The sequence below is a fragment of the Grampus griseus genome, assembly GCF_964374135.1.
Source record: "Grampus griseus genome assembly, chromosome: 3".
NCBI lineage: Eukaryota > Metazoa > Chordata > Mammalia > Artiodactyla > Delphinidae > Grampus > Grampus griseus.
Genome location: NC_139019.1, coordinates 34,257,552 through 34,545,909, shown reverse-complemented (window position 1 = coordinate 34,545,909; position 288,358 = coordinate 34,257,552). Strand labels below are relative to the sequence as shown.

The following is a 288,358-nucleotide window of genomic DNA, read 5'->3' as shown; positions in this document are numbered from 1 at the left end:
AAACAGAAGTTGTATGGCCATAATAGTAAATGAAATTCCAGTGAATATTCAGTTTTAAATAGTACATTTATTAAAAATAGATAGAAACTTATTTTTTGATAACCAGTTAAGGACCTTTGAAAATAACCTATTGAAAGCTTAGTAAATTTGCTATTCCCCACTATAGCAATCTTTGAAACGAAAAGAAGAGAAACCACAAAGAATGAGAGAGGCATAAACTTGTTTTTCCAGAATTTAATATTGAAAAATATATATATATATGTATATATAAGTTATTTTAAAATATTAAAAGGTTCATTTTGGGGCCAAATGCTAGCACTGAAACTTTTTTCTTGTAATTAAGGTAAAAAGTAAAAATTATATTAAAAAATAGAGTAGCTACAGCTGTCCAATATAAACCCTACCTGCAAAAAGGCAGGGCAGAATGAGCTGACTTGAGCAAATATCCACATCACGACCTTAGTAACAAGTTCCAAATGCTTTCTTTCAGTTCCCAAGGTCTAAAAGGAGGATCATCTTGCATGCTTAGATTCTACTTCTTCAAGAATCCACTGAATGCCATTCAAAAAACCAGTTAAAGTTTCAGCCTCTGTATCCTGGACCTATGAGCAAATAAAAGAGATTACTGTCAATAAGAAACTGAGTGAAAAATCTTATAATTAAGTGGGACATTTTCCTGGACACTCAAAAAAGAACAGGACTAAAAAGATCCCAATAGACTTTGGGTGAGTCACTCAAGTTTGGTCTTCTAGAGAGCTTAGATTAAAAAATATCATCTTCTCTTCTGTCTTATAATGACTACCAATATGAGGTTTATTACTTATCTCAGAGGTCAGCTTTGATACCAAATATCTCCCACAAATTAAGCTACTAAAACTGACTTTTAGAATGTTATTTTATTAAAGAGAATGAGTAGAAAAGAATTTTAAAAATAAAAATCAATTAGAAAGTAGAGTGAAAAATAAAATGAGATTTTTCTCACCAGAGAAAATTGTACCTTACCATCCATGGGTGGCTTAGATGATTCAGACGCAGCTCATGGGCCAAATAAAAACAGGGCATTCTTTTTACATTAGCTTGAGAAATACAAGATAAAACCAGCATTGGTCTTCTTGCAGATCCAAAAGCTGGATCTGTCATTGCCATAATACGAGAAAATTCATCTTGCCATTCATGTCCTAAGGAATGTAGTCAAAACCCTTAATTTGCATTACTTGTAATGACTTAAAAAATAATAAAACAAAATTAAAAACTAACAAAACAAGGGAAGCAAAAAATTACCAGGATCCAAACATAACAAACTGCCTCTATTGCTGTGTTCATTTACTGATCTTTCGTAAAACTACATTAATCAGCCTTGCAAGGACAGGAATTTAGGTGAAATCAGAGAGAACAAAAACAGTACCACTCAGATGTCTCTATGGTTTAAAAGCAAAAATACTTTGATATAGATATTTTTCTCTCACAAATTCTGTAGCTGTCACTACCCTTTCTTTCAAAGGCCATAGTTTCCAAAATTTAAACATATAATTGAGTCTAGCTTTTTTATCCAAACTGAAAATCTCTGCCTTTCATTGGAGTGTAAATCACTGACATTTTGTGGTAGGCAGAATTCTAAAATGACCCCAATGACTCATACCCCAGTATAATCCCTTCTCCTCTGAGTGTGGGAGGAATCTCTTAATACAGTGGGATTATCACTGACATGATTAGGCTATACTATAAGACACAGCTGACTTCAAGAAAGGGAGATTAAACTCAGTGAGCCTAACCTAATCAGGTGATCCCTTAAAACAGATGAGATTCTACCTAGTAAGAGAGACTCTCCATTGCTGGATTTGAAGACAGAGGGAGTCACATGACAAGGAATGACAATGGCCAGTGAAGCTGAGAGCTGCCCCAAGCTGACAGCCAGCAAGGAAACAGGGATCTCAGCCATACAACAGTAAGGAGCTGAATTCAGCCAATAACTGAGTGAGCTAGAAAGCAGATTTTTCCCTAGAGCCTCCAGAAAGGGATGTAACCCATCTGACACCCTAATTTCAGCCTCTGAGACCTAGGCTGAGAACCCAGCCATGCCGTGCTCAAGACTTCAGACATAGAGAACTCTGAGCTAATAAACAGATGTTGTTTTAAGCCACTAGGTTGGCAGTAATTTGTTACATATTAATAGAAAACAAATAAACATTTAATGTAATTATCAACACAGTACATTTAAATCTATCATATACCTATTGAATTTTGACTTGTTCCATCTATTCTTTGTTCCTTTTCCTGCCTTCTTTTGAACTGACTTTTTTAATGATTCCATTTTATCTTCACTACTGGCTTATTTAACTATACCTCTGTTACACTTCTTTTTAGTGGTTGCTCAAGGATTTACAATGTATATTTTAAACTTACAACAGTCTACTTCTTTGTTTAGTTTTTATTTTATTTATTTATTTGACTGCATTTGGGTCTTCGTTGCTGCGTGCAGGCTTTCCCTAGTTGTGGCGAGCGGGGGCTACTCTTCGTTGCGGTGTGCAGGCTTCTCATTGTGGTGGCTTCTCTTGTTGCAGAGCATGGGCTCTAGGCACGTGGACTTCAGTAGTTGTGGCACATGGGCTCAGTAGTTGTGGCTCGTGAGCTCTAGAGCGCAGCCTCAGTAGTTGTGGCACACGGGCTCAGTTGCTCCATGGCATGTGGGATCTTCCCAGCCCATGGCTCGAACCCATGTCCCCTGCATTGACAGGTGGATTCTTAACCACTGTGCCACCAGGAAAGTCCCTAACAGTCTACTTTTAAAAAGTATTATATAACTTCACATATAGAACCTCATAATACTATATTTCCATTTCTGCCTTTCCATGCTGTGTAATATTGTTACAATATATTTTATTTAAAAAATATCATAAGCCCATAATACATTGTTACTGTTTATCCTTTACATAATGATAAATAAATTAAAATTAGAAAAAAATATTTTATGTATAGCTATATTGTTTATATCCCAAGGTTCTTCATTTCTTTTTGTAGATGCAGTTTTCTACCTGGTATCATATTCTTCTGCCTGAAGAGTTTCCTTTAATATTTCTTATTATACAAATCTGCTGACTGAACGTTCTCAGATTTTGTTTGTCTGAAAAAAGTGTTGATTTTGCCTTCATTTCTGAAAGATGTGTTTGCTGGGTATTAGATTTCCTCCCCCTTGAATACTATAAAGATTTCCCTTCATTACCTTCTGGCTTACAGCAAAATTCTGTCAGAAAGTCTCTGTCCTTATCTTTGGCCCTCTATATGTATGTTTTGTTTTGCTCTGGTTGCCTTCAAGATATTCTCTTTACCTTTGGTTTTCATCAGTTTGGCTATGATGTATCTGTATTTTTTATCAGGTTTGGAGTTCTTTGTGAATCTTCGATCTGTGGTTTATTCTCTTTCAGTAATTTTGAAATAGTTTTGGTCATTATCTGTTCAGAAATTTCTTTTTCCCTGTTCTTACTCCTTTCATGTTTTGGGACTCCAATCACATATAAATTGAATCAGGGGTCAGCATACCACACTCTGAAGATCTGTTTTTATAAATAAATTTCTTTGTGAAACAGCCATGTCCATTCATTTGCAAACTGTCTATGGCTACTTTTGCACTATAATAGCAGAGGTGAGTAACTGTGACAGACTGTATGGCTCACATGTCTAAAATATTTACTATATGGACCTTTAAGAAAATGCCAACCCCTGAGTTAGATCACTTAATAGGTTCCCCCAGCTCTTGAATGTTTTGTCCTCCACCCCTACTCTTTTTTCTCTTTGTGTTTTAATTTGGGTAATTTCAATTGATCTATCTTCACATTCACAAAAGGTTTCCTTTGTTAATATGTCCACTGAAGGAACTGTTCACCTGTTATCATATTTTTCATATTTAGCATTCCCATTTTACTTTTTCATAGCTTCCTTCTCTCTGCTGAAAATCCCTATTTGTTCACATATATTGTCCATCTTTTCCACTAGATTCTTTAACATATTAATCATAGTTCTTTTAATGTCTCTTTCTGAGAGGGCTAACATCCAGGCCATCTCTGTGTCTAATTCCATCGAATGCTTTATCACTTGACAATGGGTCATTTCATTTTGATATTTTTTTGTATCTTATAATTTTTAATTTAACACCAGATGTTTTATGTGGAAGAACAGAAGAGACTGAGGTAAAGGATTTACTTCTAGAAATGGACACGATTCTTCTGTTAGGCCATTAATGCAGTGGGATGAGTCCAGCTAGTCAGTAATTGAGCTGCATTTGCCTTTTGTTGCTATAGTTAATTTCAGTGCACCATAAACTGTAAATTCTTTCAGCAGTGGGATGCTGCTATCTTGTTCCGAGTGAGCATAATATATTGTATATTTATACCCTATCTTATTCACAGAGGATTTGGGAAAGAAATTACAATACTGGCTTGTGGCCCAATAATATTCTATTTTCATGCTATTTATCACACTGTGAATGGCAATTATTCAGAATATATGGATAGTGTTCTTAACTAATCTACTTAAAGTAAACACTCCACCCCACACATCTCTCTACTATCTGGATAATTAAAATAAAGGTAAAATTTTTCATTTACCTGCATAAATTATTTGAATAGGGCCAAAAGCAGACAAAACACCAATAACAAAAAGTGTAGAAGCATACAACAACAAAAAAACACTATGTAGTTATAGTATCAAACTTCGGTGTGCATCAGAATTCTGTAAAGCTTGTTGAAAAAACAGATGCCCAAAACACAACCCAAATCTATGAGTCATAATCCACCAGGGTAGGAATCAGGCAGCTGCGTTTTTAACAAGATCCCTCAGTGATCCTAATGCACATCAAGTTTTGGGAATCCAATATTAACAGTAATAACAGAATCACATTGATAAAATCAGCCATGATATTCTTAACAAGCCACAGTAAAGCCTAAAAACATACTTTCTTATTTGCTTTGCAAAGAAGGCACTTTTAAAAAGAAAATAAGATAATACTTACTTTTATGAGCTTCAGCATTTGCAACATAGATGAACCCATCAACAACTTCACACACCTTCTGAATTTGTGGAATTACACTGTACCGGCTTCCCTGTTGATCATCCCCTTCATTCTGTATACTGAACATCTTGTTAACTGCACTTGTATGTTCTTCTCTTGCTCTATCTCTTTCTTTTCTATAAGAAAAATGTAAATACAGAACATAAACAGACACTAAACAGACTTCACCCCCCTAAAATATTCCATTACTGATGTCTCAGATAGGTTGCCAAGTAGGTAGCCTTACCTTGTAGTTGAATATAATATTAGGATGTTGAATTTATGTTGGTTGCTCAACTGAAAACTGACTCCTGATCCAATACCTAAAGGAGAAAATTACAGTTATCAAAACAAGTCATTAATAAAGACAGCAAAAGATGAGAATGAAAAAAATTACCTGGTATAAGTAAAAAGAGTAAATGAAAAACTATGACAAGTGATACATATAGCTTTGGAATAAAATGAAATGTTTGTGTTGAAGAAAAGATGCCGTAAGCAATTTTCATTCACATAGTAATAAACTATGGATATAGAAGAAAAAACTGCTAGACTTAACATTCCTTTTTTTTTTTTTTTGCGGTACGCAGGTCTCCCACTGCTGCGGCCTCTCCCGTTGCGGAGCACAGGCTCCGGATGCGCAGGCTCCAGATGCGCAGGCTCAGCGGCCATGGCTCACGGGCCCAGCCGCTCCGCGGCATGTGGGATCCTCCCGGACCGGAGCACGAACCCGTGTCCCCTGCGTCGGCAGGCGGACTCTCAACCGCTGCGCCACCAGGGAAGCCCTAACATTCCTTTTCATACCATCATCACTATCATCATTAACTTTATCATCATCCTCTCAGTAGCAGCTGCATCGCAACAGCTACTACTATTTATCCTCAATACTAAGGCTTAGTTTCACTTCTTTTATGTTTCTCATTAGTCTTATACTCCACGTACACATTCAACCAAATGGCTTTTTTTCCCCACTCTGAAAAGCTGTTTTTAAATTCATGGCACCTTAGAAAACTGAGGAAATATGGCAGACACTGAAATTTTGAATTGGACTTGGGCTAGAATCCTGAATTTGCCACATATGCCCATGTTTCTGTGAGCCTGCTTTGACATCAAAATATAGAAATAATACACACTTTTTAGGGTTATTGTAAGCATTAAATGAGATCACATATGTAAAACACCTACGGAGTGACTGGTAAGTAACAGGTGCTAAACACTAGCTTCTTACTTTTTTTTTTTTTTTTTTTTTTTTTTGCGTTACGCGTCCCTCTGACCGCCGTGGCCTCTCCCGTTGCGGAGCACAGGCTCCGGACACACAGGCTTAGCAGCCATGGCTCACGGGCCCAGCCACTACGCGGCATGCGGGATCCTCCCGGACCGGGGCACGAATCCGCGTCCCCTGCATCGGCAGGCGGACCCCCAACCACTGCGCCACCAGGGAAGCCCGCTTCTTACTATTTTATACCTAAATTATTCAACATTGTCATTTGTCCTTCTTTCTTAACTCCTTCCCTCCTTTGGCTGTGTTAACACTACGGGGCTGATTCTCCTCTTGCCTCCTGGAAAGATCCTTTTCCTCTTCCTTGGCTTTACCTCTTTTTACTATATAAATGTCCTCTTAGATCTGTCTACTTCTCTCCATCCTCACCCCCACCTTTTAGTTTAAATTATTATCTCTCACCTGTACTTCTGTAATCATTTCTAACTAGTCTCCTAAATCCACTTCTGCCCCCTACTATCCATTCTTATGACAGCAGCTGGAGAGATTGCTTTAAAATGCTTTTAATTACATCTCTTCCCTTCAAAGCCCCTGCTCTTCAGATAAACAAAATTTTAATATAATCTGGCCTCTACTTACCTCATTAGGACAACTCCATCTTTCATATCCTTAATCCCTGCATAACCACTCTAGGTATTTAAAGCAGCTATGCCGTGCCATCTTATGTCACCATTCTGGGCAACACATATATAGAGATCTTGGTGGCTGGGACTGCAAGCATCCCAGGCAAAGTGGCCCTAGTCCTCCCGCCACCAGGGGCCTCCCCAGAGAGATCACAAAAACAAATTCTACCATGTCTCTAATCTTTGTTTACATCAGTTTAACTTCCAGAAATTACCCTCTCAACACATCTAACCTCAGCCCAGTATGATTCTCATGTTGTTTTGCCCCACCTTGCCAATGACTCATCCCTCCACTCTTCCCTGACCTTGCAGGGTCTGAGGCACAATTAGATGGGCAATTTCAAACAATCACTCCAGCTGCTGTCTGGAGAATGAAATTGCCATTTCACTATCAGCAAATTTCCCCATATCCCCAACCTCTTCTTGAAGGGTTCCTTCCACCTCATGGCCCTACCTGAAACTAGCCTGTCCCTAGGTGCCACTTCTCTTAACAGTGGGGTCTCAAGTAACAAAGTTACCTATTCTCTCACATCTCAGGGTAAAGAGATGAGGTGAATGGTCTCTTTACTCCTCAATGCCATGTCTTAACCATTACTCACCAACCCTCTTGAAAAAACTCCATCTCTCTGAGACACACACACCATTTAGCTGTAATACCATCTCCTGTCCTTAACCTTGTCATTTATGAATCTCCTTTTGATAACCCCTTCCTCCAAACGTTCACTGATGATTTCAGCACCTAGCTTACAATATTCCTCTCTATCGTCAGAAACTTCCAAGTCCATGTGGACTTCATATGATTCCCAAATCTTCATTTCTAGCCCAGATCTTTCTCTTGAGATATGGATGCATAAAGTAATCCATAAAGTCATTCATTCATTCACTCATCAAATGTATATTGAATACCTACTATGTGCCTGGCACCACAGCTAAGAATAAAGCTGACGAGATTTCTGCCCTAATGGAGCTTCCATTCAAGTGGCTAGCTTATAGCAGGCATCTCTACTTGTATCAAAAGTTTCTCTTCCTCCTGTGTTTCCTTAACCTAGTGAATGGCACCATCATCCAATATGAAAATCAGACCAAAAACCAGGAATTATCCATATTACTGCTAACACACACTGAGTCAATTCTATATCCTTCATATTTTTATCACAATATTGTAGTGGTTTCTTAACTTCTAATCAGTTCTCCACTCAGGAGCCAGAGTGATCTATCCAAAATGCCATCTTGATCATCTTACTTCTCTGCTTAAAATCCTTCAACAAATGCTTGACATACAAGCGTCTTCTCATCTGGCCCCACTCTGGACACACAAAGCTACTTCAAGTGTGTCATGCACACTCAGAACTCTGGGATTTTAGAAATGTAGTTCTCACTGCTTAGAATATTTTACCCTTTTTTTTGATGGCCTACCCCTACTTATCCTATTGACTCATGTAAGGCATCAGGTTCAATGCAGAGCCTTCTCTGACCCTTACCTTTCTACACAGGAGCTAATTACACCACATTCTAATCACCTGTATACATGTCTCTGCCCTCCTTTAGACCAAGTACCTTTCAGGGCAAACAGGAGATTTCTGATGTTGTTTGTTTTAAATCTCTGCATCTTTAGTATCTAATAGGTACTCTCAATAAATGAATTAAGTAAAGCACAAGCTAGTTTACACTGTTATGCATGTTTATTATACATCCTGCTTACGAAACTAACTACATGGCTGTTGTTGCTATTGTTTATCATAGAAATAAAGGTAAGGTGATAATTTAGCTCTTTTTTGAAATTCCAATATATATCAAAGTACTCTGCATACAGTAGGTGCTGAATGGATTTTGCTGTTAACATTCTTTTAAAATATGGTAAATGTACAAATATAACTTTTTTATAACATCTTTATTGGAGTATAATTGCTTTACAGTGGTGTGTTAGTTTCTGCTTTATAGCAAACAAATATAACATTTTGACAACATACAATTTGCTTTCACATAATCTCATATTCTGGACTGAGAAAGTAAGAGAAAGCTTACCTCTTATAAAAAGTAAATTAATTCTTTCAGTCCATAGAGACCTGAGGGCTCCCATGCACCAAATTAGTATATTTCATTACAACAAAGAGTTAATTAATTTAAAAACTAATTTCTTTCTATTTAACATTAGAGTCAAGCTCAAAGTGTTTGAATTATTATGTACTGTAGATTAACATGAAAATTACCATCAATCTGCCTCTGAGGCAAACCAGCTGTTGGGCAAAGCTCCTCGGAAGACATCAAGCTCAACACCAAAGATGTATTTAGTTCTTCCAAACCTGGTCCAAACATGGCAAATCGTGGTTCATTCTGAATGATCAATGAGTGTAAAAATGAGGTGACAGCTCCATACATAGGACGGCTAGATTTTGAGGCTCTTCTTGTATATGGACAGCACATTTTATAGCTGTATAAAATTGTCACAATTAGAAAATTAACACAAACACTTAGCCAGTTATTCATTAAACAATATATAATGTATTGAGAACTTGCTAGACAAAAGGGATATAATGATTATACAGTCCCAATCCTCATGAAGGGCAGTGGAGGACAGGCACCATTATAATACGTATGCCGAGTTCCATGACAGAAAAAAGCACAAGATGCTATGGGAGTAGTAGTGGTCTAGTAGCTGAGGAGGTCTTCCTTGGGAATCAGTTACTTACTTTCTAATTTTTCATTTAGATTCTCTCATGAAACACTTGGTCTAACACGTGTTTCAATGCTTAAAATTCACTACATAAAGCAGTGATTCTCAACCTGGGGAGATTTTGCACCCCCAGGGAACATTTCCTAAGGTCTAGAGTCCAGGGATGCTGTTAAACATCGTACAATGCACACAAAAGACAGTTCCCATAACATCTGGTCCAAAATGTCAATAGTGCCAAGACTGAGAAACCCTGTACTAAACATAAACTACATAGTTAGTATAAATGTCCCTAGAGATAAAAAAGAAAAAAAAATTACTGAAGCTACCAATATAACCAAATTTCTTAGGGTACTTCTATTAACAGTAACAGTTCAATAAGTATTAATCACAGGACAGCTCAAATGTTCCTTATAGGTAACCTGGCAAACTAAGAATCATGTGAAAGAAACGACTCAACTTTTTCAATAGCTATAAATTTCTAAACTAGCAATTCAACATGTTATCAAAAATTAAAACAAAGTTACTCAAATCAAAATAAAACCTAAAGCCCTTTAAATCGAGCTGGTTAAGACAACAACTAACGTTACAAGACAATCATCTTTACTTGGGAACCTTGTAATTCAAGAAGGAAAAAAAAATGAACTTTGCAGCTATGTAGATCTGGCCAAGCCTCACCACTTTAATTAGTCATATAAGCCACTTATAGTCTAAACTTCAGTTTTTTCATCTGCATTATTTGAACAATAACAATCAATCCAGGGTCGTAAGGATCAGAAATAATTTATATGATCACAAATGGTCGTTATTACGATTATTACTATCCCTAGGAAAATGTGGTTCCACAGCACACAGAAACACTTGATGTTATGGTTGGCTGTGGGACAATGAAGAGGTAACACTAGCAAGTGAGAGTACAGTAGCACTTGTTAAAATTACATACATGTATATTTTAATCAAGTAGTCTCACAAGACTTGATGTAATGGCATCTGTATTGGAATAAGGAAAGATTCTGAATAACTTAAAATATGAAAAAAAGTCCCACATGTAGCTATTAAATCTACCACAGGAAAACAATTCTTACCTAACGCACAAATATTCTTTAAATTTTACTTACAATGCCTTAAATTTGGGGCTCTTAATAAAACAGGTTATATCCAGAACTAACGACATTACAGTCCCTTACAAATTATGCGACCTTAGACAAATCCATAACCATGCAGAATCTTCATTCCACATCCATAACACAAGGAAAATACCTTCTTATTGCGTGAGAATTAAATAAGTAAACATACATAAAACATCCATCATAGAATCCAATACACTATAGTTGCTCAACAAAATTAATTCTAATACATGATATTCGAAAATGTCAATGCATTTGGGTGATAACAAAATCTTATTTCCCATAAACTTAAGAATGGTTTTCTTCCATGCAAAAGAACTCCTGTCTGAACTCTGGCCTTTCCTTCTCTGGACATGGAAAAGTATTTATTTTAACAAAATGACAAGTGTTCTAAAGATAATGAAAATTTTAAGAAGTGTTTTACTTCTTGCCATATAAACTATCTATAATTATTCAAATACTCTACTTAGGTACTACAGGGAAATAACAAAATGTGAACGCTAAAAGGGTTCTATGAAGGAAGTTATTTTACCTAACCCCCAATTTTTACAAAAGGACACTCAGACTCAAAATTCATGCAACAAATTAGTAGGAGGGCCAAGACTAACTTAGACTACTGACTTGTAATATAGTCAAATTTAATATCTTCTTTTTAATTCATAAAACTAGATACTTACACTGCCATGTAGTCAAAAAATGCACCATCAGTGACCTCAGATATAGGCTTTTTTAAGATTTCTAGATCTGGAAGAGACTTCCAGTCAACAGAAGACCAAGAAGGAAGATCCCGCAACAGAAAATATCTCCACAGAATTGCATCTCGTACGGTTTCATTCCAATAATGACTTGTACTTCCCAAATGACATAGATCATGAGGTGAAAGAAATGACAAAATATATAGCTGTACATCAATCTGAAACAGAGGGAAGCAGCAAGTAGGTTAAAGGAATGAATAATTTATCTTGGTAAAAAGTTTTTTTAAATAATACATTACAGGGACTTTTAAAAATAATAAATTACAGGGACTTCCCTGTCGGCGCAGTGGTTAAGAATCCGCCTGCCAATGCTGGGAACACGGGTTCGAGCCCTGGTCCTGGAAGATGCCACATGCCGCGGAGCAACTAAGCCAGTGCGCTACAACTACTGAGCCTGCACTCTAGAGCCTGCAAGCCACAACTACTGAAGCCGTCACTCCTAAAGCCCGTGCTCCGCAACAGGAGAAGCCACCGCAATGAGAAGCGCGCGCACCTCAATGAAGAGTAGCCCCCGCTCACCGCAACTAGAGAAAGCCCACGCACAGCAATGAAGACCCAATGCAGCCAAAAATAAATAAATTTATATTAAAAAAATAAATAATTACAAATAAATAATTATATTATACTAGGAAACCAAAGGTCAACTGAACAGTGTATCATTTGAATAATTAAATCATGATAAATTACAAAATTAACAGTTTTTATACTAAATAACAAAAAATCAACTTAACAGTCTTTTTTTTTTTTTGCAACGGCATGTGGAACTTCCCTGACCACGGATGGAACCTGTGCCCCTTGCAGTGGAAGCACAGTCTTAACCCCTGGACCACCAGGGAATTCAACAGTCATTATTTTTAATGATGAAATCTATCATGCTGAAGTTATTTCCTGTCTCAGGACAGAATCATAATGAACATTTCATTTTTGACACATCGAAACATTCCTGAAATACCTCCCATTGTTCTGGTATTTTTCAAGTAAAATAAGCACTTCATTTAATTTTTCCTTATGGATATTCTGCCCCACCATTTATTTGAATGAACTGCTTAATGAAATAATTTATTCTTCAAAATAAAATCTTTATCAAGCGGACAAACTTCTGATTTTATCATTACATCAAATCAAAGAGTAAATCTGTCACCTGAGTTCTTCTGTAAAATGTTATTTCAGAGAACCTCTGCAAGGAGAACTATGGAGGCAACCTAAGCCTGCAGTTTTTTGATTTCTGATGGACCTCAGAGAGTCAACAGTCCAGCTGAGATACAGCATTTTAATAATTTCTAAGAAATTCTCCTCTCTCCGTTTTCCTATCTACCTGAAAAGTTTAACAATGAAAAATGTGTGTAATTCTCGTGGCCTGCTGTAACTTGAGGCCCTTGTAACTTAGTCATTTACTTTCCCGCATTTTTGATGTGTACCATATTTAAAGTCTTTATTGAATTTGTTACCATACTGCTTCTGTTTATGTTTTGGTTTTTTGGCCAGAGGCATGTGGGATCTTAGCTCCCCACCAGGGATCCACCTGCACCCCCTGCAGTGGAAAGTGAAGTCTTAACCACTGGACCGCCAGGGAAATCCCTAGTCATTTACTTTCAATTGTCAGTTTTGTCACTTGAAATACAGGTAAGATAACAGTCGCAAAATCCTAGGAGAGTGCGTGTTTTGCGGGACCGCCAGGTGTTTCGGTACATGGAAGCTGGGATGATAGATGCTGAGAACACAAGACACTGGACGCTTTCCATGATTTCCAGAACGTCTGGCATGGTCTCCGCGTTTCCTTAACCTGATGTTCAGGGTGCCCCAGTCCCTAGACCTGTTTTGGGGGTAGAAGACCGGAGGGTGACCTGGCTGCTTGCCAGGCAGGGCACAACCTGCAGGTGAGTTTCGGGGCGACCTTCGGCCCAGCTGCGGGGCACCACGGGTCAACGCCAAGGCGTTTCTGCTCAACTGCTGCCCCCAGGTGATGACACTGCCCGGAATGGCTGCAGGGACGGGGCCAGACACAGGCCGAGCCCAGGGAGGCTCCCCTCCCCCGCCGCCGCGGCCCCCAGAGGCCGCCCCGGCGAGCGCCCCTCCCGGCCCTGCCCGCGGTCCTCCGCGGGTGGCGGCCGACGCTCACCGGCAGCCGCGTTAGCGAGCTGGCCTCCTCGTCCGCCTCCTCCGGGGAGGACCTCGGAGCCGCCCTCTCCTTGCCCACCGACTGCCAGAAGTTCCTCCAGCCGCTGAGGAAGGCAGCCTCCAGGAGGCCCCAGTCGCTGTGGTGAGGCTGACGGGAGACGCCTCCGCTGCGCGGCTCGCTTCCCGCCATGGCTGCCGACGCCGCACGTGACGCGCCGCAGGGTGACGCCGGCGTGTCCGTCCCCAGCTCCCCGCCCCGCCCCGCCCCGCCCCGCCTCCGCTCCCTCCCTTCCCCCACCCCCTGTTGCCGCCTCCATCCCCCCCCCCAGACCCCGCACCCCCGGTGGAGAGGCCTCCAGAGACGGGGACAGAACTGAGAGATGGCCCGATTGAGCGTGGTTCCCAGTTGAGCTTGAGGTTCCAGCCGACAATCACTGCTCCCCTTACTCCACGCCTCAACCTTAGGCGCGCCGACCTCACCCGTTGGTATAAAACCTCTCGCCCTTTGACCCTTTATAACTTCGTTACTTCACCCAAGGTGGGTCTCTCTGTCTGGGACCCATTTCCACTTTGCCTGGGTCTGGGAGACTCTTACTTATGCAAAAGATGGTAGCCCTCTTCCACTATCTGGGGCTTAGTATCTCTACGTAATCTGGTTTAAACTGTCAACCAGCTCTTGAGTGCAATTTCCAGGCCATGCAGCTATCCCTTCTCTTCGTGAGAATATTCAAATATGGAAATTTCTAAATTTCGGAATCAGCCTCCGTCCACCGTTGTCTTATGTCAATTGTCAAAATCTTCTCTCACATATTACCCAAATCACCCATTTAAAAAAATTAATCTATTTTTTGTTGTTGCAACTTTTTTATTTAAGCATAGTTGATTTAGTGTTGTGTTAATTTCTACTAGACAGCAAAGTGATTCAGTTATACGTATATACATTCTTTTTTATATTCTTTTCTATTATGGTTTAGCACAGGCTATTGAATATAGTTCCTGTGCGGTTCAGTAGGACCTTGTTGTTTATCCATTCTATATATAATAGTTTGCATCTGCTAACCCAGAACTCCCACTCCATCCCTCCCCCACGCCTTGGCAACCACAAGTCTGTTCTCTATGCCTGAGTCTGTTTCTGTTTTGTAGATATGTTCATTTGTGTCATATTTTAGATTTCACATATAAGTGGTATCTTTATGGTATTTGTCTTTCCCTGTCTGACTTACTTCACTTAGTAGGGTAATCTATAGGTCCATCCATGTTGCTGCAAATGGCATTATTCTTTTTTATGGCTGAGTAATATTCCATTGTATATATATGTACCACATCTTATTTATCCATTCATCTGCCAATGGACATTTAGGTTGTTTCCATGTCTTGGCTATTGTGAATAGTGCTACTATGAACATAGGAGTGCAGTATTTTTTGAATTTTAGTTTTGTCCAGATATATGTCTAAGAGTGGGAAATTAATCCCATTTTTTAATAGTCTTCAAAATAGAAGACAGGATCAGCAACTTCATAAAACCATTCAGGTCTTTAAGGATCATGATAGGCTACAGGGAACATATACATACCTTGTGTGTATGTACAAATATTTAAAGACATACATATATTTAACATAATATATATTCACCTCTCTGCCTCTCTCCCCCTATCTGTATCTATATCCATATTTGATCTATATTCCACATAGCAGAGCGCCATAATGCTTAACGGACACAGGGCTTATCGGTTTGTATTTGCACTTCAAAAGTAAATATCTGGGGATCTAAATGTCAAATAACAGAAACTCAATAAAGCCCAATAACTGAGGTTCTGTGAGATCTGAATTTAGTTTCATTATTTATCTTGCATGCCACTGCCAGGGACCAATAACCAACCCACTTGAAGGCTTAGTTCTGTGAGGCTGTCCAGACCAGAAAAAGAGCCATGAATTAATTGGCATTTCTCCTACCTCTCTAGGAACAAGAAAGAACACAAGAAAAAAAAAAAAATCAGTTTAAGTATGGAGTACTGAAATGGTTCTAAGCTTTCTTAGAAAGAAAGTGACATTTGTAAAATAATGTGTTCAAATAATTTTTTATTATGGAAAAATTTGAATACATATATATAGGAATATGAGTGAATAATAAAATGAAATAAACTGTATTTACTAGCTAAGATTCTAGTTACCAATGATTGTTTTTTGTTTACAAGGTGCAAAATGTTGCTTTTCAAATTTTGTAATTCCTTTTATTAGATGAATTAAAGAAAAATTGTCCCTCATCAACCATTTGACTGCCCTGCCCAAGAACTGAATCGGCCTTATCTCTAAGGAGCCCTAGTTCGTTTTAATGGGAAATGGTATTTAGACATTATTTAATGGTCTTCATACTGTTATTTCCCATTCAAATTTAAAATTACAGAATTTTTACTTACCTTATTCAGTTTCATGTCTCTTTTCTCTTACACTGAGAATCCTCAATACATTTCTGATTTTCATAGTTATTAACAATATAAGTACCGAGGAGTTTGATTTCTTTCTAGCTCCTTTTGCCCTTGGGGATATCCCACTAGGGGTGTGAAAATTTTGTGCTTTAAAGATAACATACATTCCTGTGTGTTGAAGCCACCAACTTGCTACATAATTACAGCTCATTTGTTTCATTTTGCTTTGGATTTTTAGGGGTTTTCTTTCATTCTGATGTAAAAAATACAAAATTCAGCATATATTCAGAGAAGTCTAGTTTCCATCCTGATCCCCTCCAACTGGTTCCTCTGCCCCATCTCCCACTTCCACCATAGGTAACCGTTTTTTAAAGTTTTTTTTTTTAAATATAAGCAAACAAGATTATTACACACATTTATACTCTTTCTTAAATAGTACTATACACCTTCTCCACCTTGTTTTTCACTTAATATGGCCACTCCATAGCATTTTACAGAAATATTCCTCTTTGGTTTTTAAAGCTACATGCTACTCAATCATGTGGATTTACCAGTTTAATCTATTTTTAAATAGGGTATCCATAATATTTAGATGACTAATATTAATTAAATGCATCTGACTTGTGAGATAAGAGACCAAAAGGTAAGAGTGAGACCAGAAGCCAAGTCAGTCAAGCTGATTGGTAAATGTGGAAGTTAGTATACAGCAGGTATATATACTTTTGGAGTCTGAGGCTGAAAACTTATGAAAATTAATTGTAGGTTTTCTCCCAGCCACACTTATTACAAACATTTAAGATGCCTATACAGCCAGTGATTTCTTCTCTGAAAACTTCTTCCCATTTAGAATGGCCACCACCACTTGTACTGAGCAAAGGGCAGTGAGTGCTCACCGGTCAGAACAAGAGTTTGTCACTCAATTATTCTGGTTCCTGAGTATTATGGTACTTTTTAGCATGATGAGTGAGGTGTGCCAATACATAGAACTGGCCATTAAGGAAAATAACTTTTGAGCTCTTACCATGTGCTAGGCATTGAACTAAGCACTCTGAATATTAACTCATTTATTCTTCAATAACCCGTGAAGTAGATATTATTATTATTCCTGTGTTAATAAAATGCTAAGGCACAGAAAGGTTAAATAATTTATATGGAATCACACAGCTAGGAAACAACAGAGCTGGGATTTAATCAGGCCTCTACCCATATTCCTAACCACTAAACCACCCTGTCTGAAAGTTATCAGGACCAGAAGAAATAATATCGTATGTTACCAAACCAAACTTGGGTCCATTTGCCCTTATGCAGTAAAGCCAATCTATTGACACTAGGTTGTGGTGAAGGAAAGCGCAGCATCTACCTCAGGCGCCAAACAAGGAGCATGCACAGCTAATGCTCAAAAGACCCAAATTCTCTGATGGCTTGCAGAGAAAGGTTTTTAAAGACAGGGCGAGGGAGAGGGTTGCGGGGTGCATGGTCAGCTCGTGGACACTCCTGATTGGTTGGTGATGAGGTAATCGGGAGTCAGCAACATCAACCTTCTGGTTCCAACCAGTCTGGGGTCTATGTGCTTGTGGGTAGCATATAGTTAACTTCTTCCACCTGGTGGGATTTTCAGTATTTGCAAAACAGCTCTAAGGGTATGGCTCAGAATATTATCTATAACCCTTGAGGAGGAACGAAAGGTCCTTGACTTTGTTTAATGGTTAAACCATTATTATTTTGTCCTGTTTGACTGTTTTCCTTTGTTTCTGCATTTTCTCACTTCTCTGATTAAATTTATTTTTGGAACTTGGGGAAAGCCTAGGAGGCTAAAGTTTTTCTATAAACAAGAGGCAGGTGGAGGACATGGGGGGAGGGGAGGAATCTGTCCCAGAAAGGCCCCATAGGGTCCTGCTTGATTATAAATCGTAAACTAACATGATAAAAGTTTTCATTCTGACACAACACTCAGATATAAAAGAAAATAAAGATACAAATATGGGACTATGGTTTTATTTTTTTTTAAATTTTATATGCTCCAAAACATTTTACTTGGAAATTTTCACTAGAAGTAGGAAAATAAAAAACAGTAAGGAACAGCAGCACGAATACATAATGCATATTTTAACTGTGGATACATTAAATGTATGTTAATGTAATACTTCCATGATAGCTCATATTGTGTTAAAAAAATAATACAAGGAGGTGATACTAGAGAACTATGGAATCCTGTATTCTGTGGTAGAAGGGGTATCCTTATGGGAGTCAGAAAAGGAGCCCTGGAAGGTGGAGAGAGAAAAGTGACAAGCAATCTAAAACTAGCATATAAGCCAGCTGTGGGTTTTTAAAAAATGGCATTAAAATGAATCTCCCACTTTAATGAACATCAGAGAATTCCCAGTGGGACTGACTGTAAAGGCAGGAATGTAAATTTCATTGTGGGGTTTTAGCCAATGACTCTCACCTCACTCTACTGTATGCAAACAAGTAAGGGAAAGTCTTCACTCATGATCTGCACCTTAATCAGCATCAAACAATTTACAGTAGCCAGAAACCCTATAAATGCAGCAAAGCAGACAAGCCTTTAACTAAGTCTCAAAGCCTAGATAACATGAGAAAATTCATAATGGAAAAGAACCATACAAATTTAAGGATTATGAAAAATCCTTTAACAGAGTTTTAGTAACCATCAAAGAGTTCAAAATGGAGAGAAACTGCAAGTGTAATAAATGCTACAAGGTCTTTAGGTTATCACTTACCCATTAGTAAGGGCCACACTGGAGAGAAACCCTTTAAATGGGATCAAAATGAGAAGTTCTTAGGTAGTGATTCATTGTTTAATTCAGCATCAAAACTTCCATAAGAAAGAGAAACTTCATGAATATACTGAATGTGCAATGGCACACTGAACAGTATTCAACCAGAGGGGTAGAGCCAAATGCTGAAGGGGGCAGGTGCTTACAGGTGCCTTCCCAACCACCCTAAATAAAACAGCACCCCTCTTGAGTCACACTAGCCCCATGCCCTGCTTTATTCTTCATAGCACTCATCACTCACCAAGCTACACATTTATTTCTTAAAATGCGTTAACTTCCTCCACTAGAAAACAAACTCTGGTGTTTTACAAAGCTATATACTCAGTGCCTAGGATAAAACCTAGCATGTAATAGGCACATAATAGTTGTTGATGAGTGAATTACAGTAATTATAGTACTTTTCTTATGTGGAGTATTTGGTATTTTGAAGTTAATCCATTCTAAATGAAACAGAATTTACATAGCAGGCTTTAACACATACAAAAATGTCCTGTCCATTGTTTTGTAATACATCACAGTAAAAAGCATTATAACTGTTATGGTCTACAAATTATTCTCCAATTGTGTGGGGGATGAAAAAGTTGTACAAAAAGCACCCAACAGTAGCCCCATTAGTGTACCAACCAGTGAGAGACCCAAGTGGTTCACAGGGTCATGAAGACAAAATGGAGTTCCCAGCTTCTGAAGAGAAAGCTCTCTACTTTTCTCTGGTTCTAGATCTAAATGATACTTTACTCCTCTGAGGAGTAATTCCCTCTTGGCCTTGTCAACCACTGGTACAGAGGTCAGGGCAGTTTGGAATCCAAGAGCAGTAACCCTTTTGTGGCAGACTTCAGCACTTAAGAATCATACCTCTTATTAATTCAAAAACATTACTAAGGGCCTACTATTCATTAAGCACTATACATAAAGATACATTTTTAAAATATGGAGTTTGCCAACTCATAAGAAAAATGACTATAAAGCAATGTGATCAGTGTGATAACATGGGTTGGGGAAGTTTCAGGGAGCAGAAGCAGAATGACATGTAACTTTGACTGAAAAGGGCTGGAAAAAGCCTTATGGATCCAATATCACTGGAGCTGAGTCCTAAAGGATAAATAGGTATTCACTTGACTACAAAGAAGGGCAAAGTGTTCCAGCCAGAAGTAACGAGGATATTGAGGAAAAAATACACACAGCACATTGGGGAAGGAACTAGTATACTTGTGATTGATCATGATTCTCCAAAAAGGGTGGGGTGAGGGTGGGCAGTCTGTGATTTAAACATTTATACTTAGAAAGCACAAAGGTTATTTTCATAGCAAAACTTGTAAAAGCTAAGTTAAATAAAAATCTTCTTAGCTGTGTAAGGATAAACAAGGAGACAAAGGCAGAGATAGGGAGAGACTCTCCTCGTCCCAAGCAGCTCCATCAGAATGTTGATCAAAAATGAGCCTAAGGAACACTGGACTAGAAAATGATCACACAGGAAGAGCTGCAGAGATGTGGCTGGCACGGTAGGCAGAAGTAGGTTACAGCATTCTGTGTTGCCGTGCTTCGTGGAAGATCAAAAAAAGAGAAAACATGAACTGGAAAAGATTTTAGATGAAAAGTAAGGATTAGTTGTTTGAACATATCGAATTTAAAATTACTATGGGATGTCTAAGTGAAGATATTTAATAGGCAGTTAGAAAGAAGGTTTAGAAAGCAGAAGCTGGGTTTCAAGCTACAGGTTTGGGAGTCAGCCTAACATTACAGGTGATAGAAGCTGTGGCTATCAATAACATCACATAAATGCACAGTTGACCCTTGAACAATGATGGAGTTAGGGGTGCAATCCTCCTAGCAGTCAAAAATCTGCATATAGGGCTTCCCTGGTGGCGCAGTGGTTGAGAGTCCGCCTGCCGATGCAGAGGATGTGGGTTCGTGCCCCAGTCCGGGAGGATCCCACATGCCGCGAAGCTGCTGGGCCCGTGAGCCATGACTGCTGAGCCTGTGCATCCGGAGCCTGTGCTCCGCAACGGGAGAGGCCACAACAGTGAGAGGCCCGTGTACCGGAAAAAAAAAAAAAAAAAATCTGCATATAACTTTTAGTCAGCCCTCCATATCTGCAATTCCTCTGTATCCGGAGATGCAACCAACCACTGATTGTGTAGTACTGTAGTATTTACTACTGAAAAAAACCCCACGTATAAGTAGACCCACGTAGTTCAAACCTGTGTTGTTCAAGGGTCAACTGTATTTAGAGTAAGTAAAAAAGAAAAAAGGGAGAAAGGAAGGAAGGAAGGAAAAATGGGAGAAGAGGGAGGAAAAAGAAAAAACAGTATTCTGGAAAAGAGCAATACGTACAGGATATTGGCAGAAAAAAGAGAAGCGTCGGGGGAATGAGGGAGCCAGCAGAGAGGAAACGTGGAGACTAGTCTTCAACACGAAGCAGGATACCTCTTTTCCTCCTCAAAGCGGGGACATGAGCAGGGCAAAATGGGTGAACAAACACTGACCTCCTCATAGTCTCTATTTTCTGTAAGACAGGACCAACAGCCATGTGCTAGGGGAGGGGACAAAGGGCCAGAGGAGAGTGATGAGGCAAGTTAGAGGTTTGGATTAGCCACAGTGGGAAAGGGACAGGGGCCACACTAGTAACAGACAAAAGGCTTACACTGAGGGCTCTTCTAAAGCTGAAGGCAAGACACTTAGAGTGATTCCACTTTGAAGGAGCTGCAGGAACTTCACATGGAACTCAGCATCCCCAAAAAAGAAGGTAGAACGATAGGATTAATTCAATGTTGAGGGACTGCAGAATGATTAGGCTGAAAGACCAGGGGAAGATGGATTTGAAGGGACTGTGGAGAGCACGTCATATGGTGCCCCATAAGGCCAAGGCTGGACAGGGAAGGAAGAAAATCTGAAAGAGGCTATGGTGAGGAGAAAAGGGGGCAGCAAGAGGAGGAGGCTATGAGGAAGCTAAAGAGATACAAAAGAAATAAGAGGGAGAAGAATCAATCAAAATGAGGAAGTAAAAAACTGGAAAGATAAGAATGTCATTAGCTATTGAAATTTAAGATTTCAGAAAGAGAAACTCAGGATGGTGATATTCATGTTGAGGCCGTGGGAGTTAAGTTCCTGGAATGTGATGAAGTCAACGGCCCAGAGGTGAAGGATATTGGCAAGGTACCAGACAGATCATCCCAAGACGACAACAGGAACTGAGGTAGACAGAAAGACTGTCAGCAAGATACCAGGTGGGGCTCTCGGCCTTTAACACTCACCCCTACAATTAAAGACAAAAACTATTAAAATTTCAAAACATGAAAAGATGTGCTCTAAAGACATAAGACTAATGGCGGACTAACCTAACATGGTTTTATCTTCATTACTCATTTAATAAACCGTGCATATTCTTTGAAACAAAATAGGAAAATTTTGAAATTTTTATAAAATGCCTAATAGACTAAAAATTTTAAATGCCATTAGTAGTATGTGGTGAAACAAACAAAAATTCTTTTGTGGAGTCTTTCACTATTTATCTTAGTCTGGAAATGGTACATGGATGTTGGTCAAAATTTTTCATTTTGCCAATTTTTATATCTATAGCATATATACAAAGCAAAGAGGGGACTTGATTTTAATCTCTGAAGTGCAGCAAACTTCAAGACAGGGAGATTAAAAAATAATCTAAAAACAGTTAAAATGTTCAATTTTATGTTATGTATATTGTACCACAATAAAAAAAATCTGAAGTAATAGAAAAAAACTCTTTATAGAGATAAATTGGATTTCTCCTTAGTATTAGTTACAGGATATCTGTAGTTCAGAGTGAGTTAGAATAACATAAATGCCATTTTAGATATTAAAGAATCATTCCTTCACAGGTTTAAGAATATATAGTGAGGGATTTCCCTGGTGGTCCAGCGGTTAAGACTCTGCCTTCCAATGAAGGGGGTGCAGGTTCGATCCCTGGTCGGGGAGCCAAGATCCCACATGGCTCGCGGCCAAAAAACCAAAACATAAAACAGAAGCAATAATGTAATAAATTCAGTAAAGACTTTAAAAATGGTCCACATCAAAAAAAATCTTTTTTTTTTAAATAGAAAGAATATATAGTGAAAGATGGTGATGGCATTTAAAAAAGGGTAACCATGCTGGCTATCTTTATGTAGTGTAATGTTCCTAAATTCAGTATCAATATGTCTTCTTTTCTGGAACTTCCATTTCCTGAGCCTTTTTGTTTTCCTGTTTGAAAAGGAGTAGATGAACTTACTAGTTAGTGTGATGCTGAAAGAAGTTTAAAATTTGTTTTGCATTTGTTGTATTCCATTCTTGTTCTTTCAGGGGTCCTTCGCACACAGATACATACTTTTTCAAAATTTTTTCTCCTACTTCTCGGAAATCCAAAGGTTCTTTGTGTGTAGTGTAGCTTGCTCCAGAAACACCAGTATCCACTTCATGATTTTCTGGCTGTTGATCTGCACAATGCTTCAATCCCCAATAACACATTTCTCCACTGTACATCATAGCCAGCAAATGAATGTCACTAAATATTCCTGGGAAAGTCATTTAAGTTGAGAGATTAGAAGTTAAAAATTTAAAAAGAAACCCTGGTGATTAAGACTCTAATAAAATCTTTTTACATCATTAAGCATTTTCCCTTCTCATTTAACAGCTGTACTTAGAAAAGCCAAATATCACTAACACAATCCTCATTCCATAGGCACTTCTATCTCTATTTTATCTATAAAAGAGACCCAATCCCACCCTCCCCAAAAAAAGAATTATTTTTAAAGAATCATATAGGTCAGTGTGTTCATCTTTCTGGTGTTCGCTTTAGGATCTCTTTGAGAATCTAATCTAAATCGATGGAACCTCTCCCAGAACGTACATCCCATATTCCACATACAATTTCAGAGTACTCAGAGATTCCCTCAATCCCATCCATGAACACAGCTTTTATTTAGGGGTATACTCAGGATCAATAATACAGTTCCTATATTTCTACATCATTGTACAGAGATGATCCTGCATAATCATGTCCCTTAGAGGCCATATGATTCTAAGTTACCAAAGATGTTAAATTGTATCCAAGATGCTTTATGTTCCCAGGAAAAAGGAATACATTGCAGGATTCCCATCAAAAGTTGAAAGCGTACTTATTATGGAAGGTGATTATATAATTAAACATTTATGACACACAAAGTATATTAATTTGATATAAAAACAAAAAGACCTAGAATTGTAAAGATCTGGGGATAAATTATCGACTTTGTATAACTCACTAAAGCTCTTTAAACCTCAGTTTGCAAAAATCAGGATTCCACATGCCCTACTTATTTCATGGAATTTTCTTAAGAAACACATAAAATAAAAATGCATGAAGTGCTATTAAATTATATGACTATTTAACTTCTTCAAGTCATAAAATACAAATAAATGATCTATTCTACTAGACAGGTACTTGTGTGACTAGAAAAGTTTACCTCAAATAAATGAGCATCATAATCTCAGTTGCTCACCTAATATGGCTCATCAGAAATGACTATGATAGTACTAGAGGTATAAAAATACAAGAAAAATTCAGCTTCCAAAACTGTTACAGTTTGTATTATCTTGAATCTATTGCAAGTTTTTGGTAGTCTCAGAGTTTGTCCCTATAGGTAACCCTTCACCTCACCTCCAATTCAGCTTATAAATAGTAGCAAGAGAAGGAATAAGCTTAGCAGACGAACTGATTCATTACACTGCTATATCAACAAAAGAAATAAGAGCAGAATCTGAGGCTTGCATTCATGAACATACGATGGGCTACACTCTATAAATTATGCTTTCTATGTATAAAACAACTCAGTAAGTACAATGCATATTACCCATAATCACTTCTTTTCACTTCATTTCTTCATAGCTAAAAGGTCATAAACCTCATAGAAAAAGCTGGAATAGCATTAGATGTTATTTAGAATATAAAAAGAATCAGACCTAGAATCAAGAGGATCTGGGTGTAAATTATTGACTTTGTGCAACTCACCAAAGCTCTTTAAGCCCCAGTTCACAAAAATCAAGATTCCACATGCCCTCCTTAATTTCATGGAGTTTTCTTAAGGAATAGTTTGCTGTTTTTTCCAAATTAACGATTTTCACTGCAGAATTATATTTCATATTAGATAGGACATTTCACTGAATTTATATCCTTTTTCATTTTTGTGATCCTACACCCTAATTATTCCTCAAAAGACTGGTAGAGGGGAGTAAGGAGACAGAAGCAAAAATGAAAAGAAGGTAAACTTTTAAGCAGGAGGAAGAGCTGAAGTAAGTCCCACAAAGTGAAGCCACTTGGGAAAGATGAGAAGTGTTTGCTTAAGGGAGAGCTGGCATTCAATTTGTGCCCAACTCTAAGTTAGCCTCATCCTTTATATTAACAAGGAGTGATGGTTAAACAAGGTACACAGATATCCTTTGGAAAGGTGTTTCTGAGGAGAGAATGAATAGCTATATGCTAAAGAGTGGTTCTCAAACTTTAGCCTGCATTAGAATTACCTGGAGGACATGTTGAAATGTTGATTGCTGGGCTCCCACCTCCAAAACTTTCAGATTCAGGTATGGGATTGGGTCTATGAATCTGCATTTTTAACAAAGTCCTAGGACCTAGGGTGAGGCTGCTGGTCCACAGACTATGCTAAACTACTGTACTGCATTAAAATACCAAAGGAAGAAATGAACAACGTAAAAATTACATTCTCCCTCTCTACTCCGCCAAGGAATCCATTACTCTGTAGCTATAGTCTTTTTGCTGCTACAAATTTTCCTTGGTATTTTTTCTGCTAATGATCAGCATTGTTTTCAATAAAATACTTCACTTTGCACTGCTTATATCCTTGGCAAACACATCAAGAGAGTGCGGGGTGCAGGGAGGAAGAGAGTGAATAACCCATGAAGTAAAAGTGATGGCAGAAAGATGACCTTCATAGGAAAAAAAAGGTGGCCAGACTGGCATTCTCTAGAAGCACTGATGTCTAAATCTGACTGCATCATAATTACGGTAGATTATAAAAATAGATTCCTGAACTCCACATATTAAATCAGAACCTGAATGTGATACACAGAAATCTGTATTTTTGGGGACTTCCCTGGTGGCGAAGTGGTTAAGAATCTGCCTGCCAATGCAGGGGACAAGGGTTTGAGCCCTGGTCCAGGAAGATACCACATACCGCAGAGCAACTAAGCCTGTGCACCACAACTACTGAGCCTGCACTCTAGAGCCCACAAGCCACAACTACTGAGCCCACATGCCACTACTACTGAGCCTGCGCACCTAGAGCCTGTGCTCCACAACAAGAGAAGCCAGAGCAATGAGAAGCTTGAGCACTGCAACGAAGAGTAGCCCCTGCTCGCTGCAACTAGAGAAAGCCCACGTAAAGCAGCGAAGACCCAACGCAGCCAAAAATAAATAAATAAATTTAATTTTAAAAAAAAAGATAACATAAAAAAAAGAAGAAAAGAAAAGAAATCTGTATTTTTAAACAAGCTACCCAAGCAATTAGTGATGTCAATTCAGAGCTGCTCCTTTAAGCCATCTGAAATCCAGGTTCTGGGCTAAGCTATGAGCCAAAGGCTGCTGGGAAGGGGGCTCTTCAGTGGCATAAAAAGGGCATAACCCAAGGATGTGCACAGCTGAACAATCTTTTAACCTAGTTAACTCCAGAGTTATCCTGACAAGGCTATTTTTATAAGGGTCCACAGAAGAATGAACCATAGAAATGAGATAAAAAGATTTACTGAATACATTACCTGGTAATTTTTAAAAGCTGAAAATTTAATGGCATACAGGTAATGACCAAAGGACAAAATGATTATCTCACCTTGGAAAACGAAATAAAAATCATACTAAGTATACACTGTTTTGAGTTTTATGTAAAATCAGGCAAATTATCATTAAGATCTGGCCACAAAAATATTTTGATGATTCACATAGAACTTTTCTCTCTAATTAGTACTAAGAATTATTCCGAATTATGTTTTTTATATTGACTAACAAAAAATTAAAAAAAAAATTAGAACCACTCCACCAGGGCCTTAAGAGTAATTTAGCCTATGAAAAGTAGGCTTCCTGGCTTCTAATCTACATCTTGAGGAATGAAGTAGGGAGGAACAAACTGCTTTAGATGAGAGCAAGAAGTCAGCACCAAAAGAGGACTGATGCCTGTGGCAAAACTGCTAGGGAGTTGATGTTGTTTTGTTGTTTCCTGGAAAAAAGAGACCCTTTCTGTGCCTTTGATTCCCCTGTTGAAGAAGCAATGGAAGATAGAGGCGAGTGTAATCAATTATAATCCAAGAGAAGACACCAGTATCACAAGCATCGTGATAAAAAAATTCTAGGCCATGAGAATATATGACTTTATGACTAGAAATGGGAGAATAAGGGAAATTGGTGACTTGTGCTCTTTTCTTTGGTTCTAAATAAGCTTTAATGCCCATCTCTGCTTTTTCTTTTAAATCAATCCATGTGGGTGAGGAAATTTTAGAAAGATCATTTCTAATGCAGGTAATCGGTTCACTAGTTACCTGGAATAAATACTTCCCACAAATAAATCAAAACACCCCATGTTTGTCAAAACATCATGCCCACTGAAGGAGCACCTTATAGTCACAAGTTTTTTTAGGACAAGCTACTTGCCTGAATAAACTGAAGGTAACAACTTTTGGACAACAGTAGCCAGTCATATGTTAATGGCTCTTAAATCATGGTGTTTTTTTTCTGTGTGATGTTTTCTAATGGAAAGGAAAAGCCTATAGAAGCTAACAAAGAAAGAATTAAAATACACTTATAGAATTAAAACACAGAATTTTCCCTAAGAAGTTTTCTTCTTATTCCCCATGTTTGAATTTTCCCCATCAAAATTTCCCCAAAATTTCAGATGAAGCATAAAGAAAGTTTACACAAAGAACCTAACATCACTTGCCAGCTATGTGACCTTATCAGGCATATCAGGACCTCAGTTCTTCCATTTGTAAAAAGAGACGCTAAAAGTAAGTGGTTCTTCCCTCTCAAACCTCAGTCTAAAACCCAAATGATGCTCTATATCCAGTTCCTAACATTTTTAAGTGCATATAAGTTTATGACAGAAACTAGCAGTTACCACCCAATATTCATTCTTCCTTTCTTTCTTAGTAAAGAGACATTATTTGGGATGGCAATGTATCATGTAAAGGGCTATACATCCCAGATTCCCTTGTAGCTATATGAAGCCATGTGATTAAATTCTGGCCAGTGAAATGTAGGTAGAAGTGTTCTAAGTGTTGTAACAAACTTGAGAAGGATGAAAGAAAGACCTGGCTGAAAGAAACATCATTTTGCCATTCCTATGGACTGGAACACAGGTGAGACGGAAGGAGCTCCAGCAGCATCTTGAGACACTGAGAATGGAAGCAATGTCCTCAACAGGGATGCATGTTGCACAACTCTGGCAAGTACTGTTTACATGCATTCTATATAACTCGCCTCCTTCTGAAGCTGTAGCGCTCCACTTTGAAAGACGATGGAGGAAAAAGATAGGAACCTGATGATGCCATGAAGCCACCATAACCAGCTCTAGACCTTTTTGAAGTGAAAAAGCAGTAAATTTCTCCTTGTTTAAAAGTTACTTCCAGTCTCAGGACTTCCCTGGTGGTGCAGTGGTTTAGACTCCGCGCTCACAATACAGAGGGCCTGGGTTCAACCCTGGTCAGGTAACTAGATCCCACATGCATGCTGCAAATAAGAGTTCTCATGCCACAACTAAGGAGCCCGCCAGCCACAACTAAGGAGCCCGCCTGCCGCAACTAAGACCTGGTGCAACCAAATAAATAAATAAAATAAATTTTAAAAAATAAAAATAAAATAAAAGTTACCTCCAGTCTCTGTTACAATTAGCTGAACCTAGAGCAGGATCAGGGCTTTGTGGGGATGCAAAGTAAGTAAAAACAACATGATATATTACTGTCCCTAAATTACTAAGCAGAGATTAGCAGTATTTCTCTATATTACGTGAGAAGACTTTTTTAATTGTTTAAAAAGCCCTTTTATTATTTTTCTGTCTATAATGTAACCTGAAATTTATTTCAATCAAAGTTAAATCTAGTAAACTTCTTAAAATTTAAAAATGCTTTAAAACACTTAGAAAACTACAAAAAGGATCACATTACCTTCACTCAGTAATTTAGCTGTGTCTAGGTCTTGGAAAGAAACTCCTTCATTTAACTGGATGGGACACCGAAAATTCAGCATCTGTAGCAAATAACTGATTCCATCAACAAGGTACTAAATGAAAGTCAAAGACAAAGAATCCAAGTATTAGATGCAGAACTGCAGAAACTTCAAATGTTAATATTTTTACTCAAGAGAATATTGGCTAATATACAGATATATCATATGATTATTACATTACAATATAAGGACCTACTACCCCAAAAGTTTTATAAGTATAACCTTCCAATTAGTAAAAGAGTATGGGAAAAAAAGAGAAATCATTAACCAAGAACACATGATTCAGTAATATACTTGTCAAAAATGTCATCAGAGCAAGAAGAGGTTAAAGATAATAAAGATGTGTTCAAAAACTTGTTAAAAATATGGATGTACTTTATTACAATTTAGAAATATTATGATCAAACTTTTACATCTGAAAGTGTGACCTCTCATTTGCAGGCCCACATAAACCATGTGTACAATCAACCTAAGTTAGGAAGGATCCTTAGTGATACAAATATTAAGACAGGATCTTTGGATTTACTAATTGGGTCAGAAGAGTCAAGAAAAATCAGAGGGCCACAATTTCCTAGGAGCAGGGTCATGTGGGATCTTTAGGAGTGATTTGCTGATAGAGAGAGGCTCACAACCAAGTTTGTTTTCTTCAGGCCAAAAATATGCTTAGAAATTAATATAGATTATCTATCTTGTACAATAAAAAATAAAAATCCAGAACTTAAAAAAAAACATATAAAACTTCCCAGTTTACAAAGGGTTTTTACATGTTATCTTATTTAATCTTCACAGTAATTCCAATTTGTTTAAGATTACATAGCTGGTAAGTACAGGCCTGGAATGCCAACCCAGGCCCTTTGATTCCTCTACTCTTAATCCTGTACTAAACAGCTTTTGGAAACCTATAAATGTCAACAATAAAACATGTATGAGGAATGCTTTTTCACCTTTTTAAGCAAGCTAGATTTTCTTGTGAGCCATTCTCTCCTTTTGGTCAGAGAATGACAATACATGTAGAGTAGGGCTCCTCGTCTCCAAGAGAGACATTCCAGGAGTTCATCCCCAAGCAAATCGCAGTGCTGAAATACAACAAAGACACAGCTAAAAAGAGAAACTTCGTGTCTGTAAAAATCAAAATTAAATTTCAAAATATTGAGCAATTAAAAAATACTCATTTCACAAAATTTGCTCTTTACTTAGCAACCTACACAGGAATGCCTTACTCTGAATCAATTAGAAATATAGAAATCTATTGCTACGTGAAAATTAAAATAACTACTCCAATTTACAAATATTTCTAGAAAATTGATGTTCAAGTATTTTAGTAGCCAATTCTCTAATATATTTGAAATATAAGTATTCCATAATCTGACTGAAAAAATAAGTTTTCAGAAATATGTTACTTGAAACAATTTCTACTACTGCTAAAATAAAACAATGAAAAGATATACACAAAAACAATTTTAATAAATCAAACTTTTACTATGTGGTATCATTTAAAACTTGGGATTATTTGTTTCCACAGTTAGCATTCCCTGATAAACACAAAGAGCAACAAAGGTATCTACGTAGAGAAAGCCAGCGGACAGTTCAAGATGAGAAATTATTTGCTTGAAAGAGTAGCCAGGGCTAGAGACAAAAATCTTGGAATCATCTAAACAGAGACAGCAGTAAAAACAAGTTGTCAAGCAAAGACAAACTACAGACTATCAGAGGATTAAGGAGATATCTTTGGGGAGTGCCTATGTTTCCAGATTGGAAGAGAGGGGAGATGCTTGAAAAAGAGCAAGAGCAAGGCTTCTTAGAGACGAAGAGGAGCATGCAGGGCCTCCAAGGGATGGGGTGATCATTGGTAAGAAAGGCAACAAATGTCCAGGCAGAAGACTGAAAGGACGAGAGATGTGGTATTAGGTTACTAGGGATCTTCAAGAAAACACAGCATCTTGTAAAAGTAAAGGGAGCAGAAACAGCAAATGTGTATGTTTAGAAAATTACTAGGCACTGTAGTTACAATATAATTCCATCAAACAAACATTCTGAAACATATTTACAAAAATATGATACTTGAGTTGTGACATCAGTCTGAAATGTTCAACTCTTATGTCCCTCCTTCAATCTTAATTTAAAACAAAGATACATTTAAGAAAAAAAAAATACAGATTCTAAAGGATAATATAACAGTAATCAGCAGCATTCCACCATAATTCATAGTTGTGCAAAACTTACTTTTGGATGCATGTTATTTTCTTTAACCAAAATTTCTGGTTCTGAAAGAAAACTGATCAACTCTTTTACTTTTTGTGAAGAATCTTCAGGAAAATCTTCATCTACTAGCTTGTTCTCCTCAAAATATGTCATGTCCAAAATAGCCTGAAGTAAAAGAGAAAAAAAAGTATAAATGATTTCAACTTGAATAAATAATTCTTATAGTTTAATCTTACATATATATACTTTATTAGACATTTAAATCTTCTAGCACAGTATTTAAGTAGTCAAAATATCTAGCTATAAATATAATCTAAGATGAACTTTATAGTAAGCTTCACAGGATTTTACTAAAATACTGAATTAAGATAATCTAGTTTCCCTCAAAAAGTAAAATGGGTATTTATGTTTTAATTCAGATAAGCTAACTATATACAATATAATTATGAAAAGTATAATTATTATAGTCTTTGCTATTTATACATATATACTTCCTGAACATTTTCTAAATGCCTGCCATATCAAGACAAGGTCACTACCTCTAGTTTTGTATACCGAATCTTCAAAGGATTACCTGTTTCTCAAATGAAGCACCAGCACTTTAAAACTACCCAATCCTTTTTCTTTGTTTAATCTACTGGACTAAGACTAAGGAAACTGAGTTCTAACAAAGGACAAGTCATATTTTATCTTTGTTTTGGAGCCAGTTTCTTCATTGACAAAATGAAGAAACTGATCCAAATGCCTTTCAAAGTCCCTTGCTTTGAGGGTAAAATGAATTAACATATGCAAACACTTCGAACATTACCTAGCAAACAGCACTACTTAAGTGTTAAGTGCTCTCGTGTAGAAGGTCTAAGCCAGGAAGGGAGAGATTATCATACTAAGGAAAATGACCTGGTGATTGAGAACGATAAGTAAGATCCAAAGGGGTTTGGGGAATTTTAATCTATATTTCTAATTCTTTTGCCTTATTCTTAGAAATAAGTTAAAATGTTTAGAACTCTCCCATGTGAAAGAAACAAGACAAGCAAGGAACCTTCTGAAAGAAAAGAGAGGTAAATTTCTCCCAAATTGTAACAGCTCTCGGGGGGGGGGGGGGGGGGGGGGGGGGGGGTTGTGGGTAGTTGTTACAGGCTCATTCAACCGCATCGGAAGGCAGAAAGCATCTCCATGTACCTCCTAACAGAAAGCAGAGTGTCAGGCACCTAAGTGCTATGAACGTGCATTTTGGAAACTTCACTAAGTTTACTCTATTTCCTATAAACCACTTCATCTTTATTATCCCTTGGCAATCAAGGGTGGGCATACGAAGCACTCTGTCAACTATAAAGTGGTATACAAATGTTACTTACTATAATAAAATTATGTGTTTTGGTTTTTTTTTGCTGCACTGCACAGCCTGCGGGATCTTAGTTCCCTGACCAGGGATCGAACCCATGCCCCTTGCAGTGGAAGCACGGAGCCTTAACCACCAGACCGCCAGGGAAGTCCCTCAAAATTATGTTTCTTAGTGTCCACTTGCCTCAGCAGTGTTTGAGAAAACTGAGAAAACAGATCTTATCTGTAGAAAGGTCTGAATTTGAAAGGAAAGTAAAAAAAGGGGGGAACAGAAAAATCTTATGGACTTGCATAACAAAAGCACAGGTAGTCAAGTTGAGAATCCAAAGGAAGGGTGAATTTCAGGGGAAAAAAAATAATCAGAGCCCTTATAGAAACCTCCATTCCCTCTGACTAAGCTTTCACACCTTGGAAATTGCACATGAGTGTTTTTTTGTTTTGTTTTGTTTTAATTTATTTATTTATTTTTGGCTGTGTTGGGTCTTTGTTTCTGTGCGAGGGCTTTCTCTAGTTGTGGCAAGCGGTGGCCACTCTTCATCGTGGTGCGCGGGCCTCTCACTGTCACGGCCTCTCTTGTTACAGAGCACAGGCTCCAGACGCACAGGCTCAGTAGTTGTGGCTCACGGGCCTAGTTGCTCCGCGGCATGTGGGATCTTCCCAGACCAGGGCTTGAACCCGTGTCCCCAGCATTAGCAGCAGGCAGATTCTCAACCACTGTGCCACCAGGGAAGCCCCATTTGAGAGTTTTGCTTAATTATCTATAAAAGGAAGCAATACTGTTATCTGCAAGATTTTTTTTCCTTTTTTATCAACACATCCAATAAACTTTTCTTCTTTGTAAGGATACTTACTGCCTTACAGCTTCAAGTCTATATGCTTTATACATACAGTTTTTTTAACACAAACACTTTAAATAGAGAATAAACTGCTTTCATCACACCTAAATTTTGGAGTAACCCTCTTAAATAAGCAAACTGCCTCAACAACGTCAGAAACCACATCTGTTTCAGTACCTGTGTGTAAAGTTCAAGAAGATTTGATGGATTTGAACATTCTTTGTCTTCTCCACACAGAAGTTTCAATTTTTCTAGAGCTGCAGAGGCCCGAATTAAAAAGTGATCTATAAGAGATAAAATCATGATTACTGGAGCAGCGTGGGGTCATCATGGCACAGCTGCAGCAGCTCCGGGTGCAGGAGGCGGTGGACTCTATGGTGAAGAGTCTGGAGAGACAGAACATCCGGAAGATGCAGGGCCTCATTTTCCGGTGCAGCGCCAGCTGTTGTGAGGACAGCCAGGCGTCCATGCAGCAAGTACACCAGTGCATTGAGCGCTGCCATGCACCTCTGGCTCAAGCCCAGGCCCTGGTGACCAGCGAGCTAGAGAAGTTCCAGGACCGCCTGGCCCAGTGCACTATGCATTGCAACGACAAAGCCAAAGATTCAATAGATGCGGGGAGTAAAGAGCTTCAGGTGAAGCGGCAGCTGGAGAGTTGCGTGACCAAGTGTGTGGATGACCACATAAACCTCATCCCAACCGTGACCAAGATGAAGGAGCTCTCTCTCATCCATTGGGAAATAGATGTCTGCTATTGGCCATCAGGGCTGAAGGCAGGAATCTATTTAAAAAGAGGAATGCGGATTTGGGTTTTCTAAAGTTTATGAATGAGGAAATTAAGGATGGCAGCAAGTTTAAGGCCTATGTCACTTGCCTCTGGACACTGGTTCCTTTGTGTTTGAATCCTAGAAAGTGAAAAAACCTGGTGCTAAAATTTGGGTCAGAGATAGCACAGGAGAGTTTTTGTGAGCCTGAATTTCATGTGGCAAGTGCTTATCCTGGCAGCAGGGAGTCTCCCTTGTACCAAACCAGAGCCCTCCAAGGTACCAGCTTCTCTTAGTACACAGATATCAACAGGCTGGCAGGTTCATCTGACCTGCTTATGAGCTGGTAGAGTGTGAGGAGAGGTGTTTCTGTTCATTGCCAACCTCCTGTTTACCAGAAGGATCACTACATTTTCCACAAACTGGAAATAAAACAAAATCCATGAGGTCACTAATTTAGAAGGGGAAAGGGGGGCTTCTGGGGATTTGTTTTGCTTGGTTTTGTTTTATATACAAGGGCATGAAGTTACTTTAAGATGTAGAGTTGGGAGAGGTAGTTTGGATAAAAACTTTGAAAGGGTCCTTGCGGATATTCATTTCTGGCCATCAAGATGTGGATGCACATTTCTTAAAATTCTCACACATTACATCTTTCAGCCTGGAGACCCTGCAAAAATATAAGAAGCGCTATCACACCGGTAGGGGAAGCAAACCTTCCCTCTAACTGGCAGCCATAATGGGCCCTAAGGGTGTCTGCAGCAGAGTCAGCTGAGTGACAAGACAATCTTGCAGTGATACCCTTGAAGGGAAAGGGGATTTTGATTGTGCTATATGTTAGTATTCAGGAATGAACAGCAAAAGAGGAATTGTTAGCTGCATAATTAAGAGAGCTATGAAGTACTGGCCTTGGAAAAATCTTGTTTTCATAAAACATAACAGAATGAAAGCCTAAACCCAGTATTGCTTACTTTGCCCCCTGTAATAACAGAGCTCTGTTGAGACAATCCCCTGGCAACACGAAGGTCAAAGAAGAAAAAGTAAGCAACTCAGGGGCGAGCTGTGACTCCTTTAGGGCAAAAAAAGGGACAGCCCTCCGTTACCAGATACCACTTTTGCGACCTGCATTGTTCTTGCCCCAGTTCTGGCACCTTATCATTTTATTAAGGACCTTGCTGTGTTTTTACCAACTTATTACTTGAAATGATAATACAGCATGTCTGTTTGCTGTTTCAAGCCTGTGATATATTTTCCTAGTGGTTTGGTTTTAAAAATAAATAAGACTTAATTTTTCTTCAAAAAAAAAACCATGATTACTTCACATAGTTTCAGAGTGTCATTTAAATGAAAAAAGTTACATATCTAAAATGATGAAATGAAATTATTACAGCATGGTAATAATATCTTTCGTAAAACATGAAGTACATCATAATGCCTAATCCTACTTAAATGTATCATGGAAATTTATTCTTGAAAGCTGGACTGAAAACTTTCTAGGTTCAGCTGCCATTTCTTAAGTGCAATCTGTATTTTCATAATGCTTCTTTTATGATGTTGACATACTCAAAATATTTAAGCAATAAATTTAAAACCTGTATTGGAATAGTACAAATAATATATATAAATCTACAGAAAGGACTTCCACTAACTTATAACTTCATAAATATATTCTCCAAAAAATAACATGATTGATTAAATCAAATGCCCCATAAAATGTAAGCACTCTGAGCAATTATAACTTTATAATTGTGTTTATGTATTTATGTATGCAAATAGCTGTTACAATTAAAATTACACAAACTACCTGAATATTTTACTCCTTTAAAAACCTAGGAATGGGACAAATTACTTATGCCTTCAAAACCTAGACAAAATTAAACTAAATACTTCTGATATACCCTCTAAAAACAACTCCCCCTCACTTCCCCTCTACATGGTCTAATTTCTTCCTTTTCTCTTATGTCATATTCTCTTTGCTTCGATGTTTTCACTTTTTCTTATGGATTTTTCCTCCCTAACCTACAAAGTGTCCATACCAAGGTGCCATCCACACTTCTGCATCATCTCACGTAGTCAAATTTAAATATGCCCACCATCAAGACGCTTAAGTTCCTAAGTATGCCCTCTGTGGCTTCCTCCTGAAATATATATCCTTTTCCCCTCACTGGCAAATGGACAGAAAATGTAGCACTTGGTGAGGGTCCATCTGATCCAGCCTCAGCATCTACACAGGTACGTAAGCTGCTCAGCGTTGGAACAAAAGCACCACCAGCTTAAGCTGCATCTGTTGGCAATAATATGATGACTTTAAGTTTTCCCTGGTAAAGCCTAACCTGTATCTAAACCAGATTCTGAACGCTTTAAGGTCCACTATTCACCTAAATTGAAAACTACTTCTTTAGCACTGCCCTCCTATCTCTCCTCAGCCCAGAAGTATCATCCACACAGCTCAGAAAAAAAATTCTATTGTGAACTAAATTGTATGAAACATGGTACTCCTTAGGTACTTCTTAAAACACTGAGTTGATATTTTCTTCTTAATTTGCAGGATTATTTTAAATGTAAAGACTTGCACTTAGTTCACTGAACCACTGCTGAAGGAGTATCTCATATGAATTCATGACATAATTACAAAGGTGGAGGGATAATGGCTCACAATTTTAGAAAATTTTTATGAAATGTAGTATTTTTCCTAACCATTCAAGGTAGTGACTGACAAGGCAAAGACAAGTGATTCTTACATAGTCCCTGGAAAAGGTCCCTCTCATGGTATATTTCCATAAAGTAAACATACTATGCTTGTACAATGAGAAATAAATGAACAAAAATTGACCAGAGGTAAAAAGGAGAGTATTCTTAGATGGACTAGTGTCTGGTTGTATCTGATCTAATTTAAAGACAACAGGAACTATCAATCCCTATAACCTAATATAAATATCATTAAAGGACAAATTTTAGGTGCATATTATTTTTGTGCTATGGGAAAATACAAGTTCAATTCAAATACATGCAACCATGTTTTAATTAAACTTCATAAATATAAGAAAATCTTGCTAGTAATACTGATGAATAGCTCATTACGTGGACCACTATTATTTTAATTCCAGTACACTTCAGAACTTTAAAGCCTCCAAACAAGAATATATACCACTTTAATTTTCAGTCCTCATTCTAGACTGGATTAAAGAACTCGTCCATTGGAAAATGACAATGGCTTTTGGTTTCAATGGTAAGTGAATAGCATACATTCTTTGATCTCTTTAGACTGATTCTAATGGAGTTGGAATGGGGTGGAGATCACTGAATAGCTTACTTAGAAGTAACTTAGATACACTTCCAGGTACAGCTACTACTGTCCATGAACTAACTAGTCATGTGATTCACTTACCACAAACCAAAAAAGAAAACAGCTCAGGGTAGTCTGTGGGTTTTTAAGAACATACCCCTAAGAAAAGAAAATCCAGCAAATAATCTTCACTGGAACTAGAGCCATTTTATCATGGATGCTATTCAATACATTCACCAACTACTCAATCGCTTGGGAAAACGTTCCACTACTATTTTCCTATGAGTTCGATGACAATGAGACAGTCCACAAGAATTTTTAAAACTGTCTATCTGTAGTAAAGGTGCAAAACTCAAAAGGAAATAATGTAGAAACGTAGAGGCAGCTGGTAAGTATTGAAAGAGAACAAAAGTCCAAGTAATTCTCCGTCAGTTTTTCAAAGGAAACCAATTAGACATTTCCAAGAAAGTATTCTAGTACTGACAGGGCCCTTGTGAGACCTGAGGTGATGAATGTGAGAGAATCGTCGAAATTATACCAATGTAAATCTCTTCTGTATTGTTTACAGCTGAGTTTAGAATCCAAAACATAACACAGAAATTCACAACGAAGCAATGAAAAAGTCGAACTGTTACACACGCCTAGCTATCTCTACTACACGCAAAACCATTACTTATTTGCGTACCATCATCCAACTTTAACAACTCATTTAAACTTCCACGTGTACTTCCATCCAGATCTTGCCCTTTTCCCAGTTGCTACCGAGACAGTTAAAGACAAGCAGCACTAATATGACTGGGATTTCAGCGCTTTTCACGGGTTATGAAAAATGGGGTCTGGAAGCAAACGCCTTGCCTTTAGGCGTTGTGAGTTCTTGGAGGTGGACTAGCGACCCCGCAGCGCGGGCCAGAAGGGCAACACCTTCGGCAGTCCTGGCCTGGGATCCACACGGACAACAGGCCGCAGCCTCAGCCCCTACGGCCGTCGACCGCCAGCTCTGGACAACCATCCGCCCGCCCACCTCCCTCCCTCTCCTCGGCTCCCTCACCATCTTCGCCGGCGGCTTCGCTAAGTTGTTGTATGTGGGCCTGAGCCAGGTCCCCGAGCTCCTCCACTCGCCTCACCACACCGGAGCCTGAGGCCGCCATGGCCACAACGGGCGGGCGCGCCTAGTCACGTGACTACGCCGGCCTGAAGTCACCTGATACCCCGGCGCTGGCGGGGAGTGGGGGGGTGGAGCTCTCCTGATAGGTGGGAGGGGACCCCAGCTCCAAAAGAGGGCAGGCTCAGGCCCTCACAGGTTGTTCCGGGTTATTTTCTTCTCGGAATTCTCTCTCCACAACCCTGAGCAGCAGGCCGACTTTTTAGGGAAGGCGTGACGTCAGGATGCACCGCCCCTCCTCTAAACCAATCGGAAGCCGCCCATGTCCCCACGCTGATCCAATGAGAAGCCAGATCTCTGGGTGCGGGTGGGAGGGGGCTTGGCGGGGGCTCTGACTGGAGAGTGCCGAAGTGGCTGGCTGGTGTCTGACCTGTGTCCAGGGCTGCAGCCGCAGTCAATAGAGCAGACAGGAAAGTCTGAAAATAGGACTGTCTGGTTTTGGTTGCCTAAAATATGCAAAGCCTGGGAGACACTGCTTTGGGAAAGATCCCTGGTATTCTCCCTCCTTGCTGCAACTAATCATTCCTTCTCTGGTTAAAGAAAAAAAAAAAAAAAAGGACTGGCTCTCCTGGAGAACATCCAAGTCTCTAAGAGGTTACTGTGCGTCTAGGTGGGGACCTCCAAACACTGGTGGAAATTCCCAGTCCAAGCGGTTGAGGGTCGCTTTTTTAAAGTTTAATTTTAGCAGCTGGGTTTGTTTTATTTCTGGTCTGCTTTGTCCAGCTCACATTTAACATATTCATCATCATCTCACGTCCAATAGTACAAAAATTTTGCATTTACAAAATTTCTATTGCCATACATCTGAAGACCATGTCTTAAAGCCCTTCGTGTGAAAAGTTCATCCTCTCAACTGTGAGTTTCAAAGCACTCAGGAGTCTAACTTCCACTTTGCAGTCCCTATTTTCTTGCCTCTGGTCAAACAAATCTTTAACTCATTTTTTTCATTTTTCAATTTGACACAGTATATCTTGAATAATCTCCATCCTATCTTCTTTCTTATGAAAGATAGTTTTTTATTGAATAGAATATACTAAAAATAGGTGCCAACTAAAAGTTGTCGCTTGTCATCTGTTGCCATTCTACAGGAATGAAGTCACTAGCCACTGTAGTCGCTGACCTTCAACACACTCTGAAAGGAGTTCAGGGTAGAGATCAGAAACGAGGCACACTGTACTCTGGGAAAAACTGCAGAACAGACCTTCAGATAGTTAGATATTTTCAGGAGAAGGTTTTGTGAGCCCAATTTCTTGTGTCTTCTCATTTCTAGAAAACCAGTAAAATCATTAATGGAGACATCTGCTCCTCGTGACTAGCAGCAACCTTCTGCCAAAATGTGTACTTGACTGCACATATCCCCCTTCACTAAAATCATATATACACTGACAGTTCCTCAGAGCTATCTGTAGTCCAGGCTATAGTCCTCATGAGGCCCCAAATAAAACTTAACTCACAACTCTCACGTTGTGCCCTTTTTTTGCAGTTGACATAAGGAAATAGTGTAATTGACCACAATGGCTTTCTAGCTGACCTTTGTAACACCAGTTTCTTCTTCCTTCAATTCTCCCTAAACATAGGGAGCAGTAATCAGGTATTAATTTTGTATCCTCAGGGATTCCTACAGTGCCTGATACGTAATAAATACTCAGGAAAAGTTTATTAATTAAACAAAAATTTCATGTTATCTTGTCAATATATTACTCTCTAATCCGGAAGCTGAAGACCAGGAAGGCTACATTATGTGATCAATGTGGGCTAAAGAATCAAAATTCTTATAAGCATTTGACATCTCAAAATGCCAAACCTCACTAAGTATATGTATTAAATAAAATTTACAATTCCAGAGATTCATTGAACAACCATGGACTTTCAGCGGGAAACATACCTGACACTGGGAATTATTGCTCAACTTACAGTAAGTGTGTGCATGTCTTCAGAGAGAATTGGAAGGGATCTGAGAACATATAGTACAGCCCCTCATCTCCGGGTGAAGAAACTGGACAGAATTTAACTATTAACTGCTCCAAATCCTAGAATACGTGATACTGTGATTTGTCCAAAATCATACCAAAGTAAGCATGTGTAGAAGACCCTCACCATAGATATAAACAGCTAACAGCCGACCCTCACCAATGCACACTGAAGAAAGGGCTTAAAGCCAGAAACCCAGTCCTAGAAAAGAGGAAATGTGAGTAATTTCTCCAATTTTATAGTTAATTATTTCTACTTTAGGAAAGCTACAATGCATAGAACAAATACAAATATAATGCTAGATTTTAAAAACTCATTGAAATTAATTATGAACCTACCAAAAAGTACCTTCTAAAATAAATAATTGATCTCATTTGGACCATTTCCCTCCCAATTGATATATAACAGATAAAATCCAATTAGCTAAGAAGAAATTAATTTCTAGGGATTTTATAAAAAATACAAGTCTTTTTTTTTTTAATTAATTAATTTGTTTGTTTTTTGGCTGTGTTGGGTCTCCGTTGCCGTGCATGAGCTTCTCACTGTCGTGTCTTCTCCCGTTGGAGAGCACGGGCTCTAGGCACACGTGCTTCAGTAGTTGTGGCACGCAGGCTCAGCAGCTGTGGCTCGTGGACTCCAGAGCCTAGGCTCATCTGTTGTGGTGCACGGGCCCAGCCACTCTGCGGCATGTGGGATCCTCCCAGGCCAGAGATTGAGTCCGTGTCCCCTGCATTGGCAGGCGGATTCTCAACCACTGTGCCACCAGGGAAGCCCCCACAAAATACAAAGTCTTTCTAAGAATAAATTCTTGATTGCCTCTGAATTACTCGTACTTACAACTTGTACCATTCTTTTGAAACCTTCCCTTTACTGCTTTACATTTTTTGTGTGGGTCTTATTCTTTCATATAAATTTGTCAACCCCCTGTGAACAGGGATTGAGTTCTATTTTTTTTTTTTTTAGTTGCCACCAGTGACTTGAATGTAACAGGACCTCAATAAATGAGGTCTTTTTCATTTAATGACCCATTATTGGGTTAGGCACTGTAATAGGCACTGGATTTATGGCAGTAGACAAAATAAACATGATCACTACCCTCCTGGAGCCTGTTACCTAGTGGGAGAAGACAGAGACATAATAATTACACAAATGAATGCATAATTTTAAAACTGTGGAAGATGTTATGAAGGAAAAGAAAAGGGATAATTTGGTTTGAGATATCAGAGAAGTCTTCTCAGAGGAAATGATATTATCACCTAAAGGATAAATAAAATTAGACAGGTGAAGAGAAGGGGTGCATACCAGTCTGTGTCCAATCAAGAGAAAGAAGCTACATGGTCATTTGAACAGGGAATGTTTGATATAAAGAATTATTAACAGGGACTTCCCTGGTGGTCCAGTGGTTAAGAATCCGCACTTCCACTGCAGGAGGTGTGGGTTCGATCTTGGTTGAGGAACTAAGATCCTGCACGCCGCGAGGCACCGCCAAAACAAAAGAATTATTAACGGGATTGAAGTCACAATGGATTGGCTAGTAAGAAGTAAGAATTGAGGAATAGCAGAGATAATGGGCAGTCATTACTCCTGGGATAGAGACCTAGACCTTGTTGGAGAATTTCTGTCTGTGGGTAGCTGGCTAGTAGAGTAGTTCACACCAGTGGAACTTGCTGGAACTCTACCCTCTGGGACTTGCTAGAAATCTGCCCTCCAAGGTGCTGGGAAAGCTGCTTACGGTGAGGTATCTCACAGGAGGCACTGTGCTACAAAACTGCCCGAGATGGGCACCAGGAGAAGCTGCTGGCCTTGCTGCAGAAGCCTGCCAAGCACAGAACCAGGAAGGAAAACCTTTTGTCTCCTGCAATGTCTCTCTAGCTCCCTCTACTGACAAAGTTTAATATATCAGCTGACCAAAATTATTTAAAGGGCTCATATGTTTTTTCACAAAAAAAGGACAAATTTGGAGCTGAGAGGCAATAAATATATAACCAGCACAGTGGAGAAGAACACATCTGGCACAGGGAATAGCATATGCAAAGACTCTGAGTTTGGAAAGAGCTTGGCAGTTTCGAGGGATGAAAGAAGGCCAAAGGCTCCTGGTGCGAGGGGAAAGTAGAGCAAGGTGAGGCTGAAGAGCACATGTGGAGGTTATCTCCTGAGGTGGATGCCTCACCCTCAACCATGGAAACGGACTCCACACCCCAGTGTGAGCCCCCATCAGCTGTGTCTGTATCAATTGTCTCTATCTTCTGACCATGGCCAATTCCTTTATTCAATTAGGTGGACATAAACTAGTTCAATATTTAATGAGCCCCTACTCTATGCCAGGCACATGTAATATGGTAATAAACAAGAGAGACCTGCTTTTGTGGAGATAGATTCAGGGATAGATAGATCCAGGGGTGAAAGTCTGACAGAAGCCAAGCCAATCAGATTCTTTCTCCTGGTCATTTGGCACATTTAAGAGAGAAAACTAATCACATCAATGTCAGCACTCGAGTGAGGCAAATCCACCTGCTGCTGCAGAGGTTCCTGGGGGAGGACTTGGTTTCTTTACCTCCCTGAGTCTTGTTTGCTCAGCTTTTCCTTGATAGTCTCCTGTGTCTGTATCTAGAAACTAATTAGATTCAGTTTCTGTTGCATGCAATAAAAAAAAGAAAACAAAAACATAAGAGAGCTTATGTATAGAACAGTAGAGGCAGATCAGGCAGGGCTTCTGATGCCATGTTAAAGATTGTAGACTTTATCATAAACAGGAAAAAAGCTATTGAAGTATTTTAGGCAAGGGATTGATATGATCAGACTGTATTTTAATGACTCACTCTGGCTGCTGAGGAGAATGGAATAACAGAAGTGTGAGAGAGAATTGGGTAGTTGAGTTGGGAGACTAGTTCTTTGGAAGAAAATTAAGTAATTCCTGTCAGGATGAGCACAGCGAAAATAGCAAGGATTACGTTTGACACACTATGGAAGTAGAATTGACAGGACTTGGTGACGGGATTGGATGTGAGAGGGAAGGAGAAACAGGTGTCAAAGATGTCTTCCAGGTTTCTGCAGAGAGCTACTTGGCCAAAGGCAGTGACATTTGCTGGTTCAGATGAATCTGGAGTATGAGAAGATTGGTGAGGGAAAGCAAGAATCAATTCAGTCTTATTGATTTCTAGAGTTCTTTATGCAAATCCAAGCTGAATAAAACTTTCATCTAATATGTTTTTACATTCATCTAAAAAACCAATCAACAATTAATTTTTGAAGTTTACCTTGGGGAGGGAGAGAGAGAAAGAGAGCAACATCCCCTGTAGGCATACTGGTAATTAAGAGCTGCTGTGTAAAAGGACTTGAAATATAGATGTATTTTTTGGCTGCGTTGGGTCCTTGTTGCGGCGAGCGGGGTCTACTCTTCATTGCTGCGTGCAGGTTTCTCATGGCGGTGGCTTCTCTTGTTGCGGAGCATGGGCTCTAGACGCTCAAGCTTCAGTCTTTGAGGTGCATGGGCTCAGTAGTTGTGGCGCACGGGCTTAGTTGCTCCCAGGCATGTGGGATCTTCCCAGACCAGGGATCGAACCCGTGTCCCCTGCATTGGCAGGCGGATTCTTAACCACTGCGCCACCAGGGAAGTCCATGACTGGGAATGTTAAAGGCATGATAATTAAAGGGATCTTGAAAAATAAGAACTTAAACATATAATTTAAGCTCTAGATTAAATTCATTCTGGAACAGAGCAGAAAGACTGCTGTGCCATTTAGGTTTTCTAGGTCTCATTTTATGTTATAGGAAACCGTTTCTTCTCCTCCACTCTCCAAGGTAATTAATCGTTTTCCCTATTCTGGGGGCAGCCCTATTTTGCTGCTTCCTTTAGAATTTTTAATGATGTCCATATTACCTACAAGATATATCTGCCAGATAAACTAATTCTAATAAGTGTGCATTACTGCTACAGTATCAAATAATTTCCAAGTTCTGTGCTTTGTCGGTGACATGACATTTAAAGATTGGGTACATTATTATAAGTCCACTGGAATCTTAAGAATCTTTTTTTTTAATATTTATTTATTTATTAGGCTGCACTGGGTCTTCATTGTGGCATGCAGGATCTTTAGTTGCAGCATGCGGGCTCTTAGTTGCGGCATGTGGGATCTAATTCCCTGGCTAGGGATCGAACCCAGGCCCCCTGCATTGGGAGCGCTGAGTCTTAACCACTGGACCACCAGGGAAGTCCTTAAGAATCTTAATACTTCTAAAATGAATTAACAGAACACATTGAAACCTTACAAATAACTGTTATTTAACTTGCAAAGTTTCCATTAAAAGCTACACTTTGATTTATATTACCAGTTTTTTAATCCCTAATAAGCAAATATTGTAAAAACATCCACACAGGACATGAATCTCAACTGACAGACCAGACACACTAGCTTCTTAATATCCTAAAGAACTTACCTTAAGGAAAAGCGTTGTATTAAGTAGAAAAATTTTGGCTGCAGATCTCAGAAAACCGAACTACGACATAAACAGTGAGGAAACACATGCTTTGGAAAATGAATCCTTGAGGCAAGACAGGCTTCAGGGCTGATTTAAGCCAGCAGCCCCAGCTCCATGTCTCTGCGAGTGTCCTGGCTCTGCCTTCTTTGTCTGTTGGCTTCATGCTCAACCTGACAGTGAAAGGGCTGCTGCCATTCGAAGCCTCATACTGTCAGAGGAAGAAAGAAGCAGGTACTACTGGAAACTTTCACAGAATTATAACAAAGAACTTCTCCAGAATTCCAGATCAAACATTTCCTCACACTTCATTCGTTCAATCTGGGTCACATGACGGTAAATTACTGACACAAGGTTAAAATGATAGGGAAGATAGATAGACAGACATTACAAAGATAATCAGAAGAAGTGATTATATATTTAGAGAGAAATATAGATATAGGTATATACACATATATCACAAAGATAATCCCCTTAAGGTCAAGTTATTGTGCTAACCTCATCTACAAAATACTACACAGCAACACCTAGATTAGTACTTGGTTAGATAACTGAATATTATACTATAGCCTACCAAAGTTGGCACATAAAACTAACCATCACAGGTTCCATTTCCAAACCTGTGAGGAGTGTGTTGAAGAGGGTGAAAATGGAAATCTACAAAATCAGGATTCTGATCAAGAATTGGTCATTAACTTGGCACAAAGTTAAAGCCCAAGAGCATTAATTTGGGCCTGTTAATAAGAAAACTCCATTATTTAATTTCTATTTAATCTACTGAAGTAAAAGTTCTCCCTATCCCACTGTATAATATTGTTTATATTAACTTCAGAGATTAAAAAAAATGATTTTAATGCACTTTGGTCAGGCACAAAGTTTTTTAGTTTTTCTTTTCAATTTATCAACAAAAATTAACAGACAATAAAATATAATATAAAAGAGAACTTAATATTTTTAATTTAAAAAATTCAACTTCGTCCATCGCCAAAATTTAGTACACTTTCGTTTCTTGTACTTGATCCAGAAACCTCACTTTGACTTTACGGGCTATAATAATTAATTGCCTCTGGCAAATGCAGTTTACTTTTCCTGGCTCAAGACAACTTGTCCCAAGTTAACTCATTTGAGGTCAGTCACTTTCAACCATATTTCTAAGCTCTATGGCCCTCAGGAAAGGGAAGTTCCACAAGCTCCAACCTGCCTTTATGCCCTCATCTCCCTACTATCCTGAACATCTGCTCCCAACATTCTTCCGAACAATCACCTTCCTCCCATCTTTTTCACTGTGCACCCTGGAACTCTTGCTCCAATGTTAATAGAGGCCCCCATCTCCTCCAAATTTTCATGTATTTATTTCGGTGGACATAACTATTAATACTTCATCTGCTTGAGGTCAAGCTCCCTGATCATTCCCCTCTTCCCCTCTACTGACCTCTGGATCCCTCTCTCACACTCAGTAAAGACACCGAGTCTTCGTTTACATCATTTATCTTCACCTTAAACCCGGCCATAATCCTAAAATAGCCCAACATCCTGGTAGACCAATGAACCAGGCTATAGACCTCAGAAGCCTTAAACTCCAAAACTCAGTCTCTGACTACATCTCATATATCATTTACAATTCTCTCATGATCTCACAACAATGCAGATTTTTGATCTAGAAAAACCCTTTGGTGAAATTTTCTCTCAATCCTTTTAGCTCCTTTCTGGCCTTTTCCCCCTGGATAACAAGATTGGTCAACTGAACTTTTCACTCTATAAAACCCAACCAATCTTTAATGAATGTTCCTCTGCCCTGCCTCTCAGATGTTAAGCTCTGAAGCACAGCAGACTTATTGCCATGCAGATTGATTCCACTATAAAATGAGCTGGAGCCTTCATGCTGCCTGGCAGTCCTTAATCACTTGTCCTTAGTCAGCTTCCTCTGGTAACATTCGCTCAGACAGCAAGCTTCTTGACGGCAGATTGAATACCTCATGGGTGGTTGCATCCCTTGCATATACCCCTGACTTACAGAGAGTAGACAAATATTTATTAACTTATTAAACGTTAATTAATTTATTAGATATTTATTTTTTAAAAACGAATGAATGTACCTTAAAAATGCTTGAGCTTCCCCCATCTCTTGTCCCTGTGTTCCTCTCTGGCTCCTTTCCATTCTGAATTCAGCCCCAACGTCCGAACTTTGCTGAAGTGTAGTCTACAGTCACTGACTCCTGTCTCCTCTTTCTTATCCTTCATTGAGTCATCCACACACTTCAGTTTGGCTTCTTCCCTCATCATTTTCCAGTCATTATCTCACTGAACATCTCTGAAGCATGTGACACTGTTTATTACAATTTCCTCTGGGAACTCTCTATAGTTCCTTGGTTCATAGACTCTATACTCTCTTGATTCTCTTTGTTCTTCTGTTGTAAATCATTACTTTACTGTCCCTTCCACAGAATTAACTTTTTCTACCCTCCCACAGAATTAACTTTTTCTACCCTCCCACTGAATGTGAGTGTATTAGCGTTAGAATCCCCTGGAAATGGACACTAAAATGGAGATGTGCACAGGTGGATTTTTTTGGAGTGCTCTCAGGAAGATTATCTGTGGGAGAGGTGGGACTGGGCAGGGGAGAAGTTGAACTGGGATGCAATTGCAACAGAGGCCTCAGCTGATCCTACAGAGAGTTCTTGAATTAAGGTAGCCCTTAATCGATGTCACAAACTGAGGCAAAGAGGCCAAGGCTTTGTATTTCTACACTGATCATTCGTTGGATGAAGGATTTCCCCAGAGAATGGGCTCAAAGTAGGGCAAAGCATCTCCCTTGGGTGGAGGGCAATTCTAGAGAAATGATATGGATGTCATATAGCTGTGAGCCATCAGTAGGCAGTGCTCCCAGCAGCTGGGGAAGTGAGTGCCCTGGTTGTGAAGGGAACTGTGATGGTGCAGTATAGCTTCCTCTACAGTGGGAAGTTCCCTCCCATTCCATCTTCAGCTCATGCTCTTTCTGCTTCTTACTCTCCTTCTGCTCTGCTCAACATACCTCACTTGCATGGTTTCAGCTACCACCTATACTAATGACTCCCAAATCCATCTCCAACCCAAACCTCTTAACTGAGCATCACCCTTCCATATACTCACAGAAAACTGCCTACTGAGCATTTACAGCTGCAAATGCCATAGGCATTTCAAATTTAAAATGTCCAAACGCAGAATCATCATCCCCAATCTCTTGCTCGTCTGTGCATCCACAGTTCCTATTGTGGAGTCATCCTTGAATCTTATCACTCACTCAGCCCCATTCCAGTCCAATCCAACCAGACAGAGACCTGAATATTTTACTTTCTTTCCATTTCTGGATAGAGGTGTGGAACTATCCAAGCCAGAGTGCTGATTAACATATTCCATTTTATTAAGAGAATGATTAACCCATTGTGAGCAGAGCAATGGCCTCACAAAGATGTCCACGTCTTAATTTCTGGAGCTGTGAATATTTTACCTTACACGGCAAAGGACAATTAAGGTTGCAGATGGAATTGAGGTTGCTAATCAGCTGACCTTAATACAACGATATTATCCTGCATTATCTGGGTGAGCCCAATGTAATCACAAGTGTTCTTAAAAATGGAAGATGGGGGGAGAGGAGATCAGAGTGATGCCTTATGAGAAGGACTTGACTTGTCATGGCTAACTTTGAAGAGACAGAAAGGGGATTATGAGCTAAGGAATGTAGGTAGCCTCTAGAAGCTGGAAAGGCAAGAAACTGATTCTCCACTACAACCTCCATGTATCAGTTTTCTACTACTTTCTGTCACAGATTGTCACAAAATTAGTGGCTTAAAACAACACACATTTATTCTCTTATGGTTCTGGAGGTCAGTATTCCAAAATCAGTTTCACTGGACTAAAGTCAAGGTGTCAGCAGGCCCACATTTGCTCCAGAAGCTCTAGGGAAGAATCCATTTCCTGAATTTTCCAGCTTCTAGAGCTGCATTTCTTGCATTCCTTGGCTCACGGTCCCTTCCTCTGTCTTCAAAGCTAGAAGTGTAGCATCATCAAATCTCTTTATGCTTTTATCACATCACCTTCTCTCTAAAGTCAAATCTCTCTACATCCCAAATTCTTACCTAAGAATTTAACTTGTAGTAGTTTCTTCCAACTCTTACAAGACTTCTTAGAAACTACTCATACATAAAGGATAACAAGCCTTTCTATTACTATTCGACAGACCAGCACTGTCCAATAGAACCTTCTGTGATAATGGATACAGTTTATATTTGTTTTGCATTTCATATAAATAGAGTCATATACTATATGGTCATCATGTGCAAAACTGACATTCATTTCATAGGATATCTTTGTAAGCAATTTCCCACAGCTTGAATTACACTATTTTCATAGGACATGTTCATTTTTGACTACAAATGCTTCCATAGTTTTTGCCATACACAAAAAAAAGTTATCAGAACACATGGATAAAATAATTATTTTATATTTTGCTGTGTTTCGATTAGGTGTCACAGGGGTTTTTTAAGAACACTCCATGTACAAAGTCATTAGCTAATTTCTGAGGTAGTTGATTTTTATTGTCATTGAACCAATATTCATTCATACAAATGACCTGAGCTATTAGACTATCACCTTGTCATAACAGCTCCAAAAGCGCTTCTTGTCAAGTAAATTCTCCTGACTTACCATGGAAGATGGCTCACATCACTCTCAGGGAAGCCTAAGTACTATATTAGAAATTGGATAGGTTTAGAAAAACACAGTCCCTACCCTTTTTTGAGGTATTTAGGTAAACATTCTTAGAAAATAGACTTATTGCCCTTGTAAATTGAGTTGTGCTTAGAAAAAGATAATTCAGAAATGTACAAAGAGGAAAGCAAATTTCATTCAGTTTCCTGCCACCAAGAGATAGTCACTGTTAACATTTTGGTTTGTGTATATTTAATATACACACATATATATACATATACATGTACACATTTAAACATATATTCAAACATACCTTTATGAATATCTCTATGTATACATACACATATACATTTTAGTAATTCTACATAAATGGACTCATACCATACATGTTCTTCTATAACCCTTTCTTCACTCAATATTGAATAGTGGACTATTTTCTGTGTCAATAAATATAGATCACCACTTTAATCATGTTAATGAAGAAAATCCCCCAAATTGATAACAACTTTATAAATTCTTCACACCCCAACTGCACTGATATTTTACAAAGTTCAAAACTGATCATTTGGGACTTCCCTGGTGGTGCAGTGGTTAAGACTCCACGCTCCCTATGCAGGGAGCGGGAGTTCGATCCGTGGTCAGGGAACTAGATCCCACATGCATGCCGCAACTAGAGTTCGCATGCCACAACTAAGGAGCTCACATGTCTTGACTGAGGAGTGGGCGAGCCCCAACTAAAAGAGCCCGCCTGCCGCAACAAAGACCTGATGCAACCAAATAAATAAAATAAATAAATAAGTAAATAAATAAATATTAAAGAAAAAAACCTGATCATTTTACCCCTCTGATTCAAATCTTCAGTGGCTTCCTTTTGCCCTTACAAAATGGACCGTGATTCTTGGCACACTTTTCAAGGCCCTACATGACATGTCTCTTGTCCACCTTTATTCATGCTGGATTATTTCTTATATCCACTAGGGCTTTGCATCATCGCCCTTCAACTAGCTAACTTCTGCTGATCCTTAAGGTTCTGATTTAAAGACAATTCTTACAAAAAGTGTTCACTGACACCCCTCTTCCTCTTATGTCAGGCTGTTATACAGTCTGTTAGCACTCTGCACTTCTCACTGAGAAGACCCAGAACAAAAATGCATTGCTCGGTCTTAATCTTCCGTTAAGAGGTAAATTCCATGAGGCCTGGAACCATGTCCGTCTGCCTTATTCACAACTGAATCCCTAGCCCTTAGCACAGTGCCACATGGAAGGAAGAACTTAATGATTAGTCCGTAGATGAATTAGTCTGTAGACTAATGTACTTTTACAGACCTATCCCCTTATTGACACATTTAACTATAGTGTTTTTTTGCTGTTATAAAAATTGCTTTTTATAATTTACAAAGAAATAAACACATACACATACACATGTATGTTTATGCCCCTCGTTATCTGCAGGAAATTGGTTCCAGGACTCACCACAGATAAAAAAAATCCGTGGATGCTCAAATCCCTTACGTAAAATTGCGTAGTATTTGCATATAACCTACGCACATTTTCCCATGTACTTCAGATCATCTCTAGATTATTTACAATATCTAATCAATGTAAATGCAATATAAGTAGTTGCTGGTGTGTGGTGAATTCAAGTTTTGGTGTTTTGGAACCTTCTGGAATATTTTTTTCTGAATATTTTCCATCTGTTGAGGTTGGTTGAATCTATGGATGCAGAACCCGCAGATTCAGAGGGCCAGCTGTATGTATATATAGGGTACAACTTCAAAATTTATATATACAGATCACACAAAGTTTGTAGACCACTACTCTAGAATATGCAGAGAATAAAGATAGTGAAAATAATAACTATCAGAAGATACTGATATCAAACGAATTTTTCTTCCAAGGTTCTTATCCAAAATGGGACATGAAGCTTGCCTGTTAAAATCTATGCTGTCTTTCCTCCACATGTGGTCACTGAAAGCAAGCTATACATTCTGTGACCCTGATTTTCCCCCAGTACTTTTCCTACTACATTCCAGGGAATTGCACTTCCGTGCTTTTAGACTTATTTTATTCCAGGACTAGGCAGTAGATTAGTCAGTTCTATTCTTTTAAAATTCAGGGGTGTTTCATTAGAAATCAACAAATAGAGCTGCAGGACAAGCCTGAGGTAGGTAGAAAACTCACAAATGTAGACATGGAGATAGCAACGTTTCAAGTCACAACTCAAGACTACTAGCAACTGGCTGATGTCCAATAGTGATTTACATTATTATGAGGAGATATTTATCTTGTTCATTCTCTTGTTTCCCAACTAAATGGCTTTATTTCGTTGAAGGTTGCCACACTCGTTCATCTATAGAGAAGTACATACTGGAAGATTATTACTGTTACTCCATTCTGGGCAGTCAAAGGAAAAATTAGTTTGTGATGTGCATGGAACATAGTATCTAGTCCCCTGAAACACTCCCCTGGGTTTCCAGGTTGAGACTGGAGAAGGAAAAAGTTGGTAATCAAATTGGATATATATAATATATATAAACATAATTTTTATGTATATATATATATATTGTGGTAGGAACACAACATGAGCTCTACCTCCTAATACATTTTTAACTGTACAATACAGAATCATTAACTATAGGCACAGTGTTGTACAGCAGGTTTCTACAACTTATTCACTTGTTCATCGTGTATAACTGAAACTTTATGCCTGTTAAATAGCAACTCTTCCGTTTGCCCCTTCCACCGAGCCCCCGGCAGGCACTATTGTATTCTCTGCTTCTGAGTTTGACTCTTTTAGATACCACATATAAGTGAGAATCATACAGTATTTGTATCCTTTTGTATCATACAGTATTTGTATCCTTTTGGTTCATTTGTTTTGTCACATATGGCAGGATTTCCTTCTTTTGTAAGGTATGACTTTACCCCATTTCCCCTTTTAGCTAATGGCTGCACAATACCCCATTTTATGAATGTTCTGTAATTTCTCTAACTAGTACCACATTTTTGGGTATTTAAGTTGATTCTAATTATTTTGCCATTAAAAACAATACTATGATAAATATCTTAATGCATGTATCATTTCCCACATGTGTGAATATATCTCTGGGATAAATTTCTAGGGATGAAATTGTCAGTGTATTTTAAATTTTCATAAGTATTGCCAAATTTACTTTCATAGAGGAAGTATACATTAGTGACATATACTAGGGAGACTTTCCTACATCTTTGCCAAATCAGCATGTGACAATCTTTGCCTGTATTTTGGTGAAAAATATGCCATTATAGATTTAATTGCAATTTAAAATTTATCAGTGAGGTAGAGAGCCTTGTACACTTGTTTTCAACCTTTTGTATTTCTTTTTCTATTGGTCAGTTTTAGTGATTTGCAGAGGCTCTTTATATGTCATTTGTTTCATGACCTTGTTTATGGCTTTTTTTACTGGTGTGAATTTTTTAAAAATGTATTTATTACTTTTTGTTTTATGGCTTTTGGGTTTCTGATACATTTATAATGATCTTCCTCATTCTAATATTTAAAAAGCTACTGTATTTTCTTCTTATAGCTAAGTGAAATTTTAAGAATGTGGCATGTCAAATAAATGATGCAATTTAATCATGAAGTCTTTTAAATAAAAATTATTGTACATGTAAATAACCATGGTCATTGCCAAAAATTGAAAACCTATAGTTTTTAAGAATTCAAAATGCATCCTAAAAAATTGATTGGCATTTTATGCAAAAGTAATAAACTCTTTATATATTTTCTATATTTTAAAGTAACTAGGACAATTAAATAATTTCTTGTTGATTATATATATATGTGTATATATGCATATAATATAAATTTACATAATTCCTGAGACATTTCTGCATTAACTCTTACAGGGTATAACCATAAAAGAAATAATTTGCTGGTGTATTCTGTCGGCCTGATAGACACAAGATAGACACAAGTCACTTTTAGATTTCAATCACATAATATTTTCTTTCTATATAGCAGGTCTATGTTTCGTGATGGTGAGTTGGCATAAAGCTTATTGTTCTTTGAAATGATGTCATCACTTTAACTTGTTTTTAGGATCTTCTACAAAATATGTGGAATTAGGGGTCTTTTTTTCTTTCCCCCTCTACATGTAACGGGAAATGTTCTTTTTATTCCCCCCCCCAAATTTACACATTAGCTTGCTATTTGTTTTTCTGATTACTGACATTTCTATACCACATTTTCTTTATCTATTTATATGTGGATGGACATTAGGTTGCTTCCACATCTTGGCTATTGTGAGTAATGCTGCAATGAACACAGGTGTAAAAATATCTCTTTGAGATACTGAAATGTATTTTAAATTCAATATATTTTAAACTCTCACACTAAAACTATATATATATAGTACTTTTAAGAGTTAATTAAAAGTTTTAAAATATTTAAACAATGAGAGAAAATACCTAAAGTCCTGCCCTCATCACATTTTTTTTTCCTCATTTTTTGGGTGGTCCTTTTCAGTTTTGAGCCTTATGCAAAAATATTTAACACATGACTGTGATCATTATATAGTACACATTGAATTCTGCCTTTTACAATTATCCGAAACACATACTTAAAGTTTTTACCTTTTAGTGGTGGCAGTGTTCCAGAAGGGGATGTGAGAGAATAGTCATGTCCCAGGTCTCGGGCCCCCTTGGGCTCGAGTTTGGGATGGGCCGCCAAGTGAGCATCCTTGGCTTCATGCAGGAAAGAACTCAAGAGTGAGCCATAGTAAAGTGAAAGGGAGTTTATTTAGAGAGAGATACATTCGACAGACATCTCAGAAGGTGAGAGGGGCCCTGAGGTGAGGGGGTGGTTAGTTTTTATGGGCTGGGTAATTTCAAATGCCAAGGAGTGGGGGAGTTATTCCAACTATTTTGGGGACGGGGAGGGGATTTCCATGAATTGGGCCACTGCCCACTTTTTAACCTCTAGGTTGGCCTCTGAACTGTCATGGTGTCTGTGGGCGTGTCATTTAGCATGCTAATATATTACAATAAGCGTATAAATGAGGCTCAAAGTCTATGGGAAGTTGAATCTTCCACCATCTTGGGCCTAGTTGGTTCTAACCAGTTTATGTCATATCCTCAATGGCTGTGGCATTCTTTTAATGGTTGTGTCCTGCCCCCTTCCTTCCTGTCTCAGTATAATAGTCTTTTAAAATGTATTTAGTAATTCAGTCAACCTGTGTTGTATTTTATACATATGCTGAGATATAGCAATCTATATTTTTTCTAAATTTACAGCAAATTTTCCTAACCCAGTTCAGGGAGTACTTCATCTTTTTCCACTAATTAAAAAAACCATCTTTGCCATATATCATTCTGAGTTCTGCCTCCTAACTGCATGATCTTGTAATCTTTAATATGTTAAAATCAGAGTTATACCACAATTGAGTGTATATGCTACTATGTTAGAATTGACAGAAAAGTTAAAATATAATTTAAAATTTAATTTCAAGATTCAATGTTTGTGGAACCCCTGAAGTACTTCTGAAACAGGAGGGAAGGGGGCGGGGCACAACCTTTCAAAGAATGACATAGTCGTAGGACATGACAAAAACTGGTTAGAACCAACTAGGTTCTGATGGCGGAAGATTGGACTTCCAGTGGACCTTGAGCCTCATTGTAATACATTAGCATCTAAATGACACACCCACCAGTGCCAAGACAGTTCAGAGACCAACTGTAAGAGGTTAAAAAGTGAGTGGTGGCCCAATTCCTGGAAATCCTCATCCCTCCCCCAAAATAGTTGGAATGATCTTCCCACTCATTAGCCTATGAAATTACCCAGCCCATAAAAACTAACCCACCCCATACTTTGGGGCCTCTCACCTTCTGAGATGGCCTACACTCCATCCGTGGAGTGTGTTTCTCTCTAAATAAATCCACTTCTTACCTATCGCTTTGTCTCTCACTGAATTCTTTCTGTGACAAGACATCAAGAACCTGAGCTTCATTAAGTCCTAAGACCAGGTGTGTGATCACAATTAAAAGCCCGTGGGTTCAAGTCCCAATCTGAGTTATATGGTTTCACTTCTGCAAAGCTCTTAAGGTATGATGGTTTAGAAAGATCTTGGCTATAATTGGCTATTGAACTTTAACTTGTAGCCTACGAGGATTTCTCAAACCGTTTTAGGAAAGCATATGAGAAGATCACATCTGTGTTTGAAATGATAATTTAAAAAGTGGTTACCTTTAGGGGAGAATAATACTTCATTTGGGAAGCAGCTGCAATAATCCAGGTGAGAGAAACTGAAATTGAAGTCCTGCACTAGGGCAGAATGAGTAAAATTGGGGAGGTGGGGTCAGATTCAAAGATATCCCATAAAGAAGGAGGCATAAATAGTCTTTAACACCATAGAGTACAGGGTTTGAATCCTGTCTGATGTTTCCCAGTTTATGAAAATATAGAAAGTATCTGAGAAATATATACGTTTACAAGGTATAAACTTTTAACACCAGAGTAGTACAAACAGATACTGGTCCAGACATGACCTTTCATTTTGCAGTTCTGCAGCTCTCCTTAACTATTGACCAGAGGAGGCCACATGGCTAGGGAACAGCAGAGCTGAGATTTGAACACAGGCAGTGTAGCTACAGAGTCCACGTTCTTTACTACTCTGCTATCAATATTTGATTCTGAGTTGTGCGGACTCATCCTGTGAAAATCAAGAGGCAAATACAGTTTGGAATACTGTATAAAGGTGATATACAGGTGAGAGGAAAACCAAAAGAGATGATACGCTTCTATGCCAAGTTAAGAAGTGTGGACTTTGGATCTTAAAGGCAATGGGGAAAACCACTGAAATTTTTTAAGCAGAAGTGACATGATCAGACTTGAATGCATGCAAGATACCTCTGGTGTGTTTTGCTCTTTTGAGTTTCCTTTGCACTTTAACATAATTTTCACTTTCATTCCAGTAGTTGAGCCTTCTCCAACCGTCGCATGCATTTAGTTGTTTACCATTTTTTCCTAAGAAAAAACTACACTTTAAGCAAAATTCATTTTTTATCCATTGAACAAATATTAGTACACATTAGTTAATTAAAAAACACTATTTCAAAGAATCTACGAAAATAAGAAGCTTACAAAAAAGGTAAACTAGGGAATAATGATTTGCATAAAACAATACTTGTATTTATAAATTTGTAAAATTTCAAATCTATGTCTTTCAAATCTACTAGAGGAAAATTGTCTGAATGGATTTGTTTTCCATATATTAAAGGATCATTGTATAAAATGAAGCACACACCCATATATATATATATATATATATATATATAGTGTGTGTGTGTGGTACCTGGGCCTCTCACTGTTGTGGCCTCTCCCGTTGTGGAGCACAGGCTCCGGACGCGCAGGCTCAGCAGCCATGGCTCACGGGCCCAGCCACTCTGCGGCATGTGGGATCTTCCCGGACCGGGGCAGGAACCCGTGTCCCCTGCATCGGCAGGCGGACTCTCAACCACTGCCCTACCAGGGAAGCCCCATATATTTTTTTTAAGATTCAAATGACCTACTTAAAAACTACAATTACTAGCTAAACCAGTCAAACAACTGGTTTTGAAAACAAGTTTTAAAGCCCCTGATTATCAGTCTGAATACTCCAACTGTGATGGCAGAATGTCCTATCTTTCAGTAATTAGAAAGGATGTTACCGCATATTTTAGGAGAATTTAAATAAAAATCCCTCAAACAGAGAATTACAACTTACAGTCTAACCAACTCTGACACATTGTTTTCATTCATTTGATAGAAAGGGAGGGGAATATATATATATCACATAATATATCAATTACAGCATAAGCAAAAACTCTAAATTTCAGCATATCAGTTTTATTAAGCAGTTTAAGTTATGATGATTTAGCAGAACACAGGAAAGCAAGAAAATGTGTTCACGCTTACACCAAATTAAGGATGTTGACTTATGTTACTAATGTGTGCAACTTTAATTTTGTTTAACACTGTCTGCCAAAATAAACTTTAACCCCATAACTTAAAATATGTATGTACATAAGAGTTTATTGTGTACAGTTAATGCCACTGTTTTGGCTGCAATAAAATCGATCTTGAAATTTAAAAAATATGTTAAAATAATATATGCAATATAATATATATAATAACATAATACAAAATAAACTTTCCTATTGCCTGTCTAAAATCAGACTTTTTGTTTAAGGGCTTTGAATTCAATTCAATTCTCCCAAGTTTTTTTTTTTAAATCAATCAATCAATTAATTTTCTGCAACATCGGGTCTTAGTTGCAGTGTGCGGGTTCCAGAGCATGTGGGCTCTGTAGTTTGCAGCACGCAGTCTCTCTGGTTGTGAGGTGCTGGCTCAGCAGTTGCGGCAGGTGGGCTTAGTTGCCCTGCGGTATGTGGGATCTTAGTTCCCCGAATCAGGGATCAAACCCGAGTCCTCTGCACTGTAAGATGGATTCTTAACCACTGGACCACCAGGGAAATTCCTCTCCCAAGTTTTAAGAATGTGGAAGTTAAACTCTACAATATTACTTGAGGAAAAGTTTCCAGAATATATATATCTGTCACAAACTGCCCCTAAAACAAAGGGGAGCTATTCTTACTAGTTCAGAAAAATTTGGATATTTTTGGGTTTTTTTACTTTTATTTTTAAATAGTTTTTATTGGAGTATAGTTAATTCACAATGTTGTGTTAGTTTCAGGTGTACAGCAAAGTGAATCAGTTGTACATATATTATACATATATCCACTCTTTTATAGATTCTTTTCCCAAACAGGTCATTACAGAGTATCGAGTAGAGTTCCAGATGTTTTTAAAAAGTAGATTTTACAGAGATTAAAATTGAAATGGTTGTGGAACCAGAAGGAAAATCCGACAGAAAAACTTTTCTATAATTTGTTCAAGCTGAAGCTTCTCATATTTTATTTAAAAAGTACAAAATGGAGTCATAGAGTCACCAAAAAATAATAGTGTGTTTTGACCGTTGAGTAATGAGGCTGATTTTTTTCACGAGATTTAAGAGTCACATAGAGTACAAGACTAAAAATATGTGTCTTTTCCTCAGCCAGGAGCAACAGAGTGAGACCAGCCAAGAAGAGTGAGTCATATGACCACAGTTTGACACAGTTGCCAATGCTGTTTTCCATTTCATGTGTCCTCTGGAAGGGTGAAAGTGGAAAAGCAGACCCAGTTGTGAAGTTTAGCTTTTTCACATTCTGCCAGCTACCCTATGATGGCGTTATATGTTGTATTAGGACTGGAAATGGGACTTTAGTTCTAATACCTAAATTTCCCCTCTATCCAAGTTCTTAAAATGTGTTGAAAATAGAGAGCATTGTGAAGTTAATTTCTCCTTATGTCACTGGACAGTCTAACTTGGTATTTTGTTCTCTCAATGACTTTAATTAAAATTATACTAACACAACAATGTAAAGCAATTATACTCCAATAAAGATGTAAAAAAATATATATATATAGTATTCACAGGAAAAAAAGAAATTCGGAGTTAAAAAGAATACCATGAAAGGGCAGTGCTTTTATAGAAACAATTTAAACTGGACTGACTGTCCACCGTCTCAGTATACTTGCTAAGGAAGCTAAGGGCTCATTTAATTTTCGTGTTAGCTTTGCTTCAAAAACCAACAGCCACATTCCCAGGACATGGTCAGCCCTTAATCAAATAAAATGTTTATTGATTTTCCACTTGGTCCTTCCACTCAGCTGCTAAGTACATAGACGGTTCTGAAGAAATCAGACTTTCATTGAACGTATGTGTCATATCAATGCACCACTGCCAACTTGAAGAAACTTAGAGTAACGCCTAAGATTTATTGAGTGTTTATAAATGGGGCCAGAAGCTTTGCATGAATTACCTCATGTAATCTTCAGGACAGTTCTGAGTATTATAAGCAATTTTAATTTGCAGATAAGGACACAGGCTTAGGAAAGTTATGAAACTTGTCTCAGGTCAGTCAAAGGGATACACAGCTGTATGTTTGCATCTGCTGAGTAATATCTGGGGTTTCTGGGACTCCAGTGCCAGAAAGATCCTGAAAAATGCAGACTTGGATGATAGGGATGGAAAAGAAGGTGTGCTAAAATCAGGTCCCAGAGGCTCAGTCCTAATCTTGCCTTCCTGACCAGGGACAATCTTGACCAGGCCTGTCTGATCACACTTCAAGGAATATGGCTCGTGGCAGGTTCTCAGAGCAAACTTAACTCTACACAAGCCAGGGACAGGTGTGGGGAGAGGGGACTGAGAAATGGAAGACGTGGGAACGCTGTCCAGACGGGGGAAAGAGAGGCGGTGGGCCTCCAGGCAGGTACCCCTTTGCAGCCCACACAGGCGCCAGACACTGACATGAAAAAGCAGCGAGCTCCGGGAGAGGCCCTCCTGCGCCGCCCGAACGCTAGGCCAAGGTTTATCCCTGACCTTGGTATGTATAGACAGATACCCGCGATAGCTCAAAGCCGAGGAGCTGCGGCGGCAAAGGCGCGCAACACGACGGTCTGGAATACGCCCGACGCGAGGAAGCATCCGAGCGCGGCCGGAACGGCACTTTACCCGCGATCCGCCCCGGCCGCCGGCCCCTCCCAGCATCTCTTCTCCGTCAGCCGGAGCCCGGCCCCGGAGGTCCCAGGACGTCACAGAAGCGCGTTCGAGCCTGCAGCCCGCCCCCTGTGCGCCTTCTTTTTCCTCCCGTTCGGTGACGCGGAGGCCCGGGCCGCGCCTGCTGACACACTCACACGCTCGCTTCGGCCCGGCCTGCGACTACCCCCCAGCCCAACCATGGCGGCACTCACACGCCTCTCCTCCCGCCTGCGGTTCTGCCCCTCCGCCCGCCGCCCCGGGGGCGCCTGGTCCAAGGTAAAAGTGCGGGTGAAGAGCAAGGCCGCGTGTCGAACGAGTGCGGACGAAACCCCGAGTGGTGCCAGCGTTTTCTCCTCTGCTCGTACCCACCCGCTCCAGTCCGGGAGCCGGCATCCAGGGCCCCGAGACGCGACGACGCCTTCCTTGCCTGGCCGCTCTGCCGCATGGCCTCCTTGGCTTGGTTCTGCACCTGCTTTCCCGATGGGGCGAAACGAGGCAAAGAAGCGCGCAGAGAGGCTGAGGGGCAGGAGGACGCCTGGCAGCGCCGCCGCGCCCTTCGGGGCTCGCTCGCGTCCTTCCCGGCACGCGTCTCCGCTTCCTTGGCAGCCTTCTGGGAAGGGGCTCTGGCGGCCTAAACGGGACGAGGAGGGTTCGCTTGTTTAAAGGGGGCAAGGGGCGACGGCTGTAGCTGGTAGGTTTGCGCTCCGATTTGGGGATCTCGGGGCAGGGGCGCCTCTAGAGGCCCGGAACCCAGCGCTGGGCTAGCCAGGGGTCGGCTTGAGTTCACCGCCAAGGGGATGGGACGCTGCGCCCCACCTCCCGGATAGGGCTGCGCCGCACCTCTGCGGTGGGACAGGGAACCCGGACTGGAGCCCTTGCCTGGGCGTTTTTTACCTCCCCACGCGGAGGAGCCTGTAGAGGATAGGCGGTGGCTAGAGCGCGGGCTTTGGGCACCGGCGCCCCTTCTTCCAAGGCTCCTCCGGATTTCCGATTTCAAAGCCTTTTGCAAACCTTGTTCCGCCTTCACTGCAAACATGTTACGAGTGGTAGTATCTTGAGGCATTCGCGCCGCGATTGTTGGCTGATGTGTGGTCTTTTTTTGCCCCATGCTCTGTCCCCGCCTGTAAGCCCACGTCCCGGTGCGGTTCCTATTCCGAGTCCTCGGATAGGACCAGAGCTCTGAGTCTTGGAGGGTGGCTTACCTTGGCTACGTCCATCACCACGGGAGCCTTCTCCTTGGAAGAGACAAGGAAAAGTGATGTTTTTACTTAGCGTTTTGAACAATAGTTCCGAGCTTAAAAGCGTGCCTTGCACACTTGAGTACTCACAGGGAACTCCTGCCCCGTCCCATTGCTCTCCCTTCTTCCCCACGTCCACTCTCTGAGAGCGGTGAACGCAGAGGGGCCACCAAGCCCCGTAGGTAAGTGCTAGGATGATTTAGACCTGGACCGGTTTACTCATAAATGCTTCTTAGGAAGCATTTTGATAATTGCAGATAGCTTTGGATATGTAAAGCATTATTAAAAGGGAACTTGACCTTCAGTCAGATTGCTGTGGGCGCTGAAACTAATGCAAATCAGGACACAGCGATATCCTTGGGCCAAGGTCAGTATCATTCCTTCTTTTGACAGTTACTTATTTACCTAAGTGTAACTTACTCATTTTCTTCAGTATATTGTTAAACTATTCCCGAAACCCAGCAAACCTCTTCTTAGATGGCCGAGCTACAAATTACGGGGTTTTCTGTATCTCATCTCTCCTTTCAGGTTTATCATAGGTCCAACTCCAGCTTCCCTGTGTTCCTTCGGTGCTTGGGACTTAGGACTCTTACTGCTTATTTAGCCCTTAAATCCTTACCTCCTGCTTGCGTTAACTGTGACACTTGTGTACTTGTTTAACTTTTTGAATGTGTGTACATTGTCTTCATAACCAGATGAAATTTGCAGAGACCATATTGTATGCCGTATTCTCTGTCTCTCTCAACATTACACACTACCCTGCATAGAATAGACATTCAACACGTTTCATAGGTGGATGAGAGAACGCTGTGGGAAACTTATGTGGTAACCTTGAGAATTTTTCTGCTAAACATACCCAACAGGTAAAATGAGATAGGTTTTTTTCTTTTTTATTTATGATAAACATGTCTTTCAAACTTGAGTTTGCATCAGAATTACCTGGAGGCTTTATTAAATAGATTGCTGTGTTCATCCCCAGAATTTCTGATTTAGTAAGTCCTGGCTGGAGCCCCGTACTCTGCATTAATAAGTTCCCAGTTGATAATGCTTCAGGTCTGAGGACTGCACTTTCAGAGCCATTGCCATTGACTTCGACTAAAATAGACTGTTGACTTAAAAAATATATATATATGCACAATGTGAGAGTTGCGAGTTAAAGTTTTATTTCGGGCAAAATGAGGACTGCAGCCCAGGAGACAGCATTTCAGATAACTCTGAAACTGCTCGGAGGAGTCCAGGGGAGGGGCCAGGATATTTAGAAGTTTTGCTACAAAGAGCAGGTAATTGGGAACGTCAAAAGATTGTTGTTAAATAAAGAAAACCAGATATCTCAAGTTAAGGAATTTAGCCCTTTTTTTCTCTGTATGGGAAGATGCTAGAGTCTGGGCTCACTGAAATCACTCCTTTGATAAGCACCTATCTGGGGCCTGTATTTTTACATCCTGAGTTTCCTCAGGGCTCCCTGCAGGGAGTGGCGGCAATCTGATGGCTGCTAGATGGTAGGTATTCTTTTCAGCCCTGAGTTTTTTCAGGGCTCATCAGCTCACATTGGAGGGCTTGCAATCGCTGGTGACGGTGACATTCTTTGTTTACTAATATGGCAGGAAATATTCAATTTCTCAACCTACTTATTCAGACTATCAAACTTTTAATTTCTAAGATTAAAAATATGTTTTTGTGTGTATGTGTGTGTTAAGACAGAATCAAATAACTCCTTGCTACTTGAGGGTAGGGAAGAGGAGAAAGCTGTAACTCAAGCCCTTTCCTTTCTATCCCCGCCTCTACTTACTTCCCCCGTGTTTGGGCAGTATGCCAGTGTATACCAAGCTCCTCATCTGACCTTGACCAAGGTTGAAATTTAGAAGGACGAAGGTCATTTGGGCAACCTATACCTTTGCAGGTCTCATTTGACTTTCAGTATAGTTCTCTTAAATTTTCTTTTGTATTAATTGACACTTTTTATGAAAGGAGTTTTTGGAGGAAGAAAAGAATGACAGTGCTCGTTTTTGCTGCTAAAAGGACCCCCTCGGGTTCTCTGTCTGGGAGACTGATAGGCCGTGGATGTGAGTTTACAACCTCATGGATGTGAGTTTACAACCTCGTTGGGCTGGTTAAGGGACAGCATCTCAGGAGTCAGGTGTCATTCTCTCTACTCCCTCTCTTTTTAGGTTGACTATATAATGAGAATAAAGGAGAGAGGATGTTGAGTATGAGTGATTGATTACAACACAATCGACTTTATTATTTTTTCCTGTCCATATTGTAGACAAAGTGTAAAGAGGGAAACAGTTTAAAACTGATGGTGAATGCTCGCTAGATAGCCTGATTTGCAACAAATAGTACACTGGGGTAAGACTAACCATGCCTCTCTTGCAGATAACAGTTTGCTACTTTTCTCCAGCATCCATAAACTTCAGGCCCCTTAGGGGAATGAGTTTTTTGGTGTGCTGTTCTTTACTTGTCCTTTCAGGAGGCATTCTTTGACACCCAAGATTGGATCAGGGTCCAAATATGTAGTATTTGTAGTATTGAGAGCAACAGTTGCGTCTTAATCCTTACTATCGATAGATTGAAATAAATAGTGCAGAACTTGGCACATAAATTTTGTCACAGTAAATATTTGTTGGTTGTGTTGCTATCAGAAACTGATGCTTGATGACACCGATATTGTGAATTTGAGTCCCAGTGTACAGGTTATCTACTTTCTTTCACTCTTCCGAGGGGCCGCAAATGACAGAGTTTTCCTTATATAATAAAAGATATTGGTCATAAGGGGATTCTGGTGATAATCTGTGGATAGAGTATGTCCATCCTACTCCTAAGATGAACTACTTACAGCCCAACTCTTTCAAAGATGAGCTAGTGAAATTGTATAGATAAAAATTGAATACATCGCTATACATGGAAAGGGAACGCATGTTTCCAAATGTTTATTCACTTAAAAATGTTTTTTAATGTTTTAGGAATGTGTTTGCTACTTTTCAACCAGCACACGTCACCATACCAAATTTTATATGGATCCAGTGGAAGCGGTAAAAGACGTCCCTGATGGTGCAACAGTACTGGTTGGTGGTGAGTAATAGTATTGTTTTTCTTTTTATGGTAACAGCCTTATGTTTTTAGCAAAGCAGGGAAATTACAATGGCAAAGTATGTATATTAGAAATGCCAATTATTTTCTTGCTTAGTTAATAAATGCCAAATATTGGAAATGCCAATTATTTTATTACTTATTCATTATCTTATTTTTATTTATTAATTACATATTATCTATTTTTTATTAGTGTCCCCTTCCTGAAAGCTCAGCAAGGTTTACCTTTTCTTTCCTTTTGTGTTTCTTTTTCTATTATTTTGAAAAGCTGATGCCTTAAATGGTGGTATCTTATTAGTAGTTTTGAAAAATCCGTAGATGCTTGGGAATTCATTGATCTCATCAGCCCACAGCTAGTCACTCTTTTTGTTTCTCCTCATTTTATGAGTTTGAGAGCACATATGCCTCTATCTATTAGTGAGTCTCCCAAGGTCTTTGCTTCTCTTTGTTTAGAGTATCTTTTAGCACCACTGTCTCACACTCATAATTGCTTTACAATGGTGTGTTAGTTTCTGCTTTATAACAAAGTGAATCAGTTATACATGTACATATGTTCCCATATCTCTTGCCTCTTGTGTCTCCCTCCCTCCCACCCTCCCTATCCCACCCCTCTAGGTGGTCACAAACCACCTAGCTGATCTCCCTGTGCTATGCGGCTGCTTCCCACTAGCTGTTTTACATTTGGTAGTGTATATATGTCCATGCCACTCTCTCACTTTGTCACAGCTTACCCGTCCCCCTCCCCATATCCTCAAGTCCATTCTCTAGTAGGTCTGTGTCTTTATTCCTGTTTTACCCCTAGGTTCTTCATGACATTTTTTTTTCTTAAATTCCATATATATGTGTTAGCATATGGTATTTGTCTTTCTCTTTCTGACTTACTTTGCTCTGTATGACAGACTCTAGGTCCATCCACCTCATTACAAATAGCTCGATTTCGTTTCTTTTTATGGCTGAGTAATATTCCATTGTATATATGTGATACAGCTTCTTTATCCATTCATCCAATGATGGACACTTAGGTTGTTTCCATCTCCTGGCTATTGTAAATAGAGCTGCAATGAACATTTTGGTACATGACTCTTTTTGAATTATGGCTTTCTCAGGGTGTATGCCCAGTAGTGGGATTGCTGGGTCATATGGTAGTTCTATTTGTAATTTTTTAAGGAACCTCCATACTGTTCTCCATAGTGGCTGTACCAATTCACATTCCCACCAGCAGTGCAAGAGTGTTCCCTTTTCTCCACACCCTCTCCAGCATTTATTGTTTCTAGATTTTTTGATGATGGCCATTCTGACTGGTGTGAGATGATATCTCATTGTAGTTTTGATTTGCATTTCTCTAATGATTAATGATGTTGAGAATTCTTTCATGTGTTTGTTGCCAGTCTGTATATCTTCTTTGGAGAAATGTCTATTTAGGTCTTCTGCCCATTTTGTTTTTTTGTTATTGAGCTGCATGAGCTGCTTGTAAATTTTGGAAATTAATCCTTTGTCAGTTGCTTCATTTGCAAATATTTTCTCCCATTCTGAGGGTTGTCTTTTGGTCTTGTTTATGGTTCCCTTTGCTGTGCAAAAGCTTTGAGGTTTCATTAGGTCCCATTTGTTTATTATTGTTTTTATTTCCATTTCTCTAGGAGGTGGGTCAAAAAGGATCTTGCTGTGATTTATGTCCTAGAGTGCTCTGCCTATGTTTTCCTCTAAAAGTTTGATAGTTTCTGGCCTTACATTTAGGTCTTTAATCCATTTTGAGCTTATTTTTGTGTATGGTATTAGGGAGTGATCTAATCTCATACTTTTATATGTACCTGTCCAGTTTTCCCAGCAGCACTTATTGAAGAGGCTGTCCTTTCTCCACTGTACATTCCTGCCTCCTTTATCAAAGATAAGGTGACCATATGTGCGTGGGTGTATCTCTGGGCTTTCTAGCCTGTTCCATTGATCTGTCTTTCTGTTTTTGTGCCAGTACCATACTGTCTTGATTACTGTAGCTTAGTCTGAAGTCAGGGAGCATGATTCCTCCAGCTCCGTTTTTCTTTCTCAAGATTGCTTTGGCTATTCGGAGTCTTTTGTGTTTCCATACGAATTGCGAAATTTTTTGTTGTAGTTCTGTGAAAAATGCCAGTGGTAATTTGGTAGGGATTGCATTGAATCTGTAGATTGCTTTGGGTAGTAGAGACATTTTCACAATGTTGATTCTTCCAATCCAAGAACATGGTATATCTCTCCATCTATTTGTATCATCTTTAATTTCTTTCATCAGTGTCTTATAATTTTCTGCATACAGGTCTTTTGCCTCCGTACGTGGGTTTATTCCTAGATTTTTTTTTTTTTTTTTTTGCGGTACACGGGCCTCTCACTGTCACAGCCCCTCCCATTGCAGAAGCACAGGCTCCATACGCACAGGGCCAACGGCCACGGCTCATGGGCCCAGCTGTTCTGTTGGCACACAGGATCCTCCCGGACCGGGGCACGAACCCGTGTCCCCTGCATCGGCAAGCGGACTCCCAACCACTGCGCCACCAGGGAAGCCCCTATTCCTAGATATTTTATTCTCTTTGTTGCAAGGGTAAATGGGAGTGTTTTCTTGATTTCACTTTCAGATTTTTCATCATTAGTGTATAGGAATGCCAGAGATTTCTGTGCATTAATTTTGTATCCTGATACTTTACCAAATTCACTGATTAGCTCTAGTAGTTTTCTGGTAGCATCTTTAGGATTCTCTATGTATAGTATCATGTCATCTGCAAACAGTGACAGCTTTACTTCTTCTTTTCCGATTTGGATTCCTTTTATTTCCTTTTCTTCTCTGATTGCTGTGGCTAAAACTTCCAAAACTATGTGGAATAAGAGAGGTGAGAGTGGGCAACCTTGTCTCGTTCCTGATCTTAGTGGAAATGCTTTCAGTTTTTCACCATTGAGGACGATGTTGGCTGTACGTTTGTCATATAGGCCTTTATTATGTTGAGGAAAGTTCCCTCTATGCCTACTTTCTGCAGGGTTTTTATCATAAATGGGTGTTAAATTTTGTTGAAAGTTTTCTCTGCATCTATTGAGATGACCATAGGGTTTTTCTCCTTCAATTTGTTAATATGGTGTATCACGTTGATTGGTTTGCGTATATTGAAGAATCCTTGCATTCCTGGAATAAACCCCACTTGATCATGGTGTATGATCCTTTTAATGTGCTGTTGGATTCTGTTTGCTAGTATTTTGTTGAGGATTTTTGTGTCTATGTTCATCAGTGATATAGGCCTGTAGTTTTCTTTCTTTGTGACATCCTTGTCTGGTTTTGGTATCAGGGTGATGGTGGCCTCGTAGAATGAGTTTGGGAGTGTTCCTCCCTCTGCTATATTTTAGAAGAGTTTGAGAAGGATAGGTGTTACCTCTTCTCTAAATGTTTGGTAGAATTCGCCTGTGAAGCCATCTGATCCTGGGCTTTTGTCTGTTGGAAGATTTTTACTCACAGTTTCAATTTCAGTGCTTGTGATTGGTCTGTTCATATTTTCTACTTCTTCCTGATTCAGTCTCGGAAGGTTATGCATTTCTAAGTATTTCTCCATTTCTTCCAGGTTGTCCATTTTATTGGCATAGAGTTGCTTGTAGTAATCTCTTATGATCCTTTGTATTTCTGAAGTGTCAATTGTTACTTCTCCTTTTTCATTTCAAATTCTATTGATTTGAGTCTTCTCCGTTTTTTTCTAGATGAGTCTGGCTAATGGTTTATCAATTTTGTTTATCTTCTCAAAGAACCAGCTTTTAGTTTTATTGATCTTTGCTATTGCTTCCTTCATTTCTTTTTCATTTATTTCTGATCTGATTTTTATTATTTCTTTCCCTCTGCTAACTTTGGGGTTTATTTGTTCTTCTTTCTCTAATTGCTTTATGTGCAAGGTTAGGTTGTTTATTCAAGATGTTTGCTGTTTCTTAAGGTAGGATTGTATTGCTATAAACTTCCCTCTTAGAACTGCTTTTGATGCATCCCATAGGTTTTGGGTAGTCATGCGTTCATTGTCATTTGTTTCTTGGTATTTTTTTATTTCCTTTTTGATTTCTTCAGTGATCACTTCGTTATTAAGTAGTGTATTGTTTAGCCTCCATGTGTTTGTATTTTTTACAGATCTTTTCCTGTAATTGATATCTAGTCTCATAGCGTTGTGGTCAGAAAAGATACTTGATACAGTTTCAATTTTCTTAAATTTACCAAGGCTTGATTTGTGACCCAAGATATGATCTATCCTGGAGAATGTTCCATGAGCACTTGAGAAAAATGTGTATTCTGTTGTTTTTGGATGGAATGTCCTATAAATATCAATTAAGTCCATCTTGTTTAATGTATCATCTAAAGCTTGTGTTTCCTTATTTAGTTTCATTTTGGATGATCTGTCCATGGGTGAAAGTGGGGTGTTAAAGTCCCCTACTATGAGTGTGTTACTGTCAATTTCCCCTTTTATGGCTGTTAGTATTTGCCTTATGTATTGAAGTGCTCCTATGTTGGGTGCATAAATATTTTCAATTCTTATATCTTCTTCTTGGATCGATCCCTTGATCATTATGTAGTGTCCTTCTTTGTCTCTTCTAATAGTCTTTATTTTAAAGTCTCTTTTGTCTGATATGAGATTTGCTACTCCAGCTTTCTTTTGGTTTCCATTTGCATGGAATATCTTTTTCCATCCCCTCACTTTCAGTCTGTACGTGTCCCTAGGTCTGAAGTGGGTCTTCTGTAGACAACATCTATACAGGTCTTGGTTTTGTATCCATTCAGCCAGTCTGTGTCTTTTGGTGGGAGCGTTTAATCCATTTACGTTTAAGGTAATTATTGATATGTATGTTCCCATTCCCATTTTCTTAATTATTTTGGGTTTGTTATTGTAGGTCTTTTCCTTCTCTTGTGTTTCTTGTCTAGAGAAGGTCCTTTAGCATTTGTTGAAAAGCTGGTTTGGTGGTGCTGAACTCTCTCAGCTTTTGCTTTTCTGTAAAGGTTTAATTTCTCCATCAAAACTGAATGAGATCCTTGCTGGGTAGAGTAATCTTGGTTGTAGGTTTTTCTCCTTCATCACTTTAAATATGTCCTGCCAGTCCCTTCTGTCTTGCAGAGTTTCTGCTGAAAGATCAGCAGTTAACCTTATGGAGATTCCCTTGTGTGTTATTTTTTGTTTTTCCCTTGCTGATTTTAATATGTTTTCTGTGTATTTAATTTTTGACAGTTTGATTAATATGTGTCTTGGCATGTTTCTCCTTGGATTTAGCCTGTATGGGACTCTCTGTGCTTCCTGGACCTGATTAACTATTTCCTTTCCCATATTAGGGAAGTTTTCAACTATAATCTCTTCAAATATTTTCTCAGTCCCTTTCTTTTTCTCTTCTTCTTCTGGAACCCCTATAATTCGAATGTTGGTGCATTCATTGTTGTCCCAGCGGTCTCTGAGACTGTCCTCAGATCTTTTCATTCTTTTTTCTTTATTCTGTTCTGCAGTAGTTATTTCCACTATTTTATATTCCAGGTCACTTATCCATTCTTCTGCCTCAGTTATTCTGCTATTGATCCCTTCCAGAGTATTTTGAATTTCATTTACTGTGTTGTTCATCGTTGCTTGTTTCCTCTTTAGTTCTTCTAGGTTCTTGTTAAAAGTTTCTTGCATTTTGTCTACTCTCTTTCCAAGATTTTGGATCATCTTTACTATCATTATTCTGAATTCTTTTTCAGGTAGACTGCCTATTTCCTCTTCATTTGTTAGGTCTGATGGGTTTTTATGTCTCTCCTTCATCTGCTGTGTGTTTTTCTGTCTTCTCATTTTGCTTATCTTACCGTGTTTGGGGTCTCCTTTTTGCAGGCTGCAGGTTCGTAGTTCTCGTTGTTTTTGGTATCTGTCCCCAGTGTCTAAGGTTGGTTCAGTGTGTTGTGTAGGCTTCCTGTTGGAGGAGACTAGTGCCTGTGTTCTTGTGGATGAGGCTGGATCTTGTCTTTCTGGTGGGCAGGTCCATGTCTGGTGGTTTGTTTTGGGGTGTCTGTGGACTTATTATGATTTTGGGCCACCTCTCTGCTAATGGGTGGGGTTGTGTTCCTGTCTTGCTATTTGTTTGTTATAGGGTGTCCAGCACTGTAGCTTGCTGGTCGTTGAGTGAAGCTGGGTGTTGGTGTTGAGATGAAGATCTCTGGGAGATTTTCGCCATTTGATATTATGTGGAGCTGGGAGGTGTCTTGTGGACCAGTGTCCTGAAGTTGGCTCTCCCACCTCAGAGGCACAGCACTGACTCCTGGCTGCAGCACCAAGAGCCTTTCATCCACATGGCTCAGAATAAAAGGGAGAAAAATTAGAAAGAAAGAAAGAGGCTAAAAGAAAATAAAGTAAGGTAAAATAAAATAAAGTTATTGAAATAAAAAAGTATTAGGAAAAAGAAATTTTTTAAGTAAAAAAAAAAAAAAAACCAAAGAAAAACGGACGTATAGAACCCTAGGAGAAATGGTGAAAGCAAAGGTATACAGACAAAATCTCCCACAGGAGCAGACACTCACAAAAAGAGGAAAAGGGGAAAAAATAATAAATCTTGCTCTCAAAGTCCACCTCCTCAATTTGGGATGATTTCTTGTGTATTCAGGTATTCCTCAGATGCAGGGTACATCAAGTTGATTGTGGAGATTTAATGCACTGCTCCTGAGGCTGCTGGGAGAGATTTCCCTTTCTCTTCTTTGTTTGCAAAGCTCCCGCGGTTCAGCTTTGGATTTGGCCCCGCCTCTGCGTGTAGGTCGCCGGAGGGCTTCTGTTCTTCACTCAGACAGGATGGGGTTAAAGGAACCGCTGACTCGGGGGCTCTGGCTCACTCAGGCCCGGGGGAGAGAGGGCCACGGAGTGCGGGGCAAGCCTGCAGCGGCAGAGGCCGGTGTGACGTTGCACCAGCCTGAGGCGCGCCGTGCATTCTCGCGGGGAAGTTGTCCCTGGATCCCGGGACCCTGACAGTGGCGGGCTGCACAGCCTACCCGGAAGGGATGTGTGGATAGTGACCTGTGCTCGCACACAGGCTTCTTGGTGGTGGCAGCAGCAGCCTTAGCGTCTCATGCTCGTCTCTGGGGTCTGCTCTGTTAGCCGCAGTTCGCGCCCGTCTCTGGATCTCCTTTAAGCAGCTCTCTTAATCCCCTCTCCTCGAGCACCAGGAAACAGGGAAGAAAAAGTCTCTTGCCTCTTTGTCAGGCCCAGACTTTTTCCCAGACTCCCTCCCGTCTAGCCATGGTGCACTAACCCCTTCAAGCTGTGTTCACACTGATCCTACCGAAGCCCGAGCCTCAGCTCCCAGACCCGCCCGCCCCGGTGGTGCGCAGACAAGCCTCTCAGGCTGGTTAATGCTGGTTGGCACCTATCCTCTGTGCAGGAATCTCCCTGCTTTTCCCTCCGCAACCCTGTGGCTGTGCTCTCCTCCGCGGCCCTGAAGCTCCCCTCCTCCGCCACCCGCAGTCTCCGCCCGCGAAGGGGCTTCTAGTGTGTGGAAACCTTTCCTCCTTCACTGGTCCCTCCCACTGGTGCAGGGCCCGTCCCTATTCTTTGTCTCTGTTTTTTCTTTTTTGTTTTGCCCTACCCAGGTACATGGGGAGTTTCTTGCCTTTTGGGAGGTCTGAGGTCTTCTGCTAGCATTCAGTAGGTGTTCTGTAGCAGTTGTTCCACGTGTAGAAGTATTTCTGATGTATCTGTGGGGCGGAAGGTGATCCCCGCGTCTTACTCTTCTGTCATCTTCCCCCTCTCTCTATCCTGATTCTTATATTGTACATTTCTTTGGATTTCTTGGCCTTGGTCACAAAAATCAAGGCTTATTTTTAAGCCTGCTCTTCATTCATTCATTCATTCAACTCAGCAGTCATTGGACTTTAGACCCAATACCATTTGAGGAATTGTGGAAGATGTAAGGAAATGAGTCATTGGCTTAGGCTTCTAGATCTGCAAAATCAACTCAGGCATATAAAAGAAACATGCTTGAAAAAGTGACTGTACAAAAGTTCAATTTTAAAGTGGGAAAATAATAGATATGTAGTTAAGTGCAAGAAGAACAACGTGTAGCCGTATTAGCATGTTGCACTTGGCCTTATACTTATGAATCAAGACTTGACAGTGATGTCTGGTACTATATAACGATGTAAAACATTTGGATACAGCTGTATGACTATTTATTTTATCTTTTCTGAGGTTAATTTGTGCTTTTATTTGCCAGTAGACTTAACCAACGTGGCCTGCCAACTTTTTTGATCTAAAAGACACATTTTACATCACAATCCAACAAACACACACACATATAAAACATGTGTACATATATAAGTGAAACAGAAGTTTTGCCAAAAATGTCTATCCTGAGTGTTAATTCTTTTTTTTTTTGAGACTTTTTTTTAAGCAGTTTTAGGTTTACAACAAAATGGACAGGAAGGTACAGAAATTCCCCATGACCCGCCTCCCCACAGATGCATAGCTATTATCAAGAGTGGTAGCTTTTTTTTTTCTTAAGCCAGGGATGAACTGCCTTGGCACATCATAATCAACAAGTTCACAGTTCATCTTAAGTTTCACTTTAACGAAGTGAATAGTGTTGCATGTTCTATGGGTTTGGACAAAAGTATAATGACATATATCCATCATTATAATGTCATACAAAGTATGTCACTGCTCATAAAAACTTATGTACTCTGTGTATTCATCTCCCCCCTCCCCTCAAATTCCTGGCACCAGGAATTTGATCTTTTTATTGTGTATTTATTAAGTTGCTGAGATATGCCTGTGCATTTTGCTTAGTAGGTCTAATAATGTGTTGGTATATTTTCTTTTTTATTAAAAAGAATGACACATACATTCCCTAAAAGAACATTACCCTCTACACAAATTGTTTATCTTTTTGGCTCATTATAGGTTTTGGGTTATGTGGAATTCCAGAGAATCTTATAGGAGCTTTGCTAAAGACTGGAGTAAAAGGACTAACTGCAGTCAGCAACAATGCAGGGTAAGCGTGCATTTTTAAAACAATTGGCTTGAAAGAAATGACAGTCCTCCATGATACTGAAATGAAGTCTATCAGTGAAATGAAAAATTTCCCTATTGACAAGAGCAGTATGCTCGAGGATCAAAAGATAATGTTAATTGGGATTTCCGCCGCAGTCCAGTGGTTAAGACTCCGCGCTTCCACTGCAGGGGGCATGGGTTTGATCAGGGAAACCAAGATCCTGCAATGAAAAAAAAAAAAGTATGTTCACATTGAGTCCTTCATTTTAAAATTTAAAGAGGTTCCTTTATGTTGTATGTTATTGTAGATCTTTATTTATAAAGGAAGATGGACATCCGTTTGAAATCTGTTTCAAGTCTTCTTTTGGTTATGCCCTTACCCTAGATGATACATAAAGAATACCGGCAATCATTACAAATGTTGCTGGTCTTGGTAAAAGGAGGAGGGTATGCAGCTGGCACTTAAGCCAGTAAGCTCACATATCAAAATGGTCAAAGATGAGCCATAACATTTTAATGATGAATGGCCTGCATATTAAGATATATTTAGTTATCAAGGAAAAAGCTATTTTTGTGCAAAATGGTAAATTGTCAGCTCTCTTTTAATAATGAAAGACTTTAAAGATCTTAAAAATTAAAGAAATTAACCGAATTGGCAGTTAGTTTAGTCTGTTATCATAAATGCAATTTAGAAGAAATAGCACAGATTACTTAGGAAACAAAACTGATCTACATTTGTGCTCATTTTTTCCTTTGCTGAGTTTATGCTATTATTTTCATTTGGAAGGCTCTCCACTTCTCTGCCTATCCACATCTTTCCCATCTTACAGAAGAAGCCCTATCTAATTATAGAACTGCTCTAGCCTTCATTGATCTTTCCCCTTTCTGAATTCCTTTGGAGATGGTTAGCCTTTCTTTGTGTACTGAATTGTATTTATTATCTCTGATGTATATTACAGGCCAATCCTGTTACTCGGAGTAGTTTTCTTTTTTCTTTTTATTTATTTTTTGGCTGCTCCACACGGCATGCGGGATCTTAGTTCCCCCACCAGGGATCAAACCTGCGCCCCCTGCAGTGGAATCATAGAGTCTTAACCACTGGACCGCCAGGGAAGTCCCTAGAGTAGTTTTCTGTTTCCTGCTATGCTTAGCCTATAGTCTCAGAATCACCGAGAGTTGGAGCTGGACGGGATTGTAGAGATCATCCGTTCCAGTTCCCTCATTTAACAGGGGAAACTCATCTGTAATCCGGGAAGTAACTTGTTCATGATCACTTGATATTTCTTAAACACATCCTGTGCCCTTTGAGCTGACTTTATATTTATTAAAAATACTTTTGATTATCAGTACTTGGTTGGGTTTTCCTGTTAGCTCAGTGCTTACAAGGAGTGGTGTAGATCAATGTAAACTTTTGATGCAGAGTAGGTACCGATAACCTACTTCGCTGAACTCAAAGAAGGCACTTTGCACACCCTCATTGGAAGTTGATTCTCATAATTAGAGGAGTTTAAATCCTTGAGGTCTATAGGGATGAGGGCTTTGTTTTGATCCTTAGAGTCAGATAAATGAGGACAACTTAGCATCACTTTATTGGAGGACCAACGACATGGTTTGAGTTGTTGGGTAAAATGTAGAGAACATGGAATTAGAAGTAATGGTCATCACCAATACGTGGAATCGAAAAGAATGATACAAATGAACTTATTTACAAAACGGAAATAGACTCACAGACATAGAAAACAAACTTATAGTTACCAAAGGGGAAAGGGGGCAGGGGAGGGATAAATTAGGAGTTTGGGATTAACAGATATATACTACTATATGTAAAGTAGATAAACAAGGACCTACTGTATAGCACAGTAGAACTATATTCAATAGTTGCTATGCCCCGTGTAGACTGCCCCGTGTAGACTGTAGAATATAGTTCACAGAACTATATTCAATATCTTGTAACACAAGATATTGTGTTATATAGATGCTGTGATAAGATGCTGTGATACTGTGACAAGATACTGTGATATAGCACAGTAGAACTATATTCAATAGTTGCTATGCCCCATGTAGACTGCCCCGTGTAGACTGTAGAATATAGTTCACAGAACTATATTCAATATCTTGTAACAACCTATAATGGAAAAGAATCTGAAAAAGAATGTATATGAATATATAACCAAATCACTTTGCTGTACACCTGAAACTAATACATTGTAAATCAACTATACTTCAATTAAAAAAAAAAAGAAGTAATGGCTATTTTCTCCTAAGACTCCATCTATATAAGTTCTGCCTGAATTGGAAGTCTTTCCAAAGCTCAGGATTCCTGATTGTCTACTTTTGTTTTATTTGCTTTTAATGATCACTAAGACCTGTTGGCCTGAGGTACCACTTACTTTGCTATGGAGTATTAACTGTCAGTCTTGATACGACAAACCCTACCTTAGGATCATTCAGATGAATTAATACTTTGATATGGATTGATTAGGAAGGCAGGAAAATTGCAGATGTTCCTTTGATCTTTGGAAGACTTTGACATGTGAATTACAAGCCTGTATAAAACCAAAAGTTTCACGATATGCTATATATCAACCAATTAAATCACAGAGCCCAGGGAAGAATAGGTGTGCTATATTAGTTACTTTCATTTCCTTGTGACAAGGTAATTTTGGATTACAGTTCTTGAAGGTGGGGATTTAGACAACTCCAAGGGCAGCCCCACTTCCATGTAGAAGACTAATAAATACTAACAGGTAATATGTGCAGCACTCCTCCCATATCCATGATTTTGCTTTACGTGGTTTCAGTTATCTATGGTCAACCTTGGTCTGAAAATATTAAATGGAAAATTCCAGAAATAAACAATTCATAAGTTTTAAGTTACAGGCTATTCTGAGTACTGTGATGAAGTCTCGGGCCCTCCTGCTCTGTCTTGCCCTGGATGTGAATCATACCTTCGTCCAGTGTACCCCTCCAGTTGGTCACTTAGTAGCCACCCTGGTTATCAGATCCATGGTCATCAGATCCACTGTTGCTGTATCCCCGGTTATCAGATCCATGATCTGTATCGCAGTGCTTGTGTCCAAGGAACCCTTATTTTACTTAATAATGGCCCCCAAGTACAAGATTATTATTAACAGTGGAGAGCTGTTTCCTCCAGCCCTGGGCCTGATGGGATGAGGGGAGGGGGCTGTTTGGACCCAGAAGAAAGCCTTATGGAGAGGGCTATCCAATGTGCTGCAGCCTGCCAGGGAGAGAGCCAAGGGAATAGATGTCCTGCTGCCATTCTCCCCCCAACCCCCCCAACCCCCCTGGTGGTGCCTTACACTGGCTGAACCCAGTCAGCAATGGATGGGCCCCCCATGAATAAATCAGAAGCCAGAGGGCAGGGCACCCCATGATTCAGTCTACACGGGGCAGCTGCCCCAGGCTAGAGGTTGGAGAATGGATACAGAGGGACACATAGCAAATATCTAGCATGAAGACTTGATGATTTTCATTTTTATTACAAAGGAGCCAGTGAGGAGGGGGAAAGTGAAATCAAGCAATAAATTCATTTGACAAATGGTCAACAGATGTTTATGTAGAACCCTATCTGGAGGAAAAGTTTCCAAGAGAGATGGAAAGGCCAGTTCAAGGCCCCTAGACAAGATGTCTGGTATGTTTGAGGGACTGTAAGGAGGCCAGAAGAGGTAGAGAAGAGAGCAAAAAGGAAAATGGGAGGAGTGAGGTCAGAGGTGTGAAAGGGCATTCCATCCCATCCCAGGGGGTCTTGCAGTCCACTCTAGAGACATTTGCTTTTACTCTAAATAAATGGGTACCAAGGCAGGGTTTTGAGCAGAGCAGTGACATGATCTGACGTATTTTATTTTATACTTGTATTTTTGGCTGTCATTTTATGAGTAGATCGTAGCAGGCAGGATTAGAAACAAGAAAGGTTACTGCAGTATCCGGGAAAGAGATGGGCCGGTCCCAGAGAGGGAGTGAGAAATGCTCAGATTCTGGATAGATTCTGAAGGTAGAGTCAGGATTTTCCAATAAAGTTGCTGTGGAATGTGTGTGTCAGAGATCACAGCATGAATTTTGTTCTGAAGTAGTGAGGATGGGGCTGCCATCAGATGAGATGAAGAAGGCTGCAGATGGAGCTGAATTGAGGGGAACAGAATTGTTTATCTGAAGAACTGAACGCCTAGCTAGATAGTAATTAGCAGTAGGTAAAAAACAAACAAAAAACGTAAAGCGTTTTGTGTAATGTTTTGCAAGACCGACTTTTTAGTGATTTGTAGCCCTCTAGTGGACAAGTGTGTTATCAATCTTCAGGGAATTTTCACATCTCAAAAATGCACTCTTGAAAATACTTGTTATTTAGGCTTTAGTTTTCTTTTGAACCAAGTAAGAATAAATCATGCAGGTATTTCTTTTACACTCCTGGTGGGTGGGAAATGTTATTAGATTCAATATTGGAAGCTAGGACTATAAAACAAGTCTATCAGGAGGTTGACAGTTACCTGTTACCTGAACTACTTTTAAGGTATTCAGTGTGTCAGGACAGTTGGGGGGAGGTTAGAGGCTTGGAAATGCATTCTGAGAATTAGGAAAGAGTTAGTTGAGCGGGAATGGCCACTTGTGGGCATGAGAATGAGGAGGGAGAGTGAAGTCGAAGTTGGGAGAAAAGGAGGTTGTCAGGAGAAATGTGAGTGGTTTGTCATATAAAATTTCAAGTTTTTGAATGTAAGTGAGATTAATATTCTATCAGATGTCCCTTTGATTGTAAGCTGCTTGCATTTTCCTTCTAGGGTTGACAACTTTGGTTTGGGCCTTTTACTTCGATCCAAGCAGATAAAACGCATGGTCTCTTCGTATGTGGGTGAAAATGCAGAATTTGAACGACAGTATTTATCTGGTGAATTAGAAGTAGAGCTGACACCTCAGGTAAAAAAAATTTTTTTTTTTTTTACAATACTAATTTATTTTAAAATATACCTTTTTCCTCCTAGAAATTTCATTGTGTAAGAGAGGTAAGGTAGAATGATCTTTTGCCAAACCAAGGAATTGTGTTTATAGGTCATACCTCTTGCTTGCTAGAGAACTATTTTGTTGCTGTGCACTGAAAAAGAAGGTGAAAATATCTAGGCTTCAGGATAAAATTTTAAGTTTGGCACTATAATGTATATTTCATTGGAGCATGCAAAAGAAATTGCTGGGATGTTTGATGATTGTCCTAAAAGTCAATTCCTATGAATCACAGAATTAGAAATTTGTGGGGAGTCTGGTCTTGCTGAGACATAGGACAGTAAAGGCCATGGAGGGACTACATCACAGAGTAAGTGCTGGGATCAGAGCCCAGGTGTCTAGAGAGCTGATGCCATTACAAAGGAAGCAGTGATTGCAATTAATCTAGCAAGTTTCTGCTCACTTTATACACCATTTCCTCTCCTGATTGAAGAGTTAGTCACTGAGCAAAGTTTTTGAAGCCATATGAGTAAAACAAGGGTCTACAGGTTGTATACATTACTCTTCCATTTTGACATGGTCTGCCTTCATCTCTGAAACTGAGCCCACCACACTGCTTTATTTTGTCAACAGAATGTATTATTACCACTAACTTCATCAAATTGGTAATAATGTAATATAGCAGAATTTTTAAAAATTCAATCATTAAATCAATGTATATGCTTATCTGGAGAGAGCAGGCATGGGAGAACTGTTTTTTCTACTTGAAGCTTCACAGTGATTTTCCAAGTCACACCTGATCACTCTACAGTGTTGGCACCTGTGCCTCTCATAGCATTACACATGCTTGATTTATCCAATCTTCATTTAAAGTTTTTTGAGAATAACAAAAGGTGTACTATCTTCATCGCTTGTGCAACTTTTACAAAATACCACAGACTGGGTGGCTTAGAAAAGAGAAATTTATTTCTCACTGTTATGGTGGCTGAGAAGTACAAGATCAAGGTACAGGCTGATTTGGTTCTTGGTGGGGGGAGGGGAGAGAGGGAGAGGGACAGTGAGAGGCAGAGGGAGAGTACGTGCAAGTGAGTGCTCTAGGGTCTCTTATTACAAGGACACTAATCCTCTTTGATCAGGGCCCCACCTTTAAAATGACGTCATTTAACCTTGTTGCACGTTGGGGGTTAGGGCTTCAACATGTGAATTTTGGGAGCGGGGGGAACACAAATCCGTCCATAGCATATAGTTTTCATCTTCACATTATAGTTTGAGGTAACATATCCTTTGAGTTTGGAGCTATTGAAAATTAACTTTACAATTACCTTTTTTATCTTTTTTTTTGACTGTGCTGGGTCTTCGTTGCGGTACGTGGGCTTGTCTAGTTGTGGCACACGCGCTCTAGAGTGTGCAGGCTCAGTAGTTGCAGCACACGGGCTTCTCTCTAGTTGTGGCGCATGGGCTTAGTTGCCCCATGGCATGTGGGATCTTAGTTCCCTTACCGGGGATCGAACCTGCGTCCCCTGCATTGGAAGGTGGATTCTTAACCACTGGACCACCAGGGAAGTCCCTGCCTTTTTTTTATCTTTTGCATTATCCCTTATTTTGTCAGAGGGCATATACATGGGAAAGGAACTTCCTTAATATTTCTTTCACATTCTTCCTTTAAGCTGAAAGAAGTCAGAATTTCCTGCCCCAGTTTAGTGGTGCATGAGTAAACATTGGCTCTAGGAACTCGTTTTGCAGTCTGAGAGCCAGGGAGGAAGTGCTGATGAAGTGGTAGGGATTAGGACTCCCTTGGGGGTTGGATGTGGGGTCTTGGTGGTACCTGCAGGGGGCCTGTATGTGGCAATAGTCGATTTTCATGCCTTTGCCCAGTTGGACAAAGAGGAGTATAGTATTCAGGGAGGGTGGACATAAAAAATATTTTAAGGTAGGGAGAGTTATTATGGTCGTTTTGATGATTTAATTTTTGTGGATGTTATTAACTTAAAATACCCAAAGTGCAGGGAAGAGTCACCTCTGTCCATCAGTTAGAACAGAGAACCAGGTATCTGGAAGGTTTTCATTTATGTCACAGGTCCATCCTTCCTCAGAATATCCCACCTATTCCAAATGACTCAGTGTCTGAAATCCCAGCTGTTAGTCCCTTCTTTGAGTTTAGTATTTAAAGGCCCCAGTTCAAGTGGAAACTTGTTTTCAGGTTGGGACAATATTAACACACCATCATTAATATCTAAACCTAGGGAATTCCCTGGCAGTCCAGTGGTTAGGGCTCCATGCTTCCACTGCAGGGGGCACGGGTTCGGTCCCTGGTTGGGGAGCTAAGATCCCACAAGCCGCGTGACACAGCCAAAACAAAACAAAACAAAACAAAATCTGAACCTATTCTTACTACTGGTTAGCTAGTCAGTTATCTAGTCTGAATATGATGTAGCTAGACCATAACAAGATGTTTCACATTAGGGAGTGTGTCAGGAAACGTCCGGGTCCAGAGTTATTACCCTGTGGGAAAACCAGGTGGAAAGGCAGGTGGTGGTGGAAGAGCTGGGGAAATTAGGTTTGAAATCACTGGTCCCTAGAAAGGGGACAAAGATGATCAGAAGAAGATACAAAAAAACTTTACATATAGCTGTTCCTACTCTGAAACAAAATTTGAATCTCTCTTGGCTTTTTAAAAACCATTTTACCTGTATGTCGTACTCTTTGCCTAGCTTGAATTTTTCCTTAGTTAGATAACGTAGTAGATAAAATACTTATGAGAATGGTTTAAAATAAATTCTAGATAGGTTTGAACGTTTTACATTATTATTATATAATCATAACATTGTTATTAAAGATAAGGTTCAGGCCATGCCTACATAGAGCACATAGTAAAACACAAAATTTAACTGTATGATTTTTAATGTATACAGTTAAAGTCACATACTTCAGATTTGGAAATTTATTTAAAAATATTACAGATAGACTGATGTAGAATGTGATGTCAAGAAACCATTGGAGACCTGGAAGCTGAAAGCACTAATATACAAATAAGCAGTTCCATTAAGAATTAAGGATTAAGGATAGAGAGGTTGTTGTCTAGAAAGATAGTAACTGTTTTACATTGATATTCTAGCCTGCGGTAAACCAGTATGCACTGCTGGGTGTGGTTTAGATTGATAAACACCTAGAAAACAGGAATGGTGCCTGTAAGTGTTTCTGAGTCTGCAGACAGAAGTGTTTAATGGACTTCTGATGCAGTGTTGTTTTTTCACTTGTAGGGCACGCTTGCAGAGAGGATTCGTGCAGGTGGGGCTGGAGTTCCTGCATTTTACACCAGCACAGGGTATGGGACCCTAGTGCAAGAAGGAGGGTCACCGATCAAATACAACAAAGATGGCAGCATTGCCATTGCCAGTAAGCCAAGAGAGGTAAGAAAGCTGGATATCTCTATTAGCACAGGATTCCAGGTGGACTCGTTGGGTAACTAAGTATAAAAGCACACCTGTTGGGCTTCCCTGGTGGCACAGTGGTTGAGAGTCCGCCTGCCGATGCAGGGGACGCTGGTTCGTGCCCCAGTCTGGGAGGATCCCACATGCCGCGGAGCGGCTGGGCACGTGAGCCATGGCCGCTGAGCCTGCGCGTCCAGAGCCTGTGCTCCGCAACGGGAGAGGCCACAACAGTGAGAGGCCCACATACAGCAAAAAAAAAAAACAAAAAAAAACCCAAAACACATCTGTGTGAGAACACTGTCATTCATTCCGTAATGTAAACATGTTAGGTAAAATTTCTAGCTAAAACTGAGCATCTGCTAGTAACTTAAATCACATAGAGAGACCAGAATAAATAAATGAGAAGAAAAGAATCTGTAATCCATAGAAGAGGTACAAGTCAAGATTAGTTTTATGGTAAGTTTTAAGAAATTTAGGAGCGTTTATAATTGCTGATTATGTTTATGTGGAAAATAGAGTAGATGTATGCTATATATGGTATTAAACTCTTCATGCTCAGGCCCCTTCTGGATGTGATTGAAGGGGGAGAAAAAAGCCAAAGAAATCACAAGTTTGTCTACAATCTTAAAAAGTGGGGGCAGTTATAACTATATAATGGAACAGAGGGTTCATATTATCTCCTTTGTCCTTCATTTTGTATACTGGACCTATTTGAATAACTGAATAACTTAGTTTTATTTAAAGTGCTAGATAGGATGGGGTATCTTTATACTGGGTAACTTCACTCACATATTAGAAAAGAATAGGGACTTACCTGGCAATCCAGTGGTTAAGACTTCGCCTTCCAATGCAGGGGGTGTGGGTTCAATTCCTGGTGGGGGAACTAAGATCCCACATGCCTCACGGCCAAAAAACCAAAACATAAAACAGAAGCAATACTGTAACAAATTCAATGAAGACTTTAAAAATAGTCTACGTCAAAAAAATCTTTTTTTAAAAAAAAAAGAAAAGAAAAGAACTCTAGATATAGGTATTTGAGATCCTCAGGTTTGAGCCAGTTTTTAATATGACACATGCCAGCTGTATTTTTAGTGTCTTTCCCTTCTCCCTGCCCACATGGCTCATGAGCATTAACGAATGTTGCAGAAATGCTGAGCTTATCTCTAGGGAAGCAAAAATTTAGTAAATCAAGGGCTTTTATCACCTTTCTGCTTATAGGGATGTTAGCTCTGCACGTCCGTGTTTTGAGGGAAGATAAAGGTCATGCCCTTGTCCCCTGCTGTCCAGTGTTTATCCAGCAGCGTCCTCCATCTGGAGCTTTGCCTTTCTGATTAGAGTGACCTATATTGACCCAAAGCTTTTGTTAATACGCTATCTTGCTTCTTTCTTTACCGCCTAATTAGGTTTAAAAAGTTTTTGACAAAGTAAAGGACAGGAACCTAATTATTAAGATGGATCTTGGTTAATATAGATAAAGATGCCTGGCAAAATCGGGTGAATGCTTTGAGAGCTTGCTAGAAGTTACAGCATTAACTCTCCTGGTGAAAACATAGGATAGACTAGAATCTGTTCTGAATGCCTGGGTTCATCTCAGGAGGTGTAGGAATCTAGCAGTTTTGTCATTTTGTCTGCATCCCCTCGGAATACAACAGTAATTTCTTGAAATGATTCTTGTTAGCTCTTTGTTGTCCTTGATTACGGTGGGAAGAGGAAATGAGTGAATTCCTTAGGTCAGTGATAGTTATTGAGGACCTTCTGTTTGTCAAACACTGGTCTAAGCGTGGTGGAAAAAGGGGTGTTCTAGACCAAGTCCCCCTGACAAGGAACAAATAGACAAACAGACAATGTCAATACTGGAAGTGCTGTGAACACAAATCAAGTAGGGCAAAGGCAGAGAGGATGATGAGTGTGGTCAGGAAGGTGTGCTCCAGGCTGGGTCAGGGAAAACCTCTCTGAGTAGGTGACATTTGGTAGAGACCTGAATAAAATAGGGAATGAGCTGGGTGAAGATAATAGGTTTGTGCTCTAGTCAGAAGGAAGAGGAAGGACAGGGTCCCAGAGCAGGCTTGCCTCATGTGTGGAACAGCAGGGCAGTAAGACTGGAACAGAATGAATGAGGAGACAGTGGTAGGGTTGGAGGTTAAAGAGAGGCAGGAGCCAGACCACACGAGTTTGGCCTTTACTGAGTGTGGTGAGAGGACAACAGAGTGTTTTGAATATGGTGGGACAGTGATGGGATCTGAGTTACATTTTGGAAAGAGCACCGTGGCTGTTGGGTAGTGAGTTTTTTTGCTGGAGACCCAACAGCAGAAGCAGGGAGACGGATGAAGAGGCTGTTGTATTATTCCAGGTGGGAGTGGAAGGTGGTTTAGACTAAGGTGGTAACAGTGGAATTTGTGAGAAGTGGTTGCAATTGGGAAATACGTTGATAGTAGAGCACAGGATTTACTGAGTAAGAAAAGACAAGAATCAAGCATGCTGCTTATTGAAAAGGGCCGAGCATGGGGGTAATCAAAGAGCTCTGCCTGGACTTGGTGCTTTTGAGACATTCACTAGCTTCCAAGAGGAGGTGTTCTGTAGGCTCGAGCTCAGCTCCAGGAGAGTTGAGAGCTGGGGTAGGAACTTTGGAGGCATCAGCACGTGGTGTTTAAATCCATGGGACTGGGGTTGGAGTGTAGACAGAGAATAGCTCTTCTGCCTTTAAGGGTTTAGAAGAGGCCTGACATTGAAAAGTTGAAAAGAGGAAAGGGAGCAGCAAATAAGATGGGAAAGAGTGTCTAGTGAGTGGAGAGGAAACCCAGGGGAGTCCGGTGATTTGGAAGATGGGAACTTTTACAAAGGAGGGAGTGATCAACCATGTCAGAGTATGAAGAGGTTGGGTAAGAGGACTGGAAATTGACTGTTGGGTTTGGAAACGTGGAAGTCATTGGTGACCTTAAACAGTGATTTTTCTGGAGAAGAGGATTTTTCTGGAATGGTGAAAATTTGACTGGAGTGGATTCAATAAAGGACTGAAAGATGGGGAAGTGGAGACTCTGACGTGCATAACTCTTGCAAGTAAATATAACAGCTAGTTGGACAAAACCAATTCCTCCCCTGTTTTAAAATTTTAGAATAGTGAACACTTAGCAACTTCTGATGTGTAGACTCTTCAGGAAATTAGATAACTGGAATAGAAAGAAACGCCAATGTTTTTACTTTGCCCTGGCTTAGCATATATTTAGATGTATATGTAGTTCTCTAGATCTGTATGTAAAGGCCTCAGCTATCATCTCTGGTGATGGCTGAAATACATAAGACTTAAACTATATTGATGTGTAGGTTACAAATATCTTTCATATAATTTGTCTAAGTTCATATTCATATGATCCTCATTCATCAGTGATTCCCTAAATTCATTAAGCTTTTCTAACAGGAAAGTGGGATAATGTCTTTAAGGAAACTGTTCTTTAAGAAATGGTTCTGTTTTAGTGCAAATCAAAACTACAATGAGGTAGCACCTCACACTGGTCAGAATGGCCATCATCAAAAAGTCTACAAATAATAAATGGTGGAGAGGATGTAGAGAAAAGGGAACCCTCCTACACTGTTGGTGGGAATGTAAATTGGTGTAGCCACAATGGAAAACAGTATGGAGGTTCCTTAAAAAGCTAAAGGTAGAGTCACCATATGATCCAGCAATCCCACTCCTGGGCATATATCTGGAAAAGACAAAAACTCTAGTTCGAAAAGATACATGCACCCCAATGTTCATAGCAGCACTATTTACAATAGTCAAGACATGGAAGCAACCTAAATGTTCATCAACAGATGAATGGTTAAAGATGTGGTACATACATACAGTGGAATATTACTGAGCCATGAAAAGAAATGAAATAATCCCATTTTCAGCAACATGGATGGACCTAGAGATTATCATACTAAATGAAGGCAGACAGAGAAAGACAGATATCATATGATATCACTTATATGTGGAATCTAAAAAAATGATACAGATGAACTTATTTACAAAACAGAAATAGACTCATAGACATAGAAAACAAATTTATGGTTACCAAAAGGGAAAGCGAGGGAGAGGGATAAATTAGGAGTTTGGGATTAACATACACACACTACTATATATATATAAATAAACAAGAACCTACTGTATAACACAGGGAACTATATTTAGTATCTGTAATAACCTATAATAGAAAAGAATCTGAAAAAGAATATATATGTATATGTGTACATATATATGTCTGAACCACTTTGCTGCACACCTGAAACTAGCACAATACTGTAAATTAACTATAATTTTAAAAAAAAGAAAGAATTTCTTGTTTTAAACCACAGTTAAAGAAAAGTAAATGTACTGGAGCTTTCTCCAGCTTTCTATAAAATGCATGTAATTTGTCCACTAGGGGGCGCAGTAGGAATGAAAATGGAGTTTGGCCTTCAAATGGCTCCCATCTCCTGTGGTGATGGAGAGAGGTATTGATGTTGTTTCCCCTCTTCCTTTCAATTCCCAGAGCTAAGTCCCCATGAAGAAAAAAGGAACAAAATGCCGCGGCATAGTTTTGCTTTATGCGTCTTCTCCCCTCCCCTCCCATTTGCAGTAGAATTAAAAGTAAATAAACATACAAAAATCAATAGCCTTCCATTAGACCAGTAATGACAGAGAGAAGGTATAATAGAATAAAATATAACAGTCACAGTGGTATCAAAAACCAAGAAGCACCTATGAATAAAGCTGGAAAATATATACAAAGCCTTTTCTGAGGGAAAACTATGAAACTATTGAAGGAGGTAAAAGAAGACTTTAAAAAATGTAGGCCTATATTCTCACAGGTGGGAGGATATAGCATGTCAGTTCTCTACAAATTTTAGGAATCCCAATTAAAATCTCAACAGAGGATGATGGATTCATTAGAAGAGATGAATGGATTTTTATAACTATTTTAGGTAGGAAAACAGTGCATTGCCCATTTCATGCAACTTACATGGTTTTCTGGGGCTCTTTTTCGTGTTCAGTATGTAAATTATTCACACAAATAATAAAGTGAGTGCTAACACACACAGTCTATGCCTTAAGCATATGGAGCTTCCTCACAATTGCCAAGCTTCCTCTTGCTTCTGAGCCTTTGCACATGCTGCTCCCTCAGTGGACTCTTCACCATTTTTTTTTTTTTTTTTTGCGGTACGCAGGCCTCTCACTGCTGTGGCCTCTCCCGTTGCGGAGCACAGGCTCCGGACGCGCCGGCTCAGCGGCCATGGCTCACGGGCCCAGCCGCTCCGCGGCATGTGGGATCTTCCCGGACCGGGGCACGAACCCGCGTCTCCTGCATCGGCAGGCGGACTCTCAACCACTGTGCCACCAGGGAAGCCCCTCTTCACCATTTTGACGAAGCCCTGGTTGCCTGCACTACTCTTCCTTGAAGTTTCAGTTTAGATCTCTCCCTCTTTTCTAACTAGGCTTGTATCCTTATTATCTGCCTCTATCAGAGCAGGGAGCACAACCAAACAAGACCTCTGGAGATCCTGACAATGCCCTCTTTGTCTCTTGCAGGTGAGGGAGTTTAATGGTCAACATTTTATTTTGGAGGAAGCAATCACAGGGGATTTCGCTTTGGTGAAAGCGTGGAAGGCAGACCGAGCAGGAAATGTGATTTTCAGGTAATATAATGGTTTTAAAAAATGTTAAATGTAATGCATTTCAGCAACTTTATATTTCCGAAATTATGATTACAAAATGGATATCTTGATGTGTTTGGTATTTAAAAATTTATTTTAAAAATGGCTTAAAATCAAACACACCTGTGTGTGTGTATATAGGTGGGTGCAGAACCATTGCTCTGCAGTCTTGCTGGTTTGATGCACTTGAGGACATCTGTTCTGATTGGTTGGTACCCATGGTGCACTGTTTGTTAACTATTTGAATCTGTATATCCTTGTATATAGTCACATACAAATTATTTTTGCCCGTGTACTTTAGTTGCCAAAACTAGTTACAGTGTTGTGACATGCTTAAAAAATGTGACTAAAGCACACAATTATATTTAATTTTGACAGTGTTATTTATATGAATTGTCTTAAAATGCCTGTTACTTTGATATTATGGAAAAATATTGCTAATAATCACTTAGGTCAGTTCTTTTCCAGGCCTATTGGTGTCTTCTAGGAAATGCTTATAAAGATTATGTCTGGAAAGTTGGTTACCCTTAATAATGTTTAACTTTCATTCTCGTTATCTAGATAGCCACAGATATTAAGCCACTTAATAGATTTCAATATCTTTTGATTACCCTAAGCATACTAAATACCAAGTTTTATTTAGTATCTTGGATTTATGGATTATATAGTTGTTTTTGCAAATTGTGCCATGTTTGAATATACTCATAAAAGTTTTTCAAAATGTTTGGTCTTGAAGACGTCACCTGTTAGGTTACAGAAATACTTGTCTTTCTCATAATACTGGCCTTTTCCTGCTTTTAGTTAGTGATATTTTTTATCTTTACCAAATGCAGCTTTGGTATAATCACAATTAAATTACCAGTGGTCACTTTCATGTTTTTGTTCATTTCTGAAGATCTTCTATGACATTAATACTGTATTTGATTTCTTGAATTTAGCCAATTTTTTGGTTCATTTGTTTTTGTTTTGTTTTTGTTTTTTTGTCCGGGCCACAGCATATGAGATCTTAGTTCCCCAACTAGGAATCGAACCCGTGCCCCCTGCGGTGGAAGTGTGGGTCTTAACCACCGGACCACCAGGGAAGTCCCGGGATTTAGCCAATTTTTGATATTATAACTAATTTTGGCAATTACAGAGGACATTTTGAATGATGTCTACCTTATTTGACACCTTGATGTAATGCTTGCAAAGCTTAGTTGTTTTTTTTTTTAAAGATTAATGAAATTGTATAGTAGCAAATGGAAATGAATTATTTAAAGTATTTCCATGAGTTTATCCTGTGCTTTATTGCCTGTTATCTAAAGACTGCACAAGGGCTATTCTGAGTACAGACCTTATGCCTGTAGTTTCTGCTCAGTAGCCATTGAGCTTTGATGTGAAATGAGAGTGTTTGTCCCCAGTGGTCAGGTGACCTAGATTCTTAAGATACTGACTTCTAGACTGACCTTCACGTTTAGTGGGACAACTGGTACAGAGGTCTGTCTAGGCCGTTGTTAGAGTGGGCAGGCTCTGCATGCCTGCACCTCAGGCCACTCTGCCCTTGGAGCTTTTGATGCTGGACGTCTGGTGGAATCCAACACGGTAACTTGTCAAAGTACACAAGGATTCCTCTCTTGAGGACACACCTATCCTTGAATCCAAGTGAAAGAAACATTGGTGTCACAAAGAGCTGTTAAGGCATAGCTGTGAATTTCTCTTTACCAAAGAATTTTCCCTATCAATTTACACTCTCAGAAACAAAAATACATTAAAATTTTTATAATTAGAGGAAGTGCATTAATTTAGGAACTTGGGAATGCAGAACCATCAGAAAAATTGGCCGCTTCTTAAAATTTTTCACTTCAGGGTCTGATGGGGGGCTTGTAGCTTTAAAAATTTCATTAGAAGTTGGTTCTCCACACTGATCTTTACGACTCACAAATCACCCATGAATGTTTCAGTTAATTTCAGCAATAGGTTTCTTTAATAGGAGTATAATTACTATACCTTCTCATATAAAGCACTTGCTACTTTTCTTAATATTTTAACAAGAGCAAGCTTAGTGAAATATTTAAGTATAAAACAAAGTGGCATCTCAGGTAAAAGACTTAGAGATATTAGTTTTAGAGTAGATTTATTAATATCCATTTTATTTTTCTGTGTATAACTATGTTGAATATGAAAAGTATTCCCTCTTTCTCTTAACCCCATAAAAAGCTATATAGAATGAGGTGACCATCGTATTGTTTTTGTTTATAAAATTGCTATAGAACTTATCAAAAATATGATACACTCTTTTAAAAAGATTCACAAAGTCTTGGTTTACAGAAATTCTTTTAATCTATAATTAAAGCTGAGAGAGACACTTATTTTTGCCCTTCTTTCTCCACTTCCTTATTCCTCTAATGTAGGAAAAGTGCAAGGAATTTCAACTTGCCGATGTGCAAAGCTGCAGAAACCACAGTGGTGGAGGTAAGAGAAGAGGTTATTTCTGATTTCCTGTTGTTAATTTTCAAAGTTGATGTTATGTATTAGTTCAAGAAAAAGTACAATGGTTCATTTCTTTTCATGAAGGAGGGCAAACAATAACCACTTTTTCATTTTGGATGTTGAAGGATTCTATTTAAATATATCATAGTTGAAGGTTTGCTGGAACGTGAGCTTTCTGGTTAGCTATGGTCTCACTAGAACACTTTGTTTGGGAATCAAGCTATTAAGCTGACCAGCTCATAAAAGTCTTTTGGTACTTGAGTAAAGTGGACCTTCTTGGGTGAAGTCTCCAGATGAAATTTTTTTTTCACTTTTTTCTTTTTTTAATTTAATTTTATTTTTTTTATACAACAGGTACTTATTAGTTATCTATTTTATACATATTAGTGTATATATGTCAATCCCAATCTCCCAATTCATTCCCCCTGCTTTCCCCCCTTGGTGTCCTTAGGTTTGTTCTCTGCATCTGTGTCTCTATTTCTGCCTGGCAAACTGGTTCATTTGTACTGTTTTTCTAGGTTCCACATATATGCGTTAATATATGATATTTGTTTTCCTCTTTCTGACTTACTTCACTCTGTATGACAGTCTCTAGGTCCATCCGCTCTCTACAAATGACCCAATTTTGTTCCTTTCTATGGCTGAGTAATATTCTATTGTAAATATGTAACACATCTTCTTTATCCATTCTTCTGTCAGTGGGCATTTAGGTTGCTTCCATGACCTGGCTATTGTAAATAGTGCTGCAGTGAACATTGGGGTGCATCTGTCCTTTGAATTATGGTTTTGTCTGGGTATATGCCCAGTAGTGGAATTGCTGGGTCTTAAGGTAATTCTATTTTTAGTTTTTTAAGGAAATTCCATACTGTTCTCCATCGTGGCTGTATCAATTGACATTCCCATCAACAGTGTAAGAGGGTTCCCTTTTCTCCACATACTCTCCAGTATTAGTTTTTTGTAGATTTTCTGATGATGGCCATTCTGACCTGTGTGAGGTGACACCTCATTGCAGTTTTTTTGTTTTTGTTTTTGTTTTTTTTCTGCGGTATGCAGTCCTCTCACTGTTGTGGCCTCTCCCGTTGTGGAGCACAGGCTCCAGACGTGCAGGCTCAGCAGCCATGGCTCACGGGCCCAGCCACTCCGTGGCATGTGGAATCTTCCTGGACCAGGGCACGAACCTGTGTCCCCTGCATCGGCAGGCAGACTCTCAACCACTGCGCCACCAGGGAAGCCCCTCATTGCAGTTTTGATTTGCATTTCTCTTATAATTAGTGATGTTAACCAGCTTTTTGTGTGCCTCTTGGCCACCTGTATGTCTTCTTTGGAGAAATGTCTATTTAGGTTTTCTGCCCATTTTTTGATTGGGTTGTTTGTTTTTTTAATATTGAGCTGCATGAGCTGTTTATATATTTTGGAGATTAATCCTTTGTCCATTGTTTCTTTTGCAAATATTTTCTCCCATTCTGAGGGTTGTCTTTTTGTCTTGTTTATAGTTTCCTTTGCTGTGAAAAAGGTTTTAAGTTTCGTTAGGTTCCATTTGTTTATTTTTGTTTTTATTTCCATTTCTCTAGGAGGTGGGTCAAAAAACATATTGCTGTAATTTATGTCAGAGTGTTCTATGTTATCCTCTAAGAGCTTTAGTGTCTGGTCTTACATTTACGTGTTTAATCCATTTTGAGTTTATTTTTGTGTGTGGTGTTAGGGAGTGTTCTAATCTCATTCTTTTACATGTAGCTGTCTGGTTTTCCCAGTACCACTTACTGAAGAGACTGTCTTTTCTCCATGTATATCCTTGCCTCCTTTGTCATAGATTAGTTGACCATAGGTGCGTGGGTTTATCTCTGGGCTTTCTCTCCTGTTCTGTTGATCTATATTTCTGTTTTTGTGCCAGTACCATATTGTCTTGATTACTGTAGCTTTGTAGTATAGTCTGAAGTCAGGGAGTCTGATTCCTCCAGCTCCGTTTTTTCCCCTCAAGGTTGCTTTGTCTATTCTGGGTCTTTTGTGACTCCATACAAATTTTAAGATTTTTTGTTCTAGTTCCATAAAAAATGCCATTGGTAATTTGATAGGGATTGCATTGAATCTGTAGATTGCTTTGGGTAGTATAGTCATTTTCACAATATTGATTCTTCCAGTCCAAGAACATGGTATATCTCTCCATCTGTTTGTGTTGTCTTTGATTTCTTTCATCAGTGTCTTATAGTTTTCTGAGTACAGGTCTTTTACCTCCTTAGGTAGGTTTGTTCTTAGGTATTTTGTTCTTTTTGTTGTAATGGTGAATGGGATTGTTTCCTTAATTTCTCTTTTTGATCTTTCATTGTTAGTGTATAGGACTGCAAGAGATTTCTGTGCATTAATTTTGTATCCTGCAACTTTACCAGCTTCATTGATTAGCTCTAGTAGTTTTCTGGTGGCATCTTTAGGATTGTCTATGAATAATATCATGTCATTTGCAAACCATGACAGTTGTACTTCTTCTTTTCCAATTTGTATTCCTTTTATTTGTTTTTCTTCTCTGATTGCTGTGGCTAGGACTTCCAAAACTATGTTGAGTAATAGCGGTGAGAGTGGATATCCTTGTCTTGTTCCTGATCTTAGAGGAAATGCTTTCAGTTTTTCACCATTGAGAATGATGTTTGCTCTGGGTTTGTCATATATGGCCTTTATTATATTGAGGTTGTTTCCCTTTATGCCCACTTTGTGGAGAGCTTTTATCATAAATGGATGTTGAATTTGTCAAAAGCTTTTTCTGTATCTATCGAGATGATCATATGGTTCTTATTCTTCAATTTGTTAATATGGTGTATCACATTGATTGATTTGCATATATTGAAGAATCCTTGCATCTCTGGGATAATTCCCACTTGATCGTGGTGTATGATCCTTTTAATGTGTTGTTGGATTCTGTTTGCTAGTATTTTGTTGAGGGTTTTTGCATTTATATTCATCAGTGATATTGGTCTGTAATTTTCTTTTTTTGTAGTATCTTTGTCTGGTTTTGGTATCAGGGTGATGGTGGCCTTATAAAGTGAGTTTTGGAGTGTTCCTTCCTCTGCTGTATTTTGGAAGAGTTTGAGAAGGATGGGTGTTAGCTCTTCTCTAAATGTTTGATAGCATTCACCTGTGAAGCCATCTGGTCCTGGACTTTTGTTTGTTGGAAGATTTTTAATCCCAGTTTCAATTTCATTACTTGTGATTGGTCTGTTCATATTTTCTATTTCTTCCTGGTTCAGTCTTGGAAGGTTATACCTTTCTAAGAATCTGTCCATTTCTTCCAGGTCATCCATTTAATTGGCAAAGTGTTGCTTGTAGTAGTCTCTTATGATGCTCTGTATTACTGTGGTGTCCGTTGTAACTTCTCCTTTTTCATTTCTAATTTTATTGATTTGAGTCCGCCCCTCTTTTTCTTGTTGAGTTTGGCTAAAGGTTTATCAATTTTGTTTATCTTCCCAAAGAACCACCTTTTAGTTTTATTGATCTTTGCTATTCTTTTCTTTGTATCTATTTCTTTTATTTCTGCTCTGATCTTTATGATTTCTTTCCTTCTACTAACTTTGGGGTTTGTTTGTTCTTCTTTCTCTAGTTACTTGTAAGGTTAGATGGTTTATTTGAGATGTTTGTTGTTTCTTGAGGTAGGCTTGTATTACTATATACTTCCCTCTTAGAACTGCTTTTGCTGCATCCCATAGGGTTTGGATCGTCATGTTTTTGTTGTCAATTGTCTCTAGTTATTTTTTATTTCCTCTTTGATTTCTTCAATGATCTCTTGGTTATTTAGTAACATATTTTTTAGCCTCCATGTGTTAATGCTTTTTACGTTTTTCTCCCTGTAACTTATTTCCAGTCTCATAGTGTTGTGATTGGAAAAGATGCTTGATATGATTTCAGTTTTCTTAAATTTACTGAGGCTTTATTTGTGACCCAAGACGTGATCAATCTATCCTGGAGAATGTTCCGTGTGCACTTGAGAAGAAAGTGTAATCTGCTGTTTTTGGATGGAATGTCCTATAAATATCGATTAAATCTATCTGGTCTATTGTGTCATTTAAAGCTTGTGTTTCCTTATTCATTTTCTGTTTGGATGATCTGTCCATTGGTGTAAGTGAGGTGTTAAAGTCCCCCACTATTGTGTTACTGTTGATTTCCTCTTTTATAGCTGTTAGCAGTTGCCTTATGTATTGAGGTGCTCCTATCTTGGGTGCATATATATTTATAATTGTTATATCTTCTTCTTGGATTGATCCCTTGATCATTATGTAGTGTCCTTCCTTGTCTCTTGTAACATTCTTTATTTTAAAGTCTATTTTATCAGATATGAGTACTGCTATTCCAGCTTTCTTTTGATTTCTATTTGCATGGAATATCTTTTTCCGTCCCCTCACTTTGAGTCTGTATGTGTCCCTAGGTCTGAAGTGGGTCTCCTGTAGACAGCATATATATGGGTGTTGTTTTTGTTTCCATTCAGTGAGCCTGTGTCTTTTGTTGGAGCATTTAATCCATTCACGTTTAAGGTAATTTTCGATATGTATGTTCCTATTACCATTTTCTTGATTGTTATGGGTTTGTTTTTGTAGGTCCTTTTCTTCTCTTGTGTTTCCCACTTAGAGAAGTTCCTTTAGCATTTGTTGTAGAGCTAGTTTGGTTGTGCTGAATTCTGTTAGCTTTTGCTTGTCTGTAAAGCTTTTGATTTCTCCATTGAATTCAAATGAGATCCTTACTGGGTAGAGTAATCATGGTTGTAGGCTCTTCCCTTTCATCACTTTAAATATATCGTGCCACTCCCTTCTGGCTTGTAGAGTTTCTGCTGAGAAATCAGCTCTTAAACTTATGGGAGTTTCCTTGTATGTTATTTGTCGGTTTTCCCTCGTTTTTAATAATTTTTCTTTGTCTTTAATTTTTCTCAGTTTGATTACTATGTGTCTTGGCGTGTTTCTGCTTGGGTTTATCCTGCCTGGGACTCTCCGTGCTTCCTGGACTTGGGTGGCTATTTCCTTCCCATGTTAGGGAAGTTTTCGACTCTAATCTCCTTAAATATTTTCTCGGGTCCTCTCTCTCTCTTCTCCTTCTGGGATCCCTATAATGCAAATGTTGGTGCATTTAATGTTGTCCCAGAGGTCTCTTAGGCTGTATTCATTTCTTTTCATTCTTTTTTCTTTACTCTGTTCTGCAGTAGTGAATTCCACCATTCTGTCTTCCAGGTCACTTATCCGTTCTTCTGCCGCAGTTATTCTGTTATTGATTCCTTCTAGTGTATTTTTCATTTCAGTTATTGTATTGTTCATCTCTGTTTGTTTGTTCTTTAATTCTTCTAGGTGTTTGTTCTTTAATTCTTATAGGTCTCTGTGAAACATTTCTTGCATCTTCTCGATCTTTGCCTCCATTCTTTTTCTGAGGTCCTGGATTAATTTCACTATCACTCTTCTGAATTCTTTTTCTGGAAGGTTGCCTATCTCCTTTAGGTGTTTTTAGGTGTTTTTCTGGGGTTTTATCTTGTTCCTTCATCTGGTACATAGTCCTCTGCCTTTTCATTTTGTCTTTTTGTGAATGTCGTTTTTGTTCCACAGGCTGCAGGATTGTAGTTCTTCTTGTTTTTGCTGTCTGCCTTCTGGTAGATGAGGCTATCTAAAAGGCTTGTGCAAGCTTCCTGATAGGAGGGACTGGTGGTGGGTAGAGCTGGGTGGGTTCTCTGGTGGACAGAGCTCAGTAAAACCTTAATCCACTTGTCTGCTGATGGGTGGGGCTGACTTTCCTACCTGTTTGTTTTTTGGCCTGAGGCAACCCAGCACTAGGGCCTAGAAGCTGTTTGGTGGGGCTAATGGTGGACTCTGGGAGAGCTCATGCTCAGGACACGCAGGCTCAGCTGCCATGGCTCATGGGCCCAGCAACTCCGCAGCATGTCGGATCTTCCCGGACAAGGGCACGAACCCGCGTCCCCTGCATCGGCAGGCGGACTCTCAACCACTGCGCCGCCAGGGAAGCCCCTTCCCAGAACTTCTGCTGCCAGTGTCCTTGTCCCAGTGGTGAGCCCTCTGCCCCCACCCACCCACCCACCCCCTCCCGCTCCTGCAGGAGACCCTCCAACACTAGCACATAGGTCTGGTTCAATCTCCTATGGGATAACTGCTCCTTCCCCCTGGGTCCTGATGCACACACTACTTTGTGTGTGCCCTCTCGAAGTGGAGTCTGTGTGTCCCCCAGTCCTGTCGAAGTCCTGCAGTCAAATCCCGCTAGCCTTCAAAGTTTGATTCTCTGGGAATTCCTCCTCCTGTTGCTGGACCCCAGGTTGGGAAGCCTGATGTCGGGCTCAGAACCTTCACTCTAGTGGGTGGACTTCTGTGGTATAAATGTTCTCTAGTTTGTCTCCAGATGATTTCGTGTATACAGAATCCTAGGAAAATAGTAAGTTGTATTAGGAGAAGTTCCTTATCTCACTGTTAGTTACTGGTGTTACTTTAAGGAAGAAGGAGGCTAGTACAGCTCATTGCTTTGATGTGGTTCTCTTCAGAACAGTTGAATTAAGGCACTAACTGACTCTCCTTTGGACATCTCAGGGTTTGGGAGAGACTAGAATAATTTTAGAACCTTCCCAGAGTTCAAGCTCTGGGACAGAAATAGGTGCTTATACCAAAATCTTGCCATTTTGTTTATACATATTTGAACCTGAAAGGAGACTTCAAAATGCTTCATTTAGGCTTTGAGGATCACTTTGGAACCAAATTTTCTTGGGCGTTTGAGATAGCTTTCCCATGGGAGGGCTTTATAGGAACCCATCCTGCGATCTGAAAATGAGTATATATGTTCTTAATTTTTCTTGTGATGGTATTATTCTACCTGGCATTTTTTCATTCATCCATATGCTTGCCCAAGATGGTATTTCATGGAGGCAGTGCTGTCATATGTTTGAAATAATCAAATGTTAGAATTCTGTTTCTCTCTTGGAAAGTGAAGTATATTATTATTACTATTATTATTTTTTTTAGTAGATAGCCATAGTTTGGCTTCATTTTTTTGTTTGTTTTCTTCCTCTTTTATGGAAGTATAGTTAATTTACAGTGTTTGAAGTGTATTATTTTTAAAGTGCTGGGGAATGTGGTACTTTCAACACTGGCAGGGTGGTTTCTTTTGCAACGGCTTCAGTATATTTTCTGCTTTTAAAATGAATAATGTGGTTTACTCTCTCTGTGCGATCTTTTTTTTTTTAATCGAATCATCTTAATGACCTGTCCATTGCACACATCTGTAACAGTACTGAAAAAAAGCCTATAGCGTAGCTTAAAATAATTGATAGTTTAACCCTCTCTTGATTGTATGTACTTCTGTAAAACTGCCACAAACCAGTATTTTTTCTCTGAGTACCATGGGGCAGTATGCATTGTCCTGGGTGAATTTCTTTTTTTCTTTCTTTTATAATCTGGTTCTTTTCAGCCAATCTTATCTCTTCCAAAAGCAGGAAGTGACTCTCTACTGTCTGAGAATTAATGTAGATATTAGGAAAGAGAGGTTCTCTGTCGGCATAAGGGAAGAGGAGATAAAATCCTTTAATTGATCCTGCAAATATGATAAAAGCTGCCCTCCCTGTGTCCTAGAACAGACATCTCTGATTCACAGCATTCTGTCCTGTTAGACACAGACTCACATTAGGATCCCTTTCAATATAGTGCTGTTGATGGCCACTCCCAATTGATTATACCCACACTGTCCAACTGGTAGCCACTAGCCACATGCGACTTTTAAAATTTAAATTAATTAAAATTAGATAAAGTAGAAATTCAGTTTCTCTTCAGTAACTACATATGCTAGTGACTATTGTGTTGATCCACATAGATAAAGAATATTGTCATCACTGGAGAAAGTTTGGACAGAGCCTAATTGGAAGGATCAAGATGAAGTATAATTTGTCATTCTAGTTTAGGAATATAAGCAAAACAGCAATTTAGACAATAAAGTATTGTAAGCCTGCTCCCTCTGCGTGCTCATAGTAGAAGAGGTCCACATGCCTTTAGGTTGAATTGTAAGAACTTGTGCTCTTGGATGTAGAAGATAATTTGGAATTGGGGATGATGAATAGATTGGGTGTCTTCTGATAACAAAAAATCTATCTGGACTGTGAGTTTTGTATTATTCTTAGTCTAGTGACTACCCTGGACGTCCAGCTCCTCTTCTGTGCTATGTTTTGTGCACTCTGTTACCTGCATTGGCCTTTAGGACTCTGTAATTCTTTTCCTGTAGCCCTATCCTACTTTATTGTGCGGTGGTCCTAGTGAGACGGATGATTATGAGCTGGTTTAACAGGAGTCTTCAGAGATCTTAAATTACCTGCGTATTTTCCTGCCTGTTAAATATTAACAATAATAATAGTTACTATTAATCAAGTATTTATTATGTTTTAGTCACTGCTGTATTCTTCATGGTTATTGTTAATTTTTTTAATATTAACAATAGTCTTATGAGGTAGGAATCATTATTATCCTTATTTTACAGATAAGGACTTAAAAGCACAGAGAGGTTTGGTTACATACCTGATGTGATGTCACACAGCTAGATGGAGCTAGGATAGAACCACAGAATGACTGATTCCGGAGTGTCTGCACTTTTCCACTATTTTATGAAATATTCTCAAATCATCATCAATGGATGGTGTTTCAAAATCTTGAAAGGTATTGAATTTCTGGAAGTAGTCCATTTCAATGCTAACTATTAGAATCAAGCAGATCGGGAGTTTTGGGCCAATATATTCCTCTAACCCCAGCTCTCCTTGCTAGTTATTCCAATTATGGTCTTTTTGCCTCCTTCACCATCTGCCTCCAAGAGGGCTTTGAGAAAAGCATCATCCTGTGATCAAAAGCCCTGTGGATTCATTCAGTCTTCCTCTTGGATTCTGTTCATTCTGTTGTGTCGCCTCTCTGAACTGTGCAGCTTTTCACAGACTTCCCTGAACATGGTGATTGAAGGTCTATTCTTGTACTGCAGTATCTTAAGCAGTGGGAGCTTTAACAATGACTACACCCTACATTTCAAACAAAGCCTTTTTTTTTTTTTAGAACTCTTAGCTCATCTCCTTTCTCTTATAAATGAGGACATGAAGGACTTTTCAGTAGCAGGATCTGGGTTAGAGCCTGTCTCCTAAAGCACCACTCCACCCCCTGGTGCTGAATCTTTTCAGCCTTTCTCCCTGGTTACCCCCTATAACTTGAGTTTTATGGGAGGTAAAGAGAGGGGTAGAACTATAAATATCTAAAATATTAATGATAATTCCCTCAGATATCTTAAAGTCTTTTTGCACGTAGAAGCAGGGTGGCAGGGGACTTCCCTGGTGACGCAGTGGTTAAGAATCCTCCTGCCAATGCAGGGGACACGGGTTCAAGCCCTGGTCTGGGAAGATCTCACATGCCGTGGAGTAACTAAGCCTGTGCACCACAACTACTGAGCCTGTGCTCTAGAGCCCGCGAGCCACAACTACTGAGTCCATGTGACACAACTACTGAAGCCCACATGCTTAGAGCCCATGCTCTGCAACAGGAGAAGCCACCGCAATGAGAAGCCCGTGCACTGCAATGAAGAGTAGCCCCCACTCGCCGCAAGTAGAGAAAGCCCGTGCACAGCAACAAAAACAACAATGCAGCCAAAAAAATAAATAAATAAAATAAATAACTTAAAAAAAAAAAAAAAGCAGGGTGGCAAAGGAACATAAAGCTGCCTCTTGCTTTTTTGGTTCATAATTTCTCCTCCAATTGACAAGAGGTAAACCAGTATATTTATCTTGAATTGAAGAGAATACCAAATTGGCCCTTGACATGAATTATTTCTGGTTTCTCTAAAAGTGGGATATTGCTCCTTTTTGGAAAAATTTTGCCTTTCAAATGTGTTCTAAACAAACTTATGAGTTGTGGAAAACCAATTATGTCTGTTTTCCCCTTTAACAAAACCGATATGAATATTGCATTTGCATTCTTAAAACCTGCAGCCATTTGCATGTTTCGCCACAAAGTTGTGACATAGTGAAGGCTGGCTGTCTCTTTCCCCGTCTCTTAAGGAACTGGGGGTAGTTACTTGGGGAAAATAGTACAAGTGGGTGCACATATTGGCATACATGCCAGAAAGATATTTCTCTTTTTAGGACAGACAGTGTTATTTCTGGACCTCCTCTTTGAGTGGGTGGAATCTTCCCTGATAAACTTCACAAGTTTAAGTGCAAGACCAGCCAGGGAACAACTCCTGGCATTGCGTTCCATGTGTATGAGTAACAGCAGTACTGTGGAACTCATTTGGCTTTTGTAGGGGTCTGTTAACCCTTCAACTTCCCATGAGCCCCTCAGCCAGTCTCCTGGGTGCATATCCAATCAGGCTGTGTTTCTCTGGGAAGTTACCATTCTTTACTTTTTTTTTTTTTTTAAAGCAACTTATAATAGAAAACTCAGGGGGAGGGGCGCGAGTGCTTCACTCAGGAGAGTGTTGATGCTTTGTCTCCTGCAAGCAGCCTGGCGTGCCGGTGCTGTCAGGGAAGCTCATCTGACTTAGCCACCGAAGGCGGTTGAGGTTACCTGTGAACAAAATAACCCACCTAGTTTCTTCAGGTGTGTGCCCTGGCTGGTGTTGGAAGATGGCAAGGTTTATGCAAGGCCTCTTCAGCTATTTTGGCTAATTTCAGCTTTTAGTTAAGACAAACACATTCATTACCATGACTTCAATAAAGTTATTTTTATTATTTTTATATTATGGCATATTTATATATTTGCTTGTGAAAGAATTGTTCATATTACATGATATTTGATGCATACAAGTATTATATGCATGTAGCCTTTGTGGGTGATAAAGCACAATAATAAATTGAACACCTACGAACCCACCTAAGGTAAGGATTGGCGGATTGCTTATTCTCATTTTCATCTGCCTGCCTTTCCTGCAGAGAGAGCCACTGTCAGGAATATTGTGGTTATCAGTCCCTTAAAAATAATTCTAAGTCATAAGGTATGGACATATGGAAGATTATTTTCCAAAGATATCCTAAGACTTTTTGTTTAGAAGAGCCAAGCTTTGGGACCTGTGACTTCTGTGTCCCGTACTAGTGCCTGGTACATGCCGTGTCTCCAGAGGAGGTTAACTAGAGGAAAAGATTAGGGGTACATCTGCCATCCTGCCAAGAAGATATGTGTTGTTCCTGATTGGTGGATGAGGAAAGGTGAAACTAGCAGTGTAAATGGTATCACAAATTTTGTTTTTAATGTTTATTATGAAGGCTAGTGGACATACACAACAGTAAACAGAAGAGTGTAATGAACCCATCTGAGCTCGTCCTCCAGCTCCAATGACTGTCAACCCACGATCACTCCTGCCCCGTCTTCATCCCCATCTCCTGCCTCCTCTTGTAGTATTTTGAGATAATCACTGGATATTGTATCCCTCATGAGCTTACATTATAATGCTCAAGACTGACAATAGGTGCAATAAATAAGTAAAATATATATTATATTAGATATTGATAAATATTAAGGAGATGAAACAAAGCATGAAAAGCGACATGAAATGTCAGGAGAAGAAAGATAAATTTTGTTTTTGTCTTTGCTTTCCCCCCCCCCACCTTTTTTTTTTGCGGTACGCGGGCCTCTCACTGTTGTGGCCTCTCCCGTTGCGGAGCACAGGCTCCGGACGCGCAGACTCAGCGGCCGTGGCTCACGGGCCCAGCCGCTCCGCAGCATGTGGGATCTTCCCAGACCGGGGCACAAACCCATGTCCTCTGCATTGGCAGGCGGACTCTCAACCACTGCGCCACCAGGGAAGCGCCCCTGTCTTTGCTTTTTTTTTGTCCGTACTGCATGGCTTGTGGGATCTTAGTTCCCTGACCAGGGATTGAATCTGGGCCCTCGGCAGTGGGACTGTGGAGCCCTAACCCCTGGACCGCCAGGGAGTTCCCCAAAGTGGAAGTTTGAATGGGTTGGTCAGTAACAGAAGGCCCCACTGAGATGACAGTTGAGCAGAGGCCTCCGGCAGGTGAGGAAGCTGGGCGGTGGAAGGAGGAGCAGTGGAGCCTCCCTGGTGGACCTGGCGACTGGGGATGACACACTCCCCTTTCTTCCGTCTGAGGTGGTGGGCCGAGGACTCTTATATGAGGGTAGCTGTCTTGAGAATCATGGCAGTGTCTTCTTCCTAGGCTGTGTGAAGTGTGATTTCTGTTCTTAGTTCATTTGTAATAGTTCGCAAGATGACTAGGCCCAAATCTGACTTTAAAACTCTGAGATGAATGGAGAATGTGAATTTGAGATTGGAGCCTCCTGACTTTTGTGACTCTCTGGCCCTGTTTGGAGAACTTTGTGTTGACAACACCTTATGAATTACCTTTGCAGAAGAAGTCAAACTGGTGGTTAGTTCACTTTACACTAGGATGTGGGAATACAGTGGATTTTAACCATTCGACCTAATCACTTCAGTGGATCCTGTGAACATTTAATCTCCACCAAGCAGGCCCAATTAGTGTATCGATATTTTAGAGACTGGTTATCTTCCGTCCTGCTTCAGGAAAAATGAAACTGCGCACGGGATAAACATAATTCCTTTCCTCTTAAGTTTCTTTTATTCTTAATCTTAAGATTGCTAATGCCTTTTGATATTACAGAGAAACTCATAATTTTTCCAAGAGATGGTAAAAAGAAAAAAGAAATAGGTCTAAACAGGAAAAAACCTAAAGGTTCCATCCACCCAAGAGAAACACATGTAACCATGTTGAGAAACTTCATTAGACAGATGCAATTTCAAGCACACACATGCATACACAGGCGACCACTGCTCCATGCCTGTATGGAATTTATGCCCACGCACAAATTGCTGATTGACTTGGAGACATGATATTTATGAACTTGGCTGAAATGTCAAATTTGACATTCACTGTGTGAAGCATAATATAGTAAATGCCCTTCACTGCACTTTAGTATTTACCTGGTAATGCTCTCTACTTCTCTTCCTTAGCGAGAAGATAAGGACAGCAAGAACCTGTTTAATCCTAATCCTCTTTACTTCATTCACACAGGCCAGCTGAGTTGAACACTCAACACAAGTTCTTTAAAAACACAGGCAGGTAAAAGAGCTATTTGATACAATACAAAAAGAAGGAACACCCTCTTCCCACCAACTCCCCATGAACCCTGGGACCTCATGATCCTAACGCATAATACGGTCACCTTCCCAAGTGTTAACTTTGGGGATGATGTGGTGAGCTATGGATGTCATTTACAGTGATTGATTTTTAAGTCTGTTAAATTATATAATATCCTTAATTTACATTTTTTTTCTTTTTTAGTTTTTCAGTTATAGGATTTTATTAATGCTTTTAGATTTTATTCTTTAAAAAGTGATTGCTATACCACTCTGAAACAGATATCTATAAAGTTATGCTACAAATTCAGCCATCTGCTTTGACAGATGATAATATCCTTACACAACTAAACTAAATGAAGTGATTGACTCTACTTATTTTGAAGTATTAAAGTATTTAAAGACAATTCATTCATTTCCTTGAATTTTCATAAAATGCAACACTGATTTGAGAATATTTCAATGCTAATGAAGATGTATTTAGTGAAGATTTAGTTGAATATTTTGACAAAATAACCTTCTCAGTAATAGAATCACTATTCTGTTATTATTTGCTGTTTCTACCAAGGAAGCAGTAAATATAAAAAACATGAACTTGGTGAGTGCCAGGTATTAACTTCACGGCATATTTTTGTGTGTGTGTACTCATAGATTAATAATTCTTAGCCTAATGACCATTTATATCCAGAAGAATAGCAGAATAGAAGTATGGTTTGTTGATGGTAAAAATTAAATCAAGTGCTAATCCTGACATTTTATTTCTTGTTGCTTGGTAACAGTGCAGCAACTCTGTAAGAGTTCCTTTATCTCAGCTACAGTGGACTTCATTGCCTTGTGGGGTAGCAATACCAACCGCAGCAAGTCATTTGTATGCCATTACCCTTCCAGAATTTTGTTGCTATTTTTTATTGTTAGTGCAGAGATCCTAAAAGAAAGTCATTTTAATAATACATCCTCCTTCTTTGATGGATTGGTGAATTTTATTCTAGCTACTTTTGGCTTTTCGGCTTTGTGTCTGTAATTTCTGAGGTTTCACAAATTTGTGTTTTATCAGTCTGTACAGTATTAACCTAGGCTTTTGAATTTCATTGTAAATATGTACATTCTAGGTGATTCTTCATTAGTTCTTAGTGAACATCTTTTATCCTTGACCACCTAAGAAGGGAGAAAAAAATATCTGGGCAGAATTTTTCTTTCATAAAAATAGGACACATACCTCATCCTTCTCTAATATAGAGCATTCCTAGTTTTAGAACCTGCTTTAGGAAAAGGAAGCCTGTTGAACCAGTGTGATTGGTTTTAAGTGAAAGGCTGATTCATGTTGCGTATACTATATATGTTCTATATGCTGTTAGTTCACAATTATTATTTACAACAAAGGTTGATAAACTATAGCCTGTGGTCTGTTTTTGTATTGTCTAAGAGCTAAGAAATTTTTATATTTTTAAAGGTTGTTTAAAAAAAAAAAAAAGCAATATGTGACAGAGACAGTGTGGAGCCTATAAAGCCTGAAATATTATCTGGCCCTTTGCAGATAAAAACTTGCAGACCCTTGATTTATGGCATAGTTTCCATTTCTATAGTCTGAATATATTAAATGTCACTAAGTATTATTTTTTAAAGGACCAGTGAACTTAAGTAGAACTGAAATAAAATAATGATAACTAGTTTGAAGAGAATCAATGAAAAAATTAAATTGAATAATATGAATTTGTGAAGAAGTAGTGAAATGATTACGCAGTTTGGTGGGTCTGTTTTGGGGGCAACCATGAAGAAAGGAAGATTACATGTAGCAGCTTGTTTATCTTGCTTATCTTGCCACAGTTTTTACAATTTCTTTACTAACTCAATGCCTTTGTCAATAAATCTGACTTTAATAAAATTGTATAGTGATAGACTCACTTTATTAGAAGCATTTTGCTTTTTCCTGCCCATTAGACTTTATGTCATACTTGAGGCCAGTTTCTTACTTACAATGTCTGGATCCTGGGGTGATGGGGTGAGGACTTCTCCAACTTGACCTGGGTCTGGCACTCAGCTGCAGCTCCTGCTGTCTGGAAGAATTTCCAGGAGCTACGGAAGTGGTCCAGAGCTGGAGTCATCCTGTGTCCCTGGGTTTTGGAAGGGCCCTGCAGCCCTGGGTTTTCATCTCTGGAGCTGTGCCCCCCACATCCTGGAGAGAGGGCAGGAGAAGAATTGTGGACAGACTTTGGGCAAGGTGAGGCTCATTTTCTCAGCCTTCCAAACCAGGGCTTTTAGCTTCCTATTTTCTTTTTAGTCAAAAATGTGTTTCTAAGAGTTATCTGGCTATTTCTTATTTATTGGTAAGGTAAAGCCTGAAATCAGGAAGTTAACCAGGGCAGCCATGTGTTTTTTTATCTGGCATTAGTCTTCTTAAGCAATAGAAAGGGCTCCAACCAGCCAAACTGTATTCTAGTGATGAGAGATAAAAGTCAATTTTTTACTTATTTATTTTTGCTGTGCTGTGCGGCTTATGGGATTTTATTATAATTCCCCGACCAGGGATCGAACCTGAGGCCCTGGCAGTGAGAGTATCAAGTCCTAACCACTGGACCACCAGAGAATTCCCAAAAGTCAATTATTTTAGCTAGACTCACTTAACTCCTCTTTCTTGTAAGCAAAGGCCCAGAAAACCCCATGCTTGAGCACCATTTCTGTATTAGTAGGCATTTTATATTACTTTATATTTGTAATGCTTTATGTTTTCAAAATGCTTTTACATATATTATCTCATTTGATCCTCTTAATCACCAGGTGAGGTAGGAGGAGAAGCAGTTTTCTTATAATATTACAAATGAGAAAACTGAGAAACAGATCAGTTTCTGGGAATAGATCATTGGGAAGTTGAACGGCTTAATGAAAAGGACATTTGAAAGACTTGGTTTAAGTCCTGACTTTCCATGTTTCCTCTGCCACTGTCCTGCCATGACAATACTGAGGCTTTATTTCTGAGACACTGAACATTTCTGAAAATGTTGGCATAGCTAAGTGGACTTCTATAGGAGCTTTCACCTTATTTTAAGTGCAAATGGAAAGAGTCATGATTTTAGGTGTTGTATATAGAATGGATTTTTATGGAGCTGTGAAGGGAGACAGGGTAGCCGATGAGGAGACTATTGCAGTGGTCCAGGCAAGAGGTGATGGTGGCTTGGACTTGAGTGGTGGAGTGGAAGTGGGGAGAGGTGGTGGAATTGAGATATACAGTATCTTGGAAGAGGAATCTTATCAGACTTGCCGATGCCTTGGATGTGGAATGCTGGGGTAGAGGAAAGGCAGAGAGTAAAATGATTCCCACCTGACTTGAGCAATGGTGTGACACCTACCAAGCTGAGGAAGCCTGGGAACAGCTTTTGGAAGGAGGAGTAACAAGAGCCCTGGTAGGATTGATTGGCTTTTTTAGGCATTCAAGTGGTGATGTAGGTGAAGATGGACATGTATGTGTTGTGCTCAGAGGAGAGGTCTAGAAGGGAGTTATACAATTGGGAATAATCCACATATATTTGATAAGTAGAGTCATGGAATAGAAAAGAACACTTAGCGAAAAAGTCCTGGGACTAAGCTCTAGGAGTCTCAGTATATTTCTTTCTTTCTTTTTTTTTTTTCTTTATTTTTGTGAACAGTATCTGAGATTAAGAATCACATCTTTATTTACAATAGCCAGGACATGGAAGCAACCTAAGTGTCCATTGACAGATGAATGGATAAAGAAGATGTGGCACATATATACAATGGAATATTACTCAGCCATAAAAAGAAATGAAATTGAGTTATTTGTAGTGAGGTGGATGGACCTAGGGTCTGTCATACAGAGTGAAGTAAGTTAGGAAGAGAAAAACAAATACCATATGCTAACGCATATATATGGAATCTAAAAAAAAAAAAAGAAAAGTTCTGAAGAACCTAGGGGCAGGATAGGAATAAAGACACAGATGCAGAGAATGGACTTGAGGACACAGGGAGGGGGAAGGGTAAGCTGAGACTAAGTGAGAGAGTGGCATGGACATATATACACTACCAAATGTAAAATAGATAGCTAGTGGGAAGCAGCCGCATAGCACAGGGAGATCAGATTGGTGCTTTGTGACCACCTAGAGGGGTGGGATAGGGAGGGTGGGAGGGAGACATAAGAGGGAGGAGATATGGGGATATATGTATACATATAGCTGATTCCCTTTGTTATACAGCAGCAACTAATACAACATTGTAAAGCAATTATACTCCAATAAAGATGTTAAAAAATAAAACAAAATAAAAAAAGAAATAGAAAAAAAAACCAGTCACATCTTTGCCTCCCACTGGCATTGTGACCTTGGACAAATAAGTACTTTAGAATCCCAGCTTCTCTATAGCATCTCCTGTGTATTTGCCTATTTCACGGGTCATGTTGAGCGTCAGTGGGTTAGGTCATTTGGATGTGTTTTCTAAAGCTCTGAAGTGCTGTGTTCTTACCTTGATCCCTCCTGCTGCTTTGATTAATGAACCTCAGATGACTGTCCTCACTGGCCCAGTGACAGTGACTATAGGACCACCCCGTGGGTTGCAGCTGGCAAGGCACACCCTCCCTATCCTTTTCCTGTCATCCAGAGTTCTTGAGATGTAGGGGAATTAAAATTCCATAATACCACCGAATTCTAAAATCTCAGGACATTATCAAAAAACTAATCTAGATTGTTTTTTAAATATATTGTTAGCTTTAATTGGCAGTAAATTACCTAATATTTAAAGCTCATCAAAATCAACCTAAATATGTTGATCCCTTACATTGAGCAAATGCAGTGATGACTTTTAAGGTGAGCATTATGGACCCCTTATAGAAAGGAAGGTTCTTATAAATCTGTCATTTCATTAGCTTATGAAATGACAGATTTATAAGTTGCATGCAGTCAAAAATTGATGGCCACTCTCTGCTGTCATATTTTTTTTTTTTTCCCCCCCGGTACGCTGGCCTCTCACTGTTGCGGCCCCTCCCGCTGCGGAGCACAGGCTCCGGATGCGCAGGCTCAGCGGCCATGGCTCATGGGCCTAGCCGCTCCGCGGCATGTGGGATCTTCCCGGACCGGTGCAAGAACCCCTGTCCCCTGAATCGGCAGGCGGACTCTCAACCACTGCGCCACCAGGGAAGCCCTCTGCTGTCATATTTTAAATGGAGGATTAGCCAATGACCTATTTATCTCTTTTTGTACTTTGGCGCAAAAGATTCAGATATTCTGGTTTGGGATGAAAACTAACCTTTGTTCCCTGATGAAACATGCTTGTACTGAATATCCACCTTGAATTCTTTTCATTGAAAGTAACATTAATTGTTTTAGGGGGCGTAAAAGAAATGAAATGAATAAAGAGGGCCTCAGATATTCATTGATGCTTCATGTTCAACTAAGTGCACACCACTACCTGCAAACGTCAGAGAGACTAAGGGTCAAGAAATAGACCCTTATTTCTTTAGGATGCTGCACACTCTTACATATAAATAAATTAGTCTGCAGGTGTGTTTTCACTGCTTCCTTATGAAAGCTTTGCCTTATTGAATTTTCACAGACTCAGGAAAAGGTATGTTTTATTTAGTTTGTTTTTAGATGAAATGGTTTGAAACAAACGGTTAATTTGGGAGAAATAATGAAAGATTAGAAACCAAGGATGACTTAATTGTTAGAAAGTACAGTAGTCCCTCCTTATCTGGGGTTTCACTTTTCACAGCTTCAGTTACTTGTAGTGAACTGTGGTTCAAAAATATTAAATGGAAAATTCCAGAAATAAACAATTGATAGGTTTTAAATTACATGTTGTTCGGAGTAGTGGATGAAATCTCACCCGCTCCAATTCTGTCCCGCCTGGGATCCCCAGCCGTCAACATCTGCTCCTGACACCCAGCCATCAACATGGCTTGATCCAGGATGACATGGAGCAGATGATCTTCCTTCTGATACATCGTCAGAAAGTCAGTAGTAGCCTAACATTACGTCACAGTGCCTATATCATTCACCTCACTTCATCTCGTCACACAGGCATTTTATCATTTCACATGGTCACAAGAAGAAGAAGGGAGAGCACAGGATAGTAATGTAATTTGAGAGAGAGCAAGACCACATTCACATAACTTCTATTATAGTATATTGTTGTAATTGTCCTATTTTATTATTAGTTATTGTTGTTAATCTCTTTTTTAAAATAATTCTACAGCATTTCTATTTATTGATTGATTGATTGGCTGTGTTGGGTCTTCGTTTCTGTGTGAGGGCTTTCTCTAGTTGCGGCGAGCGGGGTCCACTCTTCATCGCGGTGCACGGCCCTCTCACTGTCGCAGCCTCTCTTTTTGCGGAGCACAAGCTCCAGACGTGCAGGCTCAGTAGTTGTGGCGCACGGGCCCAGTTGCTCCGTGGCATGTGGGATACTCCCAGACCAGGGCTCGAACCCGTGTCCCCTGCACCGGCAGGCAGACTCTCAACCACTGCGCTACCAGGGAAGCCCTGTTGTTAATCTCTTATCGTGCCTAATTTTTTTTTTTTTTGGCTACGTTGGGTCTTTGTTGCTGCGTGCGGGCTTTCTCTAGTTGAGGCGAGTGGGGGCTACTCTTGGTTGCAGTGAGCGGGCTTCTCATTGCGGTGGCTTCTCTTGTTGTGGAGCACGGGCTCTAGGCGCACGGGCTTCAGTAGTTGCAGTACTTGGGCTTCAGTAGTTGCAGCACACAGCCTCAGTAGTTGCAGCATGTGGGTCCTAGAGCACGTAGGTTTCAGTAGTTGTGGCACGTGGGCTCAGTAGTTGCGGTGCATGGGCTCTAGGGCACACGGGCTTCAGTAGTTGTGGCCCATGGGCTTAGTTGCTCCACGGCATGTGGGATCTTCCCGGACCAGGGACTGAACCTGTGTCCCCTTCATTGGCAGGCAGATTCTTAACCACTGCATCACCAGGGAAGTCCCATGCCTAATTTTTTTTTTTTAAATGAACAACTTTATTTACAGTTGAAAACTTAAACACAAAATCTTGGCTTCTGAATCTGTGAGGTCTCTTGATCAAATGGGGCAGCAGCAGGCAGGGAAGCAAACACAGGGGCCAGTCCAGATTATCTTACTCAGGAGCATCACCCCGAGCAAGGGAAGGCCTGATTCAGTCTTCCTCTGGACTACATCTCTGCACACTGTGAGATCACCACAGGCAGCTTGGGCTTATTGTTGGGACCTGTGGGAATATTCTCAATCTTTCTCATCACCAGAAGTCCATCAATGATTTTTCCAAACACCACGTGCTTCCCATCAGCCAATCACATTTAGAGCAGGTGATGAAAAACTGGCCGCCATTTGTTCTGGGACTACTGTTTGCCACGAAAAGCAGGCCTGGAGCTGAGTGTCTAAGCTTAAAGTTTTCATCTGCAAACAGCCCCGCCAGTAGATACTAGTGACTCCAGGACCATCTCCATTAACAAAATCTCCACCCTGAATCATGAAATCGTTTATGACCCTGTGGAAGCTGCTCCCTTTGTATCCTGTTGGAACCCCATCTTTTCTGAATTGTCCAGTGCAGAACTGCCTAAAATTCTCAGCCATCTTAGGCGCTGCGTCTGCAAAGAGCTCCATCTTCATGCAGCCAACTTCCCTTGTGTTCTACCCAGTCCTTCCACAAGCCAGTGCCTAATTTTTAAAAATATTTATTTATTTATTTATTTTGGCTGCTCTGGGTCTTAGTTGTGGTGTGTGATCTTTTAGTTGCGGCCTGTAGACTGTTAGTTGTGGCATGCATGCAGGATCTAGTTCCCGGACCAGGGATCGAACCCAGGCCCCCTGCATTGGGAGTGTGGAGTATTACCCACTGGACCACCAGGGGAATCCCTATCATGCCTAATTTAAAAGTTAAATTTTATCCTAGGTTTGTATGTATAGGAAAAAACAGTATATATAGGGTTTGGTGCTATCCACAGTTTCAGGTATCAACTGGGGGTCTTGGAACGTATCCCGTGTGGATAAGGAGGCACTCCTGTAATGGTTTTCTCTTCTGTTCTTCATTCCGTGAAGAAACCAAGACCACTCATGTCCAGGAGTATAGGTCGCCTTCTCTCCGATTTGGCATCTGAAATTTAATGTTAATTTCTGTCACTGAATAACTAAGCCCACATTCAATTTCTTTGAAGAGAATTTTAAATCCAAATCCCATGGGAGAGAAGTTAAACAGGAATCTGAAGAACTTAGTATCTCTTCTGTGCTTGCTGTGAAAAGGAGCTGGGTTATTAATTTAAAGAAGCTATTTTAGTTTCCTTAATAATTACGGGAAAGGATACAAGTTTTGCCTTGCATTCTGAAAAAGTTCTTTTCAGTTTAGAATTTCTTTTTAAATTTTGGAAAAGGTTTGCTGGCATAGACAAAACTCAGGGAAGAAAAATTCAATATTACGAAACTCAGACAAATACAGGTTACCTACAAAAAGCTACAGGATTAAGGCTGTTGAGTTTGAAAGTTTTGGCATAATTTAAATTTCTCTCAATTTGAGGAATTTACAAAGCTCATTCATTTTGAGAATTGGCATCTCAGAAGTGGAATTAGACCGTTAGAAAGAAAGGGAGTATTAAATGGTATTTTAAAGCCAGTTCCATAAACCAATTCCTGCTATAAAAAGTAGTTTAGCTGCTGGTTTATTTATAGATATATTTCCCCAATGCTTTTGGCATTATGTTTGCACCCAAAAAGTTTTCACTTACTTTTCCTTTTTGTGGGTCCATTTTTTTTTTTTTTTTTTTTTGCGGTACGTGGGCCTCTCACTGTTGTGGCCTCTCCCGTTGTGGAGCACAGGCTCCAGACGCGCAGGCTCAGTGGCCATGGCTCACGGGCCCAGCTGCTCTGCGGCATGTGGGATCTTCCCGGACCGGGGGACGAACCCATGTCCCCTGCATCGGCAGGTGGACTCTCAACCCCTGTGCCACCAGGGAAGCCCGTGGTTCATATTTTTAAATGTACAAAGTAGCATTTTATATGTGGATTAATGAGGACTAGATTTTATAAGGAGAGAACAAAATAGAATGGAAAATTTTTCTTCATAAAATTCATTCCCAGGAAATAGGAGGGGCAGTAAAATGGTCCAAATAGAATAGATACAGCTAGGGCATGCCTACACAAAGTGGAGTAGACTCCATAATTGAAATGTTTTCAACTGTGGCAATAGCAGATAAAGGAGATATAGCCTAATGATAAAAGCAACAAAAACAACAGCAGCAGCAGCAAGTACTATTTATACCGTGAACTTACGTGCAAAGCACATAAGATCATCTGTTATAATAACCCAGTGTGGTAGGTTTTATTATCCTTATTCTATAGAGGAAAGAAATGAGGATAAGGAGAGGCTTTATGATAAAGCTAATAAGGGAGAGTTAAGATCTAAAAACATTTCTTTCTGCCTCCAAAGCCATGTTCTTAAGTACAAGTGAAGAATGATAGGTGTATTTTGTTTTATACTTTGTAGTGTTAACATTTAAAATATAATTTATTACCTCTTTAAGGGCAGGGGCTTAGACCTTTAGCTAATTGAATTTTTCAGCCAAGTATAGCTCCAGCACAATGTTAATACTTCCATAAACACAAAAATCATTCAGAAATGTTAACCTCTTAAAACTTATAAAATCAGATAATCTCCTGAAAGCTGTGAAATGAGAGCCTTCACACTTGAGAAGGTAGAATGGTTCCCCCCAGTTAAAAATGATGTAGATGATACTATACAGTAGTTTGAAACCAAGATAGAAATTTTAGGATTCTGTATAATAAATACTGCTAATGATTATCTACTTAAAAAATAGGAACTTCCAGTTTCTGTTCTGGCATCTAAGTAGCTTAGTAGTCACCACTCCTGTTCTCACAATAAGAAAGTGAACAAACTGAAAATCAACAGACAACAATTTGTTCACAATAATAGTTTTAATGTATTTCATAATTATAGCTTATGGATGAATGAAATGAATGATAGCAATGCTTTAAAGGACAGGAGAGAGAGATAAGAGTACTGTGTCATAGGGTACTTGCACTACCCGTGAGGTGGTATAGTGTTATCTGAAAGAAGCCTTGGATTAGTTGTAAATGTATATTGCCAACTCAAGCATAACCACTAAAAAGGGTAAAAAGAGAGGTGTACAGTCAGCTGTATCCATGGGTTTCACATCCACACATTCAACCTGAATTTGCTGATGTGAAACTCATGGATACAGAGGGCTGGTTGTAATGAACATTCTAGGAGAGGAGAAAAAATGGAATCATATAAAAAGCTTAGTTAAAACCAGAGAAGGAGGGACTTCCCTGGTGGTCCAGCAGTTAAGACTCCACGCTCCCAATGCAGGGGGCCCTGGTTTGATCCCTGGTCAGGGAACTAGATCCCTCATGCCACAACTGAGAGCCTGTATGCCACAACTAAAGATCCCGCATGTTGCAATTAAAATAATAAAAAGATCCTGCATGCCGCAACTGAAGATCCTGCAGGCGTCAGTGAAGATCCTGCGTGCTACAACTAAGACCTGGTGCAGCCAAATAAATAAATAAATATTAAAAAAAAAAACAAAACAGAAGGCAGAAAAAGATAAGACAAAAGAGAAACAAGGACAACAAATAGAAAATGTAACAACTATGGTAAATGTTAATCCAACTATATCAATAGTCACTTTAAATATTAATGGTCTAAGATATACCAGTTAAAAGACAGAGACCCTCAGATGGGATTAAATGAGACCCAGCTATATGTTGTCTATAAGAAACCTGCTTTTATATATATTTTTTGCAGCTTTATTGATATATATAATTGACATATATAGCATTGTATAAGTTTAAGGTGTACAACATGTTGACTTGATACACTTACATATTATGAAATGATTACCACTATAGTGTTAGCTAACATCTCCAGCTCCTCACATAATTACCATTTCCTTTTTATGGTGAGAACATTTAAGATCTGCTATCATAGCAAAACTGACTTCAGAGCAAGGAAAATACCAGAGATAAAGAAAGACATTCCATGATGATAAAAGGACCAATTCTTAACAAAGACATAAGAATCCTTAAAGTGCATGCAGTGACAGTGGTTCTTTTTATTTTTTCACACTCATTATGACCTTCTGAGATACCAGCACCAGCTGCCCCATGCCATCTTCACAGCAGTTTGGGTCCCAGCTCTGTGCAGCCCCTTTCCTAAGCATCAGTTCAACCACTTTCTTTTGCTGCTCTTGCAGTTACTGTATCTGTGTCACCTCAGTGCTTCTTTTTTGCATTTTTAGTTCTCTAATTCCTTATTTAAATTTCCTTTATTAAAATAACTGACAAAAATTAACTCAAAATGGACCATAGACTTAAATGTGAAATGCAAAACTATAAAACTTCTAGGGGCTTCCCTAGTGGCGCAGTGGTTGAGAGTCCGCCTGCTGATGCAGGGGACGCGGGTTCGTGCCCTGGTCCGGGAAGATCCCACATGCCGCGGAGCGGCTAGGCCCACGAGCCATGGCCGCTGAGCCTGTGCGTCCTGAGCCTGTGCTCCGCAACAGGAGAGGCCACAACAGTGAGAGGCCCGCGTAGAGCAAAAAAAAAAAAAAAAAAAAAACAACTTCTAAAAGATAAGAGAAAATCCATGTGAACTTGGTTGGGTTTGGCAATGCCTTTTTAAATACAACACCAAAAGCACAATCCATGGTCAAGACATCTGTACAGACACCTCACCAAAGACAATATACATATGGCAAATAAGCAGATGAAAAAATGATCAACATCATATGTCTTTAGAGAATTTCAAATTAAAACAATTCGATAGCACTACACACCTATTAGAATGACTAAAATCCAAAGCACTGGCATCACCAAGTGCTGGTGAGAATGTGGACAACAAGAACTCTCCTTCCTTTTTGGTGGAAATGTACAGTGGTAGAGCTGCTTTCGGAGACAGTTTGGCACTTTCCAATAAAACTAAACGTACTATTGCCACATAATCCAGCAGTTGCATTCTTTGGTATTAACCAGCTCTCCTGGTTGGAACACTTGGAAGATTAACAAATTGCCTGTTTTTGTTTTCATATAGAATATATAGTGGACTTGTTCACACTCTGAATCTGAGCCATTGTTGAGTTTGATATTTGGTTTCTTGTGTTTGTCCAAATATCCAAGAACTATTAGTCCTGTGTTCTGACTTTCACAAGGAAATAAAAGTTTCATTCTTTCAAGAAGTTACTGCATGTGTGACCATGTATAGATAAAAACAATATTTCACTTAAATGTGGAAAATGGACAATTAGCTAGAAAGCCATTCTAACTGCACACTGGGTCAAGTTCATAGCTTATGAAATCTACAAATTACCCCCTTCAGAGTTGCTTGGGAAGATAGTTAAAACGTGACTGTTAAGTTTACAAATGATAAGGATTGCTATATGAGACACAGTGATTATCTTAGATGATCCCACAATATAGTTGCTGAGATAGGACTAACCTGAAATTAGAAGTTGTATATAGAGCAATGGGTGCTAAATTTAATGATAAAGATAGTAATTGCTATGGGATTCTGATGGTTGTTTGCATGGTTTATGGCTCTAACCTCAAAGACGCCCTTTCTAACAAGGCTAAGGCCTTGTTTCTGTAGATATTTATATATGGTGGATTGTAAATGAAGAATAAGACTTAAGGTATTTTACACTCTGTCTTGGCTCACAGGTCTAAGAACATTTGAGTGGGGATGGGCCAAAATGGGGTGTGGAGACACATCTTCCATAGAACCAACGGCCTTGAGGGAAGAAATGGAATGGATGTCTCTTGGTTTGATTTCCTTACTTCCTGTTTGTTACTTATATGTTTGCTTTTATAAAATTAGGATCATATTTTATATTCTTTTTTCATTATGTAAAACATTAAGAATGTTTTTGGAGGTCACTAAATGTTCCCCAAGAGGATATTTTAGTAGTTATACTCAAATTTATATTAATAACTCTATTGTTATACTTTTATGTTGTTTTTCCCTCGCTATTATTAATAATGCTATAGTGAATATCCTTGTTTCAGTGTATGTGTGATGATTTGATGAAATTCCTAGAAGTGGATTTTTGGGGTGTGTGCCTCAACATTTTATCAGCTTTTGATAAATATTGCTGAATTGTTCTCTAGGAAGGTAATTTCAATTATAACTCTATAATGATATTTAAAAGTATCATTTTCAGCCATTGTTGACAATATGGATATTATACTTAATTTTTTTTTTGGATAATCTGCTAGGTGAAAAAAGCTGTCCTGTTTTTGTCCTGTCCTGGTTTTGATTTGCATCTCTTTGATGACAAGGGAGTTGAATATTTATTGGTTGTTTGTATTTTTTGTGATTTTATGTGTTGTTGTAAGTATTACTATCATTATTTGAATGGGAATGTCTGGTATTTCATTTCCAGGTGTTCTTTGGTGATGAGTTATGTAAGAGGGAGAAAGAAAATGTGCAGGATTGTGGTTGACACGTGAGCTCTGGAGTTAGGCTTTTTGGATTTGAACCCAGCTTCCTGAGGGATCCCCCAGCTGCTGGTCCCCAGGCAAGAACTTGATTGGCTATAGCTAGTAGAATATATAAGGAGGAGCATCTTAACTCTGAGTTACGGGAGTAAAGATGGCTAAGGCTCTCAGAAAGAAAGTAACCATGGCTGGCAGCTTACCCCCAGAACCCCTTCCTAAAATAAGGTGTGAGTCAAGTGCTCTGTTGATTCACTGTTTTGAGACAACTCTCTAAAACTTACAGTCATGGTTTCCCACAAAATCACCTCACTGCAAATGAGGACGTAGATCCTGTTGAAAAAAAGAGAAGGGAAGAAAGGGTAAGAGGGTATTTCTAACATAATCTAATGGTTTTGGAATCTTTACCTGTGATATTCTCTCTCAAAAGGTTATTGAATAATAAAGCACAGGATGCCTGACATAAATTGAGGAGATGCACTCTTATGAATTGTCTTATTGGAAAAAAGGCCAAAAATTCCATTTATTAATTTTGCCTTCACCTTTATTTTAACTAACAATTTTTGACCTACTTATCAATTTATTCCATGTTGGTCATAAGAATTTAGCTTGTGATTTTAAAGTCATTCCTATTAAAATAGCAGTGGCTTTCCTCACTCCTTCCAGAGACCTTGTCAAAAAATGTTATTTTTTCCACCTCAAATATAGATTTAGCCTACAAATACTGAAGTGATAATTAGGGCTTATGCAAGATTGTTTCACTTGAAAAATTAGCTGCTTTTTTTTTTTTTTTTTAAAGTTTTACTTTCCAAATCTTTCTAGTTTGAGAGTATAGCTAAAAAAAGAAGGTATTTTAAAGTCATGGCTTACATAAATGATTTAAGTAAGAAATGTGTGACAGGAAAAATGAAAAACATTATTCATTGACCCCTTTTGTGTTACTGGTTGTGTCTCTTTTAAATGCATTTTTGCATGTGTCATTATTGTAGCTTGAGCATCTAGCATATGTCAGCCTCCCCAAATTAGAATATATTCAAATTTCTCAATGGCCTTTTATCAGGCTCCTAGAAAAGCCAGGTGCACAACCAAAAATTAGTAAAAGTGAGAGAATGTAATTGCCAAGGTGTTGAAAATTTCTTTCTGATGAGAAGCCACCGTAATCAAAAGAAACTGCCCTAGCAGCATCAGTTAAGGTGGACTCTCATGTGAGATTTTTGAAGTATGAAGGAAATCACATTTCTTTTTTGTTCAGGTTAGATGTTACCATTTCTGATAGCTCTTCCAAAGTTAGGTTCCTCGTTCCATAAAATAAGCATTTCACACTTCTTTCTGCCATTCCTGTTTCTAGGTACACGAAATTCTTTCACAGGTACCATCTTTCCACATTCCTCCATAGAACACATCCTCCCCTGACTCCAGGCCTTTGCCCTGGCCATTCTGGCTGCCTGGAATGCCCTCCCCGTCCTTCGTTCTGTGGCTCATTTTCTGCCTTCTCACCGAAGCTTTTCCTCTGTTGTAGCATTTATTACTTTGTTATATTGTGGTTAGCTGTTCGCCTGTCTCTTCCAGTAGGACTGAGCAAGAACCTCGTGGGACCTTGTCCTATTCATCTCTGTATCCCCAGTACAGGCACACGATGCCTGGCACATAATAGGTGCTCACTGAATGATGTTTGAGTCACTTAGCCAGAAGGTTAAAATATAAGCGTCACTTTGCAGGCTTAGAAACGTTCTGTTCATTCTAGTTGATTGCCATTATCCTGCCGTAGTCTATAAGAAAGTAAAAAATGCCTTATGTTCAGTGGTTCTTCCTGACGGCTTTATAGTTGAGGTCTTTGTTGGGCCTTGCTTTGAGAGGCTTCATAATCTGCCACCAGGTGTTCTGTAATTCCCTTCCTTATTTGGGTGACTAGGTTCCTCTGATTTCTCTGGGATCACTAACTCATGGTGTGCCTTTTAATGCTGGCTGGAATAGATAGTGTGTCGGATTCAATAGGCTTTTATTGCTCAGCTAAAGGAGAACAAGCCATATGGTAGTTAACTAGCTTTGCAAAAGATGATAAATTAGTGGCAAATAAACTGGCTTTGTAAATGCAACAGCCTGGTTAGTCAGGAGAGAATTGGCATAGCATATACACAAGTGCAGAGGAGTGCTGAAGGTATGCTAAGTGGCATGGAATTAAAATCATGTGTTGCCTTTAACAAAGTACACCCAGTAAAAGGGGATTGATCTAGGGCTCAATAATCCAGAATAATTAGAAAGATACTGTAGGTTAATGTGTGTACTTTGAGGTCTTTGTTGTGGACCATCCAGCAACTGATGTAGACTTATAACATGTAAGGGCTAGAAAGAATATTAGACGTCACTTAAATTTCAACTTTCACATTTTAGAGATGAAATGGCCTTAAGTGGTTCTCATAAGAACACAGTACAAGAAGATATTAGACCTAAAACCCAGAATCTACATCTTTTGACCCCAAATGCAGTTCTCTATATCATACTCTGTTATCTTTTTTTTTTTTTTTTTTTGCGGTACGCGGGCCTCTCACTGTTGTGGCCTCTCCCGTTGTGGAGCACAGGCTCCGGACGCGCAGGCTCAGCGGCCGTGGCTCACGGGCCCAGACGCTCCGCGGCATGTGGGATCTTCCTGGACCGGGGCACGAACCCTTGTCCCCTGCATCAGCAGGCGGACTCTCAACCACTGCGCCACCAGGGAAGCCCTGTTATCTCATTTTCTAAGGATAGCAGAAGTCAGTGAAATACATGGCATTAGAATCATGCGGACAAAAATCCTTCTCTTACAAACTACTGACATCGTAAATTGCTCTCTTCTATCAATCACAGCCACCTTTTCTTTAATGGAAGAAGGTAAATGCTGTCTAAAAGATCAGTATGCTTTTTTTTTTAACATCTTTATTGGAGTATAGTTGCTTTACAATGGTGTGTTAGTTTCTGCTTTATAACAAAGTGATTCAGCTATACATATATCCCCATATCTCCTCCCTCTGCGTTCCCGTCCCACCCTCCCTATCCCCCCCCCCCAGGTGGTCACAAAGCACCGAGCTGATCTCCCTGTGCTATGTGGCTGCTTCCCATTAGCTATCTGTTTTACACTTGGTAGTGTATATATGTCCATGCCACTCTCTCACTTCGTCCCAGCTTACCCTTCCCCCTCCCCGTATCCTCAAGTCCATTCTCTATGTCTGCGTCTTTATTCCCGTCTTGCCCCTAGGTTCTTCATGACCTTTTTTTTTTTTTTTTAGATTCCATATATATGTGTTAGCATACGGTATTTGTTTTTCTCTTTCTGACTTACTTCACTCTGTATGACAGACTCTAGGTCCATCCACCTAACTGCAAATAACTCAATTTCATTTCTTTTTATGGTTGAGTAATATTCCATTGTATATATGTGCCACATCTTTTTTATCCATTCGTCTGTCGATGGACACTTAGGTTGCTTCCATGTCCTGACTACTGTAAATAGAGCTGCAATGAACATTGTGGTCCATGTCTCTTTTTGAATTATGGTTTTCTCAGGGTATATGCCCAGTAGTGGGATTGCTGGGTTGTATGGTAGTTCTAGTTTTAGTTTTTTAAGGGACCTCCATACTGTTCTCCATAGTGGCTGTTTCAATTTACATTCCCACCAATAGTGCTGGAGGATTCCCTTTTCTCCACACCCTTTCCAGCATTTATTATTTGTAAACTTTTTGATGATGGCCATTCTGACTGGTGTGAGGTGATACCTCATTGTAGTTTTGATTTGCATTTCTCTAATGATTAGTGATGTTGAGCATCCTTTCATATGTTTGTTGGCAATCTGTATATCTTCTTTGGAGAAATGTCTCCTTAGGTCTTCTGCCCATTTTTGGATTGGGTTGTTTGTTTTTTTGATATTGAGCTGCATAGCATGTTAGCTCAGTTGGTTAGAGCGTGGTGCTAATGATGCCAAGGTCGTGGGTTCGATCCCCAGCATGCTTCTTTTAATTGTCATTCCTAACTTTTCAAATATGGCGTTGAGTTTTGGGGATGAACTACGTATTCTCAGAAGACATTTTAGATTCGGGACCTTGATCAGCTTTATCCACTGTAGGTTTCAGTGATTGCTGTGAATGATAACTTTAGAGTTAGGACTGGTTTCCTAGTGATGACTAGAGGCTGAAATTCAATTTGTTGGAAAAAACTGAAAACTGAAGCCAAATCAGGCCTCTGTACCCGACACCAAATTAACTTTTGGAGACAGAGTTTTGGGTAAAGTAGAAATGAATAGCTTTATTGCTTTGCCAGGCAAAGGGGGCCACAGTGGGCTGATGTCCTCAAACCATGTGTCCCCAGCTGGGGGGGTATTGAGAAGTTTTGTAGTAATGGTTCAAAGAGGGCATGATCAGCTTGTGGACATTCTTCTGATTGGTTGGTGGTGAGGTAAGTGGGATTCAGCATTCTCAACCTTCTGGTTCCAACTGGTCTGGGGTCTACATGCTTGTGAGCAGCATATCATTAATTTCTCCCCTTTAGTGGGGGTTTTAGTATCTGCCAAACAGCTCAAAAATACTGTTATGGATATCCCTTGATGGGGAACCAGGACCCCGCCCCAAGGCTGCATTATTGTCTCTCTTGACTGTTCCTCCCTTGTCTCTGCATCCCCTCCCTTCCCTAATTGTCAACTGTTTGAACCTGCCTTTTGGAATGCAGGGAAGGTCCTGGAGGCTGAAACCTATTTCCGGTAATCAAGAAATGGGGAACACTGAAAGACTTTTGCGCCCAGGAGCCCCACAGGTCCTGCTCGGTATCAAAACAAGTGATGCCAACTGTAAAACTGATTGTGTGTCTCTGCCAGTTGTCCTAAGGGAAGAGTCATTTGATCTTAATGCTAAAATCACAGTTGAGAGTGTGATGAATATGTTTGAATGTCTTTAGGACTTAAAGGTCTAGTTTTAGAAATTGAGCTACAGAGAGAGGAAAGAAAGTATTTTGTTTTGATGTTTGTTTATTTTTGCATCTTATGCCTACTTTATTACACTAAATCAGGGAAAACGAACATGGCATTTTAATTTTCTTAATGAAATAAATAGGATTCAACTTTGCTTACTGCTTCCTAGAAATGAAAACATACTGAGAACATTTAGAAGATTAAATGACAAATAAAACTCTTATTCAAAGTGGCACATGCTAAACGATTTTAAATTTAGGAATTGAGCCATTCACAAACTGAATTCGAGTCACAGTCCCTGCTGGGTTAAGCAACTATTATCTGTGTTGTGGAAATGTTAGAGTTTAACCCAAGTCTTCTTTGCAGTTTGTGTGTTAAGTACTGTGTTCTTGAATTATAAAAAGCTCCAAGGATGATTAACAGCCCCCAACTGAAGGAAACAGTCTTAGAAACTAACCTTTTAAAGTTTTAGCATCTCTAATAGACAGTTTTTCTGTGGCTGTAAAACCCAACACAAATGTTTTTCTCTCCTTGTTTCTCCATAACTCTCTTCATTAAAAAATGTTCCTAGTTAATTCTATTAATTATATCTTGTCTTGCTGTTTTTCTTGGATTATGTGTTAATGGTGTAATTTTTTTCTTACTCTTATAGATAAGGCTGGTGCTTTGAATGAATACGTTAGAAGTATTTTAATTCCTTTGGGTAGATGTACTCATTTTAATTACTTCTTTGGATTTGCTACAGTCTTAATAAGATTTTCTTTTAGAAAAAGGTAGGACAGATAAAATTGGATATTTATAATACTGCCTGCATGTTATTAAATCACATACTTAGTGAAGGTTGGCATTTTTTGGTTAAATAAAAAGTGAGAAGACAGAATGCCATCATGGACTAGACCACATGTCGTATTAGTGTCAGTGGAAATGAAAATAATACCATTAACTGCTTTTGAATTTGTTTAAAAACACTTCTTCCATTCTACATAAACTATTGGGATAATCCGTGAAGTGAGTAATACTTTTTTTAAATCCGTATGTCCTATTTTGCTGCTAGGCACAGTTTTAGTAAATTAGGTTATTTTAGGTAAAGCTTTTCTTCTAATGAGTTCAAACTGCTTCATCCATTTTCCTTCTCATCCCATGTTTTTAAATGAGACATTGTAGGGAGGAAGAACTGCTTTTGTTTTGTAATGAGGAACATGAGGTGGAAGGTGATTATCATCAACTCTGAGGTTGGACAAGTGGAGAAAGGAAGAGTCTTTTGTTGTTCTCTGGGTATCTCTGTCACATTATGGTTTTTTTGCTGGTGGTTAACTAAACCCTTTTATTTCCTAGAAAATGTTACTAGGCCAGGTATTATTTTACAATATTAACTTTGATCCGTGCTTAATTTCATTCACTTAATTGGCTCATTTTATTTTCCTAATCAGTAGAGGCCATTTTCTATCTTCATTATATCAACTATTCTTTCTGGCCTTGTGTCATAATCCAATTTGATAAGTGTACTGTTTAATTTTTATACATTTTATTCCAGAGACGATGTAAAGTAGCTTATAAGACACAGAAAATATACAAGATAACATCAATTAAAAGTAGGGGGCTTCCCTGGTGGCGCAGTGGGTGAGAATCTGCCTGCCAATGCAGGGGACACGGGTTTGATCCCTGGTCCGGGAAGATTCCCACATTGCCATGGAGCAGCTAAGCCCGTGCGCCACAGCTACTAAGCCTGCACTCTAGAGCCCATGCTCTGCAGCAGGAGAAGCCATGACAATGAGAAGCCCGCACACCACTCGCTGCAACTAGCAAATGTCCGCACACAGAACAAGGGCCCAACACAGCCCCCCCCCAGAAAACAACAAACAAATAAATAAATTAATTTTTTAAAAAAAGTAGGGCTCTACGAAGAAAGAAAAGCAATGGTTGTGCTTTAAAATGGAGCTAGGACTAGATGAAAAATTATACTGTAATGGCAAACAAAAGATGTCAAATAAAAATTACTCATTTAGGGTCTTCCCTGGTGGCACAGTGGTTAAGAATCCACCTGCCGGTGCAGGGGACATGGGTTTGAGCCCTGGTCCAGGAAGATCCCACATGCCATGGAGCAGCTATGCCCATGCGCCACAACTACTGAAGCCCGCACACCTAGGGTCTGTGCTCTGCAACAAGAGAAGCCACTGCAGTGAGAATCCCATACACCGCAATGAAGAGTAGCCCCCGCTCTCCGCAACTAGAGGAAGCCCACGCGCCAGCAAAAGACCCAACACAGACAAAAAGAAATAAATAAAATAAATAAATTAAAAAAATTTACTCATTTATATAGTTGATAGTACATATAATTTTTTAATTTAATTTTTATTTTATATTGGAGTATAGTTGATTTACAGTGTTGTGTTAGTTTAAGATGTATAGCAAAGTGATTCAGTTGTACATATACATATATCCATTCTTTTTCAGATTCTTTTCCCATGTAGGTAACTACAGTATACTGAGTAGAGTTCCCTGTGCTATACAGTAGGTCCTTGTTGGTTATCTATTTTATATATAGTAGTGTGTATATGTTAATCCCAAACTCCTAATTTATCCCTCCCTCCCACCATAGTACATATAATTTAAAGGAAACTAATAATTAAGTGAAGTACAACTATTCTTGCTATTAAAACTAGACAGAATTTTATCTTAGGCAGTGTTTTAATTGCAAGAAAGAGCTCTTTATAACTATGGTATAAAGATACAGGTTTTCTCTAAGAGCATACTCTTCTTGGAGCATTAAAAGAGTGGTTGGGCTCCTAAATCATTGTTTTTTTACCCAAACTTTTGCTAAATACTTGGAGGTCATGAGCCTGAGATTGTCTTCTCTGACACAGATGGGAATATATCTGTTCAGAATTGCCTGTTGCACCCAGACCCTTGCCCCTTAACCATAATGAACTCAGGATGTGTTCCCTGTCTTCATTTAAGGCCTTGATAAAGACATTGAACAGGATAGGACCAAAGACATCAAAGCACTAGCACAGGGGTTCTTTCCTAGTCTGGGGTCTCCCTGAGGCCAGAGGGTAGAAATGGGCCATGGTTATGGACAAATCCCCTGTCATCTTAAGAGGGACTTTACAGGTCAGGAAACATTTTTATGTGAGGAGATATTGTAGCTTTCATCAGATTCTTAAAGAAGTATGTTTCCCCCAAAGTTAAAAACCTCAGCATCAGAGACCTCTAAGACTTTGTCAAGCCATCAGGTACTTCTGTGGTTCTTCTGTTATCTACCTATCTGTACATCCGAATGGGCTCCCTGTTTTCTTCTCTGTTGTATCTAGTAGGTGCTTAATTAATATTTGTTGATTTAAAGTGAATGAAACCAAGTCACATTTTCCCAGTATGTCTATAAAACTCTAACTTGAGGGAGTTGGTCAGGTGCTTTGTGAAATCTTACCCTGTGCTTTTCTCTTGGCCCAGCAATGAGCTAGCTAGATCTGCAAGTTAATGAAGTTCATTTGGCAGGGTTTGGTGTGGGGAAAGACTTGTATTGGTGTCTAGCAGTATTCTTTTCTCTGCTTATGACCTTATAGACCATTTGTTCAATAATCCTTTTTGGCGGGGGGCGGTGGCTGCACCACACGGCATGTGGGACCTTAGTTCCCCAACCAGGGATCAGACCCGTGCCCCTTGCAGTGGAAGTGCAGAGTCTTAGCCACTGGACCACCAGCGAAGTCCCAATAATCCATTTTAAGACACTGGTGTGAATCAAGCCCCAGTTTGAAAAGGAGTATATTTGTGTATTTGCCTCTCTCCATCTGCTGACATCTGTACCATTTTTTACTTGACTGTAATTCTGTGGCCATATTTTCAGGCTCTTTAAGAATCCTGGGATATCATTTTTGTGGGTACAGCCTAGAATTAATTTGGAGAATCTAGGTATCTCTTCTTGGAATTCAGTTCTTCCTTAGCCATATTATTTCTGCCCTTTTCTTCTCCCTGATGATGAAGTCAGGAGTAAAAGGGAATTGAACTGCTGTGCTTTATTCTGTCCTCTCTCTCTAGCAGTCATGATGACCATGTCTGAACTCCCCATCAGCAACAACAACAAAATCACCCCAGAAACCACTCTTTCATCATCTTCAGTATTTGCACAGGACTGATCTCATTACAGTTTTGTGCCCTTTGACCTACCTGTTAAAGTTTCACGTGACGTCCATTTGTCCTAGGTCATGTGTGTCTCTCTTTTGTATGAGCTCTTTTTTTTTAATTGAGGTATAGTTGATTTACAATGTTGTGCTGATTTCTGCTGTACAGCAAAGTGACTCAGTTATACACATTTATACATTCTTTTTTATATTCTTTTTCCATTATGGTTTATCCCAGGGGATTGGATCTAGTTCCGTGTGCTTTACAGTAGGACCTTGTTGTAATAGTTTGCATCTAAATGTAATAGTTTGCATCTATAGTACTAACTCCAAACTCCCAGTCCATCCCTCTCCCTCTCCCCCTCTCTTGGCAACCAGAAGTCTGTTCTCTATGTCTGTGAATCTGTTTCTGTTTTGTAGATAGCCCTTTTAAAATATGAGGAAGCACATGGCTATCCATGTTGTTATATTCTTTCTGTATATACCATTCTCTCATCGTCAAGATGATCCGTTTTCATACTGTCAGAATGGGGGTTTTGAGAGCCTCACATCCCTCGTGAATCCATCTGTCATTTAGAGTTTCTGACCCCTTGATCCTGATCCTTATTTTTTTCTCTCAACTTTTCGAAATCTGCTTTCCTTCAAAGAACAGGATACATTTCTATGTATGCCCGGGATTCAGTTCCTGGTTTATTACAAATTCCAGTTTTACATTGTTACTTTCCCTCAGGGTTTCCATCATTTCTACTTTACCAAGCAGTTTATCCTTATTGGTTAGAAGTCCTGAATCATGGTTTCTCTCACTGTTTCATTCTGAAAACTAGAACTTGTCAGAAGGCAATATAGAATTTATCAGCAGAATATGATGAATAGAAGATGTTCAAATAATTGGCATCTCCCATGATATCACCATCTTACATCACTATCTTGTTTCTGAGTTAGTTTTGTCATTTCTGTTAAAGATAAGCCATCTACATCTTTAGTTTGGTGAGCACTCTGATTATATGGCCATTAGTGTGATATTCTTTCTCCTTTTAAAGTCACTTTAAATATATTTTACCACATCTCATCCTAGGTCAGTGGCTTCCCAGGCATGTGCCTACTTTCTTGACATAGCTTGTTCTTTTGTCAGCTTATTTTCACTGGACATTGGAGAATGTCCATTAGCATGAGGTCCAATCTACAAGGTTTCAATGACTATGCGATTGTAGTTACAATCGTTTATAAGGTTGAAAATTCATTAATAGCCACTAATCTTTTCAGTCTTTGTGCGTTTCTATAGAGACATCTAAGACCCTATGTATTTGACCCAGGCCTTTTTAGCTTTCATGCCATTTTCTCCTATATTTTTGTACTATAGTCAAATTACGCCTTAGCATGAAGCTTAAGAAGATGTACACCTTCTTGCTCCTTTGGATATTTTGGGAGGGATGCCCTGCATGCTGACCCCCCCTTTTGCTCCACATTTCCTCTTTCTCTTCCCCATTTTTCTGGGTTAAATTAGTATCCAGAGCACCTCTGCATCTAGCTTGTAACTTTTTCTTTATTGCTCATTGCTTCCCTCTTCCATTTTTCTAGTCTTCCAAGGCTTTTTTTTTTTTTTTGCTAATTTGGGATTACCTGGTGTTATAAGATTCTAGCCATTATTGCTGTTATTGTCTGCTTTGAAAATTTCTGGACAAAAGAAGAATATTCATCCTAAGGCTTTTTGAAGATTAAAATGACTCAGGAAAAGTATCTACAGTGTGATTCCTCCCCTTCCTCGCACCACAGGCCTCACTTTGTATTACACAGCGAGGTTTGCAGGTGTGCAGCTTTTTCCACTAACAACCTTCAGGGCTGGGCCCATTTTTGTGGCTATACCCGACTGAGGTTGTCAGTAAAATAAAATTAAAAAATAAGAAGGTTATTGCCTTGCTGCTCCTCTGTTACCTTACCTGAGATATAATGTTCGCCAAGTAAAAACAAAAACACTTGTCACCTGAGGATGAATTCTTATCCTTCTTCGAACTTTAAAGTACGACTTTTCAGAATTATAAAGTAGGAAGGGTGCAGGGTAGAGAAAGCAACCTTTTAAAACAAAGTTCAAATCAATAATAATTAACATTTCCTAGCCTCTATTTTCCTGCTAATAACCAAAGACAAGTACTAGTTAGAGAAGCCTCAAGTGTCTGGATTTCTGGACGTATCAGATGGTGCTGCATAAGGACTATGCATCGTGCCAGGGAGAAGCCTGGGTTGCTCTTAGCTACCACCTCTCCTACATCTTGACCTTGTCCGAGGACACTTAAACATGCCCAGTGCTTTGCACTGAGACTTTTTCTTTGTTCTTTATTCTCTATCTTACCCACTTCTGATTTCAGGAGGTACATTTCTGCCATGCTTAGTGAGTGCTCTTGTGAGCTTTTATTTTTACTTCTTCCTTAACGAACTTGTTCTATTCATCTTTTTCTTTTCAGATTTCCTTTGACTCTCATGTTACTGCCTGATCTCACCAGATCCCCCCTCTCCCCCACTACATTGGTTCTTTCTCACTGTTATTTCTCAAGATCACCCAAAACCAGCACAGAAGCCTTCAATTTCTTCAATAGCTAGCATTAAGGTAGTTCTGCCTCTTCAGTTTTTTAAAAATTTTTTATTTGTAAAATCTTTTCACAGATTGTCTGAAAACATGTTTTCTTCTTTTGGTTTGTACGTCAAATATTTTCTTCCTCTGCAATTAACTCTGCTAACCAGCTCTGAGAAAGCTTTGATTTTTGTATAGAAATTTTCAATACTGTTGAGTATTGATATTGTGTTGACAAATACTGCCCATGCATTTTTGACAATATGAAAATCATTCATATTAGGATGACAAAGACTGAAACTGATTATGTTTAACCAGATTCTTGCTTTTCATCAGAGTTGTTTTAGCAGGACACATTCTTCCACTCCATTTGTTGTGAAAGTCATGATGTAATTGCCCTTGGTAAAGAAACTTGGTCTTAATTTGGTGGTTTTTGTCAAAACTTTCTTTGGTGGAACCAGAAGAAAATCACTATTGGTTACCATCAACAGTTTTGGTTTAAGTGAAAAGGGTTGCTTTTTTTTCTTTTCCGATATGTTTCTCACTCCTGCTGAAGGGTAGATGTAGGGAGACCAATTAGGAAGCTGATGCAATAATTCAAGCAAGAGACAGGAGGGCCTGAACTTTTGAAATAGCATTAGGTATGGAGAATAATTTGCATTATCTTCAAAAATGTAAACAAAAAGTGTTTCCATAACTTATTTCATAATGCTGTAAGTGCTTTTAGAGTTTAGAAATCACAGTTTTTCTTAAGTCTCTATTTTCTTTTTAACATGTCCTTTTGGTACATGGCTAACTAAGCAATTTATCACATCCTCCACTTTTGTATTTCCTAGTTTTGGAAACTATCTACTTAATGTCTATTTCAGCTTTTAAAAAAATTTTGTAGGTTTTTCACCTCTTGATTATAAAAGTAAAATTAAACAAAAATAGCTTGGCACTGTCACCTAGGGATAAAAATGATTAACATTTCAGTGTTAATTTCCTATGTGTTTTTCCTCTCAGTTTTTTGTAGATATAGAAATAATTGAGCCAAAGAGCATATCTGTAAATATTTATATAGAATCTTAGATTTTTATGAAGCATTATGTTATGAGATGTCATTAAATATTATGAGAGCCATAATACTGATTTATCACGTGGATGCACCATATATATTTTACCATTATGCTATTGTTGATCCTTCAGGTTGTTTCCAACTCATTGTTATTTTAACAAATGCCGTGGCCAATATTTTCATGAATAGTCATTCTTCACATATATCCTCAGGATAAATTTTTAAAGTCAAGAACTTCTTTGAAGGCTTGAATCGAATAAGTGTAAAGATGTGAATGAACCCTAATGGTTGAAATTTCCAACTAGTTGAAGAGGTAGAAGTAGTGCTTAGCTGCTCTGCATTTCCTGTGTCCACCTCCTGTTTACCTGGTCACCACCTTGGATGCATTGGGCTAGAAAAGAATCAATAGGCAGGAGGCCTAGTAACCTGATGAATAAGTAAGAAAGTGAAGGCTGTGCTCTTGATATATCAGAGCATAGAGAAGTTTGGAGGAGAAGATATGGAGTACAGTGATGGGGAGTCCCCTTGCCTTCTGACTCATTCTCATATGAGTATAGATGGACATCTCTACCCACTATTTCAACTTGGATGCCCACATGTTTATTGACTCTTCTTTGGAGTTTCTGTTTTAGTTTTGTTAAGATCCTTCTGTTTACCGGAGAAGATAGCTTTTATCCATTATGTCCTATTCTTTTTCAGCTATTTAGAAGTAGTGCACAATAATGAAAATGACTCTTGTTAATCCCTGTTATTCTTTCATTGTGGAGGGAGTGTGGTGTGGGCATACATGGTAGAATAGCAGAAAGGAAGGGGGGTGCTTAACCTCAAAAACTTCTGGAGAGTTCAGTTACTAGTTTAAGGGGACAGTATAATACAACTCTCCTTGTACAAGTCAGTTCGTTTGCAGATAGTTCTTTGCTTTGGGTATGACATCTATTAAGCTGAGCACTCTCAGTCTTCAAGACGATATTTTTCTTGGCACCAGAAAGATAATTTTGTTTTTAATTTAAAAAATATTTTTAATTAATTTGGCTGCATTGGGTCTTAGTTGCGGCACATGGGCTTCTCTCTAGTTGTGGCATTTGGGTTCCACAGAGCATGGGCTCAATAGTTATGGCACACGGGCTTACTTGCCCCATGGCATGTTGGGATCTTAGTTCCCCGAATAGAGATTGAACCTGCATCCCCTGCATTGGAAAGCAGATTCTTTTTTTTTTTTTTTTTTTTTTTTGCGGTACACGGGCCTCTCACTGTTGTGGCCTCTCCCGTTGTGGAGCACAGGCTCCGGACGCGCAGCCCCAGCGGCCATGGCTCACGGGCCCAGCCGCTCCGCAGCATGTGGGATCTTCCCGGACCGGGGCAAGAACCCGTGTCCCCTGCATTGGCAGGCGGACCCTCAACCACTGTGCCACTAGGGAAGTCCCCAGAAATATAATTTTTTGATCTCAACGATGTTGACTGTAGTTTTTCTTGATCCTTGTTATTCTGAGGTTTTTTTTTTTTTATGTTCATGTAAAAAAATGATTTATCTTCTTTAAAAATTAATTCTAAAATAGCAGACTAACTTGGGGCATTCAGTATTGCTATAAAATTCCCTTTCGCTCTGTGAATAACTTTAATTCTGATTTTTAGAATTTCCAGTTATTAGTTAATAATTCCTTTTTCAAATTTCCATATTGAAATTAATGATCAATCTTAAAGTAAAATTATTTCAGCAATTGCAGTTCTATCACGATCCTAGGAAGCTAATTACAGGAATAAATAAAAATGGTTACAAATAGCATTTGTATCTATATTTAAAAAGCAATTGACCAAGCAGATGTTGTTACAGATTTTTGTCTTTGATACGATAAATTTCCCATTAATTTTGAAAATCTGGATTTAAGGGTTGTGCTTTCAGATTTTGCATAGCTGAGCTGCAATTTGTGAAAGTTCAAACAGCTGTACTGACAAACCATTTGACAAATTTGTAACTGAGGCTGTTTTAAGCAAAGTTTTAGAGCTTTATGTTTTGTATTTTATGTTCAGACACATGTATTTGAATTTCTTCTATTTTTGTGGATCTAGAAGTTTGTATGTTTGCATGTGTGTTTATTCTTTCTCTCTCTCTGATTTATATGTATATTTGTGCCGTGCATGTGTGTGTGTATGTGTATATGTATACTTACATTGTACATCCAGCCTAAGTTGGTTGTAAGGATGCATATACTTCATCTTTTTTTAATAAAAAATATTCAGTTTAAGCTCTCACTATATAATTAAATTTTTTTTTCTTTTTGCCTAGGTTGAAGAAATTGTGGATATTGGATCATTTGCCCCAGAAGACATTCATATTCCTAAGATTTATGTACATCGCCTTATAAAGGGAGAAAAATATGAGAAAAGAATTGAGGTAATTGACTTAGCTTGTCTGTCAGTATTTATGGATCTGACTGTCAGAGATGTGTCCCTGGGGCTATTCTAGATGATAAGGAATTAGAGCTGAACAGGAAGTCTTGCTCTGAATCTTAATAGGAGCTTCTCATGTGTCTATCTTGAAGGGACATGATTGTCTATGTAATTGTCCAGTTCAACAGTTCCTTGTGTATATCATCAAATTACATGCTTCTCTAGGCTGTGTCTTCTAGGCTTTTGTAACTGTCCTAATTTATGATGCATAGTTTCGGCTGGCTGTCCTAATGGGTAGAGGAGGATAATCAGGTCTTTGGTGGCTTTACCCCTGCTGGACTCTTAGTGTTTGAGTGTTCAGAACTGTCTATCTATCTTGAAGTCTTTGCACATTATAGAGTCCAGACAGAACATCATTTCCCATGAGTGTTGGGCTCTGGGCAGCTGGTGGGTATGAGATCATGGCAAGGAGTGGGTACCGGGAACATTGGAGGTACTCTAAGGCTACTGAGAGCATGAAGACCAGCTGGACCAGAATTGATATCAAGATTCAGAAGTGTCTAGGGATCGGCAACAGAATAGACACGCAGTAAGAGATACCGTGGATTCAGAGATACCCTCTACCCGCGGACATCAAACAGAAAGGCATTCTGCAATCTAAAACTAATGTCAGGGGCCAGGGATCAAAAATGGGACATTTGCAAACAGAAACCAGAGTCTGTATCAAGGAGATTTAGTAACAGAAATAGTTTTCTGGCTGGTTTCTGGATATTTCTATGATTCAGTTATAGCAAAACCAGTCCAGACTCTGCATGTGGAAATAGGCAGTTGGCAGCAGCAATACCTGGTAAACACATTCTCACAGCCCTGCAAAAATGAAGTCCCAAGGTCTGTTTCCTTTTCTTTATTCTGGCTCCATCCCAGAGCACCTGAGGAGAGTTCAGCTGCAGGAGTCTTAGAGGAACAGTAGTGGCACTCAGTGTGACAGTAACAGAGGAATTATTTGCTTCAAGGAGACAGAACAATTATATCTTCCTCTTCAAACATCTGACCTCTTTCACTTACTTTTTATTTAATTAATTAATTAATTTGTTTGTTTTATTTATTTTTTAAATTTACTTCTTTGGCTGCAGTGGGTCTTAGTTGCAGCATGTGGGATCTAGTTCCCTGACCAGGGGTTGCACCCAGGCCCCCAGCATTGGAAGCGCAGTCTTAGCCACTGGACCACCGGGGAAGTCTTTTCACTTACATTTTAAAGAATTATTTCTGTCATCAAATTTTATCCATAGTATTCTTTTTAAATTTAAAAATTCTCTACATTATATTGCAGATTTGCCTTATAGTAGTAATGGGAGAGAGTTTTGTATTTCATTAGTGTTAAAATACAAAGTATACCTCAACCATGAATAATTTACTTCTGTTTATTTTAAAGCGTTTATCAATCCGGAAAGAGGAAGATGTAAAAACCACATCTGGTAAACCTGGAGATAATGTAAGGGAACGTATCATCAAGCGGGCAGCTCTTGAATTTGAGGATGGCATGTATGGTATCCTTTATTCCTTGCCCCCTGAGCTGGGCAAAGACGTAGCCCTCACTTTTTACATATTCATCAGGTTACTAGGCCTCCTGCATAGTGATTCCTTTCTAGTCCATTGTAACTTCTAAAGCAATTGATCAATTTGTACAGATGTGGCATCTAACCTAAAGGTATCAAGATAAATGAAATTAGAATTATAATCCTTTTGCCTTCTTGAAACAAAATGGTGACTGAAAATGTCCTTAGCTGTTCTCTAATATATAAGGAATTTCAGTATAATTTGGCATGTGGCTAAGGGTAATTGGGAGAAGAGATTACCCAAGGTGAGGGTTTCAAATCTCAGAAGTACTGCTTATAACCAGTGCTATTTACTTTCTCTGTGTTCTGACATTTACATACTCATTGAAACGTAAGATCCAACTTCTTAACAACCTCTTGTTTCCCCTGACAAAGATTCTGTGAATGTACCCTTTTATGTCTGATGTTTTGTAAGGGTATTCAATGAATGATTCAAATTCTGCTGTAGGTATTGAATACTTTGTCAAAAAAGAGGTAGGTGAAGATGGTTTGGTGCAATTAGTGTTTGGATTTTGAATGTGTTTAAATAACAGTGAGTCTATTCACCATTTTGTTGATTTTCAAGACATCAACTGTTGAACTATATAATACAAATAATACGTATAAATTCAAATAGTGTATGATAAGATAAATATTTGTTGAATGGTGAATCCAGTAAAGCCATACTTAAAGGCCTGGGACAGGAAGTAGTAGAAACATGACATGTGTCTCCATTCTCTGAGCTTCCCCTAGTCCATAAAAATCTTCTTTCAGACTGATATTGACAGGAGAACTGTTTTTTTACTTTCTTTTTACCTCCACCACTTCATTTTTCTTTATCTTTCAGTTTATACATTGGGTTATGGTGGGAAGTCACATAGGGGAAGAGAGTATAATAGTGCTTCCTCTTCCACCTCCAGTATCAGCAAGATATAGAGTCAACCAAGTGAACTGAACAGGTGAAAGCTAGTCTCTGGGTTTTCTTCTTACGTCCAGTCAGTTGGTTTACCATTGATATTTTAACACTGACTCTGATAACGCTGATTTTTAGATATAATGGATTCTAGGTATCCTTTATTCACTGTCATTGTATTGCCTATGAAAAATATTTGCAAGTCAGTTCATATAAATGGTCTTTCCATAGCACCTACTCTTTTTCAACCCAAATTACATAGGCTTTTTTCTCCCTGGTATTTGACTTACTAAAAAATACTAAAGAACTGAGAAAATTATAGCATATGATGAAAGAGGGGGGGTATAAAACTTGTAATTTGGGTTGCCCTTACCTGAAAATGCCTGCTTATAATTATAATGGAATTAATACCTCAGTGTGTTCGATGCATCACTGTGAGAAATGAAGTACAAATAAGTCTGCACTAGATTGTGATTTGGTAAGAGGTGAACCAAGAAGCTATCATCACAGCTTCATAGACTTACTGTATTCACAAGAGGTGACCTGGCACGTTGAGTTGTCCTGCTAGCCTTTGTAGTCTATAATATGGCAGCATATACAAACTTTATCTTTTCTGGACTTCATTCACAAAGCACTCACTGTTATTAGAATCTCATCAGAGTGCCATCATTCTTTGCACTAATTGTGTCAAAGTCTGTGGTTTGCAGTGGTAGTGGACAGCAATTCCAGACAGCGTCAGTTTTTGTTTGTTTTTTTTTTTTTTTGGCCAAAGTGCACAGCTTACAGGATCTTAGTTCCCCAACCAGGGATCAAACCCAGGCCCACAGCAGTGAAAGTGCCAAGTCCTAACCACTGGACCACCAGGGAATTCCCACAGACAGTGTTAGTATTTCTTATCTGGTCAGCCTGCTTGTATTGAGAGGCAAGGTCGAATCCACACCACTGCATACAAGTCAGAACTTTGATCACCTAAGGAAGAAGATTTAATACTCTCAGTTAGCTCTTCTTTAAGAAAAAATTTTATTGAAGTGTAGTTGATTTACAATGTTGTGTTTAACTTCTGCTGTATAGCAAAGTGACTCAGTTATGCATACATAGATTCTTTTTCATTATTGTTTGTCACAGGATATTGAATATAGTTCCCTGTGCTATATGGTAGGACCTTGTTGTTTATCCATTCTGTATATAATAGTTTGCTAATCCCAACCAGTAGCTCTTTGATGCTGTAACACAGCTTTTGTTTTTATATGGTCTCAAATGTGTTCACTGAAGCTTAAACATCCCCACCATCCTGTTTATGTCTTAAGGAAGGTTCAGTTACCAATGGATGTTATCACAGTGATCCAAAGGAATCTATACAATTTAGGCAGACATTCTGGTGTTGTCATAAAACTTTTTTTAAAATTCAAAAATGGTAGCCCGTTTTAGAATATTTTAATCATCTTTATTTTCAGTTGCAGTTTTGAATAGTGAAAAATGCTTTTAAACAAAGGTCAGGCCATGTTATGTCAGACATCAGTCATAATAAATTATAATACAGTCCAAATTTGCTAACTATGTCTTACAATAAAAATGACCTCTTGGCTAGTTTTCTGAAGCCACTACTTTGATATCTTTATGGGGAAGGCTGTGATTAAGAGATTTTCTTTTTGAAAAAATTACAAAATAATACCTAGAGGGTGGTGGGAGAATGTATTCAGTGATTACATTCAGAGTAAGTACCTTTAAAGAAGGCCTATGTTCAGATTTATTCATGTAGAAGATTTATGACATAATCTATCTTTTATATGCTGGACCTTAACCTCTTTTTTTCCAGCTAATTTGGGCATAGGAATACCGCTTCTGGCCAGTAACTTTATCAGCCCCAGTATGACTGTCCATCTGCAAAGTGAAAATGGAGTCCTGGGTTTGGTAAGATAGAAATTGAAGTTTTATTTATTCAATCTTGATGGAGAATGAGGTATTTTATATAGTGAAATCTTCTTATAACTGAGAGTTGTTACCTTAAAGTTCCCAATCTTGTTTTTCTTTCTTTTTATCCTCATAATAAAATATTTAACTTTTCCCATAAAATGGTGGTACTTGTGAGCACGTCGTGTTGTGTTTTTTGGAGTAGATGGTGGTTTCCTGACTATGAGCTTTCCGACTGCTCCTCCTTTGTCCCTGTATCAGCTTCCATCTCCCCTATTGCATCTGCTTCAGAGATCTCACGCCATCCTATTTAGGTAGTTACTTTTAACCTTTGTGTGATTGAACAAGATAATGAAGGTCATTAACAATTCTACATTAAATAAAAATCAGTAAGTCTCAGCATGAGAAACTGAAGAGTAACATTTCTACTTTAGGACAGGACGTTTTTTGACAGTTGATTAATTCAAGAACTTCTCCTCATGTAATACTCGTTTTGAGGCCAAGTTGTTCAAAAGGGTAGAATGTTCCCTTCCTCAAGATTAACCTTCCAGATGGGCTCAATATTCTCATAGAATTTGGCCATTCTCTTTATTCAATATTATAATAAAATTAAGAAATACTTAAGCTTCCTGGGTAACATTTTTTATTTGCTTATTAATTATGGCAGAGGTTACTTATAGTCTGACAATTTATAATATTCCTAATCTTTTGTTGTTTTTCAGTAGCTCTTAACTGTTAATGCAGTACAAATTGTACATATGGAACATGTATATCCAGTATTTAAAATATAAATAATGGTCATGAGAGTGTAGTTGTTACTGGTTGAGGCAATAATTGTGATCACTTTCAGAAACACAAAAATGATGTGAGTCTGGATAAAAGCAGATTCATATTGCAGTCAAAGACTTAAATTTTTAAGGTACCTTAAAGATTATCTAGAGTGACCAGTTCCCTCATTTTGAAGACAAGGGAAATAAGTCAATATGAATTACCCATGGTCACTGTTTAAAGAAAAATTTACACAGGTCTAAAATATTAGTTGCCATTTCAATTTATTCAAAGAATAAATTTTTGGTCCCTTTTTTTGAAAGTATGTTAAAATTTCACAGCCAATATTTCCTCATTCTTGGCTCTAATTTAGACCTTTTCTTTTCCCTTTTTCCATTTCCTCCCTTTTCGTTTAATAAATGTTATGTTATGAAACTACTCCAGGTAATTAGAGATGGTTTATAAGAATACATAGAAAATTAAAAATCAAAAACTTAGTGAGAATTACCAGGCAAAAAGAAAATAAAGGTATCAAAACTTAGATGGACTGAGAGATAAGGTTAGAACTCCAAATCCGAGCCTTTAGGTGCTACATACCAAAAAGCTGAAACTGCTTCTCCAGACCCTTCTAGCCAAATAAGGCAGCCATTTAGTTTGTATTCATTGATATACTACCAGGAAGATTTCTGAATAACATCGGCTGCATAGTAGGTACTAAATAATTACTTTTTTATTGACCTGTGTTTCCAACAGCTTAACATTTCTTTCAGACTTTGGTAGTTTTAAGAAAATATTTTTCACTTACCCAAGCACAGTTTTTAGCATAGAAAAGACAAATCAACGTGGAAAACAGAGCCACGAAAACACTGGGATTATTTTGAAAAGGTTCACCTCAAGTCTTTTGATGACTTCCTAGGGTTTTAAGCAAAGTTACTTATATTTCAGTTTTAGTGTGTGATTCAGTGAGAAACTTCTTTTCCTAATTGAACATGTGCTTTATTTGACAGGGTCCTTACCCATTAAAAAATGAAGTTGATGCAGATCTAATCAATGCAGGTAAACTCACTCATTACATGTTTTTCCAGCCTTCTCCTTTGCTATTAATTTAGTTCTCTGCCAAGTAATAGCAAAGAGTTGGGCTTGTTTCTTTGTCTTTTCCTGGAGAGTATGCCACTATATTTTTCATGGAGGAAGCGAGAGAGAAGCCTTCCTAGTGCCCTCTTGGTCCGGATTGCCTGTCAGAGGTCTCCCCTATTTAGGGCAGAGTAAGATAAAGGAGAAATTGCAGGAGGGGCTACATATAATGGTAGGAGCTTTGGTGGGTCAATCAGTCAGCGTCCTGAGAGCACTCTCAGGTGGGGTAACGAGGAGAATTAAAGGAAGGGACAGTTTACAAGGGTGCAGACAAGATTAAGAGAAACCAGAAAGGATGCTGAAGCACCACAGGGAGTTCTTATCACTCCTAGGCCTTAAGGGGCAGCCGTGGGAGAGGGCCACCTAACAGGAAGCAGGGTCTTTGTAGAGGAACACGACCATCTTGCAGAAACCTGGGTGAGGGTGAGAATGGAGGTCTTTTCTGCTGGGTCTCCTGCTTGTGCCTCCCATTGGCCAATCCCAGGTTGAAATAGGTCTGCTTTCTCATGATGAGAAGGTGGGGAGTGGATCCATAGTGGCCAAAACCAAGATCTGGTGCACTGAGGTTTTTGTTGTGGTTGATAATTTCTGTCCTCTAGTCGACATCAGAGTTAGGAGAGCATCCTTCAAAGGTTCAAGGGTGCTTAAGGATGTACTCTGCCACTCAGTGCAGCCCAGTGATGTAAGTAATAAATACAGAGTTTCTTTGTACTGGAGACTCTAGCCTGTCTTCTCCTTTATTCCTGCATTCATATGCTTTGCCTTTTATTATTAGCCTTTTATTTGACTGGGACATAGGGTCACATGTAGCAGCAGCCTAGAGGAGGAAAAACAGGTCAGACCTTTTGCCCATGCTTGAGGCAGCACTGCCACCATGTTAGGGCTAAAGATTATCCTTAGAATGGGGCTGTCCATAAGAAGCTAATTTTTATATTCTAGCATGTTTTTCTTTACTGTTCTACTCCTGTTCACTCTACCCCCGCAAAAGTATTATTGTTACTTCATGTTCAAAAACAGGTGTGTGTAAATTTCAGGAGAGAAGTAAGAGCTGAACATAAAGGCCAGCTGCCAAGTAGAATTGATGTTTGATGCTTAGGATTTTTGAAAGTAAAACAGCTTCTGGTTGAATAGTTGAGTTAGTTAATACGACTCAACTCTGAAAGGCCCACTGTGGTAAAGCAATGACATTTAACCAAGGCTGTAATTTAATTGTACTGTACCCTTTAGCAATAGCTCGTTGATCTGTGAAAATATTTGCTGCTTGGTTTAATTAATTAATGTTAGTGAGTTATTTGCAAAATGAATAACTCCATTTTCCAAATATCAGGCTTGAGCTCATAAAACCCACTTTCTTTGGAAAAGTAGTTAATCTTTTCAGTGACATCATTGGACAGCAGGCGTTTCTGATTCCATTGAGCTTTATCTCTATCCTGATGAAGCCACCAGTTTTAGATGTCAACTTCTGAGATATCACGTATAATCGCAAACTACTTTGTAAAACAAGAATTCATTGCTGTGGGGAAGCCAGGCTGCAGAATAGTTTAATAATATCCTATCATTTTCATCAAAGTCCTGTTTGGAATTTATGATGCTTTTGACTTTGGAACTAAGTTAGGGAACAAAGTAACTAAGTTACTTTGAACTTGAGAACCCAGAATATAAATTGGTGGTTCCGCAATTCCCCAAGTTTGGAAATTACCAGGAAGATCAGCCCATTGTTTGTGTTAATTTGAAACGATTTCTATAGAAATCCCTTGGAAGGAATATAAAGAGTTATGTTTCTGGGCATAATCAGTGTATTAAAATTTTAAAATAATAATACAGCTATTTCTAAGGATCCCTTTTTCTAAATAATAATTTCATATGGTTATATAACAATGAATGGCCACTTGTATAGTACTACATAGTTTACAGCATACTTTTTTCAAATATATTAAATCATTTGAACCTCAAGTGAAAACTTGTTGTACAGATTGGGAAATCAAGCCCAGAAAAGTGACGTGATGTTCTCAAGATCACGTTGCTCGGGACTGGACTAACACAGGGTCTCCTGCTCCTGGCCCCTGGCCTTTTCTGCACGTTGAGCTATAGCCACTGATAACCTGAGTTTTACAGAGGTGCATAAGGCAGTGCTTAGAACATTTCCAAGGTCCCAGGAAGATTTGCAGTATCCCAGTGGAATTGTGAAATTTCTAATAAATCTCACGTTAGCTTTCATATTAATGTGCATTTTGCATTCTTTCCTATTTCTTAATATTATTTTCTTTAATATCAAAATAATGTTTTAAATGACTTCCTTTTGATTAAAACTACTTAGAAAGAACCACCGTGTTAATCTCACAGCTTTTGAATATCCGTGGTTCCTGCCATGTACCTCTAGAGCAATGGTTTTCTGTGGGAAAGAGGGGTGATTCCTCTCCCCTGGGGACATTTGACAATGTCTGGAGATATTTTTGATTGCCAGTGTTACTGGCATTTAGTGGGTAGAGGCCAGGGCTGCTGTTAAATATCCTACAATAACCAGAACATTTATCCAGCTCCCAGCATCAATAGCGCCTGCTCTAGAGGTCTGTGTGCCACATCTGAAGAATCACAGGCCTGAACATTAAAGTTCAAATAGTATGGCACTCAAGATCTATCTAATGGTTGTGACTGACCTTTTCAAATTTATCTTTCTCTACGCCCTACAAGGTCTTCTGAGTCCACCCATACTGAACTGCTGGATCTTTTCTGACCATGACTCGTGCTTTCCTTCCTCCATGACTTTGCTCTTGCTGTGCCTTTCATTTTTTGTTTTGTTCTATCCCTTCCTTTTTTATCCCCATCTCTTTATTGGTAATGTCCTATTGAAATGCATTATACCTATCCTTGAAATCCCAGTTCATTTGTCCTCTCCAGATCCTTCTGTGGCTCAGAAGTGCTCCTCCTTCGAACCCACAACACATCTAGTGTCTCATAAGCATACCACATTTTGCCTTGTAATTATTTGTGTATATTCATCTCTCTTGCTGGGTATTATGTTCCTTTTTCTTGGGGCAGTGGTTCTCAAAGTGTGGTCCCCAGAGCCACAGCATTAGCATCCCCATCACTGGGGACTTGTTAGCGATGGAAATTCTCAGACTCTAGGGAGTTGAGCTCAGCAGTCTGCATTCTTATAAGCCCTCCATGTGATTCTGATGGGTGTTAAAGTTTGAGAACCATTCGTTTAGGGCATCTGCATTTTGTGTGTAACATTGTTCAAGGCACAGAATAGACATTTACTTGATAATTGAGTGAATGACATGTTACATCATGAGCCAAAGGACTCAAAACTATGAAATTGAATAACTCTATTGCCTGAATATCATTAGAGGATAGAGACATACACAGAGCAAATTTGGAGGAGACAGAAATCAATTAGGAAAAATCAAATAAGAAAGACCCTTTTCTTTAAGATATTGATTGTGTTATTGATTATAATTGTTTCTTGACTAAATTTGGACGTTGCATTTGAAAAGCATGGATTCAACTTTAGGATACCTTTTTTTGTTTAGATTTTGGATATTAAAAATGATGAAAATTAACTTTGCTTCCAAAGAATGTATTTATAAGATGCCAGAATGTGTTAGCAGGGGCCTGAGAATAACTTTGTTTCATAAGAATTCTCTTCTGGGCTCTTTTATAAAGCCATCCTTCATAAATCACATGGGGAGAGCTGAAGCTCTCTGCATTGATCTCAAAGTTTCCTATAAAGTGGTAAATAATGCCTTCTATGTACTACCAGCTGGTTGAGACGGCCTTTTGGAAGTCATTGTGATTTATCACATAGAGAACAAAGAATGGAGAATTTTGTGTTTCTCTGCATTTTCAGCCTGCAAGTTCTTCCTTGCCTCTCCACCTCACAGGATTGGTGAGGAACTGTATTTGCTGGACGTGAAAGTTGTGTTAGGATAAGGTTTAGTTGTATTACACTTGTCCTGAAACCTGGAATTCACGGGCTGGTGTATAACCCCACCATAAAAGTGAATTGCTTGCCCCTGTAGCATTTATCCCTAAAGGGGTGATGGCACTGTCTTTTCCACAAGCAGGTTTGCAGTGAGGAATAATAACAATGACAATAATAAAAGTAATGTTTACAGAGTCCTTTCTCTATGCCAGGTACTAGAGTTAAAGACTTCACATGCACCATTTCATTTAATTCTTCAAATATCATGTGCTGTCTAAAAGCCAGCCCCTACTAACCGCACCAGAAAGTATTTTCCAAAGCTTTTCAGCTTTGTGGTCCTTTAAAAGATGTGAAAATGTTTCCTTTGTTTAGAATCAAACTTTTTTGGCCAATAAATAATTCAGCATGATATAAATAGTCTTACCCTTGCTTTACAGTTGAGCTCAAATGGAGCAGGATACTGGTGGAGAAGTTAGCTCTCAGGGAAGACTTGAGAAGTTGAGGTTATAGCTGTTGTTGCACAGCTGAGCACGATCAGATCGGTCTGGTCCTGTTGTGTCCAAGAGCTTCTCTCTGTTCTAATCTTGGAATCACTTTTCTTCCCCTTCTTTTTGTCTGCCCTGTCACACTGGGGCCATGGCATGAGGTGTTATCAGACAGTTGACTTACCTTTGGCAAAGTGGCACGTGAGCACTTTTCTACTGAGACCAGAAGCTTCTCCTAGGCTCCTAAAGCTCCTGCACAGACAGGTCACATGAAAAAAGCAGCTCAAGTTTGAGTCAGGTGATATTATAGGTTGTGTGGGGACTGGATGACCTGGAAGAACTTTTCCAGTTCTGGACTTTTATTATGAGATGTAAGTTTTGTGAGAGGTCCTTCCAAGAGGACCTTCTTTGGTTTTAATAGAAACATAGGAGCAAGGGAAGAAAAATGAAGCAGAGAGAGAGAGAGAGATGGAAGAAGAGATTCAGTCCCAGTGATGTTAAGGAATTAGGTGGGACCTTTCTTTCTAGGTTATTTATTGAATTTTAAGAAATATCTGAGGAGCATCTCCTGTGTCACTCCCTTCAAGTTGTATTCCTTCATGTCTGTTCCACAATATCCTTGCTCTAGTGACTTACAGTAGCATGGGTTTTGACAGGTGCATCCCAGCAACTCCTTTCCTCCTCACTCCTATTAGCATTTAACAGGGGCTTGTGAAGGGACTGAGTCTGGTGAGAGGCGGGGATGCTTATGTAATAATAGGCAGTAGAGGGGTGCATTGTCTGTAGAGAATTTCAAAACAATAATAAAATTAAAAGTTGGGCTGCTTTTTATTATCACCATGCAAGGGCAAATGTGAACAATGTTAGTGACAAAATGCTCTTCTTCATAGGTGAACAGTTCCCACTGTGTCTCCCATACCCCTGTTGCTGCCACATTTTGGTTAAGGGACCCTTAGTTCTGTAGGAAACAGAGAAGGTATAGACCTCTGTCTCCACCATGATTTCCACTCTTAGAAATCTAATAGCCTTTTCTTTCCTCTTTTTCTCCCGTGTGTGTGTGTTTGTGTGTGTGTGTCTGTGTAGGCAAGGAAACAGTTACTGTTCTTCCAGGAGCCTCTTATTTCTCCAGCGATGAATCATTTGCGATGATTAGAGGGTATGTAATAACGGAGCCCCTCATGTTTCACATGACGTTTAATGAGCTGAGTCATTCCCTGAGACTGTTAGCAAGACTCTGAAACATAGACACCTCTCCCAGCCAGAAAATGATCATGGGTTTGTTTGGCTGCACCAAGATGTGAAATTATTCACATTGAATGTTGGCAGTTGGAACTTCCAGCCCGCTATTATCAAAGGAACCCTCAAAATGGAATATATATCTGAGCCAACTAAACTGAAGTAAACACTTTTAAGGCTCTTTCTGAGGATCCTAACATTTTCTACAAACTGTGTTTTCATTTTCTAGCTAGTGTTTGCTTTCAAATCTAGCCATATTCTCCCTCACTGAAGGAAACAAACTCACTGTGTACACCTGTTTTTAATTTGTTTTTGGAGACAGTATAGGCTATAATTTTTTAAAAAGAACTCTTAATGGTTATTTCTCTACATCAGCTTGAGCCAGTCTATTTGGAAATCAGGTGTTGAGTGGAGGAGAGCAAATGTACTTTGGTGGGGGGGAGGTTAGAATTATTTATTTTCATTGCTGGCAATCTCAAGCAAAAGGGACATAAAGCTTGTGAAGTTTGCTTTATATTTCTTCTTTATCTTTCTCAGGGGACATGTCGATCTAACAATGCTAGGAGCCATGCAGGTTTCCAAATATGGTGACCTGGCTAACTGGATGATACCGGTAAGTAGACATGTTTTCTTCTGAATTATGCCTGGGTCAGAATAGTTATTCTTGAAGTATTAAGAAAAATCTTGTCCAATTGCTTTGAGTGCAAATATAATTGTTACAAAAATAAATATTTTGATATGTATTTCTTATTTCAATCAAATTCTAATAAAGGAAATACTGAAAATATTTAGCCTTGCCAGTTTACTGTGTAGTTGGGACTAAAAATAGGTAAGATCAGGGTCAAAGCATAATTTTCCATGGAGGAATAGAAAACTGAGGAAGGTAAAAAAGAATGGGTTAATTATACTCTGATAAAAGTAAGAAATACAAATATTTATTATAACTCAGTTTTTATAACTAGAAAGTACAATTACGTTCATTAATTTTATGTTAATTCTATTATTTTCTTATTCACAGTGATTAAAATCCTCTGTTGATTAGTCACGTGACCCCATGAGTAATCAATCACATTTTCTTCTATTATGGAATACAAAACCTGTGATGTTTAAACATGCTTGTGAAATGCAAACAGTTTTCATTTACTAATGACTTAGATCAAGGAAGAAGCCTCTTGGAATTAGCTTTGGAAAAAGGATTGTAATCAGTTGATTTATGAGTGTGGTTCTTTACATTCCTGATTCCTGCTTCCTGATGTGTGTATGGAAACAACAATGAATGTGTGTCTATGATTATGAGCTCATTTTGGCTGGTAGCTCAGGTTACTCTTTTTTTTTTTTTTTTTTTTGCGGTACGCGGGCCTCTCACTGTTGTGAACTCTCCCGTTGCGGAGCACAGGCTCCGGACGCGCAGGCTCAGTGGCCATGGCTCACAGGCCTAGCCGCTCTGCGGCATGTGGGATCTTCCCGGACGGGGGCGCGAACCCACGTCCCCTGCGTCGGCAGGCGGACTCTCAACCACTGCGCCACCAGGGGAGCCCTCAGGTTACTCTTTTAATGTGTGTGTTTAAGGATTTCTGCGTGTTTCTCTGAATTATCAGCTACAAGGAATTTAAGTAACTGAGGCTGATGTTCTATGATGAGAGTTTTTTGTTTTTTGAAATTTCTTAGATTTTTCTCTACTCAATTTTTGAGGAAGGTGGATTAATATAGTTTATAACAATGTTAGAGATTGTGTTAGTTTAGCTTTTTTGATCTATGATCTCCCAAAACATTATTTTAAAATTTCAATTGTTATTATAACCTGGTTCTCAAACATGGTTGCATATTGGAAGCACCTGGGAATTTTAAAAAATGGTGATACCTCGGTGCCCCCCCTTAATGATCCCAATTTAATTAATCTGAGATATAGCCTGGGAATTGGGCATTTTAAAGTCAATCCTAGGTGATTACAATATGTAACCAAGTTTGAGAACCGAGTTTGCATGTATTAAAGAATAATCATCAGGGACTTCCCTGGTGGCGCAGTGGTTAAGAATCCGCCTGCCAATGCAGGGGACACGGGTTCGAGCCCTGGTCTGGGAAGATCCCACATGCCGCGGAGCAGCTGGGCCCGTGAGCCATGGCTGCTGAGCCTGCACATCTGGAGCCTGTGCTCCGCAATGGGAGAGGCCACAACGGTGAGAGGCCCGTGTACCGCAAAAAACAAAAAAATGTTCATCATCCTAAATCAGCCATAGCTATAAGAGTTGGCAGCTTTTGGAGGCTTCAAAGAAATCAGAGAGGGTCTCCTGAGCATTGTATAGTAAGTCAGATTGATACTTTATAGGAATGTTTATTTGTGTAGAAAGAATGCATTTCTTTTTTCAAATTTTAGAAAAAGGCTATAGGAGGTAGTAGAAGGAGCATAGAAAAGCAAGCCCTGGATTTTAGCCCTGACTCTACCAGTAATCAACGTGTAACCTTGAACATGTCACTTAAGCTCTTTGGGTTAAAACATCCTCATCTATAAAATGAAGATTTGAGAATAGATAATTTCAGGGGTCTCGTCTGGCTTTCACAGGTTAGCAGTTCAGAGCAAAGATCCTGTAGTGAGACAGACCTGGGTTGAAATCCAATTTTTGTCACTTACTAGCAGTGTAACTTGAGGCAGTTGCCATTTTTCCTCATCTGTAAAATGGGAATGATAATAGTATCTAATTTATAGGACTATATAAAGGAATAAATGATATAATGCATACAGAGTATGTATCACAGAGCTTGACCCACAGCATATGCTAGATAAACAGGTTGTTATTATTTGATAAATTAAGAAGGAGAAGTTGGAGATGCCTGACAGAGAAGGGAATAGGATTGGTTACCATGAACAGAAACAACAGAGTTTTAAATAGAGTCTATTTCTCTGAGCTATTAGTGAGTTTTGAAATCAAATTTCACAGTGGTTCTAGGTGTGGAGCAGAAACGTGTCCAACACATTTTTGCTTTCGGGGAACTTGGGCATCTTTAACAAGTTAGTATATGATTTGTTTTTATTATGGTTTAGCACACAGTGAGGCTGGAAGCTGTCATAGTGAGAGTATGCATTATGTAGTTGTCATTTGTAGGAAAGATTTTCCAACATGTATCACAATTTTACATATCCTATGGAGATTCCTGTGAATGATTAAAACATCACTGTTAATTACTTTATAAATTTCTTAATACAATTTGGAGCTCATGAGTTTCCAAAGGACTGGATCTAGTGGGGCAGTGATAGGGAACTCTGGAGTTCTGAAGGGACATGCAGAAGAATTAAGCATAAAAAGTGTTCTTGTGTCTGGTTCCACTCTTTTGGTCATGGAAGTTGGTAGTGTCATTTCTGAATGAGCATTTTTGTTCTTTTAGTAACTGATAATCACTTCTTGGATTCTTTATATGTGACGCACAGTATATATTTTGATTCCTTTGGATACAGGATAGCTTAAGAGTCAAGACTATGAGCTCTAGTTTGGAAGAGATCTGATTTGAATTTCAGCTCTACCACTTACAAATTACACAATCTTTAGTACCTGTTTTTGTTAGGATTAAATGAGAAGAAAATGAAAAGTGAAGACTCAAAGCACTCCATAAATAGTGGCTATTATTTTTATCTTCAATGCACTATTGCTTAACTTTAAAGAGGGAGTATTTGCCTTAAAATACACTGGCATAAGCAAGACTATATTGTACAGTAACTAGTACAGCCTGTGTATCCAAAGTTCATATTCAAGTACCAAATCTGAAGACACATTTCTTGTTCTTATTTGTTATGGGTAAGATACAGCCTAGCCTCCTTATATAGTTTCAGTGAGTGATCTATGTCTATTTGCCCCAAAGATTTATGTTGATTTATAAAATTCAGATATATTTTTATTGCAGGGTCTGGCAGTCAAGGAGCTGAAAAGTTCAGTTTTATTGTATCATTTTTCACTTACTTTTATCTTTTTACTGAGTGTAATAATCTTTCAGTGGTTGTAAAGCCTTGAGTTTCTCTGCATCATGGCATCCCCATGAATTATTACCATGTCAGATTATAGTAAACATTAAGCTTTTAAGGCAGGCAAATGGTGTGGATGCTATCTGTCTTATCCTTTAGTAGCTTCTTAGTATGCAGCATGGGTCCCATTTTCACAGAGTTTTGAAAATTCTGCCCCGAGCATCCAAAGAGAGAAAATGTGACGAAACAGTAGTTGGCTTCTTCGAGTTCCGTGATTATTGTGATGATGGCAAAACCCCAGGCAAGCTGTGGAAACGTGGTAAGATGTGCAATCCGTTGACTCCATTCAGAGCTGCTCTGGCTTTCCTAATGCTTATTTTTGGGAAACAGCTGCCATAAATGATTGACTTGTGAAGGGAAGTTGATGTGTATGATCAGCTATGGGAGCTGTTTTTTAAAAACATGAAACAGCCGCCTGCTGGGCAATGTTGCTGTATGTGAGCAACATAGCAGCCAAGGGCCTCCTCCTTTTACGTGGGGAGAATTGAAATGAGAGATTCTTGGGGCAAAGGAAAATAGAATGTTTAGGTGTTTGTTTTTCCCTAATATTTTTCATTTCTTTGTGCATTTAGAAGATTAAATCCAAACCAATGTCTTATTCATGTATGCTTACATGTATGAGTACATAAAGTTAATTTGGTCTTCTATCTATGATGTATGTTTTAAATAAGCTAACTTTCTCTCTAGTCTTCCTACTTGTACAGCTGGGGCCGGAGGTTGTGTTCAAGATTTAATCTAGTGATTTAGATCTGTCAGTTGTACTCCAAATATTAAATCTGTAGATACAGATACAGAAATATAAAGATTATGGTATAGAAAAAGATATAAACATACAGATACAGATATGATTTTAACATATTGGTGTCTTGTCCATTTGGTCCCAACACTCCGGTAACCACAAACCATGGGTAAGGAGAAAGGATAGTTGGACAATATGTATGTGATGGTATGATGCTTTTACAGTTATTCAGTAGTGTTCTTTCTCTATCAATGTAATGTAGTGGAAAGTGTACAGAACTTGGAATTAGTAAATAGTGTTCTGTTACTTTCTGATGGTGTGGCAAATTATTTCACCTTAGTATACTCATTTGTAAAATGAGAATATTTAACTCATATGCTTGTTCTGGGGATTAAGTTAGCTCATTCAGCAAATATTTATTAGGCATGTATTAAGGGCCATGCTATAAGTTTCTCTCTAAGCACTGTATTAGTGACATTCTACAAATTTTTATTTTGTTTGTTTCATTGTCATTTTCTTCAGAATATTTTCTTATCTCCCTTGTGATTTTTTTCCATGACCTACTGATTATTTAAAAGTATGTTATTTAATTTCCAAATATTTGGTGATTTTCCACAAAACTTTGTGCTAATTTCTAGTTTAATTCTCTTGAAGTCAGAGGACATACTTTATATGGTTTCCATCCTTTTAAGTTTGAGATGTATTTACAGCCTAGAATATAGTCTATCTTTGTGACTTTTCCATCTGCACTTGAAAAGAATGTGTATTCTGCTCTTGTTGGCTAGAGTGTTCTATAACTGTCAATTAGGTCAAGTAGGTAGATGGTGTTGTTCAAGTCTTCCTATTAGTTATTGAGAGAAGAGCATTGACATCTTTAGCTATAATTGTGCATTTGTATATTTCTCCTTTCAGTTGTATCACTTTTTACTTCATATATTTTAGAGCTCCATTACTAGTTGCAGTAGTACAACTAGTTGTAGTAGTAGTACTTAAGATAGTTACGTTCTTTTAACAATTTGACCTCTTTTAAAAATTATATCTCTCTAAAGCAAGTGGGCTTAATTGCCCCGCAGCATGTGGGATCTTAGTTCCCCGACCAGGGATCGAACCCATGTCCCCTGCATTGGAAGACAGATTCTTAACCACTGGACCACCAGGGAAGTCCTGACTTATTTTCTTATATATATATATTTTTAGTGGTTCTTCCAGGTTTTACAATACACATCTTTTATTTATCACAGTCTGCTTCAAGTTATATCACTTTACATATAATAAAAGAACCATACAACTGTAAACTTACATTCTGTGCTCTTATCCTATTTGCTATTAATATTTAGTCATATGTTTTATTCTGCATGTATTACAAACCTGCAATACTTTATTATTTTTGCTCAAAACAGTCAACTCTCTTTTAAAGAGATTGAAAAATGAGAAAAATATTGCATATTTTAAAAATATAATTTGTATATATAAATTGTATATTTTATCTATTTTCCCAATATATTTGCCCTTTCCTTCACTCATCCTTTACATCAGTTCAGATTGCCATGTAATGTTATTTTCGTTCCGCTTGAAGGACATCCTTTGATGTTTCTTGTGGTGCAAGTCTTATAGCTGTCACTTAGATTGATTCTTTTGATATTTGCTTTTAAGCTTTTTCAGGTCAGTTGAGAGCAGCCTTTAGTTTCAGTCTAATTAGCCCCACTACTAATGCAGTTTCTTTCTGAGGATTCTACCTGATGCCCCATGGTATTTCCCTCTGGTTAGGAGGAACGTGAATTATTCCCAGACCTGTGTGAGTTCTGGACATTTTTTGCCTAATACTTCCTAGTGGTTCTTCACCAGGCCTTGGATAATTTTTTCTTGTAATATACACACATCAGTACTCCACCAGCAACTTGAATTAACCTTTTGCAAATCTTCTGAGCTCTGTCTCTGTACAGCAGCCACCTCTCTGTTATTTTGAGATCTGAAGTCATATTCTAGCTGGGCTCTCTGAGCACAAATGAGACAGCTGGATTTCTCCTGGATTCCCTTCCCTGCACCGCAGCCTGTAAACTCTAGACATTAGCCTGGGGCAACTGTAGGCCCACCTCACTGGCTTCCCTTTTCTCAGAGATCACAGTCCTGTACTGCCTGTTATCTAATGTCTGAAAGATGCTTTTTCCTTTGTTTTGTCTGATTTTGTAATTGTTTGATACTACTAATATTTTTGAACTTAGGTTCCTATTTCTTGGATGATCTTTCTAATAAAAATCCCTAGTAGGAGAATATCAATTTTTTAAGGTTTTTGATACATATTGAATTGCTGTCAAAAAAATTATCCCATTTGCACTCACACTGTTTCCACTCCATCACCAACACTGGTATCTGCTTTTTTTCTATTCGGTTATTCTAGTCTGTTATTTTGCATTTCTTTAAAAACTGCCATCTGGGACTGTTTAAAGAGCAGGCAGTGCCTTATTCTTCTGGAGGGGCACTGAATCCTCTTCTCTTTTGTTCTGAAGGTCTTCCTTTTGGCTTTTTAGCATGATCTCTTATTAAATATTGTTTACAGTACTGCTGTCTTTGGTCTTTTTTTTTTTTTTGGCTACGCTGGGTCTTTGTTGCAGCGTGTGGGCTCTTCCTTGTGGGCTTCTCTCTAGCTGTGGCGCGCGGGCCTAGTTGCCCTATGGCATGTGGGATCTTAGTTCCCTGACCAGGGATTGAACCCGCATCGTCTGCATTGGAGGGCAGATTCTTAACCACTGGGCCAGCAGGAAGTCCCTATCTTTGGTCATTTTCAAAAGCAGCATTTATGGTGACTATTCTCTGTTAGGGAATGTGTCTTAAGAGACCAGCTGTAACAAGCAAGCGCGCGCGCGCGCGTGTGTGTGTGTGTGTGTGTGTGTGTGTGTTTTGTTTCCGATATATTGAACAAGTTCTACATGTGGGATGAAATCAAAACACAACATTTTTTATCTCCTGTGGTGCCTTTAACTTCATTCAGTTAAGGAAGCTTTCCCTCTGCATGAGCTCATTCTCAGATAATAAACTGTCAGTGGGTCACTTTAATTCACAAACTCAGTCTTGAGTGTAGAATTAAAGGATCCAGTCCAAACTAGTGAACATTGCTTCAATTTGAATTCAAAAGCAATGCATCTCCTTTCATTACTGTTTCCCAGCTATAGGCAGCACAGACTGCCTACATTTGGGGAAGGTTGCTTGGTGTTCTTTTGCTTTTTCTCTCCACTCACTCCTCCACCAACTCAGTTTGGCACCACAAGGTCAAAATTCAGGAGAATGGGAAGTGAGGAAGTAGGGCAGGGAAGTTCTTACATGGCTGGTGACTGGTAATGTTACAAGCTGCCTCCATGCTCTCTGGTCCTTTCAGATGTTTAAGGGACATAGATTCTCACAGATAGGACCCTCTCTTCCTTCCAGAGCATCTTGTTGCGAAAATATTAAAGCATCTTCATGCTGGCCTTCTCCCACGTGGCCCACATCTGGGAAGCATCCACACATTTCTTGTTCCGCCTGCAGTAGTAGTGTAGGTATTTCCCCAGAATGATTACTTCTGCTTTCTAAGGTAGAAGTCAGACACGCCATTCCCTAGTTGCATCCTGGCTCTTCTCTGGAGGGTAGAATGCTCTCCCGTTGTCATCCAGGCTCTGTGAGATGTCGATTTAGGGGTAGGCATGCAGTTAACCCCTCTTTTTGGTTTCTGGGGCGGAGAGGGTAGGATCACAGCCCACTTTTCTTTTGTACAGAATCCTCTGCTATGGCCCATACTCTGCTCCTTGATCTTGTCAGTGGACCCCAAAATCTTAGAACTTGTTTTTGACCATTTTGTCTGAAAATTCTGTTTCTGAACATGTCTCACATGCTGGTATTTCATAGTGGTCACATTTGAACATCAGTCAAAAACATTCAGTTACTGCCGCTTTGGCTTGTGGGTCTGCTGTTTCCTTGCTGCCGTTATTACTTTTCCCTTGTAAGCTCATATTCAGCTAAGCCTCCGTATATGCTGGGGTATCTTCTATCTATGGTTCCTGTACATCAGGGCGATCCCCCCAGCATATTCTGTTCCCAGTTGCCCTGGATGGAATAGAGGACCATGGAAGAACCTAGCCAAGTTGTACTCCTTCTTCCAGTGAATAAAAACTGCACTGAGCCAATGGAGAGACCTTTACCTCCTGTGCCAGTTAGAGACCCACCCATTTAATGCTTGCAGAATTTGTGAGAGCAAAGAATGATTTATTTTTGTACTGCAGTTTAATAAATGAGCATACATTTTAAAAAAAGACAACCTAGTATTAGTGAAATTTATGAATTTAGGGTGTTACTAGGAATATAAGCTGTTTATTATTGTTCTTTACTTGGAAACTATATTTGGCTATCCAAAAATACTTTAATCTATGACTGTCTGGAAAACATTATGTTGAAAACTACTCCTTAGTTTTATTAGTCACATCCAATATTTTTCAGACTAGAAGTATTTATTGACTAACATATTGACATATTAATTTTATAAGGAGAATTCCTCTTACTTGGAGGGTCCTGTTGATGATTAAAAGTTGTGATTAAGGTTTAAAAGCCACAGCTAAATTATAAATCTAATATTTTTACGAGAAGGGAGCTAAGAGCTCTTAATTAAGCACATGCCATTAGCCAGGTACTATTTGGGTATTTATTGTCACTTAATCCTTATAACTCTGAGTTAAATATAACAATCCCTGTTATTATAGATGAAGAGATTCAAGCCAGGAGAGTTAACTCTTCCAGTTTACCTATGTAGCAAATTATGAAATGGAGATTTAATCACAGCATCCTGCTTTTATGTACTTTGCATTCTGCCGCAAGGTTTTTTTGGGATGTATTTAATTAATGCCTTTTGTGATGGAGGCAAAACTACCTGAAAAATAAATAAATATATTTATAACATTTCTATAAACTTGATAAAGTATTGTTTCACCGTGTGGGGTAGAGGCTATTGCAGTTGGAAGGATACATGCTGTAATATGTAATTACATGCTTGTAATACTAGTACAAGCTTCAGGCTTTGGAAGGCAGTGGGTTGACCATTTGCATTTTCTTTCTTCCGCATCTTACCTTTTTAAGCCCTCACTCGAATTCTAAAGTCTCCACTGCCTAATCGCATGTAATTAACATTAATCTCATGTATGAAGTATTTTATCCATTATCTACCCATTTTGTTTTTTATAGTCTACCAGTTGAAGAGTTCTTTGAAAGAGTTCATGTCCTCTACTAGGATTTTTATAATTTTAGCTTTCAGTATTTCTTAAATGGGAAACATTGAGACATAACTATAGAAATATAGGAATCAATGAAAAGGGGAATCCTAAATAGAGGTTAAAAGAAAAGATTAAAATTAAGATCAGGAAGGAACGATAGCAAATTCATTAGCAAGTCAGCTCACTCAGCCTAGGTCCCCACCAAAGGGACGTGAGAATATGAAATAGATTTTTCTTTTTGGAATATCTCAATTTTCAGTGATCTTAAAGAGATTTTGTCTTTTGATTGTTGTCTGGGTTTGTTTTTTGCTCTGAAGGAAAGGAAATATTTTCCTCCTTGGGGTTGCATATGATGCATTTGTGAACAGCTGCTTAGTTCTAAGAACTTTGACTGTTCACTGGAACTCAGATGTATTTAAGCCAGACACTGAAACAAAGGTGAGCTAGACATCTGATTGGTTCCAGGCCATGATGCTACTTGGCTTCCTAGCGGCTCTGTAAGAACTTGATCATACTCTCCACCTCCTCTGGTATTGGAAGGCAGACTTCTATGCATGAAATGCGAGTTTGGTCCTTTTTATTAAAATCAGTCTCCTCTCTCTCTCTCTCCTTTCTCCTTCTGTTTATAGAGAGAATGAGAAATGAGTGAGTTTGATATTTTCAATTATCTCTTTGGCTAATGATGTATTTGTATGACTGCAGCAGTATGTATTTGTATGAGTCCCTCTCATTAAAGAGCCCACTTAATAGAAGGGGAGGAAACATTAAAAATGATAGATGAGGTCTCCTTAGAAAACCATTACTAGTAATTTCATAAATAATGGTGCTTCTGATATGACTTAGCAGGGAACGAAGCCAAAGGGCTGAAAAAAAATGTGACCCTGCAGCTAAAGGCTAATGAATTTTTTTAATGCATTTTTTAAAGGAATTTTTTCTTTTTCTAAAAAATTAAATTAATTAATTAATTTTTGGCTGTGTTGGGTCCTCGTTGCTGTGCACAGGGCTTTCTCTAGTTGCGTCGAGCGGGGGCTACTCTTCGTCGTGGTGCACAGGCTTCTCATTGTGGTGGCTTCTCTTGTGGAGCACAGGCTCTAGGCACACAGGCTCAGTAGTTGTGGCACGTGGGCTCAGTAGTTGTGGCTCTTGGCCTCTAGAGCGCAGGCTCAATAGTTGTGGCGCACGGGCTTAGTTGCTCCGCGGCATGTGGGATCTTCCTGGACCAGGGCTCGAACCCGTGTCCCCTGCATTGGCAGGTCGATTCTTAACCACTGTGCCACCGGGAAAGCCCAAGGGTAATGAATCTTGAAGAGTAAATGTTATTAAGTGACTGAATTGAGCATTTCCAGTTGGTGAAAGCTTTATTTCTTACTTTACTCCTTTGGTTTAGGGACAGTTTTTGTTCAGCACTTTTATAGTCAAAAAATGTTTTATTAGGGAAAATGTCAAATATGTATAAAGATAGAAGAGTAAAATGCATATGTCCAGTTTAGGCAGTTATCCATTCATGGCCAGTCGTGTTTCATGTATACTCCAAGTCACTTTCCCCCTCTCCAGATTATTTTAAGGCAAATCCCATACATCATATCATCCTATCCATAAATATTTTACATTATCTCTGAAAGTTAAAGATTCCTTTTATAAACCACAATTATGTTATTCCATTAACAGTAAGGAATTTAGGGGCTTCTCTGGTGGCGCAGTGGTTGAGAGTCCGCCTGCCGATGCAGGGGACACGGGTTCGTGCCCCGGTCCGGGAGGATCCCACATGCCACAGAGCGGCTAGGCCCGTGAGCCATGGCCGCTGGGCTAAGGAATTTAGGATACAGTTCCTTAATGTCATCTACCCATACAGCACCCTCCTTTTACTGATGGAGAACCTGAATTCAAAGAAATGAAGTGGCTTGACTCAGGTCACAAAACTAGTTAGTAGCTAAGCCAATACTGGAACTCATCACTCCCATCTCATAGTCTTACAGGGATGCTATATGAGGAAGAGTTTGCTTTTGAAATATAAAATCCCATATTAAAAAACCTTCCATTTTTCTCCAAGTACACTTAGAAGCAACTCTGGGTCTCTATGAAGGCACTTAACCTTCTAGACCTCAGCTTTTTATTTTTAAAATTGGATGAATGGGATAGGTTTTATTTAACAAAACTTATTAGGTCCCCACCCCTCCTTTTGTATTAGGCACTGTGGGTAGAGCAGTGAGCAAACCTGATACAGTTCTCCTCTTTATGAAGAATCTTATTTCTGGAGTGAATATGATAAAATGGTGAGAGATGGTACTGTGTGAAACCTCGTGGACTAAACATTAAATATGCTGATTTAGGAAGAACTGATAGGTTTACAATAGTGAAGTCTCCTTGTCCAAGGAATATGGTATACTTAGTCATTATTTAGGTCTTCCTTTATCTCCTGCATTATATTTATTCCTAATTATTTTCAAGTGTTTGTCAATATTTTGAGCTGGATATTCCATTTCAATTTCTAAGTGGTCATTGCTAATATAAAGGTAAACTATTGGTTATTGTATACTTAGCTTGTATCTATTTTATTAAATTCTTTTATTTGCTCTCATAATTCTTTTAGAATTCTCTTATTCTACACAATTTTTTTATCTGAAAATAATAATAATTCTTCTTTTCTAAGATGCATGCCACTTAGTTTATTTTCTTTACTTAACATAATATCCAAAACCAATATGAGTGAGTGGTAGTGATTGAGGACTTTCTTGATTTTGATGAGAATTCATTTAGAATTTTAACTTTTAATATTATTCTTGCTGTTTGTATTGTTTTTGATCTAGAAGTTTCCTTTTGCTTATAGTTCTTAAACTTAATGGCTGTTGAATTTTATCCAGTGTGTTTTTTAATCTGTTGATTTAATCACACAGTTCTTTACCTTTAATTTGTTAATGTCATTTTAAAAATTGATAGATGTTGAATCATTGTTACTCTTTTAATACAGATCATCGGTTTTTAATAATCTGTAAGAAAATTTTTTGCTTATTGGTCATCTCAAATTTTGTGATATTTCTTGTGGCAATTTTGTTAATATGTATTTCGCTAGAAAGCATTCATTTCTTTTGGATTTTCAAATTTATTGGTCCAAAATAACATGTAATATTTTTATATAATTTCTTTAATATCTTCAAAAACATATCTACTTTTTATTCCTAATTCTGTAGATGTTCATTTTTTCTCTTCTCTTTTAATTAGGCTTAGAAGAAATCTGTCTTATTAATCATTTTTTAATTAATCAAGTTTACTTTAAGAAATATATATATTTGTTAATTTTATCCTTTTCATTATTTAACTTCTGTTTTATTTTATACTAGTTTCTAGATTTACAAATTGAGTGCTTACTTAATTTTCAGTTTTTCTCTTTTAATGATAAAACCTCTTAAGGCTTTCTATTTTTGTAGTATAATTTTAATTGTATACCATAAATTTTGATGTAAAGTTTGTATTTTCATTAATTTCTAGGTAGTTTTTAATTTTAGCTTTTGATTTCATTTTTGATTCAATAATTTTTTAGGAGAATTTTTTGTTGTTCTTCAAAGGTTTGAGGGAGTTATTCTTTGTATTTTTGGAATTAATTAGGTTTTCTTCATGGCCAAGTACATGATTCATTTTTCTAAACTTTACATGGAAATAGGGTAATTTTATATTAAATTCGACTTATTGCTTGTTGTGGTCAAATCCTTTATTCATTAGTTCTTAGGGACAGTGTGTGGTTTAGTAGAAAGCAAATAAGAGTAGAATTTAAATGATCTGAATTCTGGTTTTAGCTTTGCTACTAACAAATTGTGATCCTAAACAAATTACTTTCTCTCCTTTGGTCTAATCCAGTGTGGGCCAAAAAAACTTGCTGTGATGAAGGAAATGTTCTGTATATACTTTGTACAATATGGTAGCACTAGCAACATGTGGCTTTTGAGCACTTGAAATATGGCTAGTATGACTGAATAACTGAATTTTTAATCTTACTTAATTCAAATTTATATAGCCACATGTGGCTGGTCTACTTTATGGGACAGTGCAAGTATAATCTATTAAATCAAAGTCTTGGACTCAGTAAATCCTTAGGGAACCCAACTATAAAATTTTGTTTTAACGTTCAAGCTGTAGATTTATATATTTCTGAAGATGCTCTGATATATAGTGGGACATTTGAATGCTTAGAAAAATTAATAGTTGAGAGGTGGTAAAATTTCACATTTTTCATACCCAGTTCAAGCTTCTAACATTAAATAATTGAGTCTTTGGTGATCCAAAGGTTTTGAAATACAGAAAGTTGTAGAAGTTAGCTTCTAAAACAACTCTAAGGGACTTACCGGATGGCACAGTTGTTAAGAATCCGCCTGCCAATGCAGGGGACATTGGTTCTAGCCCTGGCCCGGGAAGATCCCACATGCCGCAGAGCAGCTAAGCCCGTGCTCCACAACTACTGAGGCTGCGCTCTAGAGCCTGTGTGCCACAACTACTGAAGCCCACGTGCCTAGAGCCCGTGCTCCACAAGAGAAGCCACTGCACTGAGAAGCCCACGCACCAAAATGAAGAGTAGCCCCCGCTCGCCACAACTAGAGAAAGCCCACGTGCAGCAACAAAGACCCAATGCAGCCAAAAATAAATAAGTAAAATAAAATAAATAAATTTATTTTAAAAATTAAAAAAAAAACTCTAAGGTGAAAAATCACATTATTCAAATTACACTTAAGAGTGTGTTTTACTTCTTTGTTAAAGGTTGGGAAACCCATAAAATCTATTACATATTCTTTTCCTGTAGGGCATTAAATCAAAAAGAAATCAAAATTGAAATTATAAATTACCTAGAAATAAATGAAAATAAAACTTTATGTCAAAGCTTGTGGAATATAATTAAAATTAGACTCAGAAAAAAATTGAGAGCCAAAAATGCTTTTATTATTTGCAGATACTGTGCATTGACCCTTCTGGCTTACTTGCATTCCTTACCAGTGTAATGCATATGATGTGGCAATGTTTTTTGGGATTGTTTTTTTGGTTTTTTTTTTGTGATACGCGGGCCTCTCACTGTTGTGGCCTCTTCCGTTGCGGAGCACAGGCTCCGGACGCGCAGGCTTAGTGGCCATGGCTCATGGGCCCAGCCGCTCCACGGCATGTGGGATCCTCCCGGACCGGGGCACGAACCCATGTCCCCTGCATCGGCAAATGTACTCTCAACCACTGCGCCACCAGGGCAATGTTAAAGGACTTCCATTATCTGATCATATTAGCGGTGGGATGTGTATTGGTAAGACCCTCAGGATCAGTGCTAAATTAGATCATGGTTATTGTTAAGAACCAGATAGATCAGCTGGCTTTTATTTGGAGGAGGTCATATGATATGACAACATGTATCTTTAAACCCTAGAGTTATCTTGGTAAATTCACATTACTAGAGGCATATGGGATTGAGACTGAATGAATATCAGTTTCCCATCTTATCCTCTTTCCAGACCTTCAGTGTCTAAATAGAATGCCAGGCAAAATCACTAGCATTTTACATTTAAGCTTTCTTTCTCCTTTCTTTTCCCTTCTTAGTCAGTATAGTGGAATTTTCTTAAGTAAAAGGCAGATAGAGTTTTTGAACTTTATTGTATGCAATAAAATTAACATTGCCCATTTTATCGTTTAGTAGCTCAAGTAGATCATTGGAATACTTGTAATAATTATTTATTGAGAATTAGCAGAGAATAAGATATTCCATATATTTTTTCAGATTATCCAAATTTAGCTGTATAAGTACCAATTTCTAATTATAATTTTGGATGGAAAACCAGATTACCAGTCTTGTTACAGTCATGCATAAAAAGAGTAAATATGTTTTGCATGAAGAACTGGCACAGAGTCCTTTTTGTTTTTAATGCTAAATTCTACTTTATTTTTTAAAAATTTTATTTATTTTTGGCTGTGTTGGGTCTTCGCTGCTGTGCACGGGTTTTCTCTAGTTGTGGCGACCGGGGGCTACTCTTCCTTGCGGTGCACGGGCCTCTCATTGAGGTGGCTTCTCTTGTTGCGGAGCACGGGCTCTAGGTGCACGGGCATCAGTAGTTGTGGCATTCAGGCTCAGTAGTAGTGGCTCACGGGCTCTAGAGCACAGGCTCAGTAGTTGTGGCACCTGGGCTTAGTAGCTCCGTGGCATATGGGATCTTCCCAGACCAGAGACTGAACCGGTGTCCCCTGCGTTGGCAGGAGGATTCTTAACCACTGCGCCACCCAGGAAGTCCCAGAGTCCTTTGAGGCAGGCTCATAAGCTTTAACTCAAGTTCCTGAGATTTGACATGTTTTAGCCTCTCATCTGGTTTGCATATTTATGGATTATAGTTATAGCTTTGAACCTTAACAGTCTTCGATAAGGCAATTTCTGATTGGTGAATTGTTATTATGATTTGGGTCTTTTGTTTTTGGAAACACCACCTTCTGGTAGAGATCATGTACTTATTATCAGATAATAAAGGGCCAAAGAAGTGCACAGTAAAATGAAGAAAAATAAGCATATCATCTAAATAATCAGACCCTGAAAAACTAATCCACAAACAAACTAGCTCCCTTAAAAAATGCGACATTTTTCTTACTGCCAGGATGTTATGAAAAATAAACTTATTACTCAGCTAACATTTTCCATCCTGAATGTGACTTCTCATACTCATGTAGTTTTTAGGAAATTTAATTTGCTTAAATCATGGCTTTCAGGTTGGTGAAAGATAAATGGTTTGTTGATGAGCACATTTGGAAAGTTTTTAAATTTTAGTCCTAAAGGATCCAACTGTATTTTTAGACTTTGTCTAAACTGAAACTACACAGGGCATCTCTAGGCTTGCTGTCTGTCTCTTAACTAAATTAACACCATCCATCAGATTAGGAACAATAAGAAAGAAAAATAGTGCAATAAGTCCAACATAATGGACATTTTAAAATAGGAAGAGTCTTCTATGGTGATTCAATTACCTTTTTCTAGAAGTTAGGGAAAGACTTCAGTTCTTTTCTGATTTGTTCTTATAACTTCAGGTAATTTGTTTAACTTTTCATTGTTGTCTTTTGTCTTTTGTGTAAGGGAAACTTAAATAATACCTACTTACTTTCTGTAAGTACTGTTTACGTAATGAGGAATTATCTTCATAAAATTGTGTTTATTAAAAGAGGCTCAGCATGGAAAAAGTAAGCCATAACAAGAAAAATGAAATAGCAATAGTAAAAAGTAGAAATGGTAACTATATATCATAGAACAAAGGTCCAGTCCTAACTTTTTCAAACTTGCAATAATATGGTTGCAGAACATTGTTTTAAAAGGTCCTCATTACCATGTTTTAATTTTTTGAAAAAAGTGTTCTATCAGAAACCTAAGCTATCTAACATCAGAACAGGCTTCTCAAAATAATGATGACGTGGATGGCAAAGTTTATTTATTGGGAAAAATAAAACACAGCAAAGGAAATCATTAACAAAATGAAAAGGCAACCTGCCAAATGGGAGGAATTATTTGCAAATCATGTGTCTGATAAGGGGCTAATATCCAAAATATATAAAGCACTCATATAATTCAATAGCAGAAAAACAATCTGATTTAAAAATGGACAGAAGATATTAATAGACATTTTTCCAAAGAAAATATGCAGATGGCCAACAGGTACATGGACAGATGCTCAACATCATTAATCATTAGGGAAATGCAAATTAACCACATGAGTTATCACCTCACACCTGTTACAATGGCTATTATAAAAAAGACAAGAAAGGGAATTCCCTGGCAGTCCAGTGGTTAAGACTCGGTGCTTTCACTGCTGTGGGCCTGGGTTCGATTCCTGGTTGGGGAACTAAGATCCCACAAGTCATGCGGAGCGGGGAAAAAAAAAAAAAAAGACAAGTAAGTGCTGGCGAGGATGTGGAGAAAAGGGAATCTTCGTGCACTGTTAATGGGAATGTAAATTGGTGCAGCAACTGTGGAAAATGGTATGGAAGTTCCCCCCAAAATTAAACATAGAACTACCATATGAACCAGCAATTCTACTTTCGGGTATTTATCTGAGGAAAACAAAAACACTAACTAGAAAGGATATATGCACCTCTGTGTTCACTGAGGGATTATTTACAGTAGCCAAGGTATGGAAGCAACCTAAATGTCCATGTATGGATGAATGAATAGAGAAGATGTGGTATGTATACATACACACACACAATGGAATATTACTCTGCCATAAAAAAAGGATGAAACCTTACCATTTATGACAACATGGATGGACCTCTAGGGCATTATGCTAAGTGAAATAAGTCAGGCAGAGAAAGACAGATACCGTATGATCACTCTTATATGTGGACTCTAAAAAATGAAAAACAAAAAACAAGCTTATTAGATATAGAGAACAGGCTGGTGGTTGCCAGAGGCTGGGGGTGGGAGGTGTGAGAAATGGGTGTCAAAAAGTAAAAAGAAAAAAGAAAATTAAAACAACAACAAAGAAAAACCTACATATACAGTTCTCAGAACTATCGTTCTTATTCTTTATCCAGATACTAAATTGTGACTTTGTTAAGCTAGTGTACTCTGTATTGCAATAAAGTTCACTTACTACAAGAAAACAGATCATACCTAAAAACAAAGCACAGATTCATTTAATTGTCATAAATTGATTGTTTTTAGAGTCTAGATTTTGCAAAACATTTTAGCAATAGGCTAAAAGAGTTAGTAGGAGAGGCCCTCACAGAGGGAAATCTGAGAACTAATCTGTATTGTTTTCATTTTGATGAAGAAACAAAAACCACAGGAGCAAGCCATATACTGAAGTTTAAAAAAAATAAACTTTGTATTTTGGAATAATTTTAGATTTATAGAAAAGTTGCAGAGATAGTACAAAGAGTTTTCATATCTGCCTTACTTGATTTCCCTCATTATTACAATCTTTTATTACTGTGGTACATTTGTCAAAACTAAAAAACACACATTAGTACATTACTATTTGAGGGGGGAGGGGTTTAATCAGCTTTTTTTTTTAAATTGTAGTAAGAACACTTAATGTGAGATTACGCTCCTAACAATACAGTATTGTTAGCTATAAGCACTGTGTTGCGTAGCAATCTCTGGAGCTTATTCACCGGGTATAATGGAAACTTTATACCCATTGAACAACTCTACATTTCCCACTCTTCCCATAAGTGGAATCACGCAGTATTTGTCCTTCTGTGACTGGCTTATTTCACTTGGTATAATGTCCTCTAGGTTCATCCACATTGTCACGTATGGTAGGATTTCCTTCTTAAGGGCTGAATAATATTCTATTGTATGTATATACCATGTTTTCTTTGCCCATTCATTTGTCAGTCGACATTTAGGTTGTTTCTATATCTCAGCTATTGTGATTAATGATTCAATAACCATTGTAGTGCAGGTATCTTTTCAATATCCTGATTTTAATTCTTTTGGATATATACTCCAAAGTGGGATTGCTGAATCATCTGGTTGTTCTATGTATTTTATTGTGAGGAACTTGCATACTGTTTCCCACTAGCAGCTGCACCATTTTACATTCACACCAACAGTGTTCAAGGGTTCCAGTTTCTCCACATCCTTGTCACCACTTTTTTTTTTGATAATAGGTATGAGGTAATACTTCGTTGTTTCGATTTGCATTTCCTTGAAGGTTGGTGATTATAAGCATCTTTTCATATACCTGTTGGGCATTTGGTATGTCTTCTTTGGAGAAATTTCTGTTCAAGTCCTTTGTCCATTTTTTAGTTGGATTATTTGATTTTTTGCTGTTGAGTTAAGGAGTTTCTTATATATTGGGGTATTAACTCCTCGTCGGATGTGTGGTTTGCAAATATTGTCTCCGATTTCTTAGGTTGCTTTTTCATTTTGTTGATTGTTTCCTTTCCTGTGCAGAAACTTTGTAGTTTGATGTACTCCCCCTTGTCTATTTTTGCTTTTGTTGCCTTTTGTTATCCTTATAAGATCCCAATTTTATTCCTTCCATGCAGATACACAGTTTTCCCACCACCATTTATTGAAGAGTCTGTCTTTTCTCTGTTGTATATTTTTGGTAACTGTGTTGAAGATCAATTGACTGTATATGTGTTGATTTATTTTGGGGCCCTATATTCTGTTCCATTGATCTATGTGTCTGTTTTTATGCCAATATCATACCTTTCTAATTATTGTAGCTTTGTAATATATTTTGAAATCAGGAAATATAATGCCTCCAGCTTTGTTATTCTTTCTCAAGATTGCTTTGACTATTCAGGGTCTTTTGGGGTTTCATGTAAATTTTAGGATTTTTGATATTTTGATAGGTGTTGATTTGAATCTGTAGATTACTTTGGGTAGTATGGACATTTTAACAATATTAAGTCTTCCAACTCATGAACACGGAGTTTCTTTCCATTTATTTGTGCCTTTTAAAATTTGTTTCATCAATGTTTTATAGTTTTCAGTGTACAGGTCTTTCAGGTACATTAATATTAATTAAACTCCTGACTCTATCTGGATTTTATCAGGTTTTTCCATTAATTTGTCCTCTTTCTTTTCCAGGATCCAGTTCAGAGTACCATATTGCACTTAGTTGTCACATCTCCCTAGTCTTCCCTGGTCTGTGACACTTTCTCAGTCTTTCCAGTTGTTTTTCATGACTTTTATAGTCTTGAGAAGTACTGGCCAGAAGTCCTGCAGAATGTTCCCCAGTCTGGGTTTGCCTGATGTTTTTCTCATCATTAGACTGAGGTTATGAGTTTTTGGAAAGAATACTATAGAATAGTATTAGAAGAATACTATATTGTAAAGTGTCCTTTTCACACAAGTTAGGGAATTTAGGTTATCCACATGATATCACTGTTGACATTGACCTTTATCACTTGATTAAGGTACTCTTTACCAGGTTTGTTCACTATAAAGTTACTATTTTTCCCTTTCCATACTTTATGCTTTAGAAGCATGTCAGTAGATTCAGCCCACCCTCAAAGATCACTTAAAAGAGGGGTATTATGTATTATTTGCAGTTCTTCCAGAGAGAAGATTTGTCTCTTCTCTACCATTTATTTGTTTATGGCAGTATGGGCTAATGTATATTTTATACTTTGAGTTATAATCCAATACCATGTTATTTATTTGCATGCTCAACTTGTGCCAACTATGGCCATTAGAGTTTTTTCACGTTGGCTCCTATACAACTCCATTATTTTTATTTTTCATTGAGTACTTCCTTTCTGTTACTACAAGATGTTCCTAGTATCAGCTATTTCTCCAAGGAGCCCTGGTTTCTTTTATCTGAGAATGGTATTTGAAACCAAGATCTGGGTGTTGGGTGTGCTTATTGCTACTGGGACGTCATTGCTTCTAAACCTTCTCAATGGACAGAGCTAAGTAATGTATGTATGCATGCGAACCCACACTTGTACAGTTTTGAATAATAAAGATAAACAACTTTGCATTTTAGACCTGCTCACTTTGGTTAGAGGAAAAAGCAACTCCTTCCTGAATAGCTTCTCAGGTGGTTATCGAGAGAATGTGTTTCCTTCTAAATGTGGAGCCTAAAAATGGCATTCTAGGGAATAAAAATGATTTTTTAGCTAGTACGTCCCAGCTCCAAATATTTGCCATTCCTGAGTTCCAGATGAACGTGAATGAAGTCATTTCTGCCACAGGGTGTTATAGCAGTAAAAGGAATAAAATTCTTCTCAGTTACTGTAGCTCTTGCTACTCACCTGAGAATGTATTAGATTTAAAGTGTACCTCAACTTAGGCTCCATAGAAAATGGGTCTGAAATAATCAAGTTTTTTGCTAACACATTGATTTTTAATACTGTTTTGTCATATATGTTATGTCTCTGGTATTATAGACAGAGATAAAGTTACCGAAACCATCAAGATCAGAAACTTAAAAGGTCACTTATGAAGTATAGGGAGTTAAAGCACTGGCGTATCAAAAAATAAGTTAAAGTTTATATGTTTATATTTCTACCCTCTTCTGATTTTTCTTTGTATTTTACTTCAAAAGAATATCTTTTATTTTTTCATTCTGTTCTTGGTGTTTTGATTTCTATATTATCAAGATGTTCACCAAAAAGGTGTTTTTTTTGTTTTACTTGTTACTTTTCTCTAAAGACACTTCACTTTTCACTTTTAGTCCCAGAACCATTCCCCCACTCCACCCCCGCCATGTCCCTCCCACCATCTAAGAGCTTGCTCTGCCACAGTTGACTTTAAAAGATAAGAGGATAGGGCTTCCCTGGTGGCGCAGTGGTTGAGAGTCCGCCTGCAGATGCAGGGGACACGGGTTCGTGCCCCGGTCCGCGAAGATCCCACATGCCGCGGAGCGGCTGGGCCCGTGAGCCATGGCCGCTGAGCCTGCGCGTCCGGAGCCTGTGCTCTGCAATGGGAAAAGCCACAACAAGAGGCCCGCGTACCGCAAAAAAAAAAAAAGGAAAGAAAAAAGATAAGAAGATAGAAATTAATGCTTCCTCAACTTCCCTCGTTATGTATCTTTCAAAAATATTTGTGGCAAATTCCCCAAAGTAATTTTTTTTTAGATAGAGGCTTTTAAAAAAAATTTTTGCCCACGCCTACCAGGGATCGATCCCGCACCCCCTTCAGTGGAAACCTAGAGTCCTAACCACTGGACTGCCAGAGAAGCCCCCCCAAAGTAATTTTTTTAACCTGATTCAGTGTTTGAAAAAATTCTTGGTTTCCACCTCATTCTCCCCAGTTTGAGGAGGAGCCATTTTTACCTTCCATGCACTTGCAGTTACAAGGTCTTCAGAGGAGAAATTGTGTCATTGATTTCTAAAACCATCCTATGCCTGTGATGCTAGGACCCACCCACAGTGACATGGCTCCTTAGCATTCTGTGTTGCCCCCAGAAGTGGGTCATTCTCACAATGATGCTATGCTTCTCCCTCTTGGGGCTCAGACCTCATACTAGTCCCAGGATCTGAATCTCTGTGGAATGATGTTACCCATGGTTCTCCTAATCCCGAAGGTGAGGTATGCTGTCTTAGCAAACCAGAGGTGAGAACTGTCTTCACATCTGAGAGGCACTGGGTACCCATTTTACAGATTAGGACTGGCTTAGGAGGAAAGAAATTAAAAGACTCCACCAATGACCAAAGGGTTATCAATTCGCTGTGAATGTTCATAGCTGTTAACTCTCAGTGGGTACTTAGCAATCATTAAACTGGGTCATCAGCTGAATCTAGAGGACACCTTGGGAATAAACAGAGTACTTATTAATTTGGTGTAGAATCAAGATGGTTTTATGTTCTTTCACCTAGCCCTCTAACTTGCTTAATATAGCACCTACATTTAGTATTCATAACATGCTCTTTCACAATTGTTCTTAAGTGTGTGTGTGTGTTTAGCTTTTAAATTATCTTCTACATTTTTTAATCTTTTCTACTGTGGCTAAAAACACTGGTAATGATTCTGATGTATTCCTTAATAATGTTCTTTTAGTCACTGTCTTTCTCTCTCTCTGAAAATTCCATCCAGCTGTCAGAGATGGCTGTGTAATTATAATAATTCTGTAATTGTGAGCTTTGCAGACAGTGGGAGGAGGTGATGGAGCAAGTCTGCTTCTGCCCATGGTTCTATGCTCACTGCCCCCCCCTTCATCCCAAACAATCCACACCCCTGTGAAGAATCGGAAAATAAAATTTCTGAGAAAGACTATTTCCTGCTTCCAAAAGGAATGGTAATAATTTCATATTCCATGTGAGTGAGTTGTTGAGGGATGTTGATATATTTTAGTACATGCAGACACATAAAAATGATTGTTATTCTTCCGTTTGTATTTTAGCTGTCATTTTTGTTGGGATTTCCTAAAAATAATATAAGCCCTTAAAAAAATTCTGTGTGATAGTAAATGGGATCTGTGTTCCCACCATTAGAACATTAGTTTGAACCAACCATGTGAAATTCCTGTATTTGTAGGTCATACATGGTCACATGGGGGCAATTGTGTATGATTCCAATGCATTTCTCTCGGTGACCCAGTGGAAAGAAGAGGCTCTTAATGCAGAAAATAACTTATCCTTGGATTTTTAAATATTGTGCTTATCCTGTTTCTGGATAATGTACAGGGCCAGAAACGCCGGTGCTTAGTCGTATTTAATAAATTCAATTAAATATCTTATTTATACATAATATATAATTATTACTGAATTATTATTAAGTAATAATACTTAATCATGTTAAATAAAAACAAATCCCCTTATATCTGTCCTGGAGCATTTGCTCAAACTCTTTCTATTTCTGTAGGAGGCCTGATAAAACAAGGCGAACTCACCTAGCCAGTTTATTTGATGTTTGTTTTCACCTTTGAAGAATAATGAATAGACTCTATGAAAACTGAACCTATAGATTCACAACAGAGCTAAGAATAACATAGAGTTTTTCTCCTGCTGTCCATTTTATTAATCCAGCAAACAAAGTAATCAGAGTCAGTCTGTCTGACCTTGTACAAAGAAGTTAACCTATCCAAAGTGCCTCATTTATAACCAAAAGAAGCTTCATCATACATTGCTTATACCTTAGGAAAAGAAAATGTGAAAGTTTTATACTTTTTAACTATTCACTTAGTAAATTCTTAGTAATTTCCTGCACAAAGGTGGAGTTAATGGCCTGCAATCAGTTTTATGCACATTGGGATTTTTTTTTTACTTGGAGCAGTTGAGGTTTCAAAAGTGAATGACGGAGACACTCTTGAGCGGTATTTACACTTTTGCAAAAGGAGAGCATCAGTGTCGTTAATAGCTAGGAACAGGGTTCATTTGTCCCATTTGAAGTTAATTGATTTCTTAAGTGCACAGGTACTGATGAATCAGAATAGATGTAATCGATCAAAACACATGGTCGGGGCTTCCCTGATGGCGCAGTGGTTGAGAGTCTGCCTGCCGATGCGGGGAACACGGGTTCGTGCCCCAGTCCGGGAGGATCCCACGTGCCGCGGAGCAGCTGGGCCCGTGAGCCATGGCCACGGAGCCTGTGCTCCGCAATGGGAGAGGCCACAGCAGTGAGAGGCCCGCGTACCACAAAAACAAAACAAAACAAACAAAAATAAAACACATGGTCGTCGTAGCTGGATAGGTCTTGGAGGCCTGCTCTTGTGTTTTAAGTTGCTAGATGGCAGTAGTGGGTGGGACATGGTTTGTTAGAGGGGGGATGGGATGCCTCTCATGAGGAAGAATTTCAGTTATAACTACCTGGATGGCCTTGTCACTGCTGGCCAGTGAAACATCAGCCCTGATCTTAATGCAGGTCATGGGGCAAACTCTATAGTGGGGATAAGCTAGGATGCTGTGAGAGCACCCGAGAGAGGCCCCTCATCTCTCTTGTTGATGAGGTGGGGGCAGGGGCATGCAGGTGCTTCCTGGGAGAGGTAGTCATGATTTGATGCGTTAAGGGTGAGCTGGAGCACACCTGATAGAATGAGGGTGGGACCTTTCAGCATAGTATGAAGCCATACGCTGTAGACAAGCAACTCACTAGTCCTGGAATAGAAATGGGAACTGGAGCGTAAGGAAGTGAGGAGAGTCCAGGCCACGCTGTCATAGGTTTTGTATGCCAGACTGAGTGAGGTGCTTGGACTTTACCCTGAACCACTGGGGAACTAGTGAAAAGTTTTAAGCAGAGGAATGACATAAAATGCTCATTTTAAGAAGATTATTTTTGTGGTTATAAGTTGGAAAGATTTGAGAGGGACAAGGCTGGACATAGGTTGACTGGAGGGACTCAGGGAGAAGTCATAAGGATCTTAGCTAGGGTGAGAAATAGTCAAGTTCAAGAAATATTGGGAAAATAGAAGTTCCTTGTGATTGAATGATTCATTGATTGTACACGGATAATGAAGGAGAGGCAAGAGATAAAGACGTTTCTGATTTGGATCCTGAGATGGTTGACTGGCCACTAACTGAAATAGGAAATCGGTGGGCAGATGAGATTTGCCTTGATAAAGATGCTTAATTTACTTTGGACCATACTGAGTTGAGGCATGAATAATTAACATAAGATAACAGAAGTTTTTATTTCTCACTCACATAGAACCAAAGTGAATATCCCTGATCTGCAGACAGCTCTTCTGTGCAGTAATTCAGGGATTGAGATTCCTTCCATTCCATGGCTGCACCATCTTCAACATGTAGTTTGCAGAAAAGGCAAGGGCATGGAGCATTGTTCTTGAAGTTTTTAGGGTCCAGCCCTGGACGTGTTATATATCACTTTCACCCCGTTCCATTGGTCAGAACTTATTCATATGACTAGTCCTAACTTCAGGGACGGCTGGGAAATGTGGCCTCTGTGCCCAGGAACAAGAGGAAACAATTTGGGGAATCAGCCAGCGGATTGTGCTACAGCGTGACTGGGAAGTTTTTGGATATTGAAATCTGAAACTCAGGGAAGATCTGAGCTAGGCATGTGGCTTTAGGAATCATCAGAGACAGGGCCGGTTTATATCATAAGTGTATAGATGAAGTCACTCGTGGAGAGCAAGTGGCAATAAGAGCAGGAGGCCAAGGGCAGAGCTTTAAGTTGGCCAACACAAAGCTGGTGTGGGAAAAGGATGCTAGAAAGGAGCCTGAAAGCCTCAAGGTAGGAGGTATTATACCATGGAAGCCGATGAGTATAGAGAATTTACAGATGTTGATGGAACACAGTGTAAAATGTAGTAGAAAGTTTCAGGAATGTATAAAGTAAACCTACAAAGTGTGTACTGAATCAAATGATTAAATATTAGAGACTGGATTGAGTAGTTCTCACTTCAAGGGCATGGTCAAGGAGAAACTGGACTTCAATGTGTTGACAATCTATAGAGAGGGGCTGTGGAGAGGGGGAGGGTGGAGGAGCTGTGAAGAGGGGATAATTGAAACAAGATCTCGGAGAGAACAGGAGCAACAGCGCTTACTAAAATGAAATTTTGAATTTATCCAAGTGCTGCTTTTTTGACATGCTTTTTTTTTTTTTTTTTTTTTGCGGTACGCGGGCCTCTCACTGGTGTGGCCTCTCCTGCCGCGGAGCACAGGCTCCGGACGCGCAGGCTCAGCGGCCATGGCTCACGGGCCCAGCCGCTCCGCGGCATGTGGGATCCTCCCCGACTGGGGCACGAACCCATGTCCCCTGCATCGGCAGGCGGACTCTCAACCACTGCGCCACAAGGGAAGCCCGACATGCTTTTTTTTTTAGCCCATATTATGATTGATAACTGATATTTGTTATAAGCAATTTTGTTAACTTACTTAGCAATAGAGATATTATTATATTTCTAGTTACATATTAATTGGTTTACATGATCAGTTCACCTGTCCTGGGAAATACAATTAAACTTGGAAAGGAAAATCACATTTTTCTTGGTTTTGAATACAAAGTATAACAGAAAAGAGAAATATTCTGCTGTACCTTTGTTATAACTTTGCTAAACTAAGGCAAATTTTTTAAATCTTTTATAACATCTCTCTTTGTATTTAAACAAATGTTGATATCATGTTTTTATTTTCCCTCTCTCCTGCTCTTTAGCTAGGAACATGTTTAGAGACCGCTTTCTTTCGTAGAACATTTTTTAATAATGGGAAAGTGAGACAGAAATAAAGAGGCTTACATTTGGATTGAGGTGGATACTTAATGCTCTGGTGTTTAATATTAAACAACAAGCCCTAGTTTTATAAATAAATCACAGCTATTTTTCCCTTTTTCTTACAGTTGATTCACATTTACCAGTGGGGCACATAGCATTAGTTTAAAATGCTTTAAAAATTGTTTCTGTAGATTGTACATTGTTTCTCACTTAAGAGCAGAATATTTAGAGGTAACTAATCTGAAAATAAGCCATTACTATTTATATACTTATGATAAAAATGATGGCAAGAATCATTTTCAGTATGTTTTATGTTTTATTTTAAATGGCATTTTAACAATTTCTTTCACTTTCTTTAAAATTCTGATATTAGGAAATAGGATCAAAGTAAATAAAAATATATTTAAAATACTGATTTTGGTTTAAATATATTTTCTAGAAAAAAGGTAGATGATCATGTTCTTTTTTTTTTTTTTTTTTTTTTTTTTTTTTGCGGTACACGGGCCTCTCACTGCTGCGGCCTCTCCCGTTGCGGAGCACAGGCTCCGGACACGCAGGCCCAGCGGCCATGACCCACGGGCCCAGCCACTCCGCGGCATGTGGGATCCTCCCAGACCGGGGCACGAACCCGTGTCCCCCGCATCGGCAGGCGGACTCTCTACCACTGCACCACCAGGGAAGCCCGATCTTGTTCATTTTTTATTCCTAATTCTTATCTTAGTTCCTGGTTCATAATAGACCCTGAAAATATTTGTGAATGGAGGATAACAGTTGAGTCAGTATCTTTTTAGAAAAGTTTTATAATTGTGCAGCATTCTAGTCCATTTTATTGCAGTATTCTTTCCGTACTTGATGTCAGAGTCAGTCCTTAACTGCAAAAAAATGAGTTGGCTATGAAATGAGTATCCAGCAATCATCTCTCCATTATGCTAGCCAGAATACATTTTAGAACTAAAGTTGCCCCATTCAAGAAATACATGTTTGCCGATGAGATATAAAAGAAAGCCACGCTTTGTGTCACCCTGGCCCAGTGCTTCAATCATGACCATAATCTCTTCATTATAGGCCTATTTTTTCTCCGCATCACTTTTCTCTCTTGTGATTTATTTAAAGGTACATTTTTAGCTCCTTAACTTCTCTCTTTTATCAGCTTTTTATTTTGTATATTGATTAGGATGTTGGGTTTCTGGGAGGGAGATGAAGACGGAGGTAAGATCTGTATCTCAGCTCTATCAAATGTCAAGCAGTGTGCTGGACATTGGGATAAAGAGGTAGATAACAGTGCCGAGGACAGTATCTGGCATAGTCACCTCCCTCAAAGAGCAGTGGTAAAACATCTCCTTAAGAGGCCTTCTCAGGTCCCCTCTCTGTTATGCAGCTGTAACAGTACTAATTCTACACAATTCTCTCCCTTCCATAGAATTCATTTGGGCAACACACCACTGTATTAGTCACACCAGCTGCTGTAACAAATAAGCCTCCCGATTTCAGTGGTTTAGCACCCTGTGTTTTTCACTCATATTGAGCAATGCAGTGTGTTTCTGAGTAAGTGGGCTCTGCTACACGTGGTCATTTAAGGACCCAGCCTGAGGGAAGCTCAGTCATCTGCGAGGACACCTTGGATGGCAGTGTCCATATTGCAGAAGGTGAAGGAGCGTGAAGGATTACACGTGAGAGGCTTTTATGGGCCAGAGCCTGAAACCACAGGTAGCACCTCCCTCTCTTCCATTGTCTAGCACTCAGGCACATGGCTACCCCAGCTGCAGTAGAGAACTGGGATATATAAGTAGTTGATTCCCAGAAGAGTGCCTACGGAGCCGAGCTGAAAGGTGGCGTTGAATTTCCCACTTGCTTCAGAGAGGATGTCTTATATCTCTTTTTTTCTTCTGGTATAGATAGAATAAATTATTTTCCTTTAGTAATTGATTCTGTTTCAGAAATCACTTGGGAATTGAAATGGAAGAAAATGTTTTCATTTCTTTTTCTAATACAATGAACTTACTTAAAAAATACAAAAACCAAATATTTGGAGGTTTTCCGGTTAACCTGCTAGAAATGCTTTCTCTTAGGAGACACTGCTGTTCTCTTCCCCATCTGGCAGACTTTTGTGAAACACTTCCTCTGTGACGTCCTGCTGAGCCTCTTCCTCCCATTCCTGCCTCTCCAGGCACAGTTAGCAGTTGCATCCTCAGTGCTCTGCTAGAACTTGAACATACCTATGTTACTTGAAGCCATTCATCCACTCATTCATCTAAGCACTTATAATGCAATAACAATAATAATAATACGGTGAAAGAAAGAAAAGAGTTGAAATTCACTGTGATAGAATTACATACCAAATAGTGCCAAGGATACAGGGAAAAGGCACTTAACTCTACCTTGGGGATGAGGAAGAGGTGGGGAATGCTTCTTTTAGAGGGAAGAAATTTGGTTCAAGTCTCTTTAATTACTCATGGATGCTTTCCCTTCCCCCAGTGATGAAGTTTATGAGAAAAGAAGCCTGTCTTGATCGTCTCTAAGTCCAGCACCCAGTACAGGACAGGCTCGTATTAGACACTCAGTAAAATGCATTGACTGAAGATGTAAGGCAATAAATTTATAAATTTCTGTTTACTCCACATCCATTCCTCATAACAACTTTATGGTAGGGCAGATATTCTTATTCCTGGATTGTAGATAATGAGCCTAAATACAAAGAGATTTGGTGTTTTGCAAATGTCACACAGTGGGTTAATAGATCTCAGGTGTTCTGCACCTAATCTTGTGCAATTTTTACTCTTGGAAACAAACATGTAAGTATCAAAATAGTGCTTTGAAATTTGTAGCGTGTGCTTTGAAGACAAGACATGAGACCACTTGAATCTCTTTGAGTGATGAAGACTGTTCATTTACATTGAGTCAAGAGATACAGTTCTTTCTAACAGACACAAAGAGATGGTTCTTTCCAACTTGTTTTACAGCACTTTATATTCCTGCCAGCACAGTGTTATGTACCCAGCTGGTGCTCTATAAATCTTTTTTAAATAACTGATGATGATTTAAAATATGTACATCAGATGCACCTAAAATGGACAAGCTTCCTGTTAGAAGCTGTCATAAGCTTTACCAGTATCATTGTGTCACAGGGGACAAAATTTGCCTGTGGTATATTCTAATTCAAGGAATTTTTTTTTTTTTTAATTCAAGGAATGTTTAACACACTAGCTTGGTTTCTGGTTTTCTTTGGCTTCCTCATTCTTCTGGCACTTACACTCTTAGTCTGCCCAAGGACACTATCTATGGAAGCTCAGACTGGCTGGATGTTCTCACCACAGCAAGAACATGTTGAGACATTTTTAAATGGAATAGCTTTAGTGGGTTTTGATGTTTTAAAAATCCCAAACTTCCTTAGTATTGGAGTTTATGATAGACATTCATTGCTTCTATCTCTAACTTATCCATATTTTGTACCATAAAGTATCAGTGTTCTCTTCAGAAATGTTATGACCTGGTGCTTTACTTATTAAAACTTCAGTGACGGTATGGCTCATAGAAGTATAAAATTACACATTTCCACATGGATATTCTGCTTCATGGCAACCTTACATGTCTGAAGACAGACTCATTTTGTCCCTTCCACTCCTTCCTTGCACCACCTCCCAACCATTGCCAGCTGCTTCCCAATGTCATTTAGTGGCAAGCTCCAAACCATGAAGATATCCTGACTACTTACTCCTTTGTTTTAGACTGCCCATCTAATTCATGTTCGTGCAGTGTTGCACTGACCTCTAAAATGTTTCTGAAATCAGGGGATTTGAGACCGTGTCTTAAAGCCAGGTGTGAGTGTATTGCCTGATTTCCTTAAAGGTATGAAATTATGGGAAAGGAGCTGAAAGCCCTGGAAGAGTTTACTGTCAAATCAGCAAGAGGAAAAAAATAAATTAAATTTTCAGGAGGTTTCAATGTTAGAAACATTTCTTTTCAATCTACTTGAGTAAGAATTTATTTCATCATCTCTGGGGACACTTGCTTTTTCCAAAACTCTGTAACCAGGAGACAGACTAGACAGTGGGAATTATTCAGAGTGTGTGGCACAGAGAAGGTGGTTGGTAAATGTTTAATGAATGAGGAGATAGATAGATGAACAAAAATAGAATGGTCTTGGTGAAAGGATCCTGAAGTCTGCTTCTGTTTTCTGTTTTTGCTTAACAGAAATATATTTTCTTGTTTCGTTTTGATGTATTTTTCTAGGAGCAAGATAAGTGCCAGGTTTTAGAAAGACAGACCCACCTTTCATATTAATCATTACTAGGGAAACACCACTAATGCCTTAGTTTACTACCTAATGGTATTTTAATCTGCAGGAAATCCAAGAGAGTGCTTTAGAAAGTGTCTGTGATTGAAGACTCAGTGGTGCCAAGTATATGTTTAAAAAGAAAGAAATGTATGTCAGGGGCATGTGGATTTCGGTCTCATATTATTGTAATAAGAGTAATGTGCCCAGAATTTTGGAAAGGTTCTTGAGTTTTTTCTTATCCAATGATTGACATATTGCTAATATAGCGTTGACAAAGTAATGTTAGCCATACTCAGTGAATGTAACATCATAATATTTATCCTGAACTTATTCTTCAGCCATAGAATAATAGAACAACAGGATATTAAGGTCATAAAGCTCAAGTACTAAGCAATGAAGGTCAATGAGTTTTTTTCACTAATTATTCCAGCGGCTTCTTCTTGCAAGTTAATTTTGTTCTGCCACATACTAAAAACATGAAAGAGAATTACTTCTTTTTATTTTTTTAATATTTATTTATTTATTGGCTGTGTCGGGTGTTAGTTGAGGCACGCGGGATCTTTCGTTGCGTTATGTGGGCTCTTCGTTGTGCACGGGCATCTCTCTAGTTGTGGCACACAGGCTTAGTTGCCCCGCAGCACGTGGGATCTTCATTCCCCCAACCAGGGATCGAACCAGTGTCCCCTGCATTGCAAGGCTGATTCTTAACCACTGGACCACCAGGGAAGTCCCAAGAAGTACTTCTTATTTTCTGTTTGTTTTGCAGGGGAAGATGGTGAAAGGAATGGGAGGGGCTATGGATCTAGTGTCCAGTGCCAAAACGAAAGTGGTGGTCACCATGGAGCACTCTGCAAAGGTAATGAGAGCTGCTTTTGGAAATTCACACTACACTGAAACCCTGTTCACCAGGTCATGCGACCATTGTTTTTATTGTTTTCTCTGGATCACTCAGCTTGATAGCGTTTATATTTTATAGAAAAACGTTACAAATAAAGACCATTATTTATTATCATTCAGCTAAATGTTTGTTTTAACTTTGAAGCAAACATCAGGGTGTTCTTTGATTATTTGCCTCACACACACATTAAAAGTAAAAGCTATAATGTCTTCAAAAGCAGTGAAAAGATGTTAGGGCAGATGTGTTGATTCAGGTTTATAGATATTTTTATTTTATTTTTATTTTTTTGGCCAAACCCAGTGGCATGTAGGATCTTAGTTCCCCGACCAAGGATCGAACCCGTGCCCCCTGCAGTGGAAGCACAGAGTCATCACCGCTGAACCACATGGGAATTCTCTGATTCAGGTTTAAAGATGATTATAGTGGTTGCTATCTCTGTGCAAAATGAAAAACACAGCAGAATGTGCGTTTTTAACAGCAGTTATTTTCAAGTGGACAATATGGCCTCTTACCAAGTCTCTGGAGGTGCCGTTTTGAGACAGTGTTAGAAAATGATGGACTTGGTGATAGCAAGTGTTCTATTCTGAAGAATATTATACTTTTATTTTGATAAATTGTTGAGTGTTTATTGAATACCTATTATGTGCTGGGCACTGCTGGAATTTAGCAACGACCAAAACTAGACAAGAATCATTGACCGCATGGCACTTACATTTAATGATGATATCATCAGCCTGTAATAGTGATGGCTCCCATTCATTGAGTTTACTGTGCATGAACAGTACACTAAGCTCTCTGTGTATGTTTGCCTGTAAAAGCCCATGAACTTGATATAAGTATTTTTGTGGGTCCAGAAACAGAGCTTCAGAGAGGTTAAGTAACTTGCCTGAGGTCACACAACTAGTGGAACTGAGATTTGGCCTGGATACCTCTGACTCCGAAGCCTAGTCTTCTAAATACTGAGCTATCAGTATGACTTTCTTCCTATTCCAAGTCATTGTCTTTGAAACAACTGAGCTTAATTGCTTTCCCCACCTGAATCCCTGGGCTTCTGATGATTTGCAAAGTTGATATTGGGTGTCAGGTACCCTCTTCACCCTCTATACCTTTGCTCATTCTCCTTTATAATTCTTAGTTTTAAAACAAAAGCTACCTGTTCTCACCTTGATACCTGCTATTTTGAGTGGAAGTGGTAGTTCGTTTGCCCTTTTTTATTTTGTGATGCAGCATTGTGGGAGAGTGTGGATCTGGAAGATTTGCATCCGACTTGCTTCCCATGGGGAGTTCTGTTACAGAGTGATGGGTGCCATGAAACAGTTTCATTGTGAAAACTGTAATAAATATGAAATTAACATAAATTGCTTAGTAAACAGTGAAGTGAGCAGTGAAGCATAAATGTGGGACAATAGAAATGAAACCAACACAGGTGACTACTGAGGATGCCTGGCAAAAGCATCCAAAATACTTCATTTCAGAGGCAAAAGGATGCCACGCATGCAAATCAAATCCAAAGGTTTTCTGGAACATAATGTCCATTTGGAGAAAACTCCTTCCGACTTTCCTTTTGTTGTTACTTTAATGTTGACACATAGGCACTGAAGTCCGACTCATTTCAGATTATTTTTGTGCATTCGTTTTCAAAACATTGGGCCTGTATTTCTCTTTTTTCCCCAAAGTGTTTTCTTTCTCCTCAGCTGGAATTTCTGACAGAGGAAAAATGGTGCTTCACACTTCCAATTAGAAGTCCCTTATTAAAGCTTTTCATAGAAGCAAGATAATGTTTTTTAGCGTTTCTTCTTTTTCTTCTCTCAGTGGGGAAATTGGCACTAAGTTTTAGACCAGAACTGAAGTTAGATATTTTTCCCTACATACTTTCATTTGGACAAACTAACAAAAAATATATTTGTGATTAAAATAATAATAGTGATTTGTTTATACTTAATAGATAACCTTGAAAACTAACCAACAGAAGTTTCTTTTCTTGCCATCTTCACTTTGTACTCTTGGTCCCAGAATGTGTGGTTGGTACTGTACATTGTTCCCCTGGACTTACTGTTATTGGCCCAACTCAAGGGAACACGGGGACCTCACCGCTTCTTTCCTGCATCTTTTGTCTGCCTAAAGGTTGGTAGAGGTTGGAAAGGAAATAGAGAGGCGAGATCTTTCATTCCTGGTGGCCTCTCCAGTTTAATGACCTGTTCTTTTAGACATGCCAGGTAACTTCTGCTGCCTTATGAGTAAGTGAACAGCCTAGGGGGAGAATCCCCAGAGTTTTCTAAGACACAGAGTAGAAAGTTTGCTGTGAAAGATTAAAACCTGAGAAAAGAAATATAATCTTGTATTCTTGTGCTGCTGATTTTTTTTTCCCCCAGTAAGTGGGTGGAGCCATCAACTGGCCTTCAGGTGCAGCTTTTTTTTTGCTCCTTTTCTTCATCTATAGGGTTACAGATGCAGGTCACTTATAAATACAGTATTACCTGACCTTTAAAAATGTTGCTTTAATCAGACAAAGGAAACTCTTTCCTTGCAAGTCTTTGCAAGCAGCCAGCAGCTTCTGGTATTTGAAACCTGGCTGCCTGCTTGTGTTGCTCTAGAGTAACCAGAATAACATTTCCTTTGCCTTAAAACTGCCTCTGAAAAAAAAAAAAAAAAAAAAAAAACTGCCTCTGGAGACATGTGGCAGGCACTGGCGCCAGACTGGCCTTGGATTGTGGCTTTCATTTAAGCTTAGACATCAGGGTTCCAGGCAAAATTGCAAAGTAGGCAGAGTTTTTGGTGTCTAGCCACCTTCTTACTTAAGCTTCTTTTGATCTCTTGGCGTGTCCTTTTTTTGCCCTCTAAAAATTGGGAGAAATGAAGGAAAGGAGTAGGAGTTTGAGTCTTTACTAGGTGTGAGGCCCTGTGTGTAGCATTGTACATACTGGATCTATAAACCTCTCAGCGACTCTCCGATGTAAGGCTGGAATGTAGGCAGGTAAGAAACTTGTCCAGGTAAGTGGCAGAGCTAGGAGTTTCCCTCAGTTTGGTCTAGTCATGTTCATCATATCATACCATGCTGTATCCTTACCTATGTTCCCATCCACACCTGCCCTTTTCTGAAAGCTTTAGGTTTCAGAATTACCTCTTTCCCTTTTTCATTTTCCCTGGTCAAAGCTGTCCTTGTTGAGATAGATATCAGCAAAATATTTAAAAGAAAACTGTCTCAGAATTGTGCCCGCTACTACCCATCTCCTCTTCTTCCCTTTTGTATTAGAATCTTCCCATGTTTTAGTTGGGCACAGAGTAGCCCAGTGACAGACTACATTTCCCAGATTCCCTTGCGTGTAGATTCATCTATGTGACCAAGTTTAAGTCAGTGGGATTTGAGCATTTGTGCAATTTCTGGGTCATGTCCTTAAAGAGAAAGCCGATTTCATTGGACTATTTTTTGTCCCCCTCTAGCCTTCTGAGAAAGGCCTTAACTGCAACAGCAGCCTTGGAACCAAAGTTGTAAACCACGTGCTGAGGCCTGCAGAGCTGCCCCACCAACCTAGATCACTAGCTGCCCCATCCTTTTCTTTATCAGTTCCTTCCAGGACTCCTCATAACTTCATCCTTGGCCCTGTGTACTTCTCACCCTCTGCACCTTTCTTGGGTGCTTTCTAAATCTTTGGCACCAACTATTATTTTTCACTCAGTGGCTCCCTAATCCTTATTTCCTCACTGGAATTCTCTAATGAGCTCTATAACTATATTTTTTTCCCTATTAGACACCTCCACCTGGTTGTTCCATAGCTACCTCAACCGCAACACTTATACAAGTGAAATCATCATCGTTTCCCCTAAAAATCTTCCATCTGCTAGCTCAACTGGAGAAGTGATGATCTCCTAGCCCCCCTCTGGAAAGGTACTCATGGGATTTCTGCCCCTCACACTATACCAATCACTGTACATATTGCATCTACAATACCCCTGTAATCTGCTCCATCCTGTGGATTTCTACTTGTTTATGTCCCTGTCACATCTACATGGGTAACTGTTGCAGCATCCCAGAGGCCCTCTTCCTGCCAGACTGACCGTCTTTCCTGGTAATCAAGCACACCACTGCCAAAGTGACTGGTCTCAAACTAAAGCTGGATCGAGTTAGGTCCACATTATTTAGTTCACCTTAGCCTGCCAGCCTTTTGTCATCCGCTCCCCAGCAACCTACGTTATCCTTGTTTCCAGGGCTTCAGTTCTGCTAGGAGCTCCACACTCATGTTGTTTCCTGTTCTTAGGTGTTTCCACATTCTGTTCCCCTTCCCCCTTTATCTGACTCACTCCTACCTCTACACCATCATATATAAATGAGCCAACACTTTGTGAATTTGCTGGCTTAACGTCTTCCATCCTCTAGACGTGATGAATGACTAAATGTATATTCTTCGAGGCTTTGTCTTGAAATTTGGCAGAATTATCTTATGTGAGTATGTTAATTTACTTGTTTATGCAGGCATCAAATATTTATTGAGGGCCTACTATGTGTCAGGCACTATGGTAGAGTCTGAGGAAATGAAAAACAGAAAGGCATAGTCCTTCCTTTAGGCAGGTCAGAGTCTCATGGGGATAGAGTCATAGAAACCAATACCTAAAATAGAAGAGTGTACAAAACAGAGTGCTTCCCATGAGATGTAGCATTTGCATGGAGATCTGAAGGATGGGGCAGGGTTTGAAGGGACTAGTGTGTTGCAGGTCAAGGGAATAGGCACTGGGGTGTGAAAGGGCAGTGCATGCTGAGGGATTTACAATTAGGTCCCTGTTGTCAGAGAGCAGAGGGAGAAGAGTTGGGTGGAAATACACACACACACACACAGAGTCTATCCTCCACACAGTGGTAGGAATGATGTTCTAAAAATATAAATCATGTTATAGCACTTCTTCCTGGGCTCAGAAACCCTCCACAGCTTCCCATCTCCCTTAGATTCAAGTTCAGAGTTCCTTATACTTTGTCCCTAAGGCCCTCCCTGGCTTGTCAGCTTCAATCCCAGTACCTCTCTGACTCCATCTACTAGGATTCTCCCACTTGCCCACTGAGCTCCAGCCAGACTCTCTTCCTGTAAGTTTCTGGAACATTCCAAGCATCCTCCCGCCTCAGGGCCTTTGCACTTGTTATTGTCGATGTCTGGAAAGCTCTTCCTCAGATATCTACATGGCTCACTTCCTCCGTTCACTCAGGCCTCTGCTGAGGATACCAGAGAAGCTTTCCCTGACTGTTATAAAAATAGAATTCCCCCCTCTTCTGATGATTCTTCATCTCCTTTCTTCACTAGAATGGAAGTTCCATGAGGGCAGGGTCTCTTTCTATCATAACAGCTAAGGAAAATCATGCCTGGTGCATATTAGGAATCAATAATTGTTGAATTCATTAGTTCTTCAAATAATAATGATACTTTGAACATATAGAGCACTTTTAACTTTTTCCAAACAGTTACATGTTTATTGCCTTTATTTTATCATTACAATACTCTTGTGAGGTAGGTCTTATTGTTCCCCTTCCAGAGGTAAACCAACCAAATTTCATAGGGGTTAAACATTCTGATAAAAGTCAAGTAGAAAATTAAGAGCAAAAGCAAACTGAGAGCTTATGTATCCAGCCCCTCCGTTTTCTGTTACTAAACTTTTCTGTCTGGCAAATACCATCACCACTAACAATATAAAGGAAAGTGTTTTGTTCTTAGTATTGTGTACTGGAAATGTGTTCCTAAGGGTATAACTCTCAGAGCACAAAAACAAAGAAATTCAGTCATAGTTGTCATTTATTGGAAACAGGCAAAGCTCTGGTACCTATTTTTGAGAACATAAATGAGAGTGCTATTTCTAAAACAGGCTTAGTTTTTATTTGTATTACAGTAGGAGATCTGGATTCTAAAGGATAAAAAGAGTCATAATTATATTGTTATGAAGTTGAGAATAAATCTTTGTGAATAATATTTTTTATTAAGTCCAATCTGTATCAGATAGCGAAGGTGTCATATAGAAATCATGAATACTGTTTTACCTTGTCTTTGCTTTTTTAAAAATGTAATTTATTTTTTAATTTTTATATTGGAGTATAGTTGATTAACAATGTTGTATTAGTTTCAGACGTACAGCAAAGTGATTTAGTTACACGTATGCATGTATCTATTCTTTTTCAAATTCTTTTCCCATTTAGGTTATTACAAAATATTGAGCAGAGTTCCCTGTGCTATACAGTAGGTTCTTGTTGTTTATCTATTTTAAGTGTAGCAATGTGTACATGTCAATCCCAACTTCCCAATCTATCCCTCCTCCACAACCTTCCCCCCTGGTAACCATAAGTTCATTCTCTAGGTCTGAGTCTGTGTTTCTGTTTTGTAAATAAGTTCATTTGTATCATTTTTTTGTTATGAAGTTGAGAATAAATCTTTGTGAATAATATTTTTATTAAGTCCAATTCATATCTGATAGCAGTATCATATAGAAATCTTTTTTTTTTGTTTTTTTTTTGTTTTGCGGTATGCGGGCCTCTCACTGTTGTGGCCTCTCCTGCCGTGGAGCACAGGCTCTGGACGCGCAGGCCCAGCGGCCACGACTCATGGGCCCAGCCGCTCCGCGGCATGTGGGATCCTCCCGGACTGGGGCACGAACCCGTGTCCCCTGCATCAGCAGGCGGACTCCCAACCACTGCGCCACCAGGGAAGCCCTAGAAATCTTGAATACTGTTTTACCTTGTCTTTGCTTTTTGTGCAGAGGAATTATAAAAAGTAAATGAGATTTATTAATCCTTTTTATTTTGGACCAAATGTGTTACCAAAAGCCAGCAAATATAAAAGAGTTCCTAAAAATGCTTTCTTGGAAGCATCCTTGAGACAATTTTCAGCAACACTGAAAGGTATCCCAAGATAAAGTATTCTTTTGTTAGGATAATTTGTAATTAACATAGTTTCATCTGGTTTAATTTTTTTTTCCATTCATAAAAGCTTGTCAGTATTTTATAATTTGTTAATGAAACTATTTCATGGCTAGGATTGTTTGGGAAAAAACGATATTCACCATTAAAAATAGAAATCCTTACATGGTTTTGTCTTTTTTATTTGTCCTTTAATGATGGACATGCCTGCAAAAAAATGTTATAATGGAAGGAAATAGCAGAACACAGTCCATCAACCAATAAACACTTTAAAATGTCTTACAGAATTTAATTAAGCAAATAACTTTACATTCTGTGACCTTGAGCATCCGTAGTTCTTGATAGGAAAGCTGACACTGAGAGCAGCTTTCTAAGGTATCACAGCAATTCATGGATGGAAAGAGAAAATAATTCCTGCTCAGTCCTAGGCTCTGCCATCCTTAGTCTAGAGACCATAGGATGCAGTCTTTAGAGAGAAAATAAAAGGCCATGATAAAGATTTTTGTATTATATTGAAGAAAAATGGCCTTCTATTCTAAGATCTCAAAGCCCTGCAGACTATTTTCAGGGAAATGGCTCGCTGTATCTATTGTCTCATTTGGCTAGGCTTCCCCTGGGGATGTGCCTGTGTAACCACAGACTGTTATTATATCCACATATAAAAGCCATTTGTAGCAGCAACCGTTCTCTGCTTCAGAGCTAGCCGAGCCTTTCCACTGAAGTCCTATATGGGTTGCTGGGATCCCTACCAAATAGGTGCTGTGTAAAGGCCAAAAATATCCCATGAGGATAAACTCAGTGTGAGTAATATCATCATCATCTTGTCCTTTTATTCTGTGTACCTTGAATTTCTTTCTTTAGCAAATCCCATTTTTCTTTTCTGGGCACCACATCAATCATCGTAGTGATGTGACAGTCATGGGTCTTGTAATACAGCGTTCCCCAATTTTTATATCATCTGTTTTGTGTGTGTTCGTGTGTGTGTATAGAAGGAAGGGGCAAGGGCGGTAGCACTCCAGCTCCCTCCATGACATTTTGGCAAGCCCTAAGAGAGACCTGTCCTTGCTTTCATTGTGCCACCAGACAAAGTATGGAGTATTCCCTTGCCAAGGTCAGCCTTTGTAGCCCCGCTTTTCAACAGATTAATGCAAGCCTTGCAGCTGTAGGAGAGAGCAAGCAGAAGAGGTAGAATAAGTATTATATAATTCACTCAGTTTCTCTCTTTACTTATACATTTGTATGTTTCATACTGCAGTCTTTTCTTTTTGTTGGGCTGCGCTGCATGGCTTGAGGGATATTAGTTCCCTGACCAGGGATTGAATCTGAACCACGGCAGTGAAAGCGCCAAGTCCTAACCACTGGACCACCAGGGAACTCCCCATACCGCAGTCTTAAGGTGTCTTTGCTACTCCCTTTGCTCATGCCTTTATCTGCCTCCCCAAGTTTCGTAAGCCCCTTTGCACACCTCTGCTAGCTGCACTTCTCCTAGTGAGCTCAGAGATGCTGGGAATGTACAAGTACATTTCTTAGGACTAAAAGCAGCCTCCAGTGGTCCATAGTCACTCAGTCACATGGTATTTTACAGCTCCTATGCTGTTGGAGTTCCTTGGATCGGAATTATAATAGTCAGACAGCATTTATTGATCGCTGTGGTTTGTCTAGTACTCTACTCATTGCGGAAGATACAAAGATAAATTGTTTCAGAGTCCAGTGGTGGGGAAAGAGAGGGCAACAATTACAACATGTGTGGAGAGTAGAGGAGACACAGGAGCACCTACGAGGTGCACCAGACTAGGAACGTCCCTGGGACACTGGAGTGGCGGCACTGGATAGGGGATGTTGGAGATGGTTTCTCCAGGGTAGCTGACACCTGAGCTAAGTCGTGAAGAATAGGGAGGGTGTTGCCATTCGAACGTGGGATGAAGGAGTACAGGGTGGTGTGTGTTTCAGATGGCGTGAATACACCCGTAAAGACTCGGTCCCTTAAGGATCAACCAACTTCTAGACTTTGCCTTCTTTGTACTTGATCACTAGGGCTTTCCCAAAGAAGAAATATATTGCAGCCACATTGAAGAAATACTTAACAAAAACGGTGGGCATAAAATGGGGTTTTATGTAAGGCAAAATCTTACATGAATGCTCCATTGCCTCAGGTGAAAGAAATGTTGACATGAAATGTAAAAATCATCATGTTGTAAAAAAGAGAGCTTGTTATTTGGGATTAAGTTTATTTTGATAACACAAAGCTTATTGTAATGATAACAAGGGAATTTATTATCGTTTAACCAGAGTCGTTTATTACTGAAGAATGTAGTAATAAATTGCACACAGATATCTAATGAATTAAAAAGAGATCACCATGAAGCAAGTAATAGAAAGTATTAACGCTTTCGGTCATACAACATAAAAACGGTGGATTCCTAGATTTTGCAGGAGGCCTGTAAGTGATGCAGTGGGGAAAAGAGAAGCTGGAGAAGCAGGTGGAGGAAAGAGATTTAGCTATTCACCAAGGTTATGATGAAATTAGGAAATAAGGAAATATCAAAATCAGGAGCCCCTCGGGTCCAGTCAGAGAATTTTTAATGCTACACTTGGTGTCCGTTCCTCTGCCTTTTCTGACCTTTCTTCGTGGAGAAAGAAAGAAGCAGAATGATGAGGATGAACAAGACCCCACTCACCCAAAATATTGGAATGTAGATTCAACCGCTCCTACTTTACTGCACTTGCAGAACATTTCTTCCTACCGTGATCAGGTGAGGAAGACAAGGCAATCGAACAGAAAACTACAGCACAAAGAATTTAAGGGACCAAGTGACTATTAAGTGTCAGAGTTAAGATTCAAAACCGGGTCTTTGGACTCCTAATATAGTGTTCTTTGCTACCGCACTACACTGCATCTCTTTTTCAGGATTTATTTTTAAATGCTAAAAACGCAGTGATTGTTCCTCCTTTGTGAATCATAGAACTTGGTAAGGCTCAGCCTGGCGTGGTTAGAATAGAATGCTCAAGTGGGCGTTAGTCATATTTTGGCTTCATAGCTAACCTATTGTTGGATACTGGAATTGTGATGTTCTTTAATCTCTCTTTGCATCCCATTTTCTCTTTATCTTTGATCTGTGTTATGTCTTGAGGCTCAGAGTGAATGGAGTCATCTAGCTACACTGTTCTCACTGCAAGAATACTCTTGGTGCCAGCCATATGGTTTGCCCCCAAGTACGTGTTGCCGTTTCATTAGTTTTGTGGCTTTCAGGAATTCTGTTTAGGCCATTTTCTGTGTAATTCTATGTCCAACTTCGTTTAGGAACTTAAGAGCTCCTGAAGAATTCTCCTGGTAGATTGTTGGAATGTTAAATATAGGTTATAAAAACAGCACAAACTTATTGAGCACCTGCTAAGTACTGGACACTTACAATAACCCCTGAGGTAAAGCGATGGATAAGCACAGACACAGGAACCTTGCCCAGCTAGTGTGGAGTAGAGTTAGGCTTTGCACTCAGGTCCTTTGGCTCCACTCTGAACCACTGAGCTATACTGTTTACATGGAAAAGCGTCTCTAAAAGGTCTCTGTTGGTAGGGCACAGTTAATTCCGTCAGTTGAAATACACACTTGATCCTAAACCAGCGTTGGTTGTTCATTGAAATCCAGGTGGCTGCTTTCACACCAGGTGTAGATCTTGCTCAAATAATGAGAACAAAGTAAGAGCTCCCTGCAGCAAATGTTCTTTGGAGGCCCACAGATTGTTCACTTTGTTCGCAGGCAAACCTGGAATTCATTGTGACATGTCTTATTTGAGTTATATTAAGTATAAGGAGTCCTGACAACTATTGAAGTTCGAATGTTCATCGTTAATTTCAGCTCTTTAGTTAAGCTTCTGTGACACGTGCAAGCTTTCTTTGAAATCTGGGAATGAAAATGGATCATTAAAAATGAAGCAAAAATGAGGTTTCATTTCTACAGCTATAAATTGTCTTACAAATTAAGACCCAGAAGCATATAACTTGTTGTTAAAGGTGTAACATCTATCTACTCTATGTGTATTTAGCACTACTTTTGACTAAATTAAAGTAATAGAGTTTGTCTTCTTTTGAAATCCACCCAAGATTCCCAATAGACTTCCCTTTTTCTTCCCATTCATTCATTCAAAAAATGTTGAGTATCTTTTATGCCATACACTGGGTTAAGTATACTAAAACCTCTTAATGACTAGTATGTTGGTGAGTTGACAGATTATTACAAGCAGTAAAATCTTAATTAAGCCCAGTTATTTGAAATCTCTTGCCTCTGATCGTACTTGGTACGGCAGCAGTTTTGAGAGAGAGGTAAACCAGGTAGTGGTGCATATTTCAGAAGGTAAAACATTGAGATGGCTAAAGATGATGATGACATCACGTGTGGTGCTTTCATATCCCAGAAGGAAGCAATAGAAGCATTTTTACCATTTTTAAATAGAAGATCTAAAATGTGATAAATTAGCCTTCAGCCTCAAGGGAAATATTAATTTAGGCTCCTGGTGCTTGATACTTAGAAAGGAGCTGAATCATAATCAGAAGAAAATGATCTGAAGATCAAATCATCAGAGCTAATGTTTCCACTGTGCTCCATAGATGTGACCCAGAGGCCACCTCTATACTGGGGGGTGGTAGGGGGTGGGGGAAGGGGGTTAATGGGTGAAAGCCTGCTTTCCAGTCTCAGTCCCTCTTTTATGTTTGAAAAAAGTGTACCGTGGCTAAAGGAAACTTTGAAAAAATGTGACTATAGACCAATGCACACATTTTACCAATGAGCAAACTGAGGCTCAGACAAATTCCAGGAAAAGCAAATCACTATATGAGAAAGTGAATATAATCATGGTTTTCTACACTGCCTGGCCCAGCAATGAGCCATTTTACATAGCCGTTTTGTCAGCAGGTGTAAATTCTGACTATTGAGTTACCTACAAATTGTGATATAGCTATGCTGGGAGAACTGAACATAATGAAGGATGGGGGGTTGTAAGAAAGTCTTCATACACCCCAATAAGAAGTTAGTAGATAATATCTAAAGCTGATTAATTAGGAAATAAATAGTCTGGTCAACATAGTATTAAAAAATGCAGAGGCTCAATAGAACAGAATACAGAGCCCAGAAATAAACCCACACACCTGTGGTCAATTAATCTTTGACAAGGGAGACAAGAATATACAATGGAGAAAAGACCGTCTCTTTAGCAAGTGATATTGGAAAGGTCAGACAGCCGCATGTAAATGAATGAAGTTAGAACACACCCTCATACCACACGCAAAAATAAACTCACAGTGGCTTAAAGACTTAAATATATGACACGACAGCATAAAACTCCTAGAAGAGAACATAAATCCTAGCAACATTTTCTTAGGTCAGTCTCCCAAGGCAATAGAAATAAAGCAAAAATAAACAAATGGGACCTGATCAAACTTATCAGCTTTTGTACAGCAAAGGAAACCTTAAACAGAATGAAAAGACAATCTTCAGGCTGGGAGAAAATATTTACAAACAATAAGACCAACAAGGGTTTAATTTCCAAAATATACAAACAGCTCATACAACTCAATAACAAAAAGACAAACAACCCAGTCAAAAAATGGGCAGAAGACCTAAACAGACATTTTTCCAAGGAAGACATTCAGATGGCCAATAGGGACATGAAAAGATGCTCAACGTTGCTAATTATTAGAGAAATGCAAATCAAAACTGCAATGAGGTATCACCTCACACTAATCAGAATGGCCATCAAATGCTGGAGATGGTGTGGAGAAAAGGGAACCCTCCTACACTGTTGGTGTAAATTGGTGCAGCCACTATGGAGAACAGTATGAAGGTTCCTCAAAAAACTAAAAGTAGAGTTGCCATATGATTCAGCAGTCCCACTCCTGGGCGTATATCCAGACAAAACTAATTCGAAAGATACATGCACACCTATGTTCATAGCAGCACTGTTTACAACAGCCAAGACATGGAAGCAACCTATATGTCCATCAACAGATGAATCGATAAAGATGATGTGGGTGTGGGTGTGTATGAATGGATAAGGAAGGTGTGGGGTATACACACACACACACACACACACACAGGAATATTACTCAGCCATAAAAAGAAGAATGAAATAATGCCATTTGTAGCTACATGGATGGACCTAGAGATTATGATACTAAGTGAAGTAAGTCAAAAGAGAAAGACAAATACCATATGATATCACTTATATATGGAATCTAAAGTATGACATAAATGAACTTATCTATAAAACAGAAGCAGACTCACAGCCATAGAGAACAGACTTGTGGTTGCCAAGGGGGCTGGGCAGGGGAGGGTTGGATTGGGAGTTTGGGACTAGCAGATGCAAACTATTACATATAGGGTGGATAAACAACAAGGTCCTATTGTATAGCACAGGGAACTATATTTCAATATACAGTAATAAACCATAATGGAAAATAAAGTAAAATTTATTATAAAATTAAAAAAATTTTAAATGCAGAGGTAGGAAGAAAATGTAAAATAGTACATAAGTAAATGCTAAAAAAATTGAATTTTGATTTCTGTTCAGAGCAGGTCTAAGCATACAGAAGGGAGGCAAGAACTGCTGTTTTCTGTGAATATGTTATGTTTTTAACAAATAAAATTAAAACTTTTTTAAAAAGGTATATTATGAAAAAAAAAAAAGGTATATTATGCATTTGCATTCTGTGTATGCTTCCTACCCTTGGTAAATAATAGGTCGTTTGTCAAGGAGACCATTCCCTGGAAGAGAAAAATTAGCAGGATGCTAGAAGTGAAATTTCTCCATCATATGATCTAAGGGCTGAGGCTTGAGGGGTTAGATCTGCGGCAGGATGTTTCCCAACTAAATCAGTTATGCCTTTGGCTATTCATTTGGCACTCTCCCTAAATTATCTTAGGGACACAAGCTGCCTCCAGAAAGAAAGTAAAAGCATGACTGGGCAAAGATTTCAAACAGACTACTTAGGAGACGATTTATCTGACAGTTCCTGTCGGTCCTGTGTTATACCAATTCTAAGTAAGAATTGGTTCGTAATTACTCTTTTTAATGTTTCTTTTTTCAAACAGGGCAATGCACATAAAATCATGGAGAAATGTACATTACCACTGACAGGAAAACAATGTGTCAACCGCATCATTACTGAAAAGGTAAAGTGCCTTTCTCTTTTATTTCCTCTAAATGTCTACCACCTTTTTTTTTTTTAATAAGCATTTTAGAACTTTTTTGTTACCTTCTAAAAGTGTGTTATATTGGTAGTCATAGATTAATTTAATCCATGGGTAGACCTAATAGGAAGATTCATCAATTTAATGTTTCTAGATGGAGAATTCTTAATGTGAAATTCTCTGGAAATATGCATATACATACACAGAATTGAAATACTGTCCTTGGTAACTTTGACAGTGTAATATAATAAAAGTTGTACTGATCCTTTATACTTGGGCTATTAAAATGGATGATATATACAAAGTTAAGACTACCTTTCTTCTTTGCTTTCCCAAATCACAAGTACAAATTGTTGGATATCATTTTAGGAAACTCAGTAAAAATTAGGTTTTAATCATTTAGGTGCAAATTGCAATACAGGCCCCACAGTGAACCAAGAAATCTATTCTTTTGTTCTTGCATGCTTTCAGCCCTCTTTTAGAAGGCAGACTTTAGAACGCACCAGCCATTTTAGTGCACCTCTAGATTTTATCTTCCTAAATAGAAAATATTGGTTAGTGGTACAACTGAAACTGCTCAGATCAGAGAGAAACATCACTGGTGGTTGCTACAGTCACCTTTCTGACCCAGATTTGAACCTAAGATGTTGGAATGACATAGTTCTCGTGAATGAGCTAGAAGGGTGTCATTTTCTTGATTCAGTATCTTGATGAACCACAAAACAGAATTCTCTAGATCAGCGTTTGTTCCTTTGTTTTCTCTTAATGATGCTGTTCCTTTTGGCATTAATCTGGTTTAGAACCCTCATTCAGGTATGGTATGAAGCACCCTAAAGCAGCCTTTTGAAGTAGGTTAGAAGGCTCATAATACTTTTCAGAAGCCACATTTTAAGGAGAGTTCTGTCCTAAATGGTGCCTTCCTCTAGGGTTGTTTATTTGGAATCCATAAAGATGACATGTGGAGAAGAAAAAGTGGATAAAAGTGCAGAATATTTTATCTCACCATTTATTCCTTGAGTCTTATCATTTCATAAACCCCTCCAAAACCATGGACAGGACTTGTTGAAAAGAATCCATTACTTTGAAATCAAAGACAAGACAGTCCTTGATCCTGTTTTCTTTAATAAAGTAAGGTGGTGCAGCTTCTAAGGATAATTCCAGCAACATTTTACCCCTGATCTTCCTCTTCCCCCGGGTAAGCCCTTTCCCTACATCCCTACTCCATGTATGCCCTGACCTTGTTCTTACCAGTTTAGTGCTTCTACGTGCAACAACTCCCACTCAACTCTACCTGTCCAAATCCTATCCATCCCTTAAGTCTAATGCAATTTCCATCTTCATCATGAAGAGGCTTCAGATAGCTTAGCACTCACAACTTCATCTTCAGAGTGGTCCACCTTTCATTTTGGCATTTACCATCTAATACCTACATTTTCTCATGACATTATTCATACATTACTTGACATTACTCATACATTACTTAACTTTACTGCCATTTAAAAAAATCTTCTACCCTTTCTATCCACATTGTTGTTTCATACATTTATCCATTTAATAAGCATTTTTAAGCTCCTTCTCTGAAGCCGACTATTGCCAACAGTGGATACAGAAAGGAGGACAAGGTCTTTGCCCCGAAGGAGCACATTCAAGGAGAGTAGACAGCAACAGTACCAGCCTGTATTAGAGGTACACTGATAAAGTCCATGAGAGAGAGACATGCCAAATGCTGAGCTGAGAACATAGAGGAAGGCTGCTTAACAGCCTGGGGAGAGTGGTGTTAAATATTAACTTTTTCCCAGTCTGGATCTTTTCTCCTCCAGTCTCAGCTTCTCTCATTTCGCCTTAACATTCTCCCTACTTCAGCCATGCTGAATGTTGTGCACTATGTTGCATCCCCTGCCCTCGTCCCCGCCATGCTCCTCTGGGACTTGGCACATCCTGTCTCTCTCCCTGGCATGTTCTCCCCACCCCAACCGTCTGGCTAATTCCTGTTCATCTTTTATGTCTCAGCTATATAATTTCTTCGCTGGCAAGTCTTCCCTATCCCTCCCCAAGTCTTCTGGGTGCTTCCGTGAGTCTTAGTACTTACCCTAACTCAGCACTGATCACTGTATTGAAATAACCTTTGAGCTCTCTGCCTGTCTCACTCATCACTATTTGTCCAACACTTAGGATAATGCTTGACCCATACACAGTGAAAGCCTGTTGAATAAATACTGTACTTTTCTCAATGAGAAAATTAATAGATTGAGTGAGGAGTCTTGAAAGATAAGTAGTTTTATAAGTGAGAATAAGACCAAAGAGGCCCTTCTAGGCAAAGGGAAGAAACATTGGCAGGGTCCTCGAGGAATTAAGAAAACAGTTTACTCAAGGACCTGTGAGTGGGATAATGTGGAGTGAGGGCATGGCCAGAGATTCTGAAGGCTGAAGGTGAAAAGCCAGTAAGGGACCAAATTATAAAGGAGTGTGAATGTCTTGTTAAGAAATTTGGGTTTTATCTGGAAGGCACTTGGGAGCCCTTCAGTGATTTTTAATAGTTGGGGACACCATTGATTAGATTTGCATTTTACAAAGAGCCCTGTGGCTTTTACGTAGAGTAGGGGGAGAAGAGATGAGACTCCTTCAGTTATCTTGGCCAGAAATATCAAGGTCCTTAACCACAAGACAGAAAGAGAGATTTCAAAGAGGTGTAGGCGATGGACTCAACCTAACTCGATGATGAATGGGACGTGGTTGCTAAGGCAGAGGTAATTCCTGAATTTTCTGGCTAGAGGCGTGGTCGATCTGTTGTATCCTTAATGAAGCCTGGGTCTGTAGGAAGAGAAAGGGAGGAGCAAGGGGAGGCAGGAAAAGAATAGGTGCCATTTGAACATACTCAAGTTGATATTCCGGAGTAAGTTAACATCCGGAACATCCGCGGGCACCTGGGGCTCAGAGAAGTCATCACTGGAACGGATGTGTGAACTCATTAGCAGACGGGGATAATTGGAGGCTTAACGGCAGATGGTGTTGTGTAGCAAAAAGGAGTAAAGTGAAAGGCAGCTACATATGGAACTTCGAGTGCCCCAGGGAAGGGAGTGGTGCGTTTACCCCTGTGCCGTATCCGGTAGGTGTTTAATAAATTTTGCAGTGCCATTAAGGGCATTGACTCTGGACACTCTGCCAGAGTGATATGGGACTAGAATTCCATTTTCAGCTCTTAAGGAAAATTCCATTAGTTGCCTGCCATTTGAAAGAGGCTTTGGAGATGTTATGACCCTGATTTCTTGGTTTCGTGTTGCTAGAATGATGTGATGAAAGAGGCCTTCCTCACCAGCACTTGGGCTGTGACTGACTGCTTTGTCCGTAATGCAGCCTGTTATGGTGGTGAAAAAATAATAAAAGTATCATCTGTGAAACAGAGTAGTCGAAATATTATTCTTGGCAGTTGAACAATTGATTGTAGCTTTTAGGTTTTAGTGTCCATTTTTATCAAGTTTTTGTTTACACTTTATACCACTAAATGGAAATCTTCCTAAATATTTCAAAAGTAAATTTCCCATTTTTAAAAATCATAGATGCTTCGTTTTCCTTGAGAGGAAATTAGGGACCTTGACCTTGAGAGCTAATTAGGGATTGATAAAGGTGTTCATTAAAGGTTTTTAAAAGCAATAAATCATTTGCCAAAGACTTTACCTTCTCAATCACTGAAGTCTTATATTCATGATACCAAAGTTGTCTTCTCCCCAAATACTCTTCCTGCCTGTTCTTAATAATACACCCCAAAGGCTCTTTTTCTCTTATTTGTTCCATTTTGATAAATTTGTAGTTGTTCATAATACAGGGGAAAGAAAATCAGTATGAATGATGCTCCAGACACACTTTCTGCAAAGGAAAAGTGTCCAATTAAAAAAACAAATTGTGGGCTTCCCTGGTGGCGCAGTGGTTGAGAGTCCGCCAGCTGATACACGGGACACGGGTTCGTGCCCCTGTCCGGGAAGATCCCACATGCCGCGGAGCGGCTAGGCCCGTGAGCCATGGCCGCTGAGCCTGTGCGTCCGGAGCCTGTGCTCCGCAACGGGAGAGGCCACAACAGTGAGAGGCCCGCGTACCACAAAAAATTTGTAATTGTCGTTTGGGAATTGAATAACGTACTGAAGCATATGGACATTCCTAGATGATCATTTTTTTCCCCCTCAAAATACATTTCTGCTAAAAAACGTTTCTTTAGGAACATAAAAATGTGCAAACAAAAAAGAAGTTTGCTGAAATATTTCCTCCTAAATTTAAATAATCTTTTCCAGTAAAATCAACCAGGTTATCTATGAATTCATCAAACAAACAGAGAAGGCAAGTATCACTGGTCCCCTTGATGTTTTCCTCCTGAGGAGAAATATCAATTAACTGGATACAAATAAGCATTTGGGGGCTTTGATTTGGGTTCACGCACAAGTGACAGTAAGTTAAGCTGTTAAGGAAAAGCATATGCCTCTATGGTGCCCTTGCTGTATGTCCCAGGCATGAGGCCAGCTGCTCAGAGTAGGTTTGTTATTATATTTGTCCTGTATAAAAATCTTGGGAAGTAGGTTTGTTTGATATCCATCTACACATGTGAAGACAGGTTCACCAAAGACTGCATAGCTAGTGTTGGCAGAGCTGGAATTCCAGTCCACCTTGAAAGCCAGGGTTCTTTGCTCTGCATGTTGCTGTGTCTTCTTTTTTATTTTTATTTAAACATTTTTAAAAATTTTATATTGGAGTACACACTGCTATGTCTTCTTAATAGCCTCCTAACCAGGAGTGTGTTTAAAAATGACAGTTTAGGGTTTGACTTCCAAGCTAGCTGAAAATAAAGATTCTAAGCCTGAAAATAATAGTTGAATTTAAGGTCAACCCAGAGGAGAGGAGCAATCTGGAAAGAATAATATTTAAGTCTGAGGAAGACTCACCATGACAACTGAAAGAGGGAACAGTGCCTGTTGCATGGGAGGACAACTTACTGTAGAGCCCGTGAGTGAAAGTCATAGGGAAGCAGTTATGGCTCTTGCAGTTAGAGCTTCCTATCAACAGGCAATCTGCCTTGAGACAGGGAGCCTCCCACCACTGGAAGTTTCTAAACAGAGCCCCAGCGACCATCTCAGAAGAATGTTTTAAAGAATTCTTGGGTGGGAGGTTATATTACATGATTTTGTTGGTCCCTTCCACTCAAGTTGTCGTATTACTGAGTGTGACCATGTGCATTCTATATCAGACATGACAGGTTGCTTGGGTCAAGCTATACCAGTTGGCACTACCATCACCTAGTGTTACCGACCAGAATGTTGTCACGCAATATTTAGGGTGAGGGGAGCCTTCTCATGCTGTCCTAAGCATAAGCATCTTCATTTGATTTCCATACCAGAGGGAGATTCTCATGCTCTACTTTTGGATCTATGTGTTTTCATAGGACTTAAAGGGAAAGCTTTACTATTTACCTGGGGATGGGGGTGGTCTTTCAGGGCCAGCCATCCCTTTATAATTACTCCTAGCTACTTCAGAGCACCTTCTTTTGTTTCCTGTAGTTTACCCAGAAGCATTGATCAGCTTTCCCCCATCATCCCTGTGCTTTCCCCTTCCAAATACCTCCTCCTTCCCTGCTTTTCTTCATTCTTTTCTTTCTTCAAATCATTATTCATCATCAAATTGACCCAGAGTGTTAGATCTAACAAAAAGAAAGTTTAAAAAAAACCTGATTTGGGGCTTCCCTGGTGGCGCAGTGGTTGAGAGTCCACCTGCTGATGCAGGGGACACGGGTTCATGCCCCGGTCCGGGAAGATCCCACATGCCGCGGAGCGGCTGGGCCCGTGAGCCATGGCTGCTAAGCCTGCGCGTCCGGAGCCTGTGCTCTGCAGCAGGAGAGGCCACAGCAGTGAGAGGCCCGCGTACAGCAAAAAAACAAACAAACAAACAAAAAAACCTGGTTATTATAGTAGCAAATGCCATCAATAGTCAACACTCATTTATTTTCTGGCATCAGCAGAGCTCCCTAACTGCCAGTTAGGGAGTTGGCATTTATTCTCACCAAAATATAGCAGTTACGGTTTACATTTTTTCATTGCTGATTTTCAGTCTTTTATCCTGAGTCTTTTCTCTCCTTAAAGAACTTGAGAGGTTATTTCTGTTTTGTGCTATAAATAATTACCGTAGTAGAAATTGTCGTTGTCATTTTCTTGACTTCTACAGGCTGTATTTGACGTGGACAACAAGAAAGGCCTGACTCTGATTGAACTCTGGGAAGGCCTGACAGTGGATGACATAAAAAAGAGCACTGGGTGCGATTTCGCAGTAAGTGTTTCTGTGAACAAATCCAGCCACTTGTCCTATATCCTGAGCTTGATTAATGGGTGTTTATGCGACATGAACCATTAATTTGTGATCATTTTTGGAGTTGACCTTAGCAGAGAACAGGAGTGGAAGGAAGGGTGCCTCCGCTGAGAGCAGGTGGCAGCAGGAACAGGCTGTGGCTCATGGGCCAGGGTCTGGCCCAGGAGTCAGAAGGGGGAGGAAACCCCAGGAGCTGCTGGAAACAGCAGGTTGAGCTTCAACTCGAAGCTACTTTCTGTCAAGTCCCTTGCAATCCTCTGTTCTTGGGTTACGTATCAGCTGTGGCCAAACTTAATTAACTAAAAAATGCGAGCCACACTCAGAGAAACGGTACTTCCTTATTTTTAAACCCATCTATGGCTTATGACTTTCTCTTTGATTAACTTCTTTGCCTGATTGTTCCATCCCTTGGAGATATTAGAATGTCGAGCTTTTGACACCACCAGATTTATAGTCACAAAATAGGTGTTCTCTGTATTTGAAGAAAAACTTAGTGCATAAAACTCTGCTTACAAAGCAGATAAGAACATCAGGGGAGTATCCACTTAAGAAATCTCCAAATCCCTTTTTAAAACTAAGAGAATAATACTGTAATATAAATAATCGCCCTTTAATGTAAGCGATTGTTTATGAATCACCAATCGCCTACCTAATGGGGGTCGAGAGGACAGCTCAGTCCATTTGAAGTTAATCAAATGTAAAGTCGAAATGTGTCTGAGAAAATGAAGAGATAGACTTCACTTCTCACATAACTTTTTAAGAACAGCTCTATGTGTTAAAATGAAATATATCTATAATGAGAAGAAATATTGCAGCTACCCATCCTGGAGAAGGTAATTTAATAAAACTTACTTGATAAATCATGCATGTATTTCATACATTTCTTCCTTAGGTACTACATGCTTGGCTGGTACCTGTCAGTGCGTAACAAATGTCTGTAAAAGCAATTTTGTTGCATAATTCATTATCCACATATAATTGTGTCTGGTATTATATGAAGGTCTTTGTCTATTAACCTTTTTTTGAATTTCCCTTTGGAAAAAAAGAAGCTTTCCAACAATACCTTACATGAAAAGCTCATCTTTAATTAACTTTTCAATGACCCCAGGGGGTAAAAAATGGGATTTGTTTATAGTTTAACTGTTTAGAATTCCTTACTCCAGCGATAAAAGCAAACAGTTCTTCTTACTTAATTAGCTATTCTTTATATTTTTTCCCTATGTGGATGAGTTAGTCTCTTCTTCAGCAGGTAGCATTTTTGAGATCTATAGAATGTTCCAGTCTCTGCTGCAAAAGGGAATTGCAAAAAAGATCCTCATTGTTATCAGGTTTGGGTTTTTTTTTTAGTCACGTAGGTAAATCAGGAATGAAAAAGATGTATTTTTACTGTTTTTGCTTTTTCTTAAAGTGCTAGTTTCCACATCTTGATACATTGAAAAATATCTCTATGGCCCCTCTTTTATCACAGTACCACCCCTCCTTCTCTTTTGACATTGACATGTAATCTTGTTTCCTCCAAATTAGGCTGTTGAAATGAAATGTTAATTTTTATGTCAGTGTTGCCCTGAAAACGTGTAGTATCAGCTAAACCATCTTGACAGAAGAACTGGATTTTGAGGATCTGATGATCAATGGCATCTCTTTAGACCCTGACAGATGAAGTCATGTGTATCAAAATCTTTGTAAGGCTAGGGTCTGGAGTGTTCTAATGAATAAGATGTTTTGCCTAATAGCTGGGTTATCAGTAAGATACATTTAATAATAAAAGTACATTGGGATAACATCTCTTTATTTGATAATTCAGAGGTATTCCATGTCATAATTCAGAAGATATCTCATAAGATTATTACTGCATAGGTAGCATTTTACTCTATATCTGACTACATTACAACTTGCTCAAGATTTCTGTTTGAGAAAGGATTTCTATTTCTCAGCCTTCACTGTAAACCAAGAAGTGAACATTCTAGAAGAGAATAGTTAGACACAGGTTGTTGCATAACAGTTAGACAGACAGGTTGTTGCATAAAGAAAAAAAAGTAAAAACCTAGGTCAAAGTAATTGTGAAAATGTGTTGGTAAAGGTCCTCTATACCTAAGAATATGGGCAAGTGTATGGGCAAAGGATACAGAATGTGGATATAAGCTGATTGAGAAAATCCTGCGAATTTCAAAGAAAAAGACAAGATATGACAGCATCAGATAACAGGGCATGACAAAATTGTGGTTTCAGGGTATTAAAAATAATAGTTATAATGAACTATTTGGGCATTAAAAAAAAAAAAGAATCACTAAGACTTTCCTGTGTGCCACAGTGCAATTAACAAAAACAACAACAGAATGTGAAAGGAAAATGTGTCCCTTAGGTATCACCTGAAATAGCTTCTTAAAAAATTCATAGTAACCATAGTGCCAGCTGAAAAGAGTTTTCTTTTCAATTAGGAGGAAACTCTCTTAAGGGTCATGTTATATCTTGAACTCCAAAGGAAGCTGTGGAAATTTTGTAAAAAAAAAAAAAAAAAAATGCAGATATTGACTATATTTCTGGAACCTTCATCACACTTCTAAAATAAAATTCTGGTCAGGAGTAGTTCACAGCAAGAGAAGCCAACCCATAATGGACAGAGATCTTGTTCCATACCATCACTCTCCTTCAAAATGCAGTTGTTATAAAGAAAGGGACTTCCCTCTATATTTCTTGGGGATTGAGTTCCAAATCTATTGAGAGAGATAAGGGAGCTGGGCAAGTTGAGGTTAAAAACATCATCATTACAAAGCCCAGAATGAAGGATGGGGCTTTGGTGTACAGCCACAAAAGCCTTCCCAGATACGAACCCCTGAAGTGGGGAAGACTTCAGCTCCCAGTTATAGGCAGCCATGGAAAATCATAGGCCTTCTACACAAGGGCGAGTCTTTACTGCTGAACTTCTTTCCATGTGACTGAGAGCAAAATAGAGCATGTGCTGCCTACAGAAGGCTGATCCCGATGAGGAAGAAGAGTTGGGCTGAGTTTCACATACCCCAGTTCCTCTGCCCAAATCATCATTTAGTTGAGCCATTAAGGGACACACTTGAGGCCAGAGTATTACACTAGGAGGTGTCCCTCCACATGGAAGGGAATGTGAGAAGTGGGAATAAATGCTCCACCCCAGCACTGTTGCTGGGTAGAGCCATACACACATGTTCACCCTCTACAAATGCTTGATTGTGATGCTATGCAGAAATGCTTTTCTGTTGTTCTTTAATGCTACTAGCTCCCAACATTTTTATAACTAAGGAGTCCTTTGGTTTACTTTTTTCCGAGGGCACTCACATTTTGAAAATATTCTGTCTCAATATCCAATAATAATTCATTTTCAAAGAGTCAAAGTGATACTGCACAGTTCCTCATATTATAGCTGTGACAAGCTAATGAAAATGTTAAATTTCTTTAAATTTTTTGGGCTATACTTGCATCACTTAGCGTGTTACTGCCAGCTATTTGATGGGTCAAATAGAAAGAAAAAAGGAAGGTGACATTCCACCACTTAAATTCCATGATCTGCAAAGTATCTTTTTCAGTGAGTAGTTAATTCAATTGGTTATTCATTTCTTTCTTTTCTGATGCATGCTTGAGTTACATAAGTTTTTCCTTACTATATATGTCTGTGGACCTTTTTAAACTAGAATATTTGTTTCTTTTTTAACTTAAAACTTTTTAAATAAATTGAATCCATAGTTGAACATCATGGGGTAGAATAAACTTCCAGGGGTTATTAGTCGTCCATGATTATTTATTAAACCCCAAGTGTATGTCCCATATTGAGCTATGAAATGTGAGTAAAATAGAACAAATTGGTATAGTTCCTCCTCCTAGGGGCCTTGGTCTTGTTCTCTAGGTAGGAATACACCTAAACCACCAGTGGCAAAACATCAGATAAGAATCCTGCCTATTTATATGTTTGCAGTGGAATCTGAAAGAAGCCAGCTGTGAGCATTCTTTGCCAAGTTGAATAAATTTGTACTCTCAATATCTATTATGAACTGGCATTATACCAGAATTAAACAGTATACTCTTTGGATTTCAATGGACTGGGAAGACAACTCGTTAGCTTATCTTATGCATTTAAATCATATAGTCCTGTGCATAGCCTGTAGATCACTTTGGAAGGATAATCTGCTTCAGCTTACACAGACAATGTTGATGAGACTGTGAGAGAACAGATGAAAAATGGAGGTTCAGTAGATGTTCTTCTGTACAAAAATAGACAGGCCAAGTCAGTCTACATAAAGGTTCACCTTCTTTTCTGATAAAAGTCAAGTTCCACACTGAGGATATAAATGATACTAAGAGCTGAAAATAGGGCCAACATGACAAGGAGAAGGATCAGATGTTTAGTTTAAAAAATCAAGGTGTCCAGTTTCCTTTTAAAGGTAATGCCATAAAGCACCTATTAGTGCTTTATGGCATTAATCACCTATTGATCTGTTGTCAAAAAAGAGTTTTATTTCATTAAATTATTTCCACAGATGCTCTGTTGTTTAAAAAAAGAAAATCGATAGTTTGTGAGACACACTTTCTAAATACTCGGAGCCCATATATCTTTATTCTTTTCAGTAGAGTTGAGTATCTCTGCAAATGTGGGCTGTGACTTTTGTCTATTAATGTCTATTACTTTGTCTATTATGATATATCTGTTCTCGGAGCTGGCAAGTCTGAATGAGCTCTCATTTATCCTAAGATATGGATATGTACCAAGCCATTCCTATCCTTTTTATTCTAGACATGTCATTCTTTAGGTAGAAAAATGGAGAAGGGGGCATTAACTCTCGACACTGTGAAGACTTTATAAACAATTTACAAATGAACTAGAAATGTTAAACTTCATCAAAGCCAAATGATTGCCTTCTATTCTTAATACTGACTTAACCTCTATTAGAAACCTTTCTTCTAGTTCTTGGAAGCTTATCTAATCCAATCACTCATTCATTCATTTAAAAGAATATTAAGTGTTTATTCTGGAAGGCAATTTAGACCCACTTCAATTGCCACATCCTTGAAGGTCTCAAAAATCACCTAAATTTTAGTATTCCTTACTGTGCTGTCCATGGGGCCTGTTACTCGGACTTAATGGGTATTTGCCAGATTAAATGAAGAAATCTGTACCTGCCATTACACCTTGAAAAATCAGTCAAAATTAAGCCAGACTACTTATATTTAGGTTTCTTCTTCCACCACCTTTACCATTAAATGTAGATCTGTCCTCATATTTCTCTGCTTCAGGACTCCTAGGAATACATTTGCTATTTTGTACATTGAACATAATTATAGTTAATATTTTTAATGCTGTTACCTCCTTTTTGTAATAACTTGGTATCTTCTTACTGCCTTTATATCATTTCCACTCTGATTATGAAATTTCTGATAAAAGTTTGTCATCCAAAGACTACATTAAGTATCTCTTAACAAAATTGTGAATTGACTGGACCTATTTTGAGGATTTTGAAACTTGTGCCTTACTCTGTGTCTCTGTTTCATCAATCTCAGAGCTCAGTGGTCCTTTCAGTAGATAGTTTGGTTTTCTGGACCCTTTATTTGTCTCCCGCGGCTCCTCCCCCACCTCCTCCTAATTGCAAGTCTTAATGATCCTTAATTTTTTTTTTTTTTTTTTCGGTACGCGGGCTTCTCACTGTTGTGGCCTCTCCCGTTGCGGAGCACAGGCTCCGGATGCGCAGGCTCAGCGGCCATGGCTCACGGGCCCAGCCGCTCCGCGGCATGTGGGATCTTCCCGGACCAGGGCATGAACCCACGTCCCCTGCATCGGCAGGCGGACTCTCAACCACTGCGCCACCAGGGAAGCCCAATGATCCTTAATTTAAGAGCTATAATGCAAGAAGGTTGAGAACTACTAAATATACAAAATGTAAATGGAAAAGGTGTTCTTTTTCTCTGGTTCAGAATGGAAAATAACGAGGAAACTCCTGGTGAGGTTCCTGAGAAGGCTGCTTGTTTCCAAACATCACTCAGGTTTGGAAATTCAAAGTAGAGATGTTTATACCATGAGGTTTTTTCGTAAGTTGCTTATTTATTTCTCTTTCTTTTTCCAGGTTTCACCAAAACTCATACCAATGCAGCAGATTGCGACTTGAAATGTGGAGTAGACTTTTGTCCCAAGCTGTGCGTTTTTCATTTTAACCACATGGGATTTTATTAAAAGGACATCAGTAATCATAACTGTATATCTAACAAGCAGTTTTTGACTAGTTTTCTGTCATCTTAATGCTTTATACAGCCACGTAGACTTTGTTCTCTCAAGCGTACTGTGACATTTTAATGAAAAACAAAAAGAAAAAAAATACTATCTTATTTGCTTTATAAGTGCTGAGAAGGTCATATTTACAGTTGGTGCTCACATTGGGTTTATCTTCATCTTCTGTGGTATGTACATTAAATTGTGTGCAGTTTGTACCAAGATGGGCCCTTACTTAGGAAGAGTTTCATTGATGTACTTTCCCTCCTAAGTAAATCATGACACGTAGAAAAAAAAGAATGAGGGAGAAAATGAACTCCACCCAGAGTATACCCAGGGGAGCATCGTACTAGTCCTGAAAGATAACATTTGTGTGAATTTTAATCAGGAGAAATGCTGTCTTAAGGGTTATGATTTTCCTTCGGCCTCCTCTGTCTTTTTTTTTGGAGCCTCTGATTTTGTGATTACATCTTGTTTCCCTAGAGCATCCCTTCTCCCACCCCTCCTAACCCCCCCCCCCACTTTTTGTAACTAAGTAGATGCCCAAGAAGGCAAACAGGAACATCTCTGTGTGGGAGAAGTAACCTGGTTTGTGGGAGAGACCGAAGGGTATAGGGTCTATTGGTGCTGACATCCAACCGAGAAGTTGCCTTTATAAACAAACCAAATAACCATCTGTGCTTTGCCAAAGATTAAAGTTGCTTTTAGCAAGAGGGCTATAAGCCTAACTGACCTAGTCAGTTTTCTCATTTTTAAACCGTACAGTATTCGTGTGTATCCAGAGGGACCATTAAGTGTCTTTCTCTGTGTTACTGTGGGCTTCCTATACAACACCACTTCTTAGACCAAAAGGGGCTGTGCGGTAATTCATCGTGAACCCATAGTAACAGTGACAGCAGAGTTAAAAAAATCCTTGCTTTTCAGGGCCTCTTTTTTCTGCTCAGAGAAGTTTCTAAATGTTGAATGCCTTTTTCTGAAGAACAGTGTTATTTCTTCTGCCCAGGCTTGTTCCTTGAACAAAGTACTTTTAATTCAGCTTTATCAAACTAAGGGAAATACTGATGAGCAAATCCAGGATTTGAAGAGCAGTGAACTTCATTCTTAGAAAATAAACATGATGGATTAGGTTTTGCAAGGACCTTCTCCGCAGAGGTATCCTCAGTATCAAACAGTTCCCCAGGGAGTATACCAAGCATCCTGCGTATCAAATGGGAGAAAAGTCCAGGCACCCTGAAGACAGGCCAGATTGCTGTCCTCTGGACAGAGGTAGGCGTGGTACAGTGCGATACACCATTTCTCTCATACCAGATATAGGAATTTATGCATGTTCTTAGCTGATGGTTGCCACTGAAATTCACTTTCTCTTCAGATATAGCTACAGTTCTGTCATTTCAGAGGAAGGAGAGGGTTTTTTTGTGAGAAGCACACTCCATATATAAAATGGTCCCTCTGGCTGGCTGCATGGTTGAAAGCATACTCTCCCAGTACTGGTAAAACGGACTTTTTAAAGAATTTGCCAGGTCTGGAGAAATGATATACATCCATGTTAGAGTTATGGTTTGGAAAATGTGATATTGATGGTTGCTATATTTGTAAACTTACTTATTCTGTGATTCTAAGAATGTTCTTCACTTTGAGTGGCAAATCCTGAGTAGATGGCTTTATATTCTTGATTAAAGAGTACCGTGGATGGGGCTTCCCTGGTGGTGCAGTGGTTGAGAGTCCGCCTGCCGATGCGGGGGACGCGGGTTCGTGCCCTGGTCCGGGAGGGTCCCACGTGCCACGGAGCGGCTGGGCCCATGAGCCATGGCCGCTGAGCCTGCGTGTCCGGAGCCTGTGCTCTGCAACGGGAGAGGCCACAACAGTGAGAGGCCCGTGTACCGTGAAAAAAAAAGAGTACCATGGATGTTAAGAAATGCATTAAGATGTACAATAAGTATTCCAAATTGATATAGATTGGTGTGATTGTCCTTTTTCTCATTTGGGAATGGCATGCCTAAACATGGGAATAATACAACAGAGATTGGTGGAATAGCCAATAATAAAGTTAGCACACTGTACCACTTCTAATCGAGTTACTGCTTTTTCTTTTGATCTTACCAAAGAAAAGCTATTATCCTTCATGAAAGAACAAATGAAATGTTTACCTAGATGAATTCCGACTTTGCTCCTTGTCAAAGTCAATGATCTGTCTATAAAAATTGATTATCCCAGATTTCACGTGTTAATATTTCTTTGCTTTTATGTAACATTCCTTTAGGATACACACACATCAGTAATTTCCCAGTGGGGTGTTGCATTTGCTTGCATTTTGAAGTGGCTCTAGTGATGTCTACGCAGCATCTGTGTTGCCCCTCTCATAACAGACTCACCCCCTGGCCAAGGAGTTGGGCCTGTGCTCAGGATATGCCTCTTTTGGTAGCTCTCCTTTGTCCAGCGTGATTATACCCGGGGGTGGGTGTATGACCCAAAATGTACCATTCAGGTTATTTATCCTCTGTTTACAAACTGGAGATGAGAGAGAAGCCAATTTTCTGATTCCTGTTCCCTAAGCCATAAGAAGAATGTGACTCTGGCACCAACATCCTGCCCCCCACCCCCACCCCAATACACACATGCTACAAGCTGAGCTCCAGGTGGAGAGAAAGAAGTGGAAACACACACTGCAGCTGTAGGGAGGAGGCATCCTGGTGGTATTTGAGTTCCTGTTTCTGCACATATCGAAGGCCAACTCCTCTCCATCCATGCTTGTAAATGAGCCCCAAATTTCCCCTTTTTGCTTGAGCAGATGTATTATTGAGCAGATGCCTTTGTCACTTGCACCCAGAGTGTGAACTCAATCAGCTTTGGTAATTCTTGAGTCCTAGGAGGGATCTGGTCTCCTACAGAAGGTATGCAGAATACAAGCAAAACTGCTTGTCCCTGGGCCCAGAGAACACATGTAAGAACATTTATAGGTGTTACCCAGTGGATAGAAAGGTTGTGGGTAGAGGTTTTCTTTCTCCTACATCGCAGTATAGTCAGCACAACTTTGAAAATTATTCCAGTGGAAGTGTAAGCAGAGATTTATTCAATGGATGGGTTTCCTTGCACTAACCTTTTCCCTTTCCTCATAAAACATTACCTTGAGTTTCTTCAGCTTATTTTCAGATTCTTCATTTTTAAGATGAGGAGAATATATTATCTTCCACCATGGTTCAATAAAATATAATTAATACATCTGGTTGCAAAAATACTGACAGATCTTTTAAAAATGTCTGTCAGTACTACCAGAATCGTCTCTTGTTCCTGTCCTTTTATTTTCTACACTGCCTTCCCACTTCCCACTGCCATACTGAATATCAAAGTGGATTTACGCATAAATATCAATAAGTGTCATGTGGTCTAAGTGCATGACTGTGTGACATATACTTGAAGTGTCCTCGTTCCATAATATTAAATATGTCTGTGTGAAATCATCCAAAGGCACCTTTCATGTACCACATAGCAAGTCTCATGGGAGTGATGCCCATACCGATCCAGGTAAGTAATTAATAAGACAATTCCTTCCCTCAAAGCCACAATCAAACACAAATGATATTTGCTTGTGGAGCTTAAGCATGCTTGATTATCATGGTCCTCATTGCCTTTAGTGGGGTGCCACTCCGGGTGGTCCACTTGGAAACGACCTCAGGCAACTACCCTGGCTTTTTTCTAGCATGAATCACATAGGATCCTATTTCCACTGACAAACCATGGGAGCCCAGGTACCTAATGCAGTCATTTTATGTTTTGGGCTCATTCCTAGGCATTCTATCTGTTACCCTTTAAATTTTTCAAGAGAAGATTATAGACCAGGCTGTCTATAATGGGGGAAGCTAGTAAAATAGTCTTGTTCAGGCTTCAGAGGCAGCAATAGGCCTTTGACTAAACAAGGACCCTGAAAGAGCTGCATGCCGAGCTGCTAGACTGCATGCAGCTCAGCAGAAACGGTGCTAGCAAGTCCTGGGAACCAACAGATAAAGAAGGGAGTAAGTCACGAAGCTTCCTGGGCCTTGGGAATCTGGCCAGTTCCCGGGGATCAGCGAACATTGCACCCTTCCCAACTGGGACTCCAGATTGCTGTTACTCAGGACTTCCCAGCTGCTGCTTGGATCTGGAAGTAGGTGTCGGCCCGATTCGGTGATGTATGCTCTGTTATATACTGTTTATATTCTTATTCCTTTCCCTCTAATGATTGTATATTGAAATTTATATACTCTGTTAATATTCTTATTCCTTTCCTTTTAATGATTGTATATTGAAATTAAGTTAAATCACCTTCTATTAAAGATTTGATTGAAGCTGTTTATTTGTGTGAGAGAGTAGTTATTTTGCCAGCGAATCCAAAAAACCTAACCGAAAGCAGGCTTTCGGTAAAACACAGGCTCACATTTAAACCCTGATGTTGCATTTGAAGCTTCTCTCTCTTGATTTGGGGATAGGAGGCAGCATCTCCTACTTTGCCTTCTTGGGTTAGAGTGCCCGATAGCTCTCCAAAGCTCCACAAATACGCCTTTAATCTCCAGCTCCCAGCCCTTTTATGCACCCAGTATAAGTAAGGGTTTAAGGGTTGTCTGTTTCTTAGCCAGATATTCCAAAATGTGTGCATAGTGGCCTCACTTTGGAATGTAGCATACATTGTGTCTGTGTGCTGTTTTTAACATCTTGTATATTAGTATAACAACTCCGTGACTTGCCCATGGTAGCTTTCCAAATGTGTTTATTAAACCAATTTACTAGTTGAAAACATGAGGTGACAGTAAGCCAGGCCTGAGGGTTTCCTTTAGCTAAATAATTAGGTTAAGACCTCTGAGGAAGATGTAGGAAAAAGAAAAGGAAAGAAATAAGAGGTGGAATCTGGAGGCTATAACAAAAGAATAATTACCTACATTTGCTTAGCATTATTTATAATGTATCAAACACCTAGAATATACTAGCTAGTTTAATTCATTCTCATAATAATCTGCCAGGGAGATATTATTACCTCCATTAAAATTAACTTCTTTAGTCTGAGAGAAGTAATGTCCATCAATTCTTTAATCAAATTAGCCTTTCAGGGCTAATGTTGGATTTTGCCAAGGTACTTAATGAGATGTGAATTAAATTCCTGAATAGAATAGATTTGTTACTCTCTGGTAAGCTGCAAAACAGAGAGTTCAAAACCTTTCAACCTAATGGGACATGTCTTCAGGTTTTGTTCCTCCTGTCTACACAGCTCTTGTACACAACCCAGTTCATAAAGAAATGGGTAGTTGTCAAAATAAAAAAGGATAATGGCACCCACGAGGCAAATTGTCCCTGTGAAAAATTTACAATTACTGGGTTTGCTCTAATAAAAGGCCCTGTGTAGGCAACCACACAAGTAAGGATGCTCAACTGACACCAGCAGGAGGGGCTGATGGGCATTGCTTTATCTTTGCAGCTGAACACCTTCTGAAATTTGCTTTTCTTGGCATTAATCTTAACCCATGTTCAAAGTCAGAGTTGTGGCTCAGACTCAGTAGAACCCCAAAGATAAGATTGATTTTAGGAGCCTAAAAATATACGTTATTGGTGACACAGAGAGAGCATCGCCTGGTGAAATCTAGTGCCATTCCATTCACTGGGTCCTGGAAAGAGGAAAACGAGTCACAGCCCTGGAGCCTGTGGAGCTATTGAGGGTGGGTGTAGGGGTGGGAAGGCATTAGGGCCATCAAGATACACACCATATGAGAATGTTTAACTGTTATTATCGTATTTCTTTGAATATGACACCATCTTTTTTATTATAGTAAGAATATTTAACATGAGATCTACCTTAAATATGGTATTGTCAAGTACAGGTGAAAGGTAGTAGGCAGATCTCTAGAACTATTCATCTTGTATAATTGAAACTTTATACCTGTTGCACAGTAACTCCTCATTTCCTCCCCCCTCCCCAAGCTTCTGGCAACCACCATTCTATTCTCTGTTTCTATGAGTTTTGGAATCATGCAGTATTATTTCACTTGGTATAATGTCCTCTAGGTTCATCCACATCATCACATAATGGCAGGATTTCCTTCTTTTTTTTATGGCCAAATAGTATTGTATGTGTACACCATATTTTTTTTATCCATTTATCTACCTGTAGACTTTTAGGTTGTTTCTATATCTTGGCTATTGTGAAGAATGCTGCAGTGAACATGGGAGTGCTGATATCTCTTTGAGTTCCTGATTTCAATTATTTCAATTATTTTTACACCCAAGAGGGAATTGCTGATCATATGCTCACACTATTTTTAATTTTTTGAGGAACCTCCATACTACTTTCCATAGCAGCCGAATCATTTTACATTCCCGCCAACAGTGTGCAAGAGTTCCAATTTATTCATATACTGTCAACATTTGCTATCTTTTGTTTTTGATAATAACTATTCTAATAGGTGTGAGGTGATACTTCATTGTGGTTTTTCTTTTTCTTTTTTTTTTTCATTGCGGTTTTGATTTGCATTTCCTTGATTAGTGATGAGGAGTATCTTTTCATGTATCTATTGGCCATTTGTATGTTTTCTTTGGAGAAATGACTGAGTCCTTTGCGCATTTTTTTTTTTTTTGAAATACAGTTGATTTGCAGTATTGTGTTAGTTCAGGTGTACAACCAAGTGATTTGGTTATACGTATATATTTTATATGTCTATATTCTTTTTTTCTATTCTTTTCCATCATAGTTTATTACAAGATATTGAATATCGTTCCCTGTGCTATGCAGTAGGTCCTTGTTGTTTATTTTATATATGGTAGTTGCATCTGTCAATCCCATATTCTGAATTTATCCCCCATTCCCCTTTGATAACCATAAATTTGTTTTCTATGTTGTGAATCTGTTTCTCTTTTGTAAAGAAGTTCATTTGTACAATTTTTTAGGTTTCACAGATAAGTAATATCATACAATATTTGTCTTTGTCTGACTTACTTCACTTAGTATGATAATCTCAAGGTCCATCCATGTTGCTGCAAATGGCATTATTTCGTTCTTTTTCATGGCTGAGTAATATTCCAGTGTGTGTGTGTGTGTGTGTGTGTGTGTGTGTGTGTGTGTGTGTGTGTACACCACATCTTTATCCATTCATTGTTGATAGACTCTTAGGTTTCTTCCATGTATTGGCTATTGTACATAGTGCTACTATGAACATTGGGGTGCATGTATCTTTTTGAATTAGAGCTTTCATCTTCTCTGAATGTATGCCCAGGAGTAGGCTTGCTGGATCATATGGTAACTCTATTTTTAGTTTTTTAAGGAATCTCCATATGATTCTCCATAGTGGCTGCACCAATTTACATTCCCACCAACCATGTACCTTTGCCCATTTTTAAATTGGTTTATATAAATTTTTGCTACTGAGTTGTAGGAGTTTCTTATATATATGCAACCCCTCTTGTCTATTTTTGCTTTTTTCCCTGTGCTCTTGATGTCATATCTAAAAAGTCATTGCCAAGACCAATATGCGGAAGATTTTGCCCTATGTTTTCTTCTAGGAGTTTTTATAGATTTAGGTCTTACGTTTAAATCTTTAATCTGTTTTGAGTTGATTTTTGTGTATGGTGTAAGATAAGGGTCTAATTTCACTCTTTTTCATGTGGATGTCCAGTTTTCCCAGCACCATTTGTTGGAGAGACTATCATATCCCTATTGTGTGTTCTTGGCATCCTCGTTGAAGATCAGTTGATCATACATGCGTGAGTTCATTTCTAGGCTGTCTGTTCTTTTCCATTGGTCTATATGTGTGAAGACACCATCAATTTAAAAATTAATTGTGATTTTGTTTGCTTATTTTTTAATGACTTTGTTTGCTTTTTTATCACTTATTTTATTATATGCACATTAAGATATTTTTTAGACTTTCCCTCAGTCTCAGGTGAGTGTGCCTAGTATTCCCTTTTTGGATTGGAGGATGCAAACTATTATATATAGAATGGATAAAAAACTAGGTCCTACTGTATAGCACAGGGAACTATATATGAAAAAGAATATATATATATATATATATATAGAAAACTGAATCAATTTGCTGTACAGCAGAAACTAACACAACGTTGTAAATCAGCTATACTTCAGTAAAATAAATTTAAAAAATAAAAGAAGGGTCATTAATGGATGCTTTCTTCAGCTGATAGACATCATAAGCAGTTAATAGCCCCAGGAAATCCACCCTTCTTGAAGTCTGCATTTACTATCAAGGGCTTCTCACTGACAAGAGAGTTCAAGTTGTCCAAGGAACAGATTGGGGGTGGACATCAGGTCAGGATTAGAGTGAGAGGGAGCTGAGGTGCCTGTCTCAGCTTCTCCTGGAGGAGTAGGGCTGCCAGAAGCTGAAGGAGCCAAGCCAATAGCAGGATACCATCACTTGTGAAATGCATCCCGATTCTAAAGACTTAAAATGGGGGAAATTATTCATATTGGGATCAATGAATTGAAAGGGTCCTCTAAGGTCTTTCTGAATTAGCATAGTGTCTGATTTAAGAATTTAAAGAAACCTGTCTTTATAACTTTCAAGTACACACAGAACTGCTTGCATAGGAAAAGACTCTTAGGGAGTTGCTTTATGGATAGAAAAGAGTCAATAATTTTATTAGTGTGTTTGTAAATAGTCTTTAAAACAGTTCTTCCAAGTAGTCCAAGTGCTTATTATGTACTGTTTCCATCACAGTTTGCCTTCCACGTACGTCTCTAGGTCCTCCTGTCCTTCTCCACTAACTCCCGTCTTTTCCATATATACAATTTCTATCTTAGGTGTACACAGGTTGACCTGTGAAAAGTTTTTAATTTTTAAACCTGTGAAAAGTTTTTAATATTGTAACTAAAGGTGTTTAACATATCACTGATACCCAAATACACAAACAAGCATATAGAAGGCCAAAGCATTTGAGAAGGCACTTGCATTAAATCAGGAGTATTAAACTTGACAAGAGATTGCTGAAGAAAGTACAGTGCCATTTAGGATGAATGTTGCTGTCGAAAAAATGTTTCTGCCTCTCCACCCAAGTTCATGTATCGAAACCCTAATCCTCACTGTGATAGTATTTGCAGGTAGGGTCTTTGGGAGGTTTAGATTAGCTTTAGATAAGGTCATGAGGATGGAGCTTCCATGGTGGGAATAGTGCCCTTATATGAAGAGGAAGAGACCAGAGTCCCCCATCCTCTCTCTCTGCCATGTGAGGATACAGCAAGAAGGCAGCTGTCTGCAAACCAGAGAGAGGGCTCTCATCAGATACTGAATTTGCCAGCACCTTGATTTTGGGTTTCTCAGCCTCCAGAACTGTGAGAAATAATATTTAATGTTTAAACTACCCAGTCTATGGTATTTGCAGCCTGAACTGACTGAGACAAGTGTGAAAAACTTGGAAAAAGGTCAGGAAGACAGAATTAAGAAGAATAAAACTATGGTGAGAGAATAAAATTGGAATATTTAACTTGCAGAAGGGAAGCTAAAGGAGTGATTTAATAAGAATTTAAAGAACGGCTATGTATAACTAATGAAGGATATCCTTGGTCTAAAAAAAAAAGAATAGAAAAGGTGGGTAAGGAATTTAATTTAGATGTTAAGCAGCATTTCCTGACAGTGAGATTTTAAAGAACAGGAATTAAATTACCTACCTATTTATTTATTCATTCATTATTTCCTTTATTGGTAAGAGTTGAGAGTGGGAGAGGGACAGGAGAAGTATTATGTAGTTGATTTAAAGTCAGTCTTGAAATCTAGGGTTCCTGAAATCTGATATTCAGAGAAATTCCTACTGGTTTTATAGTCTGGATTCTCTTGGCCAATTTATCAATTCTCTCATTAACCTAAGAAATCTGTTATCATAAGCTTGGCAAAACAGTTTCTCTAAAAGTTTTAGTGAAGGAATGAATAAAGAGTGGATAAATTAATTACAAGTAATTCAGTGGCACAAGATTATATTCACAAAATTCAGTATGTCTTTTTAGGGGAATTCCTTGGCGGTCCAGTGATTAAGACTCCACGCTTCCACTGCAGGGGGAGTGGGTTCAATCCCTGGTCAGGGAGCTAATCCCACATGCTGCACAGCAAGGCCAAAAATTTAAAAAGAAAAATTCAGTTTGTCTTTTTAAATCTCTAACTCCAAATAATAACAGTAAATAATCACACAGCTGGTTTGGGGATATGATAGTAACAATTTAGAGCTCTCTCTTTCTCTCTCTCTCTCTCTCCTTGTCTCTCTCTTTTCTACTTACCTCCCTCCGTTTTCTTTTTTCCTTCTTTTCTTATTTTCTTTCAACAGATATTTATTCAGCACATTATCAGTGAAGGTCTAATCAAGAGACAGAAACTACCTGGTAAGTTGAACAGGGAAAGTTTAATATGAAGAATTAGTAACTGTAACAGGGATTGGAGTGATGAGGAATTGGCTAGTAAGAAGGAAAGAAAACTCAAAACAACATAGGAATGGTGGATATAAGGAGGAACCACTACCCCTAGGATTGAGATAGGGCATCCAAGGAGAGGCCTCCAGGACTGTGATCCAGACGTTGTTGGAAAGTGTGTAGCTGTGGCTTATTGGATGGCAGAGAAGTCACTATGGTGTCATGCCAGCAGAACTTGCTGGAAATCTGCCTCTGAGGTGCCCAAGAAAGCTGTCGTGGGGAGTGCAACACTTCAGAAGTTGCCAGAAACCCACCTGCAGAGATGCCAGGGAAACAGTTCACAGGAAGATATCTCACTCCACTGCTAAGCTCCCTGAGGAAGTGCTGGGGGAAGCTTCTGGCACTGGGTCCCACTGGCCATCACACACCACGGGAGCCAGGAAGTGGAGAAGTCAATTGTGCTGCAGTTTCTGGGTGTGGAGAAGCTGTGTGTGCCGCAGGGGCTGGACAGTGGAAAAACCGGGCTGTAGGACCCTGAGGAGAAGCACACCACAGCAGGAGGAGAAACCTCTTCATCCTCCAGGGTCTACACAGCACTTTCTTTTTTTCTTTTTTTTTTTGCGGTACACGGGCCTCTCAGTGCTGTGGCCTCTCCCGTTGCGGAGCACAGGCTCCGGACCCGCAGGCCCAGTGGCCATGGCACACGGGCCCAGCCTCTCCGCGGCATGTGGGATCTTCCCGGACCAGGGCACGAACCCGTGTCCCCTGCATCGGCAGGCGGACTCTCAACCACTGCGCCACCAGGGAAGCCCCTACACAGCACTTTCTATTGACAAGGGTTAACGTTGTGCCAGTTGGCCAAGGAGTCCTGTTTGCTAGGTCCATCTCCGTTATCATGGAGCAGACAGTAAAGCGTATATTTGGAGCTGAGATGCAATAAGTTGATAGCTGGCATAGCAACAGCTATGAGCCAGTGGTTTGCTAAGTTCTGGGGATACAGCAGTACAGCAATATAGGGAGAGATACAGCGCAATCAAATAATCACAGTTAAGAGTAAACTTAAAATTCCTTTCATGTGAAGGAAAAATATGTGTTCCATGAGAGATTATTTTAGAGGGGTCTTGAACATACTTGCTTGTGTTCAGCACATCCTTAAATATACAACAAGTTGTTCAATAAAATGTGTAACCATGTTCAGAAAAAAGGAGCTAAAGTGACTCAACAGTCAAAATCAAACAAACAGAAACAAAACACAAAACGATAGGGAAATCAAGTAATTTATGAATTATTATGATCTATGCAAAATCAAAAGGAATTCTGTCACAAACAATGCAGTACTCTTGGTAAGGAGTGGGTGGAAGACAAACATTAACCATCACTTATGTTTGGTTTGAGAAAATCTGAACTTTAAAGTTTCAGTGATCTAGAGTTATTGAAAGGATATGGAATAGAACAATTCTGGTCCAGAGTAAGGGACATACCACTCAATGGCTATTGTAGTCATTTGATTATGCAGGTTTTATTGTGGAAGGATATTACATAGATACAATCTGTTCTGAAGAGGTCAATTGAAATACCATGTTGACTTAGGAAATGCAGCAATGAGAATGTTGCTGACCAAACTGAGCCAGCTGTGTTTTTCAGAAAAGAAGCAATTGTGAAATGACCTCACTGTCATCTACAGTATCATGGAGAAGCAGAAATCTTCCAAAGACAGCGGAATTTGTGGTGGAACTGGACATGTTTGCAAAAGTTAACTGAGGCTTAAACTTAAAAGTCATTTCTTATGGTAGAAAGGAAAAAAACAAAGGCTTAAAGTCAGAGAAACAACTGTCCTATACATGGAGTAGATGCTCCTGTTTATCTCATATAACCTTCCATTTAATAAGGAAACATCTTTTTTATTTTATCAAGACCATAGCATAAAATGATCAGTCTACTTATATGTATAAAACAGTGGTGTTCAGTACAGAAAAAGAGTAATTATGTTAAAAGCAATTCAGTTAAACATTCCAAAAAGTACACCTGCCTAATAGATCATGTTCTGCACTGATTTTTTTTCAACAGTACAAAAAGAGAGCATTTTGAACCTTTGCTCCACAATCAACTTATGTCCTCCAGCTTACGCAATCGCATGACTACCTTGTCAGGAAAGGTGTTAATTCATGGGTGAAGTTATATGACATAGGGATTTGCTTTAAAATACTCTGAATAAATAATAAAAATTGCAAAGTAGGTGAAATAATATTGGCAAAATGTTGGTAATTAATGAAGCTTGAGGTGATCGTTACATGAAAATGGTTACAATGAAATAATGGTTAGTATTCATTTTACTGTATGTTTGAAATTTTTTCATATTAAAAAGTTTTCCAAAGGAAGTGTATAAATGAATATCCATTTCAGCATCTTTATAATAACTACAGTTCTGAATAAGAGTACTTAGTGACGGTCTACTTGATTTTGGATAAGAAATTTAGTCAGGAGGAACTATAGTCTCAATGGAGGAGAGAATATGAGGATGGATTTTTTTAAATCAAGTTTTCTTTTATTCTTCCAGTTACTAATAATGCAAATCTTGGTGCTAAATAGAATTAAAACAAGTGCAAAAAGCATGAAAAGACAATCAACATTATTAGTCCTCAGGGAAATGCAACTTAAAACCTCAGTGAGATATCAACACACCGATCAAAATAACTACAATAAAAAAGTGACAACACCAAATGCTGGTGAGGTTGTGAAGACCCTAAATGAGTCCTACATTGCTGTTGCTGGGGATGTAAAGTGGTACAGCCACTGTGGAAAACAGTTGGGAGTTTCTTTAAATATGCATTACCATATGGCCTAGCAAATGCACTACTTGGCACTTATTCCCCCAAATTAAAACTTATGTTCATACCAAAACCTATAAGTGAATGCTGATAGTAATTTTATTCATAAAAGCCAAAAACTAGGAGCAGCCCAGATGTCCTTCAGTGGGTGAATGGTAAACCAAACTGTGGCAAACCCAAACTATGGAATATTACTCAGCATTAAAAAACAATGAACTACTGAGACACATGACACCTTGGATGAATCTCCAGGAAATTATGCTGAGTGGAAACAAAAGCCAATACCAAAAGATTACATCCTATATGATTTCATTTATGTAACATTTTTGAAATGACAAAATTTTAAGAATGGAGAACAGAGTAGTGGTTATCAGGGAATAGGGACCTGGGAAGGAAAGTGGGAGGGAGGTGGGTGTGATTATAATCACAGAAGAGATCCTTGTGGGGATGCAACTGTTCTGTATCTTAACCATGGTGGTGGACGTATGAACCTACACATGTGATAAAATTGTATAGAACAAAATATATATATATATATATATATATATATATACACCCATACATATACACAAATGAGAAATACGAATAAGATTGGTGGATTGTATCAATGTTATTAACCTGCTTGTGATATTGTAATACAGCTTAGCAAGATAATATTACTGGAGGAAAAGAGATAATGGGGCATTAGCTCAGTATTATTTCTTCCAACTGAATGAGAATCTAAAATTATCTCGATAAAAGTTTCAATGAAAAAATAAGTGCAAAATAACTAAAAGTTCAAAGACTGCCTTTTTACTCTACTCAAAACCTTAGTGGATGTTCTTTCTGACTTGCTTTTATCACTTAGAATTAAAACAAGGTTGAAATCTTCCTATTAATAATAGAAAGTCTAGGAATGCCATTCACTAGTTAAAGGGTCTGTTCTTTCTTTTCTTTCTTTTTTTTTTAACATCTTTATTGGAGTATAATTGCTTTACAATGGTGTGTTAGTTTCTGCTGTATCACAGAGTGAATCAGCTATATGTATACATATATCCCCATATCTCCTCCCTCTTGCGTCTCCCTCCCACCCTCCCTATCCCCCCCTTCTAGGTGGTCACAAAGCATTGAGCTGATCTCCCTGTGCTATGTGGCTGCTACCCACTAGCTATCTATTTTACATTTGGTAGCGTGTATATGTCCATGCCACTCTCTCAATTCGTTAAATGGGTCTGTTTTCTAATGTGTAAATAGATGTAATATCTCCTTACAGGTCTGTTCTTAGTATTAAAAATATATCTTAAGTTCCTGATACATAGTAGCCATTTTAAAAATCCCCCTTCACATTGGAGACAATTTTTTTCATTTGTAGATGTTTTAGGACCCTACTCCTCTACTTTGGCTTTCCCTTTTGTCTTTGGGGATTTTCTTATGTGCCTAATTTTCTCCTGTGTTTCTGTGTGCCCTGAAACATGAAAAACATGTATGTACAGTAAAATCTCTGGTTAAGAAAAAAAAGCATGGAGATAAAGCTTAAAACTAATGTTCAAAAGAGATATTGGATTATCTGTGGTTTTCAATTATCTATCCTCTTCCCGGCCAAGTGTAGCATATGAAAGCAAGAATTACTGGCATTGAAATTAATGGCAATTTAAAATGCTGAACGATTAGGCCATTAAAGATGAATATAAATTCTCACGGAGGCCTCTCATCAGTTCTCATTTATTGCCAAGGACACTTGTTGATTTAAAAATGTAGAAGTGCTCAGTGAGAGCTTGTTCTGGCCTTGTAATGAGAAGTTATAAAAAACCAGAATTACACCATCAGTAATTATGTGTGTTTCCAGGTTCCTCTACATCTATGAAGCAGACAATGAGCGTTTTTTTAAGGTAAAATGAGAGAAATTACTCTCTTAAAAAGCAAGGGGGGAATTTTCTACTTCAGTAATGGTGCTGTAGATTGCTATAGGTAAAACTGGCCACAGAAAGCAACTGGGAGAGCTGCATAAAATACCCTTCCCACCGCACATCCACCGCCACCACAGGAAAAATGTTTGAGGGTATCAAAGAGCACGCAATGCAGCCGACACTTTCAGTAAAAGAAGAGGCACAGTGAGGTTAGCCTTAACATTCTTAAGCTTGACATTCCATGTTACTTTTTCTCCTTGAGGTACTTGCTAATTTATGAGATTTGTGGAGCCAAAACATGGAGAAAATAAGTATAAAGTGACAGCTAAGAGTCTGAAAAGAATAGAAGAGCTTAAACTACCTTATGAATTTGGGGAGACAAAAATTAGAAATCAAGGTGGCAGAAGAGGAAAGATCCTAGTAAACAACTTAGAATTCTAATTAGTTTCCCAGAAGGGCTATACCTCAGAAGTAAGGGTAGACCAGAAATAGACATGCCTCTGTAAAGATGAAAACTCATCTCCAAAACATCTCAGTCCATGAGTGAAATAAGGTGATCTGTTCATAATCTGACTACCCCCCGCAAAAGAAGAAAACTCCCCTCAAGAGGACCTCAGAAAGAGGCTCAAATTATTGCCACAATTTTTTTTTTTTTTTTTCGGTATGTGGACCTCTCACTGTTGTGGCCTCTCCCGTTGTGGAGCACAGGCTCCGGACGCGCAGGCTCAACGACCACGGCTCACTGGCCCAGCCGCTCCGCGGCATGTGGGATCTTCCCAAACCGGGGTACGAACCCGCGTCCCCTGCATCGGGAGGCGGACCCCCAACCACTGCGCCACCAGGGAAGCCCTATTGCCACAATTTTTAACAGACAGGTGATCTAGGTGTCAGAATCATTAGACACAGACTTTTAAAATGATTAATACAGGGATTTCCCTGGCAGTGCAGTGATTAAGACTTCACCTTCCAATGCAGGGGGTGTGGGTTCAATCCCTGGTTGGGGAGCTAAGATCCCACATGCCTCATGGCCAAAGAAACAAAACATAAAACAGAAGCAATATTGTAACAAATTCAATAAAGACTTTAAAAATGATGCACATCAAAAAAAATCTTAAAAAAAGCTGAATACATTCAAGAAAATAGATGATGAGATAGACAATTTAACCAGAGAAATTCTAATATATGATAAAGTGAAATTAAGAATTCAATAGATAAGTGTAAGAGCAGGTGAGATGGAGAAAGAGAGAATTAGTGAATTGGAAGATAGAACAATATAAAATATCCAAACTGAATCACAGAAAGAATAAAGGATTAAAAAAAAAAACACTGAAAAGTGTGTAAGAGATGTACAGAACATAGTAAAAAGATCTAATATCTGTGTAAAAATATTATAGAAGAAGAAGAGGAGAGAGATAATAAGGCTAAAGCTTTAATGTACAAAATATTGGCCAAGATTTTTAAAGATTGCCAAAAGAACTTAAGTCACAGCTTCAAAGAAGCTCCACCAAACCAAAGCGGGATTAAAAAGAAAACAAAGACAAAAACCTAGGCATATCAGCAGCCAATAGCCAAAAGTCAAAGACCAAGAGACATCTTAAAAGCAGCCAAAGGAAAGAAATGACACATTACTTTTAAAGGAGGAAGAATAAATTGGAAAGTGACTTCTTTAAAAAAAGAGAGAGAATGGAACGATATTTTTAAGTGCTAAAAGAAAGCAATTGGCAAGCCTATAGCAAGCCAGAAGCTGTTTCTCAATAGAAGAGTTAACTACGGAGGATGGGATAGCTTGCTTCAAAATCCTAAAGATTGGTACTGTGATTGACCTACAGAGAAGGGGCCTGCAAAAGATTCCGTATGGTATTCTTATCTGCCATCAACACATAAAGCACCATTGAATCCTTGTCATGGGACTCAAGTGACAGACTAGCTTGTACAGCATCCTGGGCAAGTTACAGAGCCTTTTTATTTTGGGCCCCACTCAAAACTGGGAAACTTTTAGGTTACTTGGTAAAGAGGTCAGAAGAACATGCTCAAATTGGGTATATGTTGCCTCAAAAACCCAAAGAGACTCACTAGGTGTCGTAGTTGTAGGATGGTCCAGATGCCACAGCTTGTCTATCACCTTGGAAGGAATGTCTTGATATACCTCAGATCACTGGGCCTCTATAAAGTTCACCAAGGTGGCAGGCCCCTGAATGTTTGGGAGATTTATTACCTACCTGCTGGTACACACATGCCTTAACAAGGTATATAAACTAGTTGCTACTTCCTGCTCACCAGATCCAATCAGCATATTATCATCAATGTAATGGACCAGTGTGATGTCCTGTTTAATGGAGGTCCCTGCAGATTATGTTAAAATATAGGGCAGGAGAATTGATATACCTCCTAAGGTAAGAAAGTGAAGGCCTATTGTGAGCTCTGTGAACTGAAAGAAAACTGCTTCTGTTGGTTTTGACCAAAAGATATAGAGATAAAAGCATTAGCCAGACCAACAGCTGTACACCAGGTGCCAGGAGTTGTATTGATTTACTCCAGCAAAGAACCACATCTGGACCAACAGCTGCAATTGAAGTCAACACCGGATGTTTAAGATAATCCACTGTCTTTTTTCAAGATCTGTCTGTTACCTGCCGACCAAATAGATCTGTCAGCCAAATAGATAAGTTGAATGGGAATGTGGTACAAATCACTATCAGTGTATCTTTCAAGGTTTTGATAGAAGCATAAATCTCTCAAATCCCTCCTGCAGAGCAGTATTGCTTTGAGTATAGAGTTTTGGTAGGTAGAGGCAGTTCTAGTGGCTTCCGCTTTGTTTATTATTATTATATTATTATCTATCTCTGTCTCTGTCTATCTATCTATCTGTCTATCTATCTATCTATCCGTCTATCATCTATTATCATTATAGCCCTCATTCCATGAGCCAAAGAACTGTTGTGGGGATTCTGACACCTGCTGAGTATGTCTGTTCCAAAGATGCATTCTAGAGCTAGAAAAATAATCATAGAATGAGTTCGGTGATCCATTGGACCAATGGTGAGATATAACCAAGCCAAGGGCCCTTAAGTACCTACCCACCATGAGCTTCTACTCTACCTGGGGGACCACAGGGGCATTTGGATCTATGTGAGTTATGGTCATTTCACAGCAAGTGGTCAGCAATCCCCCAAGTATGGTTAGTTTGGTAAAAAACTGCATGTCCCTTTGAGGATGGCTAGAGGAAGATTTATAGTATAAAATTTAAGCTGTGTTGCAAGTTCCTTTCTCAAGTAGGCCCAACTTCCCCTTCTTTCAAGGGACTCTGGTTTTGTGAACTGCCTGGGGTCTGGGAATTGGTTGTAAGAATGCAACTCTCTATTGTGGCAATTCAAATTAGACTTCTCTTCACCAAAAGCAGAATATTTCCACTTCAATAGAACCTGCTCATATATCCCAACCCCAATTTTCTAGGTCCCCTCCTTACCAATCCATGTTCTAACTTTAACACAGGAGCCCCTGTGAGATTTGAATTCAATTTGTGCTGTAATGCAGCCATCCACAGGATTAGACTGGTTTTATTTTTCAGAAATCATAGCCCCATGGCTATAGGAGATAAGGGTTTCTTTCAGGGCAGTCATAAAAGCTTTCTGGTCATTTACTTGAACTGTGATCTGGGAATTTAAAGCTTTAAACTCATTAATTTTTTTCCCTCAAGTTTTCCAGCATACATAAAAGCAACCAATCCCTCCCATTATACTTATTTTCACTAAGATATTTTATGAAAGCAACTATTTTTTCACCCAAAGCCTTACTCTCTTTAAGCACTTAATTGCAGGTATCCATAAGTGATAATTTGTATGACTTACTGCTATTGCATGCCATGTACCACTGGTGTCCTCTTTACCACTGGACAATGTAATCATTAGTGTCTTTAAACTTAACCAAATCAGAGAACTAATTCCAGATTAGCCAGAACTAAGTCAGAGAACCTACCCTTAAAGTTCTGTTTTCCTAGAACTACTTCGGGTACCAATTTCTGTATCACTTAGGGGACAATAGCCATATTGAGAGATAAGAAATAAGGGATTTATTATAGAAATTAGAATTGAGACCCTGTGGGAGCTGGTGAAAAAGCATATGGAAGACCTCTGCATCTGGAAATGAGTGTAACGTCACTATAGATCATCAGGGCCAGCTGGAAATGAAGCAGGGGAGAGGAAGGACTCACTGGAACCCATGAGGACAAACTGGAATCTGCACCTGTCTCTCATCATCTGCAATCTGTTAACATGATTGATGTGGAAGAAGCATACACCTGTCATCAGGGAACTTCCCATGCACCTGGGCCAGGACTCGTAAGCTGGAGGAAGAAATTAGCCTCTGTTGGAGGTCTGGGTATTTCCCTATAACAAAAGGTGAGTCAGCAGATCAGTGACAACATGCATGAACTATAAAGCACCTCATACTATAGACCAACTTTCAGAATGTCATGTCAGCTGCTTCACTTTCACTTTCCCAATCTCATACAAATTTCTTCTGGTGCCAGCCCAGAACCATGCAGGGAAAGGAATTAGGGAAATATGCTTCCAGTTTATCTAAATACAAACTCGACGCAGATGGCTTGGAAGCAGAGACGGTTGTTGAAGAAGCAAGACTCAAGGTGGTATGACTAGTTAAGATATTTTAATAATTGAGAATAAAAGTTATAAGAACCTATAATTATTAGTGATAAAAATAGGAAAGCAAGGACACACACATAGAATATATTTTAAACACCCAAAGGTTTGCTTGAGGAATGTAAAGAAAAAGAGAGAAAGAAGTAAAGGAAGGCTTCAGTCCATTAATTAGGAGACTAGAGGAATGATATGACCAGAGACAGAAAAATGGAAGGGAGGAGGAGGAGGAGAGAAGGGAGAGAGAATTATGGGAAATTGTATTTGCTGAGGTATAGGTGCCCTGTAGGCATTTAGAATCATAGGACTAAACAAAGTTGCAAGGTAGATGGCTCTGAGATGATTAGTATATTAACTTAAATTTCTTGACAAGTACTTAAAGCCATGATCTCAATCCATAGAGAAAGGAACATGCACACAAAGGTGGTATATCTATCTTTGGGTAAAGATATATATATAGACATATAGACAAGTGTGTAGATATTTACTATATGGCCAATGAGATTATTTTATCCTGAGAATTACATTGAATTTGCTTTAAACCCCTATTCCCATCCAATGGAAATTCTGAAGTACTCACCAAGATTTCTTCAAATTCCATGGAGTTTACATTCTCATGGTCAGACCTTGCTCCAATTTCCTGTTCCTTCTGAACTCTTCAACTCACTCATGCCTCATATCCCCTTGCTGTTTTCTTCACTCCATTGGTTCATTCGTGAGATACTGCTTGCTTTCCTTAATTTCCCAACTAGTAATTTTTGTGTTTAGAGATTTAGCTTAAGTTTGGAATGACAGAGGGGAGGTACTTAGCAATACTGTATGGTCATCTGGCTACCCTTGCCCCTGGAAATTTCTTGGTACCTGGTATTGCTTTGGATATCCCTCCTACTATTATGATGATCAGCTCCTTCTTCCCTTCAATCCCCCCCACTCCCATTTTCTGCTCCACCTTCAAATTTCTCTTCATTTTGCATTTGTAGAACAACTTATTACCCTTTTATTTATTTCCTTCCAGATCATGATCTAGGAGCCTCATGTTTCATTCCCAAAGTGGTTGATCAAAGTATTTGACCAAGCATAAAACTCCCATCTTCTCCCATCTTCTCATTTACCCAAGGGTAAATGAAGCCACTGCAATCAATTGTGGTTTAAATAGCCAATATAAGGGAATATATAGATAGATACAGACAGATGATACATAGATGATAGATAGAAAGGAGAAAGGCAGGAATGAAGGAAGGAAGGAGGGAAGGCAGAAAGGAAAGGAGGAAGGAAGGCGGGAGGGAGGGAGGGAGGAAGGAAAAGAGTTTTCTTGCCACTTATTTCTCTGCACCTGCATGTTTAGGTGTTTAAAATATATTTCTTATTACCGTCCTTCTTAAATATAGAATTTGGTTTTTCTCCCTTTTAGAAAATGTTAGTACTGATAAACATAAATCATAAGCCTTTAAAAACAAACCAAATAAGGAAACTTGCCCTAGAAACAGGTCTGTGAATTTGCAGCCAATTTACTTGAAATGGGGCAAAAGTCCACTTCACCGTTCCCCTGTCTACAGAAAGGCACACATGAAATTTAAGAGTGAAAAGGCTCTCAGTAATCCCTATGTCTTGTATTCCGAAACCTGGAAAGTAAACAAAATTTCTACAGGAACGTAGATTCTCTTAGGCAGGCATTGCTGAGGTTTTAATGGCAAATACAATATGTATTATATGTGGTGGTGGTGTGGTTATCCTAAGAATGGAATACAGTGTTATTAATAGGGAAAGCCATCATTAAACAAGGTGAACAAATAATGGTTATTTTAGATTTTTGCTATTTGGTTATTTTTATTTAATATTTTAATTTATGTATTTAAATTAATTAATTATTTCATTTTTATATTCAGTTTTGTTATTTTTAGATTTAGTTACTCAGCCACTTTCTTGAGAGTCATTCAGTCCTAGATACTGTGTCTGGTCCCACTCTTCCTATTAACTTTTTCTCCACTACTCCCCACATATTCCTTCTAAAATAATTAAGGAGATACTTGTTTGTAATCTATAGACACTCTATGCTTGCTCCTGTTTTATAAATTTGTATGTATTTTTGTTACCTTTCTTACTTTTTATTTACCTGTAATTTACTTCTGCTTTAAGATCCAGATGGAATCCCATCTCTTCCAAGCAGCATGTTCAATTTAATCCAAATTGCTCTATCAGTCCGTTCACTGAATTCTTACTGTATTTTCAACTGATCTCACACAGATTGGACTTGTTTTTGTTTTAGAGACCCTATGATACCCTTTCCCCACTACACAATGAATGGTCTATAACTGGGCAATTAATCTTAATCTTAATTTAACTAATAGATTTATTGGCTTCTTAGATTGAGAATGATTTGAGAATGCTCTAAATATGGAGTAAAATTTAGTCATGGCCAACATTAAAGCAGTGGAATTTTCCAATGAAATTCCATTTTTAACCAGTATTTTTTCCAGGAGTGACAGTTCAATTTTTAGACAGGAAGGATTCTAGAGAAATAAGCAAAAAACCATGCCAACTGTGAAATTCCACAACTTTGTTGACATCTCTGTGCTTGGCAGGATGGGCCCTGATTAAATGTATTACCACCATTGTTCTGGAAAGTAACAGTTCTCCCTGCAGCATGGAAAAGGAAAGAGTGGAGTTGGGAGCAGCATGGTAAGCATGGTGGAATGGAAAAACAGTTCAAATAAAGGTAAAGGATACAGGTTATTTTTCTAGTTCTGTCACTTAGCTGCTCTGTGACCACAAGCAAGTGCCCAGACCTTGAGAGCCTCTTTTCCCCTTCTGTCAGTGAAAACATGGAGAGCCACTGTTCTCCAAAAGCAGCCTTTCTGTAGACAATGGCTTTGACAATGGACTAGAAAGACTCTTAGACCCTTAACAGTGGTTATTACAAACAATGCAAGAAATAATATTCTATAGGGTCAGGGGGAGAGAAATTGTCTAATTTAATGGCATGGCCAAGTATAGCTAATACTCATGGAAAAATTAATCTTTTCAAAATCATGGATTCAGAACTATAAAATATAGATGCTGCTACAGTTTCTACAAAAACTACTTTACCACTGTATGGAGTTTTACATTTTTTATTTTCCAGATGAGTCTTGAGAAAGCTTTTACATGAGAGACAGCTAAGTCTCGGCAGTGAAAAACATTCAAAGCTAGGAGAAATATATAAAGGCTTGGATACTAGGAGTTTTGGTAGATTTGACTTCCATTTTCATGTTTTAATGGGAAAATGAATATAATCACACATAATGTTTTGGTGTCTATATTCCCATATATTAAATGGGAAGGGTGTTACGTTTTAGGAAAGACTTAGGGGATCACAAAGTCAAATGTCTACAGGGACCAGAGAGTTAAAGGAAATGGATGAAATGAGCTGTGGTGAGTACTAGGGAATGATGTGGAGTGAAGCACACTGGAGAGAGCAGATCTCATTTAAACCAACTGACTCACATCAGGTGAGCAAACTGCTTGGCACAATGTTGTCATGTTTTTTGATTTTTCAAGTGTAATTTACATATGAATTTCCAGATTTTCAGCATTTAATTAAAAAATTTTAGGTCACTGTGCAGATCAACCAAAACTTGTCTGTGGGTCACCGTGGGACTCTACCTTGCTGTGTACCATCAGAAGAACATTAAGAGAAGATCATAACTGATTCTGTCTCTGGGTCCTCACATTACAAGGACAGAGACTGAAACCACAAGAGACGACCTGGCTGGTAAGCATTTTATGGATTCTGCAAATATTCTAGACATTATGCTGGAAACTGAAAATACATTTCGTGAACAGGACAGACAGTCTCTAATACTGAAATGGATTCTAGTCTTCCTCTTAGACTCTGTTAATCCCATTCTCATATTCTTCAGCTGTGAATTGGCCAAATAAATGTACTCTGGTGTAGTTATTGTTCCCATTTAGTGAATATCTAATATGCATCAGATACTGGTGAGAGATATCTTACCTTACCTTATTTCAAATCTTTATATCTACCCTACAAAGTTGAAGAAACAGAGGTTCAGAGATATTAATAGAATTACTCCAGGCTATACAGTTAGTAAATGGCAAAGGTAGGATTTGACCATTGGCAGGTTCAGTTCCAAAACTTGTTCATAAGCTTGGGAAAGGAGTAGGAGTTAAATACAATGTAAATAATTAAAGCTATCACTTTAGTTGGCTAATCCTCAGCTGTACCAATATCATGCCACAAACAGTGGGCAGGCACCTAGCTTCTAACAACTGCATGGAACTTTAAAGTGAAATACAGTTGTTATGCAGATTGTTTGGCTTAGGAACAAAAAGCAAACAAAATCCAAAGCTTTAGTGGGAACTTTGAAGATAAAAAAACTTTTAAAAAGGAAAAAATGATTGTTAAAAAATGTTATTGAATGAGTTTCTAAGAATGGCTATTGTTATTTTTTAAAAGAGAAACTCCGTGTTCTTTTAAGAAGCATAGGACTGCTAGCAATTTCAAGAGGGATGGCATCTGGCTCAACTAACTTTCCCCAAATGTGAGCAGCAATGTCATATGAAGCCCAAGGTAAGAGCCCTCTGGAAAAGACAATTACCAATCAACAGACATTGTTTATTTTTTGTTAGTTCATTCATTCATTGTTTTTTTTCATTTTAAAAGTGTTGAAATACACAGAGAAGTATATAAACTGTATGTAATGATTTTAAAGACTGATTATAAGTCAAACAGCGAAGTAATAAAAGGAATATAACATTGCTTGTTGATTAGAAGTTGCCCTCCAGAGTATCTTTTCTCAGTCAGGTCTCTTTGGAAAGGTACCTTCTGAGTAATGACTTGAAGGAGATAAGGGAGAGAGTCAAGAGTTTTTTGAAGGATAGCATTCTAAGTAGAGGGGGCATAACTTTTAAAGGCTCAGAGACAGCAGCAATGCTGGTGTACTCAAGGACAGTTGGGAATCCTGTTTGACTGGAATAAAGACAATGAGGAAAAGTATTCTGAAATAAGGCTAGAGACAAAATGGCGGGCTCAGTTAGGTGGGCCCTGATCCCGTGCGCCTTGTAGATCTGTAGGATTTTTTACTTTGATATAGGAGCAATTGGAGAGTCTTGATCATAGGAGTGTCATGAACTGATTTACATTTAAAAAGGATCAATATGACTGAGGGCAGGGGGAGAAAGACAGGTCAGAAAGACCACTGCAATAATCCAAGCAAAAGATGATGTTGGTTTTGAACAGGGCAGTGGCAATGGAAGTAGTGAGAAGAGGTCAAGTTATCTATGTAATTTAAACATGACTTGCTTACATTTTTACTATCACTCATATATGCTTAAATATTATATTCATTTATATATGCTTATAGTAGTTATAACTTTCTGTGTTATTTTATTCCTTGGTTGTATCATAGATCTACCTGTGATTATTTTCCTTTAAAGTTTCTTTTTGCGAGGGTCTGGTGGTGACAAACTCTTTTTTCTAAAAATAGATAATTTCTCCTTTATCTTGGTCTGCAATTATTTTCTCTCAGCAAATTGAAGCCATCATTCCACTTTCCTATGACTACCATTGTGGCCATTAGTCTAAATGTTGTTCCTTTGACAGTAATCATCTTTTTCTCTGACTGCCTTAAATCTCCCAATGGTCTTTCTTAGGCAATTTCTCTATGATATGACTAGATATGAGGTTTTTTACAAAATATTTTTCCTGTTTGGGATTTTTTACAATTCCTAAATCTATAAATCAATGTCTTCTATTGGTTGTGGAAAATTTTCCCTGCACTATTGCCTCAGTTCCTTCCTTCTCTTTCCGGAACTTCAGTTATACATGTTACACCATCTTATTCAATATTCTCTCTCTTAGCTGCCTTCCATCTCTCTCTCTCTCTCTCTCTCTTTGTTTTCCATGCTGCATTTTGAAGTGTTTCCTTTGGTCTACTTTTCCTTTTACAATGTCTTTGTTCAGATATATCTAATCTGCTGATAAATCCTTATAGTGAGTTTTTTATTGCAATTATTATATTTATCATTTCTAAAAGAACTATTTCATTGCCATTCAAATCTCTTACACCATATTTCAAATTACTTGAAACTATTTTTAAGCATATATTTGAATTATTTTAAATTGTGAGTGCTATTATTTTAATATTTGACATTTTAAAGGCTCCATTTCTGCTGGATTTTACTCATGAAGTTTTGTCTCCTGGGGTATTCTGATTTTTGACCATGTGTATAATCCTTACAAAAGTGTTTGTGGGAGTTTTTGAGGTGTAAAATGAAGGTGCATTCCTTCACTGAGGACTTTCATTTGCTTGGAGAGCATGGAGCATTAGTAGTCTGGAAACCTTTTTTTTTTTTTTTTGGCCATGCCATGTGGGATCTTAGTTCCCTGACCCAGGATTGAAACCATGCTGCCTGCAGTGGAAGTTCAGAGTCTTAACCACTGGACCACCAGGGAAATCCCATTCTGGAACCCTTTCATTTACCTATTTACTTTTGTTTAGTTTGGATATTTTCATTTAGTTAGAGGTTGTGATAACTGACAAATGTCTAACATGAAGATCCTTAACTACAGTTACACTGAGCATGCTTTTAATAAGATTTTTACTTACATTCATAACACTTTTTTTAACAATTAAATAGTTTTTTCTAATATATATTTTTTATACAGCAGGTTCTTACTAGTTATCTATATTATACATGTTAGTGTATATGTGTCAATCCCAATCTCCCAATTCATCCCATTGCCGCACCCCCACACTTTCCCCCCTTAGTGACCATACGTTTGTTCTCTACATCTGTGTCTCTATTTCTACCTGGCAAACAGTTTATCTGTACCATTTTTCTAGATTCCACATATATGTATTAATATACGATATTTGTTTTTCTCTTTCTTACTTACTTCACTCTGTATGACAATCTCTAGGCCCATCCATGTCTCTAAAAATGACCCAGTTTCATTCTTTTTTATGGCTGAGTAATATTCCATTGTATATATGTACCACATCTTCTTTAACCATTCATCTATTGATGGGCATTTAGGTTGCTTCCATGACCTGGTATTGTAAATAGTGTTGCAATGAACATTGGGGTATATGTGTCTTTTTTTTTATGATTAATCCTATTTTTTTAACATCTTTATTGGAGTATAATTGCTTTACAATGATGTGTTAGTTTCTGCTTTATAACAAAGTGAATCAGCTATACATATATCCCCATATCTGCTCTCTCTTGTGTCTCTCTCCCATCCTCCCTATCCCACCCCTCTAAGGGGTCACAAAGCACTGAGCTGATCTCCCTGTGCTATGCAGTGGCTTCCCACTAGCTATCTATTTTACATTTGGTAGTGTATATATGTCCATGCCACTCTCTCACTTTATCCCAGCTTACCCTTCCCCCTTCCCATGTCCTCAGGTCCATTCTCTACATCTGCATCCCACTACTGAGCACATACCCTGAGAAAACCATAATTCAAAAAGAGTCATGTACCACAATGTTCATTGCAGCTCTATTTACAATAACCAGGACATGGAAGCAACCTAAGTGTCCATCAACAGATGAAAGGATAAAGAATATGTGGCACATATATACAGTGGAATATTACTCAGCCATAAAAAGAAATGAAATTGAGTTATATGTAGTGAGGTGGATGGACCTAGAGTCTGTCATACAGAGTGAAGTAAGTCAGAAAGAGAAAAACAAATACTGTATGCAAACACATATATATGGAATCTAAAAAAAAAAAAAAAGTTCTGAAGAACCTAGGGGCAGGACAGGAATAAAGACGTATGTGTCTATTTGAATTATGGTTTTCTCTGGGTATATGCCCAGTAGTGGGATTGCTGGGTCATATGGTAATTCTATTTTTAGTTTTTTAAGGAACCCCCATACTGTCCTCCATAGTGGCTGTATCAATTTTCATTTCCACCAACAGCGCAAGAGGGTTCCCTTTTCTTCACACCCTCTCCAGCATTTGTTGTTTGTAGATATTCTGATGATGCCCATTCTAATCAGTGTGAGGTGATACCTCACTGTAGTTTTGATTTGCATCTCTCTAGTAATTAGTGATGTTTCATGTGCCTATTGGCCATCTGTATGTCTTCTTTGGAGAAATGTCTATTTAGGTCTTCTGCCCATTTATTGATTGGATTGTTTGTTTTTTTAATATTGAGCTTCATGAGCTATTCATATAGTTTTGAGATTAATCCTTTGTCCATTGATTCATTTGCAAGTATTTTCTCCCATTCTGAGGATTGTCTTTTCATCTTTTTTGTGGTTTCCTTTGGTGTGCAAAAGCTTTTAAGTTTCATTAGATCCCATTTGTTTATTTTTGGTTTTATTTCCGTTACACTAAGAGGTGGGTCAAAAAAGAACTTGTTGTGATTTATGTCAAAGAGTGTTCTTCCTGTGTTTTCCTCTAGGAGTTTCATAGTGTCCAGACTTACATTTAGGTTTTTAATCCATTTTGAGTTAATTTTTGTGTATGGTGTTAGGGAGTGTTCTAATTTCATTCTTTTACATGTAGCTGTCCAGTTTTCGCAGCAACACTTACTAACGAGACTGTCTTTTCTCCATTGTATACTCTTGCCTCCTTCATCATAGATTAGTTGACCATGGTTGCGTGGGTTTATCTCTGAGCTTTCTGTCATGTTCCACTGATCTATATTTCTGTTTTTGTACAAGTACCATATTGTCTTGATTATTGTAGCTTTGTAGTATAGTCTGAAGTCAGAGAGTCTGATTCTTACAGCTCCGTTTTTTTCCCTCAACATTGTTTTGGCTATTCGGTGTCGTTTTTGTCTCCATACAAATTTTAAGATTTTTTGCTCTAGTTCTGTAAAAAATGCCACTGGTAATTTGATAGGGATTGCACTGAATCTGTAGATTGCTTTGGGTAGTATAGTCATTTTCACAGTATTGATTCTTCCAACCCAAGAACATGGTATATCTCTCCATCTGTTTGTTTTGTCTTTAATTTCTTTCATCTGTGGCTTATCATTTTCTGAGTACAGGTCTTTTACCTCCTTAGATAGGTTTATTCTTAGGTATTTTATTCTTTTTGTTGCAATGGTGAATGGGATTGTTTCCTTAATTTCTCTTTCTGATATTTCATTGTTAATGTATTGTAATGCAAGAGATATCTGTGCATTAATTTGTATCATGCAAATTTACCAAATTCATTGATTAGTTATAGTAGTTTTCTGGTGCCATCTATAGGATTATCAATGTGTAGTATCATGTGATCTGCAAACAGTGACAGTTTTATTTCTTCTTTTCCAATTTGTATTTCTTTTTCTTCTCTGATTGCTGTGGCTATGACTTCTAAAACTGTGTTGAATAACAGTGACGAGAGTGGACATCCTTGTCTTGTTCCTCATCTTAGAGGAAATGCTTTCAGTTTTTCACCATAGAGAATGATGTTTGCTGTGGGTTTGTCGTATATGGCCTTTATTATGTTGAGGTAGGTTCCCTCTATGCCCAATTTCTGGAGAGTTTTTTTTAATCATAAATGGATGTTGAATTTACAAAAGCTTTTTCTGTATCTATCGAGATGATCATATGGTTCTTATTCTTCAATTTGTTAATATGATGTATCACATTAATTGATTTGCGTATATTGAAGAATCCTTGCATTTCTGGCATAAATCCCACTTGACCATCGTGTATGATCCTTTTAATATGCTGTTGGATTCTGTTTGCCAGTATTTTGCTGAGGATTTTTGCATCTATATTCATCAGTGATATTTGTCTGTAATTTTCTTTTTTTGTAGTGTCTTTTTCTGGTTTTGGTATCAGGGTGATGGTGGCCTTGTAGAATGAGTTTGGGAGTATTCCTTCCTTTGCACCTTTTTGGAAGAGTTTGAGGAGGATGAGTGTTAACTCTTCTCTAAATATTTGATAGAATTCACTTGTGAAGTCATCTGGTATTGGGCTTTTGTTTGCTGGAAGATTTTAAATCACAGTTTCTATTTCATTACTTGTGACTGGTCTGTTCATATTTTCTATTTCTTCCTGGTTCAGTCTTGGAAGGTTATACCTTTCTGAGAATTTGTCCATTTCTTCCAGGTTGTCCATTTTATTGACATAGAGTTGCTTGTAGTAGGCTCTTATGATGTCTTGTATTTCTGCAGTGTCCATTGTAACTACTTCCTCATTTCTAATTTTACTGATTTGAGTCCTCTCCCTCTTTTTCTGATGAGTCTGGCTAAAGGTTTATCAATTTTGTTTATCTTCTCAAAGAACCAGCTTTTAGTTTTATTGATCTTTGCTATTGTTTGCTTTGTATCTATTTCATTTATTTCTGCTCTGATCTTTATGACTTCTTTCCTTCTACTAACTTTGAGTTTTGTTTGTTCTTCTTTCTCTAGTTCCTTTAGGTGTAACGTTAGATTATGTATTTGAGATTTTTCTTGTTTCTTAAGGTAGGCTTGTATTGCTATAAACTTCCCTCTTAGAACTGCTTTTGCTGCATCCCATAGGTTTTGCATCGTCATGTGTTTGTTTTCATTTGCCTCTAGGTATTCTTTGATTTCCTCTTTGATTTCTTCAGTGATCTCTTGGTTATTTAGTAACGTGTTGTTTAGCCTCCATGTGTTTGTGATTTTTACGGTTTTTTTCCCCCTGTAATTTATTTCCAACCTCATAGCATTGTGGTTGGAAAAGATGCTTGATATGATTTCAATTTTGTTAAATTTACTGAGGCTTGATTTGTGACCTAAAATGTGATCTATCCTGGAGAATGTTCCATGTGCACTTGAGAAGAAAGTCTAATCTGCTGTTTTCAGATGGAATGTCCTATAAATATCAGTTAAATCTATCTGGTCTACTGTGTAATTTAAAGCTTGTGTTTCCTTATTAATTTTCTGTCTGGAAGATCTGTCCATTGGTGTAAGTGAGGTGTTAAAGTCCCCCACTATTATTGTGTTACTGTCGATTTCCTCTTTTATAGCTGTTAGCAGTTGCCTTATGTATTGAGGTGCTCCTATCTTGGGTGCATATATATTTGTAATTGTTATATCTTCTTCTTGGATTGATCCCTTGATCATTATGTAGTGTCCTTCCTTGTCTCTTGTAACATTCTTTATTTTAAAGTCTATTTTATCTGTTATGAGTATTGCTACTCCAGCTTTCTTTTGATTTCCATTTGCATGGAATATCTTTTTCCATCCCCTCACATTCAGTCCATATGTGTCCCTAAGTCTGAAGTGGGTCTATTGTAGACAGCATATATATGGCTCTTTTTTTGTTCAGCGAGGCTGTGTCTTTTGTTGGAGAATTTAATGCATTCACATTTAAGGTAATTATTAATATGTATGTTCCTATTACCATTTTCTTAACTGTTTTGGGTTTGTTTTTGTAGGTCCTTTTCTTCTCTTGTGTTTTCCACTTAGAGAAATTCCTTTAGCATTTGTTGTAGAGCTGGTTTGGTGGTGCTGAATTCTGTTAGCTTTTGCTTGTCTGTAAAGCTTTTGATTTCTCTGTCGAATCTGAATGAGATCCTTGTTGGGTAGGGTAATCTTTGTTGTAGGTTCTTCCCTTTCATCATTTTAAATATATCATGCCACTCCCTTCTGGCTTGTAGAGTTTCTCCTGAGAAATTAGCTGGTAACCTTATATGAGTTCCCTTATATGTTATTTGTTGTGTTTCCCTTGTTGCTTTTAATAGTTTTTCTTTGTCTTTAATTTTTGTCAGTTTGATTACTATGTGTCTCAGTGTGTTTCTCCTTGGATTTATCCTGCCTGGGATTCTCTGTGCTTCCTGGACTTGGGTGGCTATTTCCTTTCCCATGTTAGGGTAGTTTTCGACTATTATCTCTTCAAATATTTTCTCGGGTGCTTCTTCTCTGTCTTTTCATTCTGGGACCCCTATAATGAGAATGTTGGTGCGTTAAATGTTGTCCCTGAGGTCTCTTAGGCAGTCTTCATTTCTTTTCTTTCTTTTTTTCTTTATTCTGTTCTGTGGCAGTGAATTCCACCATTCTGTTTTTTAGGTCACTATCCATTCTTCTGTCTCAGTTATTCTGCTATCGATTCCCTCACAAGAGGGAGTGTATTTTTCATTTCAGTTATTATATTGTTTATCTCTGTTTGTTTGTTCTTTAATTCTTCTAGGTCTTTGTTAAACAGTTGTTGCATCTTCTTGATCTTTGCCTCCAGTCTTTTTCTGAGATCCTGGATCATCTTCACTATCATTATTCTGAATTCTTTTTCTGAAAGGTTGCCTATCTCCACTTCATTTAGTTGTTTTTCTGGGGTTTTATCTTGTCCTTTCATCTGGTACAAAGTTCTCTGCCTTTTCATTTTGTCTGTCTTTCTGTGAATGTGGTTTTCTTTCCACAGGCTGCAGGATTGTCATTCTTCTTTCTTCTGCTGTCTGCCCTCTGGTGGATGAGGCTATCTAAGAGGCTTGTTCAAGCTTCCTGTTGTAAGGGACTGGTGGTGGGTAGAGCTGGGGTTTGCTTTGGTGGGCAGAACTCAATAAAACTTTAATCTGCTTGTCTGCTGATGGGTGGGGCTGAGTTCCCTCCCTGTTGGTTGTTTGGTCTGAGGCAACGCAGCACTGTTGCCTATAGGCTTTTTGGTGGGGCTAATGATGGACTCTGGGAGGGCTCATGCCAAGGAGTACTTCCCAGAACTTTTGCTGCCAGTGTCCTTGTTCCTGTGGTGAGCCACACCTGCCCCCACCTCTGCAGGGGACCCTCCAGTAGTAGCAGGTAGGTGTGGTTCAGTCTCCTTTGGTGTCCCTGCTCCTTCCCCCTGGGTCCTGATGTGCACACTACTTTGTGTGTGCCCTCCAGGAGTGGAGTCTCTGTTTCCCCCACTCCTGTTGAAGTCCTGCAATCAAACCCTGCTCACTTTCAAAGTCTTATTCTCTGGAAATTCCTCCTCCCATTGCCAGCCCCGCAGGTTGGGAAGCCTGATGTGGGGCTCAGAACCTTCACTCCAGTAAGTGGACTTCTGTGGTATAATTGTTCTCCAGTTTGTGAGTCACCCATCCAGCAGTTATAGGATTTAATTTTATTGTGAATGTGCCCCTGCTACCACATTGTTGTGGCTTCTCCTTTATCTTTGGATGTAGGGTATCTTTTTTGGTAAGTTCCAGTGTCTTCCTGTCGATGATTGTTCAGCAGTTAGTTGTGATTCCACTGCCCTCACAAGAGGGAGTGAGCGCATGTCCTTCTCCTCTGCCATCTTGAACCAATGTCTCATCAACCCTTTTAAAATGAAACATCAGTTTCATGTTTATGAGGACTCACCTTAATTTTTAAAAAATGATAGGCTTTATTTTTTAGAGAATTTTTAGTTTCACAACAAAATTGAGTGTGAAGTACAGAGTTCTCAACACACTGCAATCTCCCCCTACACATAGCCTTCCCCACCATCAACATCTCGTACTAGTGGCCTACATTTGTTATAGTTTCCTAGTGAATTTAAATTTAGTTTGTAAAGCTGCATAATGACAAGCTTTTTTTTTTTTAACTTCTCAGGGACAATTCTCTATTATTTGTTCAGTATCAAAGCAACTTCTCTTGTAGTGCCCTCATGTTGGAAGAGGAGATGGTTTACGTCTGTTTCAGATTTAAACTGAGATCTATCTTTATGAAATGAAGGTCTCCTACTAAACTACCCACTTGGCAGTTCTGAACGTGTTTTTCTGTTCCTGTAACCAATAGGCCATGAAAACTGAAGCTTGAGTTTGCCAGGTTAGTAAACACTCTCATGAAAAAGTAGTTTTCTCCTATAAGAAGAAAGTTCTATGTTTTTTCTCTTAGAGGTAGAATTTGGCCTGAAAAATTCCTATAATCTTTCAAGGTCTTCCATGCAACTAAGAAGGCTTAAACATTACTTTCCTCAGTCTTTTTTGTTGGTTTCAGTTGGTTACCTGGCCAAATATTTTATCATAAATAGAAGTCCATTCATTTATTCTCTCAATCAACAAACAATTATTTTACATTTGCTACTGTGCTGGGTATTTAAGGGAGGCAATTATACATTGGATATTATTCCTGTCTTGAGGAGCTTGCAATCAATTTCAGGAGGAAGTGCATGAAAACTATTCAACGTAAAAGTTTTCTGAACTGTAGAGAAGTTCAACATTATTTATAACACAGTGTCCCTATCTTTTTCCCGAATGCAATTGAAGTAATTAAGAACTTAGCTTTGTGGGAAGAAACCTGTGAATCATTACTCTCTGTATCAACACCCCAATTTCTTCTGGTTCTTATGAAGGAACAGGGATTTAATAGAAGGGGACTTAGGAACAAAAGTAAGGTGGAGATGGGGGTTCCAAAGATTTTACCACCAGCTTAAACTCTGTTCTCTTTTAAAAATATAATTTAAAAAATTATTTTATACAATTTTTAAAGGTTACTTTCCATTTAGAGTTATTATAAAACATTGGCTAAAACTATGGAGAACAGTATCAGTTTCCTTAAAAAACTAAAAAAAGAACTACCATATGACCCAGCAATCCCACTACTGGCCATATACCCTGAGAAAACCATAATTCAAAGAGATACATACACCACAATATTTATTGCAGCTCTATTTACAATAGCCAGGACATGGAAGCAACCTAAGTGTCCATCAACAGATGAATGGATAAAGAAGATGTGGCACATATATACAATGGAATATTACTCAGCCATAAAAGGAAATGAAATTGAGTTATTTGTAGTGAGGTGGATGGACCTAGAGACTGAAGTGAAGAGACAGAGTGAAGTAAGTCAGAAAAAGTCAGAAAGTAAGTAAGTCAGAAAGAGAAAAACAAATATAGTATGCTAATGCATATATATGGAATCTAAAAAAACGGTACTGATGAACCTAGTGGCAGGCCAGGAATAAAGACACAGACTTAGAGAACGGACTTGAGGACACAGGGGTGGGAAGGGGAAGCTGGGACAAAATGAGAGAGTAGCATTGACATGTATACACTACTAAATGTAAAATAGATAGCTAGTGGGAAGCTGCTGCATAGCAGGAGATCAGCTCAGTGCTTTGTGACCACCTAGAGGGGTGGGATAGGGAGGGTGGGAGGGAGGCTCAAGAGGGAGGGGATATGGGGATATATGTATACATATAACTGATTCACTTTTTTTGTACAGCAGAAACGAATACAACATTGTAAAGCAATTATACTCCAATAAGGATGAAAAAAATATTGGCTATATATGTCCTGAGCCTGTCTTACTCCCAATAGTTTGTACCTCCCACTCCCTCACCCTATATTGCATCCCCCCAACAGTAACCACTAGTTTGTTCTCAATATCTGTGTAAACTCTGTTCTCTTGGGTCCATTAAAAAGCTGATATAGTCTGCTCTCTCCTGTTATCTGAACCTGTTTCACGTATGTGAACCATGAGTATGACCTTCCTGGGGAGCCTGCTATCACCAACATTGTCAGGGAGATCTTGTAGGTGTCACTTCCAGTACTAATATAACAATGGATGTCACTTGTTGGTCAATTATTTTACAACTTCATATCATCATATAGTAGTTCTATGGACATTGAAAAACCTGAGTAGGACCCGCACCTACCATAAGATGTAGAGTTCATTTGACACTTTCAGGTATACATTCTTAATCCCAGGAAATTACTTAAATGGTTAGGACATTCGATTTTTATTTATATAGCTTAGAAAAAAGTCCAACAAATCAACGTTAAACAGTGAGATATTTGATATCCTATCTTTATTTACACATTCTGGGAACAGCAGATCTGAAAGGCAAACCAAGGTTAATGTTCTGGCAATCAGCTGAAGTTAATTGATGGAGACCTTTCAAGTGTAAAATAAAATTATCTTGACAGCTTTTCATTAGGATAACAACCTGACAGTCAAGGGACTACCTAATTTTTTCCCTAATCACAACAAATTATTATTAATACCAGCTCACATGTGTATTGCACACCTTGAGAGATGGATCCCAGCAGACTTCAGGGCACAGATTGGTGAAGTAGCCTCCTCCCCATTAGCTGGATCCTGGCATCCCTAAAATAGTGATACAAGAGTAGTTTATTCTAAATAAAGTTCAAAGGCTGTTTAACTTCTTAAATTTACACCATAAAGTAAAGATCTAAAAATATGAGTGTTAAAAAGTAACGTTCCAGAAACTTTCACCAGATAATTGTAGCCCACATGAGTAATTTTTCCTTTTTTTCTTTCTTTAAGAGAATGACTCACTCCTCAGAAAAATTTACTTTGTTCACAGAATATGCATTATGTACTTGATGAAAACAAACCTTTTATAGCTTTAGAATGAATCATAAAGTCATAACATGAAGGGCAAGAAGGAAACTCTTTTCATTTGGCCACATAACCTAGGATAGATTTGGGAGTGGTTTCCCCAACATTCTGGTGAGCATTTCATAGCTTTCATTTCCCTAAGCCTTGAGCTCATGTCTTTGGGTATTTATGAATGCTGGAAGAAAGAGAAGAACATGGAAGATAAAATCCTGGGTGAAGGCTGGAGAAGCTTCATCACTTTAGTCCATCTTTATGCCCTTCCAAGAATTCTGAAGAAAACTCCAGAATAGTACTGTAGAGAGAGGAGCCTGGTGATAGGTCATCCAGGTAAGGTAGAGCTGAACAAAAATTGGGAACTTTTTTTTTTTTTTTTTTTTGCGGTACGCGGGCCTCTCACTGTTGTGGCCTCTCCCATTGCGGAGCACAGGCTCCGGACGCACAGGCTCAGTGGCCATGGCTCAGGGGCCCAGCCGCTCCGCGGCACGTGGGAACCTCCCGGACCGGGGCACGAACCTGTGTCCCCTGCAACCGCAGGTGGACTTGCAACCACTGTGCCACCAGGGAAGCCCAGGGAACTCTTGATTAAAGGCAAAGAACAGGTTTGCCCCTAATATTTGTGGGGCCTGGGCTTTTATAGGTCAATTGACAAACTGTTAAATAAAATATGTTCTATCTTCCTACCTTGAAATTTCACCTTCATAAATGACACATTGAAAATTTTGAATCAAGCTATTGTTTTTATGTAGCTTTATAAAACAATTTCACAATTATCAATTAAATTTAAAGGCAAAGCTATAAACAGTAATTAGTGAATATCACATTTTAAATAAATATAATTTAAATGAAGCTGAAATTTAAATATATTTTTAAATATTATTCAATTTCAGTAAATACTTTTATATAAGTATTGGCAATTATATCATTGATCTTCAAATTAGTTACCAATGTAAAGAAATGATATCATGCTTCTTGGTGTTATGCCTAGATGTACACTTTTAAGGGAAAAATGAATTTTTTAATATTGCAAAAATATTCCTCACCCAAGTGCAATTGTTGTGAATATTGCACTAATCCATGAATATCTCCAATCATGAATTGGAACACAAAGAAGATCAAGAAAAAGATTTTGGCACTGGGAAACGGTGCTTTATTCTGTAAGAATCATTGCATTCATGCTGGGTGGAAGGATTTAACAAATTAATTAATTTGTCTTAAAAATTTTTTTTAACCTAAATCCTTCTCTGACTCCATAGTTGTGTCCATCTTCAGTGTCAATAGGGATACAGTCCAAAATCTCTGTGGTGTTTGGATATAGTAGCTTTTTGTTTCTAGGCTATTGGGAAAGAGATGAGAAAAAGCATTTCCCTGGGGCCTGAACTGTGTTAGTTACAGGCGTGAATGTTTAAGGTTATGATTTGAATGATACCATAGTTAAGCACCAGATTCTAAGTGACAGAGGCACCATGTGTTTTTAAAAATTCTGATTTATGTGTGCATTTGTGATCTGTGGGGCTCTCTAAAGCATGGAGTTTGGGGAGGAAACCTTGCACGGCTCTAGGAGAGATATAGACAAAAGAGGTTTACAAATTCCGGAGTCACTGACTCTGTTTTTTAGAAGCCCTGGGAAACCCATCCATGTTGCATAGAGAGCTCTTGCAGATGACCTGTGAAGGCAGGCACAAGTGTAACACCAGGATACCCAGGAAGAAAGCTTCAGGAGGGCTTGTTCCCTGATGGTTTGATGGATCTAGGCATGGGTGGAAGCAGGGATGGGGGAAAAGAGCTATTTTGGGAGGTGCAACTCTCTTGTTAGAAGGACTCTACATGAACAAACTTCAAGATAGAATTGTAATTGTCCATATGGGTGTGTCTAGATTCAGTGCATGATGTATTTCATGGAGTGTTTTTCCTTTAGCAGTATTTGTCAAGGATTCTTCAAATAACCTGGGGACTCTCTTAAAATCTATTAAGAAGCAGTTTCAGGAATGTAAAACTCTCTAGAGTCCCATTTCAGTTGCTACAATAAGGTAAGATAAAAGAATTGGAAACTAACTACTTTGATGATAGGCTAAGCTTTTAAAGTATTTGTTACCTCCGGCTCTTTTTTTTTTTTTCTTTTTTGGCAAGGGTACAGAGGTTAAAGCTGTGAGAAAGCATAGCACAAAGCTACATGGTAACGAAAAACTGGGCTTTTATTGAACATTCATTCATTTCTAAAGACATCAGACCACAGTGTTATGCACACTTTTTAAAAAAAAATAAATTTATTTATTTATTTTTGGCTGTGTTGGGACTTCGTTTCTGTGCGAGGGTTTTCTCTAGTTGCGGCGAGCAGGGGCCACTCTTCATCGCAGTGCGTGGGCCTCTCACTGTCGCGGCCTCTCTTGTTGCAGAGCACAGGCTCCAGACGCGCAGGCTCAGTAGCTGTGGCGCAGGAGCTTAGTTGCTCCATGGCATGTGGGATCTTCCCAGACCAGGGCTCGAACCCATGTCCCGTGCATTGGCAGGCAGATTCTCAACCACTACGCCACCAGGGAAGCCCTCTGCACACTTTTAATGAATCCCATTTTGGGGGCCTCTGACAGATGCAACCAAACAACCAGATAATTTACATTTAAAAATGACAATACTAAAAAATTAAAGAGAAAGAAGGTTGCCACGGAAATTATTCCTGTGCATATGATAGGTGAGTATCTCAATTCGAAATGTGAGATGGTCTCAGAAGATACACAAGTTTACACTGCAATAATAATGTAAAAAGATCTACTAACCTAAATGGGAAGAACATTACTTATGTTGAAGAAACTTCCTGATTTCCTTTTATTTATACAATGGGAATATAAGCCTTTATATTAACAATATGGCCAGAAACTGAATTGAAAAGCTAAAAATTCTCATCTTGTTATTTTGTATTTTATCAGTTGGTATACAAACATCAAATTTGAGAGCAAATGAACACATGTCCCCTTTCAGGACAGGAATAGTGCTGGTTCAATGATAGATAGTCAAACACTACAGTGATGGTGTATATGCCAAAATGTCAGGGTCTAAAACAAAACAATTCTAATGAGGAAAAACATCTAGACAAATTGAAAAGCCATCTGCTATGTTTAGAGGATTGGACATAACGAAAAACATTTTGAAACAAAGGTTCCATGATACAAGCTGGGTTTATGTAGATGTTGGAATCCCCAGGAATACTGAGAAAGAAGCTGGACTGGTTAAGAAAGGCAAGTGATCCTGTTGGAAGGACAGGTGTGTTGTTTCAACGCTTTGTTTAATAATTTTTACTGAGGGGAAGCTGGTTCCTAGATCCATAATATGACATCTTTCTATAGTCTCCAAATAGTCTGTAAATCTTAGAGACCTTACTTCTCTTGGAAGGCTTCATGAAGGTCTTGGAGTTCTTTAAAATGTGTTTGCTGGAGCTGTCAGATTCAAGAGACTCTGACTTATGAGGCGCAAGACTTTACTGTTTAGTAAGAGCCATGGAATTATGTACAAAAAAAATCAAAGTTTCAGCTTTGCTATGACTGTGCTGTAAAAACTCTTCAGGAGAAATTAAAATCTTCTTAGCTGCACCCAAGAAGAGGTCCATAAATACCAGGACAAGTTTTTCATTGCAACTCAATACACAAATTAGGATGACCATTCATATCACCATTTTATGTGATATGGTTATTACGTTGTCACCTGAACTGAACTCACGGTTTTGTGCCAAGCACTAAGAGGTAGATTATTTTTTCCAAATAGGTGTCATTTAGCATGCCGTATCCTTAATGACACCCTAAAGACTTGAAAGAGTTAATGTTCCCTCCCTCTCAGTATCAGAAAGTAATTTAAGGCTCCACGAAAATTTAGATTCTCATTATTATAATCAGAGATAATGAGGATAAATGTGCAGAGATAATTGGTGCACAGTGACTGCAAAAGGATGACAAGCATGGACAACACTGTTTGGCAGCACCACAAGTTGTTACACGGGGAGCAGCTGATAAGCTCTGAATGCTTTAATTCCTAAATCTATTTGGTTTCAGGTTTCTACAGTGCCCATCACCTGGGCCCTATTCTTTATGACTATCTGCTGAACATTGGCTGAGTCAAAATTGTTTTGTTATGAGCTATTCACATCACCATAGGGAGACTGGCTTATATTATGAGCCTCAAATTTCCTATAAGCCACTGAACATGAAAACGTATTTCAGAGTAGATTAGTTCCTAAGAGGAGGGTGAGATCATGAAACTCTGGTTGCTCGTTATTCCCTAAGTGCTGAATTAGGAAGCAATTTTTAAATTTCTTCTCCCAATGCCAATACCATCCCGAGGTAAGAGCATTTGCTGTAGATCCAGCAGTTGGGGATGGGGAACTGGGGTGATAATCGTGGGGCTTGGTCTGGGCTTGCTGCTAAAAAGGCAATGACTTGAAAAGGCACTTGGCTTGGGAGAAAAAAGGAGGTAACTCTGCGAGCTAGTGCTAAAAAAAAATACCTAAAAATGACAGGGTATAAACTGCCCACAAGCTCTCCTATCATCACCAAGATACAATAATGAAAACTGATTCCTCCCCTAGTCATGTAACATGTCTTCTCTTGTTTTTTATGATTTTCCTTTAACTGCAGGGGTACCCTTGGTGCTCATGTTACTCTGATTTAACTTGAGTAAGTTAGTGAAACTAGGATGAAGATGAACATATGTGTGGTATGTCTAGAGCCTGTAATCTCTTTGCAATAATATTGCAATACTTGACCACTGGTACTGCTGTACTCAAAGAATATGATCTCCCAAGCACTTTGCCTTCTCAAAGAACCAGTATAGAATGTCATAGTACAGTTTGTTACCATTTCTTTTTAAACATTTCATCTTCCATCATTTGGATGCAGACATCTAAACTTAAAGCATTGAAAAGTTTCAGCAACCAGTATGTCTCTTTTATATTCCAACAAATGCAAAAAATACAATAGTTAAAGCTGTTTTTTTTTTTTTGTAAGCCAGAGGAGCAGTGTTTAATCTTCCTCACTCCTTCCCTCCCAAGATGATCTTGTAAAAAACCTTAAGTTTCAGTTTTCTTAGTTGTCAAATGAAGATGGTTGTATTTATAAAAATTAATTGAGATGTTATGTGGGAAAGTGCTAAGTGCTATAAGGAGCAGTGTTATAAAAAGGCAAGACTCTGTTGTTATTAGCTGGAGATATTACACTCTGGTGTTAGAAGAATTAGGGTCTAAGAAGCATCCAATAGATGTGTATGAAGGGGACCTCTTTCCATTGGAGAAATATGTTTTGCACTTCATAAAGAGTGAAGTAGAATTTTAGAAAAGGATTTTTTTTGAGTCTTTAAAGTGTTTTTAATCAGTTTTATGAGTAATGGTAAAAGGATAACTTCTAGATCATGAACACCAGTTATTTAGGACCCAAGGCCCTATTCTGTATTGAGTAGAGTAGAATCCAAACCTTAGGTTAAAATATGCCATGAGCAGTTCTGTGTTTTATGGGTGGGTGGGTGAGAGAGAGAGAGAGAGAGAGAGAGAGAGAGAGAGATTGTCAAAGATCAATGCCAATTTCTTTAACTAACATTTTATTTCTTGATTTAAAGAACTTTTTCCACATGTCAGTTTACAGTATCATTTGGCTGTGTGAACTTCTTACTATCCCGAGTGTCATAGTGTTTACCACCCTCATCATTCATGGGCTTGAGGAAGCCCGACTCACTGCTTTCCAACATACTCATACAGGAGACAGACCCAAAGTCTGCACTATTATCACTTGATATCTGGATGAATAATGCTTTGCTTTTGTTGTGGTAAACTAAACCACATTAAGGTTATGAGTTCTTGATCTGTCTTGCCTTGGTTTCGCTGGGAAGACCGCAAGATACCTCATGACCTTGGACAGTTTAATCCAGTTCATGAAAATGGCATATTTATCTCTATCATGACTGCTAAGGAACAGGAGTGTAATAATGGTATATCCATGAATCACTGAAGTCCAAGAATTTGGTCTCACTCTAGTTCCATTATCAGCATGAAGAAACAATGGGTACTCCTTAGTAATGGAGACAGCTACCATCTTGATCATGCCAACAGGCTGCAATTGGTTGAAAACTGTCATGTGACTTGCCACAGTTAACCCTGTCATTTCTTCTCCCCCAAACCGTTAATAGCGTAGTTCTCAACTGGAGACAATTTACCCCTTCCACCTCAGGGGACACTTAGAAATGTCTGGAGACATTTTTGATTGTTGTGACTGGGGAGGAATTACAGGCATCTCGTAGGTAGACTCCAGGGATGCTGCTAAATGTCCTACAATGCACAGGACAACACCCCACAACAAAGAATTATCAGATATAAGAAGTCAGTAGTGCTGAGATTGAGAAACCCTGTTTTAGAGGTAAGGCGTTTCAGACAGCTGGTGGGGGACTGGAAGAATGAACCATAAGCCTGGGTCAGATCCACTCCACACTGGCTATGAAAAAAGAGTCAATTTGGTGGTGATAAAGTCTAATTCAGAGCATTCCTGTTATGAGAAAGACATAAGGCTCCCATTCTCCTTTTGGGGCTACATTCATATTGCTCATACCTCACTGCTGATTCTAAAACATTCAGTGTTTACTTCCCCACTTCCTGATAATCCTGCAGGGAGGGAAGAAATCCAGAGCAATTTATGACATGCCCTATTCCCATCATATTTCTAATCACTCTACCCAAGTATATGAGGGATTGTAGATTGTCCATATGTGGCAATTTGCATGTTATCCTTTAATGAGGAGGTTTTTAGAAGCTGCGCATCGTCTGCACACAAAATATGCTGGTGGTGTGGCAGAGCGGCTGCAGAATAATTGATGAAGTTTCCACGTTCCATGGATAATGCCAAGATTCATTCATATTAAGTCAACCTGGGATCTGCAATCTATGGTAAATTAAACTTATTTAATAAGGGCATCTGTTGTGATCCCTTTCACGTTGGCTTCAGCATCATTCCTTTTTCATTATGAGTGAGGTTTTTGTTTTTGAGTCTCATGACAGCAACTCTCCCCTCCATAAAGCACTGAGCTTTTGCCAACTTTCCAACCACCTCCTGAATAAATTAACTATGTTCCATCAGGTGGCAGAGAGGACATTTTGAATTTTCTGTGGCAGATGGCTTGACACATCTAATTGAAGTAATATATCTTTCAGAGTCTTGATATGCTACAAGGAAGTGTAAAGCATGTCACATTGTGACGGGCCTCTCTTGGCTGAAGCAGGAAATTTGGGGTAAATGTGTTGCACTCAGCACAGACAAGGCATTTTTCAAGGGAAAAAACCCTACCTGTAGACATTCAGCTTTATTAAGGCAGACATTTGTGCCAGTTACATCTAAGAAGGGCATCAAGGATTCTATTAGCCAGTTTGGGACTAGTGTTATAATGAACTAAATAAAGAAGGCCACCTGTTCAGAATTAAGTCATAATCTAGGAAAGGAATGGCTTTCAACGAGTCCAAATAGAGGTACATAATGTAGAAAATCAAACCCCCTTACTGGCTTTCAGGGTCCGCAAAATGGAAATTCATTTTTGCATAATAGAACCTCACTGGCGCGTGATGGGAAAGAAACAATCGATCTAAGAGTTCTACTTCTGAGAGAGCTTTCAGGTATGCTCAAAACTAACAGTGACAAAGACATTTCCATGAAGATAACTCAACTCCCACTAAATGGGGGCTTTTATATATTTAGGTTTGGGTCTTCAGATGGAGGAACTTTTGCCGTGAAGCAAATAGATGTAAAAAGATTTCCTGTTTAACAGAAACTGGATTCACATCTTTCTTCAACATCCTGAGGTTCTTTTTTTGGGTTGGCAGTGCAGTGAGGAAGCCATGGCTTAGAGAATTGCTATCACAGTACTGTAGGAGGGCTGGGGCTCTGAGAACCCCCTGGGAGAAAATGGGATAATAATGAGCTATAGGAGAAGGAGAGACGTTTATAAAAATAGGAGCGACCTGGAGCCTGCAGCTTCCCCGCACCCTTCAGTTCAGCACCATCTGGACTGAGCTGATTGATGGCTCACCCCTTCATCCTGCCTGGGTTTCACTCACTGGCCCTCACCTTGCCCCAGACATGCATAGAAAAACAGAGCTTCAAGCCACTCCCCCAGGGGGCTTGCTACAATTTCTTGGAAGCCTGGTTCTTATTATTTATTATAGGTAATTATCAATTTGGAAGATGCCTCCCCACCTGAGGGTTTGCTGAATGAACAAAGCTCACGTTTCCAGAAAAATCTGTATAGGGTCCTGTCTAGGCGGGTGCTATGACTATCTAACTCATTTTTCGTTGATCCCACCTCACTAAGTACCCATCTGACTATAAATTCAGGCTTCTCTCCCACTTCCCCACCTCCTCAGGTATCTTGGGTCCTACCAGGAGGAGGTTGCCCCATCTGGTTCAATTGGGTTTTAGCACAGGACTAGAGTCTGCCCTTGTTAATACTTTGATATATTGATTTATACATCAATCCCTTGTGAACATGGTTACTGGGAGTCATTTTCCTACATTCTCAGCAGCACTGGCCACCATAACTAAACTGAGCTTCTGAATCTGCAAACATGAAGCCCACAACCTGGAGCAGGCTGACCCCACTAGGTCCTGCCCTTGTGAATGTCTGGCATCTAGAAGGCCTCCTTCTCAGGCTTTTCACCTCTATCTTTAACAACTCTTGGCAGTAACACTCACTGGCCTTTAGTAAACGTGACCTTTCCATGTAACTGCCCAGGGTCTCCAAAGAGACTGAAATGTCTTATAAGATAGGGCTATATGTCTTAATCCCAGTGACTGGACAGGAACTCAAGTGAACACAGTCAATGTGATATTTAATAACTATTAAATAGTTATTTAATATTATAATTTAATATTCTGTAATATTATATAGTTTTTGCTTACCTTCCTCCAGTTGCCTGTTCTGCTCACCGCTGTATCTCCAATACTTAATAAAGACTGCCTGGCACGTAGTTGGTGCTCAAAAGTATTTGATGAATGAATCATCTGAGAAGACATGATATTTTATTCCTCTTAGGATTTAGCTATTTTAAAGCTTGCAAGAAAGTCAATTACTTTAGCCCCTTCATGCTCTCACTTCCTGACACCTCCCTCCCTGTCTTGTCAAGATTTCAAAATCAATTCCTCTGGTTTCTTGTCAAATATAGTTATTGTTAATATTCCTGTAGTTCACACGTGTGTCATATACAAAACAAAGTTTTAAGCATTTTTTGTATATTCACTCCTTTCATCCTTAACCACTCTGTCAAGGAGATACCACAATTATCCTCATGTTGCAGATGAGAAAACTGAGGGGCAGGTAGTAAAGTGATAGCATCAGATAGGAACTCAGGTAATCTGGCTTCAGAGTTCATGTTCCTAATCACTAGACCAGCTGCCTCTGTGATGGCTATAGCACCTACCTCTTTATTTGGAAACTACCCAGTTCATGAAATTATAGTGCATGTAGAAAGGAAGGCTTGGTTAAGACATGTGGGTAGGAAGCCTGCTCTGCATGTTATTAATAAATCATACTTATAATAAACATGGCTTATTTATTCCCAATGTCATGATATATAAGCAGATCAGCAGGGGGTGGAGTTAGGTCAGACACAAAGAGCTCCAGCCCTGCCCTGGAAGATCTGATAACCTAAAGGCATAAAACCTACTCTGTAGGCTCCAAAGGTGAGACCAGCCAGACCTATAGAAAGAAGAACTGTGAACTGTCGCCCTTCTGCACCAGAAAGTGGTTGTCTCAATTACTCAGCACGATGGAAAGAAAACTGGCTCATGACAACCAGGGATATCAGTATCGTCAAAATGCACTTCCCATGGCCTATGGCATTCTTCTTCCAGACCAGGGGTGCCCTTGCCAGTTGTTCTTGATGGAGTTCATGTTCCTCTAGTATCCTTGGAAGTTGAGAAGCCCACTCAAAGGCTGAAGCCCCTGCTGGCTTTGGGTGACCTGTGCCCAGAGAGTGCTGGAATATGTGTAAAGAGGATAAATTTTGGACCCAGACAGTTCAGACACTACTTAATAGTCCTAACTAACCTGGCTAATTAACCTCCTAGAGCAAATATATTTACATATGCTTCTTCCTCTGAAACTAGGCATCAGGTTCTGGGAAGGACAAAGAAATTGCATCTCTGGCAGGTCATTATGCTCCAGCCCCGGGGACTCAGCCTTTGCGTTTGTTTTCTCACCAATACAATAATACCCATCTCGCAATGACTGAGCAGTCATCCTGGGTCAGATGATGTCTGCTCTATATCATGCAGAACCAGCAGGAAACAGACAACAGGCTCAATTAAGATAAATCACAGAGGGTCTAATAAAAGGACATGCACAAAGGTGTGGGCAGGGTATATGGAACCCAGGAGGAATAGGACTGGAGCCCTGGGCTAGGTAAGAGTGGGGCCGTCAACGCCCTTGTGAAGGGGAGAGAGGAGCTGTTATCCAAACCTGAAGGAGTCAGTTCTGAGGAGAGCCTGCCTTGATGGAGCCTGACCTTAGCTGGAGGAGATGCAGCCAGCCTGCTTGGTGACCTCAGACAGACTCAGCAAATACATGCTACGCCCTCATCCTCCTCTCCTTAGGACACTGTGCTGGGGTTCTACAGTGACCAAATTCAACCTGAAGCCAGAGGTCAAGAGAGCCCCTTGCTGTAGTCCATACTGGTCAAGGTAGAGATGGGTGGGAGAATGTGTAGAAGGGTAAATAGAGTCTTTTGCATGGATTGCGTATTCAATCCTTATACTATCCTTCTAAGATAATTATTGTTCCAGTTTTTCATAAGAGGAAACTGGCTTGTAAGCAGTGAAGCAATTATATATATGTATATGTGTGTATATCTATCTACATATACACATTGCATATTTATATAATATATTCTTATTCTTGACTTTGTCTCAAAAATATGTTTATTGTAAAAAATTTAGAAATACAGACGCCTTCCTTCCCAAAGAAAGCGTTATCAAATAACTTTATCATCAGAGGTCACCTCTATCAATATATTTCCATATCTATTTATAGCCGTTTATGACACATTTCATTTTATTCTGTTGCATCCCAATTTATTTTATTTCACTTTATGTATGAAAGTATGTGTGGAGATTCCATTGTGCCATGCACTGTTTTACATGCTTTATAAATATTAGTTCAGTAATTCTCATAACAATCTTATGAAGCAGGTACTATTATGATACACATCATATAAATGAGAGAGGTTAAGTAATTTGTCTAGAGTTCCATATCTGATGAACGGTGGAGCTCACGTTCAAATTTACACAACCTGATTTGAGTCTCATTCTTAACCATTCTGCTCTACATATATACATATATGAGATACACATATATATATATCGTATATACATAGACTGCAAAATTGGAATCATGCTATACATTCTTGTTATCTAATTTTGTATCTAACTATATGTCTTTTTTTTTTTTTTTTTGCGGTACGCGGGCCTCTCACTGTTGTGGCCTCTCCCGTTGTGGAGCACAGGCTCCGGACGCGCAGGCCCAGCGGCCATGGCTCATGGGCCCAGCCGCTTCGCAGCATGTGGGATCTTCCCGGACCAGGGCACAAACCCGTGTCCCCTGCATCGGCAGGCAGACTCCCAACCACTGCGCCACCAGGGAAGCCCTAACTATATGTCTTTACATGCATTCATATAGGAGTTCTTTTTCTTGATTATTCTAATCCTAATTACATATGGAAATAAATATATCAGCAAGAAATAGAACATACCAGTAACAAGCAGTTAAAAAATCAGGTAGAAAAATGTACTCCCCAACACACACACACACACACACACACACACACACACACGAGAGAGAGAGAGAGAGAGAGAGAGAGAGAGAGAGAGAGGAAGAAACTAAGGGAAAAGGTACATATTTCTAGTCAAATATTGAATCATTTGACATATAGAGTTACCCTTGCATGGGTCACTTAAATAAGGCTTGATATATTTAATTGGCTCTGTGTGTTTGATTAATTACATAGGGGCAGAAATAATTCATGGTGATCTGTTAACTGCTATCGGCATTTGATGTGTATAAGAAGCTTTGGGGATTTAGGGATATGTGAGACAAGTCCACAAAACTCTCTTGCTGACAGTCTAGTTGTAGAGGCAAGGTATATATGCATAGAGGAATGTTATGGACTGAATGTTTATGTCTCCCCCAAATTCACATGTTGAAGTCCTTACCCCCCAATGTGATGGCATTTTGATATGGGACCTTTGAGAGGTAATTAGGGTTGGATGAGGTTATGCAGGTAGGGTCCTCATGGTGGGATTACTGCCCTTCTAAGAAGAGACACCAGAGAGTTTCCTTGCTCCCTCTCTCTCCACTGTGTCCTCAGAGAAGAGGTCAAGTGAGGACATAGAGAGCGGCCACCTACCAGCCAAGAGGAGACCTCAGAATAAAACCTACCTTACCAGCACCTTGATCTTGGACCTCCCAGCCTCCAAAACTATGAGAAATACATTTTTGATTTTTAAGCCACCTAGCCCATGGTATTTTGTTTTTGCAGCTTCAGCTGAATAATACAAGGAAGATAATTTTAAGAAGTAGCTCAATTTAAGAAGTAGTAAGTGCTTAGCACTAAATGAAAACTGTAATAAGTATTTTAGAGGAGGGAGGGGTCTGAGCATCTGTGGTGGTCAGATAAGGCTTCCAGGACTTAGTGGGATGGGGGAGGAGGAAGAGGCTGAAAACTCACAAGCAAGAGTATAAAATGATCATGCAGATTCCAAACGTGCCAACTCACGATTCACACGAGGGGTCTGTTCGAACAGAGCTTCTCCCAGGGCTCTGTGTTTGCCCTTCTCTTTGATCGTCTCCTCCCCATTTTCACCAGGTTACCATAATGCCTGCGCCGCCTCAGGACTCAGCTTAAATGTCTCATCCTTAGGAAACCTTTGTTGACTCCCAGGCTTGGTTATGGCCCTGGTTATAGAATTCCCTGATCTCTTTCAGGGCACCCTCCACAATGATATTTAAATTATTAATTTGTGTAAGTTTTTGTTGATGCTTGTCTGCCCCACTGGACTTCAAGCTCTGTAAGCACCCAGTCTGGGTTTTTCTTCTCCTCATTATGGTCTCAAATCCTGGCACAGTCTGAGTAGCATTCGGTGCTCACTGAATGTTTGTTGATTGACTAGATAGATACATGGCTATCACACCCCACAAAAGAGCTCTTCCTCACTGTACATTAACATATTTTAAAGGCTGAATCTCTGTTTAGGTCTGAGGTAAGGATCACATATATAGTCAAAAGAAATATGTTATGGTTTCTGAGGTCATGTTTTAAAAAGAAGCTGGGTGGCTCTGATCTGTCCCAGCCCTCTTTAGAGCTCCAGTTTGTTTCTTATTTATAGAAATATGAGAGGATCGAAGCTCAGGGTCAGATAACAAAATAGACTGAGTGGAATTGATGGCCATATAGTAGCTAAAAGAGAGCTGGGTGTGGTTCAGATATTCAAACTTTTGAAGTTTGTGAACTTATCATAAGCTGAGAAGATGGTTTTTAAAAAATTATTTAAGAAAAAATGTTAGGCTCTATTTAAAAATACAAACAGAACAGACTAAACTGTAAACATTCTCACTAGAAGGCTTTCCAGGTACTAGAGGTACAGTAGATTTAACTTATTTCCTTTCTGGGGCCTGAGCTCCTTAACTATTTAGGAAGATAAGTGGGGGAGCTAGGTCAAGGACGTTTCTTCCTTTTCTGTTGGGTTCTCTGTGACAGTCCTTTGACTATACTTGGCTGCCCCAATTTCCAGCTTCCTGCAGTATCAGATGTTTGGGAGAAAAGGCAAGATCTGTTTTTAGAGACATCTGTTTGAGAGTCAGAAGCCCTCACTCTAATGGCTTTGAAATTAGCTGCTTCTGACTTATTTCAAGGCAAGTTTCCATCTTTCTGGGTAACCCTGGTGATAGCAACTCTACTCAGACACTCAAATCTCCCACTCCTCTCCCCCTGCTGCCCCCGCAGAGCATATGGCCATCCACGGCCATTCCATCCAGATCGTGAAAAACAACAAGGTTTGGCAAGATCAAAGCCACTTTCGCCTTTCAACATTTTGGGAACTGCAAGGCATGACATTAACAAGCCTTCCTAATCAAGGCCCTTTGTGTTGGAGCTAAACTGGCTCCTAATAAATAAAATGGTCAAACATTGTCAATGGTCAAATTATCAGAGACTCTGTATATTGACTAGTTAATAGTGTTTAAGTGACCTTTTCTAATACAGAAATCTTTTTCAACATCTGCTTCACACTCAAAATGACAATCTGGCTGGTGAACTATCGATATGTTTTTACAAGAAATATGCCATGAACAAATATGACTCAAAGCCATCTCACATGTCTAAAAGTTGGAATGCTTCCTTTTTCTATTGGTCACTTATTCTATCTGAAATTTAACTGCCAGAAAGTAATATTTTAAAAAGCCTATAAGCAACCAGATGGATTTCTCTATATTCATGTATTAAGTTCAAGTACTTTTTTATATAGTCCCTCTGACCTTCATTTTGTGCTTGTATATTCTTTTTTTTTTGCTGTACGCGGGCCTCTCACTGTTGTGGCCTCTCCCGTTGCGGAGAACAGGCTCCGGACGCACAGGCTCAGCGGCCGTGGCTCACGGGCCCAGCCGCTCCGCGGCATGTGGGATCTTCCCGGACCGGGGCACGAACCCGTGTCCCCTGCATCGGCAGGCGGACTCTCAACCACTGCGCCACCAGGGAAGACCTGTGCCTGTATATTCTTGCAGGATACACAACTTTAACAAGCCTAGGAGTGTAGTTTCCCAGTTCATAATATATTAGAAACAATATATCAGAAAGGGCACACCCATTAGAATGAGCAAGAGTCACAAAAATAATCGTATTGTGATGGGGGATGCAGAGAAATGAGAAAAGGCAGATCCAAGAACTACAAATAAACACTGCAGTAGCCTAAGACCATTTGTATGAGCAAGTGGCTCTCTCCACTCCTATTGGAAAGCATTTTTGTATTATAGCCCTGCAGGGTAATCGGACGTTCATGGTGTTGACCCTGAATTGTCAGGCAAAATAAAGAGACAAAATCATGATAGGTAACTCTGTTCGAGAGGCAAAGAAACATTCAATGTATTTTGGAAATATCTTCAAATAAAATAGTTCAAATAAAACATGTTCACTGGCTCTCTCAGATAAGTTATGGTTACCTAGAAAATTCATTTATGTGAAACACCATATTTTGTGATGTCAAATAAGCTAAGTGAGTTGTGTGGTGAGAATTGAAGAGTACAGACAGTACAGTCTTGATTTCATTAGACATACTGAAATATTCATGAGATAATAATTTCTCCAATAAAATTTAATATTGTCTGTTCCCAACATGGCTGGAGTTGGGCTCAGAGAGAAGGAGACAAGAAAAATAGGTCTCTAGCCTATATACAAAATGTTCGCACCTGACTAGTTACCTCCAATTGTCAAGCTGTGGGGAAGATAAATTCCCCAACTTGTGAAAAATTCAGACAGTCTGATGAACAACAGATTGAAATAATTCAGTTGAGCAAATGTTTTCAGTAGAGTGGAGGAATTGCATTTAAACAACCAAAGCCAGGGAAAGAAAACATTAGTATCCTGAAAAGCTTGCCTCACCATGTCTCAGTATTGTATTTGGCAGGCAGAAGGGTACTCAACCCATGGGCTTGTTCAGATTCACCTGGCTTCTCTGCAGAGAACCAAGGATATTTCTCCTCCCTTGTTATTATATTTATCTTCATCGGCCTTCTTGGATAGCATGGAGATAAGTGCTTTGAAATCACCCAGAGAGAAGCAGATTAATGGGTTTTTTTTCCCAAACATCTTAATAAAAGATTTGAAATTTATTATGTGTAAAGTTGTAAGTAGATACGTAACGAAGTACGGCAGGTTGAGTCCTCCGGACGCACTGAATTAGCACCATGGACCAAACACCACAAAATAAAACCATTCTAAGCTAAAGTCAGAAGTCCTCAGGGTTCTTCACTTACCTCTGCTTCCCAAATTTCCCTCCTGAACATGAGCCATGCTGTCTGTTGAACACACCATTTTAGCTTGCTCTCTATCCCACAGACTGGAGGCTCAGGCAGTGTCTCATCTATCATCAATTTGGGGAGCTTAGCATAGGCTATTCAGAGCCCCAGGGTCCCAGGCATCACACTTCTTTTTTGTAAAACCTCTATCAATCCGGAGGGATAAGTATCTATAGCGATACAAGAAATGAGTTAGTGATAACAGCTTGGATCCCTCTAAAAATTCAAAGAAACTTGGGAGTGCTGTGACAAAAATGTGCTCATGGAGAAAAGATCTTTCCACTCAGAACTGTCTCACCCCAATCCTATCTGTCCCAAGTCAGTATTTCCTTTACATCTCTGTTCCACAAATTCTGTGGGTGTCCCTTAATTTTAGCTTCAAGCCTCTGCTGGTAATAATGGCTTCCCATAACATCAATTCTTTTCCTACTCTGACTTCACTGATGAGTGCCCTTTTCTTTTTCCGTATCTGGCTCACCTGCTTTGGGAAGGAGTGGGCTCTTTGAATCCAGTCTGAGTATGTCATATGAGAGACCGACCACGTTCTCCCCACTCCAAGTCAATGAGTGCATTGTCCTAGTAGTAAACTTGAGTTATTGTGTACTGTCTCAGACTGTGCCTGGTTAACTTCTACCCATGATTCATGGGGGATTACAGCTCAAAATGGTGACTGAAAATAACTACTGAGTAATTTTTAAAGACCTTATAGTATTTAAGCACTTTTGTATGTTTGGTCTATTGTGAACTTCAAAACAGTCTTGTGTAGAAGGTAGTACAGGGATTAGTTTTATCATCCTAGTTTAGGGATGAAAAAGCTGAAGGAGAGTGACTTATCCAAAGTCACACACCTAGGAGTTGGCAGAAAGAACAGTCTGGATCTTTCATTCTTTCCACTTCTGGCTGATGCTTTCCTTGGCCATTTTAGAGCATCATGTGATGCTGTGATATGATGACAACAACAACAACAAATCAATGTCCCTTGGATGTGAAGGTGACGGTGTAGATCCCATGAAAGGAAATGCAAAACCATTCATCTTCTTGTCTCTCATGGTACAATGGCAGATATGTCCAAGCTGTCTGGGATTCACGAGTAATGAAGCCTTGAAATGAGATAAAACTAACTGGTCCTTCTGGCAATGAAGTCTTTGACCTGATTAGTATCAGGCTGTATCTAATCAAGAGGACAATCGTGTAATGAATAGATTGATAAGCTGCTTTCATTACATGGTAGAGAAAACAAGAAAATGCCTACAAATGTGTGATATATCAAATTAAAAATATGTTCTGTGTCCTTCCTTATTTTAAATCTGATGAAATGAATGAATTTATTTATACATCTTTTCTTTGGAGCAGAAATTCTGGAATGAAACTGGCAAAGGCAAGGCCCAGATGACTGTGTGTCGCCTCCCCTGCTCGCCTACAGGTTACAAGCACATTTCAAAGGAGTCTTAACTTCCACACTCTTGTGGTCCTGCTAGCTCAATTAGAGGGGCCAGCCTGGCCTCTTTCATTGTGCCCTGTGGGAATACACTTTGATATCGGTGGGGATCCTTGGGCTGAATGAGAGAATAGAATGAGAAGCTGGCTCCAGGGGAATATTTGATCTCAGAGTTGGGTCAGGGTGAGAGCAGACACCGCCTGTGAGGACAGTTTCCTGCCAACCGAGGCGATCAGTCTCCTCCAGGCTGACTGCAGTCGAACGCAGGCGTTTACCTTAGCTAAACCCTGAATGACTGTCTGTGTATCAGCCATGAGCACACTCGTGAGCCTGGAGCTCCAGACAATCAGAGGTCAGGTCTGCTTTCTGAAGCAGGAGGCTCTCTCAGGTTCTGTATTCAGGCTTCCTGCTGAAAACGTTACAGAGAACAGGCATCCTGTGGAACAGACCCAGAACCTGATTCAGCTGCTAAAACCATAGGATTGCTTCTACCCCACTCCATCCTTATCCCCCCACAACCAACCACTTCTCACTCAGATCCTGAGAAGACTGGCCTTTTTTTTCCTACTGTCTATTTTAACTGGGAGAAGAAAAAAAGATGGAGAGAGATGAAGAGGAAAACAGGGCACAGGGGCAGAAGGAGGGATGGAACATGAGGCAGGTTTCTGAGTGGCTTGTATACCTGGGGCAAAACCAAATATTAAAAAAAGGCCCCATGCAAAACAAAAGACTATTTTCTTTCCTTTATACCCTTGACCTCAGCCAATCAAATTTCCTTCAGTTCAGTCTTTACCCTCACAACAAACACCCAATACTCAAGATTGATCTCACAGGAGTGGGGGAGGGATGGAGTGGGAGTTCTGGGTTAGCAGATGCAAACTATTATATATAGGATGGATAAACAACGAGGTCCTACTGTATAGCACAGGGAGCTCTATTTAATATCCTGTGATAAAACATAATGGAAAAAATATGAAAAAGAATATATAAATGTGTAACTGAATCACTTTGCTGTACAGCAGAAATTAACACAACCTTGTAAATCAACTATACTTCACTAGGAAAAAAAGATTGATCTCATTACCTCTAGTCCTTGGAACACTATTACTGAGAGCAATCAGGTTCCCAGAGCGCTTGGTGGATAAGCAAAGTGCACATCCCTCAGTGAGCTTCAAGGCCTGCTTTCCCTTCCTCCTGTGCTCTGTACAACCATTACAGGACATACAGAGCCACTCTCCCTCTGAGGTACCACAGTATGTATGGAGCTGATCTCCCTCTGAGATAGTGCCATATATGCAGAGCTGACCTCCATCAGATGTCTATAGTACACACAAAGCCAGCCTCTCTTTGAGGTGCTCTAGTAGAAAACAATAAAAGTACAGAATAAGGAAAGTAAGAAGGGATGAGCTAAATTAGATGAACCTCTCCATCTCTATTTGGTCCAGTTTTTCAGAAGCAAATAGAAGATCGAAATATGAGAGAAGTAAATAGATATTGCTTTTATCATAAAAAATAAAGGAAACTATAACACTGGAACCATTTCTGCTATGAAACAAGGGCTCAGGGTTCCTGTAAATATGACATATGGTTCAGTGACTGACCCTAAGAAGCCCCATATAAAAAGATGTTGGAGGAAAACTACAAATTAAGGTCCATTTCAACTTGAATTTATAAAAAATCATGGTGTCTCACCTCCAAAGAAAAAGGAACTTCAAGAATATTTTTGGCTCTCCTGGGCTGGGAGGATTAGAGTTTTGCCTGAATCAAATGGCATTAGCGACAGTCAAATTGTATCATTCAGAACGACTACCAGGAGGTGAGGAAGACCATCTCCAATGTGGTCTGCAAGATTTTTCGGAAACGTGCTTCTGTAGCAATGCATGCTGCTCTGTATGATCCACATGAATTGTTTTCATTTTCAAAATGCAGAGCTCTGCTGGGACAGAATTGAAGGAATAAATTATTTTCTCTAGTTAATGCCTCATGTCAGACACCTTCCTGAATCAAGTATTGTCGCTAGCAGGATTGCCTAAAAGCATAATTCATGACTCATGAGCACATAAGGCAATGATATTTAAAACAAGGCTTGGGTATGGAGTTCCATTTATACCGATTGTGCTATTTACAGTAATGAGGGCTTCACAGTGAAGACCAATTCAGCCAGGGTAGTTCTAGCTACACGAATTAACAGGAAGTCATATTACTGGGTTACTTTTATGAAAATAGAAAAGAAAAACAGTGTTAAGTTTTTTCAAATACAGAAAAATATTAACTTACTCTTGCTTACTAACTTGATTTAAAAAAAAAATACTTTGTTAGAACCGGGAGGACTTGAGCATAAGGTGTGATGGGACATGAGCAAAGCCTGGGTTCAGACAGGAACTCTGAATGTCATCCAGGCCTGGAATCCATGGGGGTCAATAGATGGAGATCAATTGATCAATCTACGGGGATCAATTGATCATCAATTTCAGTGGAGCTGGGGCAGGGGTGTCCCATCCAAGGGAGAGCACAATAGTATGGAAAGCTCCCAGGCTATGCTTGAACCCTCAGAAGCCAAGTAGACCTCAATATGGCACTGGAGATGGAACCATGGAAGGGGATGCTGGTTCTTGGGGGAAGCCAAATAACAAGATCCATGGGGGCCTCAGGGCCTCCATGAGCAGTCAGTGTCCTTCCCAAGGTTTTCCCCCAATGTCTCTTGTTTTCTCTCTGTGTGTTTTTATTCTGCAACTGTCCCATCCCATAAAATCAGGGCAGGATCAAATCTGAGCCAAAGAAGATTCTCTAATTTCTTTTTCTTTTTTACATCTTTATTGGAGTATAATTGCTTTACAATGGTGTGTTAGTTTCTGCTTTATAACAAAGTGAATCAGTTATACATATACATGTGTCGCCACATCTCTTCCCTCTTGCGTCTCTCTCCCTCCCACCCTCCCTATCCCACCCCTCAAGGAGATCACAAAGCACCGAGCTGATCTCCCTGTGCTATGCGGCCGCTTCCCACTAGCTATCTACCTTACGTTTGCTAGTGTATATATGTCCATGCCTCTCTCTCGCTTTGTCACAGCTTACCATTCCCGCTCCCAATATCCTCAAGTCCATTCTCTAGTAGGTCTGTGTCTTTATTCCTGTCTTATCCCTAGGTGCTTCATGACATTTTTTTCCCTTATATTCCATATATATATGTTAGCATACGGTATTGGTCTTTCTCTTTCTGACTTACTTCACTCTGTATGACAGACTCTAGGTCTATCCACCTCATTACAAATAGCTCAATGTCGTTTCTTTTTATGGCTGAGTAATATTCCATTGTATATATGTGCCACATCTTCTTTATCCATTCATTCGATGATGGACACTTAGGTTGTATCCATCTCTGGGCCACTGTAAATAGAGCTGCAATGAACATTTTGGTACATGACTATTTTTGAATTATGGTTTTCTCAGGGTATATGCCCAGTAGTGGGATTCCTGGGTCATATGGTAGTTCTATTTGTAGTTTTTTAAGGAGCCTCCATACTGTTCTCCACAGTGGCTGTATCAATTTACATTCCCACCAACAGCTCAAGAGGGTTCCCTTTTCTCCACACTCTCTCCAGCATTTATTGTCTCTAGATTTTTTGATGATGGCCATTCTGACTGGTGTGAGACGATATCTCATTGTAGTTTTGAGTTGCATTTCTCTAATGATTAATGATGTTGAGCATTCTTTCATGTATTTGTTGGCAGTCTGTATATCTTCTTTGGAGAAATGTCTATTTAGGTCTTCTGCCCATTTTTGGATTGGGTTGTTTGTTTTTTTGATATTGAGCTGCATGAGCTGCTTATAAATTTTGAAGATTAATCCTTTGTCAGTTGCTTCATGTGCAAATATTTTCTCCCATTCTGAGGGTTGTCTTTTGGTCTTGTTTATGGTTTCCTTTGCTGTGCAAAAGCTTTTAAGTTTCATTAGGTCTCATTTGTTTATTTTTATTTCCATTTCTCTAGGAGGTGGGTCAAAAAGGATCTTGCTGTGATTTATGTCCTAGAGTGCTCTGCCTATGTTTTCCTCTAAGAGTTTGATAGTTTCTGGCCTTACATTTAGGTCTTTAATCCATTTTGAGCTTATTTTTATGTATGGTGTTAGGGAGTGATCTAATCTCATACTTTTACATGTATCTGTCCAGTTTTCCCAGCACCACTTATTGAAGAGGCTGTCTTTTCTCCACTGTACATTCCTGCCTCGTTTATCAAAGATAAAGTGACCATATGTGGGTGGGTTTATCTCTGGGCTTTCTATCCTGTTCCATTGATTTATCTTTCTGTTTCTGTGTCAGTACCATACTGTCTTGTTTACTGTAGCTTTGTAGTATAGTCTGAAGTCAGGGAGCCTGATTCCTCCAGCTCCATTTTATTTTCTCAAGATTGCTTTGGCTATTCGGGGTCTTCTGTGTTTCCATACAAATTGTGAAATTTTTTGTTGTAGTTCTGTGAAAAATGCCAGTGGTAGTTTGATAGGGATTGTGTTGAATCTGTAGATTGCTTTGGGTAGTAGAGTCATTTTCACAATGTTGATTCTTCCAATGCAAGAACATGATATATCTCTCCATCTGTTGGTATCATCTTTAATTTCTTTCATCAGTGTCTTATAATTTTCTGCATACAGGTCTTTTGTCTCCTTAGGTAGGTTTATTCCTAGATATTTTATTCTTTTTGTTGAAATGGTAAATGGGAGTGTTTTCTTAATTTCACTTACAGATTTTTCATCGTTAGTATATAGGAATGCCAGAGATTTCTGTGCATTAATTTTGTATCCTGCTACTTTACCAGATTCATTGATTAGCTCTAGTAGTTTTCTGGTAGCATCTTTAGGATTCTCTATGTATAGGATCATTTCATCTGCAAACAGTGAAAGCTATACTTCTTCTTTTCCAATTTGGATTCCATTTATTTCCTTTTCTTCTCTGATTGCTGTGCTAAAACTTACAAAACTATGTTGAAAAAGAGTGGTGAGAGTGGGCAACCTTGTCTTGTTCCTGATCTTACTGGAAATGCTTTCAGTTTTTCACCATTGAGGACTATGTTGGCTGTGGGTTTGTCATATATGGCCTTTATTATGTTGAGGAAAGTTCCCTCTATGCCTACTTTCTGCAGGGTTTTTATTATAAATGGGTGTTGAATTGTGTTGAAAGCTTTCTCTGCATCTATTGAGATGGTCATATGGTTTTTCTCCTTCAATTTGTTAATATGGTGTATCACATTGATTGATTTGCGTATATTGAAGAATGCTTGCATTCCTGGAATAAACCCCACTTGATCATGGTGTACGATCCCTTTAATGTACTGTTGGATTCTGTTTGCTAGTATTTTGTTGAGGATATTTGCATCTATGTTCATCAGTGATATTGGCCTGTAGTTTTCTTTCTTTGTGACATCCTTGTCTGGTTTTGGTATCAGGGTGATGGTGGCCTCGTAGAATGAGTTTGGGAGTGTTCCTCCCTCTGCTATATTTTGGAAGAGTTTGAGAAGGATAGGTGTTAGCTCTTCTCTAAATGTTTCATAGAATTCACCTGTGAAGCCATCTGGTCCTGGGCTTTTGTCTGTTGGAAGATTTTTACTCACAGTTTCAATTTCAGTGCTTGTGATTGGTCTGTTCAGATTTTCTATTTCTTCCTGATTCAGTCTTGGCAGGTTGTGCATTTCTAAGAATTTGTCCATTTCTTCCAGGTTGTCCATTTTATTGGCATAGAGTTGCTGTAGTAATCTCTCATGATCTTTTGTACTTCTGCAGTGTCAGTTGTTACTTCTCCTTTTTCATTTCTAATTCTATTGATTTGAGTCTTCTCCCTTTTTTTCGTGATGAGTCTGGCTAATGGTTTATCAATTTTGTTTATCTTCTCAAAGAACCAGCTTTTAGTTTTATTGATCTTTGCTATCGTTTCCTTCATTTCTTTTTCATTTATTTCTGATATAATTTTTATGATTTCTTTCCTTCTGCTAACTTTGGGGTTTTTTTGTTCTTCTTTCTCTAATTGCTTTAGGTGCAAGATTAGGTTGTTTATTCGAGATGTTTCCTATTTCTTAAGGTAGGATTGTGTTGCTATAAACTTCCCTCTTAGAACTGCTTTTGCTGTATCTGATAGGTATTGGGTCGTCGTGTCTCCATTGTCATTTGTTTCTAGGTAGGTTTTTATTTCCTCTTTGATTTCTTCAGTGATCACTTCATTATTAAGTAGTGTATTGTTTAGCCTCCATGTGTTTGTACTTTTTACAGGTCTTTTCCTGTAATTGATATCTAGTCTCATAGCGTTGTGGTTGGAAAAGATACTTGATAAAATTTCAATTTCAATTTTCTTAAATTTACCAAGGCTTGATTTGTGACCCAAGATATGATCTATCCTGGAGAATGTTCCATGAGCACTTGAGAAAAATGTGTATTCTCTTGTTTTGGGGTGGAATGTCCTATAAATATCAATTAAGTCCATCTTGTTTAATGTATCATTTAAAGCTTGTGTTTCCTTATTTATTTTTATTTTGGATGATCTGTCCATTGGTGAAAGTGGGGTGTTAAAGTCCCCTACTATGAATGTGTTACTGTCAATTTCCCCTCTTATGGCTGTTAGTATTTGCCTTATGTACTGAGGTGCTCCTATGTTGGGTGTATAAATATTTTCAATTCTTATATCTTCTTCTTGGATCGATCCCTTGATCATTATGTAGTGTCCTTCTTTGTCTCTTCTAATAGTCTTTATTTTAAAGTCTATTTTGTCTGATATGAGAATTGCTACTCCAGCTTTCTTTTGGGTTCCATTTGCATGCAATATCTTTTTCCATCCCCTTACTTTCAGTCTGTATGTGTCTCTAGGTCTGAAGTGCGTCTCTTGTACACAGAAAATATATGGGTCTTGTTTCTGTATCCATTCAGCCAATCTGTGTCTTTTTTTTTTTTTTGGTGGTGGTACACAGGCCTCTCACTGTTGTGGCCTCTCGTGTTGCGGAGCACAGGCTCCAGACGCGCAGGCTCAGTGGCCATGGTTCATGGGCCCAGCCGCTCTGTGGCATGTGGGATCTTCCTGGACCGGGGCACGAACCCGTGTCCCCTGCATCGGCAGGCAGACTCTCAACCACTGTGCCATCAGGGAAGCTGCAATCTGTCTCTTTTGGTTGGAGCATTTAGTCCATTTACATTTAAGGTAATTATCGATATGTATGTTCCTATTCCCATTTTCTTAATTGTTTTGGGTTTGTTATTGTAGGTCTTTTCCTTGTCTTATGTTTCTTGCCTAGAGAAGTTCCTTTAGCAGTTGTTGTAAAGCTGGTTTGGTGGTGCTGAGCTCTCTCAGCTTTTCCTTGTCTGTAAAGGTTTTAATTTCTCCATCAAATCTGAATGAGATTCTTGCTGGGTAGAGTAATCTTTGTTGCAGGTTTTTCTCCTTCATCAGTTTATGTCCTGCCAGTCCCTTCTGGCTTGCAGAGTTTCTGCTGAAAGATCAGCTGTTAACCTTATTTATATTCCCTTGTGTGTTATTTGTTGTTTTTCCCTTACTGCTTTTAATATGTTTTCTGTGTATTTAATTTTTGACAGTTTGATTAATCTGTATCTTGGCATATTTCTCCTTGGAATTATCCTGTATGGGACTCTCTGTGCTTCCTGAACTTGATTAACTATTTTCATTCCCATATTAAGGAAATTTTCAACTATAATCTCTTCAAATATTTTCTCAGTCCCTTTCTTTTTCTCTTCTTCTTCTGGAACCCCTATAATTCAAATGTTGGTGCATTTAATGTTGTCCCAGAGGTCTCTGAGACTGTCGTCAGTTCTTTTCATTCTTTTTTCTTTATTCTGCTCTGCAGCAGTTATTTCCACTATTTTATCTTCCAGGTCACTTATCTGTTCTTCTGCCTCAGTTATTCTGCTATTGATCCCATCTCGAGTATTTTTAATTTCATTTCTGTGTTGTTCATCATTGCTTGTTTCATCTTTAGTTCTTCTAGGTCCTTGTTAAATGTTTCTTGCATTTTCTCTATTCTATTTCCAAGATTTTGGATCATCTTTACTATCATTATTCTGAATTCTCTTTCAGGTAGACTGCCTATTTCCTCTTCATTTGTTAGGTCTGGTGGCTTTGTATCTTTCTCCTTCATCTGCTGTGTGTTTTTCTGTCTTCTCATTTTGCTTATCTTACTGTGTTTGGGGTCTCCTTTTTGCAGGCTGCAGGTTCGTAGTTCCCATTGTTTTTGTTGTCTGTCCCCAGTGGCTAAGGTTGGTTCAGTAGGTTGGGTAGGCTTCCTGGTGGAGGGGACTAGTGCCTGTGTTGTGGTAGATAAGGCTGGATCTTGTCTTTCTGGTGGGCAGGTCCACGTCCGGTGGTGTGTTTTGGGGTGTCTGTGGCCTTATTATTATTTTAGGCAGCCTCTCTGCTAATGGGTGGGGTTGTGTTCTTGTCTTGCTAGTTGTTTGGCCTAGGGTGTCCAGCACTGTAGCTTGCTGGTCGTTGAGTGAAGCTGGGTGTTGGTGTTGACATGGAGATCTCTGGGAAATTTTCGCTGTTTGATATTATGTGGAGCTGGGAGGTCTCTTGCGGACCAGTGTCCTGAAGTTGGCTCTCCCACCTCAGAGGCACAGCACTGACTCCTGGCTGCAGCCCCAAGAGCCTTTCATCCACACGGCTCAGAATAAAAGGGAGAATAAGTAGAAAGAAAGAATTAGTAGAAGTAGAAAGAAAGAAAGAAAGAAAGAAAGAAAGAAAGAAAGGAGGGAGGGAGGGAGGAAGGAAGGAAGGAGGGAAGGAAGGAAAAATGGAAAGAAAGAAGATAAAGTAAAATAAAATAAAGTAAGATAAAATATAATAAAGTTATTAAAATAAAAAAATAATTATTAAGGAAAGAAATTAAAAAATAACAAAAAAAAAAAAACCCCCAAAACGGACGGATAGAACCCTAGGACAAGTGGTGCAAGCAAAGCTATACAGACAAAATCTCACACAGAAGCATACACATACACACTCACAAAAAGAGGAAAAGGGGGAAAAATCATAAATCTTGCTCTCAAAGTCCATCTCCTTAATTTGGGATGATTCGTTGTCTATTCATGTATTCCACAGATGCAGGGTACATCAAGTTGATTGTGGAGCTTTAATCCGCTGCTCCTGAGGCTGCTGCGAGAGACTTCTCTTTCTCTTTGTTTTCACAGCTCCCAGGGGCTCAGCTTTGGATTTGGTCCCGCCTCTGCGTGTAGGTCGCCGGAGGGCGTCTGTTCTTCGCTCAGACAGGACGGGTTTAAAGGAGCCGCTGATTCGGGGGTTCTGGCTCACTCAGGCCGGGGGGAGGGAGGAGCACGGAGTGCGGGGCGAGCCTGCGGCGTGACCTTGCACCACCCTGAGGCGTGCCGTGCGTTCTCCTGGGGGAGTTGTCCCTGGATCCAGGGACCCTGGCAGTGGCGGGCTGCACAGGCTCCCCGGAAGGGGGTGTGGAGAGTGACCTGTGCTCGCACACAGGCTTCTTGGTGGCGGCAGCAGCAGCCTTAGCGTCTCATGCCCGTCTCTGGGGTCTGCGCTTTTAGCCGCGGCTCGCGCCCGTCTCTGGAGCTCCTTTAAGCAGCGCTCTTAACCCCCTCTCCTCGTGCACCAGGAAACAAAGAGGGAAGAAAAACTCTCTTGCCTCCTTGGCAGGTTCAGACTTTTCCCTGGACTTCCTCCCGGCCAACCGTGGCGCACTAACCCCTGCAGGCTGTGTTCACGACGCCAACCCCAGTTCTCTCCCTGCGCTCTGACCGAAGCCCGAGCGTCAGTTCCCAGCCCCGCCCGCCCCGGCGGGTGAGCAGACAAGCCTCTCGGGCTGGTGAGTGCTGGTCGGCCCTGATCCTCTGCGCGGGAATCTCTCCCCGCTTTGCCCTCCGCACCCCTGTGGCTGCACTCTCCTCCGCGGCGCCGAAGCTTTCCCCTTCCGCGGCTCCGAAGCTTTCCCCTTCCGCGGCTCCGAAGCTTTCCCCTTCCGCGGCTCCGAAGCTTTCCCCTTCCGCGGCTCCGAAGCTTTCCCCTTCCGCGGCTCCGAAGCTTTCCCCCTCCGCGGCTCCGAAGCTTCCCCCTCTGCCACCCGCAGTCTCTGCCCGCGAAGGGGCTTCCTAGTGTGTGGAAACCTTTCCTCCTTCACAGCTCCCTCCCACTGGTGCAGGTCCCGTCCCTATTCTTTGTCTCTGTTTATTCCTTTTTCTTTTGCCCTACCCAGGTACGTGGGGCGTTTCTTGCCTTTTGGAAGGTCTGAGGTCTTCTGCCAGCGTTCAGTAGGTGTTCTTGATTCTCCAATCTAATGTGACATAAGGGCTGGGATTAAGGCAAGGTGAATCCTACAAGTGCAAGGTAAGATTTTGTCTTTATCTAAAACTTTATGTTTTGTTCAGCATGGATTTGGGGGGGATTGCTTTTCTTAAAATATTGCATAAAATATTATTTATCTTGATTACTGAGTTTAGTTGAATGCCCTTAAGTTTTGTGCCTGAGGTGTGCGCCTTAATTGCATCACTTAAGTTCCATGTTTTGATCCTTGCTTCATCTTAAGATATGATTTAAACAGCAATAGCCCAAAGTGATGTTTCTCTAGTGGGTGCCCATGCAGTTTAGAGAATGACATCTTCAGGTGGTGTAGGACAGACATTTTTTGTCCCAGAGACTAGAAGAGATGGTAAGAAATCACCAAATTTCTGTGGGTTTGATTCTATTAAGCACTGGACATCTCCTTAAGGGCATCTTTATACATGAAGTTTAGTTAAAATTGGTTGAATTTCTTTAAAAGTAGACACCAAGCCCAGGCATGTTTCAATTTAGCACTGAAAAAAAAAAAAAAGAAGCCATTGCTCTTGGATTGAAATGAATTGAGGCACTTTTATCACCCTCCATTTGCTTGGCAATGAAAAAGACTTTTTGAAACATAAACATAAATGGTTCAAAAATAACTTAAGAGTTATTGAATGAGCTTTCACCTAATAAAATAGAAACATGGCAGCCAGTAACACTTTTCTGCAAAGAAATAGGAAATCTAGTCTATAGGAAGGCAGGCAGCTCAGAGCTGCTTCTTGCTGTGCAGCCCGTGTTCAATCCCTACCATGGTCAATAGCCATGAGGCCTTCCCAGGATGGGTCTGGGACAAGTGTGAACACAGTAAAGATGTTTATTTTTTTGTAATAACCTCCACCTTTTCCCTTTTACATTAGCCACTTTAGCATCCTGCTTTGATTACCCTTTATATTCCAGCCAGCAACTTGTGCTTCAGCTGCACCCCTTTGCTTCCTCTCCCTCCATCAGTCAGGATTGCATTTGGCTGGAGATAATAGACCCCCAGCTGTATTGGCTTGATCAAATGTGGGTCTGTTTCCTCATGTCCAGGGGTAGGTTGTTCATGGCTAGTAAGGATTATTTTAATCTGGCCCATTGTTACCCTGAGCTAAATCTGTTTACTAAGAAAAAGAAAAATGACTATTGGTTAGAGAAATAGTAGTATCTGACACACTATTTCATCGAACTGCTCAATGCTCTGTTCTTAAAGCAATTAATTTAGTCTCTAATAGGCATCAGAAAATCTGTTCTGTATGCTTTAAAATATATCATCTCACTTAATTCCTCTAGCATTCTTATAGAAGTTGTTTTTACTTTACAGCTGAAGAATCAGAAGCCCAATTAAATGGTTTGTTTCAAGTTCCATAGTTAGTGTATATGGTAGAGCAAGAATTGAAAGACTAATCTTTGGTTTTAGGTCTAGTACTCATTCTAATAGTATGATAAACAGATCTGTGCCATTACATTAATGGTCCTTAGTGTAATAGTTGGAATTTTATTTCTTTCTTTTAGTGGTCAATAGGTTACATCAGAGGAATGTTTCTAATCATGGGAATTTAGGAATCAGATGGCTTTTGAACAGGTAGGATATAGGCCTCAGCTGATGCCATAGGCCTTGAAAATAATACTAAAATGGATTTTATGAGAAATGCTGACAATATCTATTTTTTTGGTGGTCCAATATGAATCAGGACAAAGTTGAGTGTTTAAAAGCATCTCTGGGGGAACTCCCCAGGCAGTCCAGTTGTTAAGACTCCACACTTCCACTGCAAAGGGGCATGGGTTCAATCTCTGGTTGGGGAGCTAAGATCCCACAGCCCACATGGTGTGGCCAAAAAAAAAAAAAAAAGCAGATTCCTGGGCCCTCAGTGATTCCCACTGAGTCCAAGTAGGGCCCCAGGAAACAGAAATAAATAAATAAATAAATAAAAGTGTTGCTCATTTAATCCTTGGCTCAGCAAGCAACTTCTGAAAGGTTATGAGATCCAACCATTAGCAGAAAGGAAGTACTTTTTGTGATTATTTGATCACAGACTGACAACTTGGAGGGCATTACGCTAAGTGAAATAAGCCAGACAGAGAAATAGAAATACTGCATGGTAAAAACAAAAACAAAAACAAATACTGCATAGTATCATTTATATGTGGAATCTTAAAAAAAAAACAAAAAACAACTCAACTGATAGAAACAGAGAGTAGAAAAATAGTTGCCAGGGGTGGGGGAAATGGGGAGAGATTGGTAAAAAGGTACAAGCTTTCAGTTATAAGTTGAATAGGTCTGAGGATCTAAGGTATAACATGGTGACTATAGTTGATAACACTGAATTACATGACTGAAATTTGCTAAGAGAGTAGAGCTTAAATGTTCCCACCAAAAAAAAGTCCATATGTGAAGTGATGGATGTGTTAATTAACTCAATGAGAGGAATCATTTCACAATGTATAAGTTTATCAAATCACTAAGTTGTACACTTTAAATAGCTTACCATTTAATATGTTAATTATACCTTAAAAAAGCTGAAAAAATTTAAAAATAAAAAGAAAAGATAACCTTTATTATGATAAAACCAATTATGCAAATATTTATTTTTAGGACCTTTATATGCTATTTACTCTTTTTTTAAAATTTTTATTTATTTTTTTATTTATCTTTTTACACAGCAGGTTCTTATCACTTATCTATTTTATACATATTAGTGTATATATGTCAATCTCAAACTCCCAGTTCATCCCACCACCACCCCCATGCCTCCCTCTCCTTGCTTTAACCCCGTTGGTGTCCATATGTTTGTTCTCTACATCTGTTTCTGCCTTAAAGACTCTATTTCTGCCTTACAAACCAGTTCATCAGTACCATTTTTCTAGATTCCACATATATGCGTTAATATAGTATATTTGTTTTTCTCTTTCAGACTTACTTCACTCTGTATGACAGTCTCTAGGTCCATTCACATCTCTACAAATGACTCAATTTTGTTCCTTTTTATGGTTGAGTAATATTCCATTGTATATATGCACCACATCTTTATCCATTCGTCTGCTGATGGGCATTTAGGTTGCTTCCATCACCTGGCTATTGTAAATAGTGCTGCAATGAACATTGGGGTGCATGTGTCTTTTTGAATTATGGTTTTCTCTGGGTATATGCCCAGTAGTGGGATAGCTGTGTCACATGGTAATTCTATTTTTAGTTTTTGAAGGAACCTCCATACTGTTCACATTGGGGCTGTATCAATTTACATTCTCACCAACAGTGCAAGAGGGTTCCTTTTACTCCACACCATCTCCAGCATTTGTTGTTTGTAGATTTTCAGATGATCCCCATTCTAACTGGTGTGAGGTGATAGCTCATAGTAGTTTTGATTTGCATTTCTCTAATAAATAGTGATATTGAGCAGCTTTTTATGTGCCTCTTGGACATCTGTGTGTCTTCTTTGGAGAAATGTCTATTTAGGTCTTCTGCCCATTTTTTTGATTGGGTTGCGTGTTTTATTTAATATTGAGCTGCATGAGCTGTTTATATACTTTGGAGATTAATCCTTTGTCTGTTGAATCATTTGCAAATATTTTCTCCCATTCCAAGTGTTGTTTCTTCGTCTTGTTTATAGTTTCCTTTGGTGTGCAAAAGCTTTTAAGTTTCATTAGGTCCCATTTGTTTATTTTTGGTTTTATTTCCATTACTCAGGGAGGTGGGTCAAAAAAGATCTTGCTGTGATTTATGTCAAAGAGTGTTCTTCCTATGTTTTCCTCTAAGAGTTTTATAGTGTCTGGACTTACATTTAGGTCTTTAATCCATTTTGAGTTTATTTTTGAATATGCTGTTAGAGAGTATTCTAATTTCATTCTTTACATGTAGCTATCCAGTTTTCCCAGCACCACTTATTGAAGAGACTGTCTCTTCTCCATTGTATATCCTTGACTCCTTTGTTATAGATTAGTTGACCATAGGTGCGTGGGTTTATCTCTGAGCTTTCTATCCTGTTCCATTTTTCTATATTTCTGTTTTTGTGAGTACCATATTGTCTTGATTACTGTAGCTTTGTAGTATAGTCTGAAGTCAGGAAGTCTGATTCCTCCAGCTCCATTTTTTCACCTCAGGACTGCTTTGGCTACTCAGGGTCTTTTGTGTGTCCATATAGATTTTAAGATTTTTTGCTCTAGTTCTGTAAAAAATGCCACTGGTAATTTGATATGGATTGCATTGAATCTGTAGATTGCTTTGGGTAGTATAGTCATTTTCACAATATTGATTCTTCCAATCCATAAACATGGTATATCTCTCCATCTGTCTGTGTTGTCTTTGATTTCTTTCATCAGTGGCTTATCATTTTCTGAGTACAGGTCTTTCACCCCCTTAGGTAGGTTTATTCCTAGGTATTTTATTCTTTTTGTTGCAGTGGAGAACGGGATTGTTTCCTTAATTTCTCTTTCTGATTTTTCATTTTTAGTGTATTGGAATGCAAGAAATTTCTGTGCATTAATTTTGTATCCTGCAACTTTACCAAATTCATTGATTAGCTCTAGTAGTTTTCTGGTGGCATCTTTAGGATTGTCTATGAATAGTGCCATGTCACCTGCAAACAGTAACAGTTTTATTTCCTCTTTTCCAATTTGTATTCCTTTTATTTCTTTTTCTACTCTGATTGCCATGGCTAGGACTTCCAAAACTATGTTGAATAATAGTGGCTAGAGTGGACATCCTTATCTTGTTCCTGATCTTAGAGGAAATGCTTTCAGTTTTTCACCATTGAGAATGATGTTTGATGTAGGTTTGTCATATATGGCCTTTATTATATTGACGTAGGTTCCCTCTATGCCCATTTTCTGCAGAGTTTTTATCATAAATGGATGTTGAATTTGTCAAAAGCTTTTTTCTATATTTATTGAGATGATTATGGTTCTTCTTCAATTTGTTAATATGGTGTATCACATTGATTGATTTGCATATATTGGATAATCCTTGCATCCCTGGGAGAAATCCCACTTGATCATGGTACATGATCCTCTTAATGTGTTGTTGGATTCTGTTTGCTAGTATTTTGTTGAGAATTTTCCATCTATATTCATCAGAGATATTGGTCTGTAATTTTCATTTTTTGTAGTATCTCTTTCTGGTTTTGGTATCAGGGTGATGGTGGCCTCATAGAATGAGTTTGGGGGTGTTCCTTCCTCTGCAATTTTTTGGAGAGTTTGAGAAGGATAGGTGTTAGCTCTTCTCTAAATGTATGATAGAATTCACCTGTGAAGCCTTGTCCTGGGCTTTTGATTCCTTCTAGTGTATTTTTCATTTCAATTATTGTATTGTTCATCTCTGTTTTTCTCTAATTCTCCTAGGTGTTTATTCTTTAATTCTTCTAGGTCTTTGTTAAACATTTCTTGCATCTTCTCGATCTTTGCCCCCATTCTTTTTCCTAGGTCCTGGATCTTCTTCACTATCATTATTCTGATTTCTTTTTCTGGAAGGTTGCCCATTTCCACTTCATTTAGTTGTTTTTCTGGGGTTTTATCTTTTTCCTTCATCTGGTACACAGTCCTCTTCCTTTTCATTTTGTCTATCTTTCTGTGAATGTGGTTTTCGTTCCACAGGCTGCAGGATTGTCATTCTTCTTTCTTCTGCTGTCTGCCCTCTGGTGTATGAGGATATCTAAGAGGCTTGTGCAAGCTTCCTCATGGGAGGGGCTGGTGGTGTGTAGAGCTGGGTGTTGCTCTGGTGGGCAGAGCTGAGTAAAACTTTAATCTGCTTGTCTGCTGATTGGTTGGGCTGAGTTCCCTCCCTGTTTGTTGTTTGGCCTGAAGCAACCCAGCACTGGGGCCCAGAGGTTCTTTGGTAGGGCTAATGGTAGACTCTGGGAGGGCTCATACCAAGGATTACTTTCGAGAACTTCTGCTGGCAGTGTCCTTGTCCTTGCAGTGAGCCACAGCTGCCCCCCCCGCCTCTCCAGGAGACCCTTGAATAGTAGCAGCTAGGTCTGGTTCAATCTCCTATGGGGTCCCTGCTCCTTCCCCTTGGGTCCTGATGCACACACTACTTTGTGTGTGCTCTCCAAGAGTGGAGTCTCTGTTTCCCCCAGTCCTGTTGAAGTCCTGCAATCAAATCCCGCTCACCTTCAAAGTCTGATTCTCTGGAAATTCCTCCTCCCCTTACTGGACCCCCAGGTTGGGAAGCCTGATGTGGGGCTCAGAACTTTCACTCCAGTGGGTTGGACTTCTGTGATATAATTGTTCTCCAGTTTGTGAGTCACCCACCCAGCAGTTATGGGATTTGATTTTGTTGTGAATGCACCCCCTTACCATCTAATTGCAGCTTCTCCTTTGTCTTTGGCTGTGGGGTATCTTTTTTGGCGAGTTCCAGTGTCTTCCTCTCAATGATTGTTCAGGCGTTAGTTGTGATTCTAGTGCTCTCACAAGAGGGACTGAGCACACGTCCTTCTACTCCGCCATCTTGAATCAATCTGAAATCAATGCTAGGTTTTTTTAAACCCAGTTCCTCGAGGCCTTCTGAGCTTTTAGTTTTATTGGAGTCTTTGAGACAGCTCATGGTAAATAGTATTCTTCTTTCCTGCCCAGGGTTTTTTTTTTTTAACATCTTTGTTGGAGTATAATTGCTTTACAATGATGTGTTAGTTTCTGCTTTATAACAAAGTGAATCAGTTATACATATACATATGTTCTCATATCTCTTCCCTCTTGCATCTCCCTCCCTCCCACCCTCCCTGTCCCACCCCTCTATGTGGTCACAAAGCACCGAGCTGATCTCCCTGTGTTATGCGGCTGCTTCCCACTAGCTATCTGTTTCACGTTTGGTAGTGTATATATGTCCATGCCACTCTCTCACTTTGTCACAGCTTACCCTTCCCCCTCCTCATATCCTCAAGTCCATTCTCTAGTAGGTCTGTGTCTTTATTCCCGTCTTATCCCTAGGTTCTTCATGACCTATTTTACAGTCACTATGGAGAACAGTACAGAGGTTCCTTAGAAAACTAAAAATAGAACTACCATATGACCCAGCAATCCCACTACTGGGCATATACCCTAAGAAAACCATAATTCAAAAAGAGTCATGTACCACAATGTTCATTGCAGCTCTATTTACAATAGCCAGGACATGGAAGCAACCTAAGTGTCCATCATCGGATGAATGGATAAAGAAGATGTGGCACATATATACAATGGAATATTACTCAGCCATAAAAAGAAACGAAATTGAGTTATTTGTAGTGAGGTGGATGGACCTAGAGTCTGTCATACAGAGTGAAGTAAGTCAGAAAGAGAAGAACAAATACAGTATGCTGACACATATATATGGAATCCTGCCCAGGTTTTGAAGAAGCTCCAAACTCTGGAACTCCACACTCCAGAGGCCCCTCTTTGGATGTAATATATGCTATTTACTCTTGCTTCTTCTAGTTACTTCAGTTTGTAGAATGAATGTACTCATTTTTCCAAAATATGGAACCTGCAATTTAGGTGTGTGGCTACCAGATGTCACACTGCATTAGTGTCACATTCATAAGTAGAACATGGCAGTCTCAATTTAAAAAAAAAAACAAAAAACCTCTTTATTAAGACAGTTAAGCTGAAATAAGTATTACATACCCATTAAAGCATGTAAACTTTTAGAAGATTAAGGGTTTAGGAAATAATTATTGAGATGATCTTCCTCTTATTGCTGGAGCATCTCAAGGTTGCTTTACTAAATCTCAAAGCATCTCATGTCCTTCCTGGGGTTTACATTTAATTTGCATGAAATTTCTTCTAGCTGAGAAAATATGTCTCTCTTCTCTGCAACATGTTTCTGTTGAAGGGATTTAGATGTAAAATCTCAGCCATGTTTAGATTTTATTTTTCCAAACATGTTTAAGCATAGCATAAATGCTTAAATAGACATATTTAGTGGCTTTCAACCTATGGAGTTTTTGACTGATTTCATCACTAATGACATTTTCAGTTTGGGTTTTATTGATTTTACTTTTAGTGGATCAACATAGCTAGGATAGTACTGTCCCTGAAGGACAGAATTTTTGAAATTACATTCATTTCTGACAAGAAACCAGGGCCAGTTTCATTTTTTGATTGATGCAAGCAAATACTAGATTTCTAGACTCAAATTTTTTGAGTAAATTCTTATTAGCAGAAGTGCTCAAGTAATAACATCCACTTTACCATTTTGAGTCTCATTTTTTTCTCTACTTTGCAACCACTGTGGGGGTTTTTTCCCCCTAGAGTGTTTGTCTTCCTTTTTCAGTTTTTCCAGCTATACTTCCTTCTTCCTCCTATAACCCCTGCTCTGCCCCTCCCTCCCGCCCCCTCCACACACACATACCCATTTATTTGCAGTGGACCTTTCTTCATTCTCTTCACTCTTGTAGCACACCTTCACCTCACATGCAGCCTCAAGCCCTTCCCTGTCTTTGCTTTATTCTGCAGACTTCTGAGTTTTACTTTTTCTTGCCTGATGCCCAATAACAAAATGGTATTAAAAGCATCTTGTTTTTTTTCTCCAGCTTTATTAAGGTATAATTGACAAAATTGTATATATTTAAGGTATACAACATGATGTTTTGATATACATATACATTGTGACATGATAGTCGCAATCAAGTGAATTAGTAGGCCCATCACCTCACATAGTTACCATCTTTTGTGTGTGAGGTGAGAACACTTATGATGAACTCTCTTAGCAATGGCAAGTGTACAATCTAGTATTATTAAGTACAGTACCATGCTGTAGATTAGATCCTAAAATTCATTCATCTTTTTTATAAGGGTTTATTTATTTATTATTTTAATATTTATTAATTATTTATTTTATTTATTTTGGCTGCACTGACGCTTAGTTACGGCATGCGGTATCTTTTAGTTGTGGCATGCATGTGGGATCTAGGTCCCTGAGCAGGGATCAAACCTGGGACGCCTGCATTGGGAGCACAGAGTCTTATCCACTGGACCACCAGGGCAGTCCCTAGAACTCATCCATCTTACAACTAAAACTTTGTACCCTTTGACTAATATCTCCCCTTTTCCTTAATCCTCCAGCTCCTGGCAGCCACCATTCTGCTCTTCTTATGAGTTTTACTTTTTTAGATTCTACATATTAGTGAGATGATACAGCTCATTTCACTTAGCATAATGTCCTCTGAGTTCATCCATATTGTTGCAAATGGCAAGATTTCTTTATTCATTTGTGGCTGAATACTCTTGCATTGTATATATTTTTTTATCCATTCATCCTTCAATGACTCTTAGTTTGTTTCCACATCCTGGCTATTGTGAATAAGGTAACAAAAATGATCTTCTTTTGAGACTTTGATTTCACTTCCTTCAGATATACACCCAAAAGTAAGATTGCTGGGTCATAAAGCAGTTCTATTTTTAATTTTTTGAAGACCCTTCATACTGTTGTCCATAATGGCTGTACGAATTTATATTACCGCCAACAGTGTATAAAAGTTCAATTTTCTTCACATCCTTGAAAAGCATCTTGATATTTAATCCTTTATTTTTTACGTTAAATTGAAAAAATTATATATTGGCAAAAGGATGGGTACTTTTCATTTAAGTAAGTTAAAAGAGAAAGTGGGTATAAAGTAACTTAAAACAGCTCTCTACCTAAGCAATGAATCTTGATCTTGTTCTAAAAATCTCTAGGACTTGAATCAAAAGGGTTGAGCTGTTCTTTCTGGATGCTGATGATTCTCAGAGCTGAATCTTATTGACTGATTGTTTGGAAGACAAGCTCCTCATATGCTCCAAAATTAATTTAAGTGTTTGTGGGTGGAAGTCTGGGTGTGTGTTATTACATTAGACAGTGGATGGCATGGTTTTACTGATGAACAAAGAGGCCACAACCTGTCCTTCTGAAGGGAATTTATTGCCATTCTTCAGGTTAATGTTTTTAATATAAGAATATTTGTTATTGCCAGTGAGGCAATGTTTAAATAAATCAATTGTACCACTTTATTATGCGATTATAATAAGCCCAGGCCTTTACATGTCCCTCGAGCTTAAGTTTAGCTCTCAGAGTTGGCTTTAAGCAACTTTGCTGCCTACCTTCTTTTCTGGATTGATTGGGTTAAATGGCATGGTCTTTGGTAGATGGGGTTGCCTTGGGAGCTGCATGCTTGTGTGGTGATGCCTCTTTTGCCACCACTGGGCGGCATTCTCTTTTTCCTTCATGTACTGGCATCCTTGATATACGCTCAGGCAAAATCATCCAAGTGATCCAGACCTTCTCAGCGCCAGGAGGAGACCAGAAAAGAACTCAAGTGGCTCCCTCTACTCTTCCTTTTAGGAAGTTGAGATCCATGTACACTTTTCAGTCATTGAAAGTGGATCCCATTTTTTGGAAAGATTGCAGAGAGGCTAGATTTTCTCCAAGATCAACCTAGGAAAGGTAATGGTCAAAGTGATTAAGTGTATTTGTCCTGTTTACATAGTGAAGGTTGATTGGCTTGGGATCAAAATAAAAGCCATAGGGGGGCAGACAGCAGAAGCAAGAAGATTTAAAATTCTGTAGCCTGTGGAAGAAAAACCACATTCACATAAAGACTGACCAAATGAAAAGGTAGAGGCCTTTGTACCAGATGAAGGAACAAGATAAAACCCCAGAAAAACAACTAAATGAAGTGGAGATAGGCAATCTTCCAGAAAAAGGATTCAGAATAATGATAGTGAAGATAATCCAGGACCTTGGAAAAAGAATGGAGACAAAGATCGAGATGAAAGAAATGTTTAACAAAGACATAGAAGAATTAAAGAACAACAAACAGAGATGAACAATACAATAACTGAAATGAAAAAATTACTCGAAGGAATCAATAGCAGAATAACTGAGGCAGAAGAACGGGTAAGTGACCTGGAAGACAGAATGGTGGACTTCACTGCCATGGAACAGAATAAAGAAAAAAGAATGAAAAGAAATGAATACAGCCTAAGAGACCTCTGGGACAACATTAAACACAACAACATTCGCATTATAAGGGTCCCAGAAGGGAAAGAGAGAGAGAAAGGACTTGAGAAAATATCTGAAGAGATTAGAGTTGAAAACTTCCCTAACATGGGAAAGGAAATAGCCACCCAAGTCCAGGAAGTGCAGAGAGTCACCGCAGGATAAATCCAAAGAGAAACACGCTGAGACACATAGTATCAAACTGACAAAAATCAAACACAAAGAAAAATTATTGAAAGCAACAAGGGAAAAATGACAAATAACACACAAGGGAAATCCCATAAGGTTAACAGCTGATTTCTCAGCAGAAACTCTACAAGCCAGAAGGGAGTGGTAAGATATATTTAAAGTGATGAGAGGGAAGAACCTACAACCAAGATTACTCTATCCATCATGGATCTCATTCAGATTTGACAGAGAAATCAAAAGCTTTACAGACAAGCAAAAACTAACAGAATTCAGCACCACCAAATCAGCTCTACAACAAATGCTAAAGGAACTTCTCTAAGTGGGAAACACAAGAGAAGAAAAGGACCTACAAAAACAAACCCATAACAATTAAGAAAATGGTAATAGTAACATACATATCGATAATTACCTTAAACGTGAATGGATTAAATGCTCCCACCAAAAGACACAGGCTCACTGAATGGATACAAAAACAAGACCCATATATATGCTGTCTATAAGAGACCCACTTCAGACCTAGGGACACATACAGACTCAAAGTGAGGGGATGGAAAAAGATATTCCATGCAAATGGAAATCAAAAGAAAGCTGGAGTAGCAATACTCATATCAGATAAAACAGACCTTTAAAATAAAGAGTGTTACAAGAGACAAAGAAGGACACTACATAATGGTCAAGGGATCAATCCAAGAAGAAGATGTAACAATTATAAATATATATGCACCCAACATAGGAGCACCTCCATACATAAGGCAACTGCTAACAGCTATAAGAGGAAATCCACAGTAACACAATAATAGTGGGAGAATTTAACACCTCATTTACACCAATGGACAGGTCATCCAGACAGAAAATTAATATGGAAACACAAGCTTTAAATGACACAATAGACCAGAGAGATTTAATTGTTATTTATAGGGCATTCCATCCCAAAACAGCAGATTATACTTTCTTCTCAAGTGCACGTGGAACATTCTCCAGGATAGATCACATCTTGGGTCACAAATCAAGCCTTGGTAAATTTAAGAAAATTGAAATCATGTCAAGCATCTCTTCTGAACACAACGCTATGAGATCAGAAAGAAATTACAGGGGGAAAAAAACGTAAAAAGCACAAGCACATGGAGGGTAAACAATACATTACTAAATAACCAAGAGATCACTGTAGAAATCAAAGAGGATCTCAAAAAATACCTAGAGACAAATGACAATGAAAACATGATGATCCAAAACCTATGGGATGCAGCAAAAGCAGTTCTAAGAGGGAAGTTTATAGGATTATTCTATAATCCTACCTCAAGAAACAAGAAAAATCTCAAACACATAATTTAACATTACACCTAAAGGAACTAGAGAAAGAAGAACAAACACCCAAAGCTAGTTGAAGGAAAGAAATCATAAAGATCAGAGAAGAAATAAATGAAATAGATACAAAGAAAACAATAGCAAAGATCAATAAAATTAAAAGCTGCTTCTTTGAGAAGATAAACAAAATTGATCAACTTTTAGCCAGACTCATGAAGAAAAAGAGGGAGAGGACTCAAATCAATAAAATTAGAAATGAAAAAGGAGAAGTTATAACAGACACTGCAGAAATACAAAATGTCAGAAGAGACTACTAGAAGCAACTCTATGCCAATAAAATGGACAACCTGGAAGAAATGGACAAATTCTTAGAATGGTATTACCTTCTAAGACTGAACCAGGAAGAAATAGAGAATATGAACAGAATAGTCACAAGTAATGAAATTGAAACTGTGGTTAAAAATCTTCCCCAAAACAAAAGTCCAGGACCAGATGGCTTCACAGGTGAATTGTATGAAACATTTAGAGAAGAGCTAACATCCATCCTTGTCAAACTCTTCCAAAAAATTGCAGAGGAAGGAACACTCCAAAACTCACTCTACAAGGCCACCATCACCCTGATACCAAAACCAGAAAAAGACACTACAAAAAAAGAAAATTAGAGAACAATGTCAGTGATGAATATAGACACAACAATCCTTAACAAACTAGTAGCAATCAGAATCCAACAACACATTAAGAGGATCATACACCATGATCAAGTGGGATTTATCCCAGGATGCAAGGATTTTTCAATATATGCAAATAAATCAATGTGATATACTACATTAACAAAATGAAGAATAAGAACCATATGATCATCTCAATAGATGCAGAAAAAGCTTTTGACAAAATTCAACACCGATATATGATAAAAACTCTCCAGAAAGTGGGCATAGAGGGAACCTACCTCAACATAATAAAGGCCATATATGACAAACCCACAGTAAACATCATTCTCAATGTTCCTAAGATCAGGAACAAGACACAGATGTCCACTCTAGCCACTATTATTCAACATAGTTTTGGAAGTCCAAGCCACAGCAATCAGAGAAGAAAAAGAAATAAAAGGAATACAAATTGGAAAAGAAGAAATAAAACTGTCACTGTTTGCAGATGACATGATACTATTCACAGATAATCCTAAAGATGTCACAGAAAACTGCTAGAGCTAATCAATGAATTTGGTAAACTTGCAGGATACAAAATTAATGCACAGAAATCTCTTGCATTCCAATATACTAACAATGAATTATCAGAAAGAGAAATTAAGGAAACAATCCCATTTACCGTTGCAACGAAAAGAATAAAATACCCAGGAATAAAAGTACCTAAGGAGGTAAAAGACCTGTACTCAGAAAACGATTAGCCACTAATGAAAGAAATCAAAGACAACACAAACAGATGGAGAGATATACCATGTTCTCTGATTGGAAGAATCAATATTGTGAAAATAACTATACTACCCAAAGCAATCCATATCAAATTACCAGTTGCATTTTTATCAGAACTAGAAAAAAAGAATCTTAAAATTTGTATGGAGACACAAAAGACCCTGAATAGCCAAAGCAGTCTTGAGGGGAAAAAATGGAGCTCGAAGGATCAGACTCCCTGACTTCAGACTATACTGCAAAGCTATAGTAATCAAGACAGTATAGTACTCACAGAAAGAGATATATAGATCAATGGAACAAGATAGAAAGCCCAGAGATAAATGCACACAGATATGGTCAATTAATCTATGAGAAAGGAGGCAAGGATATATAATGGAGAGAAGACAGTCTCTTCAATAAGTGGTGCTGGGAAAACTGGACAGCTACATGTAAAAGAATGAAATTAGAACACTCCCTAACACCATACACAAAAATAAACTCAAAATGGATTAAAGACCTAAATGTAAGACCGGACACTATAAAACTCTTCGAGGAAAACATAGGAAGAACACTCTTTGACATAAATCACAGCAAGATCTTTTTTGATCCACCTCCTAGAGTAATGGAAATAAAAACAAAAATAAACAAATGGGACCTAATGAAACTTCAAAGCTTTTGCACAGCAAAGGAAGCTACAAACAAGATTAAAATACAACCCTGTGAATGGAAGAAAATATTTGCAAATGAATCAATGGACAAAGGATTAATCTCCAAAATATATAAGCAGCTCATGCAGTTCAATATTTAAAAAACAAACAACCCAGTCAAAAAATGGGCAGAAGACCTAAATAGACATTTCTCCAAAGAAGACATACAGATGGCCAAGAAGCAAATGAAAAGCTGCTCAGCATCACTAATTATTAGAGAAGTGCAAATGAAAACTACAATGAGGTATCACCTCACACCAGTTAGAATGGGCATCATCAGAAAATCTATAAACAACAAATGCTGGAGAAGGTGTGGAGAAAAGGGAACCCTCTTGCACTGTTGGTGGGAATGTAAATTGATACAGCCACTATGGAGAACAGTATGGAGGTTCCTTAAAAAACTAAAAATAGAATTACTATATGACCCAGCAATCCCACTACTGGGCATATACCCAGAGTAAAGCATAATTCAAAAGGACACATGCACCCCAATGGTCATTGCAGCACTATTTACAATAGCCAGGTGATGGAAGCAACCTAAATGCCCACTGACAGATGAGTGGATAAAGATGTGGTACATATAGACAATGGAATATTACTCAACCATAAAAAGGAACAAATTTGGGTCATTTGTAGACACGTGAATGGACCTAGAGACTGTCATACAGAGTGAAGTAAGTCAGAAAGAGAAAAACAAGTATTGTATATTAACACATATATGTGGAACCTAGAAAAATGTTTTGTAGGGCAGAAATGGAGACATAGATGTAGAGAAGAAACTTATGGACACCAACGGGGTAAAGTGGCCGGGGGGGTTGTGGTGGTGGTGGGATGAATTGGGAGATTGGGATTGACATGTATACACTAGTATGTATAAAATGGATAACCAATAAGAACCTGCTGTATAAAAAAAATAAAATAAAATTCAAAAATTCAATAAAAAATAAATAAGAATTAAAATAAATAAAAGCCATAAATTTGGTATTTGTCAGGATGCAAGCAGTGTCACATGAAGATCAGTATTCCCCATAAGGCACCATTAATAGGAGAGTCCTGAGAACTTTTACTACAGAACAATCTGTGAAACTAATCATAGCTCTGAGCTGAGGTATAGTCCAAGTTTAATATAACCAATTAGGAGCCATGGAATAAAAGAATTAAATGGAAAGATGGGTCTATTACTCCATTCCTTGCCTTTGGAGGCTTCTGGGATCTCTGGAAGTTAGAAAGATATTCTAATAGCAAAACTGCTCAATTCCAAATATTTCCAAGAAGGAACTAAGCCCATCATTCCCATTTATGTTATGGTTGGGAGCCTTTTTTACCATTTAACCAATATTCCTCTCAGTAAAGTGATACCACTGTGAGTATGATCTCTGATCAGTGGTGTGTCACACAACTATTTTTCTTCAAACTCCAGTGAAGAGCTCCTGAGATAGCACTTCATAATGATAAAGAATAAGGTTGCTGTAACCTTTCCTAATGGTGCATTTACTATTATATTTCATAGGAGTCAGATTTTTGAGCACTCAGCTGTCAGAAACTGTGATGGTTAATTTTATGTGTAAACTTAACTGGGCTATGGGTTGCCCAGTTATTTGACCAACTATTATTCTGGGTATGTCTCTGAGGGTGTTTCTGTATGAGATTAACATATAAATTGATAGATTGAGTAAAGTAGGTTGCCTGCCCTAATGTGGCTAGTCTTCATCCAATCAGTTGAAGGCCTGGACAGAACAAAAATACTAACCTACTGCCAAGTAAGAGAGAATTCGTCCTGCTAGACTACCTTTGAACTGGGATATTGACTTCCCTTCATTCGGACTTGAAGTGAAACTTCAGCTCTTCCCGGGTCTCCAATCTGCTAGGCTTCTGACTGCAACCGTACCATTGACTCTCCTGGGTCTCCAGCTTGCCAACCCACCCTGCAGATCTTGGGACTGGTCAGCCTCCATAACTGCATCAACGTATTTCTTATAATCAATTACTGCCTCTGTCTCTTTCTTCCCCCCAATCCTATTAGTTCTGTTTCTCTGAGGAACCCTAACTAATATAGGAACCAACCTGTAGATTTCCACTGAACTTTGTTAACTTCTTTTATTCAAACTTACCTGTTTGTTACCAGCCTGGAGATAGCAGTGAATATTCAAATTCTGCAATGATTGTGCCTTCAGGCCTTCTCTAGGATGGAGATGTTAAGTCAGGGGGAGATGAAGGACCTCTGTAAGAGAGGAAAAGTCTCCTCTTTGGAGTCTGACCTTTCCACTTTCAAAGTGTGTCCTAGTTCCCAGGGAAGAAGGCTGTAATTTATGGAGTTCATCCACCATTCTTACCGTGCATCATCATCTCCTAACATAATCAGGTGTTGTTTGGATTGCCGCTTCCACCTCCGCCATCACAAGGGCAGCACTCCCAGAACAAGTTAACAGTTATCAGCCCTGCCCACACAGTGCAAGCACGGAGCATGAAAACAGACTTTTTTTTTTTTTTAAATGTGCCTGCTTTATATCTTCACTCTCTCAAGCAGAAAGAAGAGAAATGAGTTACAAGGGAATTTATGTTTATTAGTCTCTGGAAACCACTATCTGCGGGGGCAGGAAGATGGCATCCGGGGAGAGGTGTCTGCCTGAAGTAGCCTGAGGTAGGGTAGCTAGCGTGGGGACCACAAGGAGAGGGGCAGGAAAGCTCATTCGAATTCTGGAGATTTGAGCAAATGTGTGTTAGTTGGCAATAAACAGTGGGGTCTCCAGTGGGGAAGACCTTCTTATCTGTCTGTCCTTTTCCTATGCGCAGTCACTTACAGTGGCATTTGTAGATACGAACAGAATGTCAACTGAAAATGAGTAAAAAGTGGTCCAGATCCCCCTGAAATGGGCCAGCCTAGGGCACAGGAATCTTGCTCTCCTGTTGGAGAAGGTCTTTTCTATCATTTCTCTCTCCAGACTAATCCTTGCATGACCTCCTGTTAGCTCCCAGTGGCAGTATTACAGTCCCTACCCCTGTTCATCCCACTGGGGGTGCTCTGAACACAAAGGTATCCTGGGGTCACCCTGTGAAGCTTCTTATCCTCTCCAGTATGGAGACTGCTCTTTCAGACATCTCGCTTCTATAGAAGGACACTAAACACCATGCACCCACAGAGCAGAGACATTAATCCAACAGCGTAGTGTTTGAGAACTGTGTTTTCGGCAGGCTCTGGGGAATTTTTAAAAACCAGCTTGATAGCCCTTTTAAAATAGGCTCAGTATAGCATCTCCCTGGGTTGTGGAGAAGGGTCCTTCACCTACCTTCATCTGATTTTTCTTTTGCCTAGTTATAGGACATTTTCTCTCAGTTCTTTTCTTTCTCTTTGCTACCTACTTCCTGGTCTCCATTCCAATATTAAGTCCGGAAGTTCTCAAAATATCCAGCATGAAACATTACATGGAGTATTGGGTTAAAACCTTAGAACTTATCTCCAGACTTACTCTCAGGAGATCTGGAGTAAGTCCAGGAATCATTTTTAATAAGAACCTAGACAATTGTGATGCAGGAGTTCTCAGCCCATATTCTGAGAGCAGTATTTTAGCCTTAGCTGCTCAAATTTGATGAGTTATCAGTGATTGTGTAATATATGAATCCATTTTCAGCTTCACTGCTTTTCTCTATTTTTTCCATTTCAGGATTTTAAAAAACAAACTAAATGCATAATGTCAAAAAATCTTGCCACTATATCATCATAGTATTTGACTGAATTCTTCACATAAAAATATGTATCCAAATATGACTTCAAAATGTCAACTTCAAACCAAAACTTTCATTCTGATGAAGATTGGATTTAAGCAAAACTTTAGAGAAAAAGTTTTTATCACCTTAACCCTTCTGATATTAAAATTCTATAGAATAAAATACATTTGATAATAGTTAACATGTACTTATGAACTAAGTCTTTTTTCTCCACCTATGAGGTCTGTCTCTGTCTCTCTGTTTCTCTGTATCTTTCTCTCTTATTTCATTTCAGTGAGAGAGGAATCTATTTGTTCCCATTGGATCAAGTTTTCCACAGTCAAGGTATAAACTAGTCTCATGGTAGAGCTTATTCTCATGGACACTTTGAACATCAAATTATTAGTTTCACCAACACATCAGAGGACAAATTTTGATTTTTGGCAATATTATTCTGGTCGAAAAATTGAGAAATTCCTGGTAAATTAGATATTCATTAGACTCAAAAATTTCACATGTAAATGAAAGTTTGCCAGTTAAGTGGCATTTTAAGTACTCTGAGGATTTTGGATATCTTGAGGAAACTTGTAACCAATTTATTGGTGAAGTGAGCACCAGTTTGGTAACATGAATAGCCATTCCCTAATTTAGCCTATGTATAAATGTGGTCATCTGTATACTGTATTCTGTTAACGTCAGGGGCATGTGCCCTGCATAAATTACTGTGGTCATGAGCAAATGAGATAGAGATGAGCATGGCTTATCTGGAGAACAGAAAGGAGATGGAGCTTACTGGGGTGGTTGGGGAAGGGGGAAGGGGGAAGGGAAATGACATGTTGAGTGTCAAGCCTGAGCTAAGTCTTTATGTCTGCTGCCTTAGTTAATCATCAAAATCCTACCAGGTGAGTATTATTATTATCCTCACTTTAAGAATATAAAAAATGGAGTTTAATTAACTTACCTAAAGTCATAGAGCTGGTAGGTAGCAGAACTGGAATTTCAGTCCAGATCTGATTCAGAACCTCATGGTCCTTCTATTACCCAGTGGCTGTCTCTTGCATGATGGAGGATAAGCTATGGGCTCCAGGTTGAGTATGCTGAGGGTTCTCATCCTGTCATATATTCATAGACTCAGCTGTTCTCTAATTTGACTTATGTGTAAGTCTGTTTCAACAACATTCATCAGCAAATTTTGTCAGCTCTAGAAATCACATACTCTATCCACCGAAATACAATGGGAACCGGATCATCCAGGCAAGAAATTGAAAGTCATCTGGAATGATCATATAGTCCATCCATTGCTCTGCCTTAAAGTAGCTGTCTGACAGACTCTCCATGGCACAACTGAATACTGCATATGGCCTCTGTGTTTATTTTGTAACAGCTTTTTGAGGTATAATTGGCATACAAGATTTGCATATTTAAATTGTGCAAAAATTTTGATAAGTTTTCAACCACACACTCACATATACACATGCTTGTGAAGTCATAATCCAAATCAAATAGTAAACATATTCATCACCTCTTTGTAATCACTCCCTCCCACCCTTAGCTACCTTGACATCCCTAGACAACCATGGATCTACTCTCTGTTAGTATTAGTTAGTTTTGGACTTTCTAGAATTTTTTTTTTTTTTTCTTTTTGCGGTACGCGAGCCTCTCACTGTTGTGGCCTCTCCCGTTGCCGAGCACAGGCTCCGGACGCGCAGGCTCAGCGGCCATGACTCACGGGCCTAGCCGCTCCGCGGCATGTGGGATCTTCCCAGACCGGGACACGAACCCGTGTCCCCTGCATCAGCAGGCGGACTCTCAACCACTGCGCCACCAGGGAAGCCCTAGAATTTTATATAAAGGAATCACATAGTATGTACTCATTGCTCTCTGACTTCTTTAACACAGGATAATATTTCTGAGATTCATCTATATTGTAACAATCACTCGCTTGTATCAATATTTCATTTCCCTTTTGTTGCTGAATTGTATTCCATTCTAAGCATATACCACAATTTATTTCCCAGTCATCTGATGATGGACATTTGTTTCCAGTTTTTGCCTAAATAACAGGGCTATGAACATTTGTGGACAAATCTCTGCATGAACATATTATTTCATTTTGCTACCACTACATACCTAGAAGTAAAATAGCTGGGTCATAAAGTAGGTATATTTAACTTTTTAAGAAACTTCCAAAGTTTTCCCAAAATGGTGTCTATAAAGATCATGTGCTTCTTTGATTTTTTTTAGTCTATTAAAAATATGTTCAGTAACACTGATATATTTTCCATTTGTTGAAACAAACTTGCATCCCTAGGATAAATTTCACTTGGTCAGGATACGTTGTCTTTTTAATATCTTATTGGATTTGATTTGAGAACATCTTGTTAAGAATTTTTGCATCTGTGTTCATAAAGGATATTGGTTTGTAGTTTCATTTACATTTAATGTAATTATTGATATGGTTGAGTTTAAATACACTATTTTGTTATTTGTTTTCCATTTGCCCCATCTTCATTGTTTTCCCTATTTTTGCTTTCTTTTGGATTAAATGAGAATTTTAAAACGATTCTACTTTACCTTTTCGGTTCGCTTATTAGCTATAACTCTTTGCTTTGCTATCTTAGTGTTTGTTTTAGTTTGTAGTATATATCTTCAACTTATTATAGTTTACCTTCATGTGATATTTTACATACAGCATAAGAACAGTGCAACAGAATACTTCCAATAGTTCTCCTATGATTGTCATACATTTGTTTATATACATGTTATAAACTCCCCAACGCATTGTCATTATTTGTGCTTTAAATGGGCAATTATTTTTTAAAGAGATATAATAAGAAAAATATCTTTTTTAAAAAACTAGAATTACCATTTTCAGTGCTCTCTATTCCTTTTACAGATCAGATTTACATCTGGAATCATCTTTCTTCTTGAATGGCTTCCTTTAACATTTCTTGTAACACAGGTCTTTTGGTCATAAATTCTTTCAGCTTTTTGGTGATACATTTTTTCAGATAGCTGATAAAAGTCTTTTCTGCTTCACTTTTGAGTTCAGTATTGATAGTTTTTTTTTTTTTTAATTTCTTCCAGTACTTAAAGATATTGTTCTCCTGTCTTCTGGCTTCCATTGTTTCTAATGGCAAATCTGGAGTGATTCTCA

The 288,358-nt window shown here is 39.0% G+C and overlaps 3 protein-coding genes and 1 pseudogene across 8 annotated transcripts; 1 reads left to right on the top strand and 3 right to left on the bottom strand.

Annotated features, from left to right (window-relative positions):
• Positions 1–307: 307 nt before the first annotated feature.
• On the bottom strand, positions 308–13,804 carry FBXO4 (F-box protein 4; the record flags this gene model as incomplete). 3 transcript variants are annotated; one of them, XM_082649972.1, is made up of 7 exons in its annotated part: positions 308–602; positions 998–1,178; positions 5,006–5,181; positions 5,292–5,367; positions 9,154–9,374; positions 11,419–11,654; positions 13,616–13,804. In XM_082649972.1, 7 exons carry the CDS (start codon positions 13,802–13,804, stop codon positions 575–577), a joined length of 1,107 nt encoding a protein of 368 aa, XP_082506098.1. In that variant the 3' UTR covers positions 308–574. The 3 variants fall into 3 exon arrangements, with proteins under 3 accessions (XP_082506098.1, XP_082506097.1, XP_082506099.1); XM_082649971.1 differs by having other exon boundaries at positions 1,003–1,178; XM_082649973.1 differs by lacking the exon at positions 998–1,178.
• Positions 13,805–18,028: 4,224 nt separating this feature from the next.
• Positions 18,029–38,785, bottom strand: RIMOC1 (RAB7A interacting MON1-CCZ1 complex subunit 1). 2 transcript variants are annotated; one of them, XM_082650897.1, is made up of 6 exons: positions 38,529–38,785; positions 33,611–33,717; positions 31,278–31,421; positions 29,999–30,130; positions 28,994–29,108; positions 18,029–23,364 (listed from the first exon to the last, which is right to left on the bottom strand). In XM_082650897.1, exons 1-6 carry the CDS (start codon positions 38,626–38,628, stop codon positions 23,081–23,083), a joined length of 882 nt encoding a protein of 293 aa, XP_082507023.1. In that variant the 5' UTR covers positions 38,629–38,785; the 3' UTR covers positions 18,029–23,080. The 2 variants fall into 2 exon arrangements, with proteins under 2 accessions (XP_082507023.1, XP_082507024.1); XM_082650898.1 differs by lacking the exon at positions 38,529–38,785 and adding an exon at positions 34,134–34,215.
• A 21,663-nt stretch (positions 38,786–60,448) lies between these two features.
• On the top strand, positions 60,449–205,252 carry OXCT1 (3-oxoacid CoA-transferase 1; the record flags this gene model as incomplete). Of its 2 annotated transcripts, XM_082649836.1 has the most annotated exons (17): positions 60,451–60,652; positions 64,578–64,686; positions 73,590–73,680; positions 78,470–78,605; positions 81,887–82,036; positions 87,606–87,712; positions 90,121–90,181; positions 131,695–131,802; positions 133,231–133,345; positions 136,123–136,217; positions 137,993–138,041; positions 143,613–143,685; positions 144,303–144,378; positions 176,363–176,452; positions 190,468–190,548; positions 196,768–196,869; positions 202,992–205,252. In XM_082649836.1, the coding sequence occupies exons 1-17, from the start codon at positions 60,575–60,577 to the stop codon at positions 203,031–203,033; spliced, it is 1,563 nt and encodes a 520-aa protein (XP_082505962.1). In that variant the 5' UTR covers positions 60,451–60,574. The 2 variants fall into 2 exon arrangements, with proteins under 2 accessions (XP_082505961.1, XP_082505962.1); XM_082649835.1 differs by lacking the exon at positions 202,992–205,252 and having other exon boundaries at positions 60,449–60,652; positions 196,768–196,953.
• Positions 110,312–110,890, bottom strand: LOC309820298 (peptidyl-prolyl cis-trans isomerase H-like; annotated as a pseudogene). The gene has a single exon. The product of its transcript is annotated as a peptidyl-prolyl cis-trans isomerase H-like (transcript).
• Positions 205,253–288,358: the final 83,106 nt, after the last annotated feature.

Coding starts and splice junctions, on each gene's coding strand:
- RIMOC1 (XM_082650897.1), bottom strand. CDS start 38,628: ATGGCGGCCTCAGGCTCCGGTGTGGTGAGGCGAGTGGAGGAGCTCGGG. Junction 30,131..31,277: donor AAAATAACATGCATCCAAAA/GTAAGTTTTGCA, acceptor GTTGTATTTCAG/CACTGCGATTTGCTTGGGGA. Junction 29,109..29,998: donor AATCTAGCTTGCTTAAAAAG/GTGAAAAAGCAT, acceptor ACTTTCATTTAG/TACCTTGTTGATGGAATCAG.